Source organism: Pseudophryne corroboree, chromosome 2 (genome assembly GCF_028390025.1).
Source record: "Pseudophryne corroboree isolate aPseCor3 chromosome 2, aPseCor3.hap2, whole genome shotgun sequence".
Taxonomy (NCBI): domain Eukaryota; kingdom Metazoa; phylum Chordata; class Amphibia; order Anura; family Myobatrachidae; genus Pseudophryne; species Pseudophryne corroboree.
Genome location: NC_086445.1, coordinates 642,717,910 through 643,006,267, shown reverse-complemented (window position 1 = coordinate 643,006,267; position 288,358 = coordinate 642,717,910). Strand labels below are relative to the sequence as shown.

The following is a 288,358-nucleotide window of genomic DNA, read 5'->3' as shown; positions in this document are numbered from 1 at the left end:
AGAAAAAAGGGGAACAGTTGGGTATAGGAGCAGGAAGTGGTGCAAACCTGGTCCTGGCTATGGGAGGAACTCCTGATGTCTGCCTACTCACTACAGTGCATCAACCTGGCTTAGGTTTGCACAAAATTTTGAAATGGGGGTGCGGATCAACCCCCCCTCTCCCTTCCCCCAACACAGATCACTGACCCAATCTCATCCTGTTCAGGGCTCATTGCATGACTCGTGTCAGGAACTCTATGATGAAAAATTATGCTACACTTGCTCCATCAGGCAATGCTGCAGCAAAAACTATTTGGTCAGAGGTGCAGGTCGTGAGAGGAGCAGAGCCACAGGTGGCGAGGAAGGTAGAGATATAGGTAGAGAGGGGGCACAGATACAGGTGTAAAGGTGAGTGGAAGCACAGGTGGTGAAGGTAGAAGGAACACAGGTGGAAAGAGGGCAGTGAAACTTGTGGGGAGGGAGGCAGAGGCACAGGTGTGAAGGGGGCAGAATAGTAGTGGGGAATAAAGCAGAGGCAAAAGTCAGAAGGCATAGGTGACGAGAAGGGTAGACACAAAGATGGTGAAAGGGGGCAGATTCAAAGGTGGGGACAGGCAAAGATACAGGTGGAGAGGGAGGCAGAAGCACAGGTAGAGAGAAGGCAGAGACAAAGGTTGGGCGAAAGGCAGAGATACAGGTGGGACGGAAGGCAGAGATTCAGATTGGAGAGGGTGGCCAAAATACAGGTGGAGAAGGGACAGAGACAGAAAAATGAGGGACAGAGGCGGAAGCACAGCTGGAGAGAAGACAGAGACACAGGTGGGTAGGAAGGCAGAGATACAGGTGGACAGGGGGCAGAAGCACACATGGTGAAGCGGGCAGAGACACAGGCGGTAAGGGGGCAGAGAAACAGGTGGTAAGGGAGGCAGAGATACAGGTGTTGATGGAGGCAGAGATGGTAAAAAAAAATCAGTGGCAAAGTTATGAAGTAGCAGAAACATAGGTGAGGTGGGGTCAAAGAGACAGCTGATAAAAGTTGAAGTGGGACATATTTTAATGGGACAGTGGCATGAATGATGTGGTAAAACACAGGCAACTGCAGACGCATCTAAACCACATGCAGTGCTGCTATGATGTACAGGTTGAGTATCCCATATCCAAATATTCCGAAATACAGACTTTTTTGAGTGAGAGTGAGATAGTGAAACCTTTGTTTTCTGATGGCTCAATGTACACAAACTTTGTTTAATACACAAAGTTATTCAAAATATTGTATTAAATGACCTTCAGGCTGTGTATATAAGGTGTGTATGAAACATAAATGAATTGTGTGAATGTAGACACACTTTGTTTAATGCACAAAGTTACAAAAAATATTGGCTAAAATGACCTTCAGGCTGGGTGTATAAGGTGTATATGAAACATAAATGCTAGAGATGAGCGGGTTCGGTTTCTCTGAATCCGAACCCGCCAGAACTTCATGTTTTTTTTCACGGGTCCGAGCGACTCGGATCTTCCCGCCTTGCTCGGTTAACCCGAGCGCGCCCGAACGTCATCATGACGCTGTCGGATTCTCGCGAGGCTCGGATTCTATCGCGAGACTCGGATTCTATATAAGGAGCCGCGCGTCGCCGCCATTTTCACACGTGCATTGAGATTGATAGGGAGAGGACGTGGCTGGCGTCCTCTCCGTTTAGAATTAGAATAGATTAGAGAGACACTTGATTTACTAATTTTGGGGAGCATTAGGAGTACTCAGTAGTGTACAGTGCAGAGTTTTGCTGATAGTGACCAGTGACCACCACTTTTATTTATAATCCGTTCTCTGCCTGAAAAAAGCGATACACAGCACACAGTGACTCAGTCACATACCATATCTGTGTGCACTGCTCAGGCTCAGGCCAGTGTGCTGCATCATCTATTATCTATATATAATATTATATATATCTGTCTGACTGCTCAGCTCACACAGCTTATAATTGTGGGGGAGACTGGGGAGCACTACTGCAGTGCCAGTTATAGGTTATAGCAGGAGCCAGGAGTACATAATATATTATATAGTGAGTGACCACCAGACACACAGTGCAGTTTATTTAATATATCCGTTCTCTGCCTGAAAAAAGCGATACACACAGTGACTCAGTCAGTCACATACCATATCTGTGTGCACTGCTCAGGCTCAGGCCAGTGTGCTGCATCATCTATATATATTATATATCTGTCTGACTGCTCAGCTCACACAGCTTATAATTGTGGGGGAGACTGGGGAGCACTACTGCAGTGCCAGTTATAGGTTATAGCAGGAGCCAGGAGTACATAATATTATATTAAAATTAAACAGTGCACACTTTTGCTGCAGGAGTGCCACTGCCAGTGTGACTAGTGACCAGTGACCTGACGACCACCAGTATATATAATATTAGTAGTATACTATCTCTTTATCAACCAGTCTATATTAGCAGCAGACACAGTACAGTGCGGTAGTTCACGGCTGTGGCTACCTCTGTGTCGGCACTCGGCAGCCCGTCCATAATTGTATATACCACCTAACCGTGGTTTTTTTTTCTTTCTTTATACATACATACTAGTTACGAGTATACTATCTCTTTATCAACCAGTCTATATTAGCAGCAGACACAGTACAGTGCGGTAGTTCACGGCTGTGGCTACCTCTGTGTCGGCACTCGGCAGCCCGTCCATAATTGTATATACCACCTAACCGTGGTTTTTTTTTCTTTCTTTATACATACATACTAGTTACGAGTATACTATCTCTTTATCAACCAGTCTATATATTAGCAGCAGACACAGTACAGTGCGGTAGTTCACGGCTGTGGCTACCTCTGTGTCGGCACTCGGCAGCCCGTCCATAATTGTATATACCACCTAACCGTGGTTTTTTTTTCTTTCTTTATACATACATACTAGTTACGAGTATACTATCTCTTTATCAACCAGTCTATATTAGCAGCAGACACAGTACAGTGCGGTAGTTCACGGCTGTGGCTACCTCTGTGTCGGCACTCGGCAGCCCGTCCATAATTGTATATACCACCTAACCGTGGTTTTTTTTTCTTTCTTTATACATACATACTAGTTACGAGTATACTATCTCTTTATCAACCAGTCTATATATTAGCAGCAGACACAGTACAGTGCGGTAGTTCACGGCTGTGGCTACCTCTGTGTCGGCACTCGGCAGCCCGTCCATAATTGTATATACCACCTAACCGTGGTTTTTTTTTCTTTCTTTATACATACATACTAGTTACGAGTATACTATCTCTTTATCAACCAGTCTATATATTAGCAGCAGACACAGTACAGTGCGGTAGTTCACGGCTGTGGCTACCTCTGTGTCGGCACTCGGCAGCCCGTCCATAATTGTATATACCACCTAACCGTGGTTTTTTTTTCTTTCTTTATACATACATACTAGTTACGAGTATACTATCTCTTTATCAACCAGTCTATATATTAGCAGCAGACACAGTACAGTGCGGTAGTTCACGGCTGTGGCTACCTCTGTGTCGGCACTCGGCAGCCCGTCCATAATTGTATATACCACCTATCCGTGGTTTTTTTTTTTTCTTTATACATACATACTAGTTACGAGTATACTATCTCTTTATCAACCAGTCTATATATTAGCAGCAGACACAGTACAGTGCGGTAGTTCACGGCTGTGGCTACCTCTGTGTCGGCACTCGGCAGCCCGTCCATAATTGTATATACCACCTAACCGTGGTTTTTTTTTCTTTCTTTATACATACATACTAGTTACGAGTATACTATCTCTTTATCAACCAGTCTATATATTAGCAGCAGACACAGTACAGTGCGGTAGTTCACGGCTGTGGCTACCTCTGTGTCGGCACTCGGCAGCCCGTCCATAATTGTATATACCACCTAACCGTGGTTTTTTTTTCTTTCTTTATACATACATACTAGTTACGAGTATACTATCTCTTTATCAACCAGTCTATATATTAGCAGCAGACACAGTACAGTGCGGTAGTTCACGGCTGTGGCTACCTCTGTGTCGGCACTCGGCAGCCCGTCCATAATTGTATATACCACCTAACCGTGGTTTTTTTTTCTTTCTTTATACATACATACTAGTTACGAGTATACTATCTCTTTATCAACCAGTCTATATATTAGCAGCAGACACAGTACAGTGCGGTAGTTCACGGCTGTGGCTACCTCTGTGTCGGCACTCGGCAGCCCGTCCATAATTGTATACTAGTATCCAATCCATCCATCTCCATTGTTTACCTGAGGTGCCTTTTAGTTGTGCCTATTAAAATATGGAGAACAAAAATGTTGAGGTTCCAAAATTAGGGAAAGATCAAGATCCACTTCCACCTCGTGCTGAAGCTGCTGCCACTAGTCATGGCCGAGACGATGAAATGCCAGCAACGTCGTCTGCCAAGGCCGATGCCCAATGTCATAGTACAGAGCATGTCAAATCCAAAACACCAAATATCAGTAAAAAAAGGACTCCAAAACCTAAAATAAAATTGTCGGAGGAGAAGCGTAAACTTGCCAATATGCCATTTACCACACGGAGTGGCAAGGAACGGCTGAGGCCCTGGCCTATGTTCATGGCTAGTGGTTCAGCTTCACATGAGGATGGAAGCACTCAGCCTCTCGCTAGAAAAATGAAAAGACTCAAGCTGGCAAAAGCAGCACAGCAAAGAACTGTGCATTCTTCGAAATCCCAAATCCACAAGGAGAGTCCAATTGTGTCGGTTGCGATGCCTGACCTTCCCAACACTGGACGTGAAGAGCATGCGCCTTCCACCATTTGCACGCCCCCTGCAAGTGCTGGAAGGAGCACCCGCAGTCCAGTTCCTGATAGTCAGATTGAAGATGTCAGTGTTGAAGTACACCAGGATGAGGAGGATATGGGTGTTGCTGGCGCTGGGGAGGAAATTGACCAGGAGGATTCTGATGGTGAGGTGGTTTGTTTAAGTCAGGCACCCGGGGAGACACCTGTTGTCCGTGGGAGGAATATGGCCGTTGACATGCCAGGTGAAAATACCAAAAAAATCAGCTCTTCGGTGTGGAGGTATTTCACCAGAAATGCGGACAACAGGTGTCAAGCCGTGTGTTCCCTTTGTCAAACTGTAATAAGTAGGGGTAAGGACGTTAACCACCTCGGAACATCCTCCCTTATACGTCACCTGCAGCGCATTCATAATAAGTCAGTGACAAGTTCAAAAACTTTGGGTGACAGCGGAAGCAGTCCACTGACCAGTAAATCCCTTCCTCTTGTAACCAAGCTCAAGCAAACCACCCCACCAACAGTGTCAATTTCCTCCTTCCCCAGGAATGCCAATAGTCCTGCAGGCCATGTCACTGGCAATTCTGACGAGTCCTCTCCTGCCTGGGATTCCTCCGATGCATCCTTGCGTGTAACGCCTACTGCTGCTGGCGCTGCTGTTGTTGCCGCTGGGAGTCGATGGTCATCCCAGAGGGGAAGTCGTAAGCCCACTTGTACTACTTCCAGTAAGCAATTGACTGTTCAACAGTCCTTTGCGAGGAAGATGAAATATCACTGCAGTCATCCTACTGCAAAGCGGATAACTGAGTCCTTGACAACTATGTTGGTGTTAGACGTGCGTCCGGTATCCGCCGTTAGTTCACAGGGAACTAGACAATTTATTGAGGCAGTGTGCCCCCGTTACCAAATACCATCTAGGTTCCACTTCTCTAGGCAGGCGATACCGAGAATGTACACGGACGTCAGAAAAAGACTCACCAGTGTCCTAAAAAATGCAGTTGTACCCAATGTCCACTTAACCACGGACATGTGGACAAGTGGAGCAGGGCAGGGTCAGGACTATATGACTGTGACAGCCCACTGGGTAGATGTATGGACTCCCGCCGCAAGAACAGCAGCGGCGGCACCAGTAGCAGCATCTCGCAAACGCCAACTCTTTCCTAGGCAGGCTACGCTTTGTATCACCGCTTTCCAGAATACGCACACAGCTGAAAACCTCTTACGGCAACTGAGGAAGATCATCGCGGAATGGCTTACCCCAATTGGACTCTCCTGTGGATTTGTGGCATCGGACAACGCCAGCAATATTGTGTGTGCATTAAATATGGGCAAATTCCAGCACGTCCCATGTTTTGCACATACCTTGAATTTGGTGGTGCAGAATTTTTTAAAAAACGACAGGGGCGTGCAAGAGATGCTGTCGGTGGCCAGAAAAATTGCGGGACACTTTCGGCGTACAGGCACCACGTACAGAAGACTGGAGCACCACCAAAAACTACTGAACCTGCCCTGCCATCATCTGAAGCAAGAAGTGGTAACGAGGTGGAATTCAACCCTCTATATGCTTCAGAGGTTGGAGGAGCAGCAAAAGGCCATTCAAGCCTATACAATTGAGCACGATATAGGAGGTGGAATGCACCTGTCTCAAGTGCAGTGGAGAATGATTTCAACGTTGTGCAAGGTTCTGATGCCCTTTGAACTTGCCACACGTGAAGTCAGTTCAGACACTGCCAGCCTGAGTCAGGTCATTCCCCTCATCAGGCTTTTGCAGAAGAAGCTGGAGGCATTGAAGAAGGAGCTAAAAGGGAGCGATTCCGCTAGGCATGTGGGACTTGTGGATGCAGCCCTTAATTCGCTTAACAAGGATTCACGGGTGGTCAATCTGTTGAAATCAGAGCACTACATTTTGGCCACCGTGCTCGATCCTAGATTTAAAGCCTACCTTGGATCTCTCTTTCCGGCAGACACAGGTCTGCTGGGGTTGAAAGACCTGCTGGTGACAAAATTGTCAAGTCAAGCGGAACGCGACCTGTCAACATCTCCTCCTTCACATTCTCCCGCAACTGGGGGTGCGAGGAAAAGGCTCAGAATTCCGAGCCCACCCGCTGGCGGTGATGCAGGGCAGTCTGGAGCGACTGCTGATGCTGACATCTGGTCCGGACTGAAGGACCTGACAACGATTACGGACATGTCGTCTACTGTCACTGCATATGATTCTCTCAACATTGATAGAATGGTGGAGGATTATATGAGTGACCGCATCCAAGTAGGCACGTCACACAGTCCGTACTTATACTGGCAGGAAAAAGAGGCAATTTGGAGGCCCTTGCACAAACTGGCTTTATTCTACCTAAGTTGCCCTCCCACAAGTGTGTACTCCGAAAGAGTGTTTAGTGCCGCCGCTCACCTTGTCAGCAATCGGCGTACGAGGTTACATCCAGAAAATGTGGAGAAGATGATGTTCATTAAAATGAATTATAATCAATTCCTCCGCGGAGACATTGACCAGCAGCAATTGCCTCCACAAAGTACACAGGGAGCTGAGATGGTGGATTCCAGTGGGGACGAATTGATAATCTGTGAGGAGGGGGATGTACACGGTGATATATCGGAGGGTGAAGATGAGGTGGACATCTTGCCTCTGTAGAGCCAGTTTGTGCAAGGAGAGATTAATTGCTTCTTTCTTGGGGGGGGTCCAAACCAACCCGTCATATCAGTCACAGTCGTGTGGCAGACCCTGTCACTGAAATGATGGGTTGGTTAAAGTGTGCATGTCCTGTTTTGTTTATACAACATAAGGGTGGGTGGGAGGGCCCAAGGACAATTCCATCTTGCACCTCTTTTTTCTTTTCTTTTTCTTTGCATCATGTGCTGATTGGGGAGGGTTTTTTGGAAGGGACATCCTGCGTGACACTGCAGTGCCACTCCTAGATGGGCCCGGTGTTTGTGTCGGCCACTAGGGTCGCTAATCTTACTCACACAGTCAGCTACCTCATTGCGCCTCTTTTTTTCTTTGCGTCATGTGCTGTTTGGGGAGGGTTTTTTGGAAGGGACATCCTGCGTGACACTGCAGTGCCACTCCTAGATGGGCCCGGTGTTTGTGTCGGCCACTAGGGTCGCTAATCTTACTCACACAGTCAGCTACCTCATTGCGCCTCTTTTTTTCTTTGCGTCATGTGCTGTTTGGGGAGGGTTTTTTGGAAGGGACATCCTGCGTGACACTGCAGTGCCACTCCTAGATGGGCCCGGTGTTTGTGTCGGCCACTAGGGTCGCTAATCTTACTCACACAGTCAGCTACCTCATTGCGCCTCTTTTTTTCTTTGCGTCATGTGCTGTTTGGGGAGGGTTTTTTGGAAGGGACATCCTGCGTGACACTGCAGTGCCACTCCTAGATGTGCCCGGTGTTTGTGTCGGCCACTAGGGTCGCTAATCTTACTCACACAGTCAGCTACCTCATTGCGCCTCTTTTTTTCTTTGCGTCATGTGCTGTTTGGGGAGGGTTTTTTGGAAGGGACATCCTGCGTGACACTGCAGTGCCACTCCTAGATGGGCCCGGTGTTTGTGTCGGCCACTAGGGTCGCTAATCTTACTCACACAGCTACCTCATTGCGCCTCTTTTTTTCTTTGCGTCATGTGCTGTTTGGGGAGGGTTTTTTGGAAGGGCCATCCTGCGTGACACTGCAGTGCCACTCCTAGATGGGCCCGGTGTTTGTGTCGGCCACTAGGGTCGCTAATCTTACTCACACAGCTACCTCATTGCGCCTCTTTTTTTCTTTGCGTCATGTGCTGTTTGGGGAGGGTTTTTTGGAAGGGACATCCTGCGTGACACTGCAGTGCCACTCCTAGATGGGCCCGGTGTTTGTGTCGGCCACTAGGGTCGCTAATCTTACTCACACAGTCAGCTACCTCATTGCGCCTCTTTTTTTCTTTGCGTCATGTGCTGTTTGGGGAGGGTTTTTTGGAAGGGCCATCCTGCGTGACACTGCAGTGCCACTCCTAGATGGGCCCGGTGTTTGTGTCGGCCACTAGGGTCGCTAATCTTACTCACACAGCTACCTCATTGCGCCTCTTTTTTTCTTTGCGTCATGTGCTGTTTGGGGAGGGTTTTTTGGAAGGGACATCCTGCGTGACACTGCAGTGCCACTCCTAGATGGGCCCGGTGTTTGTGTCGGCCACTAGGGTCGCTTATCTTACTCACACAGCGACCTCGGTGCAAATTTTAGGACTAAAAATAATATTGTGAGGTGTGAGGTATTCAGAATAGACTGAAAATGAGTGTAAATTATGGTTTTTGAGGTTAATAATACTTTGGGATCAAAATGACCCCCAAATTCTATGATTTAAGCTGTTTTTTAGTGTTTTTGGAAAAAAACACCCGAATCCAAAACACACCCGAATCCGACAAAAAAAATTCGGTGAGGTTTTGCCAAAACGCGTTCGAACCCAAAACACGGCCGCGGAACCGAACCCAAAACCAAAACACAAAACCCGAAAAATTTTCGGCGCTCATCTCTAATAAATGCATTCTGTGCTTAGATTTAGGTCCCATCACCATGATATCTCATTATGGTATGCAATTATTCCAAAATACGGGAAAATCCCATATCCAAAATACCTCTGGTCCCAAGCATTTTGGATAAGGGACACTCAACCTGTACTAGGCCATTTAGGGGAAACTCAAACTGATGGCACATACTCCTGGACCCTACTAACTGGCCCAGTGCTTCTCTGAGTGGCACCCAGGTGACAGCTCTTGATGGGTTTTCATCACCAACAAGGTGGGAGGAGTAATGTAGGATTCACTAGTTTTTGGAATGAGACAAAGAGGTCATATATAGGGGGTCATTCCGAGTTGATCGCACGTAGCAACTTTTTGCTGCTCGTGCGATCAAACTGACGCCGCCTATGGGGGAGTGTATTTTAGCATAGCAGGGCTGCGATCGCTTGTGCAGCCCTGCTATGCTAAAAAACTTTATAGCAAAACAAGACCAGCCCTATACCTACTTACCATTTGCAACGGATCCAGCGATGCAGGTCCCGGATTTGACGTCAGACATCCGCCCTCAAAACGCCTGGACACGCCTGCGTTCGCTGGTCCACTCCCGGAAAATGGTCAGTTGACGCCCCGACACACCTTCCTACTGTCAATCTTCTTGCGTTCGCCGCTGCGACCGCTTTCCTCGTTCCCGGCGTCATTGCCCGGCGAGGTAATGACGTGCGTGCGCATGGCACGCGCTGCGCATGCGCAGTCCCAACCCGTTCGCACTGCAGTGAAGAACCTCTGTGTGCGAACGGGTCGGAAGGACCCCCATAGTTTTTTCTCATGTACACACTGAGATTGGGGAGGCCTGATGACACAAACAATAGGTGAGTATGGGATCTAGTTTCTGATACTGATGGAATTAGGTATTAGGTGTTAGGAACAGTGGGGCAGATGTATTAACCTGGAGGAGGCATAAGGAAGTGATAAACCAGTGATCAATGCAAGGTGATAAATGCACCAGCCAATCAGCCCCTAACTGTTAATTTACATATTGGAGCTGATTGGCTGGTGCGTGTATCACCTTGCACATATCACTGGTTTATCACTTCCTTATGCATTCTCCAGGTTAATACATCCGCCCCACTGTAAGAAAAGAGATGTTGTACTAGTTACTGGAAAGTAAAGCTGTACCAGCTTCACCAGTTGTGCTGGATAACAGTTCAGAGACAGCTATATTAGAGATGATGGAATGTGAGATCGTACCAGCTGTATTAGATGAACTGAGATATGGAGCCGTTCCAGTTATACAGGATATATTGGGATGTGGAGCAATTCCAGTTATACAGGATATACTGAGATGTGGATCAGTTCCAGTTATAAAGTATATACTGAGATGCGGATCAGTTCCAGTTATACAGGATATACTGAGATGTGGAACAGTTCCAGTTATACAGGATATAATGAGATGCGGAGCAGTTCCATTAATACAAGATATACTGGAATGCAGGGGGCAGTTGCAATTATACAGGATGTGTTGGGGTACAACCAGTTCCAGCTATACAGGATATCTCCAGGCCAGATGTGGTCAGCAGGGATAACAACAGAGTCCAACAGCACAGGCTGGGTGGAGTGGAGTGAAACTAAGTGCTAACAGAGCACAATGCTAACAAGGGTTCCATTGGCACCAAAGCAGAACCGATGGCCGCAGCAGAGAGCACAGTAACAGGCAACTTCCAGAAGTAGTGACTTGTTGCACTGGTGATTCCCCTCTGAGCTGGATTGGATTTAAAGGCACAACCGCACAGGAATACCCTCTGCTGACTATTGGATATTGGCAATCATCTGATGCTCTCCAACATGGCGGGTCCATTATGCAGACACAAAAGAATGCCGGTCACATGGAGCATACACCAAACTCCCCCAAACACAGGCCACCATTACACTAGTTAGTGCTGGCTGCTGTCATGGCTGATACCTCTCCATGGTCTCACCCGCCATCCATGAGGACCCTGCATGCCACGCCACCACCCCCTCCCCCCCCCCCCCGCCACTCCCCCAGACAGGTAAGTCCCGCAAACTAGTGCTAAAAATCCACATAGTTCTGACACGGATGCCCTAAGTCAGTGAGCAACCCAGTACTCTTGAGCAGTAATGTGATTTATACAGCCGTGCTCAGTATTTTGTGAATGCCAAATTGTTTCCTTATAAATATTTAAAATGCCCGCTCTAATATATATTGTAGTATATATTGTAGACGCCTGCACATCTTATTACCATTTGTCATGAATGTGCGCTGTACATCGCAAAATGCTGCATCCCATAAGAGAAAACAATACACCCACACATTATCTGAGTTCCAAAGCTCATTGATGTATATATTTGTTATTAAAAGGATATGGATTCAATATATTACAATGTACAGTATACCTATAGTTACATGGTTACAACTCACACAGTAAGCAGTTAAAACATACAGTTACAGTTATAGGCCAGCATACAATACCATTATCCTTAAGTTATATAAATTCGTCTCTCCATATCACTCTCTCTCTCTTTCAACTCCATCATCCTCTGAGACAAAACAGCAACTGGCTACCTGTGTGATCAGCAATGTGTTATCTAGTTTGGGGGAGGGAACTTTCTCATTCATGATGAGTCACTGGTTTGTTTGTGTGCTGAAGAGGTTCAGCCTTGGGGACGTCTGAGGGGCTGGCCTGAGCTTCCTGTCTACTACCTGTTTGGAATATCTATTGTTCTAATAAAAGTGATTTTAGCTTTTATACATTTAATCATAACTATTTGTTGCAATGTCCTACAACTTAATAACAAGTATCAAATGAATCTACACATTAATCTGCTTGCCTTAATACCAAATATGACAGGTGTATCTGGTTTCGTTCAAATAATACACATACATGACATTACTTCATTATATAATTTTAAATCATCATGATGTCTGGCGCTTGATATTATTATAATTATGTACTGTATGAAATAAGTGTCGAATCCATCTCTCTGGCATGTCCGTGTAAATGCGTGTGTTACCATATATTGCTGTGCTCGCTGCGCTTATTTGCAAGTATAGCGACTCATAATGTGTGTAGTTTGTATGTTCATTTTATGTAATACTTTTGACTTCGACAGTCCACCCTTTGGCAGCAAACAATAACTGCCATCAATTATTAACATAAGAAAAAAAAATATTTCCTACAATAATCGGTGACCTATACACAAGTATGTATTCATTTCACAAATAAGACACTTGACTATATTTGGGGAAGACAGGGAGGAGGACAAGACATCCTCTATATGTACTCGGCGGTCACGGGACCACTGGTTGGGTGTGGGACAACATTCAACCTATAGAGTTTGCTGGGACAGTGCTTTGGCCTATAATGTCTGATTTGCGATGAACATTTCACACATACATGTACCTACATCTTTGTACACTGATGTTTGGATTCGATTGAGGTTCTGCTGGGTAGATGAAGAAGACACAAACAAATCGTGACAGTGACATATCAAATTTTCATGATCTACATATTCCTATAATTTTCTGAACATTGTTTCCATTTCTGGAACATATGCTAGGTCTGTTTAATAATTGAACAAGGGTTATAAGTAGTGTCCTAACTAAATAACATAAACCTTCGGAGTTCAGGGAGAGCCACTCATAAACCTTTCATCCACATATATTAATGAGCTCTTTATCTGCAATGTGTAAATAGCCATTGTCTGATTGTTCCTGATTACCTCTGAACTCCATAACTACTAGACCTTTGATTTTTCTCTGATTTTAACAAACTGATCGGCTAATCCTGGGATCCTATAAGGAAATCACTCCTTCCTCCAGAACCAGTTCCAGTCCCACACTCGACTCCTTATAAAAATACCTCACAAAAATAGAATATCCTGAAAGAAAATGTTTGTCAGCGGGAAAGAGAGAAAAGAGAAATAGAAAAAAACAACTCTTGTTCATAACAAATCAATTACAATGACTGGTCTTTCTGCAATCCTTTAGTATGCTCTGGTAGTGTTCAACAGTGCCGCCTCTCAGTCTTCACGGAACAGAATCTCTGGTGACACTTTTGCGATCTCACTCAATTTACGTGTTCCTTCCGGACTACCGACTTTCCTGCAATGGGAATCGTGGACCCAAGTCTCTCTCTCGGCTACTTTCACTGGGATAGTGCTGTCAACAAAACTTGGTATGGTCTGTCACAACTGAGGGCTGATGACGGTGACAGGAAGCCTCAGTTGTAGGGGCTGACTGGTACCGGAATTTAGGAGGAGAGAGTGGACTCCTAGACAAGCGCACTGTAGTAGTAATAGAAGCCCGAAGGCGTGACCACGACAACTGAAATAACTTTGAAGGTTTTTATTAAATAAAAGTCAAATAAGGTGCGTTGAAATAATACTGTCACCAGGGATAAAGAACATACAGCTGGTTGAGACCAGTAATCCACAATTAATAAAAGTTCTGTATAAAGCTTGAGGACTCAGGTGAGGACTAACGTGATGATGAGGATGATTCGTGAAGCTGTAAATAATGTGAGTGTTCGTGAATAAACAGAAGATGAAGCTGAGGTTTGCAGGTAAATGGAAAATGAAGCTGGGGTTCGTTGGTAAATAAGAAATGCAGCTGGAGTTCGCTGGTAAATAAGAAATGCAGCTGGGGTTCGCTGGTAAATAAGAAATGCAGCTGGGGTTCGCTGGTAAATAAGAAATGCAGCTGGGGTTCGCTGATAAATAAGAAATGCAGCTGGGTTTCGCTGGGAAATAGGAAACGCAGCTGGGGTTCGCTGGGGAATCCAGAGTATATACACTACTTAGCTCTGGATGCGGGAACACAGAGAAGCAGGCTGCTCCACAAGCTGGACACCGGAGAGCTGGAATGCACCGCAGGAGGAAACCACTGGAGAGTCAGGCTGAGCTGCAGAGAGAATCCACAGAGAACTGCAGACTGGAGTAGCTGAAGGAAACAGAAGCACTGACAATCTTCTGGGTGTGGATCCAGGATATTTATACCCACAGCTTAGCAGGGATTGGTGGGCAATTAGGCTCCAGCACTGTCAGCACTGCGGATAGGAGAAACAATGTCATGTGATGAAGTCCAACATGGCTGCGCCCATGAACACACACACAGAAGGGGAACAAAGTACTTTAGCCATGTAACAATGGCGGCGAAGGCCGCAACAGCAGAGCCCCACGCGCCCAGACGCACACAGCAGCCACAGGAACAGCAGAGACACATGGAGGACGCGTATCCAGGAGAGGTCCTCGAATGCGGCGGTGACGGCCGCGGCGGGGCTGAGAGCACCGCACTTCCGTGAGTACACATACCCGGGTGAATGCTAAGACCAGCGCTGCAGGCCACAACCAAGGTTAAAGCCTGGCCCTGGACCGCTGAGCCAACCTCAGGAGGCACCTAACGGGCAGAAAATGGCGTCTAAGTACCCGGGTCGTGACATGGTCCTGCCCACCTGTCTATTAGGCAACCTGAGCGTAAGAACAATCACACAGTCTCTTGGTTCACAATCAAGACAGTTAGTATTTGGCATACCAGCAATCAACAGTTTCAAGTTCTTTTGTCAAGTTCTTAAATGCTGGTTCATCTCAATAAGGTACTGTACTGTCACCTCATTGGTGTATTTCTGATCATTGTGCGGATCAATCATGACATGAGGTTGTCTTCCAAAAACAACAACAAAAAAAGACACAAATACCAAAACAAAAACAAAAACATATTTTGAAGAGGCTGATTCGTTGAGTGAAGATCTGGGAGTGGTTCCGATGCTACATAATACTAGTGGTAGTATATATGATCACAATGGTACAATTTCAAGCTTTGCTCCTACTTCTAGGGGTACCATTATCTACACACAAATTTCTGCGCAATTTTTCTTTGCGGTAAACACAGCAGCATCCGTGGCGGCAGGAAATGCCTCTACCCAGTTTGAGAAAACATCAGTGCACACCAATACATAACAATAATTACTAAAGGGTGTTAACTGTACGAAGTCGATTTGTATTTCCTGAAAAGATCCGTCTGCAGGAACGATATGGGATGGCTCTGTTGGTATTGCTTTATCAATATTCTTCCTCAAGCAAGCAAGACAGGTCATTGCTCTCTTACCTGCATGAGAATAGAATCCTGGCGCACACCAGTAGGCTCTCATCAGCCTGCACATACCCTCTTTGCCTAGATGAGTCAGACCGTGTGCCACCTCAGCTAGACTTGGAAGGTATTCTCTGGGGGCTACTGGCTTACCGTGTCCACCCATCCACAGTCCTGAGGACTCCTGGCCATACCCCTTTGTGCTCCAGACTGCCTTTTCCTGTAGGGAACACAATTTTTTTCATTTTAATTTACTATCGTGTGTTTGCAATGTAGAATACCATGAGCATAACTCAAAAAAAAACAACAAAAACATCTCTGTAGGTGAGAATGAAGAAGAAAATGAAAAAGAAAATGTCAGGTTTGCCATTCACCAACAGGCATATCAGTGTCTATACAAAATTTCCCTTCACCGGTATTCCCATTCTCCACCCTTTGTGCATGACAAGGCACACTGCAGTAATACTGGTGTTATCGTGCAGTTGATATATACTGGGTTTGGGCAGAACTCTGAAGGACCTAGGCATGTGGAGCTTGAACTGTAATTGGGTCCATGTATTGTACCACCCTGTGTGAATGCAAAAGATGAAGAGGAAACTGTAGAGAAACAGAATAGAGGTTGGTGACAGATGAGTTTGTATAGGTGAAGAAGATTTTATAAAAATTTGACAACTGGATTGGGCACTACGGGGAAGTGATTCTCTACTTGGTCTACTTACTGTACCTTAAAAAAATGTCTGTGTTTGTCGTATCGCTATTGGGACTATCCCAGCCATCAATCCAGTGTCCTGTCCATCCTAAGTTCATAGGGAACCCGGTATCTGTGAGATAATTTCCTCTACCTGTGATGGACATGCATCTAGAACAGTAGAATGCGACATTAGTCTTCGTGGGTGTCTAACATACTTTGTACTTCCTGAGCGGGGAGCACAGTATATGTATAGCATATCTAACAAAATTCAGTTAATCAGGGGCCATTTCTGCTAGGAAAAAGAAGCAAAAGTTCAGAGGCCCCATCTTAACCCCAGCAAGTTTTGTCAAAGGGTAATGTTGCATTTATTTTGTTCTTCCCATTAGCCGAATCTGTGTTTTCTATATGGCTTATGATTCCTTACTATATGTCCCTTGGTCCCGTCTATGTGTTTAATAATGTGGCTTGTGTTTTCTGTCTAGGGATCTATATTGACTATTTGTCCTACTACTCCTACAATCTCTGGCAAAATGCCCTTCCTTCCTACAAGTGTAACCATTAGGGATCTGGGATTTGGACTGATGGGTCTTTCCTGTATGTGCCAGTATACTTACCGTCCTCAACTTCTCCATCTGTTGTTCTCTGCGCCTAACACTATTCTTGTGATGTTCAATAGCACACTATCTAAGATTAGCTACTGTGACCCCTTTCCAATTTTCAAAGAAGTCTGCACCCTGACACTCAATGCCTTATTGAGCCCGTCCATTTGCACGGAGACAGCCACCTCCCATTTGCCGAATTAGTGTTTACCAGTGATCTTATCCAGATGGAGAGTTTTCTATTACTGCAAGAGACAAAAAAAAAAAAAAAGTTTAACAAGCATCTAGGTCATGCGAAGTATTCATTCAATCCTTCTCATCCCATATTAAGGGTCTGTACATGGTCCAACAAACATTTCCGAGCTCATCTTGACTAGGGGCATTACTAGGAATGAATACTTCTTATATGGTAACTGAAAGAAATACCCAGGGGTTACCCTGTCTCTGTCCGCTTTCCTACTGGCAAATACTAATGTGCGGACGGGATTTTTCTCCATTTCTGACGTTACTTTCTTGATTTTTTTGTTTTATTTTATTTTTGGGTTTTACTATATATGTACACAAATGATACCATACTTACCTCTTCCACTGGTCTCAGCCACTTCCCCCGCAGGCTACTGCTCTTCTTTTACCGGTTGGATACTCCTCTGGGTGCATGAAAAATGGCTGAAAACAATCAGGTCACCTTCTCCTCCTAAATAAAACTTCAACATTCATTTGTACATATAGGTTACAGTTATATTTTTCATATTTTTATTATTTTCTATAGTTTGTATGCTGGCCGTAACTGCTTCCACATCTACATATGGCGGTGTACTTGCATTCTTTTTTTTTCTTCCTACTTGTTTATTGTTGCTACAAGTTCAAACAGTTCTTATATTTCCATTCTTGTCTTATATGACTTTGGTCAGATATACCACCTGCAATACCTTAGGATCAAATTCACCAACCCCTCTTGCAGCCACTGGTTTAAACACTTTGTATGTCTGACCCTTTGTTTTCTGGATTTTATCAGACATATTTTACTGCTTACATTCTGCAGTACCTCTGGTTCAAAGCTGCCCACCTTAGGGAATGGTACCCTATCTTTGTCAGTCATACGTACCCATTCATCACAATAAACTTCAGCGTGTGGACCATATTTCCCACACATAATAAACCTCGCTGACCCCTTGGGCTGCGGCTCTTCAGCCTAAACCCTGGCTAAACGTCCCTTAGTTGAGCAACTGGCTCCCATAATTGTGGGCCTTTTCCCACAAACACCAAAATACTCAATATAATGTGACGGTGAAAGTTCTCTGAGCACTTTCACCCACTCTCGCCCACGTTGGCCAGTACTACCATACACTGTCGATAGCGAAGATGATATACCCAACCTAGGGCCCCTATTGACCTATATTTACTGGAAGTTTTTAGGAATAACTTACCCTTTCCAGTAAAGTATCTGTCGTTGGAGATTTTCCTGAGAGAGACCAGCGAAAACTCCCTATGCACTTTTTATACACAAATCACGCTTGCGTATGCTGTATACAGCGCTAATGATACCGCGATTTTACGCAAAAGCTCGTAACAGGGGTATCAAGTTGCGCTATATATCGCACCCACAAACGCACGGTCCAATTGCACAGTGTATAGGTACTTCTTACTTATCTGCAATGCGACCACTGGAATGGAATAACAAGCTGCGAAACCTCAGCCGGAGCGTTTTAAAAAGACTACATGGGTCACACAGTTCATAATTCACAATTCCCTACCATGCTCCTGTGTAAGTCTCCTCACGACTTACGGATTTCAAATCCTATACTAACGTGAGTCAGCCGCCTCACACCACCAAGCCTCCACTCACTTGGTGTACCACACGAATTCCGGGGTTCGAGTCCACTCACTCCTACGTTCGCTCACTCAAATACAATTTGTTTTTCTGTACAGAAAATTTTAATTCATTCAGATTGGCAGCTTTACCCCCAGAGGCAATACAGTTTAAACAAAAGTTTTATACTAATCTGTTTTAGAAACCGGGTAGTTTTGTGCTATTGTAGCCTGGCTACTGTCCCACCTTTGAACTAAACGACACTATTGTGTAATTTATACTTAGCGCCCGCACTCTTATGCACTTTGCGTAAACACGCGACCGTGCGTGTCTCTTACGCTGCCTGCGCAGTCCTGTACTTTGCCCGAGACACGTGTACAAAACCCTGCGTCCGCAATAAAACAAATCACACAGCTCTATAAATGTGAACAATACTAATTACTATTGCCCACTAGACACAACTTGTTCTGTATAAACTTTTATGCAGACCTGCGTTTGTATCTTTACACTTACTTCCTTAAAATACTGTTATTTCAAATTTACCTATATAGCAACAAACATCCAGCAAAGAAAGATGGCACTCAGAGACTATTTTGAAATAGTGAAAAAAGATAACTGTATTGAGATGTTACAGCATCTAACGTTTTCGGAGCGGTTGCCCCGTCCTCAGGATAACATCTACAGCAAAACATGAATGAACAACAAATACATAAATTTCTTATGTCTTCCTTCTCCCTTCAGCCCTTGTGCCGTGATCCCATTCGGTATCCTCGGCTGCGCTGCTGGAGCGCAGGAAGCTGACTGTGGAACGCATGCTTTGCGGTTACCACAGCAACGGGGGCCGCGCACCAGGAAGTTCAGCTAGCAGTGGTTCCGGTGGGCGTGCGGTCTGAGCGCTGGACGGAGCGGGAACATGAGGGACAGGTAAGGGTATTTATGTATGTGTTGTTCATTCATGTTTTGCTGTAGATGTTATCCTGAGGACGGGGCAACCGCTCCGAAAACGTTAGATGCTGTAACATCTCAATACAGTTATCTTTTTTCACTATTTCAAAATAGTCTCTGAGTGCCATCTTTCTTTGCTGGATGTTTATTTGTTTGAGAGGCACCGGAGCAGCTGGAGACTTACACACTGAGTGCCGGCATACTGTGGATGGGTATATAGCAACAAATGTATCCTATTTCACACAGATCTATAATGACTGCAATAATCTATAATTTAAATGATATGATTCAGATTGGATAATTATCTTGCAGAATATACACTGATATAAATATATACATAATTATAATATTATTATATATATGTATCATTCACTAGCCTTCTATGTGACTCATTTACCCATTCAGTGCTTCTAATTTGCATATCAAAGCTATTTGCTTTTCACTGCTAAGAAAAAGTAGTTACACAGGTTAATTTGCATTTCAATGGCAATCCTATAGCAAACAGAGAGTTAACTAAATCCTGGGAAAGAAGAAGAAAAAAAAGTATTTTTTTCTTTTCTTTTTTGTGTGCAATTTCTTACACCAAGCCAAGCATTTATCCCACCATTTACTCTCACTAGGCCCAATTGAAACTATTTGTAATTGACTATGGCATGGGTTAAATAAATGCATTGGTAACTCATAAATGGTGCTTGATGTGACCAAGGAAACTGATTGTTCTGAGCAGACTGAAAATCGGCTATTTAGAAATGGACCTTCCTAAAATGGCCACTGCTCCATCCCCTTCCACATCCATGAGGTTTACACAAAATGGTGGACAGTCCATGTGGTTAGTCCAAAATGGAGGACAGACCATGCGGCTTCCTTTGTCACAAAGAAATTACACATTATACAAGCACCAGAAGTTATTTTAGGCCTGAGTTAAAAAAAACTATATCAAGGCTATGCAGCAACTTTTAAATGTACTTTTAAACCTACTTAACAGATAAACAATCCAATCTGAATAAAACACAATATGACTTATTTGAACTTTGTTTTGCAACAATAATAATACATTTTAGCATTTTAAATATTATGAGAAACGCATTGTCCCTTGAAATTTCATATCATTGGCTTACTGATATCACAACAATACACACGGATATGATTTTCTCAGCTTTACGATGCGTCCACCACAAGCTGATCGACCACAGCGTCGCGTTTATAATGTACAGTGCATCATTAAGACCATGATATCGCGGACCAGCACCCATCTGTGAATGCCAAATTGTTTCCTTACAAATATTTAAAATGCCCGCCCTAATATATATTGTAGACGCCTGCACATCTTATTACCATTTGCCATGAATGTGCGCTGTACATCGCAAAACACTGCATCCCATAAGAGAAAACAATACACCCACACATTATCTGAGTTCCAAAGCTCATTGATGTATATATTTGTTATTAAAAGGATATGGATTCAATATATTACAATGTACAGTATACCTATAGTTACATGGTTACAACTCACACAGTAAGCAGTTAAAACATACAGTTACAGTTACAGGCCAGCATACAATACCATTATCCTTAAGTTATATAAATTCGTCTCTCCAGATCACTCTCTCTCTCTGTAAAATCATGCAGGAACTGGTGTAGAAGCAACTCCATCATCCTCTGAGACAAAACAGCAACTGGCTTCCTGTGTGATCAGCAATGTGTTATCTAGTTTGGGGGAGGGAACTTTCTCAATCATGATGAGTCACTGGTTTGTTTGTGTGCTGTTCAGCCTTGGGGACGTCTGAGCGGCTGGCCTGAGCTTCCTGTCCACTACCTGTTTGGAATATCTGTTGTTCTAATAAAAGTGATTTAGCTTTTATACATTTAATCATAACTATTTGTTGCAATGTCCTACAACTTAATAACAAGTATCAAATGAATCTACACATTATCTGCTTGCTTTAATACCAAATATGACAGGTGTATCTGGTTTCGTTCAAATAATACACATACATGACATTACTTCATTATATAATTTTAAATCATCATGATGTCTGGCGCTTGATATTATTATAATTATGTACTGTATGAAATAAGTGTCGAATCCATCTCTGTGGCATGTCCGTGTAAATGCGTGTGTTACCATATATTGCTGTGCTCGCTGCACGTATTTGCAAGTATAGCGACTCATAATGTGTGTAGTTTGTATGTTCTTTTTATGTAATATTTTTGACTTCAACAATTTATACACAGACTCTCAGCATGGAGCGGAGCAAACAGCTCACCAGCAAGTCACTGTATGAGGGCAACAGTGCAGGATGCAAGTGGTATCAGCAGTTGTAGCAGGATGTAACATGTGGTAAAGGCAGGGTCTCTCTTGAGCTAAGTGTAACATGTCCATGTCCCACTGTGGTGCTGTAACCCGGTAACATGATGGCAATGTGCATGTGCAGATGTATAGAGGGCAGCCATCTTGATTAGGGATTGAAACCTCCTTAAAGGAGCCAATATGAAGTATGTGCAGTTGCACTCTCTGGTTTCAACAAATATAGATATGCTGCACATTGCCTCTAACACAGAGAATGACACAGGCCCGCTTCCAGTGGTGCAAGTAGAAAAAATGTTGTATAGGTACTGTGTGTGTGCGCCTTTGTCAAAAAATGGGTGTGGCCATATACCACATGAGGCGTGGCCAATTAAAATGGGGGCGTGATACACATATGGGGTGGGCAGATACACATATGACCCCAATAGTGCCAGATACACATTACCCCACAGTGCCAGATATTCATCGCCCCACATTGCCAGATACACATTGCCCCAAAGTGCCAGATACACATTGCCCCACAGTGCCAGATACACAAATGCCCCCAGAGTGTCAGATATACATTGCCCCACAGTGCCAGATACACAAATGCCCCCAGAGTGCCAGATACACAAATGACCCCAGAGTGCCAGATATACATTGCATTACAGTGCCAGATACACAAATACCACCACTGTGTCAGATATACATTGACCCCCAGTGCCAGATACAGAAATGCCCCCACAGTGCCAGAGAAGCCCCCAGTGCCAGATATGCCCCCAGTACCAGATATAGAAATGCCCCCAGTGCCAGATACACATGTCCCCAGAGTGCCAGATATGCCCCCATTGCCAGATACAGAAATGCCCCCACAGTGCCAGATATGCCCCCAGTGCCAGATATGCCCCCAGTGCCAGATACAGATATGCCCCCAGTGCCAGGTACACAAGTCCTCACAGTGCCTCCCCCTTCCCCTGCTGCTTACCGCGCTGCTGCTGTCCTTTGTGTGAGGGGAGGAGAGCGCAGCGTGCACCTCTCCTGCCCCTCAGTCTTCTCTCTTAAACTGCCTCTGAGAGCATTGGGAACAACATCCAGAGTCCAGACAAAGCATTTTGTTGGGTGAATTGGATGGATTTTGTATATGAGCTCCAGTGAGAGCAAATGCTTCTGTCAGTATCACAATATTACTTCATGTGGGCGCATGTAGACAGAGTACATCTTCCAAGACTCTCTGCTACCATCTGCAACCTCTTTCCTAATCTTGACCTGCAGCCATTGGCGGTACTACTAATATTATGGTAGGGTAACAGTACACACTAGTGGGTGCCCTGAGTCATTGACTTATACAGCCATACTCACAGTTATGTATACATAGACTCTCAACATGGAGTAGAGCATACAAATCACCAGCCAGTCACTGTATGTGGGTAGCAGTGCATGATGGTAGTGGTATCAGTTGTTGTAGCAGGATATAACAATAGAGATGAGCGGGTTCGGTTTCTCTGAATCCGAACCCGCCAGAACTTCATGTTTTTTTTCACGGGTCCGAGCGACTCGGATCTTCCCGCCTTGCTCGGTTAACCCGAGCGCGCCCGAACGTCATCATGACGCTGTCGGATTCTCGCGAGGCTCGGATTCTATCGCGAGACTCGGATTCTATATAAGGAGCCGCGCGTCGCCGCCATTTTCACACGTGCATTGAGATTGATAGGGAGAGGACGTGGCTGGCGTCCTCTCCGTTTAGAATTAGAATAGATTAGAGAGACACTTGATTTACTAATTTTGGGGAGCATTAGGAGTACTCAGTAGTGTACAGTGCAGAGTTTTGCTGATAGTGACCAGTGACCACCACTTTTATTTATAATCCGTTCTCTGCCTGAAAAAAGCGATACACAGCACACAGTGACTCAGTCACATACCATATCTGTGTGCACTGCTCAGGCTCAGGCCAGTGTGCTGCATCATCTATTATCTATATATAATATTATATATATCTGTCTGACTGCTCAGCTCACACAGCTTATAATTGTGGGGGAGACTGGGGAGCACTACTGCAGTGCCAGTTATAGGTTATAGCAGGAGCCAGGAGTACATAATATATTATATAGTGAGTGACCACCAGACACACAGTGCAGTTTATTTAATATATCCGTTCTCTGCCTGAAAAAAGCGATACACACAGTGACTCAGTCAGTCACATACCATATCTGTGTGCACTGCTCAGGCTCAGGCCAGTGTGCTGCATCATCTATATATATTATATATCTGTCTGACTGCTCAGCTCACACAGCTTATAATTGTGGGGGAGACTGGGGAGCACTACTGCAGTGCCAGTTATAGGTTATAGCAGGAGCCAGGAGTACATAATATTATATTAAAATTAAACAGTGCACACTTTTGCTGCAGGAGTGCCACTGCCAGTGTGACTAGTGACCAGTGACCTGACGACCACCAGTATATATAATATTAGTAGTATACTATCTCTTTATCAACCAGTCTATATTAGCAGCAGACACAGTACAGTGCGGTAGTTCACGGCTGTGGCTACCTCTGTGTCGGCACTCGGCAGCCCGTCCATAATTGTATATACCACCTAACCGTGGTTTTTTTTTCTTTCTTTATACATACATACTAGTTACGAGTATACTATCTCTTTATCAACCAGTCTATATTAGCAGCAGACACAGTACAGTGCGGTAGTTCACGGCTGTGGCTACCTCTGTGTCGGCACTCGGCAGCCCGTCCATAATTGTATATACCACCTAACCGTGGTTTTTTTTTCTTTCTTTATACATACATACTAGTTACGAGTATACTATCTCTTTATCAACCAGTCTATATATTAGCAGCAGACACAGTACAGTGCGGTAGTTCACGGCTGTGGCTACCTCTGTGTCGGCACTCGGCAGCCCGTCCATAATTGTATATACCACCTAACCGTGGTTTTTTTTTCTTTCTTTATACATACATACTAGTTACGAGTATACTATCTCTTTATCAACCAGTCTATATTAGCAGCAGACACAGTACAGTGCGGTAGTTCACGGCTGTGGCTACCTCTGTGTCGGCACTCGGCAGCCCGTCCATAATTGTATATACCACCTAACCGTGGTTTTTTTTTCTTTCTTTATACATACATACTAGTTACGAGTATACTATCTCTTTATCAACCAGTCTATATATTAGCAGCAGACACAGTACAGTGCGGTAGTTCACGGCTGTGGCTACCTCTGTGTCGGCACTCGGCAGCCCGTCCATAATTGTATATACCACCTAACCGTGGTTTTTTTTTTCTTTCTTTATACATACATACTAGTTACGAGTATACTATCTCTTTATCAACCAGTCTATATATTAGCAGCAGACACAGTACAGTGCGGTAGTTCACGGCTGTGGCTACCTCTGTGTCGGCACTCGGCAGCCCGTCCATAATTGTATATACCACCTAACCGTGGTTTTTTTTTCTTTCTTTATACATACATACTAGTTACGAGTATACTATCTCTTTATCAACCAGTCTATATATTAGCAGCAGACACAGTACAGTGCGGTAGTTCACGGCTGTGGCTACCTCTGTGTCGGCACTCGGCAGCCCGTCCATAATTGTATATACCACCTAACCGTGGTTTTTTTTTCTTTCTTTATACATACATACTAGTTACGAGTATACTATCTCTTTATCAACCAGTCTATATATTAGCAGCAGACACAGTACAGTGCGGTAGTTCACGGCTGTGGCTACCTCTGTGTCGGCACTCGGCAGCCCGTCCATAATTGTATATACCACCTAACCGTGGTTTTTTTTTCTTTCTTTATACATACATACTAGTTACGAGTATACTATCTCTTTATCAACCAGTCTATATATTAGCAGCAGACACAGTACAGTGCGGTAGTTCATGGCTGTGGCTACCTCTGTGTCGGCACTCGGCAGCCCGTCCATAATTGTATATACCACCTATCCGTGTTTTTTTTTTCTTTCTTTATACATACATACTAGTTACGAGTATACTGTCTCTTTATCAACCAGTCTATATATTAGCAGCAGACACAGTACAGTGCGGTAGTTCACGGCTGTGGCTACCTCTGTGTCGGCACTCGGCAGCCCGTCCATAATTGTATATACCACCTAACCGTGGTTTTTTTTTCTTTCTTTATACATACATACTAGTTACGAGTATACTATCTCTTTATCAACCAGTCTATATATTAGCAGCAGACACAGTACAGTGCGGTAGTTCACGGCTGTGGCTACCTCTGTGTCGGCACTCGGCAGCCCGTCCATAATTGTATATACCACCTAACCGTGGTTTTTTTTTCTTTCTTTATACATACATACTAGTTACGAGTATACTATCTCTTTATCAACCAGTCTATATATTAGCAGCAGACACAGTACAGTGCGGTAGTTCACGGCTGTGGCTACCTCTGTGTCTGCACTCGGCAGCCCGTCCATAATTGTATATACCACCTAACCGTGGTTTTTTTTTCTTTCTTTATACATACATACTAGTTACGAGTATACTATCTCTTTATCAACCAGTCTATATATTAGCAGCAGACACAGTACAGTGCGGTAGTTCACGGCTGTGGCTACCTCTGTGTCGGCACTCGGCAGCCCGTCCATAATTGTATACTAGTATCCAATCCATCCATCTCCATTGTTTACCTGAGGTGCCTTTTAGTTGTGCCTATTAAAATATGGAGAACAAAAATGTTGAGGTTCCAAAATTAGGGAAAGATCAAGATCCACTTCCACCTCGTGCTGAAGCTGCTGCCACTAGTCATGGCCGAGACGATGAAATGCCAGCAACGTCGTCTGCCAAGGCCGATGCCCAATGTCATAGTACAGAGCATGTCAAATCCAAAACACCAAATATCAGTAAAAAAAGGACTCCAAAACCTAAAATAAAATTGTCGGAGGAGAAGCGTAAACTTGCCAATATGCCATTTACCACACAGAGTGGCAAGGAACGGCTGAGGCCCTGGCCTATGTTCATGGCTAGTGGTTCAGCTTCACATGAGGATGGAAGCACTCAGCCTCTCGCTAGAAAAATGAAAAGACTCAAGCTGGCAAAAGCAGCACAGCAAAGAACTGTGCATTCTTCGAAATCCCAAATCCACAAGGAGAGTCCAATTGTGTCGGTTGCGATGCCTGACCTTCCCAACACTGGACGTGAAGAGCATGCGCCTTCCACCATTTGCACGCCCCCTGCAAGTGCTGGAAGGAGCACCCGCAGTCCAGTTCCTGATAGTCAGATTGAAGATGTCAGTGTTGAAGTACACCAGGATGAGGAGGATATGGGTGTTGCTGGCGCTGGGGAGGAAATTGACCAGGAGGATTCTGATGGTGAGGTGGTTTGTTTAAGTCAGGCACCCGGGGAGACACCTGTTGTCCGTGGGAGGAATATGGCCGTTGACATGCCAGGTGAAAATACCAAAAAAATCAGCTCTTCGGTGTGGAGGTATTTCACCAGAAATGCGGACAACAGGTGTCAAGCCGTGTGTTCCCTTTGTCAAACTGTAATAAGTAGGGGTAAGGACGTTAACCACCTCGGAACATCCTCCCTTATACGTCACCTGCAGCGCATTCATAATAAGTCAGTGACAAGTTCAAAAACTTTGGGTGACAGCGGAAGCAGTCCACTGACCAGTAAATCCCTTCCTCTTGTAACCAAGCTCACGCAAACCACCCCACCAACTCCCTCAGTGTCAATTTCCTCCTTCCCCAGGAATGCCAATAGTCCTGCAGGCCATGTCACTGGCAATTCTGACGAGTCCTCTCCTGCCTGGGATTCCTCCGATGCATCCTTGCGTGTAACGCCTACTGCTGCTGGCGCTGCTGTTGTTGCCGCTGGGAGTCGATGGTCATCCCAGAGGGGAAGTCGTAAGCCCACTTGTACTACTTCCAGTAAGCAATTGACTGTTCAACAGTCCTTTGCGAGGAAGATGAAATATCACAGCAGTCATCCTACTGCAAAGCGGATAACTGAGTCCTTGACAACTATGTTGGTGTTAGACGTGCGTCCGGTATCCGCCGTTAGTTCACAGGGAACTAGACAATTTATTGAGGCAGTGTGCCCCCGTTACCAAATACCATCTAGGTTCCACTTCTCTAGGCAGGCGATACCGAGAATGTACACGGACGTCAGAAAAAGACTCACCAGTGTCCTAAAAAATGCAGTTGTACCCAATGTCCACTTAACCACGGACATGTGGACAAGTGGAGCAGGGCAGGGTCAGGACTATATGACTGTGACAGCCCACTGGGTAGATGTATGGACTCCCGCCGCAAGAACAGCAGCGGCGGCACCAGTAGCAGCATCTCGCAAACGCCAACTCTTTCCTAGGCAGGCTACGCTTTGTATCACCGCTTTCCAGAATACGCACACAGCTGAAAACCTCTTACGGCAACTGAGGAAGATCATCGCGGAATGGCTTACCCCAATTGGACTCTCCTGTGGATTTGTGGCATCGGACAACGCCAGCAATATTGTGTGTGCATTAAATATGGGCAAATTCCAGCACGTCCCATGTTTTGCACATACCTTGAATTTGGTGGTGCAGAATTTTTTAAAAAACGACAGGGGCGTGCAAGAGATGCTGTCGGTGGCCAGAAAAATTGCGGGACACTTTCGGCGTACAGGCACCACGTACAGAAGACTGGAGCACCACCAAAAACTACTGAACCTGCCCTGCCATCATCTGAAGCAAGAAGTGGTAACGAGGTGGAATTCAACCCTCTATATGCTTCAGAGGTTGGAGGAGCAGCAAAAGGCCATTCAAGCCTATACAATTGAGCACGAAATAGGAGGTGGAATGCACCTGTCTCAAGTGCAGTGGAGAATGATTTCAACGTTGTGCAAGGTTCTGATGCCCTTTGAACTTGCCACACGTGAAGTCAGTTCAGACACTGCCAGCCTGAGTCAGGTCATTCCCCTCATCAGGCTTTTGCAGAAGAAGCTGGAGGCATTGAAGAAGGAGCTAAAAGGGAGCGATTCCGCTAGGCATGTGGGACTTGTGGATGCAGCCCTTAATTCGCTTAACAAGGATTCACGGGTGGTCAATCTGTTGAAATCAGAGCACTACATTTTGGCCACCGTGCTCGATCCTAGATTTAAAGCCTACCTTGGATCTCTCTTTCCGGCAGACACAGGTCTGCTGGGGTTGAAAGACCTGCTGGTGACAAAATTGTCAAGTCAAGCGGAACGCGACCTGTCAACATCTCCTCCTTCACATTCTCCCGCAACTGGGGGTGCGAGGAAAAGGCTCAGAATTCCGAGCCCACCCGCTGGCGGTGATGCAGGGCAGTCTGGAGCGACTGCTGATGCTGACATCTGGTCCGGACTGAAGGACCTGACAACGATTACGGACATGTCGTCTACTGTCACTGCATATGATTCTCTCAACATTGATAGAATGGTGGAGGATTATATGAGTGACCGCATCCAAGTAGGCACGTCACACAGTCCGTACTTATACTGGCAGGAAAAAGAGGCAATTTGGAGGCCCTTGCACAAACTGGCTTTATTCTACCTAAGTTGCCCTCCCACAAGTGTGTACTCCGAAAGAGTGTTTAGTGCCGCCGCTCACCTTGTCAGCAATCGGCGTACGAGGTTACATCCAGAAAATGTGGAGAAGATGATGTTCATTAAAATGAATTATAATCAATTCCTCAGCGGAGACATTGACCAGCAGCAATTGCCTCCACAAAGTACACAGGGAGCTGAGATGGTGGATTCCAGTGGGGACGAATTGATAATCTGTGAGGAGGGGGATGTACACGGTGATATATCGGAGGGTGAAGATGAGGTGGACATCTTGCCTCTGTAGAGCCAGTTTGTGCAAGGAGAGATTAATTGCTTCTTTTTTGGGGGGGGTCCAAACCAACCCGTCATATCAGTCACAGTCGTGTGGCAGACCCTGTCACTGAAATGATGGGTTGGTTAAAGTGTGCATGTCCTGTTTTGTTTATACAACATAAGGGTGGGTGGGAGGGCCCAAGGACAATTCCATCTTGCACCTCTTTTTTCTTTTCTTTTTCTTTGCATCATGTGCTGATTGGGGAGGGTTTTTTGGAAGGGACATCCTGCGTGACACTGCAGTGCCACTCCTAGATGGGCCCGGTGTTTGTGTCGGCCACTAGGGTCGCTAATCTTACTCACACAGTCAGCTACCTCATTGCGCCTCTTTTTTTCTTTGCGTCATGTGCTGTTTGGGGAGGGTTTTTTGGAAGGGACATCCTGCGTGACACTGCAGTGCCACTCCTAGATGGGCCCGGTGTTTGTGTCGGCCACTAGGGTCGCTAATCTTACTCACACAGTCAGCTACCTCATTGCGCCTCTTTTTTTCTTTGCGTCATGTGCTGTTTGGGGAGGGTTTTTTGGAAGGGACATCCTGCGTGACACTGCAGTGCCACTCCTAGATGGGCCCGGTGTTTGTGTCGGCCACTAGGGTCGCTAATCTTACTCACACAGTCAGCTACCTCATTGCGCCTCTTTTTTTCTTTGCGTCATGTGCTGTTTGGGGAGGGTTTTTTGGAAGGGACATCCTGCGTGACACTGCAGTGCCACTCCTAGATGTGCCCGGTGTTTGTGTCGGCCACTAGGGTCGCTAATCTTACTCACACAGCTACCTCATTGCGCCTCTTTTTTTCTTTGCGTCATGTGCTGTTTGGGGAGGGTTTTTTGGAAGGGCCATCCTGCGTGACACTGCAGTGCCACTCCTAGATGGGCCCGGTGTTTGTGTCGGCCACTAGGGTCGCTAATCTTACTCACACAGTCAGCTACCTCATTGCGCCTCTTTTTTTCTTTGCGTCATGTGCTGTTTGGGGAGGGTTTTTTGGAAGGGACATCCTGCGTGACACTGCAGTGCCACTCCTAGATGGGCCCGGTGTTTGTGTCGGCCACTAGGGTCGCTAATCTTACTCACACAGTCAGCTACCTCATTGCGCCTCTTTTTTTCTTTGCGTCATGTGCTGTTTGGGGAGGGTTTTTTGGAAGGGCCATCCTGCGTGACACTGCAGTGCCACTCCTAGATGGGCCCGGTGTTTGTGTCGGCCACTAGGGTCGCTAATCTTACTCACACAGCTACCTCATTGCGCCTCTTTTTTTCTTTGCGTCATGTGCTGTTTGGGGAGGGTTTTTTGGAAGGGCCATCCTGCGTGACACTGCAGTGCCACTCCTAGATGGGCCCGGTGTTTGTGTCGGCCACTAGGGTCGCTAATCTTACTCACACAGCTACCTCATTGCGCCTCTTTTTTTCTTTGCGTCATGTGCTGTTTGGGGAGGGTTTTTTGGAAGGGACATCCTGCGTGACACTGCAGTGCCACTCCTAGATGGGCCCGGTGTTTGTGTCGGCCACTAGGGTCGCTTATCTTACTCACACAGCGACCTCGGTGCAAATTTTAGGACTAAAAATAATATTGTGAGGTGTGAGGTATTCAGAATAGACTGAAAATGAGTGTAAATTATGGTTTTTGAGGTTAATAATACTTTGGGATCAAAATGACCCCCAAATTCTATGATTTAAGCTGTTTTTTAGTGTTTTTGGAAAAAAACACCCGAATCCAAAACACACCCGAATCCGACAAAAAAAATTCGGTGAGGTTTTGCCAAAACGCGTTCGAACCCAAAACACGGCCGCGGAACCGAACCCAAAACCAAAACACAAAACCCGAAAAATTTCCGGCGCTCATCTCTAATAAATGCATTCTGTGCTTAGATTTAGGTCCCATCACCATGATATCTCATTATGGTATGCAATTATTCCAAAATACGGGAAAATCCCATATCCAAAATACCTCTGGTCCCAAGCATTTTGGATAAGGGACACTCAACCTGTACTAGGCCATTTAGGGGAAACTCAAACTGATGGCACATACTCCTGGACCCTACTAACTGGCCCAGTGCTTCTCTGAGTGGCACCCAGGTGACAGCTCTTGATGGGTTTTCATCACCAACAAGGTGGGAGGAGTAATGTAGGATTCACTAGTTTTTGGAATGAGACAAAGAGGTCATATATAGGGGGTCATTCCGAGTTGATCGCACGTAGCAACTTTTTGCTGCTCGTGCGATCAAACTGACGCCGCCTATGGGGGAGTGTATTTTAGCATAGCAGGGCTGCGATCGCTTGTGCAGCCCTGCTATGCTAAAAAACTTTATAGCAAAACAAGACCAGCCCTATACCTACTTACCATTTGCAACGGATCCAGCGATGCAGGTCCCGGATTTGACGTCAGACATCCGCCCTCAAAACGCCTGGACACGCCTGCGTTCGCTGGTCCACTCCCGGAAAATGGTCAGTTGACGCCCCGACACACCTTCCTACTGTCAATCTTCTTGCGTTCGCCGCTGCGACCGCTTTCCTCGTTCCCGGCGTCATTGCCCGGCGAGGTAATGACGTGCGTGCGCATGGCACGCGCTGCGCATGCGCAGTCCCAACCCGTTCGCTCTGCAGTGAAGAACCTCTGTGTGCGAACGGGTCGGAAGGACCCCCATAGTTTTTTCTCATGTACACACTGAGATTGGGGAGGCCTGATGACACAAACAATAGGTGAGTATGGGATCTAGTTTCTGATACTGATGGAATTAGGTATTAGGTGTTAGGAACAGTGGGGCAGATGTATTAACCTGGAGGAGGCATAAGGAAGTGATAAACCAGTGATCAATGCAAGGTGATAAATGGACCAGCCAATCAGCCCCTAACTGTTAATTTACATATTGGAGCTGATTGGCTGGTGCGTGTATCACCTTGCACATATCACTAGTTTATCACTTCCTTATGCATTCTCCAGGTTAATACATCCGCCCCACTGTAAGAAAAGAGATGTTGTACTAGTTACTGGAAAGTAAAGCTGTACCAGCTTCACCAGTTGTGCTGGATAACAGTTCAGAGACAGCTATATTAGAGATGATGGAATGTGAGATCGTACCAGCTGTATTAGATGAACTGAGATATGGAGCCGTTCCAGTTATACAGGATATATTGGGATGTGGAGCAATTCCAGTTATACAGGATATACTGAGATGTGGATCAGTTCCAGTTATAAAGTATATACTGAGATGCGGATCAGTTCCAGTTATACAGGATATACTGAGATGTGGAACAGTTCCAGTTATACAGGATATAATGAGATGCGGAGCAGTTCCATTAATACAGGATATACTGGAATGCAGGGGGCAGTTGCAATTATACAGGATGTGTTGGGGTACAACCAGTTCCAGCTATACAGGATATCTCCAGACCAGATGTGGTCAGCAGGGATAACAACAGAGTCCAACAGCACAGGCTGGGTGGAGTGGAGTGAAACTAAGTGCTAACAGAGCACAATGCTAACAAGGGTTCCATTGGCACCAAAGCAGAACCGATGGCCGCAGCAGAGAGCACAGTAACAGGCAACTTCCAGAAGTAGTGACTTGTTGCACTGGTGATTCCCCTCTGAGCTGGATTGGATTTAAAGGCACAACCGCACAGGAATACCCTCTGCTGACTATTGGATATTGGCAATCATCTGATGCTCTCCAACATGGCGGGTCCATTATGCAGACACAAAAGAATGCCGGTCACATGGAGCATACACCAAACTCCCCCAAACACAGGCCACCATTACACTAGTTAGTGCTGGCTGCTGTCATGGCTGATACCTCTCCATGGTCTCACCCGCCATCCATGAGGACCCTGCATGCCACGCCACCACCCCCTCCCCCCCCCCCGCCACTCCCCCAGACAGGTAAGTCCCGCAAACTAGTGCTAAAAATCCACATAGTTCTGACACGGATGCCCTAAGTCAGTGAGCAACCCAGTACTCTTGAGCAGTAATGTGATTTATACAGCCGTGCTCAGTATTTTGTGAATGCCAAATTGTTTCCTTACAAATATTTAAAATGCCCGCTCTAATATATATTGTAGTATATATTGTAGACGCCTGCACATCTTATTACCATTTGTCATGAATGTGCGCTGTACATCGCAAAATGCTGCATCCCATAAGAGAAAACAATACACCCACACATTATCTGAGTTCCAAAGCTCATTGATGTATATATTTGTTATTAAAAGGATATGGATTCAATATATTACAATGTACAGTATACCTATAGTTACATGGTTACAACTCACACAGTAAGCAGTTAAAACATACAGTTACAGTTATAGGCCAGCATACAATACCATTATCCTTAAGTTATATAAATTCGTCTCTCCATATCACTCTCTCTCTCTCTTTCAACTCCATCATCCTCTGAGACAAAACAGCAACTGGCTACCTGTGTGATCAGCAATGTGTTATCTAGTTTGGGGGAGGGAACTTTCTCATTCATGATGAGTCACTGGTTTGTTTGTGTGCTGAAGAGGTTCAGCCTTGGGGACGTCTGAGGGGCTGGCCTGAGCTTCCTGTCCACTACCTGTTTGGAATATCTATTGTTCTAATAAAAGTGATTTTAGCTTTTATACATTTAATCATAACTATTTGTTGCAATGTCCTACAACTTAATAACAAGTATCAAATGAATCTACACATTAATCTGCTTGCCTTAATACCAAATATGACAGGTGTATCTGGTTTCGTTCAAATAATACACATACATGACATTACTTCATTATATAATTTTAAATCATCATGATGTCTGGCGCTTGATATTATTATAATTATGTACTGTATGAAATAAGTGTCGAATCCATCTCTCTGGCATGTCCGTGTAAATGCGTGTGTTACCATATATTGCTGTGCTCGCTGCGCTTATTTGCAAGTATAGCGACTCATAATGTGTGTAGTTTGTATGTTCATTTTATGTAATACTTTTGACTTCGACAGTCCACCCTTTGGCAGCAAACAATAACTGCCATCAATTATTAACATAAGAAAAAAAAATATTTCCTACAATAATCGGTGACCTATACACAAGTATGTATTCATTTCACAAATAAGACACTTGACTATATTTGGGGAAGACAGGGAGGAGGACAAGACATCCTCTATATGTACTCGGCGGTCACGGGACCACTGGTTGGGTGTGGGACAACATTCAACCTATAGAGTTTGCTGGGACAGTGCTTTGGCCTATAATGTCTGATTTGCGATGAACATTTCACACATACATGTACCTACATCTTTGTACACTGATGTTTGGATTCGATTGAGGTTCTGCTGGGTAGATGAAGAAGACACAAACAAATCGTGACAGTGACATATCAAATTTTCATGATCTACATATTCCTATAATTTTCTGAACATTGTTTCCATTTCTGGAACATATGCTAGGTCTGTTTAATAATTGAACAAGGGTTATAAGTAGTGTCCTAACTAAATAACATAAACCTTCGGAGTTCAGGGAGAGCCACTCATAAACCTTTCATCCACATATATTAATGAGCTCTTTATCTGCAATGTGTAAATAGCCATTGTCTGATTGTTCCTGATTACCTCTGAACTCCATAACTACTAGACCTTTGATTTTTCTCTGATTTTAACAAACTGATCGGCTAATCCTGGGATCCTATAAGGAAATCACTCCTTCCTCCAGAACCAGTTCCAGTCCCACACTCGACTCCTTATAAAAATACCTCACAAAAATAGAATATCCTGAAAGAAAATGTTTGTCAGCGGGAAAGAGAGAAAAGAGAAATAGAAAAAAACAACTCTTGTTCATAACAAATCAATTACAATGACTGGTCTTTCTGCAATCCTTTAGTATGCTCTGGTAGTGTTCAACAGTGCCGCCTCTCAGTCTTCACGGAACAGAATCTCTGGTGATACTTTTGCGATCTCACTCAATTTACGTGTTCCTTCCGGACTACCGACTTTCCTGCAATGGGAATCGTGGACCCAAGTCTCTCTCTCGGCTACTTTCACTGGGATAGTGCTGTCAACAAAACTTGGTATGGTCTGTCACAACTGAGGGCTGATGACGGTGACAGGAAGCCTCAGTTGTAGGGGCTGACTGGTACCGGAATTTAGGAGGAGAGAGTGGACTCCTAGACAAGCGCACTGTAGTAGTAATAGAAGCCCGAAGGCGTGACCACGACAACTGAAATAACTTTGAAGGTTTTTATTAAATAAAAGTCAAATAAGGTGCGTTGAAATAATACTGTCACCAGGGATAAAGAACATACAGCTGGTTGAGACCAGTAATCCACAATTAATAAAAGTTCTGTATAAAGCTTGAGGACTCAGGTGAGGACTAACGTGATGATGAGGATGATTCGTGAAGCTGTAAATAATGTGAGTGTTCGTGAATAAACAGAAGATGAAGCTGAGGTTTGCAGGTAAATGGAAAATGAAGCTGGGGTTCGTTGGTAAATAAGAAATGCAGCTGGAGTTCGCTGGTAAATAAGAAATGCAGCTGGGGTTCGCTGGTAAATAAGAAATGCAGCTGGGGTTCGCTGGTAAATAAGAAATGCAGCTGGGGTTCGCTGATAAATAAGAAATGCAGCTGGGTTTCGCTGGGAAATAGGAAACGCAGCTGGGGTTCGCTGGGGAATCCAGAGTATATACACTACTTAGCTCTGGATGCGGGAACACAGAGAAGCAGGCTGCTCCACAAGCTGGACACCGGAGAGCTGGAATGCACCGCAGGAGGAAACCACTGGAGAGTCAGGCTGAGCTGCAGAGAGAATCCACAGAGAACTGCACACTGGAGTAGCTGAAGGAAACAGAAGCACTGACAATCTTCTGGGTGTGGATCCAGGATATTTATACCCACAGCTTAGCAGGGATTGGTGGGCAATTAGGCTCCAGCACTGTCAGCACTGCGGATAGGAGAAACAATGTCATGTGATGAAGTCCAACATGGCTGCGCCCATGAACACACACACAGAAGGGGAACAAAGTACTTTAGCCATGTAACAATGGCGGCGAAGGCCGCAACAGCAGAGCCCCACGCGCCCAGACGCACACAGCAGCCACAGGAACAGCAGAGACACATGGAGGACGCGTATCCAGGAGAGGTCCTCGAATGCGGCGGTGACGGCCGCGGCGGGGCTGAGAGCACCGCACTTCCGTGAGTACACATACCCGGGTGAATGCTAAGACCAGCGCTGCAGGCCACAACCAAGGTTAAAGCCTGGCCCTGGACCGCTGAGCCAACCTCAGGAGGCACCTAACGGGCAGAAAATGGCGTCTAAGTACCCGGGTCGTGACATGGTCCTGCCCACCTGTCTATTAGGCAACCTGAGCGTAAGAACAATCACACAGTCTCTTGGTTCACAATCAAGACAGTTAGTATTTGGCATACCAGCAATCAACAGTTTCAAGTTCTTTTGTCAAGTTCTTAAATGCTGGTTCATCTCAATAAGGTACTGTACTGTCACCTCATTGGTGTATTTCTGATCATTGTGCGGATCAATCATGACATGAGGTTGTCTTCCAAAAACAACAACAAAAAAAGACACAAATACCAAAACAAAAACAAAAACATATTTTGAAGAGGCTGATTCGTTGAGTGAAGATCTGGGAGTGGTTCCGATGCTACATAATACTAGTGGTAGTATATATGATCACAATGGTACAATTTCAAGCTTTGCTCCTACTTCTAGGGGTACCATTATCTACACACAAATTTCTGCGCAATTTTTCTTTGCGGTAAACACAGCAGCATCCGTGGCGGCAGGAAATGCCTCTACCCAGTTTGAGAAAACATCAGTGCACACCAATACATAACAATAATTACTAAAGGGTGTTAACTGTACGAAGTCGATTTGTATTTCCTGAAAAGATCCGTCTGCAGGAACGATATGGGATGGCTCTGTTGGTATTGCTTTATCAATATTCTTCCTCAAGCAAGCAAGACAGGTCATTGCTCTCTTACCTGCATGAGAATAGAATCCTGGCGCACACCAGTAGGCTCTCATCAGCCTGCACATACCCTCTTTGCCTAGATGAGTCAGACCGTGTGCCACCTCAGCTAGACTTGGAAGGTATTCTCTGGGGGCTACTGGCTTACCGTGTCCACCCATCCACAGTCCTGAGGACTCCTGGCCATACCCCTTTGTGCTCCAGACTGCCTTTTCCTGTAGGGAACACAATTTTTTTCATTTTAATTTACTATCGTGTGTTTGCAATGTAGAATACCATGAGCATAACTCAAAAAAAAAAAAAAAAAACATCTCTGTAGGTGAGAATGAAGAAGAAAATGAAAAAGAAAATGTCAGGTTTGCCATTCACCAACAGGCATATCAGTGTCTATACAAAATTTCCCTTCACCGGTATTCCCATTCTCCACCCTTTGTGCATGACAAGGCACACTGCAGTAATACTGGTGTTATCGTGCAGTTGATATATACTGGGTTTGGGCAGAACTCTGAAGGACCTAGGCATGTGGAGCTTGAACTGTAATTGGGTCCATGTATTGTACCACCCTGTGTGAATGCAAAAGATGAAGAGGAAACTGTAGAGAAACAGAATAGAGGTTGGTGACAGATGAGTTTGTATAGGTGAAGAAGATTTTATAAAAATTTGACAACTGGATTGGGCACTACGGGGAAGTGATTCTCTACTTGGTCTACTTACTGTACCTTAAAAAAATGTCTGTGTTTGTCGTATCGCTATTGGGACTATCCCAGCCATCAATCCAGTGTCCTGTCCATCCTAAGTTCATAGGGAACCCGGTATCTGTGAGATAATTTCCTCTACCTGTGATGGACATGCATCTAGAACAGTAGAATGCGACATTAGTCTTCGTGGGTGTCTAACATACTTTGTACTTCCTGAGCGGGGAGCACAGTATATGTATAGCATATCTAACAAAATTAAGTTAATCAGGGGCCATTTCTGCTAGGAAAAAGAAGCAAAAGTTCAGAGGCCCCATCTTAACCCCAGCAAGTTTTGTCAAAGGGTAATGTTGCATTTATTTTGTTCTTCCCATTAGCCGAATCTGTGTTTTCTATATGGCTTATGATTCCTTACTATATGTCCCTTGGTCCCGTCTATGTGTTTAATAATGTGGCTTGTGTTTTCTGTCTAGGGATCTATATTGACTATTTGTCCTACTACTCCTACAATCTCTGGCAAAATGCCCTTCCTTCCTACAAGTGTAACCATTAGGGATCTGGGATTTGGACTGATGGGTCTTTCCTGTATGTGCCAGTATACTTACCGTCCTCAACTTCTCCATCTGTTGTTCTCTGCGCCTAACACTATTCTTGTGATGTTCAATAGCACACTATCTAAGATTAGCTACTGTGACCCCTTTCCAATTTTCAAAGAAGTCTGCACCCTGACACTCAATGCCTTATTGAGCCCGTCCATTTGCACGGAGACAGCCACCTCCCATTTGCCGAATTAGTGTTTACCAGTGATCTTATCCAGATGGAGAGTTTTCTATTACTGCAAGAGACAAAAAAAAAAAAAAGTTTAACAAGCATCTAGGTCATGCGAAGTATTCATTCAATCCTTCTCATCCCATATTAAGGGTCTGTACATGGTCCAACAAACATTTCCGAGCTCATCTTGACTAGGGGCATTACTAGGAATGAATACTTCTTATATGGTAACTGAAAGAAATACCCAGGGGTTACCCTGTCTCTGTCCGCTTTCCTACTGGCAAATACTAATGTGCGGACGGGATTTTTCTCCATTTCTGACGTTACTTTCTTGATTTTTTTGTTTTATTTTATTTTTGGGTTTTACTATATATGTACACAAATGATACCATACTTACCTCTTCCACTGGTCTCAGCCACTTCCCCCGCAGGCTACTGCTCTTCTTTTACCGGTTGGATACTCCTCTGGGTGCATGAAAAATGGCTGAAAACAATCAGGTCACCTTCTCCTCCTAAATAAAACTTCAACATTCATTTGTACATATAGGTTACAGTTATATTTTTCATATTTTTATTATTTTCTATAGTTTGTATGCTGGCCGTAACTGCTTCCACATCTACATATGGCGGTGTACTTGCATTCTTTTTTTTTCTTCCTACTTGTTTATTGTTGCTACAAGTTCAAACAGTTCTTATATTTCCATTCTTGTCTTATATGACTTTGGTCAGATATACCACCTGCAATACCTTAGGATCAAATTCACCAACCCCTCTTGCAGCCACTGGTTTAAACACTTTGTATGTCTGACCCTTTGTTTTCTGGATTTTATCAGACATATTTTACTGCTTACATTCTGCAGTACCTCTGGTTCAAAGCTGCCCACCTTAGGGAATGGTACCCTATCTTTGTCAGTCATACGTACCCATTCATCACAATAAACTTCAGCGTGTGGACCATATTTCCCACACATAATAAACCTCGCTGACCCCTTGGGCTGCGGCTCTTCAGCCTAAACCCTGGCTAAACGTCCCTTAGTTGAGCAACTGGCTCCCATAATTGTGGGCCTTTTCCCACAAACACCAAAATACTCAATATAATGTGACGGTGAAAGTTCTCTGAGCACTTTCACCCACTCTCGCCCACGTTGGCCAGTACTACCATACACTGTCGATAGCGAAGATGATATACCCAACCTAGGGCCCCTATTGACCTATATTTACTGGAAGTTTTTAGGAATAACTTACCCTTTCCAGTAAAGTATCTGTCGTTGGAGATTTTCCTGAGAGAGACCAGCGAAAACTCCCTATGCACTTTTTATACACAAATCACGCTTGCGTATGCTGTATACAGCGCTAATGATACCGCGATTTTACGCAAAAGCTCGTAACAGGGGTATCAAGTTGCGCTATATATCGCACCCACAAACGCACGGTCCAATTGCACAGTGTATAGGTACTTCTTACTTATCTGCAATGCGACCACTGGAATGGAATCACAAGCTGCGAAACCTCAGCCGGAGCATTTTAAAAAGACTACATGGGTCACACAGTTCATAATTCACAATTCCCTACCATGCTCCTGTGTAAGTCTCCTCACGACTTACGGATTTCAAATCCTATACTAACGTGAGTCAGCCGCCTCACACCACCAAGCCTCCACTCACTTGGTGTACCACACGAATTCCGGGGTTCGAGTCCACTCACTCCTACGTTCGCTCACTCAAATACACTTTGTTTTTCTGTACAGAAAATTTTAATTCATTCAGATTGGCAGCTTTACCCCCAGAGGCAATACAGTTTAAACAAAAGTTTTATACTAATCTGTTTTAGAAACCGGGTAGTTTTGTGCTATTGTAGCCTGGCTACTGTCCCACCTTTGAACTAAACGACACTATTGTGTAATTTATACTTAGCGCCCGCACTCTTATGCACTTTGCGTAAACACGCGACCGTGCGTGTCTCTTACGCTGCCTGCGCAGTCCTGTACTTTGCCCGAGACACGTGTACAAAACCCTGCGTCCGCAATAAAACAAATCACACAGCTCTATAAATGTGAACAATACTAATTACTATTGCCCACTAGACACAACTTGTTCTGTATAAACTTTTATGCAGACCTGCGTTTGTATCTTTACACTTACTTCCTTAAAATACTGTTATTTCAAATTTACCTATATAGCAACAAATGTATCCTATTTCACACAGATCTATAATGACTGCAATAATCTATAATTTAAATGATATGATTCAGATTGGATAATTATCTTGCAGAATATACACTGATATAAATATATACATAATTATAATATTATTATATATATGTATCATTCACTAGCCTTCTATGTGACTCATTTACCCATTCAGTGCTTCTAATTTGCATATCAAAGCTATTTGCTTTTCACTGCTAAGAAAAAGTAGTTACACAGGTTAATTTGCATTTCAATGGCTATCCTATAGCAAACAGAGAGTTAACTAAATCCTGGGAAAAAAAGGAGGGGAGTATGCTTTGCGCTTGAAACAATATATCAAAAATTAGATGTGCAGTCGGACAAAGAAGATAGACTCAGTACAACTTCAAAATGATAATAAAAAAACACTTTTATGGTATCAATTAAAGCAGAGTATGCCACATATAGAATGAATTAAAATAATGACAGTTTTACAATTTGTTAGATAAACTAAACTGAAAATAAAAATAAACATAAGAATAAAAATAAAACAGTTAAATGATTATATTCAAATGGTGATAATAAAAAAATCACAACACTGGCGTCCCAGTGTATTATTTTGGGTTTGTAATTCCCGCAGGGATAATTGACAGTCTCACAGTCTCAGATATTAATATAGTTCTTTAAAGGAAAGGTGCAATCTGTAATTAATGCTCCCGTGCTGGTTCCTGCGTTAGTGTAGAAACAGGGTCCTCATTAAATGAAATACACGAGGAGTAATAATGTGTGCTTTATTTCCTGTTATAATTACAGCTGGTAGTTGCCGTCTTGAGGAAGTCTCCGTTGCTAGGAGACGAAACGCGTTGACGCCCACTCTCGATACACTTCTCACTTGGTGATACCCGCCGAAAGGACCCAGTCCGCAGCTCAGCATAACCGTGACAGCTTCGGTCACAGCTTTTTGCCGCACGCTGGATTCATCATTGCCGCACGGCTGTACAAACACTGGTCGGGTGAGTTCTGTGTGACCCCCGCTGTGGGGCCTAACAACCGTTCCCAGTAGTTTGTTCACGGCGGCTAAATCCATCTAAATTGAACATTGCTGCTATATTTATAATTAACAAAACCTTACCGGGAAAGACGGCAACTACCAGCTGTAATTATAACAGGAAATAAAGCACACATTATTACTCCTCGTGTATTTCATTTAATGAGGACCCTGTTTCTACACTAACGCAGGAACCAGCACGGGAGCATTAATTACAGATTGCACCTTTCCTTTAAAGAACTATATTAATATCTGAGACTGTGAGACTGTCAATTATCCCTGCGGGAATTACAAACCCAAAATAATACACTGGGACGCCAGTGTTGTGATTTTTTTATTATCACCATTTGAATATAATCATTTAACTGTTTTATTTTTATTCTTATGTTTATTTTTATTTTCAGTTTAGTTTATCTAACAAATTGTAAAACTGTCATTATTTTAATTCATTCTATATGTGGCATACTCTGCTTTAATTGATACCATAAAAGTGTTTTTTTATTATCATTTTGAAGTTGTACTGAGTCTATCTTCTTTGTCCGACTGCACATCTAATTTTTGATATATTGTTTCAAGCGCAAAGCATACTCCCCTCCTTTTTTTTTCTCTCTAGATTTTAACGTTGCAACCTGGCAAGTTGTTTATGCTTAGCTGCTGAAACATCTCAAATATATAACTATTTACACTATTACAGCGCCGGGTTATCACAAACGGTCTCCGTTTTGTGATCTCTTTCTTTTCTTAAATCCTGGGAAAGAAGAAGAAAAAAAAGTATTTTTTTCTTTTCTTTTTTGTGTGCAATTTCTTACACCAAGCCAAGCATTTATCCCACCATTTACTCTCACTAGGCCCAATTGAAACTATTTGTAATTGACTATGGCATGGGTTAAATAAATGCATTGGTAACTCATAAATGGTGCTTGATGTGACCAAGGAAACTGATTGTTCTGAGCAGACTGAAAATCGGCTATTTAGAAATGGACCTTCCTAAAATGGCCACTGCTCCATCCCCTTCCACATCCATGAGGTTTACACAAAATGGTGGACAGTCCATGTGGTTAGTCCAAAATGGAGGACAGACCATGCGGCTTCCTTTGTCACAAAGAAATTACACATTATACAAGCACCAGAAGTTATTTTAGGCCTGAGTTAAAAAAAACTATATCAAGGCTATGCAGCAACTTTTAAATGTACTTTTAAACCTACTTAACAGATAAACAATCCAATCTGAATAAAACACAATATGACTTATTTGAACTTTGTTTTGCAACAATAATAATACATTTTAGCATTTTAAATATTATGAGAAACGCATTGTCCCTTGAAATTTCATATCATTGGCTTACTGATATCACAACAATACACACGGATATGATTTTCTCAGCTTTACGATGCGTCCACCACAAGCTGATCGACCACAGCGTCGCGTTTATAATGTACAGTGCATCATTAAGACCATGATATCGCGGACCAGCACCAATCTGTGAATGCCAAATTGTTTCCTTACAAATATTTAAAATGCCCGCTCTAATATATATTGTAGACGCCTGCACATCTTATTACCATTTGCCATGAATGTGCGCTGTACATCGCAAAACACTGCATCCCATAAGAGAAAACAATACACCCACACATTATCTGAGTTCCAAAGCTCATTGATGTATATATTTGTTATTAAAAGGATATGGATTCAATATATTACAATGTACAGTATACCTATAGTTACATGGTTACAACTCACACAGTAAGCAGTTAAAACATACAGTTACAGTTACAGGCCAGCATACAATACCATTATCCTTAAGTTATATAAATTCGTCTCTCCAGATCACTCTCTCTCTCTGTAAAATCATGCAGGAACTGGTGTAGAAGCAACTCCATCATCCTCTGAGACAAAACAGCAACTGGCTTCCTGTGTGATCAGCAATGTGTTATCTAGTTTGGGGGAGGGAACTTTCTCAATCATGATGAGTCACTGGTTTGTTTGTGTGCTGTTCAGCCTTGGGGACGTCTGAGCGGCTGGCCTGAGCTTCCTGTCCACTACCTGTTTGGAATATCTGTTGTTCTAATAAAAGTGATTTAGCTTTTATACATTTAATCATAACTATTTGTTGCAATGTCCTACAACTTAATAACAAGTATCAAATGAATCTACACATTATCTGCTTGCTTTAATACCAAATATGACAGGTGTATCTGGTTTCGTTCAAATAATACACATACATGACATTACTTCATTATATAATTTTAAATCATCATGATGTCTGGCGCTTGATATTATTATAATTATGTACTGTATGAAATAAGTGTCGAATCCATCTCTGTGGCATGTCCGTGTAAATGCGTGTGTTACCATATATTGCTGTGCTCGCTGCGCGTATTTGCAAGTATAGCGACTCATAATGTGTGTAGTTTGTATGTTCTTTTTATGTAATATTTTTGACTTCAACAATTTATACACAGACTCTCAGCATGGAGCGGAGCAAACAGCTCACCAGCAAGTCACTGTATGAGGGCAACAGTGCAGGATGCAAGTGGTATCAGCAGTTGTAGCAGGATGTAACATGTGGTAAAGGCAGGGTCTCTCTTGAGCTAAGTGTAACATGTCCATGTCCCACTGTGGTGCTGTAACCCGGTAACATGATGGCAATGTGCATGTGCAGATGTATAGAGGGCAGCCATCTTGATTAGGGATTGAAACCTCCTTAAAGGAGCCAATATGAAGTATGTGCAGTTGCACTCTCTGGTTTCAACAAATATAGATATGCTGCACATTGCCTCTAACACAGAGAATGACACAGGCCCGCTTCCAGTGGTGCAAGTAGAAAAAATGTTGTATAGGTACTGTGTGTGTGCGCCTTTGTCAAAAAATGGGTGTGGCCATATACCACATGAGGCGTGGCCAATTAAAATGGGGGCGTGATACACATATGGGGTGGGCAGATACACATATGACCCCAATAGTGCCAGATACACATTACCCCACAGTGCCAGATATTCATCGCCCCACATTGCCAGATACACATTGCCCCAAAGTGCCAGATACACATTGCCCCACAGTGCCAGATACACAAATGCCCCCAGAGTGTCAGATATACATTGCCCCACAGTGCCAGATACACAAATGCCCCCAGAGTGCCAGATACACAAATGACCCCAGAGTGCCAGATATACATTGCATTACAGTGCCAGATACACAAATACCACCACTGTGTCAGATATACATTGACCCCCAGTGCCAGATACAGAAATGCCCCCACAGTGCCAGAGAAGCCCCCAGTGCCAGATATGCCCCCAGTACCAGATATAGAAATGCCCCCAGTGCCAGATACACATGTCCCCAGAGTGCCAGATATGCCCCCATTGCCAGATACAGAAATGCCCCCACAGTGCCAGATATGCCCCCAGTGCCAGATATGCCCCCAGTGCCAGATACAGATATGCCCCCAGTGCCAGGTACACAAGTCCTCACAGTGCCTCCCCCTTCCCCTGCTGCTTACCGCGCTGCTGCTGTCCTTTGTGTGAGGGGAGGAGAGCGCAGCGTGCACCTCTCCTGCCCCTCAGTCTTCTCTCTTAAACTGCCTCTGAGAGCATTGGGAACAACATCCAGAGTCCAGACAAAGCATTTTGTTGGGTGAATTGGATGGATTTTGTATATGAGCTCCAGTGAGAGCAAATGCTTCTGTCAGTATCACAATATTACTTCATGTGGGCGCATGTAGACAGAGTACATCTTCCAAGACTCTCTGCTACCATCTGCAACCTCTTTCCTAATCTTGACCTGCAGCCATTGGCGGTACTACTAATATTATGGTAGGGTAACAGTACACACTAGTGGGTGCCCTGAGTCATTGACTTATACAGCCATACTCACAGTTATGTATACATAGACTCTCAACATGGAGTAGAGCATACAAATCACCAGCCAGTCACTGTATGTGGGTAGCAGTGCATGATGGTAGTGGTATCAGTTGTTGTAGCAGGATATAACAATAGAGATGAGCGGGTTCGGTTTCTCTGAATCCGAACCCGCCAGAACTTCATGTTTTTTTTCACGGGTCCGAGCGACTCGGATCTTCCCGCCTTGCTCGGTTAACCCGAGCGCGCCCGAACGTCATCATGACGCTGTCGGATTCTCGCGAGGCTCGGATTCTATCGCGAGACTCGGATTCTATATAAGGAGCCGCGCGTCGCCGCCATTTTCACACGTGCATTGAGATTGATAGGGAGAGGACGTGGCTGGCGTCCTCTCCGTTTAGAATTAGAATAGATTAGAGAGACACTTGATTTACTAATTTTGGGGAGCATTAGGAGTACTCAGTAGTGTACAGTGCAGAGTTTTGCTGATAGTGACCAGTGACCACCACTTTTATTTATAATCCGTTCTCTGCCTGAAAAAAGCGATACACAGCACACAGTGACTCAGTCACATACCATATCTGTGTGCACTGCTCAGGCTCAGGCCAGTGTGCTGCATCATCTATTATCTATATATAATATTATATATATCTGTCTGACTGCTCAGCTCACACAGCTTATAATTGTGGGGGAGACTGGGGAGCACTACTGCAGTGCCAGTTATAGGTTATAGCAGGAGCCAGGAGTACATAATATATTATATAGTGAGTGACCACCAGACACACAGTGCAGTTTATTTAATATATCCGTTCTCTGCCTGAAAAAAGCGATACACACAGTGACTCAGTCAGTCACATACCATATCTGTGTGCACTGCTCAGGCTCAGGCCAGTGTGCTGCATCATCTATATATATTATATATCTGTCTGACTGCTCAGCTCACACAGCTTATAATTGTGGGGGAGACTGGGGAGCACTACTGCAGTGCCAGTTATAGGTTATAGCAGGAGCCAGGAGTACATAATATTATATTAAAATTAAACAGTGCACACTTTTGCTGCAGGAGTGCCACTGCCAGTGTGACTAGTGACCAGTGACCTGACGACCACCAGTATATATAATATTAGTAGTATACTATCTCTTTATCAACCAGTCTATATTAGCAGCAGACACAGTACAGTGCGGTAGTTCACGGCTGTGGCTACCTCTGTGTCGGCACTCGGCAGCCCGTCCATAATTGTATATACCACCTAACCGTGGTTTTTTTTTCTTTCTTTATACATACATACTAGTTACGAGTATACTATCTCTTTATCAACCAGTCTATATATTAGCAGCAGACACAGTACAGTGCGGTAGTTCACGGCTGTGGCTACCTCTGTGTCGGCACTCGGCAGCCCGTCCATAATTGTATATACCACCTAACCGTGGTTTTTTTTTCTTTCTTTATACATACATACTAGTTACGAGTATACTATCTCTTTATCAACCAGTCTATATATTAGCAGCAGACACAGTACAGTGCGGTAGTTCACGGCTGTGGCTACCTCTGTGTCGGCACTCGGCAGCCCGTCCATAATTGTATATACCACCTATCCGTGGTTTTTTTTTTTTCTTTATACATACATACTAGTTACGAGTATACTATCTCTTTATCAACCAGTCTATATATTAGCAGCAGACACAGTACAGTGCGGTAGTTCACGGCTGTGGCTACCTCTGTGTCGGCACTCGGCAGCCCGTCCATAATTGTATATACCACCTAACCGTGGTTTTTTTTTCTTTCTTTATACATACATACTAGTTACGAGTATACTATCTCTTTATCAACCAGTCTATATATTAGCAGCAGACACAGTACAGTGCGGTAGTTCACGGCTGTGGCTACCTCTGTGTCGGCACTCGGCAGCCCGTCCATAATTGTATATACCACCTAACCGTGGTTTTTTTTTCTTTCTTTATACATACATACTAGTTACGAGTATACTATCTCTTTATCAACCAGTCTATATATTAGCAGCAGACACAGTACAGTGCGGTAGTTCACGGCTGTGGCTACCTCTGTGTCGGCACTCGGCAGCCCGTCCATAATTGTATATACCACCTAACCGTGGTTTTTTTTTCTTTCTTTATACATACATACTAGTTACGAGTATACTATCTCTTTATCAACCAGTCTATATATTAGCAGCAGACACAGTACAGTGCGGTAGTTCACGGCTGTGGCTACCTCTGTGTCGGCACTCGGCAGCCCGTCCATAATTGTATACTAGTATCCAATCCATCCATCTCCATTGTTTACCTGAGGTGCCTTTTAGTTGTGCCTATTAAAATATGGAGAACAAAAATGTTGAGGTTCCAAAATTAGGGAAAGATCAAGATCCACTTCCACCTCGTGCTGAAGCTGCTGCCACTAGTCATGGCCGAGACGATGAAATGCCAGCAACGTCGTCTGCCAAGGCCGATGCCCAATGTCATAGTACAGAGCATGTCAAATCCAAAACACCAAATATCAGTAAAAAAAGGACTCCAAAACCTAAAATAAAATTGTCGGAGGAGAAGCGTAAACTTGCCAATATGCCATTTACCACACGGAGTGGCAAGGAACGGCTGAGGCCCTGGCCTATGTTCATGGCTAGTGGTTCAGCTTCACATGAGGATGGAAGCACTCAGCCTCTCGCTAGAAAAATGAAAAGACTCAAGCTGGCAAAAGCAGCACAGCAAAGAACTGTGCATTCTTCGAAATCCCAAATCCACAAGGAGAGTCCAATTGTGTCGGTTGCGATGCCTGACCTTCCCAACACTGGACGTGAAGAGCATGCGCCTTCCACCATTTGCACGCCCCCTGCAAGTGCTGGAAGGAGCACCCGCAGTCCAGTTCCTGATAGTCAGATTGAAGATGTCAGTGTTGAAGTACACCAGGATGAGGAGGATATGGGTGTTGCTGGCGCTGGGGAGGAAATTGACCAGGAGGATTCTGATGGTGAGGTGGTTTGTTTAAGTCAGGCACCCGGGGAGACACCTGTTGTCCGTGGGAGGAATATGGCCGTTGACATGCCAGGTGAAAATACCAAAAAAATCAGGTCTTCGGTGTGGAGGTATTTCACCAGAAATGCGGACAACAGGTGTCAAGCCGTGTGTTCCCTTTGTCAAACTGTAATAAGTAGGGGTAAGGACGTTAACCACCTCGGAACATCCTCCCTTATACGTCACCTGCAGCGCATTCATAATAAGTCAGTGACAAGTTCAAAAACTTTGGGTGACAGCGGAAGCAGTCCACTGACCAGTAAATCCCTTCCTCTTGTAACCAAGCTCACGCAAACCACCCCACCAACTCCCTCAGTGTCAATTTCCTCCTTCCCCAGGAATGCCAATAGTCCTGCAGGCCATGTCACTGGCAATTCTGACGAGTCCTCTCCTGCCTGGGATTCCTCCGATGCATCCTTGCGTGTAACGCCTACTGCTGCTGGCGCTGCTGTTGTTGCCGCTGGGAGTCGATGGTCATCCCAGAGGGGAAGTCGTAAGCCCACTTGTACTACTTCCAGTAAGCAATTGACTGTTCAACAGTCCTTTGCGAGGAAGATGAAATATCACAGCAGTCATCCTACTGCAAAGCGGATAACTGAGTCCTTGACAACTATGTTGGTGTTAGACGTGCGTCCGGTATCCGCCGTTAGTTCACAGGGAACTAGACAATTTATTGAGGCAGTGTGCCCCCGTTACCAAATACCATCTAGGTTCCACTTCTCTAGGCAGGCGATACCGAGAATGTACACGGACGTCAGAAAAAGACTCACCAGTGTCCTAAAAAATGCAGTTGTACCCAATGTCCACTTAACCACGGACATGTGGACAAGTGGAGCAGGGCAGTGTCAGGACTATATGACTGTGACAGCCCACTGGGTAGATGTATGGACTCCCGCCGCAAGAACAGCAGCGGCGGCACCAGTAGCAGCATCTCGCAAACGCCAACTCTTTCCTAGGCAGGCTACGCTTTGTATCACCGCTTTCCAGAATACGCACACAGCTGAAAACCTCTTACGGCAACTGAGGAAGATCATTGCGGAATGGCTTACCCCAATTGGACTCTCCTGTGGATTTGTGGCATCGGACAACGCCAGCAATATTGTGTGTGCATTAAATATGGGCAAATTCCAGCACGTCCCATGTTTTGCACATACCTTGAATTTGGTGGTGCAGAATTTTTTAAAAAACGACAGGGGCGTGCAAGAGATGCTGTCGGTGGCCAGAAAAATTGCGGGACACTTTCGGCGTACAGGCACCACGTACAGAAGACTGGAGCACCACCAAAAACTACTGAACCTGCCCTGCCATCATCTGAAGCAAGAAGTGGTAACGAGGTGGAATTCAACCCTCTATATGCTTCAGAGGTTGGAGGAGCAGCAAAAGGCCATTCAAGCCTATACAATTGAGCACGATATAGGAGGTGGAATGCACCTGTCTCAAGTGCAGTGGAGAATGATTTCAACGTTGTGCAAGGTTCTGGTGCCCTTTGAACTTGCCACACGTGAAGTCAGTTCAGACACTGCCAGCCTGAGTCAGGTCATTCCCCTCATCAGGCTTTTGCAGAAGAAGCTGGAGGCATTGAAGAAGGAGCTAAAAGGGAGCGATTCCGCTAGGCATGTGGGACTTGTGGATGCAGCCCTTAATTCGCTTAACAAGGATTCACGGGTGGTCAATCTGTTGAAATCAGAGCACTACATTTTGGCCACCGTGCTCGATCCTAGATTTAAAGCCTACCTTGGATCTCTCTTTCCGGCAGACACAGGTCTGCTGGGGTTGAAAGACCTGCTGGTGACAAAATTGTCAAGTCAAGCGGAACGCGACCTGTCAACATCTCCTCCTTCACATTCTCCCGCAACTGGGGGTGCGAGGAAAAGGCTCAGAATTCCGAGCCCACCCGCTGGCGGTGATGCAGGGCAGTCTGGAGCGACTGCTGATGCTGACATCTGGTCCGGACTGAAGGACCTGACAACGATTACGGACATGTCGTCTACTGTCACTGCATATGATTCTCTCAACATTGATAGAATGGTGGAGGATTATATGAGTGACCGCATCCAAGTAGGCACGTCACACAGTCCGTACTTATACTGGCAGGAAAAAGAGGCAATTTGGAGGCCCTTGCACAAACTGGCTTTATTCTACCTAAGTTGCCCTCCCACAAGTGTGTACTCCGAAAGAGTGTTTAGTGCCGCCGCTCACCTTGTCAGCAATCGGCGTACGAGGTTACATCCAGAAAATGTGGAGAAGATGATGTTCATTAAAATGAATTATAATCAATTCCTCCGCGGAGACATTGACCAGCAGCAATTGCCTCCACAAAGTACACAGGGAGCTGAGATGGTGGATTCCAGTGGGGACGAATTGATAATCTGTGAGGAGGGGGATGTACACGGTGATATATCGGAGGGTGAAGATGAGGTGGACATCTTGCCTCTGTAGAGCCAGTTTGTGCAAGGAGAGATTAATTGCTTCTTTTTTGGGGGGGGTCCAAACCAACCCGTCATATCAGTCACAGTCGTGTGGCAGACCCTGTCACTGAAATGATGGGTTGGTTAAAGTGTGCATGTCCTGTTTTGTTTATACAACATAAGGGTGGGTGGGAGGGCCCAAGGACAATTCCATCTTGCACCTCTTTTTTCTTTTCTTTTTCTTTGCATCATGTGCTGATTGGGGAGGGTTTTTTGGAAGGGACATCCTGCGTGACACTGCAGTGCCACTCCTAGATGGGCCCGGTGTTTGTGTCGGCCACTAGGGTCGCTAATCTTACTCACACAGTCAGCTACCTCATTGCGCCTCTTTTTTTCTTTGCGTCATGTGCTGTTTGGGGAGGGTTTTTTGGAAGGGACATCCTGCGTGACACTGCAGTGCCACTCCTAGATGGGCCCGGTGTTTGTGTCGGCCACTAGGGTCGCTAATCTTACTCACACAGTCAGCTACCTCATTGCGCCTCTTTTTTTCTTTGCGTCATGTGCTGTTTGGGGAGGGTTTTTTGGAAGGGACATCCTGCGTGACACTGCAGTGCCACTCCTAGATGGGCCCGGTGTTTGTGTCGGCCACTAGGGTCGCTAATCTAACTCACACAGTCAGCTACCTCATTGCGCCTCTTTTTTTCTTTGCGTCATGTGCTGTTTGGGGAGGGTTTTTTGGAAGGGACATCCTGCGTGACACTGCAGTGCCACTCCTAGATGTGCCCGGTGTTTGTGTCGGCCACTAGGGTCGCTAATCTTACTCACACAGCTACCTCATTGCGCCTCTTTTTTTCTTTGCGTCATGTGCTGTTTGGGGAGGGTTTTTTGGAAGGGCCATCCTGCGTGACACTGCAGTGCCACTCCTAGATGGGCCCGGTGTTTGTGTCGGCCACTAGGGTCGCTAATCTTACTCACACAGCTACCTCATTGCGCCTCTTTTTTTCTTTGCGTCATGTGCTGTTTGGGGAGGGTTTTTTGGAAGGGACATCCTGCGTGACACTGCAGTGCCACTCCTAGATGGGCCCGGTGTTTGTGTCGGCCACTAGGGTCGCTAATCTTACTCACACAGTCAGCTACCTCATTGCGCCTCTTTTTTTCTTTGCGTCATGTGCTGTTTGGGGAGGGTTTTTTGGAAGGGCCATCCTGCGTGACACTGCAGTGCCACTCCTAGATGGGCCCGGTGTTTGTGTCGGCCACTAGGGTCGCTAATCTTACTCACACAGCTACCTCATTGCGCTTCTTTTTTTCTTTGCGTCATGTGCTGTTTGGGGAGGGTTTTTTGGAAGGGCCATCCTGCGTGACACTGCAGTGCCACTCCTAGATGGGCCCGGTGTTTGTGTCGGCCACTAGGGTCGCTAATCTTACTCACACAGCTACCTCATTGCGCCTCTTTTTTTCTTTGCGTCATGTGCTGTTTGGGGAGGGTTTTTTGGAAGGGACATCCTGCGTGACACTGCAGTGCCACTCCTAGATGGGCCCGGTGTTTGTGTCGGCCACTAGGGTCGCTTATCTTACTCACACAGCGACCTCGGTGCAAATTTTAGGACTAAAAATAATATTGTGAGGTGTGAGGTATTCAGAATAGACTGAAAATGAGTGTAAATTATGGTTTTTGAGGTTAATAATACTTTGGGATCAAAATGACCCCCAAATTCTATGATTTAAGCTGTTTTTTAGTGTTTTTGGAAAAAAACACCCGAATCCAAAACACACCCGAATCCGACAAAAAAAATTCGGTGAGGTTTTGCCAAAACGCGTTCGAACCCAAAACACGGCCGCGGAACCGAACCCAAAACCAAAACACAAAACCCGAAAAATTTCAGGCGCTCATCTCTATATAACAAGTGGTAAAGGGTTTAGTATGATACACCTACAATCAAAATCACGACTGTAAAAATACCTACAACAATTGACCGATGGTCAAAATACAGACAAGGTCAAAATCCCTACATTTAAAATACTGACAAGGTCAAAATACCGACATTTAAAATGTCGACAGGTCAGAAAGTCAACATGAGTTTTTTATTGTTTTTGGTGTGTATGTTGACATAGACACAATATAAGTGTACCGCGACCCCTCGCATGGCTCGCTGCACACAATTATATTCCACCTCCAGGTCCACTGGGATGGTAAAGTATGAACATCTTTGTTTCAATGAAAAAAGCATGGAAAACTTATATCGACTTTTTGACCTGTCGACATTTTAAATGTCAGTATTTTGACCATGTCGGGATTTTGACCTTGTTGGTATTTTGACCACCGGTAAATGGTTGTTAATGGGTGTCGGTGTTTTGACCATCGGGATTTTTATTCCAGGTAAATTGATCGCATCCTGTGGTAAAGGCAGGGTATCTCTTAAACTAAATGTGACATGTCATGTCCCACTGTGGTGCTCTAATACAGTAACATGATGATAACGTGCATGTGCAGAAATATAGAGGGCAGCCATCTCGGTTATGTACTGCAGCCTCCCTAAAGAAGCCAATATGAAGTCTGTGCCGTAGCGCTTTGCAGCTCCAACAAATATAGATATGCTGTACAATGCTTCTCAGCACTGAAAGGGGAAAAAGTGCTGGGTGAAGAAGTACTAATTGATATATATTACCGTGTCATATCTTCATGCAATCTTATTTTTTCCTTGAACTGTTCCGAAGCTGGAAACAGTTTTGTGGACCTTAAATAAATATAAATATTGACTTATCTGTTTCACTTCTTAAGGTAAAATGCTGCAATCCTTCCCTAGACATTACTTTGGAGTATATAAGTAGTTGTACAGGTCTGCAATTGTTTTAGCTGGATGAATCAGAGCATGTAAGCTCATGCCAATGACCTTTCATTATAATAATGCCCAAAAGTACAACCAGCAAAAATAGGACCAACAGCTCATGTGGGAGAGATTCTGGTATGTACTACCGTGAAATGGATAGAGACAGCTGGTTAAGAATTAAGCCTGTCTTGGACACTTGCTACTGTACTGATATGTGATGTCATGCTCTGCTGAGCTCACTGCATTGGATATCATTGTAACTGGAAAATGGGTTTGTTTCATACAATAACCAGATATATACCCAAGTTTACTTTTGTTTAGTAAAAAAGATACAAATATTGTTCATGATGTACTGTATGCAAACATAAAAATGTCTGGTTTATTATTTACATATACAGTAGGACCTTTGTAAGGATTAACATTTTCCCTGCTATGAAAAATTGTTCCTCACAGATTAAGCCATAGTCAAAATCTATGTTGGCCCAGCTTCAGTCCTTACAATTTATCTGCTTTGTACTGTGATCCCAGTGCTATAGTGATGATACTGAAGGGGTAATGTTTTAGCCTTCAATTATGCTAAAATATAATGTTTCTGAAGAGCTGCAAGTTGAACACCCGTTCAACACAGCGACGCGGCAATGAGATGTTACAATATATAGCATTGCCATATTGCCAAACACACTACACGATGCATCGTATGACAATGCAATTTATAGTTACATGCTTTATGTAACAATACTGCATCATCCATGAAATCTTCCCATTGGACATGCAGAACATCCAATGGGACGATGCATTCACCCAAACCATCAAGAATTGGATGGATCTGAAGTAACATACTATACGATGGTCGTTCAATATATATTGTATAGTATGCACCCAGCTTTAGAGTACACAAGCCAGAAAAGCTGTCATTTTAAACCACTGATTGCTGCAAGTCACAGTCCCAATTCTGAATAGAAATCACATACTGTATGTAATGAGCACAGAGTTCATAAGTTTCAGAAAGTACCCCAAATAGTAGATGTCCCTCTGGCAAGCTAGATCGCTGCAATTGCTGCTATCTGGCTTTTACAATTGTGGGGGGAAAAATAAAAAAAAGGAAATGCCCGCTCTTCATCCAATAGGTCCAGGATACTCAGTATTGGGTCTAGTTCCGAAGGGAAGATATGACATATTAAGATGCAGACCCCACTCCCTAGAGTTTCCCAGGCCAATTTTGAATAACATTACATAGAAGCATAGAATTGGTCTCTTCCTGGTACCCCTGAGCTGTGGGTTCCAGGGTAATAAAAATATTTGCCCTATCACAATGAAAATAATATAATTTGTGGCCTTATGTTTGAAAATAAAAAGTAACTGCCCTGTAAATAAATAACATAAATTGCTGAACCTTTAAAAATAACAACTTGTCCTTTAGATTACATTATATAAATGAGGAGTGCACCTGTAAATAAAATATTACAAATAATACTGCCAACAAGCAGGTGGGATATTGCAAACTGTGGGACTACAAATGAACTCATACTACAATTGGATTGTATTTATCTAACACTGACTTACTGTAGGAAGATCTCTATATGAGTGAAGGTGCAACACCTACAGTACACTGTGTGTGCTAGACTTATGTACAAGGTTGCAACAGTTTAATTATACAGTCTCAAAACCACATTGCTCCATTTATAGGAATTATTACAATATTGTGTTTGCTTGTACACTAGACTGGGGCAAATGTAACATGGGCAGACAGAGTTAGATTTGGGGGGTCTGGGACTCAGGGTCGACAACAAAAAGGTCGACACACCTTAGGTCGACGCCAATTTGTCGACACACCTTAGGTCGACATGGACAAAAGGTCGACAGGAACAAGGTCGACACGGAAAAGGTCGACATGAGTTTTTTATGGGTTTTTTGTGTCGTTTTCTTCGTAGAGTGACCGGGAACCCCAATTAGAGCACCGCGTCCCCTCGCATGGCTCGCTACGCTCGCCATGCTTCGGGCATGGTGCCTTCGCTCCGCTACCGCTTCGCTCGGCACACTTTACCGTTCCAATCGTAGTCCACATGGATCGTTAAGTATGAAAAGGTTCAAAAAAAGAAAAAAAAAAACATAAAAAACTCATGTCGACCGTTTTCCATGTCGACCTTGTTCCTGTCGACCTTTTGTCCATGTCGGCCTTTTGTCCATGTCGACCTAAGGTGTGTCGACCAATTGGCGTCGACCTAAGGTGTGTCGACATTTTTGTTGTTGACCTGGAGTACGGATACCGATTTGGGTGTGGTGTGTTCAAACTGAAATTTAATTTGCAGTCTAAAAATAAAGCAGCCAGTATTTACCCTGCACAGATACAATATAACCCACCTAAATCTAACTCTCTCTGCACTTGTTACATGTGCAGCATGGTATTGCCCAATTGTGTACTTTTTTGCTTTGCTAACAAACCTAAATCAGGCCCATAACACCAACCTACAAAAGTGGAATACCAGATTAGTTATTGCACATTACTTTCCAACAAAACAGGATGCAAATTATCGCTGTACAGTACACATACTTTCTGGTACATTGGAGAACAAGGCACTCAGAATACTTGAACTATTAGGAGTACAGGTGTACACTCTGTCTAGGTCTTTAAAAGTTGCTACTCCAAGGGTGACATTCAAAACATCTGCTGAGATATTGAACTTATACATACAGGGGTGTAACGAGGATGGCTCCGATGGAGCGTAAGCTCCAGGCGTCGGAAAAAGTTAGAGGGCACTCCGGCTGCTGCAGCACCTCTCTCTGTCCCAGCTGCTGCTGTAGCACCTCACTCTGCCTCTCAGGAAGATGCAACACCTCTCTCTTCCCCTCAAGCTGCTGCAGCTATCTCTGCCCCTCAGGCAATTCTGGGACATTATTTTCATTGAGGCATTGTGGGATTATCAAATCGAGGGGGGGTGGGGGGCAGTTTTCGTGTATTATTTATATTGAGAGTTTAAGGGGAGGGTTCAGATTTGTGGGAGGGGGTCAAATTTGGAACATTATTTTAATTGAGGCATTTGGAGATTATTAGATCTGGGTAGGGGGTCAGTTTTGGGGCATTGTTTCATTGAGAGATTGGGGGATTATCAGGTTTGTGGGAGGTCACATTTGGGGCATTATTTTCATTAAGGGATTGGGGGGTTGTGAGGTCAGGTCAGTCGGGGCATATATACTGTTTTTAATTAAGTGCCTTGAGTCCTATTACAGAAAGAGTGCTATATAAATAAAATTATTATTATTATTATTATTGTTAATAATAATAATAATAATAATAATAATAATAATAATAATTAATTTTAATGAAATAGTTAAATACAGGTACTTCCATAGTGGCTCTACTGTGGTGTATTGTTTATAAGGGGCTCTACCATGGTATAACATGTATAAGGTGCTCTACCATGGTGTAATGTGTATAAGCAGCTCAAATGTGGCGTAACATGTATAAGCAGCTCTACTGTGGAGTAACGTGTATAAATGACTCTACTGTGTGGTGTAACATATATAGGGGTACTACTGTGTGGTGTAATGTGAATTGATACTATTATGTGACCACGCCCCTTCCCATGAAGCCATGCCCCTATATGTTAGTTGCAGACCTTTGGCACGCACTGTCCATATTTTAAAAATGGCGGCACCCAAAGGAAACTTTCACATTACTGAGCTCCACAAGGTCTAGAACCAGGGCCGGTGCAAGGTTTCTCTGCACCCTAGGCAAATAGTCAGCAGCCCCCCCCCCCCCCCCCCCTTCCCAGGTAACCACCTCACAATTTATCGGTTTTGGTTTGGATATTGGGGTTTCGGTATTAGGGATAGGAAATAAGGGTTGATTTATCAGTGTGGGTTAAGGTTAGGTGTTATTATTAGGGAGAGGTACATATATATATATATATATATATACATATATATATAACTATATAAAATATATTACATACGATATCCTGGCGCTCGGGATGCCGGCTGCCAGAATACGGACAGCGGCATTCCGAAGATTAAAATCCCAACACTTGCTAATTATGTAAACTAACCCTGATCCCAAATCTCCCCCCCCCCTCTCCTAATCCTAACCCTCCCCAGAGGTGCCTAACCTTAAGTCCCCCTTCCCCCAGCCTAACCCTAACCCTTCCTCCCCCAAAAGACTAATCCTAACCCTCCCCAGGGCTGCCTAATCCCCCCTACCCACAGCAAAACCCACCCACCCAGGGCCGGCTCCAGGCCTACTAGCACCCTGAGCGAAAACATGTAAAAGCGTCCCCCCCCCCCCCCCCCCAATGCGCGCTCCAGGGAAAGTGGGCGTGGCCTCCTGGAAAGTGGGCGTGGCCTCTGGACTTCATATTATTAGACTATAAATAAATATGTTTTCACACCCCCTCTACGCACACAATTAGCAGCCTTACACATAACAGCCACAGTAGTGTTCCTTACACACAATGTCTCCAGTATAGTGTCAGATACACATAATGTCTCCAGTATAGTGCCAGATACACAATGTGCAGTGCCAGATAGACATGATATGCCCCCCAGCAGTGCCAGCTACACACAATATGCCCCCCAGCAGTGCCAGCTACACGATAGTGTTCACTTTTTAGGGCAGGGAGGGCACATTTTTAAGTTAGGAGGGCAAAATGATGTACATACTGTAATGCTTGGTGCTCATTTACCTACATGGTAAAGCATTGACAGTGCGCGGTGAAGGCGCGCAGCAAAAATTTAGGGGCGTTGCTTCGTGGGGAAGGTGCGTGGCCACATAATAGTGGCAATTCGCATTACACCACACAGTAGTGCAGTTAATACACACTGCACCAGGTAGAACCTCCTAGACACTTTGCGCCAGGCAGAGCACGTTAGACACTTTGCGCCAGGCAGAGCACGTTAGACACTTTGCGCCAGGCAGAGCACGTTAGATACATTGCCTAGCCACAGACACCTAGCGGGAACACTACATGATATGCTCCCCAGCCGTGCCAGCTACACATGACATACCCCCCAGCAATGCCAGATACATAAATGGCCACACAGTGCCAGATATGTCCCTACATAAATGCTCCTACAGTGCCAGATACAGAAATGCCCCCACAGTGCCAGATACAGAAAAGCCCCCACAGTGCCAGATAAATGCCCCCACAGTGCCAGATATGACCCCACAGTGCCAGATATGACCCCACGGTGCTACATAAATGCCCCCACAGTGCCAGATATGACCCCACAGTGCCAGATAAATGCCCCCACAGTGCCATATATGCCCCCAGCAGTGCCAGCAACACGACATGCCCCCCAGCAATGCCAGATACATAAATGCCCCTACAGTGCCAGATACAGAAATGCCCCCACAGTGCCAGATAAATGCCCCCACAGTGCCAGATAAATGCCCCCACAGTGCAAGATAACTGACCCCACAGTGCCAGATAAATGACCCCACAGTGCCAGATAAATGCCCACAGTGCCAGATAAATGTCCCCACAGTGCCAGATAAATGCCCCCACAGTGCCAGATATGACCCCACAGTGCCAGATATGACCCCACAGTGCTACATAAATGCCCCCACAGTGCCAGATATGACCCCACAGTGCCAGATAAATGCCCCCACAGTGCCAGATATGCCCCCAGCAGTGCCAGCAACACATGACATGCCCCCCAGCAATGCCAGATACATAAATGCCCCTACAGTGCCAGATACAGAAATGCCCCCACAGTGCCAGATAAATGCCCCCACAGTGCCAGATAAATGCCCCCACAGTGCAAGATAAATGACCCCACAGTGCCAGATAAATGACCCCACAGTGCCAGATAAATGTCCCCACAGTGCCAGATAAATGCCCCCAGTGCCAGATAAATGTCCCCACAGTGCCAGATAAATGCCCCCACAGTGCCAGATAAATGCCCCCACAGCGCCAGATACATAAAATGCCCCCACAGTGCAGATATGCCCCTACAGTGCCAGATACATATTTGCCCCCACAATGCAGATATGCCCCCACAGTGCCAGATACATAAATGCCCCCACAATGCCAGATACATAAATGCCCCCACAGTGCCAGATACATAAATGCCCCCACAGTGCCAGATACATAAATGCCCCCACAGTGCCAGATACATAAATGCCCCCACAGTGCCAGATACATAAAATGCCCCCACAGTTCCAGATACATAAATGCCCCCACAGTGCCAGATACATAAAATGCCCCCACAGTGCAGATATGCCCCTAAAGTGCCAGATACATAAATGCCCCCACAGTGCAGATATACCCCCACAGTGCCAGATACATAAACGCCCCCACAGTGAAAGATATACCCCCACAATGCAGACATACATGCCCCCACATTTCCAGATACATGATTGCCCCACAGTGAAATATATGCCCCAACAGTGCCCCCACACAGAGCCCGATCCACGATACCTGTGGTTGTGGCGGGAGGGGGAGTGCCGCTGAGGACGCGGGCGGCTCTTCTAAACTCCTGTGTGCGCGGCTGCCGCGTCAGACGCCGGCGCCGCACACACAACAACTTAAGTTTATTCCAGGCAGCACTGCAGGCTGGCTCCAGGCACAAAGACGGCGGCGCCAGCGCGCGGCGCCCATAAAGGGTGGCGCCCCGCGCGGCCGCTCTAGTCGAACGTGCCTGGAGCCGGCCCTGCACCCACCCCTGCAGCCTAACCTCTCCCCCAAAATAGTAATTTGGACCCATCCTACAATGCTATACTGGTTCCCCAAGCCCAGCTGTTCATACTGGAAACGCACAGACTATATAGCACTAGTGTATATATATGTATATTCCCTCCAATGGCGGCACTCAGGTCTCGTAAATAATGACAACAGGACACGGCTCTGATTGGCAACGTTTCAGCGCTTGTCAGCGCTTTTATCAAGCCACATAAAAGCACTGTGAGCACACTGAATGAGCCAAAATTCACATTATAGCACACTGAATGAGCCGAAATTCACATTATAGCACACTGAATGAGCCGAAATTCACATTGTAGCACACTGAATGAGCCGAAATTCACATTGTAGCACACTGAATGAGCCGAAATTCACATTATAGCACACGGTATGAGCCAAAATTCACATTATAGCACACTGAATGAGCCGAAATTCACATTGTAGCACACTGAATGAGCCGAAACTCACATTGTAGCACACTGAATGAGCCGAAATTCACATTGTAGCACACTGAATGAGCCGAAATTCACATTATAGCACACTGAATGAGCCGAAATTCACATTGTAGCACACTGAATGGGCCGAAATTCACATTGTAGCACACTGAATGAGCCGAAATTCACATTGTAGCACACTGAAAGAGCTGAAATTGTGACAGCAGGGACAGCCAGAGTGACGACAGGGACAGCCAGAGTAACGACAGAGACAGCCAGAGAGACGACAGGGCCAGCCAGAGAGACGACAGGGAGAGAGAGTGACGACAGTGACTGTAGGGACAGGGACGGTAACGACAGGGAGAGAGGTGACAGCAGGGGAACATTACCTCATTTGTTACTGGTGGCTGGAAGCGGTGATCGGTGGGCTGCTGGTGGCGGTGAGCGGCTGGCAGCGGTGAGCGGCGTGCGGTGGCCGGCTGGCGGCGGCGGTAAGTGGCTGTGAGCTAGTACAGCGCTCTACACAGCTGCTGGTCCCGCCGCGCAGGGACGGGGAGCACTTCCCTTGCGTCCTGCTGCACTTTCAGTTCCTCATTTCCGGGACAGTGGAAGAAGTGGCGGTATACCATACCGCCGTATACCGCCCCACTTCGACCACTGTATATATATACATATATATATATATATATATATATGTGTGTGTATATATATATAGATATATATACACACACACACACACACACACAAATATATATATATATATATATATATACACACACACACACATATATATATATACATATATATATACACATATATATATATATATGTATATGTATGTATATATATATATGTATATATATATATATATAACACAGGGTAGAGTGATGCAGTGTGACATTGAAGCCGGTCCACACGCCGGTCACTGCTCACACTCCTGGCTGCACAGGGACAGGGAGAGCAGACGCCGGACTCTGCCAGGGAACGATTGTGCGGTGATACCAGCGTGTGTAACCCGCCGTCACTGCCTGCAGGTCCCTGGCTGCGCTTCGCTTCTAATCACCGTTCTCCGCCGGGCTGACATCTGAGGCGGGGACACGCGCATGGAAGGGGGTGTGCCGGTGCGGGAAGCAGTGACATATATCTTCGCCCCGGCCCCCGGGTGAAGGTCCGTTCTCCTCTGGCTGCAGCAGCTCCGTGGCCTCTTTGAATGGTTGCAGGTGTTTTACGCAGTCATCGGGATGGGAGGGAGGGGGGGGAGTGAGGAGGAACGCGGTCACTTTTAAAAAAAAAATTTTTTATAGTTACAGTCAGTGCCGCCCTTCCAGCGCTGTCGCCCATAGGCAGCTGCCTAAAGCCAGAGCCGGCCATAGGCATAGGCAAACTAGGCAATTGCCTAGGGCATTTGATATGCCTAGGGGCATCAGCAGCTTCTGCTGATTAAAATGATATGCGGCATGCCTATATTCTGTGTGTAGCATTTCTTATGCAGATACAGCCACAGTCTCCCACAATATATAGGCATGCTGCATATCATTTTAATCAGCAGAATCTGCTTGTGCATCCTAGCCACATAGCAATGCAAATAAGATGCATTTTCATTAAAAAAAAGGTGCCCGACGTTAGCATTGAGTCAAGATTTATGAGGACACATCTGTATCCAACTAGAGGCAGAGGTCACAGTGTTAGTGGCAGTGTGAGTGCTGTGTGCAGGTGGGTTGGTTGTGCAGTAGTGTTCGGAATATGTGTAAGGAGCATTATGTGTGTCATGTAAAAATGCATTAATAATGTGCAACATATGTGTAAGGGGCAATATGTGTGTCATTATGTGTATAAGGGCATTAATAATGTGCGGCATATGTGTAACAGGGTACTACTGTATGTGTGTCATTATGTGTATAGGGGCATTAATAATGTGCAGCAAATGTGTAGGGGGCACTATGTGTGTCATATATGTAAAGGACATTATGTGTAAAAGGGCATTTATAAAGGTTGTCATAATGTGTAAGGCGCATTATGTTTATAAGGACATTATTAATGTGTAAGGGGCATTACTGTGTGGAATTATGTGTATAAATGCATTACTAATGTGTGGCATTATGTGTATAAGGTGCTCTACTATGTGGCGGTGCGTATAGAAAGGGCACTACTGTGTCGTCTAATATGAATAAAGAGCAATAGGGTGTGGTGTAATGTGAATAAGGAGCAATTCAGTGTGATGTAATGTGAATAAGGGGCTCTACTGTGAGTAATGTTTATAAGGTAAAGTATTACTACTGTGGGGTGTAATATGAATTATGGACACTATCGCATGATCAAATGTGAATAAAGTTGCAGTACTGTGTGGCGTAATTGGAATTGGGGTTACTATTGTGTGGCCATGCCCCTTGCTAGCAAAAACACACCCCTTTTTGGTCTGTACGCCAAATGTGCAAACTGTTCCTATTTAAAATATAGGGGGTGCAAACACCAAAATAAGGACTGCTATAGGTGAGGGGTGATGGTGTTGGGAAAGAGATGCAAGGTCAGAGGCGGAACCAGCGGTGGTGCTAGGGGGCACCAGCCAAAATCTTGCCTAGGGCATCATATTGGTTAGGGCCGGCTCTGCCTAAAGCTGCCTAGTGGTGGCACCGGCCCTGTCTAGAACTAGCCTTGTTGCCAAATATTTTTTATTTTCAAATGTAACATGCACCTGTGAATGCCAAATTGCTTTCTCACAAATATTTAAAATGCCCACTCTAATATATATTGTAAACGCCTGCACATCTTATTACCATTTGCCATGAATGTGTGCTGTACATCGCAAAATACTGCATCCCATAAGAGAAAACAATACACCCACACATTATCTGAGTTCCAAAGCTCATTGATGTATATATTTGTTATTAAAAGGATATGGATTCAATATATTACAATATACAGTATACCTATAGTTACAACTCATACAGTAAGCAGTTAATACATACAGTTACATACAGTTACAGTTACAGGCCAGCAATACAATACCATTCCCTCAATGCATCTTATGTCTCTCTCTCTCTGTAAATAAATACAGGAACTGATCTGCCAGCAACTCCTTCATCCTCTGAGAAAAAACAGGAGCTGACCTCCTGTGTGATCAGCAATGTGTTATCTAGTTTTTGGGGAGGGAACTTACTCATTCATGATGAGTCACTAGTCTCTTTGTATATGCTAATCAGGTTCAGCCTTGAAGACATCCAAAGGGCTGGCCTGAGCTTCCTGTCCACTACCTGTTTGTAATATTTATTGTTCTAATAAAAGTGATTTTAGCTTTTATACATTTAATCATAATTATTTGTTGCAATGTCCTACAACTTTATAACAAGTATCAAATTAATCTACACATTAATCTGCTTGCTTAAATACCAAATATGACAGGTGTATCTGGTTTCGTTCAAATAATACACATACATGACATTACTTCATTATATCATTTTAAATCATCATGATGTCTGGCGCTTGATATTATTATAATTATGTACTGTATGAAATAAGTGTTGAATCCATCTCTGTGGCATGTCCATGTAAATGCGGGTGTTACCATATATTGCTGTGCTCGCTGCACGTATTTGCAAGTATAGCGACTTATATGTGTGTAGTTTGTATGTTCTTTTTATGTAATATTTTTGACTTTGACACACCCAATTCAGTACAGGGGAGGGGGTGCCAAAACATACCCTTGCTCCAGGCACCATGGTACCTAGCTACACCTCTGGATACATACAGTGATATTTACCAAAGGTCCCTCTGTATAGAGAATTAAGAAACACTTCTGGTACATTTTATGGGACTAATTGATTGAGGAGATAAAAGAATCAAATACAACCAATCCTTTATTAGGTTTATTGACCAAATATATCGAAAATCAGAACAGCGTTAACATTTGATATGAGTGACACTCAGGGTACACTGAATAGGGACAGTGTTGAAAAAAATTCCTGTACCTCCTGTATAATAATTTTTGATTGGGTCAATTACATGAATTTATTAGTAAGGGAGTGATGATTACCCAGAATAAATTCTGATAATGAATCACAGCGTGCACAATACAGTGTGAGTTTTTATCACCATTTCTTACTTTTTTGCACATTCTTCAATCTACAGTATGTGTTTTTAATACTTCATAGTACAAGATTTTTGGCAAAAGGAGATTAAAAGTTATATTTTACAATGTTGTATTTTTTGTTTTTGTGTGCCACCACTGGATAACTCTTTTTTGTTTTGTAGTTTATCTTTTAGGGTGGTGGTGATTCTTTATTATAAAGAGGCCAACGATTAGAAATGTATTATACTATACAGATGTAGCCATGTTCAGCATTGCCGCATTGCGGCAGTGAAGGTGTGGCAAGTGTGCCCACATATGTGTGCGTACACACACGCACCCATTGAAACCATGGGTGCGAATACACTCTGTGGCCAGTAGCAGTGCAGCGCGTTCGCATTATACTGTACCATGATGCATATGCTCGTGCACATGTATGCCAGGAAATGAGCATGGCTACTTCTGGGGAAATTTTAGTTACATAACATTCTAAGGGGATACATTTATATTATATATTTAATTACTTAACTGGCTAATATTTTTTCCAGAAATATCCCTAGAATTTTTTATTTATTTAAGTAAATGATGTCTATAATTGCCATTTAAACCCAGTTCAGTTTTATTAATATTACCATATATGCAGATTTTTTTTTATAAAACTATACTCAAGAGTTAAACAGATGTTTATACATAATTTGTATAAGAAAAAATAAACTTTTGAGGATATTTAAAAAAAAAGAAGAGTTGTAGACAGTAAAAAATCTCACTTTATGGTGATAAAATATATAGCTATATAAAACATAACTCTCCTATCAGGATTACGATCACAGCCTCCACCCCCTGACAGTCCCTGCAACCATGGTAGAAAACAGAAGCCACATCTTCCCTGAGCTTTTGCTGCAGGATGACTGTCTTCCTGCAGCCAGGTTTGGGCAATACTTTTAGGCTAGCCGGCCTTATCCTTCAGCAGCCTCTGGCAGGCTTATCTAGCACGTTAAAGTCAGATGCCACTGTGTCAAGGAATGCCCATCATGGCATAGTCACAACGTATTATTTTAAATACAAGGCCACAACTAAATTGTTTCCATTATTATGGGTGAAAATAATTATTTTACTCTGGTACATATAGCCCTAGGGGATCAACCAGAAGTTGAATATTCTGGACTTTTTGGAACATATAAGGGTTGGATAGCCTATGTCTTTTTCTTTTTATAGCCTTTTTTAACACAGTTGTAATGCCCAAGCATAAATGGCAACTTGGTTTGTAACTGTGACATTTTGTGATGATTTGTATATCTAAATATGCTGAGAAAAGAATATATGTTGGTGCTATTCAAATAAATTTCTGCAGTTGTTGGAGCAAAACACACACAACGGAAGCTAATGCAATATAAGATATAAATGTATTTCACTTTAACTCTATAAAATATAAAATCCATAAAACAATAAATTTGTAGATACAATATACTGCTGTTTTCTGTGAAACAGTGTGTCATGTAAGCAGGAGCGGTTCTTGGAGCGGACAAGCAGTGCCTGCGCCCACGGCTTTGCGGCCTGGGGGCACGGCAGCATTCACCCCGCAGGCACCCGCCGCCTATCCGCACCTGTGCTCCCCGCTCCCCGGCTGCAGCAGACGCCGTTAGCTGTGTGGGCGTCCGTAGCAGCTGGCGCACCTGTCAGACGCTAGAGGTCATTATTGACCTCTAGTGTCTGTGCGGCGCTGCTATGGGAGAGACGTCATGCCGTCTCTCCCATAGGTGGTCATTCCGAGTTGTTCGCTAGCTGCATTAGTTCGCTGTGCAGCGATGAGGCAAAAAAATGGCAGTTCTGTGCATGCGTATGCGGCGCAATGTGCACGCGCGACGTACTAATACAACGAATGATGTAGTTTCACACAGGGTCTAGCGAAGCTTTTCAGTCGCACTGCTGGCCGCAGAGTGATTGACATGAAGTGGGCATTTCTGGGTGTCAACTGACTGTTTTCAGGGAGTGTTCGAAAAAATGCAGACATGCCAGGGTAAACGCAGGCGTGGCTGGGCGAACGCAGGGCGTGTTTAAACGTCAAACAGGAACTGAACAGTCTGCAGTCATCACAATCGCTGAGTAGGTATTGAGCTACTCTGAAACTGCACAAAAAAACTTTGCCGCCACTCTGCAATACTTTCGTTCTCTCTTCTGCTAAGCTAAAATACACTCCCAGTGGGAGGCGGCATAGCATTTGCACGGGTGCTAAAAACTGCTAGTGAGCGAACAACTCGGAATGACCGCCATAGAGAGGAGCCGCGGGCAGCCAGACGGAGCAGCAGCAGCAGCAGCAGCGGTCGGGAAGCAGCAGCGGGGCAGTGGTAAGTATTGTTTTATTTTGTGTATGTTTGTAAGCGGCTACTAAGGGGCACAGCAACGGGGGCACTACTACTGGGGGCACAGCAACAGGGGGCACAGCAACAGGGGGCACAACTACTGGTGGCACAGCGACAGGGGGAACAACTACTGGGGGCACAGCAACAGGGGGCACAACTACTGGGGGCACCGCAACAGGGGTCACAACTACTGGGGGCACAGCAACAGGGGGCATAACTACTGGGGCAAATCTACTGAGGGCATAGCCACAGGGGGCAAATCTACTGGGGGCACAACTACTGGGAGCATAGCTACAGGGTCAAATCTACTGGGAGCAAATCAACTGGGGGGCACAACTACTTGGGGCAAATCTACTGGGGGCACAACTACTGGGGGTATAACTGTGTACCACGCCCCTCCCCTATGTAGCCATGCCCCTATTTTTTGCAGCGCGCCTTCGCCGCGCACTGACTGTTTTGCCCCGGGGGGCGTCAGTGGAAACTTTTGCACTGGGCGACACAAGATGTAGAACCGGCCCTGCATGTAGGTACAGCTTAACTACCGGGACTAATTGTGGCATGTTTTTCATCACCAGCACTACTACTATCATCTTCCTATGGGACTCAGTTCAGGAGTACACATACAGGTGAGCTCAATTCTCAATGCACAATGAAACATGCTGGCTTTGGCTTTATAAACTCAGTCACAGGTAACCAGCATTAACTGTAGATATCAGACAGGTAAAGCAAGAAACGGGTGCAGTGTAACAAGCTGGCTTTGGCTTAAATAACTCAGTCACAGTTAGCCAACATTAACATTAGAAAATCCACCAAATAATTTAAAGACCACAAGCAGGCTGCTGTGTTGCCCTGTCTGACTTACTAATACCTTCACCATGATCATTAGGATAAGACACACCCCTTTTCACTAATCCTGTCATTATCAGACGAGTACTTTAGCCCAGAATTTTGTCTCATTCCATGTGGCATAATGTGAATTCGGCTCATTCTGTGTGCTATAATATGAATTTCGGCTCATTCTGGGTGCTATAATGTGAATTTCGGCTCATTCTGTGTGGTATAGTGTAGATTTCGGCTTATTCTGTGTGCTATAATGTGAATTTTGGCTCATTTTGTGTGGTATAGTGTAAATTTCGGCATATTTTGTGTGCTATAATGTGAATTTTGGCTCATACCGTGTGGTATAATGTGAATTTCGGCTCATACCATGTGGTATAATGTGAATTTCAGCTCATACTGTGTGCTATAATGGGAAAGGGGCACCAGTACTAGATAGTATAAGGGGTCCTACTATTGTGGTGCATAATGTGTATAATGGGTATATGGTGTGGTAAACTACACTAAAGGACACGCAGCAATGGGGGAATGTATGTATGTATATATGTATGTATATGTGTGTGTGTGTGTATGTATATATATATATAAGCCAATAGACCGCACAAACACCAAGTTCATTCAGATCAATCCAAGGGTGCTCGGTAAGTGTAATTAAATATGTAATAATCCTCACCACCAGGCTCCAACCGGGGCTATGATCAGGAAGAACCAGCACTCCATAATTCACAGAAGAAACTTTAATTGTCCTTATTCTTTTAAGACAAGTCACATATGCGTAAGCGTGAATAGTTACTTATCATTCTCAATATTCAGCATATTCAGCATAACCTGGGGAACATGATCCAAACCAGGAGTGGCTCCCAACAGCCGTTTCGGGCAAAGCCGTCATCAGGGGAGAATCCAAACATCTAATCACAGATATGTCCTTATCTACCCTTCACAATTATCCCACACTGCGTTCACCTGTCGTATGGTACTTTCAAACATTCCCGCCACTCAGCTTACCTCTCACGTTCCACGAGAAGCCCGCATCCCCGGAGCACATCAAGATGACGTCCCAAAGTGCGCCGCTCCCGATGACAGCTGCGGGTTGCTAGGCGACACGTGGTGAGGTACCAGTGTCCAGACGACGACGCGCCCGCCGCCGCCGTCATCACGTTGTGACGCGGCGACCGCGTCGCTAGGCAACGGGCATACTCAACACAGAGAGGCACGTCACTGAAAGACACAGTGACGTTAAGGGTGTATTCCTCCCCGCTGCGAAGTAACAGGGCCAAATTCACCCTAGCTGATATGTGGAAAGGCTCGAGAGTCACAAATACCATTATATAACCACAATAAAAATTCACATATAATCAGATCGGTACTGAACTTGGGCTTATATACTATTCTTCCAATCAGCCACAAGCGCCGATCGAAATGTGTGCCATGTCGGAATTGAACTGTAGGTATGCACTGGAATATTAATATAATAATAATAAAAAATCTCTCGAAATGCTTTAAGCTTCCAATGTGCAGCCTACCTGTCAATTCATGACAAATCACTAATACTAAACAAACCAACACCATAAAAACCGTGCACATCATCATGGAGTAAATGAATACTAGACACCCCTATTAGAACCATAACGTATTCCTATCAGTTATATAATCAATCACATTTACTAGTCATGATATTATGCCGGACCTGAATCAATACAAGTGCCCACTGAATATCTATACTATAAATAAGATGTCAACAAAAATTCTTCATTTAGACCTTCCGGAGCAAGTGATTTCAATTGATAAATCCACCTGCTTTCTTGCTTCAGCAACATCCTGCCTCTGTCACCACCTCTCCTCAATGGTGGAATATGATCCAGAGGCATACATTTAAAGTCTTTCACAGTGTGTCCACACTGAGCAAAGTGCTTGGCTACGGGGGGAGTGCTTGGTTCTATTTTCATAATAGCCTTCTTAATCGATGATCGGTGCATTGAGGTTCGCTCCTTAAGCATACGAATGGTCTTGCCAATATACAGTTTTTTACACGGACATATAATCGCATATGTGACAAATTTAGTCTCGCATGTCATTCTGTGTCTCAAAGCATATACATCACCCCTGGTCGGATGAACAAATTTGTTCCCTGTCAGCATATGACTGCAGTTGGCACAAGAGCCGCATTTATATGATCCCACTTGAAGATTGAGCCAGCCCGTATTGTTTGCCACTCTCGGGCTAATGTCGGAGTACGCTACACGTTCTTTGAGGTTCTTGCTCCTCTTGTAGCTGAACAAGGGAGTCCTCTCACATACTCCGCTCAGTGCTGGATCTGTGCGTAAAATGTGCCAATGTTTCAGTATTGACTTTTTTACCAACCCAGAAGTGATGGCATATGTGCTGGCAAAAACCATGCGATCCATCTCCTTGTTCTTTTTACAAGGTATCTGTAGGTCCTCACGCTTCCGTTCAAGGCATCTGGTAATCGCATTCTGTACCTCATATTTGTCATAGCCCCGGTCAATGAAGGTCTGTCCCATCTCTGCCAAAGCCTCAGGTAACTTGGTGACGTCTGATGTAATGCGTGCCACTCTCAACAACTGAGAGAATGGCAATCCCTTCTTTAAAGGCTGCGGATGGAAGCTGGATGCCAACAGCAGAGTGTTTTTGTCCGTTGGTTTCTTAAAAATATTGGTGGTAAATTTCCCTTGATCAATACCCACCAGTACATCTAGATAATCAATCTGGGTGTCACTATACTTGTGGGTAAACTTGATTGATCCAGGACCAGCATTCAACTTATCAACAAATTCATTTAGAAGTTTTATACCACCAGTCCACAGAAAAAACAAATCATCTATGAATCGAACATAAAAACTAATGTATCTTGAAAAAACAGAATCCTGCATAATGTAATTACATTCAAACTCATACATAAATAAATTGGCATATGATGGGGCCATATTAGACCCCATCGCGGTGCCATTTAACTGCAAAAAAAAGGAATTGTTGAACAAAAAATAATTTTTATGCAAAATAAGTTCAATCAACAATAAAAGAAAATCCACAGGTGGACCGGAGTAGTGTGGACTGGTGGTGATGGCCTGTCTCACTGCTTCTACCCCCTCACAATGCTTAATACTGGTGTACAAACTGGTGACATCCATGGTCACCAGTAGACTACCACATGGTGGGGACCCACTGCGAGATAATTTGGTTATAAAGTCTGATGTGTCCTTTATGAAATACGGAGTGTTCTGAACCACCGGTTGAAGGTGGTAGTCCACAAACTGGGACAGCGGCTGGCTTAATGAGCCATTGGAGGAAATGATGGGCCTACCCGGGGGATCCACCAGGCTTTTATGAACCTTGGGCAAGATATACAGGAGCGGGATCCTCGGGTAGTCCTGAGTAAGGAAACCGACAGTTTGGTCATTGATCCAACCATTGGTCAGACCCAGATTAATTACAGAATCTATCTCTCTCTTAAATTTCTCAGTGGGGTCAAAGGTAAGTTTCTTATAGCACGTCTCATCTGTCAGCTGTCGCATGACTTCCCTTACATAATCAGTTCTATTTAATATTACTATCCCCCCACCTTTATCGGCGGGGCGGACAACTATATTATTGTTGTCATGTAAAGATTTGATCGCTGCAAGCTCATCTTTACTCAAATTTGAGTGTTTAATCCTGGTTTTATGAATTAAAGGCAGCGTATCTAACCGAACTAGCCTCATGAATGTTTCGATGGACGCATTATTTGAGGGAGGGTCAAACGTACTAGGGACCCTGAATGGGGTGTCGTCCTTATTACAAATCGTACTGCTAGACATATTAGCTCTTTTATTGAAAAAATCTTTCAATCGTAACTGTCTGTGAAATCTATATAATTCCACTTCAAAATCGAATGGTTTCTGTTGATGTGTCTGTACAAATGATAAACCTCTAGATAATACACTTTTTTCAGATTCTGTTAAATTATAAGTGGAGAGATTGTAAATTACTATCTCCGACTGCCCTTGGTCTCTTTTGGATTTTTTGTGTTTGATCCCCCCTCTCCTGCAGTGCTTCCTAGTTCTTTGTCTGATGTTTTCTTGCTGCGTGTGTAAACCTTTGCCCCTAAAAAATGCTGCTGCTTCTGTTTACCTGAGCAATCTGAATCACTTTGAGATGTGTTGGATTCAATATCCGTAAACTGTCTTATTGGTCGTCTACGCTGACCCTGTCCCACTCTCCATTGTTTTCTATTAGTTGGTCCAAATAACCAAGGGTAAACCTTCAAATCTCTATAATCCTCTTTCACCTTCCTGTATTTCACTTTCTTAAAGGACAACAATTCAGACTTAAACATGGCCAAACTCTCATCAAGTTTCGATAACCAATCTGTACTGGTATCAGCTTTCACAATCTCCAAACCAGCTGTTTCACAACTCTTAATCTCTTTTTCTAAATTCCTCATATCGGTGTTGACTTGTTGAATAACTAGTAACATTAAGTCAAAGCTACATTGGTTCAAAATTAAACACCACTGTTTGCAAAATTCTTTACAGTTGCGCCCCAACGTGGGTTGATTTTTAATCCTAAACCCGCGGGGAATAAGACCATCTTTATGGTACTGTGACAATGTCAGCCCGTGCAATTCCAATTCAATGAATCTCTTACGTAATCTTAATAGATCATCATTGATTTAACCAGGGCTGTCTTTATCAAACGCCAACTGTTCAGTATTCGCAAACAAAATTTTGGATATATCCTTATCTAGGAACCGTTTGGTTCCAGATATGTCAGCAGCATTAAACTCCATGATGAAATCACAATGTGAAATACATGCATCAATAAAAACAAACAGACATAATACAAATCAAAATAACCAAAAAACGAATAATAACTAAAACCGTGGTGCAGCCTGAATCCAGTATCCAGGATGATAATATATAAGCCAATAGACCGCACAAACACCAAGTTCATTCAGATCAATCCAAGGGTGCTCGGTAAGTGTAATTAAATATGTAATAATCCTCACCACCAGGCTCCAACCGGGGCTATGATCAGGAAGAACCAGCACTCCATAATTCACAGAAGAAACTTTAATTGTCCTTATTCTTTTAAGACAAGTCACATATGCGTAAGCGTGAATAGTTACTTATTCTCAATATTCAGCATATTCAGCATAACCTGGGGAACATGTATATGTATAGGGATGTAGCATGGATCGGCACTCCCATTAGACAGACATCGGCGCTGGTGCCCTCAACCGAATACTGGATAAGTCGTGGGAAAGGAGGAAGCGGCACTCAGCTTTTCAAATAATCAAAGAAGTGTATTAAAACACATCAAACTCCAACGTTTCGGGGCTTGCACGCCCCTTTGTCAAGGTGTAAAACAATGTGTGTATAGTAAAAACATACCTTTATAGGCAGGAGAAGAAAACCCCGAGGTGAGTGCGCGCGTATGGCGCCGTCCGTACACGTGGAGCGGCGCTTACCAGTGACGTCATCAGGTCGCGGCTGTTCGTTGCTATGGAAATCGGACAAGCCGTTACTGCTAATAGGAAGTGAGGGAGGAACAAAAAGACGGGTGCATAGAGGGATTACAGTGTATACCAATCTGCCTTTAGATAAACTTAGTACAGGATGTCCTAGGCTAAATGTGCATTAAAGGCACTGATTACATTGAGAGTAATAGCAACAGGGGTATCCTTAAAAATTATATGAAATTATATTAAATATATTGAATCCTAACCATACTGAAACCAAACTTAAGGCAGGGATACAAATTACAGGATACATAAACTGCAAATTTAATGGCTGTGGACATACTGTAGTAATGTTTGATCTAGGAAAATAGTGTGCAGAAAGTGATGAGCTGGCTATAGTTAAGTGGTGAGCATGTGACAAAGAAACATCTATAGAGGGTCATATAATCAAAACTAAATACTGTAAAGCAACGAAATATATAAAAAAGTTGTTAGGACCAGAGATCAAAGTAGGCTATGGGGGAGAGAAACAATGAGGGTAGTAGTAACTAAAATAAAATTATAGTAGTAATATCCACTAAGGCAATATATTAACTAAGGCAATATATTAACTATGGGTAAATAAGTTCCAAGGCATCATCTCGTTTAGGCCTTCGGGACTTATAATGCCCAGACGGTGGATCCAACGAGCTTCCAATCGAAAAAGCTTGCCTTCTCGGTCTCCTCCTCTAAGGGATTTCGCCACATGATCGATAATCATGTGTTTAAGGTCGTTGATAGAGTGGCCTGTCAACATAAAGTGTCTTGCAACTGGTTGGTCAGCTGTTTTTCCTATAAGGGCCTTTTTGATGGCCGATCTATGAAGGGCCATCCGTTCCCTCATAGTTCTGATGGATTTGCCCACATATTACAAATTGCACGGACAGATTATGATGTAAATTATATATGACGAAGTGCAAGTGAGGATATGTTTGATCTTGATGGTGCGGTTCTCATGCAGATGTTTGAAGGACGATCCGGTAAGCATGTGTGTACAAGTAGTGCACTTCGGGCATTTATAGCAACCAGCTGATTTCGTAAGAAAACCACGGGTACGTTCAATTGAGGCACTAAAACCTGTGATGTCCGTGTGGACAATGATGTCTTTGATGTTACGACCTCTGGTGAAACAAGCCATAGGGCGTTTGTTCTTAAACACTGGAACAGATGGATCAGATGCCACTAAAGGCCAGAGGGCTCGGGATGCTCGTGGTACAATTGCACTGGTGGTATTATATTGGGAAACAAATGGAATTATTTCCCCATTATTCTTTTTGGTGATAGAAGATGTTAAGAGTTCCCTGGGGATGGTCATGACTTCCTGTTTTTGTCTCAGGAGAATTTTATGGTCATATCCTCTAATCAAAAATTTGTCAACCAATTTGTCAAGTTCATCAGCGAGTACAGAGCGGTTACTGGTGATTCTGGCTACACGTATAATCTGCGACCTGGGTAGCCCTTTAATGAGGCTTTTAGGATGGTGACTATTGGTTTGAAGAAGGGTATTCTGATTGGTCGGCTTGGTGTAAAGGCTGGTGTGTATGATCCCATCCTCAATGCTGATCTGTACATCCAAATAGTTAATAGTTGATTCATTTGTGGAGTACGTATATTTGATGGAGGAATTACGTGCGTTAGTGTTCGCCATCAATAATTCAAAAAGAGGTAGGGGGCCTGTCCACAAGATGAATAAGTCGTCTATAAAACGTGTATATAGGCGGATATGTTGGGCTATATTTGGATCACTGAAAAAAACCTCCTGTTCCTCCTTGAACATAAAAATATTAGCAAAGGACGGGGAAACGCTACTGCCCATAGCGCACCCCGTCCTTTGGCGGAAGAACCGCCCATCAAAAAGAAAAAATAGATTGAAATAGATTTTCTGCTCCATGGCATTTCCCTCTCCGACTACCACAGGGACAGACTTATCCCCCGTGGCTTCAGGGTGCGCAACGTCCCTACTATTGGTCGCTTTAACCCTGATTTCTGCAAAAAATGGATAGGCATTTTAAATAAATGCAGCCTCGACCTGCTGTTACTAGTAGTGGAGGAAGCAGGCAGGGAACTTGCGACCACCCGTGAAAAGATCAATTTATTAGAAAATGAACACCAGCACACCTTATAAAATGACACCCAAAACGATTGGCTCACTAAGCTGCAATCGCAATGTGATGCTTATCGTAGGGATCTAACTAAATTCAAGAGAAATAAGTATGCCATTGTCAAGGAGGACTACGACACCAACCGGGTCTACAGGTGGCTAATGGGTGGTGAACCTGGTAACCACACCCCCTATAACTCACGGGCAAAACACAGTTGGCGCAGGAGACGGGAAGCTCAATCACATATGTCTGCCACGTCTAACAGTGACAATGAAACAACCCAACAGGAAACTGACGGAGCATCTAATCTAAGTAGCACCCCTTTAGAATCAGCCCAGACATCCTCCACATCCAAAGAAAAAGGAAGAAGAGGTCGACCACCCGCAGGGGTGGGCAGTGGGCGAGGAACAAGAGGGTCGGTAACGAGAAGGAATCGTTAGTATTTAATTTATCCAACATAATCTTTTCTCCACAAGAGCTTTCGGTTCTAGAGAAAGGTCTGTCCTTTGTTCCTACAACCAAATTCGACGACTTCACATGGCAGGTCGACATTCATCGCTTTGCACGCAAGCTTAGCTTGGAGGAATTTTTTCAGGCACAGACACTAGGGGCAATATCAGATACTCAAAATCTGATTCACAATAAATTCATCAATTCACGACATCTATCATCTTTTGATCCCCCTTCATCCAACCCTTCTATCAAATCCTATTTACGCCTAGTCGACGACTCAGTGTCTAGATATCATAAAGCTAAAGATGAAAACCACAGTAATTTGTCCAAACAGGAAAATATAGCGCTCAGGCAATTGGGCTCCTATCGTGACATTGTCATCCGCCCCGCCGATAAGGGGGGCGGGATTGTGGTCATGAATTTAAGTGATTACATCCACGAAGCATACTCTCAGCTCAATGATGATGCAATTTACGAAGTATTAACCCAGGACCCGTCAGCGGGTTACAAGATGGAAGTGGACACTATTCTTAAAGAAGCTTGCACTCAAGGTATCATTTCCAGCAAACTTCTTAAAGCTCTCACCCAAGATCATCCTGAAGTACCGTTATTTTTCACAGTCCCAAAAATACACAAGAACCTTCAAAGCCCACCGGGCCGTCCCATCATAGCAGCTCGTAACTCTATTTTTCAGCCCATTTCAATATTTCTTGATAATATTTTGCAGCCACTTATTCTCAAGCAACAAAAATTTATTAAAGACCCAACATGTTTCCTCAAACGCCTATCGTCAGTGGGAACAGTGCCAGCTGGATCCTACCTTTGTGTAGTTGATGTGTGTAGTCTCTACACTAGTATCCCCCACCATCAAGGTCTTGTCGCTATGGAGGAATTCCTTATTTCGGAACAAATGACTGATCTGGACCACAAGTTGTTCCTTAGCCTCCTTAAATTAACCCTCACTCGGAATTTTTTTCTTTTTGATGGGCGGTTCTTCCGCCAAAGGACGGGGTGCGCTATGGGCAGTAGCGTTTCCCCGTCCTTTGCTAATATTTTTATGTTCAAGGAGGAACAGGAGGTTTTTTTCAGTGATCCAAATATAGCCCAACATATCCGCCTATATACACGTTTTATAGACGACTTATTCATCTTGTGGACAGGCCCCCTACCTCTTTTTGAATTATTGATGGCGAACACTAACGCACGTAATTCCTCCATCAAATATACGTACTCCACAAATGAATTAACTATTAACTATTTGGATGTACAGATCAGCATTGAGGATGGGATCATACACACCAGCCTTTACACCAAGCCGACCAATCAGAATACCCTTCTTCGAGCCAATAGTCACCATCCTAAAAGCCTCATTAAAGGGCTACCCAGGTCGCAGATGATACGTGTAGCCAGAATCACCAGTAACCGCTCTGTACTCGCTGATGAACTTGACAAATTGGTTGACAAATTTTTGATTAGAGGATATGACCATAAAATTCTCCTGAGACAAAAACAGGAAGTCATGACCATCCCCAGGGAACTCTTAACATCTTCTATCACCAAAAAGAATAATGGGGAAATAATTCCATATGTTTCCCAATATAATACCACCAGTGCAATTGTACCACGAGCATCCCAAGCCCTCTGCCCTTTAGTGGCATCTGATCCATCTGTTCCAGTGTTTAAGAACAAATGCCCTATGGCTTGTTTCACCAGAGGTCGTAACATCAAAGACATCATTGTCCACACGGACATCACAGGTTTTAGTGCCTCAATTGAACGTACCCGTGGTTTTCTTACGAAATCAGCTGGTTGCTATAAATGCCCGAAGTGCACTACTTGTACACACATGCTTACCGGATCGTCCTTCAAACATCCGCATGAGAACCGCACCATCAAGATCAAACATATCCTCACTTGCACTTCGTCATATATAATTTACATCATAATCTGTCCGTGCAATTTGGTATATGTGGGCAAATCCATCAGAACTATGAGGGAACGGATGGCCCTTCATAGATCGGCCATCAAAAAGGCCCTTATAGGAAAAACAGCTGACCAACCAGTTGCAAGACACTTTATGTTGACAGGCCACTCTATCAACGACCTTAAACACATGATTATCGATCATGTGGCAAAATCCCTTAGAGGAGGAGACCGAGAAGGCAAGCTTCTTCGATTGGAAGCTCGTTGGATCCACCGTCTGGGCACTATTAGTCCCGAAGGCCTAAACGAGATGATGCCTTGGAACTTATTTACCCATAGTTAATATATTGCCTTAGTTAATATATTGCCTTAGTGGATATTACTACTATAATTTTATTTTAGTTACTACTACCCTCATTGTTTCTCTCCCCCATAGCCTACTTTGATCTCTGGTCCTAACAACTTTTTTATATATTTTGTTGCTTTACAGTATTTAGTTTTGATTATATGACCCTCTATAGATGTTTCATTGTCACATGCTCACCACTTAACTATAGCCAGCTCATCACTTTCTGCACACTATTTTCCTAGATCAAACATTACTACAGTATGTCCACAGCCATTAAATTTGCAGTTTATGTATCCTGTAATTTGTATCCCTGCCTTAAGTTTGGTTTCAGTATGGTTAGGATTCAATATATTCAATATATTTAATATAATTTCATATAATTTTTAAGGATACCCCTGTTGCTATTACTCTCAATGTAATCAGTGCCTTTAATGCACATTAAGCCTAGGACATCCTGTACTAAGTTTATCTAAAGGCAGATTGGTATACACTGTAATCCCTCTATGCACCCGTCTTTTTGTTCCTCCCTCACTTCCTATTAGCAGTAACGGCTTGTCCGATTTCCATAGCAACGAACAGCCGCGACCTGATGACGTCACTGGTAAGCGCCGCTCCACGTGTACGGACGGCGCCATACGTGCGCACTCACCTCGGGGTTTTCTTCTCCTGCCTATAAAGGTATGTTTTTACTATACACACATTGTTTTACACCTTGACAAAGGGGCGTGCAAGCCCCGAAACGTTGGAGTTTGATGTGTTTTAATACACTTCTTTGATTATTTGAAAAGCTGAGTGCCGCTTCCTCCTTTCCCACGACTTACATATATATATATATATATATATATATATATATTTATATATATATATAAAATATATATATATATATATATATATATATATATATACATATAAAATACAGGCAGCACTCAGAGTCTCTAAAATAATGTCCCAACAGGCAGAGCCGTCTTAACAGCGGTGTAGGCCCCTGGGCACAGCAATTCACTGGGCCCCCTACCCATGCTCCAGTGGTAGGGGTGGGAGGAGCTATCAGCAGCAGCTTTGATGTTCAGCGGGCAGTAGGGGGTGTTCTATCTTCTGCTCAGCATGTAGGACCTGAAGCAGTAATTTCTGCTAATTATTACTTTACTGCACAGATGGGGCTAAACTGTAGAAGGGGGCATTGGGCTGAATGAAGAAGCCCTGGTACATGACATCCAGGGTGGTAGGGGGTGTTTAATACATAGGGGAGGGGTGGATAGTGGAGTCGGCTTAATATTTATCATTTTACGGTGGGAGGGCAGCTTGCTTGACTGCAGATATCTCAAGTTCCTGAAAATATATTTCTTAGATTTGAATGGGATAAAAAACTAGAGAATCCCACCTTTCAGGAGGTGCTGGGGACTTGGGGATCAGAGTTCAGGAGCCAGAGCAATTCACCAATGAAAATCTAAAACTGCATATTAGGCATATGGAGCTGGAGCAGGGTCCAGCTGCTTGAAGGCTGATATCTCTGGTTCTGGGCATAGTAGAGACAAGCTGCCAGTGTCCACTAAAAGGGGAGAGTCCCAGCTTTTGGAAAATACCCTCAGAAATACTCTAAGTCAGAAAGAACCCGAAATATCTGGTTGGGAAGAGCAATTAACAGGCTTGGATAGGGACCACTGCTTTCAAGTCGGATATTTCTGGTTCCCCAGGGCCGATTTTCAAAAATCTGGTACCCCTGCAAAGAGGGGACCCTCAGCTATCAGCCTACGGCCCTTATTATCTTGGGGCCCTTGGGCAAGAGCCCATTGAGCCCATACGAAAAGACGGCCCTGCCAACAGGGTGCATTTATTACTGTGCTGTGTAATGTGAGTAAGGGACACTTCTGTGTGGTGTAATTTGAATTGGGGTACTACTGAGTGGCTACAACCCTTTTTATGACACACGCGCCATCCCTATTTCAAATATGGGGGGACACCAGTCCTTTACTTTGCCAGGGCCGCTTGGACCCCTAGATACACTCCTGCTCCTTGCACAAACTGGCTCTACAGAGGCAAAATGTCATCCTCCTCCGATTCCTTATCCCTTTCAGTGTGTGCATCCTCATCCTCACAGAGAATTAATTCATCCCCACTGGAATCCACTATCACAGGTCCCTGTGTACTTTCTGGATGCAATTGCTGGTAAAGGTCTTCATGGAGGAATTATAATTCATTTCGATGAACATCATCTTCTCCACATTTTGTGGAAGTAACCTCCTACGCCGATCGCTGACAAGGTTACCGGCTGCACTAAACACTCTTTCAGAGTACACACTGGAGGGGGGGGGCAACTTTTGTAAAATAAAGCCAGTTCGTGCAAGGGCCTCCAAATTACCTCCTTTTCCTGCCAGTGTACATACGGACTGTCTGACATGCCTGCTTGGATGCTGTCACCCATATAATCCTCCACCATTCTTTCAATGGTGACAGCATCATATGCAGTGACAGTAGACATGTCAGTAATCGTTGGCAGCTCCTTCAGTCCAGACCAGATGTCAACATATACTCCGGACTCCCCTGCATCACCACCAGCAGGTGGGCTCGGAATTTTTTCCTATTCCTCGCAGCCCCAGTGGTGGGAAAAAATGAAGGAGGAGCTGTTTATGAGTCACGTTTCGCTTGAGTTGACAATTTTCTCACCAGCAGGTCTTTGATCCTCTGCAGACTTGTGTCTGCCGGAAAGAGAGATACAACATAGGCTTTAAACCTAGGATCGAGCATGGTGGTCAAAATGTAGTGCTCTGATTTCAGTAGATTGACCACCCTTGAATCCTGGCAAAGCAAATGAAGGGCTCCATCCACAAGTCCCATATACTTAGCTGAATCGCTCCGTCTTACCTCCTCCTTCAATTTCTCCAGCTGCTTCTGCAAAAGCTTGATGAGGGGAATGACCTGACTCAAGCTGGCAGTGTCTGAACTGACTTCACGTGTGGTAAGTTTGAAGGGTTGGAGAACCTTGCACAAGATGGAAATCATTCTCTACTGCGCTTGAGTCAGGTGCATTCCCCCTCCTTTGCCTATATCGTAGGTGGATGTATAGGCTTGAATGGCCTTTTGCTGCTCCTCCATTCTCAGAAGCATATAGAGTGTTGAATTAAACCTCGTTACCACCTGTTGCTTCAAGTGTTGGCAGGGCAGGTTCAGGAGTGTTTGCTGGCACTCAAGTCTTTGGCACGCAGTGCCTGAATGTTGAAAGTGGCCCGACAGCATGTCATGCACGCCCCTGTAATTGGTAAAAAAATTCTGCACCACACAATTAATTGTACGTGCAAAACATGGGACATGCTGGAATTTGCCCAGATGTAATGCACACACAATATTAGTGGCGTTGTCAGATATCACAAATCCCCAGGAGATTTTAAGTGGGGTAAGCCATTGTGCGATGATGTCCCTCAGTTTCCGTAAGAGGTTGTCAGCGGTGTGCCTTTTATGGAAACCGGTGATTCACAGCGTAGCCTGCCTAGGAACAAGTTGCCGTTTGTGAGATGCTGCTACTGGTGCCGCTGCTAGTGTTACTGCGGCAGGCAATACTTCTACCCAGTGGGCTGTCAGTCATGTAGCCCTTAGTTTGTCCTGCTCCACTTGTCCACATGTCTGTGGTTAAGTGGACAGTGGGTACAACCGCATTTTTCAGAACACTAAGGACACTTTTCTTAATGTCCCTGTACATTCCGGGAATCGCTTGCCTAGTGAAGTGGAGTCTAGACAGGATTTGGTACTGGGGACACAGTACATCCATCAACTGTCTAAATCCCACTGCACAAATAGCGGATACCGGATGCACGTCTAACACCAGCATAGTTGTTATGGCCTCAGTAATCCGCTTTGCAACAGGGTGACTGCTGTCATATTTCATCTTGCTCGCAAAGGACTGTAGGACAGTCAGTTGCTTAGTTGGAATAGGACAAGTGGTCTTCCGACTTCCTCTCTGGGGTGACAATCGACTCCCAGCAGCAGCAACAGCAGCGGCAGCAGCAGCAGCAGTAGGCATACCACTCAAGGATCCTCTGGAGGAATCCCGGTTAGGAGAGGACTCATCAGTCATGCCAGTGACATGGCCTGCAGGACTACTTACATTCCGGACTGAGGAGGAAATTGACTTTGAGGGAGTTGGTGGAGTGGCTTGCAGGAGCTTGGGTACAAGAGAAAGAAGGGATTTAGGTGTCAGTGGACTGCTTACACTTTTACCCAAAGTTTCTGAACTTGACATTGATGAATGCGCTGCAGGTGACATATAAGGGATGATGTTCCTAGGTGGTTAACGTCCTTACCCCTACTTATTACAGACTGACAGAGGCAACACATGGCTTGACAGCTGTTGTCCGGATTTGGGAAGAAATAATTCCACACTGAAGAGGTGGATTTTTTGGTATTTTGCCCAGGCATAACAATTGGCTTTCTCATCCCACGGACAACAACTGTCTCCCTCGGTGCCTCATTTAAACAAACCACATCACCATCAGAATCCTCCTCGTCAACTTCCTCCTCAGCGCCAGCATCACCCATATCCTCATCCTGGTGTACTTCAACAGTGACATCTTCAGTCTCAATATCAGCAACTGGAGTGGCGGTGCTCCTCCCAGCACTTGCAGGGGTTGTGCAAATGATGGTAGGAGCCTCCTATTTCCATACAGTCTTGGGAAGGTCAGGCCTAGACATCACAACTGCGGACACACTTGGACTCTCCTTGGGGATTTGTGATATCTCTGAATGCACAGTTGTTTTTTCCTGTGCTTTAACAAGCTTAATTTTTTACATTTTTCGAGAGGGAGGAGGGCTTCCATCCTTATGAGAAGCTGAGCCACCACTCATGAACATAGACGAAGGCCTTAGCCTTTTCTTGCCACTTTGTGTTGTGAATGGCATATTGCCAATTTTACATTTCTCATCAGATAATTTCTTTTTTTTTCTGATTATTAATTTATGCTTCTTGGATTTTACACGCCCGCTATGACATTGCAGACAACGTTGATGGCATTGCATCATCAATGTCATGACATGGCAGCAGCAGCTTCAGCACTAGTACTAGGAACTGGAAGTGGTTCCTGATCTTCCACTCTTTTTTCCTCCAAATTGTTGTTCTCCATTTCACAGGACAGCACTCCTTTATTATTACATTCACACAGAACAGTGCCCCTTTATTTTCACACACCCCTGTATTTTTACAGCATACAGGACCAGTGTGCTTTTATTTTTAACAACAGCACCCCTGATTTTTTTTACAGCATACAGGACCAGTATGCTTTTATTTTAACAACAGCACCCCTGAATTTTTACAGCATACAAGACCAGTGTGCTTTTATTTTAACAACAGCACCCCTGAATTTTTACAGCATACAGGACCAGTGTGCTTTCATTTTAACAACAGCACCACTGAATTTTTACAGCATACAGGGCCAGTGAAATATTATTTTAACAGCAGCACCCCTGTATCTTTACAGCATACAGGACCAGTATGCTAACAACAGAACCCCTGAATTTTTACAGCATACAGGGCCAGTATGATATTAATTTAACAGCAACACCCCTGTTTTTTTTACAGCATACAGAACCAGTGTTCTTTTATTTTAACAACAGCACCCCTGAATTTTTTCAGCATACAGGGCAGGTGTAATATTATTTTAACAGCAGCACCCCTGTATTTTTATAGCATACAGGACCAGTGTGCTTTTATTTTAACAGCACCACTGAATTTTTAACACATACAGGGCCAGTGAAATATTATTTTAACAGCAGCACCCCTGTATCTTTACAGCATACAGGACCAGTGTGCTAACAACAGCACCCTTTAAATTTTTACAGCATACAGGGCCAGTGTGATATTATTTTAACAGCAACACCCCTGTATTTTTACAGCATACAGGACCAGGGTGCTTTTATTTTAACAACAGCACCCCTGAATTTTTACAGCATACAGGGCAGGTGTAATATTATTTTAACAGCAGCACCCCTGTATTTTTACTACATACAGGACCAGTGTGCTTTTATTTTAACAGCACCCCTGATTTTTTACAGCATACAGGGCCAGTATAATATTATTTTAACAGCAGCACCCCTGTATTTTTACAGCAAACAGGACCAGTGTGCTTTTATTTTAACAGCACCCCTGTATTTTTACAGCATACAGGATCAGTGTGCTTTTATTTTAGCAGCACCCCTGAATTTTTACAGCATACAGGGCCAGTGTAATATTATTTTAACAGCAGCACCCCTGAATTTTAACAGCATACAGGACCAGTTTGCTAACAGCGTCCCTGAATTTTTACAGCATACAGGGCCAGTGTGCTTTTATTTTAGCAGCACCCCTGAATTTTGACAGCATACAGGGCCAGTGTAATATTATTTTACCAGCAGCACCCCTGAATTTTAACAGCATGCAGACCAGTGTGCTAACAGCGTCCCTGAATTTTTACAGCATACAGGGCCAGTGTGCTTTTATTTTAACAACACCCCTGAATTTTTACAGCATACAAGACAGGGCCAGCACCCCTGCATTTTCACAGCATACAGGAGAACAGTGCCCCTGCCCTCTGTACAACATAGTGACAGCCAGGACAGCAACACCCATACACTCCTGCAGCACCCCTAACAGCACATGAAACACCAGTGACAGCCAGGACAGCACTCCTAACAGCACAGGTAGACCACAGTGATAGGAACAGCACCCTTAAAGAGCACACACCGACTCCACCCGATACCACCACCCACAGAGAGACAGAGGTCTGTCTCCCTCACTCTCCAAGTCTAGAGTGAAAATGGCGGCGATGTGTTTATATGGAATCCAAAACCCGCAAGAATTCGACAGTGGGATGATGATGTTATGCCTCATTCTGGTTTCCGAGTCTGGCGGGAAGTCCCGAGCCGGACTTGCATTCATTCTGGTTTCCGAGTCTGGCGAAAAGTCCCGAGCCGGACTTGCATTCTGGCTTGGAACGGGATGTTCAGGGGGGGGGGGGGGGGTCAGTTTTCTGAGAATTGAACCCGCTCATCTCTCCTAATAATCCAGTTAACTAAAGACTCCCTTCAGCATAGTCACATCAGCATTGGGTAACATACATTTGACACTCCCACTTTACATTTCAACCCACACTTCTGTCTGCATGAAGAGCACTTAGGGCCTAATTCAGACCTGATCGCTAGGCTGCGTTTTCATACAAAGGATGATCAGGTCTAAACTGCACATGCATATGTACCTCAATGCGCAGTCGCATCGCACAGGTACAAAGTGGATCACCGCTCAGTGATGGGTTTGTGCGAAGAATCTATTCGCATGGGCGTTAGCAAGGAGATTGACAGGAAGAAGGCATTTGTGTTATGCACACCAGTGCCTGCAGGAAAGTACTAGTGTCAGAACTGTTATGCACTCCAGTGTCTGCAGGAATGTACTGGTGTTTGAACTGTTATGCAAAACAAATGGACTCACAGACAAACTGGGGAATATGACATAACGTACACAGAAGGTGATAGGGTAACAAAATACACACACAGTGAACAGAGAAGCCCAGAGGCTAAGGAACTGGGTATCTCCCTTGTATTAGAACTGCTCAGATGTAAAAAGCAAGATGTTGTGTTTTAATACGTAGAGAACCCGAAATGCTGTTGCTAAGGGCAACAGCAAAACCCTAAAGGGTTACCAACGGGTGTGGCAGTAAACTCCTTGGTCAGAGATGGAATGATAGACACAAGGAGAGCCTCCACAATCCTGATTCTCACTTGCAGTGCACAGGTTTAAGCTTACTGCCACTAAACTGACCCCTGACACCTAGCACAGTGAGACAGGATTAGACAGGCAAGTGTTAGAATACAGCCGCAAACTTGCTAAGTTCACAGAGTAATAACAGAACCCCAGCAAGCTAAACGACTGACTCCAGTCTTACTGCTAGGTCTGGATTGGCAGAGTGTAATACCAAATCCCCAGGCCTATTTGCAGTAAGCAACAAACAAATACAAAGCTACACAGTACTGGCTAACTTTCATGAACTGACTAACCAACAGAGATTCAGCAGCATCTGCTTACCCTGAAAAGAGGCCTTATAAAGCAGGTGCTGTCCACGCCCCACTCAGACCTCACAGACTGTGAGCACAAAAACCAGCACCGGATCCCCTGCCGTGCACAGAGCCTATAACCACTGCACAGCAAAAGACCCGAACCGGAGTATCAGCTGCGCTCAGGTTACTCCACTAGCACTTGTCTCCCGGTTGCCATGACGACGTGGCAGCACAGGGCAGGAGACCCTAACAGTACCCCCCCTCTGACGAGGGGTCAAAGAACCCCTACCACCGGGTTTATCGGGGAACTGCGAGAAGAAAGAGCGTATCAGTCTGGGGGCATGAAGATCACAACTGCGCACCCACGACCGCTCCTCCGGGCCATACCCCTTCCAGTGCACCAAAAATGACAGCCGACCCCGAACCACCTTGGAGTCAAGAATCCTTTCAACAACAAACTCCCTCTGGCCACGTATCAGAAGAGGGGAAGGTCTTCCACTGGAAGAAGGATTACTAATCGCCCGTTTTAAAAGGGAACAATGAAATGTTTTATTGATACCCAAAGAACGGGGCAGATCTAACTGAAATGCCACCGGATTGATAACCCTGGTGATCTTATAAGGGCCGATGAACCGGGGCCCTAACTTATGAGATGGCTGTCTCAACTTCAAATTCTTGGTAGACAACCAGACGAAGTCTCCTAATTTGAAGCTGCAGGGTCTTTTCCGCTTATCAAAAACCCTTTTGGTCACTAATGACACAGACACAAGGGCTTTCTTCACTTTCCGCCAAATACCTCTAAGGACCGAAACCACAGAGGAACCACCAGGCGTGGAGTCCAGGGGGTCAAAAGAATTGGCCTTAGGATGATGCCCATACACACAAAGGAAGGGAGAGATCCCTGTAGCAGAGTGAGCCGCGTTGTTATAGGCAAACTCCGCCATGGACAGATGAGCAACCCAGTCAGTCTGACACTTGGAGACATAACACCTGAGGAACTGCTCCAAGGACTGGTTCACCCTTTCAGTCTGCCCATTAGACTGCGGATGGTAGCCTGACGACAAGCTGACAGAAATCTGGAGATCGGAACAAAATGCCCTCCAGAATTTGGCCACAAACTGGGATCCGCGGTCAGAGACCACATCAAGTGGCAACCCGTGGAGACGCACAACATGCAGCATAAATAATTCAGACAGGCGTCTGGCTGATGGCAGCCCAACCAGTGGAACGAAGTGCGCCATCTTCGAAAACCTGTCAACGACAACCCAGATGGCTGTCATCCCCGAGGATTTGGGCAAGTCCACCACAAAATCCATTGAAATGTGGGTCCATGGCTTAGATGGGATAGAGAGTGGATGTAATGGGCCAACAGGAACCCCTCTAGGAGTCTTATTTCGGGCACAGATGTCACATGCCCGAACCCACTGATCCACATCCTTAGCCACCGAGGGCCACCACACCGCCCTAGATAGCAACTCCCGAGTTCTGGCAATACCCGGGTGACCTGCCGACTTCTTGGCATGGAATTCCAGGAACACTCGCTGTCTTAACCTAGGAGGCACAAACAAAAGACCTACCGGAAGGTCTGGAGGAGCCTGCTCCTGTGCTCTAAGGACTAATGATAAGAGGTCCTGGGTAATGCCCACTTTAATACATGATGGGGAAACAATGGGCAACGGCTCCTCGGTGGTCTCCTGGATTGGAGCAAAACTCCGCGAGAGCGCATCAGCCTTGATGTTTTTTGACCCAGGGCGATATGTTATCAAAAAATTAAAGCGAGCAAAAAACAAAGCCCATCGTGCCTGCCTGGCATTGAGACGCTTCGCTGACTCTAAATATGCCAGATTCTTATGGTCAGTGAGAATTGAGACCACAAACTTAGCCCCCTCAAGCCAGTGTCTCCACTCCTCGAGTGCATCCATATTAGCCAACAATTCCCGGTTACCCACGTCATAATTCATCTCGGCAGGCGAAAATTTACGGGAAAAGTAAGCACAGGGATGAAGGCGATTATCAGACACTCCCATCTGAGAAAGCACTGCCCCAATACCCATCTCAGAGGCATCCACCTCCACCACAAAAGGACGCTCTGGATCTGGGTGTCGCAGCACCTTGGCCGAAACAAATGCCCTTTTGAGACAGGCAAAAGCCGCTTTAGCCTCACAAGACCAGTGAGCAACATCCGCCCCTTTCTTAGTGAGTGCCACCAAGGGCGCCACTATAGACGAAAATCCAGCGATAAATCGTCTATAAAAATTCGCAAAGCCCAGGAAACGCTGAAGCGCCTTCAAACTAGTGGGCTGCACCCAATCCAGGACTGCCTGTACCTTGGAACCCTCCATTTGGAAACCTTCTGGGGAGATAATATATCCTAGAAATGCGATTTGCTGAACTTCAAATTCGCACTTCTCCAGCTTCGCCCCAAGCCGGTGGTCTCTGAGTTTCTGGAGGACTAAGCGTACATGCTTCCGATGTTCCTCCAGGGAATGGGAGAAGATTAGGATGTCATCTAAGTATACAACTAAGAATCTATCCAAATATTCCCTGAGCACATCATTCATGAAATCCTGGAAGACTGCCGGGGCATTACAGAGCCCAAAAGGCATCACCAAATATTCATAATGCCCTGAGTGGGTATTAAAGGCAGTCTTCCATTCATCCCCCTCTCTTATTCGGATTAGATTGTACGCACCGCGTAGGTCAATCTTAGAAAAAATGGTGGCAGTACGAAGCTGGTCAAACAAGACCGAAATGAGAGGCAGTGGGTATGAGTTTTTAATCGTGATACGGTTCAATTCCCTGAAGTCGATGCAGGGTCGCAACGAACCGTCCTTTTTACCCACGAAGAAGAACCCCGACCCAACTGGAGACTGTGAAGGTCTGATAAATCCCTTAGCCAAGTTCTCCTGAATGTACTCTGCCATAGCCTGAGTCTCAGGACGTGACAGGGAGTACAACCTGCTCTTGGGAAGCTTAGCATTTGGCAACAAATCAATGGCACAGTCATAGGGGCGATGGGGAGGTAGTACCTCTGCAACTTTTTTGGAGAACACGTCCGCAAAATCTGCATAACACCCTGGCAATCCTGGCAAACTTAGCTGCGAGAGCCTGACTGGAAGGCTCAAGCAACTCCTGAAACAATCAGTACCCCAACTAAGAATCTCCCCAGAGACCCAGTCAAATTGAGGATTGTGGGCCCTTAACCAGGGTAACCCCAACACCAATGGGGCAAAAGTACAGACAGTCACATAAAAGGACAATTTTTCAGAGTGTGTGGCTCCAATAAACAAAGAAATCTGGCTAGTGCAAGAGGTAATTTTACCTTGGGATAATGGTTCCCCGTTTAACCCACAAATCTCAATTTCCGATGCCAAGGGTACTAAGGGAACAGAGTGTTTTAGGGCGAATTGGCGGTCCATAAAAACCCCGTCGGCCCCACTGTCCACAAAGGCCTCAGTCTTGACAATTTGACCGAGGATCTTCAAGGTCACCGGAATGATAAAAGTCTTCTTGGGAAATTCTGACTTCTGGCCTGACAGGATATTTCCCATCACCCTCAGGCCCTGAAGTTTTCCGGCTTTTCTGGGCATGATACTACCACATGACCTTTATTCCCACAGTACAAACACAACCCCTGCTGTCTCCTCCGCGTCTTCTCACGCGAGGAGAGGCGGGTAGCCCCAATCTGCATAGGCTCCTCAGAAAATTCCTCAGAGTCTGAGGTTCCCTTGGGAAGGAAGGAAATCTCAGTCTCCCTTTCAAGCCTACGCTCTCTCAGCCGTCTATCCACCCGGATGGATAACTGCATGAGCTGATCCAAGCTATCAGGCAAGGGATATTGTACCAGTTGGTCCTTTATCTGGTTAGAAAGACCTCTTCGGTACTGGTGTCTCAGGGCTGGGTCATTCCACTGGGTATCATGGGCCAACCTCCGAAACTCCGTACAGTAAACCTCAACTGGCCTTCGCCCTTGCTTAAGGATCGAAATCTGAGCCTCGGCTGAGGCCGTCTTGTCAGGGTCATCATACAACATGCCCAGTGCCGTAAAAAAAGCATCAACACTTTTAAGCGACGGACAGTCAGGCTGCAACCCATATGCCCAGACCTGTGGGTCTCCTTGTAGCAAGGAAATCACTATGCCCACCCGCTGAATCTCCGACCCAGAAGACTGAGGCCTAAGCCGGAAGTATAGCTTGCAGCTCTCCTTGAAACAAAAGAACTGCGAGCGATCTCCAGAAAAACGATCCGGGAGATTTACTTTCGGCTCCTTAACCCCTGCAGGTGCTGCTGCTGCGGGAGCTCCGCCAGCAGCCTGGGAGGTGTGCATTTTAATGGACAAATCATTAAATTGTCGAGTCAGGACCTGCACCTGATCGACCACCTGTTGCAACGTATTTTGAGGGGTATGCTCCATATTCCCACAAAATTTCAACAGGAGTATTAGGCTGCTGAATATGTTATGCACACCAGTGCCTGCAGGAAAGTACTAGTGTCAGAACTGTTATGCACTCCAGTGTCTGCAGGAATGTACTGGTGTTTGAACTGTTATGCAAAACAAATGGACTCACAGACAAACTGGGGAATATGACATAACGTACACAGAAGGTGATAGGGTAACAAAATACACACACAGTGAACAGAGAAGCCCAGAGGCTAAGGAACTGGGTATCTCCCTTGTATTAGAACTGCTCAGATGTAAAAAGCAAGATGTTGTGTTTTAATACGTAGAGAACCCGAAATGCTGTTGCTAAGGGCAACAGCAAAACCCTAAAGGGTTACCAACGGGTGTGGCAGTAAACTCCTTGGTCAGAGATGGAATGATAGACACAAGGAGAGCCTCCACAATCCTGATTCTCACTTGCAGTGCACAGGTTTAAGCTTACTGCCACTAAACTGACCCCTGACACCTAGCACAGTGAGACAGGATTAGACAGGCAAGTGTTAGAATACAGCCGCAAACTTGCTAAGTTCACAGAGTAATAACAGAACCCCAGCAAGCTAAACGACTGACTCCAGTCTTACTGCTAGGTCTGGATTGGCAGAGTGTAATACCAAATCCCCAGGCCTATTTGCAGTAAGCAACAAACAAATACAAAGCTACACAGTACTGGCTAACTTTCATGAACTGACTAACCAACAGAGATTCAGCAGCATCTGCTTACCCTGAAAAGAGGCCTTATAAAGCAGGTGCTGTCCACGCCCCACTCAGACCTCACAGACTGTGAGCACAAAAACCAGCACCGGATCCCCTGCCGTGCACAGAGCCTATAACCACTGCACAGCAAAAGACCCGAACCGGAGTATCAGCTGCGCTCAGGTTACTCCACTAGCACTTGTCTCCCGGTTGCCATGACGACGTGGCAGCACAGGGCAGGAGACCCTAACAATTTGTGGGTGGCAACTGACCATTTTCTGGCGGTGTTTGGAAATGTATAGCAATTTCAAACTGGCAAAGAAAAGTCTGGTTTCTAAATGCCTCATATGCTCTTAATTGTCATTATTAGCCAATAGTGTAGTACAATGCACTGTGTTCTGGTACTGAAATTTAAATAATGCTTATTGAAAAATGGGAACAGAAAGTGTCTTAAGGGAGCTAGGCAGATATTTAATTTAAATCAGGAACTCTCTTCCAAATTTTAAACACAATTTAATAAAAAACGTTCAATTTATTCATATGTTACCATTGAACAGAACATTGCAATATGTAAAAAATGTTGCATTAATGTACAACGGCAAATACAATTAAAATACAGACTTCAGTTTTGTAAAATGTGATTGTTTCATCCAATGGTATTTCTTAAAAGATGCCTGATGTTCTCCCAATTGAACCAAAGCCAACGCGTTTCGTCCCAAAGGACTTCATCAGGGGCTCATATCTAGACAGTAGATATACAGATGGTATGAACATTTATATCTAACATGCCGTAGTAATCATATTCCAGAATGGTAATTAGATACATACCAATGGATATTGGAAGAGCTCTATGGGGTAAATAACCAATTTAACGGTAATGTTGTTCCCATATGTGAAATCTGGAAGAACCATATCATAAATAAGCTATCATATCATAAAAGGATTTATTAAAATATTTAATACTACAGGAGGGGATGAGGATCCGAAGTAGTTTCATAGACTTAAATATGTTGGAATACAGGTAGGGGAGGTCGATTTTTTCTAAAGACTGAGGGGTACATTTACTAAGCAGTGATAAGAGCGGAGAAGTGAGCCAGTGGAGGAGTTGCCCATGGCAACCAATCAGCACTGAAGTAACATCTATAATTTGCATACTATAAAATGATACAGAGCTGCTGATTGGTTGATGGGGAAATTTCTCCACTGGCTCACTTCTCCGTTCTTATCACTGCTTAGTAAATGTACCCCTTATTCTTATAATAATGGTGATTAATAATTCACTGTTAATGGTATCTATAAACTTTACATTTTCTCTCCAAAAATTTGAAATTGGCACAGTGCAAAAACGGGATGATAGTGTAAATATCACTGTGAGGAGGATATTGAACAGCAACATACAGTTTTTTGTACATACCAGTATGATACAATAATAAACAACAACGCTGGATTCACCAGTATTCACAGTTGATCAGGCCTAAAACAAAAATGACATATGTGCAATTTTTCTTAATTGCATTCTTTTCCCATCATTGTTGACATACATTTATAAAGTGGGAAGATAGATCTATTATACATACCAATATAGTCATGCAATACAGGGATATGCCAGATATGCCCCACAGTGCGAGTTACTTACCCTCCATCTTCTGAAGGAGGGACACGGAGGGCACAGCGCGCGCCTCTCCTGTGTCCCTCCTGTATCTCCGGCGGCAGCGGCTGTCTTCTGAAGGAGGGACACGGATGGCACAGTGCACGGCTCTCCTGTGTCCCTCCTGCGCCTCCGGCGGCAGCGGCGTGTGTGTGTTAAAGGAAGTGCCAGTTCGTGCACTTCCTTTAACACACACACGCCGCTGTCGCCAGAGACGCAGGATGGACACAGGAGAGCCGCGCGCTGTGCCCTCCGTGTCCCTCCTAAATACTGACTCGAGTATAAGCCGAAGGGGCTTTTTCAGCACAAAAAAAGTGCTGAAAAAGTCGGCTTATACTCGAGTATATACGGTAGATCATAAATTGGCAAAAAATATACAATATATAATTGTGGCTATAAGGGAGATTCTGGAAGTTATGGAAGCCGCTCCTGTACCTCAGCAGAAGGCCTATTTCTATAAGGAAAATAAATCTAAGGTAACTTTCCCTCCTTCCCACGAGCTGAATACTCTCTTTGACGGGGTGTGGGTGAATCCCGAAAATAAATTTCGTATTCCCAAGAGGATTCAGATAGCTTATCCTTTCCCGGTAGAGGACAGAAAAAAATGGGAGTCACCCCCTGTGTTAGACAGTGCACTGTCCAGATTGACAAAGAAGGTAATTCTCCCTGCACCTGGCATGGCTTTGCAAAATAGAGACTACATTTAAATCCATTTATGTTGCCAATGGTACGCTGCTCAGAACCACAATTGCTTGCGCATGGGTGAGTCGTGCGATTGAAAAATGGTCAGACAACTTGTCATCGGAAATTTACACGATTGACAAGGATGAGATACTCCTCAAGTTTGGTAATATCAAAGATGCAGCCGCATACATGCTAGAAGCAATGAAAGATATTGGACTCTTGGGTTCAACGGACACTACCATGGCAGTATCGGCTCGGCGGGCATTATGGATTCGCCAGTGGAACGCGGTGCAGATTCCAAAAAGAATATGGAGGCTCTCCCATATAAAGGTGAGGCCTTATTTGGCGATAGACTGGATGCGTTAGTCTCGGCGACTACCGCTGGTAAGTCGACGTTTATGCCTTATGCCTCTGCACCGGCAAAAAAGACACATCCCTCTCATATGCAGTCCTTTCGGCCCAACAAATACAGAAAGGTCAGAGGTTCCCCCTTCTATGTAAGTAGGGGAAGGGGAAGAGGTAAGAAACCCCCAGCATCTCCGGGATCCCAGGAGCAAAAGTCAACCACTACTTCTGCCAAATCTACAGCATGACACTGGGGCTCCTTTGCGGGAGGCCGCTCGGGTGGGATCACGTCTGAAACTGTTCAGTCAAGGTTGGATTCAATCTCGCCTGGACCCCTGGGTTTTACAGATAGTATCAAAGGGGTACAAGCTGGAGTTTCAAGATGTTCCCCCATGCCGATTGTTCAAATCGACCTTGCCAGCTTTCTTCCAGAACGAGAGGCAGTACCAGCGCCAATTCAAAAATTATGTCAGGATCAGGTCATAGTCCTGGTACCTTTGTCACAACAAGGGGAGGGGTTTTATTCCAGCCTCTTTGTAGTTCCGAAGCCGGACGGCTCGGTCAGACTGATCCTAAACCTAAAAAATCTGAATCTCTACTTGAAACGGTTCAAGTTCAAGATGGAATCACTCAGGGCAGTGATTTCCAGTCTGGAGGAGGGGGATTACAAGGTGTCAGTAGACATAAAGGATGCTTACCTACATGTTCCCATTTATCCTCTTCACCAGGCTTATCTGAGATTTGCGGTTCAGGACTGCAATTACCAGTTCCAGACGGTGCCTTTCGGTCTCTCCACGGCGCCGAGGGTTTTCACAAAGGTGATGGCAGAGATGATGGTCCTCCTTCGTCAAAAAGGAGTCAATATAATTCCTTATCTGGACGATCTCCTGATAAAGGCGAGATCCAGGGAGCAGTTGCTACAGAACATCACGCTCTCTCTGTCCATACTCCAACAACACGGTTGGATCATAAATTTTCCAAAGTCACAGTTGGAACCGATGACAAGATTGTCTTTTATCGGGATGATTCTGGACACAGAAGTTAAGAGAGTATTTCTTCCGGTGGAAAAGGCTCTGGAAATCCAGACAATGGTAAAACAGATATTGAAACCGTCAAGTGTGTCGATCCATCAGTGCATTCGGTTGTTGGGGAAAATGGTGGCGGCCTACGAGGCTATACAGTTTGGCAGGTTCCATGCCAGAGTATTCCAGTGGGACCTGTTGGACAAGTGGTCGGGATCCCACCTACACCGGAAGATAGTCCTCTCGTCAAAAGCCAGGATTTCGCTCCTGTGGTGGCTACACAGTTTGCACCTACTAGAGGGACGCAGGTTCGGGATTCAGGACTGGGTCCAGGTAACCACGGATGCAAGTCTCCGAGGCTGGGGAGCTGTCAATCAGGGGGAAAGCTTCCAAGGAAAATGGTCAAGTCAGGAAACCTGCCTTCACATAAATGTGCTGGAATTGAGAGCCGTTTACAACGGCCTTCGACAAGCGGTACATCTTCTTCAAGATCATCCCTTGCAGATCCAGTCGGACAATGTAACAACAGTCGCGTACATAAACCGGCAGACAACTGGGAAGCAGACACGATCTCCATCCAGGAGAGTGGGGCCTCCACCAAGAAGTATTTGCAGAGGTGACAAGTCTTTGGGGAGTTCCTCAAGTAGACATGATGGCATCTCGTCTCAACAAGAAGCTTCAGAAATATTGTTCCAGGTCGAGAGACCCTCAAGCAATAGCAGTGGATGCGCTGGTGGCTCAGTGGGTATTCCGGTCAGTGTATGTCTTCCCTCCACTTCCGCTGATCCCAAAAATGATCAGAATCATAAGAAGAACAAGAGTTTGAGCAATATTCATTGCCCCTGACTGGCCAAGGAGGGCTTGGTACCCAGATCTTCAGGAGTTGCTCATAAAGGAGCCTCGGCCTCTTCCTCTTCACGAGGACCTGCTACAGCAGGGGCCATGCGTGTATCAAGACTTACCGCCGCTATGTTTGACAGCATGGCTGTTGAGTGCCGGATCCTAGCCCGAAAGGGTATTCCGAAAGAAGCCATTCCCATACTTATTCAGGCCAGGAAAGGAGTAACGTCGAAACATTACCACCGTATTTGGAGAAAATATGTGTCTTGGTGTGAATCCAAGAAGGCTCCTATGGAAGAGTTTCACTTGGGACATTTTCTCCATTTTCTGCAGGCTGGTGTGGATGCGGGCCTTAGATTGGGGTCAATCAAGGTCCAGATTTCGGCCTTGTCAATTTTCTTCCAGAAACAATTGGCCGCTCTTCCAGAGGTTCAGACCTTCGTGAAGGGGGTTCTGCACATACAGCCTCCATTTGTGCCTCCAGTGGCACCATGGGACCTTAATGTGGTGTTGAAGTTCCTTCAATCGGATTGGTTTGAGCCTCTACAAGAGATAGAGCTGAAGTTTCTCACTTGGAAAGTGGTGATGCTTTTGGCATTGGCATCCGCAAGGCGGGTGTCTGAGTTGAGAACTCGCCAACATTTTCTTCCAAAGTTAGTTTCTTCTTTCAACATAAACCAACCTATTGTGGTGCCAGTAGTTACTGACACGTTCACTGAGTCATAGTCTCTAGATGTGGGAGGGCTTTGAAAATTTATGTCACTAGAACAGCTAGGATCCGGAAAACAGAGGCTGTTTGTCCTGTATGCTCCCAACAAAATTGGGTGTCCTGCTTCCAAGCAGACTATTGCGCGCTGGATCAGAGGTACGATTCAGCACGCACATTCTACGGCTGGATTGCCGTTACCTACGTCGGTGAAGGCCCATTCTACTAGGAAGGTGGGCTCATCCTTGGCGGCTGCCCGGGGGGTCTCGGCATTACAACTTTGCCGAGCAGCTACTTGGTCAGGGTCAAACACTTTTGCTAAGTTCTACAAGTTTGACACCTTGGCCGATGAAGACCTCAAGTTCGGTCAATCGGTGCTGCAGGGTCATCCGCACTCTCCCGCCCGTACTGGAGCTTTGGTATAAACCCCATGGTCTTCAAGTGGACCCCAGCATCCTCTAGGACATATGAGAAAATAGGATTTTGATACATACCGGTAAATCCTTTTCTCCTAGTCCGTAGAGGATGCTGGGCGCCCGTCCCAGTGCGTACTTTACCTGCAGTCTTGTTCATTTTGGTTACACAAGTTGTGTTACATTTGTTTTCAGCATGTTGCTGTAAATGGTTCATGCCTGTTGGCGTGTGTTATGTTGAATGCCATTATTGTGCGGCATGGTTGAGGTTAGTGATGTGCACCGGAAATTTTTCGGGTTTTGTGTTTTGGATTCGGTTTTGCGGCCGTGTTTTGGATTCGGACGCGTTTTGGCAAAACCTCCCTGAAAATATTTTGTCGGATTCGGGTGTGTTTTGGATTCTGTGTTTTTTTTTTCAAAAAACCCTCAAAAACAGCTTAAATCATAGAATTTGGGGGTCATTTTGATCCCATAGTATTATTAACCTCAATAACCATAATTTCCACTCATTTTCAGTCTATTCTGTACACCTCACACCTCACAATATTATTTTTAGTCCTAAAATTTGCACCGAGGTCGCTGGATGACTAAGCTAAGCGACCCAAGTGGCCGACACAAACACCTGGCCCATCTAGGAGTGGCACTGCAGTGTCAGACAGGATGGCAGATTAAAAAAATAGTCCCCAAACAGCACATGATGCAAAGAAAAAAAGAGGCGCAATGAGGTAGCTGTGTGTTTAAGCTAAGCGACCCAAGTGGCCGACACAAATACCTGGCCCATCTAGGAGTGGCACTGCAGTGTCAGACAGGATGGCAGATTAAAAAAATTGTCCCCAAACAGCACATGATGCAAAGAAAAAAAGAGGCGCAATGAGGTAGCTGTGTGACTAAGCTAAGCGACCCAAGTGGCCGACACAAACACCTGGCCCATCTAGGAGTGGCACTGCAGTGTCAGACAGGATGGCACTTCAAAAAAATAGTCCCCAAACAGCACATGATGCAAAGAAAAAAAGAGGCGCAATGAGGTAGCTGTGTGACTAAGCTAAGCGACCCAAGTGGCCGACACAAACACCTGGCCCATCTAGGAGTGGCACTGCAGTGTCAGACAGGATGGCACTTCAAAAAAATAGTCCCCAAACAGCACATGATGCAAAGAAAAAAAGAGGCGCAATGAGGTAGCTGTGTGACTAAGCTAAGCGACCCAAGTGGCCGACACAAACACCTGGCCCATCTAGGAGTGGCACTGCAGTGTCAGACAGGATGGCACTTCCAAAAATAGTCCCCAAACAGCACATGATGCAAAGAAAAATGAAAGAAAAAAGAGGTGCAAGATGGAATTGTCCTTGGGCCCTCCCACCCACCCTTATGTTGTATAAACAGGACATGCACACTTTAACAAACCCATCATTTCAGCGACAGGGTCTGCCACACGACTGTGACTGAAATGACTGGATGGTTTGGGCCCCCACCAAAAAAGAAGCAATCAATCTCTCCTTGCACAAACTGGCTCTACAGAGGCAAGATGTCCACCTCCTCCTCTTCCTCCGATTCCTCACCCCTTTCACTGTGTACATCCCCCTCCTCACAGATTATTAATTCGTCCCCACTGCAATCCACCATCTCAGGTCCCTGTGTACTTTCAGGAGGCAATTGCTGGTGAATGTCTCCACGGAGGAATTGATTATAATTCATTTTGATGAACATCATCTTCTCCACATTTTCTGGAAGTAACCTCGTACGCCGATTGCTGACAAGGTGATCGGCTGCACTAAACACTCTATCGGAGTACACACTGGAGGGGGGGGAGGACAACTTAGGTAAAATAAAGCCAGTTTGTGCAAGGGCCTCCAAATTGCCTCTTTTTCCTGCCAGTATACGTACGGACTGTCTGACGTGCCTACTTCGATGCGGTCACTCATATAATCCTCCACCATTCTTTCAATGGTGACAGAAACATATGCAGTGACAGTAGACGACATGTCAGTAATCGTTGGCAGGTCCTTCAGTCCGGACCAGATGTCAGCACTCGCTCCAGACTGCCCTGCATCACCGCCAGCGGGTAGGCTCGGAATTCTTAGCCTTTTCCTCGCACCCCCAGTTGGGGGAGAATGTGAAGGAGGAGCTGCTGACGGGTCATGTTCCGCTTGACTTGACAATTTTCTCACCAGCAGGTCTTTGAACCTCTGCAGACTTGTGTCTGCCAGAAAGAGAGATACAACATAGGTTTTAAATCTAGGATCGAGCACGGTGGCCAAAATGTAGTGCTCTGATTTCAACGATTGACCACCCGTGAATCCTGGTTAAGCGAATTAAGGGCTCCATCCACAAGTCCCACATGCCTAGCGGAATCGCTCTGTTTTAGCTCCTCCTTCAATGTCTCCAGCTTCTTCTGCAAAAGCCTGATGAGGGGAATGACCTGACTCAGGCTGGCAGTGTCTGAACTGACTTCACATGTGGCAAGTTCAAAGGGTTGGAGAACCTTGCACAACGTTGAAATCATTCTCTACTGCGCTTGAGTCAGGTGCATTCGCCCTCCTTTGCCTATATTGTAGGCATATGTATAGGCTTGAATGGCCTTTTGCTGCTCCTCCATCCTCTGAAGCATATAGAGGGTTGAATTCCACCTCGTTACCACCTCTTGCTTCAGATGATGGCAGGGCAGGTACAGGACTGTTTGCTGGTGCTCCAGTCTTCGGCATGCGGTGGCTGAATGACGAAATTGGCCCGCAATTCTTCGGGCCACCGACAGCATCTCTTGCATGCCCCTGTCGTTTTTGAAATAATTCTGCACCACCAAATTCAATGTATGTGCAAAACATGGGACGTGCTGGAATTTGCCCAGATGTAACAAATCCCCAGGAGAGTCCAATTGGGGTAAGCCATTCTGCGATGATGTTCCTCAGTTTCCGTAAGAGGTTGTCAGCTGTGTGCCTCTTATGGAAAGCGGTTGTTATGATTCCAGCACTCTGGTCAGAGGAGATCTTATGGCAAGGACCGAAGTACTGGAACGGTATGCTGGGGAAGGGAGCAGGACAGGAAAATAGCCCCTGGCGCCCTAACTCTGTTGTCTCACCCGTGTTGTCAGAAATCCCCTGCGAGACTATGGTTTCTTGAGCCCTTGGCAGCCGCGTTTGAAGGGCGGATTATGTCTGCCCAACTTCGATGCCCCCCGGTCTTAATGAGAGACAAAGGGAAACCCGAGACAGGGTGATAACAAGAGGCCCTCTAACTAAACAACCAGGCCAGGGGCTAAGCAAACTCAAAACTATAATATGTGCGGAGAAACCGCCAAGGAAAAGGACAACCAAAATATCCACTTGTCCAATTCTCCTACCCGGCACCGCCGAGTACCAGAGAGGACTTGTGGAAGCGGAACCCTCCGCAAATGCTCCAAACACAAAATATAAAAGGTAAAGCGGCTGAGCCGCAACACACGGCAGAGCCGCAACTCACGAACACTACTGGATATAAAACGGTGATCAGTCAGGACTCCAGGGACGAGATGGTAACTGCCGAGTACAGGACTTCTGCGGACTGGAATGACCGGATACAGCAGGACTGGAAACAGACTCTCAGCAAACAAAGGCAGCATGCAGGAAGCTATTACCGGCGTCTGTGAGAAGCCCTGGGAGTGTACTTAACAGAGAGTCCTCCAATCAGCTGTTTAGAGGCTGATTGGACTAAATGCCGTGCAGCTGCCTTGCTGCACGGCCAGAGAACAGGTGAACGCATTAAATCCTAAAACCCAGCAACGGGGAACGCGGTCCGCCAGTGGCGTCCCCGTTGCTAGGGTCCGTGCGGCATCAGCGCGCCCGGCGTCTAGCGTTGCTAGGGAGCCGGCGGCTGTACGTGCACGGCGTCCCCAGTTGCTAGGCGCCGGGTCGCGCGGACAAGCGGACCCCGGCGCCTAACAGTACCCCCCCCTTGAGGAGGGGTCAAGGAACCCCTAAAGCCAGGTTTCCGAGGAAATTCCCGAAAAAATGCCCTCTTGAGCCTCGGGGCATGAAGATCCTTATCCAGGACCCAAGACCTTTCCTCCGGACCATAGCCTCTCCAGTGAACCAGAAAATAAAGCCGGCCCCGGGACAATTTGGAATCGAGAACCTTCTCCACCAAGAACTCCTGTTGTCCCTGTACATCCACCGGAGATCTACCCTGAGAGATCCTCCGAGGAAATCTACTGGAAGAAACGTATTGTTTCAACAGGGAACAATGAAACGTATTACCAATCCTGAGAGATCTTGGTAAACGTAACCGAAAGGCAACTGGGTTGACTCTTTTAATAATAAGAAATGGCCCAATAAATTTGGGTCCCAATCTAGCCGAGGATTGTCGAAGCCTGATGTTACGAGTCGACAACCATACCCTATCTCCCACCTTAAAAGTGCAAGGACGTCGGAGCCTGTCAGAAAATTTCTTCTCTCGAAAGGCCGCTTTTCTGAGAGCAAGGTGCACTTTTTTCCAAATGGCTCTGAGATGGGAGGTTAAGGTTAGCGAGGAGACTGAGGAATGATGAAAAAAAGAATTAGCTCTGGGGTGAAAACCAAAAACTGAAAAGAATGGAGACTCTTTAGTGGAGGAATGACAAGAATTATTGTAAGCAAACTCCGCCAACGGAAGAAACTCGGACCAATCATTCTGGAGTTTGGCAGAATACAAGCGCAAATACTGTTTCAATGATTGGTTAACTCGCTCGGTTTGCCCGTTGGATTGTGGGTGGTAACCGGATGTTAACGACAATTTCATCTTTAATGAGGCACAAAAACATTTCCAGAATTGTGCGATGAATTGTGGACCCCGATCAGAAACAATATCAGTAGGCAACCCATGAAGTCTGAAAACATGGCGGAGAAACAGAACTGCCAACCCTTGGGCAGAAGGCAATCGAGGGAGAGCAATAAAATGAGCCATCTTGCTAAAACGGTCCACTACCACCCATATGACTCGGAATCCGGCTGAAAGGGGAAGGTCAACCACAAAATCCATGGAAATATGGGACCATGGTCTGAGAGGAACATTTAAGGGCATAAGTTGCCCGATAGGCAAGGAACGGGGAACCTTATGCTGTGCACAAACCTGACATGAAAAAACAAACTCCCTAACGTCTTTAGAAAGACCAGGCCACCATACTGAGCGAGAGACTAACTCCAAAGTCTTAGAGATTCCCGGATGCCCGGAAACTTTGTTATCATGGAATTCCGTTAAAACAGTAGCTCTCAACAACTCAGGGACGTAAAGACGACCAGCAGGAGTATTTCCAGGAGCTTGGTGTTGAAGCTGTTTTAACTGGGTAAATAAATCTTGTGTGAGGCCTGCCCAGATGACCGAAGATGGAAGTATGGGAGTAACAGGACTGTTATTGTGAACCGGAAGACAGCTGCGTGACAGGGCATCAGCCTTAGTATTCTTGGAACCAGGCCTGAAAGTGATTATAAATTTGAAACGAGTAAAAAATAAAGCCCAACTTGCCTGCCGGGCATTAAGCCGTTTAGCCAATTCGATGTATTGCAGGTTTTTATGGTCAGTCAATACTGAAATAGTATGTTTTGCTCCCTCCAGCCAATGCCTCCACTCCTCAAAAGCCCACTTTACCGCCAGTAACTCCCGATTACCAACATCATAGTTGGATTCAGCGGAGGAAAATTTCCTGGACATAAAGGCACAAGGATGTAACTCCAGAGACTCCAGATCCTTTTGAGAAAGGATAGCCCCCACTCCAACCTCCGAGGCATCAACCTCCACAACAAAGGGCAATTCCTGATTCGGATGTCTGAGGACTGGAGCCGAGACAAAGGCTTGTTTCAAGGCCCGGAAGGACAACTCAGCTTCACGCGACCAGTTGGTAGGATCCGCTCCTTTCTTTGTCAGAGCTACAATGGGAGCAACCAGGTCAGAAAAAGAATGAATGAACCTCCTATAATAATTCGCAAACCCTAAAAAGCGCTGAATTGCTTTTAAATTGGTGGGTTGCGCCCAACTAAGGATGGCCTGGAGCTTCTTTGGTTCCATGGAAAAACCCTGAGGGGAAATAATGTACCCTAAAAAAGATACTTCCGTGACATGAAACTCACACTTCTCCAGCTTGGCATATAAATGATTCTCACGTAACTTTTGAAGAACCAGACGCACCTGGGTAACATGTTGTTCCATTGATTCAGAATAAATCAGGATGTCGTCTAAGTAAACGACCACGAATTTCCCTAGGAAGTCACGGAGCACATCGTTAATGAGGTTTCGAAAAACTGCTGGAGCATTAGACAAGCCGAACGGCATCACCAGGTACTCGTAGTGACCCGACTGAGTACTGAAGGCCGTTTTCCACTCATCTCCAGATTTAATTCGGATGAGGTTGTACGCTCCTCTAAGGTCAATTTTAGAAAAAATCACAGCAGAACGTAACTGATCAAAGAGTACAGAAATCAACGGCAAAGTATAGGTGTTTTTAACTGAGATCTTATTCAGGGCTCTAAAATCAATGCAAGGTCTAAGCGAGCCATCCTTTTTCTCCACAAAGAAGAAGCCTGCACTTAAAGGAGATTTTGATGGTCTAATAAATCCTTTCTCAAGGCTCTCCTTTACATAATCATTCATAGCCGCAGTTTCTGGCCCGGATAATGCATATAATCTTCCCTTTGGCAATGCGGCACCAGGAATTAACTCAATAGCACAATCATAAGGCCTATGGGGAGGCAGAATGTCCGCATTGCCTTTGGAGAAAACATCAGCAAACTCCTGGTATTCCACCGGAATGGGTTCTGGAATGATAGCTGCTACTCTGACTGGAAACGTGATACATTCCTTATCACAAAAAGTACTCCACTGTGAAATCTCCCCCGACCGCCAATCAATGGTGGGATTATGAAAGGCCAGCCAAGGGTGACCCAGAACAACTGGAACTGCTGGGCAATGTGTAAGAAAGAACTCGATTTTCTCGGAATGTAGAGCTCCTACTGTAAGTAGTACAGGAGGTGTACGGAGAGAAATAATCCCATTAGACAGCGGACTCCCATCTAAGCCATGCATGGTGACACACCTACCCAAAGGTAACTGAGGAATGCCTAAGGCCTTAGCCCAAGTTAAATCCATAAAGTTTCCTGCAGCTCCACTGTCAACAAAAGCCGACACCGAAGAACTGAGGCTGCCAAAGGAAACTTTAACTGGGACTAAAAGGGAGTTATTCGAGGAGATAAGCTGCAGACCTAGGTGAACCCCCTCACAATTCACCTGGTCAAAGCGTTTCCCGACTTGTTCGGACAATTACGAGCAAAATGTCCCTTACCCCCACAGTACAGACAAAGACCAGAATTTTGCCTTCTGGCTCTTTCTTCAGAAGACAGCCGGGAGAGACCCATCTGCATGGGCTCCTCTACGTCTTCAGGAATGGAATATACACACAGAGTTGACCTTACAGGTGCTCCTTTTTCAGCCCTCCGCTCTCTGGGACGACGACCAATCTTAATAGAAAGCTCCATGAGTTTATCGAGAGTCTCAGGAGCGGGGTACTGAAGGAGACTGTCTTTTAGAGACTCTGATAAGCCGAGGCGAAACTGACTGCGCAGGGTTGGGTCATTCCAGCCACAGTCGTTCGACCAACGGCGAAACTCCGTACAATAAACCTCCGCAGGATCTCTACCCTGTCTGAGAGCGCGCAACTGACTTTCAGCGGACGCCTCTCTATCAGGGTCATCATACAAGAGCCCTAAAGACTCAAAAAAAGTGTCAACTGACAACAATGCCGGATCCTGTGCTCTTAAACCAAATGCCCAGGTCTGAGGACCCCCCTGGAGCAAAAAATAATAATCCTGACCCGTGGAGATTCAGTACCCGAGGAAGTTGGTTTTAAACGAAAATAAAGTTTACAGGATTCTTTAAAATTAAAAAACTTTTTTCTATCACCAGAAAAACGGTCAGGCAAATGCATCTTTGGTTTAGGGACTACCCTTGGGGAAGCTCGCAAAAGATCTTCCTGCGACTTCACCCGAAGAGAAAGATCCTGAACCATCTGAGTAAGTTCTTGAATCTGGCTGACTAAGAGCTGACCAGGATTTGGCCCTAAACCTGTTGGATTCATGATGCCGATAAACTCTCACAAAACTGAATGAGAAAAAATTAAACCCTGTTTAATTTTAAGTTTTGGTATGGCCGGTAATAATGTTATGATTCCAGCACTCTGGTCAGAGGAGATCTTATGGCAAGGACCGGAGCACTGGAACGGTATGCTGGGGAAGGGAGCAGGACAGGAAAATAGCCCCTGGCGCCCTAACTCTGTTGTCTCACCCGTGTTGTCAGAAATCCCCTGCGAGACTATGGTTTCTTGAGCCCTTGGCAGCCGCGTTTGAAGGGCGGATTATGTCTGCCCAACTTCGATGCCCCCCGGTCTTAATGAGAGACAAAGGGAAACCCGAGACAGGGTGATAACAAGAGGCCCTCTAACTAAACAACCAGGCCAGGGGCTAAGCAAACTCAAAACTATAATATGTGCGGAGAAACCGCCAAGGAAAAGGACAACCAAAATATCCACTTGTCCAATTCTCCTACCCGGCACCGCCGAGTACCAGAGAGGACTTGTGGAAGCGGAACCCTCCGCAAATGCTCCAAACACAAAATATAAAAGGTAAAGCGGCTGAGCCGCAACACACAGCAGAGCCGCAACTCACGAACACCACTGGATATAAAACGGTGATCAGTCAGGACTCCAGGGACGAGATGGTAACTGCCGAGTACAGGACTTCTGCGGACTGGAATGACCGGATACAGCAGGACTGGAAACAGACTCTCAGCAAACAAAGGCAGCATGCAGGAAGCTATTACCGGCGTCTGTGAGAAGCCCTGGGAGTGTACTTAACAGAGAGTCCTCCAATCAGCTGTTTAGAGGCTGATTGGACTAAATGCCATGCAGCTTCCTTGCTGCACGGCCAGAGAACAGGTGAACGCATTAAATCCTAAAACCCAGCAACGGGGAACGCGGTCCGCCAGTGGCGTCCCCGTTGCTAGGGTCCGTGCGGCTTCAGCGCGCCCGGCGTCTAGCGTTGCTAGGGAGCCGGCGGCTGTACGTGCACGGCGTCCCCAGTTGCTAGGCGCCGGGTCGCATGGACAAGCAGACCCCGGCGCCTAACAGCGGTGATACAAAGCGTAGCCAGCCTAGGAACGAGTTGGCGTTTGCGAGATGCTGCTACTGGTGCCGCCGCTGCTGTTCTTGCTGCGGGAGGCAATACATCTACCCAGTGGGCTGTCACAGTCATATAGTCCTGAGTCTGCCCTGCTCCACTTATCCACATGTCCATGGTTAAGTGGACATTGGGTACAACTGCATTTTTTAGGACACTGGTGACTCTTTTTCTGACGTCTGTGTACATTTTCGGTATCGCCTGCCTAGAGAAATGGAACCTAGATGGTGTTTGGTACCGGGGATACAGTACCTCAATCAATTATCTTGTTCCCTGTGAATTAACGGTGGATACCGGAAACACGTTTCTCACCACCGAGGCTGCCAAGGCCTGAGTTATCCGCTTTACAGCAGGATGACTGCTGTGATATTTCATCTTCCTCGCAAAGGACTGTTGGACAGTTAATTGCTTACTGGAAGTAGTACAAGTGGTCTTCCGACTTCCCCTCTGGGATGACGATCGACTCCCAGCAGCAACAACAGCAGCGCCAGCAGCAGTAGGCGTTACACTCAAGGATGCATCGGAGGAATCCCAGGCAGGAGAGGACTCGTCAGACTTGCCAGTGACATGGCCTGCAGGACTATTGGCTTTCCTGTCTAAGGAGGAAATTGACACTGAGGGAGTTGGTGGTGTGGTTTGCAGGAGCTTGGATACAAGAGGAAGGGATTTAGTGGTCAGTGGACTTCTTCCGCTGTCACCCAAAGTTTTTGAACTTGTCACTGACTTCTGATGAATGCGGTCCAGGTGACGTATAAGGGAGGATGTTCCTAGGTGGCTAACGTCCTTACCCCTACTTATTACAGCTTGACAAAGGCAACACACGGCTTGACACCAGTTGTCCGCATTTCTGTTGAAATAATTCCACACCGACGAGGTGATTTTTTTTGTAATTTGATCAGGCATGTCAATGGCCATATTCGTCCCACGGACAACAGGTGTCTCCCCGGGTGCCTGACTTAAACAAACCACCTCACCATCAGAATCCTCCTTGTCAATTTCCTCCCAAGCGCCAGCAACACCCATATCCTCATCCTGGTGTACTTCAACAGTGACATCTTCAATTTGACTATCAGGAACTGTACTGCGGGTGCTCCTTCCAGCACTTGCAGGGGGCGTGCAAATGGTAGAAGGTGCCACCTCTTCCCGTCCAGTGTTGGGAAGGTCAGGCATCGCAACCGACACAATTGGACTCTCCTTGGGGATTTGTGATTTAGAAGAACGCACAATTCTTTGCTGTGCTTTTGCCATCTTAACTCTTTTAAGTTTTCTAGCAGGAGGATGAGTGCTTCCATCCTCATGTGAAGCTGAACCACTAGCCATGAACATAGGACAGGGCCTCAGCCGTTCCTTGCCACTCCGTGTTGTAAATGGCATATTGGCAAGTTTACGCTTCTCCTCAGACGATTTTGATTTAGATTTTTGGGTCATTTTACTGAGCTTTATTTTTTGGGATTTTACATGCTCTCTACTAAGACATTGGGCATCGGCCTTGGCAGACGACGTTGATGGCATTTCATCGTCTCGGCCATGACTAGTGGCAGCAGCTTCAGCACGAGGTGGAAGTGGATCTTGATCTTTCCCTATTTTACCCTCCACATTTTTGTTCTCCATTTTTTAATGTGTGGAATTATATGCTAGTAATATATCAATAGCAATGGCTTACTACTAAATATACTGCGCACAACTGAAATGCACCACAGGTATGGATGGATAGTATACTTGACGACACAAAGGTAGGTAGAGCAGTGGCCTACTGTACCGTACTGCTATATATTATATACTGGTGGTCATCAAACTGTGCAAAACTGAAATGCACCACAGGTATGGATGGATAGTATACTTGACGACACAGAGGTAGGTAGAGCAGTGGCCTACTGTACCGTACTGCTATATATTATATACTGGTGGTCAGCAAACTGTGCAAAACTGAAATGCACCACAGGTATGGATGGATAGTATACTTGACGACACAGAGGTAGGTAGAGCGGTGGCCTTCTGTACCGTACTGCTATATATTATATACTGGTGGTCAGCAAACTGTGCAAAACTGAAATGCACCACAGGTATGGATGGATAGTATACTTGACGACACAGAGGTAGGTAGAGCAGTGGCCTACTGTACCGTACTGCTATATATTATATACTGGTGGTCAGCAAACTGTGCAAAACTGAAATGCACCACAGGTATGGATGGATAGTATACTTGACGACACAGAGGTAGGTAGAGCAGTGGCCTTCTGTACCGTACTGCTATATATTATATACTGGTGGTCAGCAAACTGTGCAAAACTGAAATGCACCACAGGTATGGATGGATAGTATACTTGACGACACAGAGGTAGGTAGAGCAGTGGCCTACTGTACCGTACTGCTATATATTATATACTGGTGGTCAGCAAACTGTGCAAAACTGAAATGCACCACAGGTATGGATGGATAGTATACTTGACGACACAGAGGTAGGTAGAGCAGTGGCCTTCTGTACCGTACTGCTATATATTATATACTGGTGGTCAGCATACTGTGCAAAACTGAAAGGCACCACAGGTATGGATGGATAGTATACTTGATGACACAGATGTAGGTAGAGCAGTGGCCTACTGTACCGTACTGCTATATATTATATACTGGTGGTCAGCAAACTGTGCAAAACTGAAATGAACCACAGGTATGGATGGATAGTATACTTGACGACACAGAGGTAGGTAGAGCAGTGGCCTTCTGTACCGTACTGCTATATATTATATACTGGTGGTCAGCAAACTGTGCAAAACTGAAATGCACCACAGGTATGGATGGATAGTATACTTGACGACACAGAGGAAGGTAGAGCAGTGGCCTTCTGTACCGTACTGCTATATATTATATACTGGTGGTCAGCAAACTGTGCAAAACTGAAATGCACCACAGGTATGGACGGATAGTATACTTGACGACACAGAGGTAGGTAGAGCAGTGGCCTACTGTACCGCACTGCTATATATTATATACTGGTGGTCAGCAAACTGTGCAAAACTGAAATGCACCACAGGTATGGATGGATAGTATACTTGACGACACAGAGGTAGGTAGAGCAGTGGCCTTCTGTATCGTACTGCTATATGTTATATACTGGTGGTCAGCAAACTGTGCAAAACTGAAATGCACCACAGGTACGGATTGATAGTATACTTGACGACACAGAGGTAGGTAGAGCAGTGGCCTTCTGTACCGTACTGCTATATGTTATATACTGGTGGTCAGCAAACTGTGCAAAACTGAAATGCACCACAGGTACGGATTGATAGTATACTTGACGACACAGAGGTAGGTAGAGCAATGGCCTACTGTACCGTACTGCTATATATTATATACTGGTGGTCAGCAAACTGTGCAAAACTGAAATGAACCACAGGTATGGATGGATAGTATACTTGACGACACAGAGGTAGGTAGAGCAGTGGCCTTCTGTACCGTACTGCTATATATTATATACTGGTGGTCAGCAAACTGTGCAAAACTGAAATGCACCACAGGTATGGATGGATAGTATACTTGACGACACAGAGGTAGGTAGAGCAGTGGCCTTCTGTACCGTACTGCTATATATTATATACTGGTGGTCAGCAAACTGTGCAAAACTGAAATGCACCACAGATATGGATGGATAGTATACTTGACGACACAGAGGTAGGTAGAGCAGTGGCCTACTGTACCGTACTGCTATACATTATATACTGGTGGTCAGCAAACTGTACAAAACTGAAATGCACCACAGGTATGGATGGATAGTATACTTGACGACACAGAGGTAGGTAGAGCAGTAGCCTTCTGTACCGTACTGCTATATATTATATACTGGTGGTCAGCAAACTGTGCAAAACTGAAATGCACCACAGGTATGGATGGATAGTATACTTGTCGAAACAGAGGTAGGTAGAGCAGTGGCCTCCTGTAATGTACTGCTATATATTATATACTGGTGGTCAGCAAACTGTGCAAAACTGAAATGCACCACAGGTATGGATGGGATAGTATATTTGACGACACAGAGGTAGAGCAGTGGACTACTGTACCGTACTGCTATATGTATATAGTTATACTGGTGGTCAGCAAAATTCTGCACTGTCCTCCTACTATATACTACAATGCAGCACAGATATGGAGCGTTTTTCAGGCAGAGAACGTATAATACTGGTGGTCACTGGTCAGCAAAACTCTGCACTATCCTCCTACTATATAATACTGCTCGTCCCCAGTCCCAACAATAAAGCAATTAGCACACTGAGCACAGATATTTGCAGCACACTGAGCACAGATATGGAGCGTTTTTCAGGCAGAGAACGTAGATATTTGCACTTGCAGCACACTGAGCACAGATATTTGCTGCACACTGAGCACAGATATTTGCAGCCCACTGAACATAGAAACTGAGAGGACGCCAGCCACGTCCTCTCACGAACATCTCAAATGCACGAGTGAAAAATGGCGGATACGCGCGGCTCCTTATATAGAATACGAATCTCGCGAGAATCCGACTGCGGGATGATGACGTTCGGGCGCGCTCGGGTTAACCGAGCAAGGCGGGAGGATCCGAGTTTCTCGGACCCGTGCTAAAAAAGGTGAAGTTCGGGCGGGTTCGGATCCCGAGGATCCGAACCCGCTCATCACTAGGTGAGGTGTGAGCTGGTGTATATCTCACCACTAGTTTAAAAGTAAATCCTTTCCTCGAAATGTCCGTCTCCCTGGGCACAGTTCCTATAACTGAGGTCTGGAAGAGGGGCATAGAGGGAGGAGCCAGTTCACACCCTTGAAAAGTCTTAAAGTGCCCATGGCTGCTGCGGAACTGTCTATACCCCATGGTCATGAAGTGGACCCCAGCATCCTCTACGGACTAGGAGAAAAGGATTTACCGGTAGGTAGCAAAATCCTATTATCTCAAAAATTAGAGCTGATAGGCGAAAATTTATGTTATATTTGAAATCAGCACACCAAATATACATAAATCAGGTAAAAAATCCTCGGCACCAAAACACGTGTTGGGCTGTGTTATGTTTCCTAAAGACTGACAAATTGAATGAAACAGAAAAACTTCTAATATCCAAATCTTTCACATGAGGAACAATTGTTCCTAGACTCAGAAATTGTTTATTTATAAAGATACATGTCTGCGGTTGTTATATCAGGATAAAAACAGTCTGTGAGACCATGCCATTGACCTTTCATCAGAACAATACCCAGAGGTGCAAATAATAAAAATAGGAACAGCAGCTGATATGGGAGAGAATCATCCAAAGTGTTGGTGTGCCTCATTGCACTTGGGACAGCTGGTGATACAATGAGAGGCTGTGTTAATTTAGTCTGTCAAGTAGCTTTTAACTGCTACTGTAGCTGCAAAATGTAATGATTGTTCTTCTTTATCCATTGGTGAGTGGAACTACAAATGAATGGACAGACCAATGTTTTTATTTTTTTTATTAAAAACATGAACAGTTCTTTGAAACTTTCTTTTTTAATGTACTCAGTTTTTAATTAACTAAATTGAGGGGTCTATTTATTGTATGGCGAAAACCAACAAAAAAATAACTATCACCAGTTCACCACATACTGATAACTACACAAGGCTCTTTCTCTACTTAAATCAGGATGTTCACTAATACAGTATGGGCTTGATCCAGTTAGGTGCAAGTCTGCTAATGCGAGTTTGTTTAATGAAACTCACAGACTTCTCACAAATGCGCATACCAGGGAAATGGAAGATACAAATAGGAATGCCAATTTGTGGTAGTCGCGCTGAGGGAGTATGAATTTTCTACAAAATGCAAGCAGGGAAAAGTGCATGAAAAAGTGGGGAGACCTTCCTGCACCCCCAGAAAGGGCTCCGGGGGCGTTGGGACTTACCTGTCCAGTCCTTATGGCGGAGTCCTTCTGGGAGCGGGGCAGGCTGCTGGCGGTGGGCGCTGGGGGTTAACAGGCTGTTAGGAACTCGCAGGAACATGCATCTGGGCTGTGCTGATTGCGGGAGTGCTGCGGCATCGGTACATCTTGGATTTCGGTCATGTGACTAAGGAGGCCAATCAGCTGCTCTGGAGGCTGTGGATGGTCTCAGGCCAATAGCATCGATCAGCAGGTATTAAACTGGTCAGTCTTGGCTGTGCAGGTGGAGGTGCAACGTCTCTGCTCACACTGAAGCAGTGTGGCAACTCTGTGCTCTTCAGCCTTGCTTTTGCAGCATCCAGGGAGTTTTCTGCAGTCGGTAACCGGACAGTGCTTTCTCAGTCTCAGTTCCAGTCTCAGTCACAGTTGTCTGGCCATTCCAGTGATACATGCCCGGTCTCCCTACTGCATCAGCCAATCCAGCTTGTCTGGATTGGCTGATGCACCACAGACTGCATAAAAACTCTCATTGCTCAAGATCTCCACAGTTACCAACCCTCCCGGAGTGATTCTTTCAACTGGATCACGGTAGAGACTTCCCGAGGGCTCTTTCTTCTGGATAACCTACTCTGTCTTACACGTGCTGCGCAGCATGATTTTTCCTTGTTTGAATAAACCTACGAAATAGACTATCATTCTTCCTGCTTGACTCTTGTTTAAAGAAACAGTCCAGCCAGCTTCTAAAAACCCGGAACCGGATCCACAAATCATTTTGGATCTAACAGACAACTTCAGATAGAATGCGGTAAGTGGGCGTAGGGACAGTACTGGATGCTTTTAAAAGGGTTCAAACGGCTGATTTGTGCATTTCTTTTAGAAGTAAATATATATATATATATATATATATATATATATATATATATATATATATATATATATACATATGTACCACTGGTGCCCGGCACTCCCGGTCCTGCTGGTGTAGATTGCCTGGGTGCCCTCCGTGCTGGTCAAAACATGCATTCAAAAAGAAGACGGCGTCACTCCAGGTCTTTCAAGTGGTAAAAGTGTATTTCAAATAAACATCACAGAATCCAACGTTTCGGGGCCCGTAGCCCCTTTGTCAAGGTGTGTGCAGTGCAATAAAGGAATGGCCTTACCTTTTAAAGGTCCGTGTCACCCACAGTGAGGAGGAGCTTCACCCGCGCCGTCACCGCTGCCGGTAGCCGGGGTGCTTCCGGCGTCCCGTGGAATCCTCGTCACGCGGAGATGCCCGCCCGCTTCCGGTGTCCCGCAGTTGTGACGTAACGATTGGGTCTCGGCCTTGGTGTCCATGGCAACCCGTGCCGATTGCCAATGCGCATGCGCGCCGGGTTCTGCAGAAGTAAAGTGTGAAGGAATGGTAGTGTACAGTATACTAGTGCTCCATATTAAATATAACAGTGTATGTAAAATACAGATAAGCCAGGGTCCCACTTAACACCCTAACTAACAAGGCTCTATGTCCTATAATAATAAGGTCCTGTCAGGTTCTTAGCTGCAAACCAGGGTTATATTCCTCATGTAGATACTTCTTGTATAGCTAATGACTGACTGTGTAGACGCGAGGGACAAGGTGGACGGGGGGGGGGGGGGAGGGGAAGGGGGGGGGGGGGAGGGGAAGGGGGGGAGGGGGGGGGAGGGAGGTTGGGATGGACGGTTGGGAGGGGGGGGGGAGGCAGTGGGGAAAAGAAGGGGAAGGGGAAGGGGTGAGGGGAGTTGGGAGGTTGAGGTGGGTAAGAAAAATTGATTACCTGCTTGTCTAAAACGGGGGGTGGGTCTCATACATATATTGAATTCTAACCTCTAGCCCTAATGTAGTACTACCGGGACAGAGACATAGATACATAAAGAGAGCAGAATAGGCCACCACCTCATGTCATCTGTATAAGTCAGAGGGAGAGGGGTAAATGTCTCCCCGAAGCAACTTGGGCTAACGGAATTATTTCTTTGTTAAGGAGTTCCACAGAATCTGTTCATTGAGTCCTTTTGGCTAGATCGTTTCTAGCTTGAATATCCAGCGTGCTTCCATATTCAGCAGCTTTCCATTTCTGTCCCCTCCTCTTAGACTCGGCGGGATGTGGTCTATAATCATGTACTTCAGCGCGCTGAGCTGGTGCTGCTTGTTCTACTGGTTGATCTGATTTTCCATTCCTGATGGCTGCCGCAATAGCCGATATATGTAATGCCATCCTTTGTCTCAGGTCCCTGGTGGTCTTCCCCACATATCCTAGTCCACACGGACATGTAATAAGATAAATTATGTGCGTTGTTGTACACGTTACAACATGTCGGATACTGAAGACTTGGTCATTGCTGGGATGTTTAAACTTTGATCCTGTTAGTAAGGATTTGCATGTAGTGCATCCCAGACATTTATAGCACCCAGGTGCTTTTGTGAGGAAGTTCATCGGGGTGTTGGTCTTAAATCCTGTAATATCTGAATGTACTATATGGTCTTTAATATTCTTGCCTCTCGTGAAACAATTCATTGGTCTTTTTGATCTAAAGCATCTTAATTTATTATCGGTCGCTACAATTGGCCAAAGGGCTTTAGTAGCTCTCTGAACTACCGGGCTGGAGGTGCTAAATTTACTGGTCCATGGTATAGTATCCTTATTGTCCCTTGGTGTTTTCCTCAGCAGTGTATCTCTTTCGAGATTCAGTACTTCCTGCTTTTGCTCCTGTAACTTGATTGGGTCATACCCCCGTTCTGTGAATCTATTCACGACTCTGTCTAGTTCTGTGTCCAGTGTATCATGGTCACTATGGATCCTCGCTGTTCTCATCATTTGTGACCTTGGTAGTCCTCTGATAAGTGGCTTGGGATGGTGGCTATCGGCCCTCAACAATGTATTCTTGTCTGTCGGTTTAGAATACAGGGTGGTGCTGATCTTCCTTTTGTCAATCTTGACTGTCACATCCAGGTAATTCATACTCGCCGTATGGTTCTAAAATGTGAATTTAATATGGTCTGCTTTCACGTTAATATCTTCCATTAGTTCTTTGAAAAGGTTTTCACCACCTGTCCACAGCATAAATACGTCGTCTATAAACCGACAGTATAGTAGTATATGTTGTTTTATGTTTAAGTTTTCGAAGAACAGCTTCTTTTACTCCTTAAACATGTACACATTTGCGTACGCTGGAGCTACACTACTCCCCATTGCGCATCCTTTGCGTTGTAGGAAATATTTCCCGTCAAACAGGAAATAATTCCTATGTAGTGTTAGGGAGAGGAGATGCATAAATAGATCCAAGTTCACGGCCTTCATGTTTTCAACCTGGAGAAATTCTCTGACCGCCTCCAACCCCTCCGTGTGGGGGATGCTTGTGTACAGATTACACACGTCCATTACACACATCTGTGTGTCCAGTGGGACTGTGTCTATGCTTTTCAGCCTTAACAAGAAATCGGTTGTGTCTTTAATGTACGTTGGTTGTTGCGTGACCAGAGGTTGTAGTATACAGTCCAGGAATTGTGATATTGGCTGGTATAATGAGTCTCTAGCCGAGATTATAGGTCTGCCAGGAGGTTTATTGTTATCTTTATGAATCTTAGGTGTGGTGAAGAGGACCGGTACTGTTGGGAATTTCTGTGTTAGTGCATTGTGGATCTTGCTGGAAATGTCGCCTCTGGATTTAGCTTCTTCCAGGACTCCGTCTAATTCTTGCTTGAATTTACATGTTGGATCCATCTCTAGCACTTGATATGTCTGTGTCTCCCCCAGTTGACGGTAGATCTCTTCCCGTTACTCACATACATCTTGTATTACCAAGCCCCCGCCCTTATCAGCCGGGCGGAAGACAACATCTTTGTAGCCACTTAGATCCTTTAGTGCATCCCTCTCACCTTTTGACATGTTGTTCCTTTGTTGTCTTGGGGTACTGGTGTAGCGCGTAACAGAGTCATCCATTAACCGTATGAAGGTTTTTAGTGAAGGGTTGGATGACTGGGGGTCAAATGTGGAGGTGGAACGGGTGGATAGAAACTTATTAAATACCGAAGTATCTGTTTGTGTATCCATATGTTCTTGGAAGTATTCCTGTAGCCTTAGTTTTCGCGAAAATTTGTGTAAGTCCATTTTCCAGGAGAAAGCATCGTGTCTGTTGGTTGGGACATATGAGAGACCCTTATTAAGAACCTTAGTCTCTAATGGTGTGAACGTTCTAGAGGAGAGATTGTATATTAGGTTTTGTTCTTGGCTGCCCGGCTTCTGTAATCTCTTGTTTTGGTCCCCTCTACGGGTGGTCGCCCTCTTGTTCCTTTGGCTTTGGCCTGTGCTTCCCCTAAAGGGATCTCACTTAGCGGGGTCGGGTTTTCATCTGAGTCGGGTGCTAAGAATTCACTGTCACTATTTGAGGAATAGTTGTGTTTAAATCCTCCTTCTCTCCTCTTCCTCCATTCCCTCTTAAAGGTATAGTTGCGTGGGCCGGTCTTGTGTGTGTCACCTCCCATGAGCCACTTGTAAACTTGATTATCTTCATAGTCACTTTTGACAATTAGATGTTTATTCCTCTTAAAACGTATAAGCTCCTTCTTGTAAAGGTCACATTGGGCTTGCAGTTTGGAAATCCAATCATGTGACGTATCTTCCTGGAGTGTCTTTAAATTCTCTTTTTCAAAATTGTTGATCTTATCTCTAGTCACCTTCATCTCTCGTCCCACTTCCTCTACTACTAATAGGACTAAATCAAGGCTACATTTGTTCAAAATTGCCGTCCATTTATGGCAAAAATCAGGATTATATCTACCCAACGTGGGCACATTTATAATCCTAAATCCCCTCGGGATCATCTGTTCCCGATCATACTGGGAGAGGGAGATCCCATGCATAAGGTAGTCAATTTCTTTTTTCTTTAGTTTTAGAAGCTGGTTAAATGTATCCTGGGCATCTAGCTGTATTTCTGCCTCAGGGAGTAGGTCTTTAAACAAGAGTCTCTCTGCGTCACTTTCATTATAACTAAACGGGCCCCCCTTGGGTTTTGTCATACTCCGGCAGCCGAAAGTTTCACTGGCTTGTGGACCCTCCATGATATAGGTTAAGTCCAAGTGGTATCCTGTGCTTGTCTGGTGCAGTCCAGTGGAAAGTGCAGATGTGCTAAAGTGCACCAGTGATTAAGTGCCTGTGCTCCTTAAACCTAAATGGGTCACACAACTAGGCTCGTTTCAATATTATAATTAATCTAAAGATGGTCGGACTCTAATGGGTGAAGGAATGGTAGTGTACAGTATACTAGTGCTCCATATTAAATATAACAGTGTATGTAAAATACAGATAAGCCAGGGTCCCACTTAACATCCTAACTAACAATGCTCTATGTCCTATAATAATAAGGTCCTGTCAGGTTCTTAGCTGCAAACCAGGGTTATGTTCCTCATGTAGATACTTCTTGTATAGCTAATGACTGACTGTGTAGACGCGAGGGACAAGGTGGACAGGGGGGGGGGGGGGAGGGGGAGGGGGTTGGGATGGACGGTTGGGAGGGGGGCCAGGGGAGGCAGTGGGGAAAAGAAGGGGGGGAAGGGGTGAGGGGAGTTGGGAGGTTGAGGTGGGTAAGAAAAATTGATTACCTGCATGTCTAAAACGGGGGGTGGGTCTCATACATATATTGAATTCTAACCTCTAGCCCTAATGTAGTACTACCGGGACAGAGACATAGATACATAATATATAGCAGTATAGGCCACCACCTCATGTCACTGTATAAGTCAGGAGGGAGAGGGAAAAGTGTCTCCTGCCGAAGCAACTTGGCTATCAAGCTAGAATTAATTCTTTGTTAAGGAGTTCCACAGAATATTCTGTGGAACTCCTTAACAAAGAAATAATTCCGTTAGCCCAAGTTGCTTCGGGGAGACATTTACCCCTCTCCCTCTGACTTATACAGATGACATGAGGTGGTGGCCTATTCTGCTCTCTTTATGTATCTATGTCTCTGTCCCGGTAGTACTACATTAGGGCTAGAGGTTAGAATTCAATATATGTATGAGACCCACCCCCCGTTTTAGACATGCAGGTAATCAATTTTTCTTACCCACCTCAACCTCCCAACTCCCCTCACCCCTTCCCCTTCTTTTCCCCACTGCCTCCCCCTGCGCCCCCCTCCCAACCGTCCATCCCAACCTCCCTCCCCCCCCCTGTCCACCTTGTCCCTCGCGTCTACACAGTCAGTCATTAGCTATACAAGAAGTATCTACATGAGGAATATAACCCTGGTTTGCAGCTAAGAACCTGACAGGACCTTATTATTATAGGACATAGAGCCTTGTTAGTTAGGATGTTAAGTGGGACCCTGGCTTATCTGTATTTTACATACACTGTTATATTTAATATGGAGCACTAGTATACTGTACACTACCATTCCTTCACACTTTACTTCTGCAGAACCCGGCGCGCATGCGCATTGGCAATCGGCACGGGTTGCCATGGACACCAAGGCCGAGACCCAATCGTTACGTCACAACTGCGGGACACCGGAAGCGGGCGGGCATCTCCGCGTGACGAGGATTCCACGGGACGCCGGAAGCCCCCCGGCTACCGACAGCGGTGACGACGCGGGTGAAGCTCCTCCTCACTGTGGGTGACACGGACCTTTAAAAGGTAAGGCCATTCCTTTATTGCACTGCACACACCTTGACAAAGGGGCTACGGGCCCCGAAACGTTGGATTCTGTGATGTTTATTTGAAATACACTTTTACCACTTGAAAGACCTGGAGTGATGCCGTCTTCTTTTTGAATATATATATACATACATATATATATAAAGCAAATTAATTTTGTTTAATTACATATTAACAAAATGGAAAAAAGTTGTACAAAAGGTAATTTTGCAGTAATTTGAGGCCACTTTAAATAATAATAATAATAATAATAATAATAAAATAAAAAAGAATAATAAAAAGCAATTCATTTTCATTGAAATTAAAAGTTACATTTGGGGTGTATTAGAATGAAAAAAGTTGATTTTGGTGTAATTTGAGGACATTTTGTTTATCCTCAATAATGACATGTAATTATTGTCCTAATTAAGCTAACTGAAAACTTCCAAATGCCTATATACAGATGGGTCCACATCTATCTTGACCTTTAATAGGATTAACTGAGACTGGCCAGTCGGACTTAATCCCCTGCTGTAATGACTTAGGCCCTCATTCCGAGTTGTTCGCTCGCTAGCTGCTTTTAGCAGCATTGCAAATGCTAGGCCGCCGCCCTCTGGGAGTGTATCTTAGCTTAGCAGAATAGCGAACGAAAGATTAGCAGAACTGCTACTAAATAATTATTTGCAGTTTCTGAGTAGCTCCATACCTACTCACAGATTGCAATCAGCTCAGTCCGTTTAGTTCCTGGTTTGACGTCACAAACACGCCCTGCGTTCGACCAGCAACTCCCCCGTTTCTCCAGACACTCCCGCGTTTTTCCATGACACGCCTGCGTTTTTTAGCACACTCCCGGAAAACGCTCAGTTACCACCCAGTAACGCCCCTTTTCTGTCAATCATTCACTGATCAGCAGAGCGACTGAAAAGCGCCGCAGGATCCACAGCAAATCTGCTAAGTTTTTAGTTAAATAACTAAGCGCATGCGCCCTGCGTGCCTTGCGCATGCGCAATTAGCAACATATCGCAGCATAGCAAAAATCGGCAATGAGCGAACAACTCGGAATGACCCCCTTAATCCCCTGCTGTATTGTTCTCTATATTGTATTGCAGTTGAGAACAATAGATGAAGGGTTTATGTTAATAAGTAATGTTCTGCCTATGCGCAGAAAACTAGTCAAGATAACCGTGTCCAAGCGGTTCTGAAAATAGTCCCAACATTTCCTTTAAAAAAATTACATTTTCACTACCTCTTCACACCCACATTCACAGTGCATGTTCGGCGTGAGAGGGAGACGCAGGACCCATCTTGCACCGAATTGAATCCACCCCTATCAGTGGCAGAACTATTGAGTGGTGGGCCAAGGTGCAACAATTTGCTTTGGGCCCCCACCATCCTAGTCACTATGCCAAACCCTAAATTAGAGACTCTTATGCCGAAAAGGGGAGGGTGCGTGGCCTCATTGCATACATGGCATCAGTATTATTCCTGTACAGTGCAAAATAGTCTTCAATCAAATCAGAATAAGACTATTTTGCATTGTACATGGATAATACTGATACTGTGTGTGGAGTGAGTGCTGCGTATATAGTGAATGGGTCCGAATGGGGTGGGCTGAGTTTCCGAAGGGTCTTTACCAACCTTTGCCCATGCCAGAACTGCAGCATATGGAGGGTGGCTCCTCCTATCCTCCCTTAGTTTTTGTGCAGAGACGTTCACAAGATTGCGATGTAAGATCGATGGCACTGGTGTCAATGGCAGAACCACCTGAGATGGGCCGAAAGGAAAAGCCAGGAACTTGGAGAATGAGGGGAGAGGGATCCTCTTTCTCCTTACCAGGGCAAAGTTTCATTATGGTGACCTCTGTCCCAGTGTCCCAGTGAATAACAGTCACCCTTTACATATATGACCACCATATACTACAGACAGCATTAGTGACAGCCATATACTACATCCAGCATCAGTGACCTCCATATACTACAACATACTGTAGCATTAATGACTCACATATAAAACACACAGCATTAATTGCCACCATATACTACAAACAGCATTAGTGACCTCCAAATACTATACACACAGCATCACACTCCTAATTACAAGCCTCAGTCTCATAAAAAAAAAAAAAAATATATATATATATATATATATTGCAGACAAATGTAGCCGGCACTCACAGACTTGAACTGTGATGAAGAACTTTGCCCTCACGGGTGAAATATTTATTGAAACATACAGGTGACGTTTCGGGGATGTATCCCCTTCCTCAGATAATATGGCAGTGCAAAATCACAAACATTTATACCATAAATTGGTACCACTTACCCCCAGATTAACGACTCTCAGCTGCATGGACCACGGAGCTCCCTAGCTTTCCCTGTCCCGCACTTCCGGTCTCGGCATCACAGCCGGCCAGGAAGTGATGTCATCAGGCTTGCCGGTAACCATGGAGACGTGCTGAGAGCTGTGTATGCAAAACAAAACAATCACATGACACTGTTGCGATCGTGAACAAAACTGTGAACAAATAGGCACACAAATGCAAATAGTGTTCAAAGCAAGTTAGAGTGTGTCAAAACAAATCTAAATAAATCATGTGCAAAATACAAAAACATAATAAAATGTTAAAAACCGGACTGTGTGCTACACCTGATCTTGTAAATCTCATACTAAAACCTAAACAGGTAAATCTGCCCCGCGGGGCAATGGGCATTACTATAGCAAGCTAGCCTGCCACGGGTGGATCCTGTTGAGGGGATGACCTGAAGGCGTGGGATAACCTGAAATTACACTAAAAGCCTAACGTGACCACGTAATTCATAAAAAGTTAACTAGTCCCAAAGATTCGTTTACCCCCCTAGGGGCTAGACCAAAGGTTCTCAAACTCGGTCCTCAGGACCCCACACAGTGCATGTTTTGCAGATCTTCTCACAGAATCACAATTGAAATAATGAGCTCCACATGTGGACCTTTAAAAATGTGTCAGTGAGTAATTAATACACCTGTGCAATTGCTGGGTTACCTGCAAAACATGCACTGTGTGGGGTCCTGAGGACCGAGTTTGAGAACCTCTGGGCTAGACAATCGAGGCGAAAAATCCACTTGGATTCTAACTGGAGCAACTTTTACCCCTGTCGCCTCCACGTCTTGAGGCCGGTACATGGTCAATGGCCTTATATCTGAGACTCAGTAAATTATGTTTGTGTGGTGCAACAGGTTGCTCACTGTTACCCGAGCTCAGAGCTGCACGAATGGCAGATCTGTGTTAGGTCAATCTTACTTTCAATTGACATTCGGTATTGTCCACGTAATAGAGCCCACAAGGGCAAACTATCACGTAGACCACAAACTGAGACGTGCATGTGAGTGGCCACTTGATCTTCAATCTTTGGCCAGTATGTGGATGTGGCAAGGTCTCCCCAACCAATAAAAAGGAACAAGTTGTACATCCTAAGCACCTGAAACAGCCATTTTTTCTGCTTAAAAAATGCTTGGATGAATTTGTGGAATCAAAACCCGTCACATCAGTCTTAACCACCAGATCCTTAAAATGTCTGCGCCTTGAGTAACTGGGCATCAGTTTACTATTTTGGAAACACTTCAAGTCAGGGTCAGACGTTACCATCTGCCACATCCCCTTGACTTGTTTCGAAAGTCCCGGGCTACTGGAATTATATTCCGTCACCCATGGTACAGTGTCCTTTGGCAATACTTTGGATTGATGTCTATTTTGTTTCCGATGATTACACAAAGCTCTCTCTCGTGCTTTTTTCAATTCTGTCAGTGTGTAACCTCTTTCTGAGAATTTTAATATCATCTCATCTAATTGTAGCTCACGTATGTCTGGATCGATGTTATTTCTGCACACCCTCAATAATTGTGAATAGGGCAAACTACGGATCATGGCTTTAGGATGGGAACTATCTGCCCGAAGGAGGGTGTTCCTATCGGTGGGTTTCTTGTATAAAGATGTGCCTATCATGCCATTTTTTAACTGGATAAGAACATCCAAATAGCAAATCTCAGTTTTACTTGAGACCAGGGTCAACTTAATTGGACTGTCCGAGTTATTTTGTCCATTGACCACCTCGAGCAATCTCTGTATGTCATCTTTCCAGAAAATGAGGAGGTCGTCAATGTAGCGAAAATAAATCAGCATTGCTTCTGAAATACTCGCATCCTCAAAAAACAGGTCTCTTTCATATAGCAATTGGCAAATGACGGGGCCTCCGGGGACCCCACTGAGTAGCCTGTTAGATGTTTGTTAAATTTCCCATTGAACAAAAAGAAATTATGTGTTAATGTAAATGCCAACAACTCAATGAAAAAATCAACATCTGGACCAACATAGAGCCTGTTACCAGTGATTAAACGCCTAACAGCCTCCAACCCAGCCTGATGGGGGATGCCTGTGTACACGCTGGTGACGTCAAGGGTCACCATAGACGTCTCACTGGGAACAGGCCCCAACAGTGACAATCTATCCAGTAACATTTTTGTATCCTTTAAATAAGAAAAGGTATCCTGGATACATGTATCAAGGTACACTGCTATTGGTTCGCACAAAGATTCCCGAGAGGAAATAATGGGTATCCCCGGAGGCCTCTGTGCGTCCTTGTGTATCTTGGGCAGTGTATAAAATAATGGTACTACTGGCCATGTTGTGGGTAATTTGTCACATATTACCTGTAATATCAACCCCTCACACACAGCTTGTTTCAATAATGTGTCTAACTCAAGCTTAAAGCCAGAGGTGGGGCCCTTGTCAAGGAGGCAATAAGTCCTACTATCACTTAGCAACCTATCACATTCTGTGATGTAGGAAGTCGTGTCCTGGATGACAATCGAGCCCCCCTTATCCGCGGCTCTTAAAATGATGTCAGTCCTTTGTTGTAAGTCCTTCAACACCTGTCGTTCCTCACGGGAAAGATTATGCCTTACCACAGGCTCATTGGTCTCGATGGCATTTTCCATTAACCTTTAGAAGGTTTTGAGCGTGGCATTGTTTGACTGTGGATCAAATCTAAATCGATTACCAAGTTTGGAGATACGAATAGGCAATGACGGTCCAGCCTCTGTGACTGGTTGTTTGGAAAAATGTTCCTTAATCTTCAAAGAACGTGCCAATTTATAAGAGTCCACCTTCCAATTGAATTGGTCCACATAATTGGTGGGAATAAACGTGAGTCCCCTACTGAGAAGTTGTTGTTCTGGACCTTTGAGGACATACGAGGAAAGGTTAAAGATTAGGTGGTCCTGTGTTTGGGTGGCCTTCCTACTGTTCTGCCTCCGCGTTTGGCCTCCCCATCTCATTTTCCTCATCCCCGGGTGGAGGCCCCTGCCCGGGTGTTTACCCCAAAAGGGGTCACAGCATGTCGAGCCTCAACTCCTGATCCCGCAACTTCCTCATTATCACTGGCTGAAGTGCTTGAAAAACGAACTCTCTGTGGTCTCTTCTGGCTCACTACTCCTCGGCCTCTTCCCCAAGACTGATGTGATTGATTTAGCCAGGTGTATACCCGGTGTTGTGCATAGTCGGAGACCACCTTTCTGTGTTTTTCTTTTTTGTATATCAGCAGATTATTTTTGTAATCATCCAGTTGTGTTTGTAATTTGGTCATCCAATCTGTGGATTTATCTGTCACCATAGTTGCAAGATGTTCCTTTTCAAATCCGCTGATCTTCTCAGTTGTTAACTTAAGCTCCCTAGTGGACTCTTCAATAACCAATAAAATTAGGTCCATGGAGCATTTATTGAGTATTGAGATCCAGCGTTTACAAAAGATGGTGTTGTATCTACCTATGGTCGGTGTGTTATGTACCCTGAACCCTCTGGGTATTTGCTTAGCCCGGTAGTAATCGTATAGGGTTCTACTATGGTACAGGAAGTCTAACTCCCTTTTCTTAAGTTCGAACATTTCCCGGTAGATGTCAGCACTTGAATCAATCAGGTCATCAGATAATGCAGTATCTTTGTGAAGAATTTTTTCAGCATCCACGTCTGAAAAACTAAGAGTCTCATAGTTGTCACATTCAAATAAAAATGAGGTAAAATCGCCTTCACCCTCGGAGGCTGCTATCTTATACCACCCTCAAACCACAGGTGAGCCACGCAGACCCTAAAGTGTCTGTGTCAATAAAGTGCAACCATTGTGCAAAAGGTGCTGAATGTGCAAAATTTAAAAACAGTCTGCAAGGAGTAAGATGGTCCAAATGGAGGGTGCCCTGGGCTGGCTCAACGATCTTACCCACCGCGGCGGAGCGTGGAACCATGAATATCCTGTATAATAGTTGCATAATAGCCCCATTGCAAGTAATAGGCGGCACTCTCTGTAAAATCATATTTATTATTGAATCAGTAATTTTTTCTAATGGATTATTAGTAAAATAATAACCAATAAGCTCTTAGGAAGAATGACCAATTCAATTCACCACTGGTGCCGGCAACCGGTGCCGCTAAGGCCGAGCGATGTCTGAGTAAAATGGAACCATACTCAGCAGCTCCATCACAGAAACAGTTCCCAGTGTGCCGCTGGTGGTTCTCTGTGAAAGTCAGTGTCTCGTGGCATTTACTGATTGTGGAGCTCCAGTGCTCCTTGGTGGCCACTGGACGGACAAGGGAATATAATGGTGCCTCCAACATAATGGGGTCCCAGGTCCGATTTGTGGAGCAGAGTGTGGGGGCCCCTAATGTGTGGGGGCACCGGGACAACCGCCCCTATTGCTCCTCCTTTAATCTGCCCATGCAGGAGGGCACCTTAACATTAATACATAGCGGCTTGGGAGTGCTGCCCGTTTTTGGACATATATATATATATATATATATATATATATATATACAGTATTAGAGATGAGCGGGTTCGGTTTTCTGAGAAGCGAACCTACCGAACATTACTTCCTGCCCGGATCCGAGTCCGGCTTGGGACTTCCCGATAGACTCGGAAACCAGAAACTTCATCATCCTGCTGTCAGATTCTCGCGGGTTTTGGAATCCATATAAGGAGCCGCGCGTCGCCGCCATTTTCACTACGGTTTGGGATAGTGTAGCGAGAGGATGTGTCTCCGTCCTCACTCAGTGTCTGTATGGGAAAGTGGAGTGGCTATTCCAGTGCTGTCTTGTGCTGCTCAGTTCAGTGTAGTGTCTTATGCTGCATCAGTCCAGTCACAGTGGTGGTGTCCTCTGCTGTCATATGTCCAGTGTAGCTGTATAAGTTCAGTGCAGTGGTGCTGTGTTGTTCTGTATCAGTACAGTGGTAGTGTCTTGTGCTGCATTAGTCCAGTCACAGTGGTGGTGTCCTCTGCTACCATACGTCCAGTGCTGCTGTATAAGTCCAGTCCAGTGGTGCTTTGTTGTGCTGCATCAGTCCAGTGGTGGTGTCTTGTGCTGCATCAGTCCAGTCAATGTGGTGGTGTCCTCTGCTGCCATATGTCCAGTGCTGCTGTATGAGTCCAGTCCATTGCAGTGGTGCTGTGTTGTCCTGCATCAGTCCAGTGGTGGTGTCCCTGTGCTGCTGTATAAGTCCAGTGGTACTGCCGTATAAGTCCAGTTGTACTGCCGTATATGTCCAGTGATATGCCTGTATATGTCCAGTGATACTGCCGTATAAGTCCAGTGATACTGTCGTATAAATCCAGTCCAGTGGTACTGCCATATATGTCCAGTGATCCTGCCATATATGTCCAGTGGTACTGCTATATAAATCCAATTATACTGCCGTATATGTCCAGTGGTACTGCCATTTAATTCCAGTGATACTGCCGTATTTGTCAAGTGGTACTGCCGTATAAATCCAGTGGTACTGCTGTATAAATTCAGTCCAGTGATACTGCCATATAAGTCCAGTGATACTGCCGTATATGTTCAGTGGTACTGCTATATATGTCCAGTGGTAATTCCGTATAAGTCCAGTGGTACTGCGGCATAAATCCAGTCCACTGATACTGCCGTATAAATCCAGTGATACTGCCGTATACTGTATGTCCAGTGGTACTGCCATATAAATCCAGTCCAGTGATACTGCCGTATATGCCCAGTGGTACTGCTGTATAAATCCAGTCCAGTGGTACTGCCATATAAGTCCAGTGGTACTGCCACATAATTCCAGTGATACTGCCGTAAATGTCCAGTGGCACTGCCATATAAATCCAGTGCTACTGCCATATAAGTCCTGTGGTACTGCCGTATAAATCCAGTCCAGTGGTACTGCTATATAAATCCAGTCCAGTGATACTGCCGTATATATATGTCCAGTGGTACTGCCATATAAATCCAGTCCAGTGGTACTGCAGTATAAATCCAGTCCAGTGATACTGTCGTATAAGTCCAGTCCAGTGGTTCTGCCATATAAGTTCAGTGGTGCTGTCCTGTGCTGTATATTATTTACTCCAAATAAAGGGGTTATTAATATTTAATCCAAATAATTTCCACAGGGTTTGTCCTGTGTGGTGTAGAGGTATGCTATCCGGTGCTACATATTGTTATATAACTCCAGAAAATAATGGAGAACAAAAATTTGGAGGATAAAATAGGGAGAGATCAAGAACCACTTCCTCCTAGTGCTGAAGCTGCTGCCACTAGTTATGACATAGACGATGAAATGCCATCAATGTTGTCTGCCAAGGCCGATGCCCAATGTCATAGTAGAGGGCATGTAAAATCCAAAAAGCCAAGTTTAGTAAAATGACCCCCCAAAAATTAATATAAATGGTCTGAGGAGAAACGTAAACTGGCCAATATGCCATTTACGAAATGGAGTGGCAAAGAACGGCTAAGGCCCTGGCCTGTGTTCATGACTAGTGGTTCAGCTTCACCTGACGATGGAAGCCCTCATCCACCCGCTAGAAAAATGATAAGCGTTAAGCTGGCAAAAGCACAGCAAAGAACTGTGCGTTCTAAGATGGTATCATAAATCCCCAAGGAGAGTCCAACACTGGATGGGAAGAGGTGGCTCCTTCCACCATTCGCACGCCCTCTGCAAGTGCTGGAAGGAGCACCCACAGTCCAGTTTCTGATATTCAAATTGAAGATGTCACTGTTGAAGTACACCAGGATGAGGATATGGGTGATGCTGGCGCTGAGGAGGAAGTTGACGAGGAGGATTCTGATGGTGATGTGGTTTGTTTAAATGAGGCACCGAGGGAGACAGTTGTTGTCCGTGGGATGAGAAAGCCAATTGTCATGCCTGGGCAAAATACCAAAAAAGCCACCTCTTCAGTGTGGAATTATTTCTTCCCAAATCCGGACAACAGCTGTCAAGAATGTGTTGCCTCTGTCAGTCTGTAATAAGTAGGGGTAAGGACGTTAACCACCTAGGAACATCCTCCCTTATATGTCACCTGCAGCACATTCATCAGAAGTCATTGTCAAGTTCAGAAACTTTGGGTAATAGCGTAAGCAGTCCACCGACATCTGAATCCCTTCTTCCTCTTGTACCCAAGCTCCTGCAAGCCACACCACCAACTCCCTCAATGTCAATTTCCTCCTCAGTCAGGAACGTCAGTAATCCTGCAGGCCATGTCACTGGCATAACTGACGAGTCCTCTCCTAACCGGGATTCCTCCGGAGGATACTTGAGTGGTACGCCTACTGCTGCTGGTGCTGCTGCTGTTATTGTTGCTGGGTGTCGATCGTCATCCCAAAGGGGAAGTCGGAAGACCACTTGTACTACTTCAACTAAGCAATTGACCGTCCAACAGTCCTTTGCGAGGAAGATGAAATATGACAGCAGTCATCCTGTTGCAAAGCGGATAACTGAGGCCTTGACAGCTATGTTGGTGTTGGACATGCATCCGGTATCTGCCATTGGTACAGTGGGATTTAGACAATTGATAGAGGTAGTGTTTCCCTGGTAAAAATCCCATCTAGATTCCACTTCACTAGGAAAGTGACTCCTGGACTGTACAGGGGCATTAAGAAAAGTGTCCTTAGTGTCCTGAAAAATGCGGTTGTACCCAGTGCCCACTTAACCACTTAACCAGTGGAGCAGGGCAAACTAAGGCCTACATGACTGTGACAGCCCACTGGGTAGATGTAATTGCCTCCCGCAGCATCAACAGCAGCGGCACCAGTAGCAACATCTCACAAACAGCAGCTCGTTCCTATGCAGGCTACGCTGTGTATCACCGGTTTCCTTAAGAGGCACACTGCTGACAACCTCTTACGGAAACTGGGGTACATCATCGCACAGTGGCTTACCCAATTTAGACTCTCCTGGGGATTTGTGATATCGGACAACACCACCAATATTGTACGTGCATTACATCTGGGCAAATTCCAGCATGTCCAATGTTTTACACATACAATTAATTTTGTGATGCAGAATTTTTTGAAAAATGACAGGGGCATGCAGGAGATGCTGTCGGTGGCCTGAAAAATTGCGGGCCACTTTCAGCATTCAGCCACCGTGTGCCAAAGACTGGAGCACCAGCAAACACTCCTGATCCTGCGCTGCTATCACCTGAAGCAAGAGGTGGTAACGAGGTGGAATTCAACACTGTATATCCTTCAGAGGATGGAGGAGCAGCAAAAGGCCATTCAAGCCTATACATCCACCTACGATATAGCCAAAGGAGGGGGAATGCACCTGACTCATGCGCAGTGGAGAATGATTTCTTTCTTGTACAAGGTTCTCCATCCCTTCAAAATTGCCACATGTGAAGTCAATTCAGACAATGCCAGCTTGAGTCAGGTCATTCCCCTCATCAGGCTTTTGCAGAAGCATCTGGTGAAATTGAAGGAGAGCCAAGATGCAGCAATTCCGCAAAGTATATGGGACTTGTGGATGGAGCCCTTCATTCGCTTTGCCAGGATTCAAGGGTGGTCAATCTGTTCAAATCAGAGCACTACATTTTGGCCACCGTGCTTGATCCTAGGTTCAAAGCCTATGTTGTATCTCTCTTTCCGGCAGACACAAGTCTGCAGAGGTTCAAAGGCCTGCTGGTGAGACAGCTGTCAACTCAATTGGAACATGACCCGTCAACAGCTCCTCCTTCATTTTCTCCCGCAACTGCGGCTGCGAGGAAAAGGATAACATTTCTGAGCCCACCCACTGGTGGTGATACAGGGCAGTCAGGAGCAAATGCTGACATCTGGTCCGGACTGAATTACCTGCTAATGATTACTGACATCTCTACTGTCACTGTATATGATACTCTCACCATTGAAAGAATGGTGGATGATTATATGGGTGACAGCATCCAAGTAGGCATGTTAGACAGTCGGTATTCATACTGGCAGGAAAAAGGCAATTTCGAGGCCCTTGCACAAACTGGCTTTATTTTACCTAAGTTGCCTTCCCCTCCAGTGTGTACTACGGAAGAGTGTTTAGTGCAGCCGGTCACCTTGTCAGCGATCAGCGTAGGAGGTTACTTCCAGAATATGTGTAGAAGATGATGTTGATCAAAATGAATTATAAATTCCTCCACTAAGACATTTACCAGCAATTGCTCCAGAAAGTACACAGGGACGGGACCTGTGATGGTGGATTCCAGTGGAGACGAATTAATAATCTGTAAGGAGGAGGAGGATGTACATGCTGACAGGGGTGAGGAATCGGAGGATGAGGACGACATCTTGCCTCTGTAGAGCCAGTTTGTGCAAGGAGAGATGAATTGCTTCTTTTTTGGTTGGGGGATTATTTGCTTCTTTTTTTGTGGGGGGCCCAAACAAACCGGGATCCGGTCTGAAGATCGACACTGTCTACGTCGACCACTATAGGTCGACAGTCACTCGGTCGACAGGGTTGGAAGTTCGACAGGGTTTCTAGGTCGACATGTGCTAGGTCGACAGGTCAAAAGGTCGATATGAGTTTTTTTTTTTTTTTAAACTTTTTTTTTTACTTTTTCATACTTAACGATCCATGTGGACTTCGATTGGAATGGTAATCTGTGACGAGCGAAGCGAGGCACCTTGCCCGAAGCATGGTGAGTGAAGCGAGCCATGTGAGGGGACACGGTGGACTAATTGGGGTTCCCGGTCACTCTACGAAGAAAATGACACAAACAAAAATAAAAAAACCTCATGTCGACCTAGAAACTCTGTTGACCTTCCAACCCTGTCGACCTAGTGACTGTTGACCTATAGTGGTCAACCTAAACATTGTTGACCTAGACACTGTTGATCTAATGATCCACACCCAACAAACCAATCATTTCAGCCACAGTCGTGTGACAGACCCTGTCGCTGAAATGATTGGTTTGTTAAAGTGTGCATGTCCTGTTTATACAACATAAGGGTCGGTTGGAGGGCCCAAGAAAAATTCCATGTTGCACCTCTTATTTTTTTCTTTGCATTATGTGCTGTTTGGCAGTGGCGCACGGAGGGGGGGGCGGAGGTTCTGAGTACCCAGAGACCCCTCCTGATGGACCAAGTTATTTTTTCCAGAGATGGAGACAGCTATGTCTCCGTCTCAGAATAAACCGATATCACAACCGTGACCGCGGCACAGAGCTTTTTCCGGCAGAGCTCAAGAGAATGTCATGGACGGGAGAGCTGGGGAGTTACTGCGCATGCTCATCCCACAGCTGCTCCTTGGTCCGACTTCTCACACTTTGAAATGCATGTGCCGGCTGCCGCCAGTCTCCTCCTCTCAGCACTAGGTATGTTTGTGTGTATATATGTACAGTATGTGTATGTGTGTGTGTGTGGTATGATATGTATGACTTTGCAATGTGTATGTGATTGCAGTGCTACTGTGTGTGGTATATGTATGTTTGTTTAGTGTACTATGTATGTGTGTGCAATGTTTGTGGTGAGCTATATATGTGTATGGTATGCTGTGTATGGTCATTTTGTACTATGTAAGTGTGTGCAATGTGTGAGGTGATCTATGTGTGTATTTGTGTGGGATACTATGAATATATGTTTTGTTTTATGAAGTACAATGGAGCGCTCAAAAACACTTGAAAGTTCTTAAAAGTTCTTAAAGATACTTTTTGCAATTTCTTTCAGACCGAAGATCAGATGGAGATGGAACTGGTAACTCTGGAATAGGTCTGAAGATCAGATGGAGATGGAACTGGTAACTCTGGAATATGTCTATTCCAGAGTTACCAGTTCCATCTCCATCTGATCTTCATCCTGTTCGCCCAGCCACGCCTGCGTTTTCCATGGCCCGCCTGCGTTTTTCCGAACACTCCCTGAAAATGGTCAGTTGCCACCCAGAAACGCCCACTTCATGTCAATCACTCTGCGGCAACCAGTGCGACTGAAATGCATCCCTAGACCCTGTGCAAAACTGCATCATTCGTTGTGCCCGTACGTTGTGCGTGCGCATTGCGCCGCATACGCATGCGCAGAACTGACGTTTTTTTTAGCCTGATCGCTGCACTGCGAACAAATGCAGCTAGCGATCAACTCGGAATGACCACCAATGTGGGTAAGACAATCTGCTCCTTCCGAGAGAGAGCTACCCAACATAGGTTAGCCATCAGATTAGCCTTAGAAGGTAAAACAGTAGACCAGCCTTTTGCAAGACATTTTGTGGAGGCCAGACATTCATTGGCAACACTCAGGTACAAAATCATAGATTGTGTACCCCCCATGAGTAGAGGAGGAGAGCGGAGCAAAAAATGAATCCAGCTGGAATCACGCTGGATCGTTAAATTAAACACTGTAGCACCATCAGGCTTAAACGAACATTTAAATTTCTCCTGTTTTGTTTAAATAAAATGACATAAGCTGTATATAGTGACACCACAGCAGACAGCAATATTATATCTCTGGGGTGGCATAATATATTTAGCTACTGTGATTGCTCAAAAGCCTTCTCCTGATCTATATATATATAAAAAAAATTGAGGCTCTAGCTAATAAATAATTGTTTATATTCGTCCTCTTATGAAACAAATTGTTAAAACATTTATTCCGATATTGTATCAGTATTGTCAATACGAATAAAGTTGTTTGTAATTGCTATGGTGATGGTGTACACACTTGTCTCCATTGGTAGATTCACCACCTGACCGCTGGCGTGACGTCATTGTTTCTGCTGAAACTTGTCCTAAAACTACCTCAGATTTTCACAGAAGCCCTAAAGTATAGATAAAGGGAACCAAATCAAACAAATGAGACAAAAAAATTAGACATGCTCAAGCTGCACCGGCAGGAGGATTCCTCCGTTTATGCTAACAAGCAGAAATTTCAATGCGTTCGCATTTTCTGCTTGTTGAACAGGGGGAGGCGCCGGTCAGCATGCTTGGAGATCTTGCCCAGCGATGGGCAGCCCCCAGAATTTGCAATCCTTACTGAATTAGGCCCATAGTCCGTAAGTGGGTGTGAAGACAAATTAAAGATTATGTTCTCCATAGAAGTGGTGGTCTCCCTTCTTCCATGTCTTCATCCTCTGACCACTTTACCTGATTGGTCTACTCTTTGTTCTGGTAGCCTTGTACATGTGTGAGCCCCTAAAGGGGTAGTTACAGAAAACTGCCTAGTTGCTCCACTGGCATCAGAATCACTGGAAGATGTTCTTTCTTGAGAGGATTCGGACATAAATGCATGTTTGTCCCCTCTGTGTCTGGTTGCGCCCATGAACTTTTGATCGCCACTAACCCAGTTATATACCCTATTCTGTTCAGAATCCACATTTACTTTTGCCAATTTTTCAGCAAGTTTCTCAATCCATTTGTTAAATGTATCCTCATCCAATATATGTTTGTTTGCAGTTTCAAAAGTCACAATCTTCTCATATGCTACAGTGTATTCAGTTCCTTCCTAGCCTTCTCTATGACCAAGAGGATTAGGTCAAAGCTGCACTTATTTAATACCGCAAAAGGAAATATTAAATCGACTGATGGAAGGTGAATTTCTGTCTCTAAAGCCGCTCGGAACATTTTTTTTTTTTATAATAATCACTCAAAGTGATACCATGGTGAAGGTAATCTAGCTCTCTCTGCATCAGTTTGAGCCATTCCTTGTACAAATGTTCAATAGGACATGCATCCACATTGTCCTTTAATTGCTGATAAAACAAAATAGATTCAGCCTCTGATTTAGAGAAATTTAACATAATCCCTTGTGTGAGAATAGCCAAATTAAGGTAACCAGCCAATCGGCTCCTAACTGCCATGTCACAGGCTGGGTTTAAAAAATGACAGGAGTGGATTGGCTGGTACTATATCTCTATCAAATTAATCTGTGTAAGAACGACATGGTGGGAGACGGATGTCACCTACTTAAAGAATCCTGATATTTTATTCTGCATTACCACTGTTCCAGCATCCTCCATCGCTACCCACACCTTGTCACCACTATATATTTAGCAGTATATCACAGTGAGAACGACTGTACAAGCTTTTATATTCAGTAAACCACTTACTGGTTAAGCAACTGGTTGTCTGTGGACATAGGACATTCCACTGGTGCATTCCCGGGGCTTAAAGTGGTCCTAGAGAGGTGGTGGAACTCATTTAGCCAATGGGACCCGAGGAAGGGATGAATGCTGACCAACAGAAATAGCATGTATGAGTACCAGGAGGGGTGGCTGTAGATGGCGGAGGACCATGAATCCACCAGGACCTGATGAAGGTGGGGAAGGATGGCTGCAGCTTATCAGTAGCGCTAGCGCCACTTGCATCATCTAATGATGTAGGTGATGGGGCGGGCTTTTCTGTTGGAATTACTGTGCAGGGCAATGGTGGAACCCAGTTCCACCTTGTTCCCCTTTACTTTAACCCCTGTACATACCTTTTCCATACCATCGCAGCTGCACACATATTATTTCCAACATGAATATGTCTTAGTTAAGATGTTCAGGAACAGTGTTCCAGTTTGTTCCTGTTGAAAAATAATACTGGGTACAACTATTACCTTTATGTTAATCATTGGGAACCAGGTAGGCCACAGTGATAAAGTATCCAACTTTCTGCAAGTAGCAGCAGTGGATTCAAAATCTTAGAGTCTTAGTTGGATCATCAACTTTCCCTTTGCATTGACATGAAACACAGTATTAACAGAAGTATTGATACATTTTAGTAATTCATTCTCTGGTATGCAATTATTCATCAGTGGAAGTGGAGTGCGGAAACACAATTTACAGTGCTTTTTATTACTTTGAAAATAGAGACTCACAAAATACAAAGCACCAATCCGCAAAAACCCCTTGATGAATACCTTCCTACTGTTATGCTCTGGAGTGTTATAACTGGTTTCTTACTCCTGCAGTGTCTGTCCTGGCTGGTGCTGAGGTCCAGGTGCGCTGCTTGCAAACATCGCTCCCAGTTTACGCAAGGGTCCGTTGGAGCTGTGCCCGCATGATGCTTCCAGCAGCTTGCGGCTGTCTTTGCGAGTGGCGCTGCACATTGTTTGCAGCCGCTGCATGCTTTCTCAGAATGTGATCCTCCATACTGCACCGCTTCTTTATGTGTTTGGGTCTAAACCAAAGTTCCCTCCAAAACCAGCCATGGGCCCCGCAATCTTGGTTTCAATCAACTGACTCTCCATGGACCAATCCAGGGGCTTCTCCAACACAGCAGACTGAAGTTTCCAATGAGTGAGTACTCTGTCCTATAATGGGTATTCTGTAACTATTTGGATCCAATCAGCTCTGTTCCAGTTTAAGTCTGGTTATACCAAGTCTCTAGTTATCTTTGCATTATCATCTGTACCTACAAGAGGCTATTCAGTGTCATAATTCTGGTTCCAACCTGGTCAGCACTCCGGTTCCATTCCAATCAGCATTCCATTTCCAGTCCGGTCAGCATTCTGCTTCGAGTCCGGTCATTGTTATTGTTTTTATTTCACTTCTGCCTTTGCACTAGTCACTGCTAGAACACCAACGATTCTTCACTAAGACTATTATTGACAGTACCTATCCTTCCTGCTAAACTTCAATTTCTATGAGAAGAATCTGGATTAAGCCTTGCTTCATTCACACTGCCTCAGAGTCAGCTCCACCCACACATGCCCACCCAAGCCAAACCCAACCCACAGGCATGACAGTTTGTACTGGCCAAATGGATCCAGTCAAGGATAAGGCTTCACCTGCAGAACTTATCCAAAACCTTGCAGCATGCTTAGAACATCAGGAGGTTGCACAGGGTCAGGTTATACAGTTTCTGAAAGAGCTGTCCAGTCGCCTGTACAGTATTCAGACTTCTCTCAGTGGCTCTGCAGTTACTCATCCCCTGGCTCCAACTCCTCCAGCATCACCACCATCTTCAGTGTCTCGTCTCTGGCTTCCTACCCCTACTTAGTTCAATGGAATTCTAAAGAATAGCAGGGGATTTTTAAATCAATGTGAGATCCACTTCGAGTTGTAACCCAGTAACTTTACTACTGAGCATGGTGGAGTGGAATATATTATCTACCTACTTTCTGGGTCCACTCTGAACTGGGTATCCCCTCTCTGGGATAAATCTGATGCGTTATTTTCTTTCTTTCGATGAACCTGGGAGGGTGTCACCAGCCTCCACAGACATCTTAAGCCTCCATCAAGGGTCTCTTTCTGTTGGACAATACCTAGTTCAACCCCAAATATGGGCTTTAGAGTTAAGATGGAATGATGAGGCACTCTATGCAGCTTTATGGAATAAGTTATCAGAAAAAAATCAAGACGAGCTTGCCGCTTGTGGTCTTCCAGAAAAGTTGTAGGAACTAATCTCTTTATATACAAAGGTGGACTTATGTTTTCAGGAGTGAGCTATTGAAAGAGGAAGATGTCCTTATCCTAAAGTTCAAGCGGTATCAGTTATCCATCGGGTCTCTCCTTCCAAGAAAGAGCCAATGCTACATATGTGTCCTCACACATCTTTGCTGTATTTACAGCCATGGAGTGGCGTTTCCGCGATCCAAATGCATCACAGGAATGCACATCACCATGGCTGCTTTGATATGCTTATAATCGTGGGCATGTGCGTATGCACGCACCCTGCATTCGCACACAGAACAGGCCATATAACTAGTCTACGGGTAGTGGGAGGTTTTCATCCCGCTACCTGTCTCCACAGTGTCTCCCAGTCCCCATCTCATTATACACTGCAGCGGGAGCCTTTTACTCCCGCTGCCTTTGTTCTACTCCTGTGTGTGTAAAGCATTTGCGGGAGCGTGCGTATGCACGCAACTGCGAACACCACAGCATGGCACTTCTTTGTCCCATGATGAGAATGCATCATGGGCAAAGATGTATAGAGACACATCTGTAGTTAACTGCTCTTGTCTGTCTCAGGAAGAGTGCCGTAGACAACACTCTGAGAATCTCTTCCTCTACTGTGCTGTTTCTTCCCACCAGCTCAACTCTTGTCCCAAGAGTTCGGGAAACACCCGTTCCTAGTCAGGCAAGGAAAGGCCAGGCTAGAAATACTTAATTCCTGTCCACAAAAATGTGATTGCATACACTCAATCTCCCTGCAAGTCGGTTAGCGATTCAAGAAGGTCTCGGCTCTACTCGACTTAGGTTCCGCTGGGAATTTCATCACCACACCTTTTGTTCAGCAACGGGCACTGCCATCAAGAGACTGTCCAACCCAGTGATCCTAACTGCAGTCGATTGGAGTTGCATTTTAGGTGGCACTATTACCCACCAGACTAAGCCTCTAAGAGTCAAGATTGGGGTCTTGCACTCCGAGCTTTTACATTTTCTTGTTATTGCCAGGGCATCACATTCCATAGTTCTAGGCCTTCCCTGGAAAAACCTCTCAAATCACTGCTTGGGGATCCTCTTGCTTCAAGTCCTGCCTGCAACAACTTCTTCTAGCACTCTGTACTGCTCCGTCTTATCCTCATACTCCACATCATCCTTATGAGTTTACAGACATATTCAGCAAAGCAGGTGCAGGCACCCATCAATAATGAGATTTTTCAATAGACTTAGTTCCAGGAAAATCTCCTCCTAGAGGGCTCAACTATCCACTTTCCTTACCGGAGACCCAAGCCATGGCGGAATATATCTGGGAGAACCTTGAGAAAAGTTTAATCTGCAGGTTTTTTCTATGTCAAAAAGATATATGGTGGATTAAGACCCTACATTGACTACAGAGGCCTGAACGATAACACTATTAAAAATTGTTATCCTCTACCTCTGATCACAAAACTTTTTGATCGAGTCAGAGGTGCTACCATTTTTACCAAACTTAATCTGCATGTGGCATGTAACCTAATCCGCATACGAGAAGGTGAGGAGTGAAAAACTGCATTTAACACCCACGATGGCCCCTACAAATACCTTGTCATGCCATTTGGTCTCATCAGTGCACCGCCATGTCCCAGCATTATATAAATTAGATTTCCCGTGATTTACTGTATACGCATGTAGTCGTATACCTGGACGACATCCTGATATTTGGCAACAATCAGGTGTACCATCATCGGCAAGTTAAGGAGGTGCCTTACTGCAAGTTAGAAAAATGTGTCTTCGAAGTAAAGTAAATTATCTTCCTGGGTTCAGGACTCAGAATGGATCCTGAAAAGCTCAAAGCAATTCAGGTGTGCCCACTTCCAACAAATCTTATAGTGGTTCAACGCTTTCTCGGATTCGCCAACTACTACCACAAGTTCATTTGAGACTTTTCTACTGTCATCACACCCATTACTGCTCTTACCCGGAAGGGTGCCAACCCATCTCAGTAGTCAGAGGAGGCCAAGAGTACATTTCAGTTTCTCAAGCAAAAATTCATCTCTCCTCCTGTGCTGCGCCAACCATTTATTCTGGATGCAGACGCATCCCCTGTATGTGTTGGAGTGGTTGTCTCCCAGTGCTCCCAAAATGGTAATCTCCACCTGTGTGGTTCCTACAAATTTCTACAGACATAGTGTAACTATTCTATCAGAGATCAGGAACTACTTGCCATAAAATTGGCTCTGTAAGAATGGCACTTTCTATAAGAAGGGGCTATCCATCCTGTTACCTTTCTGAATGATCATAAAAATTTGCTATATCTCAAGACAGCCCACTGTTTTAATCTGAGGCAAGCCAGGTGGGCTCTTTTCTTTTCTTGTTTTAATTTCAAGATGTCATTTTGTCCAGGGGATCAGAATTGGAAGGCTGATGTTCTCTCTCACTGCATGGAACAGCAAAGCAATGCAACCTCCACTATGAAACACCCAATCATTGATCCTGTGGTGTTTTCTGTGGTTGGAGTCATTCCCACACCTCACTTTCATCAAGCCTGTGCTTCACAAGAAATTGCAACATTGGGTTCACTCTTACTGATTTCCAAGACATGAAGGTTTCCAGAAAACTTCCCAGTTCATCACAAGATCCTACTGGTGGCCCTCTTTGAAAAAGGACATACAGTACAGAACGTCATCTCCTTGTATTCGAAGTGTGCTCAGCATAAAAGCTCCTGCTGGGCATCTTCTGCCATTATCAGTATCACATCTACCGTGGTCCCAATTATTAATAGACTTTATTACAGATTTGCCCATTTCTAACAAATTCAGATGTGTTTACATACATCTTTGCTATAACCCGCCATGTATGGCTTGGTTTTGCATGCCATAGTCTCATAGATGTTTCTTAACTTGCTTCTTTAATATGTTACTTTATACATATTCTATTGTGGCAAAAAAAAATTTTTTAAATCCATCCACTTGCTACTCGTGAAAACAGTTTAGCCGTGTTTTGCATGCTGTGCCAAATTTAGCAAAATAGCAAAGATGTAAGTGGACACATGTGTATCAGGCCTGTTGTCACTGAACAAGTCATCAATCCTCTTACATAAAAGCTCAAGTTACCTCAGTTCCTAAAGATTTCAAACTCTTTTTCTACTGTACATATTGTTACTCAGACACCTCATTCTCAACCGGTTTCACTCCAAGATGCCAAAAGCACCTAAAGTCCAAACCCAACATGGAATTGAATATGAGATATCTAAAATCCTAGACTCTTGAATTCAATATAGGAAACTTCAACACTTAATCGATTGGAAGGGCTATGGTCCAGAAGAACGTTACTTGACAAATGCAATTGACATCCATGCATCAAAGTCAAGTTTCCACAAATACCAAAAGGTGGGCCACCCGTGAAAGGAGGAAGGGGAGGCTGTCATGTTCTGGAGTGTTAAAACTGGATTCTTACCGTTGCAGTGTCTGTTCTGGCTGGACCGGGTGTGCTGCTTCCATACATCACTCCCGGTTCACGCAGGGGTCCATTGGCACTGTGCCCGCATAATGCTTCCAGCAGCTTGCAACTGTCTCTGTCAGTGGCGCTGCGCACGTGCTCACTGCCACTGCATGCTGCCTCAGGATGTGATGCAACATAGTGCTCCGGTTCCTGGTGTTTGGGCCTGAACCAAAGTTCCCTCCAAAACTGGCCATGGGCGCCACCATCTTGGTTTCAGTCAACTGACTCACCATGGACCACTCCAGGAGCTTCTCCAACCCAGCTGATCACAGGTTCCAATGAGTTAGCACTCTGTGCTATAATGGGGACTTCCTGCTGACACCCAATCGCCAGTACAACAGTCGTTTCTCCTGAAGTAACAGCTCTGTGCAGAGCTCCTAGGTACTCTGTATCTATTCGGATTCAATGTGCTCTGTTCCAGTTTCAGCCTGGTCATACCAAGTCTCTAGTTATCTTTGCAATACCATCTGCATCTATAAGAGACTACTCAATGCAGGGCTGAACTAGGATTTTCTTCACCTGGGGCAAGGCAGTAATTTCGCGCCCGCCCACCCCCCAATACCCCCCTCCCCCAAAAAAACTCCTGTAAGACTAAAATAATTAGATTCACCTTTACAAGATAGGAGGGGACAGAACAAGGTTATAAGGTGGTGTTTGGTATCCAGCTGTAGGGTATTTTAAGGGTAATATTCCGGTGTTGGTTTGCAGAAGATCGCATGCTCCTGCGAATAGTTATGCGCAGGAGCAGAATATAAATATTAACTGTGTTTACTGTACATTTGGTATGTGGCGGGAACCCAGAGGAGACCACCTGCAAGTGCACCTGGAACAGACATCGCCCACCTATTCAAACCAGCCTATGACCTCTCCTGTACTGTAAATGACCATCCCTGTGTCCAATGGACAAAGAGATTACAGTGTCCATTGTGTTAGGTTTTGGAAGATTGTATAAAAGAGCCAGCTGCATGCCTGGTCAAACACAGACTCTGAAGGTCATCTACCTAGATGACTGAGGACCAGACTGGGAAGCGCAGGCAAAACCAAACAAGTATGTACCATTGACTGTAGCCATTATTCTATTGTATTGTATTGTATTGTATTGTTTATGTTGTTACCCCCTGCAAGTAAACAACCGTTGGTGGGTTAGACCCCAACCTAATTTTGATTTACAATTGGTGTCGTGTTCCATTTCCTTGCTAAGGTTATAAGTGTATTACAATCACATGTGTAGCTGCTAAGGGCTCACGGAGTATCTTTGGGTGTGCACGCACTGAGTGTACTTTGTACAGCCAGCGCGGCGTTTGTATGCAAAGTATGTACACGGTACGTGGCTCTGTACGCTAATGGTGTAATAAGTATGTAGGTTAAGGATTAAGGATAGCGGCCGCAGCGGCTCCATTTAAAGTGTATTAAATGTCTTTTTAAAGTGTTGCTTTTAGTCCTGTAAGTAAACCAGCGTTTACAATTGGGAGCCTCATCCGGTTTTCACATGCTCACAGCCTAACAGGTCATAGCAGACTTAATCTATCAGCAAAGGGCAGAAAGTTATCCTACGTAACCTTTTCCTGGCCGATGGATGTGCTGAAAACCCTATTTGTGTGCTGTTAGATTGCGTCTACTCTGTCTGGTCTGCAGAGGTGCTGATAGAATCCGTAAAACAGGAAAAAAGCTATTTAAAAAATCTGTGAATTTTTTTTGCCACCAAAAGCGTACACAAAGGGCACCGATACTTTGCATACCCTCTCACATTGTTACCGCAAGGTATAGATTACTGGATTTGTTTAGATCTGTGTGAAATCGGATACATTTGTTGCTATATAGTTAAAATTGAAATAACAGTATTTCTGCTGCGGGGTACACTGGGCTCCACAAGTCTGGACAATGGGGTGTAGAGTAGGATCTTGATCCGAGGCACCAACAGGCTCAAAGCTTTGACTGTTCGAAGAATGCACAGCGCCGCCTCCTATATCACCCCGCCTCCCAGCACAGGAGCTCAGTTTGTTAGTTGGTGCTGCAGTAAGCAGGCACTTAACAGAGGGGCTGCTCCATGTAGCCCTAAAAAGGCTTTTTTTCTGAAGAAAAAGTGAAGACTTCATGGCAGCAGCAGGGGTAAATGTCTTCTGACATTCTCTGCTGCAGCTCCAGCTCTCCCCAGCGGCGCTGTACACTCCCAAGCCCTGGTTGCCGAGTACCTACAGCGGAGGCTCTGGTTTACTTCACATTAGGCACACACGGCTGGGGCTCTCCAGGATCACGAGGCCGCGCTTCGGGAGGTGGTAAGTGGGTCCCGCTCGTGGGACCCGGTCTTTATCGCGATCCGGCGCAGTCAGTGGGAGGTGGGCCGCGCGCGCTGGCGGTGGACACTGTGGCAGTACAGGCGATCCCACTAGATCACCAGGGAATGGGCGCAGGTCAGGTTTTCTCTTAAAACCGATTTTACTATCGCCCACAGTACCCGGTGGTTTTGCCAGCAAGGGGGATAAGGCTTAGACCTGTAGCCCCTCCCCCAGCCCCAGGGCACCATTTCCAGCAAGTGTTCCCGCCCTGGAGCTGCATCTCTGTCTTTTCCTCACTCCCAGTCAGTGTCTGCGGCGCCATTACTCCTCAGCTCACTGTTCCTGGGACTGCTTGGGCAAATCCTCCTATGTAAAGCCGCCTGGTTGTCAGCGCTGTGCCTTTACATGACACTTAAGTATTCTACCTGCCTTTTTAGTCAGTGCTAGTTAAGAAAAAGTGCATTTAGTCAGGGGTTTATAGTACAATTACCCTGTGATATACATCCAGTTTCTTACTGTGTAGTGTTATATCTATTGACTATATAGCTGTGTAAGCTAGTCCAGTGCAGTATTATTGTCTGTAATAACCTCTGCATTGTACAAACTGTGACTATTTGTGTGTGCACTGATAGCTGAGTGGTGCCCATCTCGTGTCTTTCACGCAATTTGCTATTCCTATATTCTATAACCTGAGGGGGCTTGGTGCGTCAGGTGTTATTTAATATAGGATTTTCACAAAGATATACTGTATTACGTATTTTTCTCTGTGATTTAGTCACCATATCTCTCCATTATCTCTGCTGGTGCTGACTACACTGCGCAGGAGTTTGGGTTTAGGGATATAGTGCTGCTAATAATTGTACTGTGTTACCTCATACTGCAAGTTATATCATGTCTGCTTCTGAGGGTAACTGTTCTGGGGCGGAACACACATGCCTCTGCATACGCTAGTTCATAAACTAACACCCCCTATGGGACTCCCTATGCTGGTACAACCGTATGTGGTTCCTGCAGCTAACCCGCCGTGGGCGGACAATTTATCTGCTCAATTAAAGAAGTTGAACCAGTCCCTGACTACTAAAAAGTCCAACGCTCGCCTTGTCCAAGAGGTCCTCTAAGCGAGCGCTCGTCTCCTCACAATCCACTGCTGTCACTGACACCTCGTCTGATGAAGACAGCACATACACTGACCCCACAGGTTCTGACTCAGATACTGCTGATGGGGAGGGTAGTTCACATGTGGATGTTCCTGATCTTTTGGAGGCTATCAAGTTAATTCTGCAGATTACGGATGATCCCGAGCCATCCGTTCCTCCTAAGAAACAAGATAGGTTCAAGCGTCAGAAGGTGATTAAACAAGTTTTACCTCACTCTGACCACCTTGTTGATATACGTCAGGAACCCTGGCAAAGCCCGGGTATGAAGTTTGTGCCTCAAAAGAAGATGCTGGCTCACTATCCCCTCGTGTCAGAGCTGTCTAAGAATTGGGAAACGCCTCCTCCAGTAGACTCACATGTGGCTAGGATGGTGGTTTCCACAGCTCTACCTGTCACTACCGTCACGTCTCTAAAAGAGCATATGGATAAACGTGTCGAGGGTTGTCTAAAAGCGATTTACACCCTCACGGGTGCTGCACAAATGCCCACTATTGCAGCTACATGGGCGGCAGAGGCTACTGAAGCATGGGCCTTGGAGTTAGAAGCTGAAATCTCCTCTGACCATGCTAGATAATGCTTGTCATATATTGTCACAGCTTCTCGCTATATTAAAGAGGCGGCTTCTGATGCCGGTATCCTAGCAGCCAAGGCCTCTACTACGTCAGTCCAGTCGCAGGATATTGTGGCTGAGATCCTGGTCTGTGAATCTAGACTCTAGAAAACCCTGGAGGTACTCCCTTTCAAGGGAGATATTCTGTTTGGGGAGGACTTAAATAAGATAGTGGCTGACTTGGCTACTGCCAAAACTGCCTAATACAGCTCCTTCTGTGTCGAAGGCAAAAGGCACGTCCTTTCGCCCCTTTCATCCTTCAGGTAAAGCAAAAGGTCAGGCGTACCATAAGCAGGCCCACACTTCCAAACCTGGTAAGCCGAAGCCCAAAAGAGCCTGGGCTGCCCGTCAGCCAGCAGCAAAGACCGATAAGCCTGCCGCATGACGGGGCGGGCCTCCCCCTGGGGGATCCCAGGGTGGGGGACCGGCTTCTAGGGTATACCCAGGAACAGTTGAAGACCACTTCAGATGCCTGGGTACGGGAAGTCGTCACTCGAGGTTACGCCATAGCCTTCAAAAACCGACCCCCTCATTGATTTTGCCAGACAGACATCCCGTCGGACCAGACAAAGGCAAACACTCTGCATTCAGTGGTACAGACCCTCCTGGATACAGGAGTCGTAGTACAGGTGCCTCTTGCTCAGAGGGTCCGGGGGTACTATTCTCCGCAGTTTCTAGTTCCGAAACCGAATGGGTCCTCCCGGCCCATTCTCAACCTCAAGGCACTTAACAGGTTTGTGAATGTTTCCAAGTTCCGAATGGAAACCCTTCGCTCTATAGTTCTGGCCTTGGAATCTGGGGACTACATGGTCTCCCTGGACACACAGGATGCTTACCTGCATATTCCTATAGCAGTGTCACATCAACAATACCTGAGGTTTGCTATTGGCAACCTACATTACCAGTTTCGGGCGTTACCCTTTGGTTTAACAACGGCTCCGCGAGTCTTCACCAAAGTTATGGCGGTGATGACGGTGGTACTCCGCCGTCAAGGGGTCAGGATACTGCTGTATCTGGACGACTTGTTAATCCTGGCAAATTCCCCAGATGTTCTCCTGCATCATCTGGATATGACGGTCCGGTTTCTACAAGCCCACGGGTGGCTCATCAACTGAAAGAAATCCTCCCTGGTCCCTACTCAGAGCATGGTGCACCTGGGAGCGCTGTTGGACAGTCACAACCAGAGGTTGTTTTTGTCTCAGGAGAAAGTCCTGAAGCTTCAGGACAGAATTCGTTGCTTCCTTTCTCGTCCACAAGTGTCGATACATTCGGCAATACAGGTGCTGGGCCTCATGGTGTCAGCATTCGACATGGTGGAGTATGCTCAATTCCATTCTCGCCCCCTCCAGAAGCTGATTCTAGCCAAGTGGGACGGCCTGCCTCACCGGATCAGGTCTTAAATGATCTCTTTGACTCCGGAGGTCCGTCTGTCACTGCTCTGGTGGCTCCAGGACCAACAATTGTGCAGGGGCCGACCCTTCTGGATATCCGACTGGGTCCTGTTGACGACAGATGCCAGTCTAAGAGGTTGGGGCGCGGTGCTGGAGCAGCACTCCTTACAGGGTCGGTGGACCAAGGAGGAATCTCTCCTCTCGATCAACATTCTGGAATTGCGGGCGGTCTTCAATGCGTTGAACCTAGCCCAGCATTTGATTCAGAACCGTCCTGTTCAAGTACAGTCGGACAACGCCACCACAGTGGCTTACATAAATCATCAGGGCGGCACTCGAAGCCGTTTGGCAATGAAGGAAGCCTCACGGATTCTATGTTGGGCAGAACGCCATCTACCGGCAATATCGGCAATATTCATTCCGGGTGTCCTGAATTGGGAAGCAGACTTTCTCAGTCATCAGGATGTGCATACCGGCGAGTGGGGCCTCCATCCAGAAGTGTTTCAACTCCTCGTGGAAAGGTGGGGTCTTCCAGATGTGGATCTGATGGCGTCTCGACACAATCACAAGGTTCCGGTCTTCGGAGCAAGGACAAGGGATCCTCAAGCAGCATTTGTGGATGCGCTGGCGGTGCCGTGGAGGTTTCAGCTGCCGTACCTGTTCCCTCCGGTGTCATTCCTGCCCAGGGTAATTCAGAAGTTCAAGCAAGAAAAAGGAAATCTGCTTCTCATAGTTCCGGCGTGGCCCAGACGGCACTGGTTCACTGTCAGGTCCGGGTGTTTTTGTGAATCCGTTAACCCGGGACCAACCACAGGTGTAGGTGCTGGGGTATGAAGAAAGCAGGGAGGATGAAGAAAGTTCAGTTTCATATATTTATTGAAAATAACAATTCAGTAAAGTGGTAAATGGCAAGTTATTAATCACCATAATATACTGACGTATTGCATGAATAATAGAAATAATATGCAGGATATATCTTAAAGAAAAAATAAAAGAAATGTTCATGGAATTGCGTTTAAAACAGGCTGGAAAATAAATGTTGAATTGTCCAAATATAAACAAGCTTTGATGCTGAACTGTAGAATGTGTTTAACTGGGTAATGCAGACATGAAGAAATAACTGTGAGGATTTGCAATGAAGTTTTGAGAGGTAACTGAGAGACTGTGAAGAATTATCCTTGTAATGGCAACATAGAAAGTAAAAGTACTAAATTGGGTTACTTGCGAGTTCCGGAGATCACTGTGAGACTGTAGCAGATGATATAAGTGATGAACGGGTTAAATGCAGAGCAGAACAAACGAACAGCTGAAGTTAGTGGAATCCTCCAAACTCTGTATGGTTGAAAGCAGGCAGACAGGGTTTCCTCATGCAAGACTCTGGGAATCCAATTGTTACCAGTAGGTGCGTGATTAACTGACAGCACAGCGGCGAGCCGGTGGATCTTTAGCAGTGAAGGCTGCCGACGGGCCTCTGGGAACGGAGGCGATATCTGGACCACGGGAATCACACAGGAATGCACAGAGAGAGCTCAGAGCTAGAGCACAGCGTTGATACAACAAAGCACTGGCCCAGAGTAACATAATCCCAGCCTACTTAAAGGCAGCACAAGCACGGGATTGGCTTACACCAGCCCACAGGTGTTTTCACAAGTGCTCTGTATTACCTATTTGGTCTCCAACATGGCCACCTCCTATACAGCAGACACATAGCAGTGCCTTAGGCCATTTGGTCCCCGCACTCCCAGTTCCCAGACTCTGCATTACCTGTGCCACTGATCACGCCGCGTCCCCACATGGGCGCACAGCACCGCGAGCAACCGCACTGGCAACGGATGAACCCCAGAACCCGCAAAGGTGAGAGACCGGTTCGTGACAGTACCCCCTCTTCTACGGGTGGTCTCCGAACACCTTTGAACCTTATCAGGATTTTTGGAGAAGTATTTCTGTACCAGTCTTGGCGCATGAACATATTCAGAGAAAACCCAGGATCTCTCCTCCGGACCGTAACCCTTCCAGTCGACCAAAAACTGTAAACGTCCATATCGAGAACGTGAGTCTACAATCTCTTTAACTTCAAATTCCTCATCTTGCACAGAGTCAACTTTAGGAGATTTGGACTGGGTAGCACGAAACTTATTGAGAATCAAAGGCTTCAATAAAGATGTATGAAAGGCGTTAGGAATTCTCAAAGATGGTGGCAACTTGACTTTGTATGACACAGGATTGAGTACCTTTACAATGGGAAATGGACCAATAAACTTGGGAGCAAATTTCTTAGAAGGAACTTTGAACCTGAGATTGCGCGTAGAAATCCAAACTTGGTCCCCCACCTTGTAATTCGGTACAGCTTTACGTTTTCTATCTGCGAAAGATTTATAACGAGCGGAAGTTTTGACCAACGACTTACACACACAACTCCAGATTCTAGATAGACGTTGAAGTTCTTGATCTGCTGCTGGAACCTCTAGGGCTGGCAATGGATGGAACTCTGGCACACGAGGATGAAAGCCGAAGTTAATATAAAAGGGCGTAGATTCTGAAGATGAATGGTAGAGATTATTATGAGCAAATTCTGCCAATGGAAGGTAGTCAACCCAGTCATCCTGTGAGGACGATATATATAGCCGGAGAAATGTTTCAAGGTCTTGGTTGACTCTCTCAGTTTGTCCATCTGTCTGAGGATGATATGCAGAAGAAAAAATAAAGATGAACAAAGCGACCTCCAAAACTTGGCCACAAACTGTGTTCCCCAATCAGAGATGATCTCTCGGGGAAGGCCATGCAACTTGAAGATTTCAGAGATGAACAATCTGGCTAGTAAAGGGGCCGATGGTAACCCAGTTAATGGAATGAAATGTGCCATTTTCGAAAATCGATCCACTATCACCCAAATGGTGTTTCGCCCTTTTGATGGAGGTAGATCGGTCACGAAATCCATTGAGATATGAGTCCATGGTTGTTTGGGTATGGATAATGGATGTAATAAACCTGGTGGAGAATTTCTTGGACTCTTATGTTGGGCACATTTAGGACATGCTGCTATAAACTCTTGGACATCGGCTTTGAGACGTGGCCACCAATAAGACTGTTGAATAAATTTGAGAGTCTTTAGAACCCCAGGATGACCCATGAAGGAAGAAGAGTGAGCCCAGGTAAGCAGCCGTTTACGAAGATTTGTGGCAACAAAGGTCTTGCCAGGTGGAGGAACTGGAGAGGTTCGAGTCATTAAAAAGGACGTAGGATTCACAATGGCTTGATTCGTGGTAGCATCATTTGATTCAGAAGAAGCAAAGGACCGAGAAAGGGCATCTGCCTTTTTGTTCTGAGACCCTGGTCGATAGGTGAGCTTGAAATTAAATCGTGTGAAGAAAAGCGCCCATCGAGCTTGTCGTGGATTCAAGCACTGAGCTAACTGCAGATATAGAAGATTCTTATGATCAGTATAAACTGTAATGCGATGTTGTGCTCCTTCTAGAAGGTATCTCCACTCCTCAAATGCCAACTTGATGGCAAGTAATTCTTGCTCACCGATTGCATAATTACGTTCTGCCGGGAGGAACTTACGGGAGAAATATCCGCAGGGATGGACCTTTTTATCTTCAAAGACTTGTGACAACACAGCTCCTACTGCTTCTGTAGATGCATCCACCTCTAGTAGAAAGGGACGATTCAAATCAGGCTGTCGAAGAATGGGTGCTGACCCAAAGGCTTGCTTTAAATCAGAGAAGGCTTTGATTGCTTCAGAAGACCAGTTCGTAGGATTTGCTCCCTTGCGAGTTAGGGCTGTGATGGGAGCAGCTAACGAAGAATAATTCTTAATGAATCTCCTATAGAAATTAGCAAAGTCAAGAAATCGCTGAATCCCCTTGAGAGTTGTAGGAGTGGACCAATCTCGGATAGCTTGTACCTTACCGGGATCCATACATAGCTCTGATCCAGAAATGATGTAACCAAGGAACGGTATGGAAGATACTTCAAAGGTGCACTTCTCTAACTTACAATAAAGTTGATTTTTCCTCAAACGTGTCAGTACCTCTTTAACTTGATGACGATGAGACTTTAGATCTTTAGAGAATATTAGGATATCATCCAGGTACACTACTAGACACTTGTAGAAAAGATCACGAAAAAGTTCATTCACATAGCTTTGAAAAACTGCAGGTGCATTACAAAGACCAAAAGGCATTACAAGGTATTCGTAATGCCCATCCCGGGTATTAAAAGCAGTCTTCCACTCGTCCCCTGCCCGGATGCGGATTAAATTGTAGGCCCCTCGGAGATCCAATTTTGTAAACACAGTAGCTCCCTTTACCCGATCAAATAATTCTGGAATTAAGGGTAATGGGTACTTGTTTTTCACAGTGATCTCATTGAGTCCACGGTAATCTATGTATGGTCGTAACCCACCGTCCTTCTTCTTAACGAAAAAGAATCCGTCTCCTGCAGGTGAAGAAGATGGTCTGATAAATCCTTTGGTTAGATTTTCCTGTATATAATCAGACATAGCTTGCATCTCTGGGATGGATAGCGGATAAATTCGTCCCCTAGGAGGGGTTTTACCCGGAACCAGGATGATTGGGCAGTCCCATTCGCGATGAGGAGGTAGAGAGTCTGCTGCTTGTTTACTGAAAACATCCGCAAAGGATTGATACACCGGAGGTAGGTCGGGAAGGCTAATTGACCGGAGAGGTACAATTGAGGCTAAACAGTCCTTGGTACAAGATTTACCCCACGAAAGGACTTCCATGGTTTGCCAATTAAGTTGAGGATTATGTTTTTTCAGCCAAGGTAAACCAAGTATCACATCTTGAGAGGCTTTGGGAATCACGTAGAAGGAGACGTATTCGGAATGGAGCACACCAACTTTCATCTTGAGACATACGGTTCGATGAGTAATTATACCATCTGGAATTCGACTTCCATCCACTGCTGTAACAGCAACTGCTGCTTCCAGAGGCATGGTTTGAACTTTAGACCGTAAGACAAAGGCTGAGGAGATGAAGTTCTCGGCTGCCCCGGAATCTAGGAGAGCTGAAACTTTCACTGTGGAACTTGGAACTTCTAATTGAATAGACAAGGTCGGCTCTTTCCCAGAACGTGATTCTAAAGTAACTCCTAGCTTAACCTCTCTTGAATAATCTAGGTGCGAGAGTTTCCCGGTCGGAGTTTGCAGAATTTAACTAAATGTTCGGAGGACCCACAGTACATGCAGAGGTTACCCTGTCGACGGCGAAGTCGTTCCTCCTCTGTGAGGCGAGAGCGCCCAATCTGCATAGGTTCTTCTGTCGTTACCGGAGACTGTGATGAAGAATCTTGTCGAGGCCTAGGATGATAACGTGGACTGGATCGCTCTGCCGTGGATTTCTCTAAACTTCGCTCCCTGTAGCGTAGGTCAAGTTTGTTACAGAGAGAAATCAATTCATCCAGTTTAGTTGGCACATCCCGGATAGTTAAATCATCCTTGATTCTCTCTGAAAGTCCATTCCAAAACGCGGCGATCAGGGCCTCCTCATTCCAGTTTAACTCTGAAGACAACGTGCGAAACTGAATAATATATTGACTGACAGGACGTAAACCTTGACGTAGACGGAGAATCTCCAAAGATGCTGAGGTGGTCCTGCCTGGTTCGTCAAAGATTCTCCGGAAGGATGATACGAACTCCTTGTAATTAGAGAGGATAGGATCACCTCTTTCCCATAATGGTGATGCCCACTCCAGAGCCTGACCGGAGAGGAGGGCAATAATATATGCAACCTTAGAACGAGCTGATGGGAAACTGGCAGACAACAGTTCGAACTGGATCTCGCATTGATTCAGGAATCCTCTGCAAAGTTTTGGAGTTCCGTCAAACTTACTCGGAGAGGGTAACTGCAAGCGGGACGTAGGCAGCGTCATAGGAGAAGCTGTAGTGGTAACTGGGACAACCGGAGTTGGAATCTGGACTTGAGACGTTTTAATAGCCGTATGAAGAGTCTCTAAACGGTCTGCCATAGTTTGCATAAACTGCACTATTTGTGTCTGTATAGACTCCTGGTTTTCCAGACAGGAAAGGATATCTGACGTAGCACCGCCTCCTGCGAATTGGTCACTTGACGGATCCATGTGGCCAGTGCTTACTGTCAGGTCCGGGTGTTTTTGTGAATCCGTTAACCCGGGACCAACCACAGGTGTAGGTGCTGGGGTATGAAGAAAGCAGGGAGGACGAAGAAAGTTCAGTTTCATATATTTATTGAAAATAACAATTCAGTAAAGTGGTAAATGGCAAGTTATTAATCACCATAATATACTGACGTATTGCATGAATAATAGAAATAATATGCAGGATATATCTTAAAGAAAAAATAAAAGAAATGTTCATGGAATTGCGTTTAAAACAGGCTGGAAAATAAATGTTGAATTGTCCAAATATAAACAAGCTTTGATGCTGAACTGGGTAATGCAGACATGAAGAAATAACTGTGAGGATTTGCAATGAAGTTTTGAGAGGTAACTGAGAGACTGTGAAGAATTATCCTTGTAATGGCAACATAGAAAGTAAAAGTACTAAATTGGGTTACTTGCGAGTTCCGGAGATCACTGTGAGACTGTAGCAGATGATATAAGTGATGAACGGGTTAAATGCAGAGCAGAACAAACGAACAGCTGAAGTTAGTGGAATCCTCCAAACTCTGTATGGTTGAAAGCAGGCAGACAGGGTTTCCTCATGCAAGACTCTGGGAATCCAATTGTTACCAGTAGGTGCGTGATTAACTGACAGCACAGCGGCAAGCCGGTGGATCTTTAGCAGTGAAGGCTGCCGACGGGCCTCTGGGAACGGAGGCGATATCTGGACCACGGGAATCACACAGGAATGCACAGAGAGAGCTCAGAGCTAGAGCACAGCGTTGATACAACAAACCACTGGCCCAGAGTACATAATCCCAGCCTACTTAAAGGCAGCACAAGCACGGGATTGGCTTACACCAGCCCACAGGTGTTTTCACAAGTGCTCTGTATTACCTATTTGGTCTCCAACATGGCCACCTCCTATACAGCAGACACATAGCAGTGCCTTAGGCCATTTGGTCCCCGCACTCCCAGTTCCCAGACTCTGCATTACCTGTGCCACTGATCACGCCGCGTCCCCACACGGGCGCACAGCACCGCGAGCAACCGCACTGGCAACGTATGAACCCCAGAACCCGCAAAGGTGAGAGACCGGTTCGTGACATTCTCAGACCTACAAGGCCTATCGTCAGAGCGTCCAATTCTACTTCCTTAACGCCCAGACTTTCCCATTCAGGACCCTTGTGTCTACCAGGACCTAGCCCGGCTATCTTTGATGGCGTGGCTCTTGAAGCTTCCGTCTTGAGGGCTAAGGGTTTTTCTGAAGAGGTCATTAAAACTATGTTGCGGGCCCGGAAACCGGCTTCTGCTCGGATTTATCATAGGGTCTGGCATTCATACTTTGTTTGGTGCGCATCTAACGATTATGACGCTTCCAAGTTTAGTACAGCCAAACTGTTGGCTTTTCTGCAGCAGGGCCTAGATTTAGGCCTGCATCTGGCCTCCCTCAAGGTTCATATTTCGGCCTTGGTGTGGTTTCAGAGAAAAATTGCGACTTTACCTGATGTTCATACTTTCACTCAGGGTGTGTTGCGTATCCAACCTCCCTATGTCCCGCCTGTGGCTCCTTGGGACTTGTCGTGGTTTTGGAGGCGTTGCAGGAGCCTCCATTTGAACCTCTTGGTTCAGCTGACCTTAAGCGGCTTTCCCTTAAGGTGGTGTTCTTGCTGGCTATTGCCTCTGCTAGAAGAGTGTCTGATCTGGGTGTCTTGTCTTGTAGTTCCCCATAACTGATTTTTCACCGTGACCGGGCTGTTCTTAGGACTCGTCCTGGATATTTACCTAAGGTGGTTTCTTCGTTCCACCTTAATCAGGAGATTGTGGTTCCAGCCTTTGTCTCTCCTGATTTGTCTCCCAAAGAGCAGTCTTTGAATGTGGTACGGGCTCTCCGTATCTATGTGAAGAGAACTGCTTCTATTCGAAAATCTGATTCTCTCTTTGTTTTGTTTGGATTTCACAAACGTGGCTGGCCTGCTCACAAGCAGACCCTGGCCAGATGGATTAGAATGGTGATTGCACATGCTTATGTGCAGGCTGGTAGGTCAGCTCCTGCTCACATTACGGCCCATTCTACTCGGTCTGTTGGACCTTCTTGGGCGGCCCAACGCAGTGCGTCCCTTGAACAATTGTGCAAGGCGGCTACGTGGTCCTCAGGGAACACGTTCATAAGGTTCTATGCCTTCGATACTCCCGCTTCCCAGGATGCTTCCTTTGGACGCCGGGTTTTTGTGCCCACTACAGTGCATCCCTCCCATAAGGAACTGCTTTAGGACATCCCCATTGTCCAGTGTATCCCGCAGCAGAAAACGAGTTTTATGGTAAGAACTTACCTTTGTTAAAACTCTTTCTGCGAGGTACACTGGGCTCCACAAGGCGCCCACCCTGATGCACTTAGCTTCTCTGGGTTCATATGGCATTAGCCGCTGACACTTCTCCTGTCGTGAGAATGTGGTGTATGTGGCTACTAACCGTTGTCGTCTCTTTTCCTGCTACTTCATTGGTCTGGTTAACTAAACTGAGCTCCTGTGCTGGGAGGTGGTGTGATATAGGAGGCGGCGCTGTGCATTCTGGGAACAGTCAAAGCTTTGAGCCTGTTGCTGCCTCGGATCAAGATCCTACTCTACACCCCATTGTCCAGACTTGTGGAGCCCAGTGTACCTCGCAGAAAGAGTTTTAACAAAGGTAAGTTCTTACCATAAAACTCATTTTAAGGAAGTAAGTGTAAAGCACAACATGCAGGTCTGGCCCTGTCGTTAAAGGTTACACAGAACAAGCGGTTGTGCTTGTGAGCGATTATAGTTAGCATTGCTCACATTTATAGAGGTTGTGTGATTTGTTTTATTGCGGATGCATGGTTTTGTACACGTGTCTCGGACAAAGTACAGGACTGCGCACGCAGCATAAAAGACACGCACTGTTGCGTGTTTACGCAAAGTGCGTAAGAGTGCGGACGATAAGTACAAATTACACGATAGTTTCGTTCAGTTAAAAGGTGGGACAGTAGCCATGCTACAATAGCACATAACTATCCGGTTTCTAAAGTAGATTAGTATAAAACCTTTGTTTAAACTGTATTGCCTCTGGGGGTAAAGCTGCCAATCAGAACGAGTGAAAATTTTCTGTACAGAAAAACAAAGCTTATTTGAGTGAGTGAAAGAGGGAGTGAGTGGGTTGAACCCCGGAATTCGGGATCCCGTCGTTCGGTACACCAAGTGAGTGAAGACTTGGCGGCGTGAGGCGGCTGACTCACGTTAGTATAGAATGGAATATGCAAGTCGTGAGGAAACTTACACAGGAGCATGGTAGGGAATTGTGAATTGTGATTGTGACCCATATAGTTTTTTGATACGCTCCGGCTGAGGTTTCACAGCTTGTGATTCGTTTCCAGTGGTCGTAGGGTGGATAGGTAACAAGTACCTATACGCTGTGCGATTGGACCGCGCGTTTGTGGGTGCGATATATAGCGCAACTTGATATCCCTTTTACGAGCTTTTCACGTAAAATCGCGGTATCTAGCGGCGTGTAGAGCTTACGCAAGCGTGATTTGTGTATAAAAAGTGCATAGGGAGTTTTCGCTGGTCTCTCTCAGGAAAATCTCCAACAAGATATTTTACTGGAAAGGGTAAGTTACTCCTAAAAACTTCCAGTAAATATAGGTCAATTAGGGGCCCTAAGTTGGGTACATCGCCTTCGCTATCGATAGTGTATGGTAGTACCGGCCAACGTGGGCGGGAGTGGGTGAAAGCACTCTAAGAACTTTCACTGTCGCCTTATATTGAGTATTTTGGTGTTTGTGGGAAAAGGCCCACAATTATGGGAGCCAGTTGCTCAACTAAGGGACGTTTGGTAGCCAGGGTTCAGGTTGAAGAGTTGTGGCCCAAGGGGTCCGCGAGGTTTATAATGTGTGGGAAATTGCACGAGGGAATTTTTGCTGGTCTCAGGAAAATCTCCAACGGCAGATATTTACTGGAAAAGGTAAGTCACTCCTAAAAACTTCCAGTAAATATAAGCCAATTATGGTCCACACGCTGAAGTTTATTGTGACGAATGGGTACGTATGACTGATAACGATAGGGTATCATTCCCTAGGGTGGGCAGCTTTGAACCAGAGGTACTGCAGAATGTAGTCAGTAAAATATGTCTGCTTAAATCCAGAAAAACAAAGGATTAGACATAACGATTGTTTAAAACTATGGCAACAAGAGAGGGAGATGCAAAGGGAACAAACTCGCAAAGCAAGTTCAAAACCTAGCAGGAATGAAGACACAAACACACCATTGTCGACACAGGTCGAGAGGGAAGAAATGGCTACAGTCAATGGTATATCTATGAATGATAATAGAATGCAAGAGAAATGTATTAACCTTAATTTTAGCAAGATGTATCCTGTTTTGAAGTCTTTTCAAGGTTATAGGTCACAGGAAGATGAAGGACCCAGCCAAATCGCAGCTCTCATTCAGGCAGTCACCTTGCAGGAAACTCAGATGGGGCCTATCCATCCAGTTAGAGCAGTAACAGTATTCCCCACAGAAAGAACTGGTGAGGTCACAGCTACCGGTAAGTGTGAGACGCAGGTCAGGTTTTCTCTTAAAACCGATTTTACTATCGCCCACAGCACCTGGTGGTTTTGCCAGCAAGGGGGATAAGGCTTAGACCTGTAGCCCCTCCCCCAGGGCGCCATTTCCAGCAAGTGTTCCCGCCCTGGAGCTGCATCTCTGTCTTTTGCTCACTCCCAGTCAGTGTCTGCGGCGCCATTACTCCTCAGCTCACTGTTCCTGGGACTGCTTGGGCAAATCCTCCTATGTAAAGCCGCCTGGTTGTCAGCGCTGTGCCTTTACATGACACTTAAGTATTCTACCTGCCTTTTTAGTCAGTGCTAGTTAAGAAAAAGTGCATTTAGTCAGGGGTTTATAGTACAATTACCCTGTGATATACATCCAGTTTCTTACTGTGTAGTGTTATATCTATTGACTATATAGCTGTGTAAGCTAGTCCAGTGCAGTATTATTGTCTGTAATAACCTCTGCATTGTACAAACTGTGACTATTTGTGTGTGCACTGATAGCTGAGTGGTGCCCATCTCGTGTCTTTCACGCAACTTGCTACCCCTATATTCTATAACCTGAGGGGGCTTGGTGCGTCAGGTGTTATTTAATATAGGATTTTCACAAAGATATACTGTATTACGTATTTTTCTCTGTGATTTAGTCACCATATCTCCTTTATCTCTGCTGGTGCTGACTACACTGCGCAGGGGTTTGGGTATAGGGATAAAGTGCTGCTAATAATTGTACTGTGTTACCTCATCCTGCAAGTTATATCATGTCTGCTTCTGAGGGTAACTGTTCTGGGGCGGAACACACACGCTTCTGCATACGCTAGTTCATAAACTAACACCCCCTATGGGACTCCCTATGCTGGTACAACCGTATGTGTGAGTTTTACCTCACTCTGACCACCTAGTTGATATACGTCAGGAACCCTGGCAAAGCCCGAGTATGAAGTTTGTGCCTCAAAAGAAGATGCTGGCTCACTATCCCCTCGTGTCAGAGCTGTCTAAGAATTGGGAAACGCCTCCTCCAGTAGACTCACATGTAGCTAGGATGGTGGTTTCCACAGCTCTACCTGTCACTACCGTCACGTCTCTAAAAGAGCCTATAGATAAACGTGTCGAGGGTTGTCTAAAAGCGATTTACACCCTCACGGGTGCTGCACAAATGCCCACTATTGCAGCTACATGGGCGGCAGAGGCTATTGAAGCATGGGCCTTGGAGTTAGAAGCTGAAATCTCCTCTGACCATGCTAGATAATGCTTGTCATATATTGTCACAGCTTCTCGCTATATTAAAGAGGCGGCTTCTGATGCCGGTATCCTAGCAGCCAAGGCCTCTACTACGTCAGTCCAGTCGCAGGATATTGTGGCTGAGATCCTGGTCTGTGAATCTAGACTCTAGAAAACCCTGGAGGTACTCCCTTTCAAGGGAGATATTCTGTTTGGGGAGGACTTAAATAAGATAGTGGCTGACTTGGCTACTGCCAAAACTGCCTAATACAGCTCCTTCTGTGTCGAAGGCCAAAGGCACGTCCTTTCGCCCCTTTCATCCTTCAGGTAAAGCAAAAGGTCAGGCGTACCATAAGCAGGCCCACACTTCCAAACCTGGTAAGCCGAAGCCCAAAAGAGCCTGGGCTGCCCGTCAGCCAGCAGCCAAGACCGATAAGCCTGCCGCATGACGGGGCGGGCCTCCCCCTGGGGGATCCCAGGGTGGGGGGCCGGCTTCTAGGGTATACCCAGGAACAGTTGAAGACCACTTCAGATGCCTGGGTACGGGAAGTCGTCACTCGAGGTTACGCCATAGCATTCAAAAACCGACCCCCTCATTGATTTTGCCAGACAGATATCCCGTCGGACCAGACAAAGGCAAACACTCTGCATTCAGTGGTACAGACCCTCCTGGATACAGGAGTCGTAGTACAGGTGCCTCTTGCTCAGAGGATCCGGGGGTACTATTCTCCGCTGTTTCTAGTTCCTAAACCGAATGGGTCCTCCCAGGCCATTCTCAACCTCAAGGCACTTAACAGGTTTGTGAATGTTTCCAAGTTCCGAATGGAAACCCTTCGCTCTATAGTTCTGGCCTTGGAATCTGGGGACTACATGGTCTCCCTGGACATACAGGATGCTTACCTGCATATTCCTATAGCAGTGTCACATCAACAATACCTGAGGTTTGCTATTGGCAACCTACATTACCAGTTTCGGGCGTTACCCTTTGGTTTAACAACGGCTCCGCGAGTCTTCACCAAAGTTATGGCGGTGATGACGGTGGTACACCGCCGTCAAGGGGTCAGGATACTGCTGTATCTGGACGACTTGTTAATCCTGGCAAATTCCCCAGATGTTCTCCTGCATCATCTGGATATGACGGTCCGGTTTCTACAAGCCCACGGGTGGCTCATCAACTGAAAGAAATCCTCCCTGGTCCCTGCTCAGAACATGGTGCACCTGGGAGCGCTGTTGGACAGTCACAACCAGAGGTTGTTTTTGTCTCAGGAGAAAGTCCTGAAGCTTCAGGACAGGATTCGTTGCTTCCTTTCTCGTCCACAAGTGTCGATACATTCGGCAATGCAGGTGCTGGGCCTCATGGTGTCAGCATTCGACATGGTGGAGTATGCTCAATTCCATTCTCGCCCCCTCCAGAAGCTGATTCTAGCCAAGTGGGACGGCCTGCCTCACCGGATCAGGTCTCAAATGATCTCTTTGACTCCGGAGGTCCGTCTGTCACTGCTCTGGTGGCTCCAGGACCAACAATTGTGCAGGGGCCGTCCCTTCTGGATATCCGACTGGGTCCTGTTGACGACAGATGCCAGTCTAAGAGGTTGGGGCGCGGTGCTGGAGCAGCACTCCTTACAGGGTCGGTGGACCAAGGAGGAATCTCTCCTCTCGATCAACATTCTGGAATTGCGGGCGGTCTTCAATGCGTTGAACCTAGCCCAGCATTTGATTCAGAACCGTCCTGTTCAAGTACAGTCGGACAACGCCACCACAGTGGCTTACATAAATCATCAGGGCGGCACTCGAAGCCGTTTGGCAATGAAGGAAGCCTCACGGATTCTACGTTGGGCAGAACGCCATCTACCGGCAATATCGGCAATATTCATTCCGGGAGTCCTGAATTGGGAAGCGGACTTTCTCAGTCATCAGGACGTGCATGCCGGCGAGTGGGGCCTCCATCCAGAAGTGTTTCAACTCCTCGTGGAAAGGTGGGGTCTTCCAGATGTGGATCTGATGGCGTCTCGACACAATCACAAGGTTCCGGTCTTCGGAGCAAGGACAAGGGATCCTCAAGCAGCATTTGTGGATGCGCTGGCGGTGCCGTGGAGGTTTCAGCTGCCGTACGTGTTCCCTCCGGTGTCATTCCTGCCAAGGGTAATTCGGAAGTTCAAGCAAGAAAAAGGAAATCTGCTTCTCATAGTTCCGGCGTGGCCCAGACGGCACTGGTTCTCAGACCTACACGGCCTATCGTCAGAGCGTCCAATTCTACTTCCTTAACGCCCAGACCTTCTCATTCAGGACCCTTGTGTCTACCAGGACCTAGCCCGGCTATCTTTGACGGCGTGGCTCTTGAAGCTTCCGTCTTGAGGGCTAAGGGTTTTTCTGAAGAGGTCATTAAAACTATGTTGCGGGCCCGGAAACCGGCTTCTGCTCGGATTTACCATAGGGTCTGGCATTCATACTTTGTTTGGTGCGCATCTAACGATTATGACGCTTCCAAGTTTAGTACAGCCAAACTGTTGGCTTTTCTGCAGCAGGGCCTAGATTTAGGCCTGCATCTGGCCTCCCTCAAGGTTCATATTTCTGCCTTGGTGTGGTTTCAGAGAAAAATTGCGACTTTACCTGATGTTCATACTTTCACTCAGGGTGTGTTGCGTATCCAACCTCCCTATGTCCCGCCTGTGGCTCCTTGGGACTTGTCGTGGTTTTGGAGGCGTTGCAGGAGCCTCCATTTGAACCTCTTGGTTCAGCTGACCTTAAGCGGCTTTCCCTTAAGGTGGTGTTCTTGCTGGCTATTGCCTCTGCTAGAAGAGTGTCTGATCTGGGTGTCTTGTCTTGTAGTTCCCCATAACTGATTTTTCACCGTGACCGGGCTGTTCTTAGGACTCGTCCTGGATATTTACCTAAGGTGGTTTCTTCGTTCCACCTTAATCAGGAGATTGTGGTTCCAGCCTTTGTCTCTCCTGATTTGTCTCCCAAAGAGCAGTCTTTGGATGTGGTACGGGCTCTCCGTATCTATGTGAAGAGAACTGCTTCTATTCGAAAATCTGATTCTCTCTTTGTTTTGTTTGGATTTCACAAACGTGGCTGGCCTGCTCACAAGCAGACCCTGGCCAGATGGATTAGAATGGTGATTGCACATGCTTATGTGCAGGCTGGTAGGTCAGCTCCTGCTCACATTACGGCCCATTCTACTCGGTCTGTTGGACCTTCTTGGGTGGCCCAACGCAGTGCGTCCCTTGAACAACTGTGCAAGGCGGCTACGTGGTCCTCAGGGAACACGTTCATAAGGTTCTATGCCTTCGATACTCCCGCTTCCCAGGATGCTTCCTTTGGATGCCGGGTTTTTGTGCCCACTACAGTGCATCCCTCCCATAAGGAACTGCTTTAGGACATCCCCATTGTCCAGTGTATCCCGCAGCAGAAAACGAGTTTTATGGTAAGAACTTACCTTTGTTAAAACTCTTTCTGCGAGGTACACTGGGCTCCACAAGGTGCCCACCCTGATGCACTTAGCTTCTCTGGGTTCATATGGCATTAGCCGCTGACACTTCTCCTGTCGTGAGAATGTGGTGTATGTGGCTACTAACCATTGTCGTCTCTTTTCCTGCTACTTCATTGGTCTGGTTAACTAAACTGAGCTCCTGTGCTGGGAGGTGGTGTGATATAGGAGGCGGCGCTGTGCATTCTGGGAACAGTCAAAGCTTTGAGCCTGTTGCTGCCTCGGATCAAGATCCTACTCTACACCCCATTGTCCAGACTTGTGGAGCCCAGTGTACCTCGCAGAAAGAGTTTTAACAAAGGTAAGTTCTTACCATAAAACTCATTTTAAGGAAGTAAGTGTAAAGCACAACATGCAGGTCTGGCCCTGTCGTTAAAGGTTACACAGAACAAGCGGTTGTGCTTGTGAGCGATTATAGTTAGCATTGCTCACATTTATAGAGGTTGTGTGATTTGTTTTATTGCGGATGCATGGTTTTGTACACGTGTCTCGGACAAAGTACAGGACTGCGCACGCAGCATAAAAGACACGCACTGTTGCGTGTTTACGCAAAGTGCGTAAGAGTGCGGACGATAAGTACAAATTACACGATAGTTTCGTTCAGTTAAAAGGTGGGACAGTAGCCATGCTACAATAGCACATAACTATCCGGTTTCTAAAGTAGATTAGTATAAAACCTTTGTTTAAACTGTATTGCCTCTGGGGGTAAAGCTGCCAATCAGAACGAGTGAAAATTTTCTGTACAGAAAAACAAAGCTTATTTGAGTGAGTGAAAGAGGGAGTGAGTGGGTTGAACCCCGGAATTCGGGATCCCGTCATTCGGTACACCAAGTGAGTGAAGACTTGGCGGCGTGAGGCGGCTGACTCACGTTAGTATAGAATGGAATATGCAAGTCGTGAGGAAACTTACACAGGAGCTTGGTAGGGAATTGTGAATTGTGATTGTGACCCATATAGTTTTTTGATACGCTCCGGCTGAGGTTTCACAGCTTGTGATTCGTTTCCAGTGGTCGTAGGGTGGATAGGTAACAAGTACCTATACGCTGTGCGATTGGACCGCGCGTTTGTGGGTGCGATATATAGCGCAACTTGATACCCTTTTTACGAGCTTTTCACGTAAAATCGCGGTATCATTAGCGGCGTGTAGAGCATACGCAAGCGTGATTTGTGTATAAAAAGTGCATAGGGAGTTTTCGCTGGTCTCTCTCAGGAAAATCTCCAACAAGATATTTTACTGGAAAGGGTAAGTTACTCCTAAAAACTTCCAGTAAATATAGGTCAATTAGGGGCCCTAAGTTGGGTACATCGCCTTCGCTATCGATAGTGTATGGTAGTACCGGCCAACGTGGGCGGGAGTGGGTGAAAGCACTCTAAGAACTTTCACTGTCGCCTTATATTGAGTATTTTGGTGTTTGTGGGAAAAGGCCCACAATTATGGGAGCCAGTTGCTCAACTAAGGGACGTTTGGTAGCCAGGGTTCAGGTTGAAGAGTTGTGGCCCAAGGGGTCCGCGAGGTTTATAATGTGTGGGAAATTGCACGAGGGAATTTTTGCTGGTCTCAGGAAAATCTCCAACGGCAGATATTTACTGGAAAAGGTAAGTCACTCCTAAAAACTTCCAGTAAATATAAGCCAATTATGGTCCACACGCTGAAGTTTATTGTGACGAATGGGTACGTATGACTGATAACGATAGGGTATCATTCCCTAGGGTGGGCAGCTTTGAACCAGAGGTACTGCAGAATGTAGTCAGTAAAATATGTCTGCTTAAAACCAGAAAAACAAAGGATTAGACATAACGATTGTTTAAAACTATGGCAACAAGAGGGGGAGATGCAAAGGGAACAAACTCGCAAAGCAAGTTCAAAACCTAGCAGGAATGAAGACACAAACACACCATTGTCGACACAGGTCGAGAGGGAAGAGATGGCTAGAGTCAATGGTATATCTATGAATGATAATAGAATGCAAGAGAAATGTATTAACCTTAATTTTAGCAAGATGTATCCTGTTTTAAAGTCTTTTCAAGGTTATAGGTCACAGGAAGATGAAGGACCCAGCCAAATCGCAGCTCCCATTAAGGCAGTCACCTTGCAGGAAACTCAGATGGGGCCTATCCATCCAGTTAGAGCAGTAACAGTATTCCCCACAGAAAGAACTGGTGAGGTCACAGCTTCCGGTAAGTGTGAGACGGGTCATTGCACAGAGACAACAACACCTTACAGCAAACATATTAGGAATGGAATGGTAGGACTACATCCTGTCTTGGAAATAGTAACTCCCAATGGGGGAACCGGTAGTCAGGGAGTAATCCTTACCAGGAATAATGCAATGTATTGCCCGTGGTCCAGAGCTGAGCTGCGGTCAATCATTTCAGAATTCCCCGATCCCCGGAAGCATTTAGCCAGATGTCAGAAGTTTATCAGAGATCTGGGTAATGCTCATGAACCAGCTAACAAAGATTGGTGGATATTTTTGAAAGCGTGCCTATCCCTAATATTGACACCCAAAAATGTATCACTGATTGTAGATTAGAGTCGGATAGTCCTATGACTGACGGAAACAATCAGGAGAATGTAGAACGAATTAACATGCAACTAGAGTTGTATTTCCCCATTACTGTTAAGTGGAGAAGAATTTTCTCCATAAAACAGAGGGAAAATGAAATGGCATCTGAATATTTCCATCGGGCCCTGCAAATAATGGATAGATACCCTGGGATATCAGATACAGGGAACGATGCGAATTACAGGGAGATGGTTGCCTCTGTGCTAATGGATGGACTCAATAAGGCAGTAAGGGACAGGGTACAAACATCTTTGCCTAATTGGAGAGGGGCCACAGTAGCTTGTCTTAGAGAGTGCGCAATTGAACACCACAAGAGTATTGCTAGGCGCAGAAAACTACAGGAGGAGAAGCTGATGACAATAAGTCTACAGGCTCTTGCAGCAAAGCCTCATCAGCCAAAACCCCAAAACCCAGGTAGTAAGAAAAGACCGATAATATGTTACAGTTGTAGAAATAAAGGGCATTTTGCCAGAGACTTGTCAAAGTCGAAAAATATAGCGACCTATGATGCCTTGTACTAACCCCATGCGCTTGCCCGCTGCACGTGCACATTCTCTCCCGTGCGTGCGCATATTCGCAGTTGCGTGACGGCGCCTCCACGGTCGTGCGCTCAGGCGCGTGGTATGCGCATTTACGGTAGAGTTTGTGTGCGTCTGGCGGGCGACTCGATCGTTACATAGTTAATCTAAATAGTGTATTTTATAGGTTATGGTCCCCTTAATAATATCAGTAAGTTTGTTTAGTAACTGGTTCATGGACAGAGAGATCCCTCTTTACATGATACGAAGGGTCAGACAGGTTTTGAGCAGTGGTGTTTAGTATGCAACGGAAGAGTATATTATTAGTAACATTCCGGTGTTGGTTTGAAAGAGATTAATCGCTCCTGCGTATAGTTATGTTTATAAGAAGTTTATGGACATTTACTGTATTTGCAGTTCATTATCCATGCGGCGGGAAACCTGAGATTCCCTCCCACCTGAGCAGTTTGAAATAGTCACAGCTCACCTATTCGAATCAACCTATGACCTTTTCGTTATAATGTGAAGACAGATTCCTGTGTCCAATGAACAATGAGATTGTAGGGCCCTTTGTAGTGTACTGTACTTTGTGTATATAAGAACAGCCAGCCTGGGCCAGCTCATTCTTCTCTCCACAAAGGTTTTCATCATTGACTAACTAGAGAGCTGGTTCCAGGACTGCGCTAGCAATCATTCCCCACGTGTGTAAGTTCTCTGTGACCAACTTATTCTCTGTCTGTATTTGCCATACTCTCTCTCTCTCTCTCACTGTTATTGTTTAGGATTAAGACGCTATTGTATATTTATGTCCAGTTATTCTGTTTAGGTGTTTTATGTTAGTGCTGTAGTGTATAAGCTGTTAACTGTTTTCCCCTTTTTACATAGCTAAACCTCGTTAGTAAAGGTGTTGGAACCTCAGCAAGGTGTCTGTGTTTCTCTAGCTAGTATAGAGGGTTTCTGAGCGTCTCAATCGCTCAATCAGCTTTTATATAATAGAGGTTAATCAGCGTTACATTGTGTTAACATTACAAGACCAAGGTTTACAGTATAGGCTTAGCCTTTCAGTGTGTTGCATACAAGGTTTACTGTGTGTCACCCTGTGAGCGTCTGCGCCGCTCGTGTTCCTCTCGTGGACACAGCGTCCGCTACGCTAGTAGCGTAGCATTACGGTGCTCGGGCCGCCTACAGCGTGCTCGATACCCAGCGTAAGCCGTGAGCGAACGTGCCGCTCGTGCATCTCGACCACGGCCTAGCGTCTGCTATGCTAAGTGCGTACCATTACGGTACCCCGTACGCCCATTGCGTACTGAGTCTCTTACCAATATATAGTGAATGTTATAAGATAAATAATTAGCTTTTTCAATTGGCGGCTCGTCCGTCCTCCACATATCCGCTCTAGCGAACACAAGCAGACTTTATCTGTCAGCAAAGGGCGGGAAGGTAGTATCCCTTCGTATCCGTGTTGTTGGTGGGGGATACGGTAGTGCTGACTAGATAAGCGTCTGCATCGCTACGTTGTAGGAGTGCTGGTGGAATCCGGCACCGGAAGGTAAGAACAGTACGCTATTGTTTTTTTTTTTTTTTAAACTGTTTCATTTCTGTTTGGTACACATTGCATACGCAACAAAAGCACACACCTGTATTCTCATTGGTATTTTCACATCTCGTCTTCCTGTTTGCCATTTATCATTGATAATGGGCTGAGAAAGATTTGTTGCTATTGGTAGTTAAAAGTAAAAATTAATACGTAAGGAAGTAATTTGTAAAACACGCACACGGCTTTGCCTAAGATACAAGGAAGTTCTGTGTGGTGCTCGGTAAATGATTACAGTTAAATAACATTTGCATTGATAGAAACGTGTTACTTGTGTTACTGTGGACGTGTCTGGCCTGTGTACACGTGTCCCTAACAAAGGGCGGGACAAGCGTACGCGACGCAAGAGCTTACACACGTAGCGTATATTACGCAACGGAGCGTATGGGTACGTCCACATAATACAAATCACACGATAGTATTGTTTTAGTAGGCGATACGGAAGCAACGCGATAATAGCGCAAGTTAATCTCAGTGTCCTAAATTTTAGCGTAAAAGATCCTTCTCTAGTTGCAACTCCTATGGGATTAGCCTGTGATACTGAATGAAAGGAATTTCTGTACAGAAAAGAAAGTAAAGAGTATATGAGGTGAAAGAGTGTGTGCATATATATAAGTTTCTCAGTTTTGTTGGAACCCCCGGAAGTCGAGTTCTCGTGAGGTACATCCGTGAAAGTGACAGCGCGTGGTGGCTTGGGAGGCATCCCTTGTTAAATATTGAAATAAGAGCATTAGAGTATAGCAAATTAGGAGGTCTACTGTAGACACAGACCAGGAGGTCACAGACCAGGAGGTCCAGAGAGACAGACCAGGAGGTCTAGGTACAGCAGACTAGGAAGTCCGCTATAGATAGAGTCAAGAAGCACAACCCCAGGAGGGTTGGTGCGGTACCCATATAGGCCATTACGCTCTGGCTGAAGGAATTCGCAGCCACAATTATCGATTCCATTGGTCGTTCCGCACATAAGATTAGTTGCTTATGTGCAGTACGATTGTACCGCATGTAATTGTGTGCATTAGTTTGTAACTTGACCCAGTACCGTTTGCGTATGAGAGGGGTCATAAACGCTATTTGTACATTCCAACGTGATTTGTGTAAAAAAAAAATATTTTAAGGGAGGTTCGCTGGTCACTCAGGAATTGTCTAACAACCGATACTTGCTGGGGACGGGCAACTTACTCCCACAATGCCCCAGTAAATAAAGGTTTATAGGGGCCCTAGGTTGGGTACAGCAGCTCTGAGTCAGTGATTGAAGTACTGGCCAACGTGGGCGAAGAGTGGGTGAAAGCACTCGGTCGAACTTTCACCGTCGGCTTACCCCGGGCAACTTGGTTTTTGTAAGGGTACGCTGAAGACCCTGATTTGAAGGTCAGAGGTAGTGAAAGCAACACCTGCAAAGATGGGGGCCAGTTGTTCAGGTAAGGGACGATCAACCCTGGTTCAGGTTGATTTAGTAAACCGGCCAATAGGGTCGGCAAGGTATAATGAATGGGAAAGAATGACTGTACATGACGGGGAAAAGTTCCCACGGGTAGGCAGTTTTAGTCCCGAGGTGTTACAAAATCTAAGGAGAAGGATATATCTAATTAAATCCAGCAAGCAGTGGATCAGACATTATGATTATTTACAATTATGGCAACAGGAGGGTGAAATACAAAGAGGATTGGCTCAAGCGGCTGGATCTAACCCTATCAGGAAACTGATAGCCACCGCACCACCACCACCATACATAACAGGAGAGAAAGTGGTCACAGAGAATGGCACACTGGTGTATGATAAACATGCACTTAGTAACTGTATAGATGTTAAGAATAATGTAACTAAGATTGTTGATGCTAACACTAACCCATGCAAGCTGTGCCCTGTTTTAAACTTTCCCCAGGATTGTGACCAAGAGGATGAGCCCACCACAATATCGGCACTCTCTCTAGCAGCCACCATACAAGAGACTACAGTGGGCACGTCCCAACCAGTAAGAGCAGTATCAAAGGCCCCTAGTGGAGGGACAGGTGAGGTCGTGTCGGCAGGTAAGTACGGAACTGTACATTATGCAGAAACCATTACACCAAATGTTGTAGAATCAACCCAGAGTGATATTATTGAACTTAATCCCGTTAGGGTAATTGCAGTCCCAAATGGGAAAACTGACACTTCAGGAGTCACTCCTGTCAGAAACATCGCCATGCACTGCCCCTTTTCCCGAACGGAATTAAGATCAATGGTGTCTGAATTCCCTGATCCTAGGAAAGATCTAGTTGCAAGCCAGAAGTACATTAGAGAGCTAGGAAATTCTGTAGAGCCCAATAACAAAGATTGGCCGACATTGCTGAGGGCATGTTTACCCTCCAATGTTGACTCAGCGAAATTTATAGCTGACTGTAGACTAGATGAAGAGGTACCCCTTACTGAGGAGTACAATCAAGATAATGTGAAAAGAATTAATTTGCACCTAGGAGTATATTTCCCTGCTGTTGTAAAGTGGAGCAAAATTTTTTCCATAAAACAAAAAGAAGGGGAAACTCCTTCTGAGTATATCCATCGGGCACTATAGGAAATGGCTAAGTACACTAAGTACAATGGCTAAGACATCAAAACAAATGTACATCATAGGGAAGTAGCAGTTTCTGTGTTAATGGATGGTTTAAAAGAAACTTTAAGGACTAGAGTACAGACCACTAGACAAGATTGGAGAGGTATGTCGGTGGCTGCTTTGGGAGAGGCCGCTATGGGGCATGATCGGAATATCACCAGACACAGGGAGTCGCAGAGTGATAAGCTGATGGCCGTAAGTATACAGGCGCTTACCACAAGGCCAATTCAGCATAAGTCTCAGACCCCTGTGGGTAAGTCAAATGTGGTAACTTGTTATTACTGTCATAAAGAGGGACATTTTGCACGAGACTGTAGATTGAAAAATGCACAAAAATCATATCAACCCCCTAGACAACAATCCTATAGATTGTAAGCTTGCGAGCAGGGCCTTCCTACCTCTCTGTCTGTTTTTACCCAGTTTTGTTCTATTACTGTTGTTCCAATTGTAAAGCGCAACGGAATATGCTGCGCTATATAAGAAACTGTTAATAAATAAATAAATAAATAAATAGACAACGACATGACACACGAAATTGGGATCAAGGACCGCAGAGACGGAGTTATGAGCCACATGCAGGGGAAACAAGAAGGTATCCCCCAAGAAGAGACTGGCAAGTCTCTGACAATTCCCATTTACCCCCTTCACAGGTAATAGCTGCCAGCGCAATGCAGGGAGGTCACCACATACAATAGGGGTGGGGCCACACCTGTAGTCTGCAGCCAGTGAAATTAAACCCGAGGTCACAATTGATGTAGCTGGTAGATCTCTACCTTTCCTTGTAGATACAGGGGCGGCCAAATCAGTGATAAATTCGACCGTGGGCATGAGAACCACTGGTAAAACAATTCCAGCCATGGGAGAAACAGGAGTAGTACAACACTTTCCGCTAAGCAAACCTGCAGAGATTACGATAGGGCCTTTGCATACCAAGCATTCTTTTCTGCTGGCTGCATCAGCTCCGACTAATCTCCTAGGGAGAGATTTACTGTGCAAAATGGGATGTGTCGTATATTGTACTCCTGAAGGTGTGTTCTTGGACATACCCGAGAACCATGCTCAGGAAGTGCAGGATATGCTAGATTCCCCAACAAGATTAATGTCACACACTGTTGTTGTAAATAGGTGTCCGTCCAAGGTAGAGGAAATGATTTCCCAGATACCGGAATCACTTTGGACCAAGGATGGACAAGACACTGGATTAATGGCAAATGTAGCCCCAGTAGTTGTACAAGTAAAAGATGGTAGGATAGCTCCAAAAATCCCACAATACCCTCTGAAGCAAGAGGTGGAGTTAGGAGTTTACCCTGTAATAGAGCGCTTGCTACAACAGGGCATTCTGGTAAGGACGTCCAGCACTGCCAATAGTCCCATCTTCCCTGTTAAAAAGAGTGGGGGGAGGGGTTACAGATTAGTGCAGGATCTAAGAGGGATCAACAAAATAGTTGAGAGTCAATTCCCCGTAGTGCCAAATCCAGCTGTCATCCTTATGCAAATCCCTCCCACTGCCAAATTTTTCACTGTGATTGACCTCTGCTCCGCCTTCTTCTCGGTACCTCTGCACCCTGACAGTCAATACTTATTCGCATTTACATACAGAGGAGTTCAATACACCTGGACTCGTTTACCACAAGGTTTAATTGACAGTCCAAGTATTTTCTCACAGGCCTTGCATGATTGTTTACAGTCTTTTCAACCTGAAAGCGGATCAATATTAATACAGTACGTAGATGACCTACTGCTGTGTTCAGATTCGCTTGAATCGTCCCTGAGAGATACGAAACAACTCCTGTTTCATCTTTCAGACACCGGACACAAGGTTTCCATAGACAAGTTACAATTATGCCAGACCAGGGTGAAGTATTTGGGACACTGTCTGACACAAGGACTGAGACACCTCACCGCTGATAGAATTCAAGCAATTCATGACATGACCCTGCCACAAACCCAGCAACAGATTAGAACGTTTTTAGGAATGTGTGGGTATTGCCGTAACTGGATCCCAGGTTTTTCCATACTGGCCTTGCCTTTACAGGAGATGGTCTCCTCAAACAAACCAGATAGGATTACACACACAGATGAGTCTGAACTGGCGTTTCAGAAACTCAAGCAGTGCCTAACGCAGGCACCAACATTAGGCATGCCAGATTATGGAAAATCCTTTGAGCTGTACGGAACAGAGAGTGCTGGGTGCGCGGCAGGTGTCTTAACCCAGAAGCATGGTGATGCCAGCAGGCCGGTAGCCTACTATAGCGCTCAGCTAGACACGGTAGCGCGATCCCTCCCCACATGCTTGCGAAGTGTTGCAGCAATAGCATTGCTAGTAAGTAAAAGCGAAGATGTAGTGCTAGGACACAACCTCACAATTCATACACCACATGCAGTGTCAGCTTTACTGAATTCTGCCCAAACCAGACACGTCTCATCAGCGCGGTTTACAAGATGGGAATTGGCATTGATGGCCCCCGTAAACATCACCATAAGGAGATGCAGCGCATTAAATCCTGCAACATATCTTCCAGGTGTGCCTGGACAGGCACAAAGGGTGGAGGATGAGAGTGATGGTGAAGGAGGATTTAGTAAGGAAAATGACACGCATGATTGTATGGAATATTTGACCCAAAATTTCACGGCAAGGCCTGACTTCAGTGACAACCCACTGGAAGATGTAGATTTTACTTTCTACACTGACGGCAGTTGTCACAGACAGACGGACTCGGGAGACTTGTGTACTGGATACGCAGTCGTAGATGACCAAGGTACCATAGAAGCGGAACCCCTAGGCCCACCACACTCAGCACAAGTTGCTGAACTGGTTGCCCTAACCAGAGCATGCGAATTGGCTAAAGGCAAGTCAGCCAATATCTACACGGATTCTAGGTACGCCTTCGGAGTAGTCCATGATTTCGGGGCCCTATGGCGCCTCAGAAATTTCATGACGGCAGCTGGCACACCCGTAGCGCATGCAGCCCACATCAAAAGACTTCTAACAGCGATACAGGAACCCGACAGAGTGGCTGTTATCAAGTGTAAAGCTCACACGTATAGCCAATACCCGGTATCACTTGGTAACAGCCGAGCAGACGAAGCTGCTAAATCAGCAGCCAGTACCCCCATACAGACAGACAGCACACAACTGATGGTATTTAATACTGTAAACACACAGAAATTATATGAAATGCAAAATTTGTGTTCACCACAAGAAAAGGCAGTTTGGAGGTCAAAAGGATATGGCCAGGAGTCCTCAGGACTCTGGACAGATGGACAGGGTAAGCCAGTGGCACCCAGAGCATACCTTCCAAGTCTAGCGGAAGCGGCACATGGGCTGACTCATCTAGGCAAAGAAGGAATGTGTAAGTTGGTAAGAGCTTATTGGTGCGCCCCAGGATTTTCTTCTCATGCGGGTAAAAGAGTGATGACATGTCTCACCTGCTTGAGGAAGAATATCGGAAAGGCAATACCAACAGAGCCATCCCACATCCCTCCTACAGATGGTCCTTTCCAGGTAATACAAATTGATTTCATACAATTACCACCTTGTAGAAATTTAAAGTATGTATTGGTTTGTATTGACGTGTTCTCAAATTGGGTTGAAGCATTTCCCGCGGCCACAAATACCGCTGTGTTTACTGCAAAGAAAATAGTGCAGGAATTTGTGTGCAGGTATGGTATCCCTAGAATCATTGAAAGTGATAGGGGTACCCATTTTACAGGTGAAGTTTTTCAAGCAATGTGTAAGTTGATGGGAATTAATAGTAAGCTGCACACTCCGTACCGCCCCCAGGCGAGTGCGAAAGTGGAAAGAGTAAACAGCACTATTAAAAACAAATTAAGCAAGGTAATGGCTGAAACAGGATTGTTGTGGCCCGAAGCTTTGCCAATCGTATTATACAGCATCAGAACCACTCCCAGGTCCCCTCTTAATCTGTCTCCTTTTGAAATTCTGTTTGGTCGACAACCCCATGTTATGATTAACCCCCAGGATGATTTGAAGTATAACAATGAAGTAACCGTAAAGTATTTGGTTAAGATGAGTAAGCAATTGAGGAATCAGAATTATAATCTACAGTTGGTATTTCCTAATCTGCCAGACAGTAATTGTCATGACATTGAACCTGGGGATTATGTAAAGATCCGGAATTTTCTATGCTCAGGTTGCCTTATTGACAGATGGGAAGGACCATATCAAGTCTTATTAACCAGCACAACAGCACTGAAGGTTGCCGAGAGAGAGACTTGGGTTCATTCGTCTCATTGTAAAAAGGTTGCTGACCCAGAGAGGTCCCGTGATAAAGAACAGACGGTAGAGGTTGTATCACTAGAGTGTCTGTTCCGGGAAGGTTGAGACGACACCTGAGCGCTGAGAATAATAAGACCAGAGGCGTTTGTCGAGCCAGATTTCTTTTTCCCTTTTGTTATTTTCTCCAGTTCCCATCTCCCTCCTATTCTCCTCCCCCCTTCTTATTTTTCTCCTTTTCCTCCTATAAGATGGACTTGCCCCAAGAGACTGTGATCCGGATTTTCCTGTTAACCATGATGTTGACCAGAGCAGTCTGTTTCGGTGAGAGTACCATGGAGGTCGAGAAAGGATCTGGAATGGGTTCTGATGACCAGGATGGAGGCGTAGATTTCCAAGAGCAACATAATCACCGAGTAAAGGCGAGTATCAGAAAACGATCTGGTAGCATTGACAATAGAAGGAATTGTGAAGGATTGTTAGCTGAAGAGAACTGCCTCTGTAGGCATTGTGACAATATAGTTGAGGATGGGTGCATCAAGAAATGTCAGTCCAGTTTTAATATCCACATGGACCGGCATCCATTGAGTGACTATCACTCCTTAGTGGGTAAAGTGTTAAACCAGACAGACTGTTGGGTATGCTCTCAAGTACCTCAAGGTCATAGCAAATCAGGACTAGTACCATTCCCTTTAACTGTAGCAGAGGTACTTGAGTTAAGTGGTGGGAGGCCGGTGGACAAGAGGTTTAATATCTCTAGTCCTCCTAGTTTGAAGCTCCACCAATATCATGTGGATAAGTCCTTAGTATGCTTTAACATTTCCAATCCCCGAAAGCCGGGAAATTGGGAAGTGTCATGGAGTAATCAAACCATGACATTTTCATTTAGAGCCGATAGAATGCCCATAGACACAGAGCTTATACGCCGGATAGCCAACAATGGAAAATATTTCCGGTATAGGTACACTCTAGGAAGTAGGACCATGCGAGTTGGAGAAGTATCACCAGGATACTGTGCACATATCGTACAACCGGATACGTGTACTAGACAGATGGGAGAGTTAGGGTTAGGAGATTTCACATGGAAAGTTTGTAACATGGTTATGTCATACTCCGTCCCATATGTTCTCCCCGATGATGCATATTTCATATGCGGGAGAAAGGCGTATAAGTGGCTTGCCCCAAACTCAGAGGGATTGTGTTACATTGGAAAAGTACTGCCTGAAGTAATGACTGTATCCCATATCAAAATGAAAGACATTCACCGCGGTGCCCAAGCTCCTTATACTCACACTCATTACGAGCACGTCGTTAAACGGCACCTGATAGAGAGGACAGAGCATCCGGCCTCTGATCTGATCCATGAATCCACCGGTATTCAATTCCTACTCGCGTTAGATATCACTCGTACCGCCAGAGGAGTGATAAATTATAGATACATATCTGCGCTAGCAAACTTGTTAGACAATATCACCGAAATGTATGACGACACGTTCAGGTACACTGGGAGAGAGTTACAAGCCTACAAAACTGAGCTGGTTCAGCATAGGATGATTCTCAATTATCTCACAGCAGTGACAGGCGGGTATTGTGTTACCCTGGCAACTCAATATGGAGTAAAGTGCTGCACGTAAATTACAAACAGCACTGAGGACCCGGCCGAGGTCATAGACCAAAAGATGGATGACATTTTGCAATTAAAGTGGGAGTTTCGCAGGAAACACAATCTCACACTCGCTGCTGTGGGTAATGAGCTGACCAGTTGGGTATCATGGTTGAACCCACGAAATTGGTTCTCTGGTTTAGGAGAATGGGCCCAAGGCATTATAATGGATGTAGGGAAATTTCTCTTGTGTATTCTGGGAGTCGTCATATTGGTTGTCTGATATTTAGATGCGTTCGGACTTTAACGAAGTGTAAAGGTAGTACCAGAGTGATGAGTCTGAGGAGCGAGGACACTGTAATAACAACAACTAATTTGATTTATGACCCAACGATAGAGACAATGTTGTGATGAAAATGTGATTCCACGGTCCGTTTCTTTCACCCGTTTCTCCTTTGTTTTCCTCCAAGGCACAAAGACATCCACTTGGAAGAAGAATTTGACAACCTCTTTTATACAGACCATTGATGAACTGTGTCACAGACACCCAATACTTTTAGTGACTTTAACTATCCACGGGAAACCCAATACTTTAGAGACTATAATTTTATGGACACTGGAACAGCTTTTGTTCGCCATTTACAACAAAAGCACCGAGAGACATCAGACAACATGTACATCAGACAAGACATCAGACAAGACCTCAATCGGCGACTGTTTATTTAAACTCACATAGTTTACGACTGCATTTATAACGATTGTTTCTTATCTTCATCTCTACAACCTCCAGGTAGTATCTCACATAGTCGACAGCTGATTCTCACATATTAGCATTCACATGTTCCCCCCCTTCATGTATCATCAACTAAATGTGCTCCCCCATTTGTTGCAACCAAAAGCCGAAAAGAGCTCGGTAGAGTTTGACAGCCCATCCACAGACCCTTAATGCGGGATAAGAAGGATTCAAATGTATATTTCGCAATACCTCGAAGCTTGATTTAGAACACGAACGGCACGATGATACATGACCCCTCAAACATGGATTTCATACACACATGCTTTTACTGTCTCACTAGGTCATACTTTTCCCACCTTCTCCTCTTCTCCCTTTACCCAATCATAAAAAGGTATTTACATGATGACATATATTTTTCTGTTTGAACTGTTTAGGAAGTGGCAGCTATTGGTGACTGCCAAAGGGTGGACTGTCAAAGTCAAAAAATATAGCGACCTATGATGCCTTGTACTAACCCCATGCGCTTGCCCGCTGCACGTGCACATTCTCTCCCGTGCGTGCGCATATTCGCAGTTGCGTGACGGCGCCTCCACGGTCGTGCGCTTAGGCGCGTGGTATGCGCATTTACGGTAGTTTGTGTGCGTCTGGCGGGCGACTCGATCGTTACATAGTTAATCTAAATAGTGTATTTTATAAGTTATGGTCCCCTTAATAATATCAGTAAGTTTGTTTAGTGTAACTGGTTCATGGACAGAGAGATCCCTCTTTACATGATACGAAGGGTCAGACAGGTTTTGAGCAGTGGTGTTTAGTATGCAACGGAAGAGTATATTATTAGTAACATTCCGGTGTTGGTTTAAAAGAGATTAATTGCTCCTGCGTATAGTTATGTTTATAAGAAGTTTATGGACATTTACTGTATTTGCAGTTCATTATCCATGCGGCGGGAAACCTGAGATTCCCTCCCACCTGAGCAGTTTGAAATAGTCACAGCCCACCTGTTCGAATCAACCTATGACCTTTCGTTATAATGTGAAGACAGATTCCTGTGTCCAATGAACAATGAGATTGTAGGGCCCTTTGTAGTGTACTGTACTTTGTGTATATAAGAACAGCCAGCCTGGGCCAGCTCAGTCTTCTCTCCACAAAGGTTTTCATCATTGACTAACTAGAGAGCTGGTTCCAGGACTGCGCTAGCGATCATTCCCCACGTGTGTAAGTTCTCTGTGACCAACTTATTCTCTGTCTGTATTTGCCATACTCTCTCTCTCTCTCTCTCTCTCACTGTTATTGTTTAGGATTAAGACGCTATTGTATATTTATGTCCAGTTATTCTGTTTAGGTGTTTTATGTTAGTGCTGTAGTGTATAAGCTGTTAACTGTTTTCCCCTTTTTACATAGCTAAACCTCGTTAGTAAAGGTGTTGGAACCTCAGCAAGGTGTCTGTGTTTCTCTAGCTAGTATAGAGGGTTTCTGAGCGTCTCAATCGCTCAATCAGCTTTTATATAATAGAGGTTAATCAGCGTTACATTGTGTTAACATTACAAGACCAAGGTTTACAGTATAGGCTTAGCCTTTCAGTGTGTTGCATACAAGGTTTACTGTGTGTCATCCTGTGAGCGTCTGCGCCGCTCGTGTTCCTCTCGTGGACACAGCGTCCGCTACGCTAGTAGCGTAGCATTACGGTGCTCGGGCCACCTATAGCATGCTCGATACCCAGCGTAAGCCGTGAGCGAACGTGCCGCTCGTGCGTCTCGACCACGGCCTAGCGTCTGCTACGCTAAGTGCGTACCATTACGGTACCCCGTACGCCCATTGCGTACTGAGTCTCTTACCAATATATAGTGAATGTTATAAGATAAATAATTAGCTTTATCAGACTGTAGGAGTAGTAGAACACATAGTCAATATAGACCCCCAGACGGAGAAAACAAGCCACATTATTAAACACATAGACGAGATCAAGGGACATATATTAAGGAATCACGAGCAATATAGAAAACACAGATTCGGTTAATGGGAAAAACGGAATAAATGCAACTTTACCCTTTTGAGAAAACTTGCTGGGATTAAGATGAGGCCTCTAAACTTTTGCTTCTTTCTCTAGCAGAAATGGCTACAGGAGTTTTGTTAGAGATGGTATACATATAGCGTGCTCCCGCCCAGGAAGCACAAAGTATGTTGGATACCCACGAAGACTAATGTTGCATTTCACGGTTCTAGATTCATGTCCATCACAGGTAGAGAAAATTATCTCACAGATACCGGGTTCCCTACGAATTTAGGATGGACAGGACACTGGATTGATGGCTGGGATAGTCCCAGTAGAGATATGACATATAGAATTTTTTTAGGGGTATAGACAGTAGAGAATCACTTCCCCATAGTGCCCAATCCAGTTGTCAAATTTTATAAAATCCTCTTTGCCTCTACAAACTTATCTGTTACTAACCTCTATGTGATTTTTCTTCAAAGTTTCCTCCTCATCTCTTACGTTCACCGACAGGAGAGTACAATACATGGACCTGATTACAGTTCAAACGTCACATGCCTACTCGGTCCTTCAGAGTTCAGCCCAAAATCCAGTATATCTCACCAGCACAAGGACACCAGTATTTGTGCAGTGTGCCTGGTCATGCACAAAGGGTGGAGAATGAGAATACTGGTGAAGGGAGACTGTGTACAGACACCGATATGCATGATGGTGTGACAGCCTGTTGGTGAATGCCAAACCTGACATTTTCTATTTGTATTTACTATTTTTCCCCTCTCTTCTCTCATCCAGAGATGGTTTACTTTACACAACTGATAGCACATGATAGTAAATTAAAATGCAAAATTTGTGTTCCCTACAGGAAAAGGCAGGCTGGAGGGCAAAGGGGTATGGCCAGGAGTCCTCAGGACTTTGGACAGGTGGACACGGTAAGCCAGTAGCCCCAGAGCATATCTTCCAAGTCTAGCTGAGGTGGCACACGGTCTGACTCATCTAGGCAAAGAGGTGTTAAAGTCGAAAAATATTGCAGTACACACATCACGTACAAACAACACACAGATGGCCTCCGCGCGTGTACTTGTTCTGCTGTGCGCGCACATATTCGAAATTTGAGTATGGTCGGTCCCGTGGTCGTGCGCATCAGCGCGTGGTATGGGTATTTACGGTAGAGTTTGTGAATGCATGGAGAGCTATCAAAACACATTACATATTTAATCCAAATAGTACACAATGTACACATAGTCCCCCTGCACCACACCAGAAAGTAACAACAGTTTAAATGATTCCAGAACAAAGGGATTCACCTTTACAGGATAAGAGGGGACAGACTAAGGTTATAAGGTGGTGTTTGGTATCCAGCTATAGGGTATTTTAAGGGTAACATTCCGGTGTTGGTCTGCGGAAGATCGCATGTTCCTGCGGATAGTTATGTGCAGAAGCAGAATATAGATATAAACTGTATTTACTGTATATTATGTATGCGGCAGGAATCCAGAGGAGACCACCCACAAGAGCAGTTGGGAAAGACATCGCCTACCTTTTCAAATCGACCTATGACCTCTCCTGTACTGTAAAAGTGCATTCCTGTGTCCAATGGACAAAGGGATTACAGTATCCATTGTATTGCTTTTGGAAGAATTGTATAAATAAAGCCTGCTGCAGCCTGGCCTGGCACAAGACTCACAACGTTATCTATTAGATGACGGAGGACCGGACCGGGAAGCGCACGCGAATATACTCACGTATGTACATTGACTGTAGCCATTTACTCTGTTATATTGTAGTGTATTATTTGTATTGTAAACCCCCTTTCAGCAATAATCCACTGTGGTGTCGGAACCCAGCGGTAAAATCACAATTGGTGTCGTGTCCTCATTGCCCTGCTAAGGTTTAAAGTGTTTTATCATTGCATTGCATTACTGTAAAGGGTTAAAGTGTATCTCTGGGTGTGCACGCGCTGTGTGTACTTTGTACCCCAAGCGCGGCGTTTGTACGCAAAGTCCGTACAGTGATACGGGACTCTGTACGCAAACAGTGTATAAAGTACGTAGCGTGTGTACTAAGGTTAGCGGCCGCAGCGGCTCCATGGTAAAGTGTATTCTAAGTGTGTGTAAGGTATAGCTTTCATTCCTGTAAGCTAATCAACATTATCAATTGGGGGCTCTCCGGTCTGCCACATTCTTACTGCCTAACAGGTCACAGCAGACTTTATCTATCAGCATAAGGGTGGACAGAAAGTATCCTACGTATCCTTTTCTTGGTCGGTGGATGCACTGAAAACCCTACTTAATTGCTGATTAGATGGTGTCTGCTCTGTATGGTTTGTAGAGATGCTGGTAGAACTCGTAAGGTAAACAGGAAAAAAGCTATTTAAAATCTGTGAAAGTTTTTTTGGCGCCAAAACCGTACACAGCACCCATACTCTTTGCATACCCTCTCACATTGTTGCAAAACAAAGTTCAAATAAGTCATATTGTGTTTGATTCAGATTGGATTGTTTATCTGTTAAGTAGGTTTAAACAAAATTGCTGCATAGCCTTGGTATAGTTTTTTTTTTTAACTCAGGCCTAAAATAACTTCAGGTGCTTGTATAATGTTTGATTTCTTTGTGACAAAGGAAGCTACATGGTCTGTCCTCCATTTTGGACTAACCACATGGCCTGTCCACCATTTTGTGTAACCCTCATGGATGTGGAAGAGGGAGGAGCAGTGGCCATTTTGGGAAGGTCATTTTTCTAAATAGCTGATTTTCACTGCACAGAATAATCAGCTTTCCTTGGTCACATGAAACACGATTTATGAGTTACCAATGCATTTATTTAACCCATGCCATAGTCAATTACAAATAGTTTCAATGGGGCCTAGTGAAAGTTAATAGTGAGATGAATACTTGATGTAAAAAGTACACACAGATATAAACAAAGTTTTTTTTTTCTTCTACCTCTAGGATTCAGTTAACTCTGCTTGCTAGTTTAGGATAGCCATTGAAATGCAAATTAACCTGTGTAACTGCTTTTTCTTAGCAGTGAAAAAAAAAACCCCTCTTGAACAGGCAGTCAAAAGCATACAGCTTTGATATGCAAATTAGAAGCACTGAAGAGGTAAGGTGTCTCAGAGGAGACCAGTGAATGTTACATATATATAATATTATTATAATTATGTGTGTGTTTATATCAGTGTATGTTCTGCAAGATGGCTATCCAATCTGAATCATACCATTTGAATTATTGATTATTGCTAGAATCATTTAAACTTATGTGAAAACCGGAGATATTTGGTGCTATATAGTTAAAAATAAATATTTACGGAAGTAAGTGTAAGACACACACGCAGCCTGGCCTAGTTGTAAAGGTTTATACAGAAGAAACTGTGTGTTGTGTTAAGTGAGCGATTATAGTTAATATTGCTCACATTGATAGAATTGTGTGATTTGTGCTATTGCGGACGTACGGTTTTGTACACGTGTCTCGGACAAAGTACAAGACTGCGTACGCAGCGTAAGAGACACGCACGATCGCGTGTTTATGCAAATTGCGTAAGAAGTACTCTCACTAAGTATAAAATACACAATAGTCCGTTTAGTTTAAAGGTGGGACAGTAGCCACGCTACAATAGCACCAAACTACCCGATTTCTAAAGAAATTTAGTATAAAAACAAAATTTAATATAAATAAAAAAAATTTAAATTGCCTCTGGGGGTAAAGCTGCCAACTTGAATGAATCCTAATTTTCTGTACAGAAAAGAAAAAATAAAGTGTATTTGAGTGAGCGAATGCAGGACTGAGTGGATACTGAACCCAATAACTAGGTGGTCGAAGCTAGGTGGCATAGGTGGACACACTGGGTTAGTAGAGGCCCGGTGGCGTAAGGTTCGCAACCCTGCGTTATTAACTAGGTGGTCTTGGTGGACTGAGTGGTATCCCATACAACGCTAGGTGGTCTGCTAGGTGGTCTACAGCAATCGCAGGGCATATAGATAGCTAGTATCTATAGGCTGTGCTATTGCATCACATGTCCGTTTGTTCTGCACAGAGCAACGTGATATTATTGTGTCATATGCACTGTGGAAGAGCATACGCAGACGTGATTGTATAGACAAAGGGGTTTTTCTTTGATAACTTCGGGAAATCTCCCTGGTGGGCTTCACTGGAAAGGGTGAAAGATAGTTATCTAATTTCTCTATTTTTCGCCCAACAAACAATTCCAGTTGAAAGATACCAAAAGGACATTTTCACTGCCTCTCTCAGGAAAATATTCCAAACAGAACTTCCACCGAAATAAATTACGGTGTTGTAAGGTCTGATAGGAGCCCTAAGTTGGGTACATTGCCTTCGCTATCAACAGTGTAGGGTAGTACTGGCCAGCATGGGCGAGAGCGAGTGGAAGGCGCTCAGGTATACTTCCACCGTCTACTTATATTGAGTATTTTGGTGTTTGTGGGAATTTTTTAAAGATATTAGAAGAGACCCACAAATATGGGAGCCAGTTGCTCAAGTAAGAGACATTTAGACAGGGTTCAGGCAGAAATGTGGCCAAAAGGCTCAGCAAGGTTTATCATGTGTGAATAATATGGTTCACACACAGAAGTTTTATGCAATGAGTGGATATGTATGACTAACAATGATAGGGAACCATTTCCTAGGGTGGGCAGCTTTGAACCAGAGGTACTGCAGAATGTAAGCAGTCGAATATGTCTTCTTAAATCCAGAAAACAAAGGATTAGACATAATGATTGTTTAAAATTATGGCAACAGGAGGGGGATATGCAAAGAGAACAAATTCGCAAAACAGGTTCAAAACCTAGCGGGAATGGGAACACAAACACACCATTGTCGACACAGGTCGAAGGGGAAGAGATGGCTACAGTCAATGGTATATCCGTAAATGATAGTAGTATGCAAAAACAATGTATTAACCCTAATTTTAGCAAGATGTATCCTGTTTTGAAGTCTTTTCAAGGTTATAGGTCACAAGAAGATGAAGGATCCAGCCAAATTCCAGCTCTCCTCCAAGCAGTCACTTTACAGGAAACTCAGGTGGGGCCTGTCCAACCAGGTAGAGCAGTAACAGTATTCCCCAATGAAAGAACTGGTGAGGTCACAGCTACCGGTAAGTGTGAGACAGTTCATTGCACAGAGACAACAACACCTCACAGTAAACAGATTAGGAACGGAACGGTAGGATTACACCCTATCTTGGAAATAGTAACTCCCAATGGGGGAACCGATAGTCAGGGAGTAATCCTCACCAGGAATAATGCAATATATTGCCCCTGGCCCAGAGATGAGCTGCGATCAATCATTTCAGAATTCCCCGACCCTCTGAAGCATTTAGCCAGATGTCAGAAATTTATCAGAGATCTGGGTAATGCGTATGAACTGACAAACAAACATTGGCAGATATTTTTGAAAGCGTGCCTACCCTCTAATATTGACACCCAAAAATGTATCACTGATTGTAGATTAGAGTCGGATAGTCTTATGACTGACAGAAACAACCAGGAAAATATAGAACGAATTAATAGGCAACTAGAGTTGTGTTTCCCCATTGAGTGGAGAAGAATTTTCTCCATAAAACAGAGGGAAAATGAAATGACATCTGAATTTCTCTGACGTCCTAGTGGATGCTGGGGACTCCGTAAGGACCATGGGGAATAGACGGCCCCGCAGGAGACTGGGCACATCTAAAGAAAGATTTAGGACTATCTGGTGTGCACTGGCTCCTCCCCCTATGACCCTCCTCCAAGCCTCAGTTAGATTTCTGTGCCCGGCTGAGCTGGATGCACACTAGGGGCTCTCCTGAGCTCCTAGAAGAAAGTATAGTTTAGGTTTTTTATTTTCAGTGAGACCTGCTGGCAACAGGCTCACTGCAACGAGGGACTAAGGGGAGAAGAAGCGAACCTACCTAAGTGGTGGTAGCTTGGGCTTCTTAGGCTACTGGACACCATTAGCTCCAGAGGGATCGAACACAGGACCCGACCTCGTCGTCCGTTCCCGGAGCCGCGCCGCCGTCCCCCTTACAGAGCCAGAAACAAGAAGGTGGTCCGGAAAATCGGCGGATGAAGACTTCTGTCTTCTCCAAGGTAGCGCACAGCACTGCAGCTGTGCGCCATTGCTCCTCATGCACACCACACACTGCGGTCACTGATGGGTGCAGGGCGCTGGGGGGGGGCGCCCTGAGCAGCAATAATAACACCTTGGCTGGCAAAACTAACACCATATATAGCCCCAGAGGCTATATAGGTGTATATTAACCCCTGCCAGAAACGATAAAATAGCGGGAGAAAGCCCGCCGAAAAAGGGGCGGAGCCAACTCCTTCAGCACACTGGCGCCATTATTCCCTCACAGCTTCACTGGAAGGAAGCTCCCTGGCTCTCCCCTGCAGTCCTGCACTACAGAAAGGGTAAAAAAGAGAGGGGGGGCACAATTTAGGCGCAGTATATATATATATATATATATATATATATATATATATATTATAGGCAGCTATAGGGGAAAACACTCTGTATAGTGATATCCCTGTGTTATATAGCGCCCTGGTGTGTGCTGGCATACTCTCCCTCTGTCTCCCCAAAGGGCTTTGTGGGGTCCTGTCCTCTGTAAGAGCATTCCCTGTGTGTCTGCTGTGTGTCGGTACTGCTGTGTCGACATGTATGATGAGGATAATGATGTGGAGGCGGAGCAAATGCCTGTGAATGTGATGTCACCCCCTGCGGGGTCGACACCAGTGTGGATGGACTTATGGAAGGAATTACGTGACAGTGTCAGCTCCTTACATAAAAGGTTTGACGACATAGGACAGCCGGCTACTCAGCTTGTGCCTGTCCAAGCGTCTCAAATGTCATCAGGGGCTATAAAACGCCCGCTACCTCAGATGACAGATACAGATGTCGACACGGATACCGACTCCAGTGTCGACGATGATGAGACGAGTGTACCCTCCAATAGATCCACCCGTTATATGATTGAGGCTATGAAAAATGTATTACACATTTCTGATGATACCCCAGGTACCACAAAAAAGGGTATTATGTTTGGTGAGAAAAAACAACCAGTAGTTTTTCCTGCATCTGACGAATTAAATGAGGTGTGTGAGGAAGCGTGGACTTCCCCAGATAAGAAATTGATCATTTCTAAACGGTTAATGGCTGCGTACCCTTTCCCGCCAGAGGATAGGTCACGCTGGGAAACACCCCCTAGGGTAGATAAAGCGCTGACACGCTTATCAAAGAAGGTGGCACTACCATCTCCGGATACGGCCGCCCTAAAAGAACCTGCTGATAGAAAGCTGGAAAGTACCCTAAAAGCTATATACACACACACTGGCATTATATTGAGACCCGCTATTGCATCAGCTTGGATGTGCAGTGCTGCTGCTGCGTGGTCAGACTCCCTGTCGGAAAACATTGATACCATGGATAGGGACAATATTTTGCTAACGATTGACCATATAAAAGACGCGGTCTTATACATGCGTGATGCACAGAGGGATATTTGCCGGCTGGCATCAAAAATAAGCGCCAGACGGGGGTTATGGACTAGGCAATGGTCAGGTGATGCCGACTCCAAGCGGCACATGGAAGTTTTACCCTATAAAGGGGTGGAACTTTTTGGGGAAGGTCTTTCAGACCTCGTTTCCACAGCTACTGCTGGGAAATCGACTTTTTTGCCACAGGCTACCCCACAGCAAAAGAAAGCACTGTATTATCAGGTACAGTCCTTTCGGCCCTAGAAAAATAAGCGGGCTAGAGGCTCATCCTTTCTGCCGAGGGGCAGAGGAAGGGGGAAAAAGCTGCAGCACACAGCTAGTTCCCAGGAGCAGAAGTCCTCCCCTGCATCCGGTAAGTCCACAGCATGACGCTGGGGCTGCTCAGGCGGAATCGGGAACGGTGGGGGCACGTCTCAGGTTTTTCAGCACACAGTGGGCTCTCTCACAAGTGGATCCCTGGGTCCTTCAAGTAGTATCTCAGGGGTACAGGCTGGAATTCGAGACGTCTCCCCCCCGCCGTTTCCTAAAATCTGCCTTGCCGGCAACTCCCTCTGCCAGGGAGGCAGTGTTGGTGGCTATTCAAAAACTGTATTCACAGAAAGTGATCGTCAAGGTACCCCTCCTTCAGCAAGGAAAGGGTTACTACTCCACAATGTTTGTGGTACCGAAACCGGACGGTTCGGTGAGACCCATCTTAAATTTAAAAGCCTTGAACACTTATATCAAAAGGTTCAAGTTCAAGATGGAATCGCTCAGGGCGGTTATTGCGAGCCTGGAGGAGGGGGATTACATGGTATCCCTGGACATCAAGGATGCGTACCTGCATGTCCCCATTTACCCTCCGCACCAGGAGTACCTCAGATTTGTGGTACAGGACTGTCACTATCAGTTCTAGACGCTGCCGTTTGGGTTATCCACGGCACCGAGGGTCTTTACCAAGGTAATGGCCGAAATGATGATACTCCTTCGCAAGAAGGGAGTTTTAATTATCCCGTACTTGGACGATCTCCTGATAAAGGCGAGGTCCAAAGAACAGTTGATAGTGGGGGTGGCACTTTCTCAGGAATTGCTACAACAGCACGGCTGGATTCTAAACATTCCAAAGTCACAGCTGGTCCCGACGACACGTCTTCTGTTCCTGGGAATGATTCTGGACACAGACCAGAAAAGAGTGTTTCTTCCACTGGAAAAAGCCGAGGAATTGTCATCTCTGGTCAGAGACATCCTAAAACCAGGAAAAGTGTCGGTACATCAATGTACACGAGTCCTGGGAAAAATGGTAGCTTCGTACGAAGCAATTCCATTCGGAAGGTTCCACGCAAGGATGTTCCAGTGGGACCTGTTGGACAAATGGTCCGGGTCCCATCTCCAGATGCAACAGCGGATAACCCTATCGGCCAGAACCAGGGTGTCGCTGCTGTGGTGGCTGCAGAGGGCTCATCTACTAGAGGGCCGCAGATTCGGAATACAGGACTGGGTCCTGGTGACCACGGATGCCAGCCTTCGGGGCTGGGGGGCAGTCACAAAGGGAAGAAATTTCCAAGGACTGTGGTCAAATCAGGAGATTTCTCTTCACATAAATATCCTGGAGCTAGGGGCCATTTACAATGCCCTAAGCCAGGCAAGACCCCTGCTTCAAAACCAGCCGGTACTGATCCAGTCAGACAACATCACGGCGGTCGCCCATGTAAACAGACAGGGCGGCACGAGAAGCAGGATGGCGATGGCAGAAGCAACAAGGATTCTCAGATGGGCAGAGAATCATGTGTTAGCACTGACGGCAGTGTTCATTCCGGGAGTGGACAACTGGGAAGCAGACTTCCTCAGCAGGCACGACCTCCACCCGGGAGAATGGGGACTTCATCCAGAAGTCTTCCAAATGCTGGTCAACCGGTGGGAAAAACCACAGGTAGACATGATGGCGTCCCGCCTCAACAAGAAGTTGAAAAGATATTGCGCCCGGTCAAGAGACCCTCAGGCGATAGCGGTGGACGCTCTAGTGACACCATGGGTGTACCAGTCGGTTTATGTGTTTCCTCCTCTACCTCTCATACCCAAGGTACTGAGAATAATAAGAAGGCGAGGAGTGAAAACCATACTCGTGGTTCCGGATTGGCCAAGAAGAGCTTGGTACCCGGAACTTCAAGAGATGCTTACAGAGGACCCTTAGCCTCTGCCGCTCAGACAAGACCTGCTGCACCAGGGACCCTGTCTGTTCCAAGACTTACCGCGGCTGCGTTTGACGGCATGGCGGTTGAACACCGGATCCTGAAGGAAAAGGGTATTCCGGAGGAAGTCATCCCTACCCTGATCAAAGCCAGGAAGGATGTCACCGGAAGACATTATCACCGCATTTGGCGAAAATATGTTGCTTGGTGTGAGGCCATGAAGGCCCCGACGGAGGAATTTCAACTGGGTCGATTCCTGCACTTCCTGCAAGCAGGGGTGACGTTGGGCCTCAAATTGGGGTCCATAAAGGTCCAGATTTCGGCTCTGTGGATTTTCTTCCAAAAAGAACTGGCTTCACTGCCCGAAGTTCAGACTTTTGTCAAAGGAGTACTGCATATTCAGCCTCCTTTTGTGCCCCCAGTGGCACCGTTGGGATCTCAATGTGGTTTTGGCATTCCTGAAATCACATTGGTTCGAACCACTTAAGACTGTGGATTTAAAATATCTCACGTGCAAAGTGGTCATGCTGTTGGCCTTGGCGTCGGCCAGGCGGGTTTCAGAATTGGCGGCTTTGTCTTGTAAAAGCCCTTATCTGATTTTCCATATGGATAGGGCAGAATTGAGGACTCGTCCTCAGTTTCTCCCAAAGGTGGTCTCAGCTTTTCACTTGAACCAACCTATTGTGGTGCCTGCGGCTACTAGGGACTTGGAGGATTCCAAGTTGCTGGACGTAGTCAGGGCCCTAAAAAATGTATATTTCCAGGACGGCTGGAGTCAGAAAGACTGACTCGCTGTTTATCCTGTATGCACCCACCAAGCTGGGTGCTCCTGCTTCTAAGCAGTCTATTGCGCGCTGGATTTGTAGCACTATTCAGCTGGCGCATTCTGCGGTAGGCTTACCGCAGCCTAAATCTGTAAAAGCCCATTCCACACGGAAGGTGGGCTCATCTTGGGCGGCTGCCCGAGGGGTCTCGGCTTTACAACTTTGCTGAGCAGCTACTTGGTCGGGGGCAAACACGTTTGCAAAATTCTACAAATTTGATACCCTGGCTGAGGAGGACATGGAATTCTCTCATTCGGTGCTGCAGAGTCATCCGCACTCTCCCGCCCGTTTGGGAGCTTTGGTATAATCCCCATGGTCCTTACGGAGTCCCCAGCATCCACTAGGACGTCAGAGAAAATAAGAATTTACTCACCGGTAATTCTATTTCTCGTAGTCCGTAGTGGATGCTGGGCGCCCATCCCAAGTGCGGATTGTCTGCAATACCTGTACATAGTTATTGTTACAAAAATCGGGTTTTGTTGTGAGCCATCTCTTCAGAGGCTCCATTTGTTATCATACTGTTAACCGGGGTTCCTATCACGTGTTATATGGTGTGATTGGTGTGGCTGGTATGAGTCTTACCCGGGATTCAAAAATCCTTCCTTATTGTGTCAGCTCTTCCGGGCACAGTTCCTAACTGAGGCTTGGAGGAGGGTCATAGGGGGAGGAGCCAGTGCACACCAGATAGTCCTAAATCTTTCTTTAGATGTGCCCAGTCTCCTGCGGAGCCGTCTATTCCCCATGGTCCTTACGGAGTCCCCAGCATCAACTACGGACTACGAGAAATAGAATTACCGGTGAGTAAATTCTTATTATTTCCATCAGGCCCTGCAAATAATGGATAGATAGATGGGGGTATCAGATACAGGGAACGATGCAAATTATAGGGAAGTGGCTGTCTCTGTGCTAATGGACGGACTCAATAAGACAGTAAGGGACAGGGTACAAACATCTTTGCCTAATTGGAAAGGGGTCACAGTAGCTTGTCTTAGAGAGTGCGCAATTAAACATCACCAGAATATTGTTAGGCGTAGAAAACAACAGGAGGAGAGGCTGAGGATTGAAAGTATACAGGCCCTTACACCACAGTCTCATCAACCTAAACCCCAAAACACGGATAGTAAGAAAGGACCTAGGATATGCTACACTTGTAGGAAGGAAGGGCATTTTGCCAGAGATTGTAGGTATAGTAGAACACATAGCCAATATAGACCCCTAGACAGAGAAAACAACCCACGTTATTAAACACATAGACGGGATCAAGGGACACATAATAAGGAATCACGAGCCATATAGAGAACACAGATTCGGTTACTGGGAAGAACAGAATAAATGCAACTTTACCCTTTTGACAGAACTTGCTGGGGTTAGGAGGAGGCCTCTAAACTTCTACTTCTCTCTCTAGCAGAAGTGACCTCTAAGTAACTTAACAGGAGTTTTGTTAGAGATGGTATACATATAGAGTGCTCCCACCCAGGAAGCACAAAATATGTTAGATACCCACGAAGACTAATTTTGCAAATCACTGTTCTAGATGCATGTCCATCACAGGTAGAGGAAATTATCTCAAAGATACCGGGTTCCCTATGAACTTAGAATGGACAAGACACTGGATTGATGGTTGGGATAGTCCCAGTAGAGATATAACACACATAGAATTTTTTTTAGGGGAACAGACCGATTAGGGAATCATTCCCCGTAGTGCCCAATCCAGATGTCAAACTTTGTAAAATCTTCTTTGCCTCTACAAACTTATCTGTAACTAAACTCTGTGATTTGTCTTCAAAGTTTCCTCTTCATCTCTTACGTTCACCGACAGGATTACAGTTCAAACGTCACATGCCTACTCGGTCTTTTCAGAGTTCTGCCCAAACCCAGTATATCTCACCAGCATAGGGACACCAGTATCAGTGTGCCTGGTCATGCACAAAGGGTGGAGAATGGGAATACTGGTGAAGGGAGACTGTGCATAGATACCGATATACATGATGTTGTGACAGCCTGATGGGGAACGAAAATCTGACAAATTTTCTTTTCATTATTTCCCCTCTCTTTTCACTTTCCACAGATGGTTTACTTCACACAACTGATAATACACAACAGAACAGAGAAATGTAGATATGTGAACCCCTGTAAATGGCGCCTTGGAAGCTGCCCGTACTCTGATTCACCACAATTGAATCTCACCCAAGATTCAAAAATATATACAGATTTAACACAAAGGATGTGTGGGACTCAAACAAATACAGGCGCTATAACATTAGCATAATTTATACTTCACAATACGTTCCTTAGATACATTCCATTCTACTGGATCGACAGACTTCTGATCTTCTTCAAACAGGCCTTCTTTCCACTCGTATCGATGTTACCATGAAAAGAGAGGATTGTATAGATGTGTAATAAAGTTTTTTAACAGTACATAAGTTTCTCTTGTTGTTAAACACTTTCGAGTGGTGAAGAGGGTGATTATTTTACCGAAGAAGCGTACCCCAACTCACTTTTCCAAAGAAAAGGTAAAGCTCATAAAGGTATCTTTTACCCACCACGGTGTTAGACAAAATCACTCTCGTGGTGAACCCTTTTAACCAGGAAAGATGAGCATACCTCACTCACAATCAAGGGAGGCTGCCTCGAACATATCAAGGTTTCTTTCGCTGATGGTTCCTTATTCCTTTTAACCCGATGTTTTCTCCTCTCGTATGGGTTTCACCGTGGAAGAGAAATATGTGTATATATATATATATATATATATATATATATGTGTAATATTGTTTTAAAACACGTATCACTCTTCTTAATTACTAGGACATTCACACCTACATCAATTATATCTCTTTCACTGTGGGGGGGTTTTAACAATAAAAATCGTCTTTTTCATGTGGATCCATTGTGATTGGAAAATATATTTTTTCTGAGCAACCTGCCATCACGGTGGAGATATCACATACGGAGACAGGAACTTTCTTCTTTTTACCTCAGTCAGTCTCCTAAAGAAACCCAGATGAGCTTGCACATAACCATCTCTCCTGTGAGTAGGGTACGCCTGGTTTTCATCCACCAAATATAAAAATAAACCTTTATGTGCTTTTATCAGCATTGTCTTGTGTGAGTGAGGTATGCTCATCTTTCCTGGTTAAAAGGGTTCACCACGAGAGTGATTTTGTCTAACACAGTGGTGGGTATCTCCCTTTTGGCAAAGTGGGCTCACTACTGGATGGAAAGTGTTTAACAACAAGAGAAACTTATGTACTGTTAAAAAACTTTATTACACATCTATACAATCCTCTCTTTTCATGGTAACATCGATACCAGTGGAAAGAAGGCCTGTTTGAAGAAGATCAGAAGTCTGTCGATCCAGTAGAATGGAATGTATCTAAGGAACGTATTGTGAAGTATAAATTATGCTAATGTTATAGCGCCTGTATTTGTTTGAGTCCCACACATCCTTTGTGATAATACACAACAGTTAAACACATTGAAAAGCAAGATTTATGTTCCCTACAGAAAGGTCGCTGACCCGGAGAGAACTCGTGACAAAGAGCAGAGTGTAGAGAACATCGTATCACTGGAGTGTCTGTTCCGGGAAAGCTGAGAGGCAGGACTGTTGAGACGGCAGCTGAGCGCGGAGAACAACAAGACCAGAGGCGGTTCTCGCACCAGTTTTTCTTTTTCCATCTCCCACTACCCTCCTTCTCTTCTTCTCTTTTTCCCCCCTTCTTGTCTCCCTTCTCTTCCCTTAACAAGATGGATCTACCCCAAGAGACTGCGTTTCAGGTTTTCCTGTTAATCCTGTTGTTGACCAGGACAGCCTGTTTCGGTGAGGGACCCAGAGAGGTTGAGCAAGGATCTGGAATGGGTTCGGATGGTGAGGATGGATTTGTAGAATCTCAGGAGCAACACATCACTCTAGAAAAGGCGGGTATCAGAAAGCGCTCTGGTAGTCAGGGAGCTTGGAGGCACTGTGAAGGGTTATTGTCTGAGGAAGATTACATTTGTAGGAATTGTGAGAATATAGTCGAGGATGGGTGCATCCAGAGATGTCAGTCCAGCCTTAATATCGACATGAACCATCATCCGTTGAGTGATTACCACTCACTAGATGGTAAGGTCTTAAACCAGACAGAATGCTGGGTGTGCTCACAAGTACCTCAAGGTCAGAGCAAGTCAGGATTAGTACCGTACCCTTCAGCAATAGATGAGGTACTCGAATTACGGGGTGGGAGACCGGTGGACAAGAAATTCAATATTTCTAGGCCCCCTAGTTTGAAGTGTCAAAGTCAGAAAAATGTCTCAATGCACGTTGCCATATTTGCACCGCACACTGGTCCGCGCTGCGCGTGCGTACGCTCTCCCGTGGAGGCGCATACCCGCAATAGCGTGCACTCGCAGGCGCGGTATGCGTATTTACGGTAGAGTTTATGTAGTCGTAGCGTGCGACTCATTCGTTACAAATGTTCACAATTAATGTAGTTTATAGATCATGGTCCCTTTGATAGATTCTGAAAGTTTGGTTAAAATACAATGTCCCAGAGCTGAGGAATCCCTCTTTATATCGTACGAAGGGTCTAACAGGAATCATACAGCAGTGTTTGGTACCCATCGGAAGAGTATTTAATTAGCAATATTCCGGTGTTGGTTTGGAGCGTATTAATCGCTCGTGCGAATAGTTATGGACATAAGAAGTTTATGTCCATTTCTATTATTTACACATACTCAGGTATGCGGCGGGAAACCCAGTTTCCCACCCACCTGAGCTGTTGGAAATCGTCACAGCCCACCTGTATGAATCACCCTATGACCTTTTGTTATGATACAGGGCCGAATTCCTTCGGCCAATGGACAATGGGATTGTAGGACCAGGAGATTGCATTGTGTGTGGGGCATAAATAGGCAGGCCGACCACATCCAGCTCTCACTCTTCAACGGTTCTCATTGCTGAAAATCGGGTGCTGGATGTCCAGGCGCATGCGATCGTTTCCCCTTGTGCGTAAGTTTCTCTCCGTAATCATTGTCTTTCTGTGAGCCAACTTCTCTCTATCTCTCGCTCTCTCTCTCTCTCCCTCTCTCTCCTCTTTTCTCTTATATCTCCCATAGTATTATAGTATTGTATTGTATTTCATTTAGGTCAGAGTAGTATTGTCTTTTTGTATTTTAGTTCTGTGGTTAGGAAGTCTCTGTTATATTGTAGTGTATCATTTGTACTGTTATCCCCTTTTACAAGTATATTAGATATAATACAGTTAATAGGCTTCGGAACCTAAACCAGTATCTGTGTATTTTCTATAGTGTTAAGTGTTCACTTGAGCGTTGGTGACGCTCAAGCAGCTTTGTAGTTAGTCAGGTTACACAAGGTTGCACTTACACCCTGTACTCACATTAAGGTATTCTTTGTATTTCTTTGGTATAAGGTTTAAACATTAAGGTATAGCGTTGTGAGCGTCTGCGCCGCTGGTGACCTCCTCGTGGTCTCGAGCATAAGCTACGCCATAGCGAATCATTACTCTAGTCATAGCCAATAACGTGTCCTGTGATCCCTGGGCCGTGAGCGAACGTGACGCTTGAGCGTCTCGCCTACGGCTGAGCGATCGTTACGCAACTAGCGTACCATTACGGTACTTCTTAAGTAAACAGCGTACAGTGTTCTTAGCTTCATAAAGGGTTGTTTATACGACAAAGGAATTTAGCATTGTCAATTGGGGACTCGTCCTATCCTTCTCATATCTGCACTAGGTAGATCAGCAGACATTATCCCTCCAGCAAAGGGTGGGAGGTTGTCTCACAGTGCTGACGGGATAAGCGTCTGCTTCGCTTAGATAAAGAGTGCTGAAGGAATCCGGGAACCGGAAGTAAGAACAAAACGCTTGTGTCTTTTAAAACTGTTTATTTCTCTTCTGTCTTGCGTATACACGCACGCATACATATATCTGCATTTTCTGTTTCATTTTCGTATATCACTATTCCTGTTTGCCAAATTTTATAGTTGATAGAAAGTGCTAAAAAGAGATTTGCTGTTATTTCATAGTAGAGGTGATAGTTAAAGTATAGAACAAACACACGGTTTGTCTGAGATACAAGGCAGTCAGTGTGGATTGCGGTAGATGATCAGGGATCATTTACATTGATAAAAATAGAAATTGTGTTACGGTGGATCTTTATATTGCGTACACGTGTCGCTAACAAAGACTAGCGTACGCAATCCAAAGGCAGACGCACGCAGCGTTCATTACGCAACGTAGCGTCCGGTTACGCCCACGTAGCTCAAGCTGTGATAAAGTGAAGTAACGCAAAGGCAATAATTAACGCACAGCGGTAGATAACGCGACGCGGTAAATAACGCAAATCTATTTTTGGAAAAATCTGAAATTTAGTTTAACAGATCCTGCTCCTAATTGGTAACACTTTTGGCCTAAAGACAATTTCTGCGCAGAAATAGATATAGAAACAAAAGTGTACATGTGTTGAGTGAGTGTGTTTTGTATACAAAAGTTTATATAACTTTAAGGTGGAACCAAAAGGAAAGCCGGGTACTCGTCAAGGGACATACGTGTAAGTGACATATACGGTGGCTAGGGAGGCATCCCTGGTTAAATAATATTTGAGCATTAGAGTATAGCGGACCATAAGGTAACAAGACCAGGAGGTCATAAGGTAACAAGACCAGGAGGTCATAAGGTAACAGACCAGGAGGTCATAAGGTAACAGGTAAAATAGACAAAGAGGTCCGCTATAAAAGTCCAGTGGCACAACGCCTGGGGTGTTGGTGCAGAACCCATATAGGCCATACAAGCTCTTGCTGAAGGAATCGCGGCCGGAAACATCGATTCCATTGATCTTTCAGTACATGACAAGTAGTGCTCGTGTACTGAACGATTGGACCGCACGTAATTGTGTGCAGTAGTTAGTAATCTGACCTAATACCATTAGAGTAAAGTGGTCACAAACGCTATTTGTACATTCTGACGTGATTTGTGTAATTTTTTATTTTTGGAAGGGAAGTTCGCTGGTCACTCAGGAACTATCCAACAACCGATACTTGCTGGGGAACGCGCCCCAGTAAATAAAGGTTCACAGGGGCCCTAGGTTGGGTACAGCAGCTCTGGTTACAGTGATTGCAGTACTGGCCAACGTGGGCGAGAAGTAAGTGGGGTACTTGATAAACCACCACCGCCGGCCTGCCCAAGGACATCTTGGTTTGTTTGTAAGGGTTCGCTGAAAACCTTGAGATAAAGATCCAAGGAGGAATAAGCAACGCCTGCAGATTATGGGGGCCATTTGTTCAGGTAGGGGGCGATCAACCTCGGTTCGGGTTGATTCAGAGAACCGACCAGTTGGGTCGGCACGATATGTAATGTGTGAAAAATACGGTAGTCACACAGAGGTTTTATGTGATGAATGGGAGAGAATGACTGTACAAGACAGGGACAAATTCACAAGAATAGGTAGCTTCAGTCCAGAAGTGTTACAAAATTTAAGGAGGAGGATATGTCTCGTAAAATCAACAAAGAGACGAATTCAACATCATGATTGTTTACAGTTATGGCACCAGGAAGGTGAGATACAGAGAGGTTTGGCTCTGGCGGCAGGATCTGGGGCAGTCAGGAAGTTGATTGCCACAGCTCCTCCTCCACCATACATTGCAGGAGAGAGGTTGATTGCGGAGAGAAACGCACTGGGTTGTAAAACACAAACTCTTAGTAACCCTGTAAATGTTAATGACGTTAACCAAATAACTCATGCAAGTATTAACCCGTGCAAGATGTACCCTGTTTTGAACCTTCCTCAGGAGTGTGATCAAGAAGACGATTCAGCAACAATTTCAGCTCTCTCTCTTGCAGCCACCATAGCAGAGACCACAGTAGGCACAGCGACACCCACGAGATTAGTGAAAGCCCCTAGCGGAGGGATAGGTGAGGTCGTGTCAACGGGTAAGTACGGCACCATGCACTACACTGAAACAATTGTACCACAACAAGCAGTAGAATCTACACAGGAAGAGGCTGTTAGAATTGCTCCTGTAAGGGTAATAGCAGTTCCCAATGGAAAAACAGATGTGTCTGGAGCCACTCCCATAAGGAACATTGCCATGTACACTCCATTTTCCAGAATGGAATTAAGAACAATAGTGTCCGAATTTCCTGACCCCAGGAAGGATTTAGTTGCTAGCCAAAAATACATCAGGGATCTAGGTAACACTGTAGAACCCAACAACAAGGATTGGCAGATACTGCTAAGAGCTTGTTTACCTTCCAATGTTGACGCAACTCAATTTTTAGCTGATTGTGCATTGGATAAAGATGTACCGCTTACAGACGTGTACAACAAGGATAATGTAAAAAGGATAAATTTACAGCTAAAAGAGTATTTCCCAGCCGTTGTTAAATGGAATAAAATATTTTCCATTAAGCAAAAGGAGTCCGAAACGGCAATAGAATATTTTCACCGGGCACTATTAGAAATGGCAAAGTACACGGGTATAGAAGACATAAAGACCAACCCAAACCATCGGGAAGTAGCAGTATCTGTACTGATGGATGGTTTAAAGGAAACATTAAAGACTAGGGTTCAGACCACGCAACCATGCTGGCGAGGTCTGTCAGTGTCCGGCTTGAGAGAGGCTGCTATTGATCACGACAGAAACATCACTAGGCACAGAGAGTCGCAAAGTGATAAGTTGATGTCCGTAAGTATACAGGCGCTGACCACAAGGCAGCCTGCGTATGTACCACCGAATCCTGTGGGTAAGGCAAGTGTAATAACATGTTTTTCTTGTAACAGACCGGGACACTATGCACGAGAATGTAGAACAAAGAATGTACAAAGATCTTTTCAACCCCCTAGACAACAACACAACACACGACATTGGGAGCAGGGTCCACAGAGGCGGAGTTTTGAGCCACATACAGGGGAAACAAAAAGATATCCCCCGAACAGAGATTGGCATGCCTCTGGTAGTTCCCAGCTAACTCCCTCACAAGTAGTTGCTGCCAGCGGGATTCAGGGAGGTCAGCATACCCAATAGGGGTGTGGCCATACCTGTAATCTGCACCCAGTTAAGTTGATTGCTAGTCTTGGAAGCGAACCAGAAATTGCAATCAATGTAGCTGGTAAAACTTTAAACTTTCTTGTAGACACAGGGGCGGCCAAGTCAGTGATAAATTCGACAGTGGGCATGAGAACCACTGGTAGGACAATTCCAGCCATGGGAGTAACAGGAGTAGTCCAGCACTACCCTGTTAGCAAACCAGCCGAGATTACAATAGGGCCTTTGCATACCAAGCATTCCTTTTTGCTGGCTGCATCTGCACCAACTAATCTCCTGGGAAGAGACTTACTATGTAAAATGGGTTGCGTCATTTATTGTACTCCTGAAGGTGTATTCTTGGACATTCCTGAGAATCACGCTCAGGAAGTACGAGACATGCTAGACTCCCCATCAAAATTAATGTCACATTCCATTATGACAAATAGGAATCCATCCCAAGTAGAAGAGATGACATCTCAGATACCAGAGTCGCTTTGGACAAAAGATGGACAGGACACTGGATTAATGGCAAACGTAGCTCCAGTAGTTGTGCAAGTAAAAGATGGTAGGATAGCTCCAAAAATCCCACAGTATCCTCTGAAGCCAGAGGTGGAGCTAGGAGTTTTTCCCGTAATAGAGCGCTTGCTGCAACAGGGCATTCTAGTAAGAACGTCCAGCACCGCAAATAGTCCCATCTTCCCTGTTAAAAAGAGTGGGGGGAGGGGTTACAGGCTAGTGCAGGATCTAAGGGGGATTAACAAAATAGTTGAGAGTCAGTTCCCCGTAGTGCCTAATCCAGCTGTCATCCTAATGCAAATTCCTCCCACTGCCAAATTTTTCACTGTTATTGACCTCTGCTCCGCTTTCTTTTCGGTACCTCTGCACCCTGACAGCCAATATTTGTTTGCATTCACATACAGAGGAGTCCAATACACGTGGACTCGGTTACCCCAAGGTTTCATAGACAGTCCAAGTATATTTTCTCAGGCTTTGCATGATTGTTTACAGTCTTTCCAACCGGAGAGTGGATCAGTGTTGATACAGTACGTGGATGATCTACTACTGTGTTCTGATTCATTGGAGGCATCCCTGAAGGATACGAAACAGCTCCTGTTTCATCTTTCAGACACAGGTCACAAGGTTTCCAAAGACAAGTTGCAATTATGCCAAGCTAAGGTAAAATATTTGGGACACTGTCTAACACAAGGACTGAGACACCTGACCGCTGATAGAATCCAAGCCATTAGAGACATGACACTGCCACAAACCCAGCAACAGATCAGGACGTTTTTAGGAATGTGTGGGTATTGCCGTAATTGGATCCCAGGGTTTTCCATATTGGCGCTACCTTTGCAGGAAATGGTCTCCTCAAACAAACCTGATCGGATTTCGCATACAGACGAATCCGAAACAGCATTTGAGAGACTCAAACAGTGTCTAACGCAGGCACCAGCACTAGGTATGCCAGACTATGGGAAACCCTTTGAACTATACGGAACAGAAAGTGCTGGGTGCGCAGCAGGTGTACTAACACAAAAACACGGTGATGCCAGCAGGCCAATTGCATACTACAGCGCTCAGCTAGACACGGTAGCGCGATCCCTCCCCACATGCTTGCGTAGCGTTGCGGCGATAGCATTGCTAGTGACAAAAAGCGAAGATGTCGTGCTAGGCCACAACCTCACAATCCATACACCGCATGCGGTATCTGCCTTATTGAATTCTGCCCAAACCAGACACGTCTCATCAGCAAGGTTTACAAGATGGGAATTGGCATTAATGGCCCCAGTAAACATCACCATAAGGAGATGCAGTGCATTAAACCCTGCAACATTTCTCCCAGGTGTGCCTGGTCAGACACAAAGGGTGGAAGGTGAGAGTGATGGGGAAGGAGGATTTAATGCAAAGGAAGATACACATGATTGTATGGAATATTTGACCCAAAATTTTACCGCAAGGCCTGACATCAGTGACAATCCACTGGAAGATGCAGAACTCACGTTCTACACGGACGGTAGTTGTCACAGACAGTCAGACTCGGGAGACTTGTGTACTGGATACGCAGTCGTAGATGACCAAGACACCATAGAAGCGGAACCGCTAGGCCCACCTCACTCAGCCCAGGTTGCTGAACTGGTCGCCCTAACCAGAGCATGTGAATTGGCTAAGGGTAAGTCTGCCAATATCTACACCGATTCTAGATACGCGTTCGGGGTAGTACATGATTTCGGAGCGCTATGGCGTCTCAGAAATTTCATGACGGCAGCTGGTACACCGATAGCGCATGCAGCTCACATAAAAAGGCTTCTAACAGCGATACAGGAACCCGATAGAGTGGCTGTTATCAAATGTAAAGCACATACATATAGCCAAGACCCAGTATCCCTTGGTAACAGCCGAGCAGACGAAGCCGCAAAGCTTGCAGCTGCTACCCCCACACAGACAGACACCACACAACTGATGGTATTTAATACCATCAACACACAGAAGTTGTGTGAGATGCAGAATTTGTGTTCCACACAGGAAAGAGCAGTCTGGAAGGCAAAGGGATATGGCCAGGAGTCCTCAGGGCTCTGGACGGATGGACATGGTAAACCAGTGGCCCCCAGGGCATACCTTCCATGTCTGGCTGAAGCAGCTCACGGGCTGACTCATCTAGGCAAGGAGGGGATGTGCAAATTGGTAAGAGCATACTGGTGCGCCCCAGGATTCTCCTCTCATGCGGGTAAAAGAGCAATGTCATGCCTTACCTGTCTGAGAAAGAATATTGGAAAAGCAATACCTACAGAACCATCCCATATCCCACCTGCCGGCGGCCCTTTCCAGGTAATACAAATTGACTTCATTCAATTACCCCCATGTAGAAATTTGAAATATGTACTTGTCTGTATGGATGTTTTCTCGAATTGGGTCGAAGCTTTTCCAGCAGCTACAAATACCGCTATGTTTACAGCTAAGAGAATTGTGCAGGAATTTGTATGTAGATATGGTATCCCTAGAATCATTGAAAGTGATAGGGGTACCCATTTTACCGGTGATGTCTTTCAAGGAATGTGTAAATTGATGGGAATTGATAGCAAGCTGCACACTCCGTACCGTCCACAGGCGAGTGCGAAGGTCGAAAGAGTGAACAGCACTATTAAAAATAAATTGAGTAAAGTAATGGCAGAGACAGGATTGACGTGGCCAGAAGCTTTACCCATTGTTTTGTATAGCATCAGAACCACTCCCAGGTCCCCTCTTAACCTGTCCCCTTTTGAAATTCTGTTTGGTCGACAACCGCATGTCATGATTAACCCTCAGGATGATTTGAAATGTAACAATGAAGTAACTGTAAAATACTTGATTAACATGAGTAAACAGTTGAGGAATCAAAATGATAATCTGAAGTTGGTGATTCCTGATTTACCAGATAGTAATTGTCATGACATTGAACCTGGGGATTATGTAATGATACGAAATTTTCTACGCTCAGGTTGTCTTATTGATAGATGGGAAGGACCATACCAGGTCTTATTGACTAGCACCACAGCATTGAAGGTTGCTGAGAGAGAGACTTGGGTCCATTCATCCCACTGCAAAAAGGTTGCCGATCCAGAGAAGTCCCGTGATAAGGAACAGACGGTAGAGGTTGTATCACTGGAGTGTCTGTTCCAGGAGGACTGAGGCGGCACCTGAGCCTTGAAGACCGAAAGCAGTTGTCGACTCCCTTCTCCCTTTTATTGTTTTTTCTCCACTTCCCAGCCCCTCTCCCTTAAGATTTCTTTTTCCCCCTTCTCATTCTTCTCTATTTTTTCCTCAAAGATGGACTTGCCCCAAGAGACTGTGATCCGGATTTTGATGTTAACCATGATGTTGACCAGAGCAGTCTGTTCCGGCGAGAGTACCATAGAGGTCGAGAGAGGTTCTGGAATGGGTTCCGATTATGATGATGGAGGCGTAGTTTTCCAAGATCAACCAAACCAACAAGCAAAGGCGAGTATCAGAAAACGATCCGATAGAAGAAATTGTGATGGATTGTTAGCTGAAGAAAATTGTATCTGTAGGCTCTGTGATAATCTGGTTGAAGATGGATGCATAAAGAAATGCCAATCTAGTTTTAATATCCATATGGACCGGCATCCATTGAGTGACTATCACTCTCTAGTGGGTAACGTGTTAAACCAAACAGATTGTTGGGTATGCTCTCAAGTACCTCAGGGTCACAGTAAATCAGGGCTAGTACCATTTCCTTTAACGTTAGGGGAGGTACTTGAGCTAAGTGGTGGGAGACCGGTGGACCGGAGGTTTAACATCTCCAGCCCTCCTAGTTTGAAGCTCCACCAATACCATGTGGATAGGTCCCTCTTATGTTTTAACATCTCCAATCCCAGAAAACCGGGAAATTGGGAAGTGTCATGGAGCAACCTTACCATGACCTTTTCACACAGAGCAGATAGAATGCCTACAGATACAGAGCTCGTACGCCACATAGCCAGTAGAGGAAAATCTTTCCGGTATCGATATACCTTAGGAAATAGGATTACTAGAGTTGGAGAGGTATCACCAGGATACTGTGCACATATCGTACAAACCGATACGTGCATTAAGCAGATGGAAGAATTAGGGTCAGGAGATTTCACCTGGAAGGTTTGTAACATGATCATGTCCTTCTCCGTCCCTTATGTTCTCCCCGATGACGCATATTTCATATGTGGGAGAAAGGCGTACAAGTGGCTTGCCCCAAACTCTGAAGGATTGTGTTATATTGGAAAAGTATTGCCTGAAGTGATGACTGTAACACATGACAAAATGAAGGACATACACCGTGGTGCCCAAGCTCCTTATACTCACACTCATTACGAGCACCGAGTTAAAAGACAACTGTCAGAAAGGTTAGAGCATCCGGCCTCTGATCTTATCCATGAATCCACCGGGATTCAGGTTCTGGTAGCGTTAGATTTCACTCGTACCGCTCGAGGAGTGATGAATTATAGATACATTTCCGCACTCGCCAATTTGTTAGATAATATCACTGAAATGTATGATGACACGTTTAGATACACTGGAAGAGAACTTCAAGCTTACAAAACAGAACTAGTTCAGCATAGGATGGTTCTTAATTATCTTACAGCAGTAACAGGCGGATATTGTGTTACATTGGCAACACAGTACGGCATAAAGTGTTGCACGTATATCACAAATAGCACCGAGGACCCGGTAGAGGTCATAGACCAAAAGATGGACGATATTCTCCAATTGAAGTGGGAATTTCGTCGAAAACACAATCTCACCCTTGCTGCTGTAGGTAATGAGCTGACTGGTTGGGTGTCATGGTTGAACCCGCGAAATTGGTTCTCCGGTTTGGGAGACTGGGCTCAAGGAGTCATAATGGATGTTGGAAAGTTTCTACTATGTATCTTGGGTGTCGTTATATCGATTGGATTGATATTTAGATGCGGGCAGGCTTTAATGAGGTGCAAACAAAGTACAAGAGTGATGAGCTTGAGGAGCGAGGAAACCGTAATTAACCTGGATTTGATTTATGACCCAATGATAGAAACCAGGATGTGATGAAAATGCGATTATACGGTCCGTTTCTTTCACCTGTTTTTCTGCTTTTTCTCCAAGATACAAAGACCCCCTTGGACGAGGAAGCTGACGAGACGAGATGTATACAGACAACGGATTGACCAAAGAAGAAGATTTGACAACTTTAAATATGGACACTTGATGAACTTTGCCATGGATCCCCAGTTTCCCTAGTACTTTTAAACTCACGCTAGCCCAACATTTTTTGTAAATCTGATGGCTCAGACAAAGCTATTTGCTCATGCCCAAGGAGCAATACAGCGCAAAGAAGACGACTCTCAACAGATACCGAACACAACTTCGACGACAGATGTACATTTCCCTGACATAGAATATCATTGCATTTTCCATAAGTGTTCTTTATCTTCATCTCTACAACCCTCAGGTAATGACACACATAGACGATAGGGAATACAGGCACAGATATCAGCAACCACATACCTCCCCCATTCATGTATCATCAACTAAAATGTGCTCCCCATTTTGTTCAAAATCCGAAAAGAGCTCGGTAAAGTTTGACAGCCCATCCACAGACCTGTACCACAGGATAAGAAGGAATTCAAATGTATACTTCGCAATACCTCGAAGCTTGATTTACAACACGTACGGCACGATGATACATGACCCCCCAAACATGGATTCATACACACATGCTTCTGCTATCTCACTAGGTCATACCCTCTTCACACCTTCTCCTCTCTCCTCCCTTACCCAACCATGGAAATCAATTAACCCCTGACTTGCATTTTTCTCCTTAAATGTTTTGTGGCAGTTATTATTGACTGCCAAAGGGTGGACTGTCAAAGTCAGAAAAATGTCTCAATGCACGTTGCCATATTTGCACCGCACACTGGTCCGCGCTGCGCGTGCGTACGCTCTCCCGTGGAGGCGCATACCCGCAATAGCGTGCACTCGCAGGCGCGGTATGCGTATTTACGGTAGAGTTTATGTAGTCGTAGCGTGCGACTCATTCGTTACAAATGTTCACAATTAATGTAGTTTATAGATCATGGTCCCTTTGATAGATTCTGAAAGTTTGGTTAAAATACAATGTCCCAGAGCTGAGGAATCCCTCTTTATATCGTACGAAGGGTCTAACAGGAATCATACAGCAGTGTTTGGTACCCATCGGAAGAGTATTTAATTAGCAATATTCCGGTGTTGGTTTGGAGCGTATTAATCGCTCGTGCGAATAGTTATGGGCATAAGAAGTTTATGTCCATTTCTATTATTTACACATACTCAGGTATGCGGCGGGAAACCCAGTTTCCCACCCACCTGAGCTGTTGGAAATCGTCACAGCCCACCTGTATGAATCACCCTATGACCTTTTGTTATGATACAGGGCCGAATTCCTTCGGCCAATGGACAATGGGATTGTAGGACCAGGAGATTGCATTGTGTGTGGGGCATAAATAGGCAGGCCGACCACATCCAGCTCTCACTCTTCAACGGTTCTCATTGCTGAAAATCGGGTGCTGGATGTCCAGGCGCATGCGATCGTTTCCCCTTGTGCGTAAGTTTCTCTCCGTAATCATTGTCTTTCTGTGAGCCAACTTCTCTCTATCTCTCTCTCTCCCTCTCTCTCCTCTTTTCTCTTATATCTCCCATAGTATTATAGTATTGTATTGTATTTCATTTAGGTCAGAGTAGTATTGTCTTTTTGTATTTTAGTTCTGTGGTTAGGAAGTCTCTGTTATATTGTAGTGTATCATTTGTACTGTTATCCCCTTTTACAAGTATATTAGATATAATACAGTTAATAGGCTTCGGAACCTAAACCAGTATCTGTGTATTTTCTATAGTGTTAAGTGTTCACTTGAGCGTCGGTGACGCTCAAGCAGCTTTGTAGTTAGTCAGGTTACACAAGGTTGCACTTACACCCTGTACTCACATTAAGGTATTCTTTGTATTTCTTTGGTATAAGGTTTAAACATTAAGGTATAGCGTTGTGAGCGTCTGCGCCGCTGGTGACCTCCTCGTGGTCTCGAGCATAAGCTACGCCATAGCGAATCATTACTCTAGTCATAGCCAATAACGTGTCCTGTGATCCCTGGGCCGTGAGCGAACGTGACGCTTGAGCGTCTCGCCTACGGCTGAGCGATCGTTACGCAACTAGCGTACCATTACGGTACTTCTTAAGTAAACAGCGTACAGTGTTCTTAGCTTCATAAAGGGTTGTTTATACGACAAAGGAATTTAGCATTGTCAGAAGCTCCACCAGTATCATGTAGATAGATCCTTATTATGTTTCAATATTTCCAATTACCGAAAACCAGGAAATTGGGAAGTGACGTGGAATAACCAGACAATGACCTTTTCACACAGAGCTGATAGGATACCCATAGACCCTGAACTTGTACGCCAAATAGCCAACAGTGGAAGGTATTTCCGGTATAGGTATACTCGAGGAAGCAAGACCATGTGGGTTGGAAAAGTATCACCAGGGTACTGTGCTCATATCATCCAGACCGATACTTGTACTGAGCAGATGGGAGAACTAGGGATTGGGTTTTTCACGTGGAAAGTTTGTAATATGGTGATGTCATATTCTGTCCCCGATGATGCCTATTTCATATGTGGGAGGAAGGCGTACAAGTGGCTTGCCCAGAGTTCAGAGGGATTGTGTTATATTGGAAGAGTACTACCAGAGGTCATGACCATAACCCATGATAAGATTAAAGATGTTCACCACAGTGCTCAGGCTCCTTATACTCATACTCACTATGAACACATCGTCAAGAGACACCTCATAGATAGGACAGAGCACGCAGCCTCTGATTTGATCCACGAATCCACCGGGATTAAATTCCTTCTCGCATTAGACATCACCCGTACTGCCAGAGGAATTATAAATTATAGGTATATCCATGCGCTAGCGAACTTGATAGATAATATCACTGAGGTATACGGGAAGGGAGTTACAAGCTTACAAGAAGGAATGGATCCAGCACAGGATGGTCCTTAATTATATCACAGCCGTGACGGGTGGGTACTGTGTCACTTTGGCAACTCAATATGGTGTGAAGTGCTGTACATATATCACGAACAGAACTGGCGACCCCACGGAGATCATCGATCAAAAGATGGACGATATCTTGCAGTTGAAGTGGGAGCCCTGACGGCTGTGGGTAATGAGCTGACCGGCTGGGTCTCATGGTTGAACCCACGAAATTGGTTCTCAGGATTAGGAGAGTGGTCTCAAAATTTTATTATGAGTGTAGGGAAGTTTCTCCTTTGTATCCTGGGAGTCGTCATAATTATTGGCTTGATATTTAGGTGTGTTCGAATTCTGATGCAGCGCAAGCACGGCACAAATTTGATGAGTCTAAGGAGCGAGGGCATTGTTATAGCAGCAGATTTAATTACGACCCATCCATAGAGACAGTGTTATGATAAGGATTGCAAATGAATTCCATGGCCTGTTTCTTTCACACGTTTTTCTTTTGTCTCCCCATCTGCCCAGATACACCCATCCGGAAAAAGACATCAGCCCTACCCAAGAATGTTTATGTAAATGTTTATGTGAATGTATTTTAGATATGTGTTTTATTTTCATCTCTACAAACTTCAGTTAATGACACACATAGTCGACAGGTGATATCCACACATACTAGCACTCACATATGTTCCCCCTCCATGTATTATCAACTAAATGTGCACCCCATTTGTTGGAACAAGAAGCCGAAAAGAGCTCGGTAGTGTTTCTCGGCCCACTTACAGACCCTTAATACGGGATAAGAAGGATTTAATGTATACTTCGCAATACCTCGAAGCTTATTTAGAACATATACGGCACGATGATACATGCCCCTCAGACATGGATTCATACATACATGCTTTTTACTATCCCACTAGGTCATACATTTCCTACCTACCACTCTCATCCGACCATCCAAATCTTCTGTAGATATTGTGTAGATATTTTTCTGTTTAGTGATTAGATAGTGGCAGTTATTGGTGACTGCCAAAGGGTGGACTGTCAAAGTCGAAAAATATTGCAGAACACACATCACATACAAACAACACACAGATGGCCTCCGCGCGTGTACTTGTTCTGCTGTGCGTGCACATATTCGCAATTTGCATATGGTCGGTCCCGCCGTCGTGCGCATCAGCACGTGGTATGGGTATTTAGTACAGTAGAGTTTGTGAACGCATGGAGAGCTATCAAAACACATTACATATTTAATCCAAATAGTGCACAATGTACACATAGTCCCCCTGCACCACACCAGAAAGCAACAACAGTTTAAATGATTCCAGAACAAAGGGATTCACCTTTACAGGATAAGAGGGGACAGACTAAGGTTATAAGGTGGTGTTTGGTATCCAGCTGTAGGGTATTTTAAGGGTAACATTCCGGTGTTGGTCTGCGGAAGATCGCATGTTCCTGCGGATAGTTATGTGCAGAAGCAGAATATAGATATAAACTGTATTTACTGTATATTATGTATGCGGCAGGAATCCAGAGGAGACCACCCACAAGAGCAGATGGGAAAGACATCGCCTACCTTTTCAAATCGACCTATGACCTCTCCTGTACTGTAAAAGTGCATTCCTGTGTCCAATGGACAAAGGGATTACAGTATCCATTGTATTGCTTTTGGAAGAATTGTATAAATAAAGCCTGCTGCAGCCTGGCCTGGCACAAGACTCACAACGTTATCTATTAGATGACGGTGGACCGGATCGGGAAGCGCACGCGAATATACTCACGTATGTACATTGACTGTAGCCATTTACTCTGTTATATTGTAGTGTATTATTTGTATTGTAAACCCCCTTTCAGCAATAATCCACTGTGGTGTCGGAACCCAGCGGTAAAATCACAATTGGTGTTGTGTCCTCATTGCCCTGCTAAGGTTTAAAGTGTTTTATCATTGCATTGCGTTACTGTAAAGGGTTAAAGTGTATCTCTGGGTGTGTGCGCGCTGTGTGTACTTTGTACCCCAAGCGCGGCGTTTGTACGCAAAGTCCGTACAGTGATACGGGACTCCGTACGCAAACAGTGTATAAAGTACGTAGCGTGTGTACTAAGGTAAGCGGCCGCAGCGGCTCCATGGTAAAGTGTATTCTAAGTTTGTGTAAGGTATAGCTTTCATTCCTGTAAGATAATCAACATTATCAATTGGGGGCTCTCCGGTCTGCCACATTCTTTCTGCCTAACAGGTCACAGCAGACTTTATCGATCAGCATAAGGGTGGACAGAAAGTATCCTACGTATCCTTTTCTTGGTCGGTGGATGCACTGAAAACCCTACTTAATTGCTGATTAGATGGTGTCTGCTCTGTATGGTTTGTAGAGATGCTGGTAGAACTCGTAAGGTAAACAGGAAAAAAGCTATTTAAAATCTGTGAAAGTTTTTTTGGTGCCAAAACTGTACACAGCACCCATACTCTTTGCATACCCTCTCACATTGTTGCAAAACAAAGTTCAAATAAGTCATATTGTGTTTGATTCAGATTGGATTGTTTATCTGTTAAGTAGGTTTAAAAAAAATTGCTGCATAGCCTTGGTATAGTTTTTTTTTTTTTAACTCAGGCCTAAAATAACTTCAGGTGCTTGTATAATGTTTGATTTCTTTGTGACAAAGGAAGCCGCATGGTCTGTCCTCCATTTTGGACTAACCACATGGCCTGTCCACCATTTTGTGTAACCCTCATGGATGTGGAAGGGGGAGGAGCAGCGGCCATTTTGGGAAGGTCATTTTTCTAAATAGTTGATTTTCACTGCACAGAATAATCAGCTTTCCTTGGTCACATGAAACACGATTTATGAGTTACCAATGCATTTATTTAACCCATGCCATAGTCAATTACAAATAGTTTCAATGGGGCCTAGTGAAAGTTAATAGTGAGATGAATACTTGATGTAAGAAGTACACACAGATATAAACAAAGTTTTTTTTTTTTTTTTCTTCTACCTCTAGGATTCAGAGGTAGTTCCTGGTTCTCAGGATTAGGAGAGTGGTCTCAAAATGTTATTATGAGTGTAGGGAAGTTTCTCTTTTGTATCCTGGGAGTCGTCATAATTATTGGCTTGATATTTAGGTGTGTTCGAATTCTGATGCAGCGCAAGCACGGCACAATTTTGATGAGTCTAAGGAGCGAGGGCATTGTTATAGCAGCAGATTTAATTTACGACCCATCCATAGAGACAGTGTTATGATAAGGATTGCAAATGAATTCCATGGCCTGTTTCTTTCACCCGTTTTTCTTTTGTCTCCCCATCTGCCCAGATACACCCATCCGGAAAAAGACATCAGCCCTACCCAAGAATGTTTATGTAAATGTTTATGTGAATGTATTTTAGATATGTGTCTTATTTTCATCTCTACAAACTTCAGTTAATGACACACATAGTCGACAGGTGATATCCACACATACTAGCACTCACATATGTTCCCCCTCCATGTATCATCAACTAAATGTGCACCCCATGTGTTGGAACAAGAAGCCGAAAAGAGCTCGGTAGTGTTTGTCGGCCCACTTACAGACCCTTAATACGGGATAAGAAGGAAGGATTTAATGTATACTTCGCAATACCTCGAAGCTTATTTAGAACATATACGGCACGATGATACATGCCCCTCAGACATGGATTCATACATACATGCTTTTTACTATCCCACTAGGTCATACATTTCCTACCTACCACTCTCACCCGACCATCCAAATCTTCTGTAGATATTGTGTAGATATTTTTCTGTTTAGTGATTAGATAGTGGCAGTTATTGGTGACTGCCAAAGGGTGGACTGTCAAAGTTGAAAAATATTGCAGTACACACATCACATACAAACACCACACAAATGGCCTCCGCGCATGTACTTGTTCTGCTGTGCGTGCACATATTCGCAATTTGCGTATGGCCGGTCCCGCGGTCGTGCGCATCAGCACGTGGTATGGGTATTTAGTACAGTAGAGTTTGTGAACGCATGGAGAGCTATCAAAACACATTACATATTTAATCCAAATAGTGCACAATGTACACATAGTCCCCCTGCACCACACCAGAAAGTAACAACAGTTTAAATGATTCCAGAACAAAGGGATTCACCTTTACAGGATAAGAAGGGACAGACTAAGGTTATAAGGTGGTGTTTGGTATCCAGCTATAGGGTATTTTAAGGGTAACATTCCGGTGTTGGTCTGCGGAAGATCGCATGTTCCTGCGGATAGTTATGTGCAGAAGCAGAATATAGATATAAACTGTATTTACTGTATATTATGTATGCGGCGGAAATCCAGAGGAGACCACCCACAAGAGCAGTTGGGAAAGATATCGCCTACCTTTTCAAATCGACCTATGACCTCTCCTGTACTGTAAAAGTGCATTCCTGTGTCCAATGGACAAAGGGATTACAGTATCCATTGTATTGCTTTTGGAAGAATTGTATAAATAAAGTCTGCTGCAGCCTGGCACAAGACTCACAACGTTATCTATTAGATGACGGAGGACCAGACCGGGAAGCACACGCGAATATTCTCACGTATGTACATTGACTGTAGCCATTTACTCTGTTATATTGTAGTGTATTATTTGTATTGTAAACCCCCTTTCAGCAATAATCCACTGTGGTGTCGGAACCCAGCGGTAAAATCACAATTGGTGTCGTGTCCTCATTGCCCTGCTAAGGTTTAAAGTGTTTTATCATTGCATTGCATTACTGTAAAGAGTTAAAGTGTATCTCTGGGTGTGCGCACGCTGTGTGTACTTTGTATCCCCAGCGCAGCGTTTGTACGCAAAGTCCGTACAGTGATACGGGACTCCGTACGCAAACAGTGTATAAAGTACGTAGCGTGTGTACTAAGGTTAGCGGCCGCAGCGGCTCCATGGTAAAGTGTATTCTAAGTTTGTGTAAGGTATAGCTTTCATTCCTGTAAGATAATCAACATTATCAGAGGGTATGTGCAAGCTGGAAAGAGCCTACTGGTGTGCACCAGGACTATCTTCTCATGCAGGTAAGAGAGACATGTTTTACTTTCTTGAGGAAGAATATTGGTAAGACAATACCAACAGAGCCATCCCATATCCCTCCGACAGACGGACCTTTTTAGGTAATACAAATCGACTTCATACAGTTACCACCCTGTAGGAATTTGAAATATGTGTTAGTTTGTATTGATGTATTTTCCAATTGGGTAGAAGCGTTCCCTGCTGCCACAAATACTGCTACGTTCACTGCAAAGAAAATTGTGCAGGAATTTGTGTGTAGATATGGTATCCCTAGAGTAATTGAAAGTGATAGGGGTACCCACTTTACAGGTGAAGTCTTTCAGGTCATGTGCAAACTGATGGGAACAAGCTGAGCAGAGTAATGGCTGAAACTGGATTGTTGTGGTCAGAAGCTTTGCCACTAGTGTTGTACAGCATCAGAACCACTCCCAGGTCTCCACTTAACTTATCACCCTTTGAAATTCTTTTTGGTCGACAACCTCATGTAATGATAGACCCCTAGGATGATTTGAAATGTAATAATGAAGTGACTGTGAAATATTTGGTTGGGTTGAGCCAGAAGCTGAGAAATCAACAAAGAAATCTAAAGCTGGTGATTCCTGACCTACCGAACAGTAGTTGTCATGACATTGAGCCTGGGGATTATGTGATGATTCGAAATTTCTTACGCTCAGGTTGCCTCATAGACAGGTGGGAAGGACCATATCAAGTCTTGTTAACCAGCACGACAGCACTAAAGGTCGCCGAAAGAGAGACTTGGGTCCACTCGTCCCACTGCAAGAAGGTCGCTGTCCCGGAGAGAACTCGTGACAAAGAGCAGAGTGTAGAGAACCTCGTATCACTAGAGTGTTTGTTCCGATAAAGTAGAGAGGCAGGACTGTTGAAAGGCACCTGAGCGCAGAGAGCAACAAGATCTAGGACGGTTGTCGCACCATTTTCTTTTTTCACCTCCCCCTGCATTTTCCTTTCTTTTCTCCTTCTTATTTTCCTTCTTTCCCCTAACGAAATGGATCTATCACAAGAGACTGCGTTTCGGGTTCTGTTAGTAATTCTGTTTTTGATCAGGACAATTTGTTTTGGTGAGGGTCCCTGAGAGGTCGAGCAGGGATCTGGAATGGGTTCTGATGGCGAGTACGAATTTGTAGGATCTCAGGAGCAGCACATCACTCGAGTAAAGGCTGGTATCAGTAAGCGCTCTGGTAGTCATGGAGCTCGGAGGCACTGTGAAGGGATATTGTCTGCTGAACTTGTACGCCAGATAGCCAACAGTGGGAGGTATTTTCGGTATAGGTATACCCGTGGGAGATGAGCGCCTGAAATTTTTCGGGTTTTGTGTTTTGGTTTTGGGTTCGGTTCCGCGGCCGTGTTTTGGGTTCGAACGCGTTTTGGCAAAACCTCACCGAATTTTTTTTGTCGGATTCGGGTGTGTTTTGGATTCGGGTGTTTTTTTCAAAAAACACTAAAAAACAGCTTAAATCATAGAATTTGGGGGTCATTTTGATCCCAAAGTATTATTAACCTCAAAAACCATAATTTACACTCATTTTCAGTCTATTCTGAATACCTCACACCTCACAATATTATTTTTAGTCCTAAAATTTGCACCGAGGTCGCTGTGTGAGTAAGATAAGCGACCCTAGTGGCCGACACAAACACCGGGCCCATCTAGGAGTGGCACTGCAGTGTCACGCAGGATGTCCCTTCCAAAAAACCCTCCCCAAACAGCACATGACGCAAAGAAAAAAAGAGGCGCAATGAGGTAGCTGTGTGAGTAAGATTAGCGACCCTAGTGGCCGACACAAACACCGGGCCCATCTAGGAGTGGCACTGCAGTGTCACGCAGGATGGCCCTTCCAAAAAACCCTCCCCAAACAGCACATGACGCAAAGAAAAAAAGAGGCGCAATGAGGTAGCTGTGTGAGTAAGATTAGCGACCCTAGTGGCCGACACAAACACCGGGCCCATCTAGGAGTGGCACTGCAGTGTCACGCAGGATGTCCCTTCCAAAAAACCCTCCCCAAACAGCACATGACGCAAAGAAAAAAAGAGGCGCAATGAGGTAGCTGACTGTGTGAGTAAGATTAGCGACCCTAGTGGCCGACACAAACACCGGGCCCATCTAGGAGTGGCACTGCAGTGTCACGCAGGATGTCCCTTCCAAAAAACCCTCCCCAATCAGCACATGATGCAAAGAAAAAGAAAAGAAAAAAGAGGTGCAAGATGGAATTGTCCTTGGGCCCTCCCACCCACCCTTATGTTGTATAAACAAAACAGGACATGCACACTTTAACCAACCCATCATTTCAGTGACAGGGTCTGCCACACGACTGTGACTGATAAGACGGGGTGGTTTGGACCCCCCCCAAAAAAGAAGCAATTAATCTCTCCTTGCACAAACTGGCTCTACAGAGGCAAGATGTCCACCTCATCTTCACCCTCCGATATATCACCGTGTACATCCCCCTCCTCACAGATTATCAATTCGTCCCCACTGGAATCCACCATCTCAGCTCCCTGTGTACTTTGTGGAGGCAATTGCTGCTGGTCAATGTCTCCGCGGAGGAATTGATTATAATTCATTTTAATGAACATCATCTTCTCCACATTTTCTGGATGTAACCTCGTACGCCGATTGCTGACAAGGTGAGCGGCGGCACTAAACACTCTTTCGGAGTACACACTTGTGGGAGGGCAACTTAGGTAGAATAAAGCCAGTTTGTGCAAGGGCCTCCAAATTGCCTCTTTTTCCTGCCAGTATAAGTACGGACTGTGTGACGTGCCTACTTGGATGCGGTCACTCATATAATCCTCCACCATTCTATCAATGTTGAGAGAATCATATGCAGTGACAGTAGACGACATGTCCGTAATCGTTGTCAGGTCCTTCAGTCCGGACCAGATGTCAGCATCAGCAGTCGCTCCAGACTGCCCTGCATCACCGCCAGCGGGTGGGCTCGGAATTCTGAGCCTTTTCCTCGCACCCCCAGTTGCGGGAGAATGTGAAGGAGGAGATGTTGACAGGTCGCGTTCCGCTTGACTTGACAATTTTGTCACCAGCAGGTCTTTCAACCCCAGCAGACCTGTGTCTGCCGGAAAGAGAGGTCCAAGGTAGGCTTTAAATCTAGGATCGAGCACGGTGGCCAAAATGTAGTGCTCTGATTTCAACAGATTGACCACCCGTGAATCCTTGTTAAGCGAATTAAGGGCTGCATCCACAAGTCCCACATGCCTAGCGGAATCGCTCCCTTTTAGCTCCTTCTTCAATGCCTCCAGCTTCTTCTGCAAAAGCCTGATGAGGGGAATGACCTGACTCAGGCTGGCAGTGTCTGAACTGACTTCACGTGTGGCAAGTTCAAAGGGCATCAGAACCTTGCACAACGTTGAAATCATTCTCCACTGCACTTGAGACAGGTGCATTCCACCTCCTATATCGTGCTCAATTGTATAGGCTTGAATGGCCTTTTGCTGCTCCTCCAACCTCTGAAGCATATAGAGGGTTGAATTCCACCTCGTTACCACTTCTTGCTTCAGATGATGGCAGGGCAGGTTCAGTAGTTTTTGGTGGTGCTCCAGTCTTCTGTACGTGGTGCCTGTACGCCGAAAGTGTCCCGCAATTTTTCTGGCCACCGACAGCATCTCTTGCACGCCCCTGTCGTTTTTTAAAAAATTCTGCACCACCAAATTCAAGGTATGTGCAAAACATGGGACGTGCTGGAATTTGCCCATATTTAATGCACACACAATATTGCTGGCGTTGTCCGATGCCACAAATCCACAGGAGAGTCCAATTGGGGTAAGCCATTCCGCGATGATCTTCCTCAGTTGCCGTAAGAGGTTTTCAGCTGTGTGCGTATTCTGGAAACCGGTGATACAAAGCGTAGCCTGCCTAGGAAAGAGTTGGCGTTTGCGAGATGCTGCTACTGGTGCCGCCGCTGCTGTTCTTGCGGCGGGAGTCCATACATCTACCCAGTGGGCTGTCACAGTCATATAGTCCTGACCCTGCCCTGCTCCACTTGTCCACATGTCCGTGGTTAAGCGGACATTGGGTACAACTGCATTTTTTAGGACACTGGTGAGTCTTTTTCTGACGTCCGTGTACATTCTCGGTATCGCCTGCCTAGAGAAGTGGAACCTAGATGGTATTTGGTAATGGGGGCACACTGCCTCAATAAATTGTCTAGTTCCCTGTGAACTAACGGCGGATACCGGACGCACGTCTAACACCAACATAGTTGTCAAGGCCTCAGTTATCCGCTTTGCAGTAGGATGACTGCTGTGATATTTCATCTTCCTCGCAAAGGACTGTTGAACAGTCAATTGCTTACTGGAAGTAGTACAAGTGGGCTTACGACTTCCCCTCTGGGATGACCATCGACTCCCAGCGGCAACAACAGCAGCGCCAGCAGCAGTAGGCGTTACACGCAAGGATGCATCGGAGGAATCCCAGGCAGGAGAGGACTCGTCAGAATTGCCAGTGACATGGCCTGCAGGACTATTGGCATTCCTGGGGAAGGAGGAAATTGACACTGAGGGAGTTGGTGGGGTGGTTTGCGTGAGCTTGGTTACAAGAGGAAGGGATTTACTGGTCAGTGGACTGCTTCCGCTGTCACCCAAAGTTTTTGAACTTGTCACTGACTTATTATGAATGCGCTGCAGGTGACGTATAAGGGAGGATGTTCCGAGGTGGTTAACGTCCTTACCCCTACTTATTACAGCTTGACAAAGGGAACACACGGCTTGACACCTGTTGTCCGCATTTCTGGTGAAATACCTCCACACCGAAGAGCTGATTTTTTTGGTATTTTCACCTGGCATGTCAACGGCCATATTCCTCCCACGGACAACAGGTGTCTCCCCGGGTGCCTGACTTAAACAAACCACCTCACCATCAGAATCCTCCTGGTCAATTTCCTCCCCAGCGCCAGCAACACCCATATCCTCCTCATCCTGGTGTACTTCAACACTGACATCTTCAATCTGACTATCAGGAACTGGACTGCGGGTGCTCCTTCCAGCACTTGCAGGGGGCGTGCAAATGGTGGAAGGCGCATGCTCTTCACGTCCAGTGTTGGGAAGGTCAGGCATCGCAACCGACACAATTGGACTCTCCTTGTGGATTTGGGATTTCGAAGAATGCACAGTTCTTTGCTGTGCCGCTTTTGCCAGCTTGAGTCTTTTCATTTTTCTAGCGAGAGGCTGAGTGCTTCCATCCTCATGTGAAGCTGAACCACTAGCCATGAACATAGGCCAGGGCCTCAGCCGTTCCTTGCCACTCCGTGTGGTAAATGGCATATTGGCAAGTTTACGCTTCTCCTCCGACAATTTTATTTTAGGTTTTGGAGTCCTTTTTTTTCTGATATTTGGTGTTTTGGATTTGACATGCTCTGTACTATGACATTGGGCATCGGCCTTGGCAGACGACGTTGCTGGCATTTCATCGTCTCGGCCATGACTAGTGGCAGCAGCTTCAGCACGAGGTGGAAGTGGATCTTGATCTTTCCCTAATTTTGGAACCTCAACATTTTTGTTCTCCATATTTTAATAGGTACAACTAAAAGGCACCTCAGGTAAACAATGGAGATGGATACTAGTATACAATTATGGACTGCCTGCCGACTGCAGACACAGAGGTAGCCACAGCCGTGAACTACCGTACTGTACTGTGTCTGCAGCTAATATAGACTGGTTGATAAAGAGAAGATGTCTATGTAACTATGTATGTATAAAGAAGACTGAAAAAAATCCACGGTTAGGTGGTATACAATTATGGACGGACTGCCTGCCGAGTGCAGACACAGAGGTAGCCACAGCCGTGAACTACCGTACTGTACTGTGTCTGCAGCTAATATAGACTGGTTGATAAAGAGAAGATGTCTATGTAACTATGTATGTATAAAGAAGAATGAAAAAAAACCACGGTTAGGTGGTATACAATTATGGACGGACTGCCTGCCGAGTGCAGACACAGAGGTAGCCACAGCCGTGAACTACCGTACTGTACTGTGTCTGCAGCTAATATAGACTGGTTGATAAAGAGAAGATGTCTATGTAACTATGTATGTATAAAGAAGAATGAAAAAAATCCACGGTTAGGTGGTATTACAATTATGGACGGACTGCCTGCCGAGTGCAGAGACACAGAGGTAGCCACAGCCGTGAACTACCGTATTGTGTCTGCTGCGACTGGATGATAAATGATATAAAAAATATATATATATCACTACTGCAGCCGGACAGGTATATATTATATATTATATAATGACGGACCTGCTGGACACTGTCTGTCAGCAGAATGAGTTTTATTTTTATAGAATAAAAAAAAAAAAAACACACAAGTGAAGTCACACGACGAGTGTTTAACTTTTTCAGGCAATCACAATATAAGTATACTACTAACTATACTGGTGGTCAGTGTGGTCAGGTCACTGGTCAGTCACACTGGCAGTGGCACTCCTGCAGCAAAAGTGTGCACTGTTTAATTTTAATATAATATGTACTCCTGGCTCCTGCTATAACCTATAACTGGCACTGCAGTAGTGCTCCCCAGTCTCCCCCACAATTATAAGCTGTGTGAGCTGAGCAGTCAGACAGATATATATAATATTATATATAGATAATAGATGATGCAGCACACTGGCCTGAGCCTGAGCAGTGCACACAGATATGGTATGTGACTGACTGAGTCACTGTGTGTATCGCTTTTTTCAGGCAGAGAACGGATATATTAAATAAACTGCACTGTGTGTCTGGTGGTCACTCACTATATAATATATTATGTACTCCTGGCTCCTGCTATAACCTATAACTGGCACTGCAGTAGTGCTCCCCAGTCTCCCCCACAATTATAAGCTGTGTGAGCTGAGCAGTCAGACAGATATATATAATATTATATATAGATAATAGATGATGCAGCACACTGGCCTGAGCCTGAGCAGTGCACACAGATATGGTATGTGACTGACTGAGTCACTGTGTGTATCGCTTTTTTCAGGCAGAGAACGGATATATTAAATAAACTGCACTGTGTGTCTGGTGGTCACTCACTATATAATATATTATGTACTCCTGGCTCCTGCTATAACCTATAACTGGCACTGCAGTAGTGCTCCCCAGTCTCCCCCACAATTATAAGCTGTGTGAGCTGAGCAGTCAGACAGATATATAATTATATATAATATTATATATAGATAATAGATGATGCAGCACACTGGCCTGAGCCTGAGCAGTGCACACAGATATGGTATGTGACTGACTGAGTCACTGTGTGTATCGCTTTTTTCAGGCAGAGAACGGATATATTAAATAAACTGCACTGTGTGTCTGGTGGTCACTCACTATATAATATATTATGTACTCCTGGCTCCTGCTATAACCTATAACTGGCACTGCAGTAGTGCTCCCCAGTCTCCCCCACAATTATAAGCTGTGTGAGCTGAGCAGTCAGACAGATATATATAATATTATATATAGATAATAGATGATGCAGCACACTGGCCTGAGCCTGAGCAGTGCACACAGATATGGTATGTGACTGACTGAGTCACTGTGTGTATCGCTTTTTTCAGGCAGAGAACGGATATATTAAATAAACTGCACTGTGTGTCTGGTGGTCACTCACTATATAATATATTATGTACTCCTGGCTCCTGCTATAACCTATAACTGGCACTGCAGTAGTGCTCCCCAGTCTCCCCCACAATTATAAGCTGTGTGAGCTGAGCAGTCAGACAGATATATATAATATTATATATAGATAATAGATGATGCAGCACACTGGCCTGAGCCTGAGCAGTGCACACAGATATGGTATGTGACTGAGTCACTGTGTGCTGTGTATCGCTTTTTTCAGGCAGAGAACGGATTATAAAGTAAACTGCACTGTCCTCACTAGTAAACTCTCTCCACTCAGTCTCTACACTTCTACAGTAACAGTACTCCTCCTAGTCAGCTCCAGTAAATCTCTCTCAGTCTCTTATAATCTAAATGGAGAGGACGCCAGCCACGTCCTCTCCCTATCAATCTCAATGCACGTGTGAAAATGGCGGCGACGCGCGGCTCCTTATATAGAATCCGAGTCTCGCGATAGAATCCGAGCCTCGCGAGGCAAGGCGGGAAGATCCGAGTCGCTCGGACCCGTGAAAAAAAACATGAAGTTCTGGCGGGTTCGGATTCAGAGAAACCGAACCCGCTCATCTCTAAGCAAGACCATGTGGATTGGAAAAGTATTGTCAGGGTATTGTGCTCATATCATCCAGCCCGATACTTGTACTGAGCAGATGGGAGAACTAGGGTTTGTTTTCTTTACTTGGAAAGTTTGCAATATGGTGATGTTACATTTTGTCCCCTATGTTCTCCCAGATGATGCCTATTTCATATGTGGGAGGAAAGCGTACAAGTGGCTTGCCCCAAGCTCAGAGGGTTTGTTATATTGGGAGAGTACTACCAGAGTTCAACTCGGAATGACCCCCTATGTGTACAGGGAGCAATCATGTGCTTCTGGCAGGTTTACACTTTACATGCACTGTGTTTGCTGCAAACCTGGATTATTTGGTTACATTGAAAGGACAATTTTAGTAGACAGTTGGTGTATTTTTGCACTGCCATTTGCACCAATTTACACCAATTTCTAGATGAGAGCATTAATTTTGTTATAAATACAATTGTTTTGCCATAATTGTATTTATTTACTCTGGGGCTGTGGGTATTGGCAATTATATTCCCCCAAAATTCAAAGGTTGCTTCTCTTCAAAAGACAACTGTTTATTCTATTTTGTATATACAATATTTCCATTGTGAAGGGTTATTGGCCCTCATTCCGAGTTGTTCGCTCGGTAAAAATCTTCGCATCGCAGCGATTTTCCGCTTAATGCGCATGCGCAATGTTCGCACTGCGACTGCGCCAAGTAAATTTGCTATGTACTTAGTAATTTTACTCACGGCTTTTTCATCGTTCTGGCGATCGTAATGTGATTGACAGGAAATGGGTGTTACTGGGCGGAAACAGGCCGTTTTATGGGCGTGTGGCAAAAAACGCTACCGTTTCCGGAAAAAACGCAGGAGTGGCCGGAGAAACGGAGGAGTGTCTGGGCGAACGCTGGGAGTGTTTGTGACGTCAAACCAGGAACGACAAGCACTGAACTGATCGCAGATGCCGAGTAAGTCTGAAGCTACTCAGAAACTGCTACGAGGTGTGTAATCGCAATATTGCGAATACATCGTTCGCATTTTTAAGATGCTAATATTCACTCCCAGTAGGCGGCGGCTTAGCGTGAGCAACTCTGCTAAAATCGCTTTGCGAGCGAACAACTCGGAATGAGGGCCATTGTGTGAGACATGGGGGTATATTTACTAAGCTCCCGATTTTGACCGATTTTGGTTTTTTTTTCAAAGTGCCCTCTCGGGAATTTACTAAACAGAAATCTTGGCAGTGATGAGAGCATTCGTATTTGTTTTAACAGCAGAGATCACAAATACGAATGAATACACCATCGGTCAAACACGCCTGTTATTTTATACAACTTGGTAATTTACTAAGAATTCGTATTCACAATCACTACCGGCAATAGCCAAACACTGCCAGTAAATCCTAGAATTCGTAAAAAAAAGCAGTTTTAAAATAGACCTGCTTTTTTTATCCGTATTCAGATAGGCATGCACGGATCAGTGAGATCCGTGCATGCTTATCTGTGGGTAGGGGTGTGAAAGTGTGATAAATTAAAGAAAAAAATTGCGTGGGGTCCCCCCTCCCAAACATAACCAGCCTCGGGCTCTTTGAGCCGGTCCTGGTTGTAAAAATACAGGAGGAAAATGACTGGGGTCCCCCCATATTTAAACAACCAGCATCGGGCTCTGCGTCCGGTCCTGGTTCAAAAAATACGGGGGACAAAACACATAGGGGTCCCCACTAGCCAGAGAGATAATGCCACAGCCATGGGACACTTTTATATTAGGTCCCTGCGGCCGTGGCATTACCCCCCCAACTAGTCACCCCTGGCCGGGGTACCCTGGAGGAGTGGGGACCCCTTAAATCAAGGAGTCCCCCCTCCAGCCACCCAAGGGCCAGGGGTGAAGCCCGAGGCTGTCCCCCCCATCCGTGGGAGGTGTGGATGGAGGCTGATAGCCTATGTGTAAAATTAAAGAATATTGTTTTTTGTAGAAGAACAAATACGAATGCCCTCATCACTGCCGAGATTTCTGTTTAGTAAATTCCCGAGATGGCACTTTGAAAACCCCCCACAAAATCGGTAAAAATCGGGAGCTTAGTAATTGTACCTCCAGGTCTCCATGTAGAAATATACCCATCATCATGACAGCGTGATGATGACATAAATACTAGTTTGTCCAGCTATGAGCCCATTTATTAATTACTATTTGTGGGATATTCCCCCTGTTTTCTGAGGTACCTGCAAATGATAAGTATCCCCCCAATCTATATACAGGGGACTGTAGCTGATAATGGAGATATCTGGTGCAGTGCCCCGTTTTTGCTTACAAAAGCAGCCCCCAAAATGGCTCCTTTATTGCCAAATTTACCGAGCCTACTGTATCTCCAGATTAGCCGCTGTAGCCCCTGAACTTAGGGAAGTAAAGTGATCACATCAATGATCTTCTGATATACCGCAGGGACACATTCCTTTCATAGACTCTGTCCCTGCAGATGTTTTTTCATACATCCTGGTAATCATTAATTTCCTATTGCTGTGAAGAGTGGTGATAAGAAACTATAATTATCTGGTCTAGAACCAGCTAATTAATAAATATACTGCATAGTGTAGTATCAGATACTTCTCAGTTGTGGGTGACTTTGTGGACAAGGATCATCCCATTTGCAATGCTCAGTGCTAGAAACAGCAATACTTTAATACACACTACTAGTAAAATTGGTCAAAACTATATATCAGCAGCACTGCACACCGAAAAAGTCAACATATTCACTTCCTCCACAAACTCATTATGGAGCTCAACAGAGGCCACTGGAAAGCCATGATCTTCTACGACTACAAGAGTGGGGCTGATAAACGCATTCAGGAGCTGAGTCATTCGCTGTACAATCCAGGCCTGGCCCCTGCACTTTCTTCGTATTTTCACAAATCAAAGATGCATGGCATTAGTTTTGAGTCGCCGGATGCTGCAGTGGTGACCTTCATCCAGTATGTAGAAGCAGGGCCGGCCCGAGCATATTTTTTTTTGGTGTGCGAAAATGTATTTTGGTGCCCCTTAGAGGAATATATAGGGGTATGTTTTCATGGGGAAAGGGCGTGGTCACATAGCAGTATCAATTCACATTACACAGCACAGTAGAGCTGCTTATATCAGTGATTCCCATTGATGGGTCATACCATCGATGGTTTCCTGTCAATGGTTTTATGTCATAGATGCCAAGCACAGGTGGCACCATCAATGGTGATCATAAATTTTTAATTCCCCCAGGTTGGGTATTAACACTCGGGATAAGCACAGACCACTGCCCACATTGGTATCTGGTGACTACACACTTTACACCGTAATTCAACTGCAGCATATTGGATAAGTGACCCATCATGGCCCATGTGGCCTGCCCACCTGCTGCTTGTGTGCAGACTTGTTTGCCACCATTCGCAAATCAACTGGCCCTCAACTCTGGATGCTTTACACCAGAGCACTGGCATGGCTGCACTTCTCCTGCCTCCTCTGTTAGTGAACTGGCTATCTGTTGCTACAAGTGATCCCAGGACAGGGTGATTGTTCCACCTCTTCCTTGTTCTTACCTGCCACAGATTGGAGCTGCCACACTTCTGCCTTACTTCTCCGTAAGGTCCCCTGGTGCTCTGTTTTGATTACTCAGAGTTGTGGAGACCTTGGACTCCATTTCTCTTTCTCCAATGAGCTGGTTCTCTCCCACTGATGATCTCGGTGGTGAGCTGCGGGTGGTGGGTGGCGAGCGCTGAGCTGCCGGCGGCGGTGAGTGGCAGGAGGTTAGCGGTGAGCTGCGGGCGGCGGTGAGCGGCAGGTGGTGAGTGCTGAGCTGAGAGCGGCGGGAGGTCAGCACTGAGCTGCGGGCGGTGGTGAGCGGCAGGAGGTGAGCGCTAAGCTGCGGAAGGTCAGCACTGAACTGCGGGCAGTGGTGAGCGGCGGGAGGTGAGCGCTAAGCTGCGGGCGGCAGGAGGTCAGCACTGAACTGCGGGCGGTGGTGAGCGGCGGGAGGTGAGCTGCGGGCGGTGTTGAGCTGCGGGCACCAGAAAAACTAGTAGTTACAGAGGCTTCAGCAGCTCCCTCACCGGTCCGGCGCTCTACACAGCCGCGTAGTCGGCGTATGCGTAGGGCCGGGCCTGTGTAGAAGACATACCTGCTTCAGACTGGTCCAGCTGATTCACCAAGTGGTTTGAGCACATGCAACTTTGCATAGACGTCTCTGACAAATTCTTTGAAAAAAATGTACGTTCACTTTATTTGTAATAATAATAATAATAATAATTATTATAATAATCATAATAATACTTTTAGTGCATCCAGAAGCGTAATGCATACCCCTGTGTTTATTTATACACAGTCTGTTTTTATTTTACACAAGATAGTGAAGAGCCGGGAATTAGATCTTCCCTAATCCACTACAATCCAGTTTAGGTAAAATTGTATTTATTGTACAGTGTTTTATGCCATTATCTGCTGATCACGTACAAACACCAAACAATAAAATGCGACCCGTACTGTATCTGACCTGCACTGTATCCGATGCGCACCCTATCTGACCTTGCACTGTAGCCAACCCTCACTATATGCAACATGCACTGTATCCAACCTGCACTGTAACCTACACTGTATCCAATCCACACTGTATCCAACCCGCATTCTGACCTGCACTGTATCCGACCCAAACTGTATCCTGCACTGTATCAGACCTGCACTGTATCTCACACTGTATCTGACCTTGCACTGTAGACAATGTGCACTATATCCAACCTGCACACTGACCTGCATTGTATCCAACCCGCACTGTAACCTGCACTGTATCTGGTCCACACTGTATCCAACCCACACTGTATCCGACCCGCACTATATACAACCCGCAGTGAATTCCACCGATCTGCCCTGTATCCACCAGCACTATATCTGACCTACACTGTAACCATATTGTTTCAAACCCACTTTGTATCCAACCTGCACTGTAATCCGCACTGTGTCTGACCTGCACTGTGGGGGTCATTCCGACCCGATCGCTCGCTGCAGTTTATCGCAGCGCAGTGATCGGGTCGGAACTGCGCATGTGCATGGCTCCGCAGTGCAGCGGCGCATGCCAGCCGACGTTGCCTAGCGATCGCCTCTGAGGCAGAGGCGGTCGCTGGGTGGGAGGGGGATGGATGGCGGCATTAAGCCGCCGTTTAGGGGGCGTGGTCCGGCCAACGCAGGTGTGGCCGGACCGTTGGGGGGGTGGGCTGCGGCGGCTGCATGTGACCCGGCGCAACAAAGAGGTTCTCCCAGCCAACTGCAGGAAGCGCTGGCCGGAAGTAACTCCTGAGATGCAAAAGCATCGCCGCTGTGCGATGCTTTTGCATTTATGGAGAGGGGGGGGGGGGCTGCACTGACATGCGGGGCTGACGAGCCCTGTGCTGGGCTTCCCCCCGCATGTCTGAGTGCCCGATCGTAGCTGTGCTAAATTTAGCGCAGCTACGATGAACTCGGAATGACCCCCTGTATCCGACCAGCACTGTAAACTGGTCAATATTTAACTGTGTGCCCCAAAGTATTCTGCATTGTACTACGCAGGTACGGAATGCTATTTTATGTGATTGGGGAGATTTTGGGGAGCTGCTTGACAAAAAGGCTGATTGATCGGGGCTTTACATTGGCACAGAGTGCCAGTCATCTGTGACCCAGGGCCCCAGGAGGGAGGTACAGACTGGGCACTGAGAATAGGCATGTGCTGAGGGCATGTGCACTTGTGTAGGGGGCATTAATGTCTGCTGTTGCTATTTTACACATGGTTTCGGTGTTTGTTTTTTGCTGTTTGGTAAGTATTTTAGAGCAATGATATGGGCCCTCATTCCGAGTTGTTCGCTCGCTAGCTGCTTTTAGCAGCATTGCACACGCTAGGCCGCCGCCCTCTGGGAGTGTATCTTAGCAGAATAGCGAACGAAAGATTAGCAGAATTGCTACTAAATATTTTCTTGCAGTTTCTGAGTAGCTCCAGACCTACTCCTAGATTGCGATCAGCTCAGTCCGTTTAGTTCCTGGTTTGATGTCACAAACACGCCCTGCGTTCGGCCAGCCACTCCCCCATTTCTCCATACACTCCCGCGTTTTTCCCTGACACGCCTGCATTTTTTAGCACACTCCCAGAAAACGTTCAGTTACCACCCAGAAACGTTACTTTCCTGTCAATCACTCACTGATCAGCAGTGCGACTGAAAAGCGCCACACGAACAACAGCAAAACTGCTAAGTTTTTAGTTAAATAACTAAGTGCATGCGCGCTGCGTACCATGCGCATGCGCATTTAGCAACAAATCGCAGCATAGCGAAAATCGGCAATGAGCGAACAACTCGGAATGACCACCATTGTACACACAATTCTCAGGAAATTTCTGTGTTGGATTGTTTTCTATTGATAGTACCTGTGTGTTAGTTTGATTGGTTATTGCTAATACATTACTAATTTGTAAAACATTTTTAAACAGAAATAACTGCCGTGTGTTTGTGCCGCTGCTCTGTTTCTTAGTTTAACCAGTCAGGCTTTGGCCTATGTTGGTGAACAATATTGTAAGCAGTTAGGTGGTCAAGATTGACTGAAAAAGAGTGGAAATTAATGTTATTGAGGTTATTAATACTGTAGGATCAAAAACACCCCCAAATTCTGTTATTTTAGCTGTTTTGATGATTTTTATTTAGAAAAAATACAGATTCAAAACCAAAACCCGCAAGGGTGGTTTTGGGAAAACCAATTCATATCCAAAACATGAAGGAGATCCAGATCCAAAACCAAAACACAAAGGGGGTCATTCAGACACGATCGCACGCTAGCTTTTTCTGCAGCGGTGCGATCGGGTCTGAACTGCGCATGTGTATGCTCCACAATGCGCAGGTGCGTCGGCGGGGATCACCAGACAGCGACAGATCTAACAAAGAAAGCGATTGCACTGGCGATTGCACTGGCGATCGCAAGAAGATTGACAGGAAGAGGCCGTTTGTGGGTGCCAACTGACCATTTTTAAGGAGTGTCCGGGCGAACGCAGGCGTGTCCAGCCATTTCAAGGGAGGGTTCCTGACGTCAGCTCCAGGCCGGATCGTCGCAGCGGCTAAGTCCTGAGCTTTGCAGAGACTGCACAAACTTTTGTTTGTGCAGCTCGCTGCACAAGCGATCACACCCCTGCACAGCATTTACCTCCTCCCGCTGTAGACGGCAACTACCTGATTGCAGCACTGCAAAAAAATGCCTGCGTGCGATCAGGTCTGAATCACCCCCAAAACCCGAAAAATGGCCCGGTACACACTAGAGATGAGCGGGTTCGGTTTCTCTGAATCCGAACCCGCCAGAACTTCATGTTTTTTTTCACGGGTCCGAGCGACTCGGATCTTCCCGCCTTGCTCGGTTAACCCGAGCGCGCCCGAACGTCATCATGACGCTGTCGGATTCTCGCGAGGCTCGGATTCTATCGCGAGACTCGGATTCTATATAAGGAGCCGCGCGTCGCCGCCATTTTCACACGTGCATTGAGATTGATAGGGAGAGGACGTGGCTGGCGTCCTCTCCGTTTAGAATTAGAATAGATTAGAGAGACACTTGATTTACTAATTTTGGGGAGCATTAGGAGTACTCAGTAGTGTACAGTGCAGAGTTTTGCTGATAGTGACCAGTGACCACCACTTTTATTTATAATCCGTTCTCTGCCTGAAAAAAGCGATACACAGCACACAGTGACTCAGTCACATACCATATCTGTGTGCACTGCTCAGGCTCAGGCCAGTGTGCTGCATCATCTATATATATTATATATCTGTCTGACTGCTCAGCTCACACAGCTTATAATTGTGGGGGAGACTGGGGAGCACTACTGCAGTGCCAGTTATAGGTTATAGCAGGAGCCAGGAGTACATAATATTATATTAAAATTAAACAGTGCACACTTTTGCTGCAGGAGTGCCACTGCCAGTGTGACTAGTGACCAGTGACCTGACCACCAGTATATAATATTAGTAGTATACTATCTCTTTATCAACCAGTCTATATTAGCAGCAGACACAGTACAGTGCGGTAGTTCACGGCTGTGGCTACCTCTGTGTCGGCACTCGGCAGCCCGTCCATAATTGTATATACCAGTGACCTAACCGTGGTTTTTTTTTCTTTCTTTATACATACATACTAGTTACGAGTATACTATCTCTTTATCAACCAGTCTATATATTAGCAGCAGACACAGTACAGTGCGGTAGTTCACGGCTGTGGCTACCTCTGTGTCGGCACTCGGCAGCCCGTCCATAATTGTATATACCACCTAACCGTGGTTTTTTTTTCTTTCTTTATACATACATACTAGTTACGAGTATACTATCTCTTTATCAACCAGTCTATATATTAGCAGCAGACACAGTACAGTGCGGTAGTTCACGGCTGTGGCTACCTCTGTGTCGGCACTCGGCAGCCCGTCCATAATTGTATATACCACCTAACCGTGGTTTTTTTTTCTTTCTTTATACATACATACTAGTTACGAGTATACTATCTCTTTATCAACCAGTCTATATATTAGCAGCAGACACAGTACAGTGCGGTAGTTCACGGCTGTGGCTACCTCTGTGTCGGCACTCGGCAGCCCGTCCATAATTGTATATACCACCTAACCGTGGTTTTTTTTTCTTTCTTTATACATACATACATACTAGTTACGAGTATACTATCTCTTTATCAACCAGTCTATATATTAGCAGCAGACACAGTACAGTGCGGTAGTTCACGGCTGTGGCTACCTCTGTGTCGGCACTCGGCAGCCCGTCCATAATTGTATATACCACCTAACCGTGGTTTTTTTTCTTTCTTTATACATACATACTAGTTACGAGTATACTATCTCTTTATCAACCAGTCTATATATTAGCAGCAGACACAGTACAGTGCGGTAGTTCACGGCTGTGGCTACCTCTGTGTCGGCACTCGGCAGCCCGTCCATAATTGTATATACCACCTAACCGTGGTTTTTTTTTCTTTCTTTATACATACATACTAGTTACGAGTATACTATCTCTTTATCAACCAGTCTATATATTAGCAGCAGACACAGTACAGTGCGGTAGTTCACGGCTGTGGCTACCTCTGTGTCGGCACTCGGCAGCCCGTCCATAATTGTATATACCACCTAACCGTGGTTTTTTTTTCTTTCTTTATACATACATACTAGTTACGAGTATACTATCTCTTTATCAACCAGTCTATATATTAGCAGCAGACACAGTACAGTGCGGTAGTTCACGGCTGTGGCTACCTCTGTGTCGGCACTCGGCAGCCCGTCCATAATTGTATATACCACCTAATCGTGGTTTTTTTTTCTTTCTTTATACATACATACTAGTTACGAGTATACTATCTCTTTATCAACCAGTCTATATATTAGCAGCAGACACAGTACAGTGCAGTAGTTCACGGCTGTGGCTACCTCTGTGTCGGCACTCGGCAGCCCGTCCATAATTGTATATACCACCTAACCGTGGTTTTTTTTTCTTTCTTTATACATACATACTAGTTACGAGTATACTATCTCTTTATCAACCAGTCTATATATTAGCAGCAGACACAGTACAGTGCGGTAGTTCACGGCTGTGGCTACCTCTGTGTCGGCACTCGGCAGCCCGTCCATAATTGTATACTAGTATCCAATCCATCCATCTCCATTGTTTACCTGAGGTGCCTTTTAGTTGTGCCTATTAAAATATGGAGAATATGGAGAATTGTCAGCAATCGGCGTACGAGGTTACATCCAGAAAATGTGGAGAAGATGATGTTCATTAAAATGAATTATAATCAATTCCTCCGCGGAGACATTGACCAGCAGCAATTGCCTCCACAAAGTACACAGGGAGCTGAGATGGTGGATTCCAGTGGGGACGAATTGATAATCTGTGAGGAGGGGGATGTACACGGTGATATATCGGAGGGTGAAGATGAGGTGGACATCTTGCCTCTGTAGAGCCAGTTTGTGCAAGGAGAGATTAATTGCTTCTTTTTTGGGGGGGGTCCAAACCAACCCGTCATATCAGTCACAGTCGTGTGGCAGACCCTGTCACTGAAATGATGGGTTGGTTAAAGTGTGCATGTCCTGTTTTGTTTATACAACATAAGGGTGGGTGGGAGGGCCCAAGGACAATTCCATCTTGCACCTCTTTTTTCTTTTCTTTTTCTTTGCATCATGTGCTGATTGGGGAGGGTTTTTTGGAAGGGACATCCTGCGTGACACTGCAGTGCCACTCCTAGATGGGCCCGGTGTTTGTGTCGGCCACTAGGGTCGCTAATCTTACTCACACAGTCAGCTACCTCATTGCGCCTCTTTTTTTCTTTGCGTCATGTGCTGTTTGGGGAGGGTTTTTTGGAAGGGACATCCTGCGTGACACTGCAGTGCCACTCCTAGATGGGCCCGGTGTTTGTGTCGGCCACTAGGGTCGCTAATCTTACTCACACAGTCAGCTACCTCATTGCGCCTCTTTTTTTCTTTGCGTCATGTGCTGTTTGGGGAGGGTTTTTTGGAAGGGACATCCTGCGTGACACTGCAGTGCCACTCCTAGATGGGCCCGGTGTTTGTGTCGGCCACTAGGGTCGCTAATCTTACTCACACAGTCAGCTACCTCATTGCGCCTCTTTTTTTCTTTGCGTCATGTGCTGTTTGGGGAGGGTTTTTTGGAAGGGACATCCTGCGTGACACTGCAGTGCCACTCCTAGATGTGCCCGGTGTTTGTGTCGGCCACTAGGGTCGCTAATCTTACTCACACAGCTACCTCATTGCGCCTCTTTTTTTCTTTGCGTCATGTGCTGTTTGGGGAGGGTTTTTTGGAAGGGCCATCCTGCGTGACACTGCAGTGCCACTCCTAGATGGGCCCGGTGTTTGTGTCGGCCACTAGGGTCGCTAATCTTACTCACACAGCTACCTCATTGCGCCTCTTTTTTTCTTTGCGTCATGTGCTGTTTGGGGAGGGTTTTTTGGAAGGGACATCCTGCGTGACACTGCAGTGCCACTCCTAGATGGGCCCGGTGTTTGTGTCGGCCACTAGGGTCGCTAATCTTACTCACACAGTCAGCTACCTCATTGCGCCTCTTTTTTTCTTTGCGTCATGTGCTGTTTGGGGAGGGTTTTTTGGAAGGGCCATCCTGCGTGACACTGCAGTGCCACTCCTAGATGGGCCCGGTGTTTGTGTCGGCCACTAGGGTCGCTAATCTTACTCACACAGCTACCTCATTGCGCCTCTTTTTTTCTTTGCGTCATGTGCTGTTTGGGGAGGGTTTTTTGGAAGGGCCATCCTGCGTGACACTGCAGTGCCACTCCTAGATGGGCCCGGTGTTTGTGTCGGCCACTAGGGTCGCTAATCTTACTCACACAGCTACCTCATTGCGCCTCTTTTTTTCTTTGCGTCATGTGCTGTTTGGGGAGGGTTTTTTGGAAGGGACATCCTGCGTGACACTGCAGTGCCACTCCTAGATGGGCCCGGTGTTTGTGTCGGCCACTAGGGTCGCTTATCTTACTCACACAGCGACCTCGGTGCAAATTTTAGGACTAAAAATAATATTGTGAGGTGTGAGGTATTCAGAATAGACTGAAAATGAGTGTAAATTATGGTTTTTGAGGTTAATAATACTTTGGGATCAAAATGACCCCCAAATTCTATGATTTAAGCTGTTTTTTAGTGTTTTTGGAAAAAAACACCCGAATCCAAAACACACCCGAATCCGACAAAAAAAATTCGGTGAGGTTTTGCCAAAACGCGTTCGAACCCAAAACACGGCCGCGGAACCGAACCCAAAACCAAAACCCGAAAAATTTCAGGCGCTCATCTCTAGTACACACCCCTACTTTTAAACTGATTCAGACCTAACAAGTGCTGACTTGAATGACTGTTTCTTCGAAAGCCAACAATGTCTGAAAACCTTATTCTCCTACGTGACAACTGCAACCAGTCAGATAAACAGTGTTTGCAGCTGCAGGGAAGGGAAACCTCCCTCTGCTGCTGCTCTGAGGGACCGGAAGGTTCCTCCCTCTGCCTTCCCACACCCTCCTCCAGTGTTTGCCGTGCTGTGAATCATTGCTGATCAGTAAGCATGGCAAAACCCCCCAACTAGCGGCTGTAGACAGTAGCAGCCGCTGAGGAAGTGTAAATCAACACCCCCAAGGCCCTCCTCCCCCACCAGCGTACCTGGCGGCAGTCCCTGCTATTGAAATGAAAGTCGCGATGGTTGCAATGTCTCCGATGTTCCTGATGGTGCCAACTAATGTTCCAATGCTTGGGCGGAGAGAACTATTTAAAAAAAAAAGTTTTCTCCTCTTTTAACTAAAATCATTTTGGATAAGGTTAAATTCATGTTCTTCACTTAATTCACTCATAAAAAAATGAAAATTTCTGAGCGGTTTTTGGGAAATAAAATTGTCAGTTAAGTGGTTAACAAGTGATAAAGTGAAGATAGCTAAAGAGTGATAAAGTACCAGTCAATCAGCTTCCTAACTGCCATGTCACATGTTGTGTTTGAAACATGACAGGAGCTGGTCATTTATCATTCTTTATCCGTCTCCACTTTGTCACCTGATAAGGCTTAATACATTTAGGCCATGGCGGTCATTCTGACCTGATCGCACGCTGCCATTTTTCGCAGTGTAGCGATCAGGTCACTACTGCGCATGCGTATGCACCGTCGTACGGGTACAAAGCGGATCGTTGCTGTGCGATGGATTTAACAAAGAATCCATTCGCACAGCCGATCACAAGGAGATTGACAGGAAGAGGGCGTTTGTGGGTGTCAACTGACCATTATCTGGGAGTGTTTGATAAAATGTCCAAGCGTTTGCAGGGCAGGTGTCTGACGTCAATTCTGGGACCGGACAGGTTGAAGTGATCGCAGCAGCTGAGTAAGTTCTGAGCTACTCAGAAACTGCAGAAACTATTTTTGTACCGCTCGGCTGCACATACGATCGTACCCTTGCACAGCAAATATACACTCCCCAGTGGGCGGCAACTATGCGTTCGCACGACTGCAAAAAGTAACTATTGAGTGATCAACTCAGAATGACCTCCATAGACTGTTTAGAGCAGAGATGTGCGCCGGACCATTTTTGTTGGATTTGAATTTGCCTCTGATCAGTTGTCCAGCTTTGGATTTGGATTTGCCAAACTGTCGTTACTAGTTTTGTATTTGGTTTTGTTTGTTTTTTTTACATTAAAAAAAGCTAAAATCACTTAATCACAAAAATGTAGGGGCGTAGCTTCATGGGGAAGGGGTGTGGCCACATAATAATACCAGTTCATATTTCGGTGCACAGTAGTCTCCATTATTCAAATTACGCTGCACAGTAGCACCACTATACCAGATAGAGCCCCTTTTACACATTACAGCAGGTAGAGTCCCCTTTTTACACATTACGGCAGACAGAGGCCCTCATTCCGAGTTGATCGCTCGCTAGCCTACTTTTAGCAGCCATGCAAACACATAGTCGCCGCACACGGGGGAGTGTGTTTTCACTTTGCAAGTGTGCGAACGGCTTTGCAGCCGAGCTCTGCAAACAGTTTGTGCAATTTCTGAGCAGGTCTGGACTTACTCAGCCCTCGCGATCACTTCAGTCTTTTTGGTCCCAGAATTGATGCCAGACACCCGCCCTGCAAACGCTTGGACATGCCTGCGTTTTTCCAAACACTCCCAGAAAACAGTCAGTTGACACTCATAAACGCCCTCTTTCTGTCAATCTCCTTGCAATCGGCTGTGCAAATGGATGCTTCATTAAATCCATCGCCCAGCAACGATCAACTTTGTACCCGTATGACACGCCTGTGCATTGCGGTGCATACGCATGCGCAGTTTTGCTGAGTCTTAAACTGATCGTTGCGCAGCGAAAAACGACAGTGAGCGATCAACTCGGAATGACCACCAGAGTGCCCTGTTTACACATTACGGCAGACAAAGTCCCCCTTTTTACACATTACAGCAGACAGACTTACCTTTTTACACATTACAGCAGACAGAGTCCCCTTTTTATACATTACAGCAGAGTCCACCTTTTACACATTATGGCAGAGTCCCCCTTTTTACACAATACAGCAGAGTCCCTTTTTTACAAATTACAGCAGAGTCCACCTTTTACACATTATGGCAGACAGAGTCCCACCTTTTACACATTACAGCAGACAGAGTCCCCCTTTTTACACATTATAGCGGAATCCACCTTTTACACATTACGGCAGACAGAGTCCCACCTTTTACACAATACAGCAGACAGAGTCCCCTTTTTACACATTACAGCAGACAAAGTCCCCTTTTTACACATTACAGCAGAGTCCACCTTTTACACATTACGGCAGACAGAGTCCCCCTTTTTATACATTACGACAGACAGTCTCCCTTTTTACACATTACGGCAGACAGTCCCCCTTTTTACACATTACGGCAGACAGTCCCCTTTTTTACACATTACGGCAAACAGAGTCCCCCTTTTTACACATTACAGCAGAGTCCCCTTTTTACTTATTTCAGCAGACAGAGTCCACCTTTTACACATTACGGCAGACAGAGTCCCACCTTTTACATATTACGGGAGACAGATTCCTCCTTTTTACACAATACAGCAGAGTCCCTTTTACACATTACACCAGACAGAGTCCCCTTTTTACACATTATAGCAGAGTCCACCTTTTACACATTACGGCAGACAGAGTCCCCTTTTTACACATTACGGCAGACAGTCCCCCTTTTTACACATTATGGCAGAGTCCCACTTTTTACACATTATGGCAGACAGTCCCCCTTTTTACACATTACACAGAGGTCCACATGCTGAGACGGCGAAAACAACACCCCAAAAAATAAAAAATGCTGTGTTGGTCTTTTTCTGCATCAACCATTTATCATGTCGACCTTTTAATGTCAACCTTTTGAACCCGTCGACTTTTCCAGTGTCAAGATTTCATAGATCGACCCAACGACCTTTTCACTGTCGATCATTTGATGTTGACCTATTGATTGTAAACCTACTTACTGTAGATCTATTGAACCGAAGCCAAAGAGGTCTGGGAGATTGAGAGAAACAATGAAAGTGGATAATGGGAAGGTGGCTTGTAAGAAAAAGGTGGCAATTTAGGATGGTTTTGGTTCAATAGACCTATCCAGCATTGTTGCTCTCAATCTCCCAGACCATCTCTTTCAGTTGTTCTGATGTTAGTTCCAGATAGAGAGTATGAATTTAGGGTTCCAGTTTGTCATTGTCTAGCAACAATTCCAGCCATTTGAAGACATGAAACATATGACACTTTGTACAGGACATCCTGCTGGTAAACTAACCATCATTGGTTGGCCAAATGCACCACAGTATCCTGATTTTTATAGGGAGCAGTTTGAACTTTGGAATATTTGCTAATATCTAATATAAGATTGCTAAAGGCTGCTTGTAATTAAATCTTTACAGAGACCACTGAGACCATTCCTCTGACTTTGCAACTTTTTTATTTTTCAAGAATAAAAACACTTTTCTTTGGACATCATACCACCAAAAAGAGAATATTAAAAATCTATATTTACAAACCTAGCTATGACAGGATTTAGTGCCATTATTCACAGCTATTTACTGTACGCCCAATATTCTTTGTCTGCTTTAACCTCTACTATATGTTTCAGAACTAAAGTTATATTGTGTTAGTTAATGTATGTTAGATATAATAAGAGAGGTAAATCTGGGGCGAGTGACAGACATTCACTTTGCGTGGGGAAAAGGATTATAAACCAGCATTCCTGTCCCATAATAGTGCTCAGGATTAAAATGACCAGCATTCTATTATCTGCATTGTTCTCAGAACAAGATATACAGCAAAAAGACAGGTGCAAAATAATCTGCTCTCCCCTTCTTCCACCCTATGAAAAACAAATTAAGTAATGCTCTTATACAGAAATCTTTGGCACTCTGTGAATTCATAGGGGAGTCACTCTGTGATTCCATTGTGCTGTCACTCTGTTGAGCCAAGGATCTTGATTAAAAATCTGGACACAGCTCTTCTTTTTTCATACTGGCATAACAGCGCATCCAGTACAGATACTCCAGAGGTGAGTGTAAAGAAACTATAGATTGTACGTTCTTATGTTAGTGACTTGAACATGCTTTGTCTTATGTGCACAACTTTTTCTTTATACTCACATACACTGGTTCTGTTTGTATATATGATTGTCCCAGTGTCTGGCAGTACAGAGGTGCAGCACTTTTCAAATAAACAATGTGTATGATATTGCTTTATCAGTATGGGCTAAAGACCAATGACTTGAGCTAATAATCATTATAGTCAGCTAATTGTTTATAACGTTAATAAAAAATAATAATGGGGCTTAGTTATGTCTGCTGGAAATTATTTTATACATTCTAGAATTTTAATGTAATAATGGGTAGGTGTGAAAACAATGCATGTACAATTAAAATCATTTCAGCCAAGTTCTGCATGGTCAAAGATAACTTTTAAAATAGCGGTAAACTGTTACGTTTCCCTCAAACTAGCAAATTACCATTAATTAATGGGCTGCAAATATAAATTGAAAGCAACATTTTATTTATGGTGAAACCAATAAATGAGTGTGGTGTATGATCTGAATAATTGCATTGAAGTTATAGTTGGGAGGGATGCAGTGCCCTGATTGCAGGGGATGTAGTTACTGTATGTGACTGGTGGTCACAACACTGACGGATACATCCCGACCCCTCTAAATCCCGAAAGTTGGCATGTTGACTAGCAGGGACTATTCCCACTCATGGGTGTTCGCAACATGCCACCGAGCCTGCAGTGTGGTAAGAGGCTTCGTTGCACTCACCCCCCTGCCGGCATTCTGCTGCCGGGATCCCGTGATTGGTATGCTGACCGCCGGGATCCCCAGCGCCGGTCAGCCAACCCGATTTCAGCTATCTCTTTTGATAACATTTTTATTTATAAAGACTATCTCATTGAAAGGGATTAAACTCAATGGGGGAGAATTAAGTTCAGCCCGATATGCCTCCAGAACAGTTTGTAGAAGGTACTCCACAAACTTTGCTAATTTTTCCTTGTACCCTTTAGCATTGCGCAGGAAAATGAGGGAAACTCGCCTTTCATAACAAGCAGTAACGTGCGCAGATAGACATTGTGGTGATGTTTGGCAGCATATCATGGAAACCTGAATTCCTCTTATTAATGCATAGGGGGATTGCCCTAATTTTGCTGTAATGTAAAAAATCTTACATGTAAGAAACTTGCAAGAAATTTTACTTGACAGAAACCTATATTTGTCAGTTTTCTTTGTCCCCCAATATCATCCACTATTAGTAAAATATATCCTAACATCAGTCATTTTTTACATATGTCTGTAAGAAGAGAGCAGAGAATACCTGTGTACTGATGCTGCTTTCTCTTTACCTCAATGTTAATAAAAGTTATTGAAAAGGCGTTACCCAGAGACTTTCACTGCTCCATTACACCCACAGGCAAAACATTGCTTCTTGGGCATTAACTGTAGCTTCAGGAACTTTTCCAGAACTTTATGCACTATGTTCAGAACGAACAGAAAGGTTATAATGGAGGATGAAATCATAAAATTTGTGGTGGCAAAAAGGTGAATCCATCCCCTTGTTGTTGGTCTCTAATTAAGCTAATTAAAAAAATTTACTATTACATAGTGACATTGCCTCACAACACTGAAGCCACCTGTTAAATTATGATCTGTACACTGTATTTGCCTAGTTTGTATGTACTCCATGCATACCTGTGGGCTTCCTTCATATCATATGTTCAGTTTTCCTCCCCCCCACCCCCCTAAAAAAATAATAAAAAAAAAAATATATATATATATATATATATATATATATATATATATATATATGTGCAAACGTGTTGGCGGCACTCAGAGACTCCAGCAGTAGCTGCAAATAGCGTGCTTTATTTCAACGTTTCGGGCGTCTGCCCGTCGTCAGGAAGTAGCAAAGTTTTGCTACTTCCTGACGACGGGCAGACGCCCGAAACGTTGAAATAAAGCACGCTATTTGCAGCTACTGCTGGAGTCTCTGAGTGCCGCCAACACGTTTGCACAGATTGGGAAACTACACCCTTGGAAGGCACCGGAGCAGTAACATATTTACACTTATATACTAGTGCCGGATAACTGCTACTATATATATATATATATATATACACTGGCAGGTTAATAATTTACTGACAAACTTAACCCTAGGTAGAGAATGTCATATACATGCCTACTTTCATGGAATATCCAAGACAGAGGTTCCCAAACTCAGTCACCCTAATGGTCCGGGTTTTAAGGATAACCAGTATAGGATAACCAGATAACCAGTACAGGTGACTTAATTAGTACCTCAGTCAATTTGATCAAACTATCTGTGCTTTGGATAGGATGCCTTGAAGACCAAGGGGGTGATTCAGATCTGATCGCTGGGCTGTTAATTTTGCTGTCCTGCGTTCAGATAGTCTCCGCCCCCAGGGGGAGTGTAAATTCACTGTGCAAATGTGCAATCCTATGTGTACGCCGAGCTGCAAAAATCCACTGTGTGCAGTCTCTGCGCAGCCCAGGACTTACTCCTACAGTGCGTTCACAACAGGCTGATCAGGGCCGGAGCTGACATCAGACACCCTCTCTGAAAATGCTTGAGCACACCTGCGTTTTTCCGGACACTCCCAATAAACAGTTACCACCCACAACCAGCTTCCTCCTGTCAATCACGTTGCGAACGCCCGTGCGATCGGATTTTTCGCACCATCCCGTCGCTGACCGGCAATGCATACGCATGCGCAGTTAGTACCTGATCACCTGCAGTGCAAAATAGGGCCTAATTCAGACTTGATCGTAGCCGCAAATTTGTTAGCAGATGGGCAAAACCATGTGCACCACAGGGGGGGGGGGGGGGGGGGCAGATATAACATGTGCAGAGAGAGTTAGATTTGGGTGGGTTATATTGTTTCTGTGCAGGGTAAATACTAGTGATGAGCGGGTTCGGTTCCTCGAACCGAACCCCCCCAGAACTTCACCCATTTTACACGGGTCCGAGGCATACTCGGATTCTCCCGTATGGCTCGGTTAACCCGAGCGCGCCCGAACGTCATCATCCCGCTGTCGGATTCTCGCGAGATTTGGATTCTATATAAGCAGCCGCGCGTCGCCGCCATTTTCACTCGTGCATTGGAAATGTTAGGGAGAGGACGTGGCTGGCGTCCTCTCCGTTTATTAATCTTGAATTCTTGATGCAAAAATATTTGTGCTTATTGCTTAATTGCGGGGACTGGGGAGCAGCTGTATTATATAGGAGGAGTACAGTGCAGAGTTTTGCTGACCAGTGACCACCAGTATACGTTGTCTGCCTGAAAAACACTCCATATCTGTGCTCAGTGTGCTGCATATATCTGTGCTCACACTGCTTAATTGTGGGGACTGGGGAGCAGCTGTATTATATAGGAGGAGTACAGTGCAGAGTTTTGCTGACCAGTGACCACCAGTATACGTTGTCTGCCTGAAAAACACTCCATATCTGTGCTCAGTGTGCTGCATATATCTGTGCTCACACTGCTTAATTGTGGGGACTGGGGAGCATCTGTATTATATAGGAGGAGTACAGTGCAGAGTTTTGCTGACAGTGACCACCAGTATTATACGTTCTCTGCCTGAAAAACACTCCATATCTGTGCTCAGTGTGCTGCATATATCTGTGCTCACACTGCTTTATTGTGGGGACTGGGGACCACCAGTATATTATATAGGAGGAGTACAGTGCAGAGTTTTGCTGACAGTGACCACCAATATACGTAGTCTGCCTGAAAAACACTCCATATCTGTGCTCAGTGTGCTGCATATATCTGTGCTCACACTGCTTAATTGTGGGGATTGGGGAGCAGCTGTATTATATAGGAGGAGTACAGTGCAGAGTTTTGCTGACAGTGACCACCAGTATACGTTGTCTGCCTGAAAAACACTCCATATCTGTGCTCAGTGTGCTGCATATATCTGTGCTCAAACTGCTTTATTGTGGGGACTGGGGACCACCAGTATATTATATAGGAGGAGTACAGTGCAGAGTTTTGCTGACAGTGACCACCAGTATACGTTGTCTGCCTGAAAAACACTCCATATCTGTGCTCAGTGTGCTGCATATATCTGTGCTCACACTGCTTTATTGTGGGGACTGGGGACCACCAGTATATTATATAGGAGGAGTACAGTGCAGAGTTTTGCTGACAGTGACCACCAGTATACGTTGTCTGCCTGAAAAACACTCCATATCTGTGCTCAGTGTGCTGCATATATCTGTGCTCACACTGCTTTATTGTGGGGACTGGGGACCACCAGTATATTATATAGGAGGAGTACAGTGCAGAGTTTTGCTGACAGTGACCACCAGTATACGTTGTCTGCCTGAAAAACACTCCATATCTGTGCTCAGTGTGCTGCATATATCTGTGCTCACACTGCTTTTTTGAGGGGACTGGGGACCACCAGTATATTATATAGGAGGAGTACAGTGCAGAGTTTTGCTGACAGTGACCACCAGTATACGTTGTCTGCCTGAAAAACACTCCATATCTGTGCTCAGTGTGCTGCATATATCTGTGCTCACACTGCTTAATTGTGGGGACTGGGGAGCAGCTGTATTATATAGGAGGAGTACAGTGCAGAGTTTTGCTGACCAGTGACCACCAGTATACGTTGTCTGCCTGAAAAACGCTCCATATCTGTGCTCAGTGTGCTGCATATGTCTGTGCTCACACTGCTTAATTGTGGGGACTGGGGAGCATCTGTATTATATAGGAGGAGTACAGTGCAGAGCTTTGCTGACAGTGACCACCAGTATTATACGTTCTCTGCCTGAAAAACACTCCATATCTGTGCTCAGTGTGCTGCATGTATCTGTGCTCACACTGCTTTATTGTGGGGACTGGGGACCACCAGTATATTATATAGGAGGAGTACAGTGCAGAGTTTTGCTGACAGTGACCACCAGTATACGTAGTCTGCCTGAAAAACACTCCATATCTGTGCTCAGTGTGCTGCATGTATCTGTGCTCACACTGCTTTATTGTGGGGACTGGGGACCACCAGTATATTATATAGGAGGAGTACAGTGCAGAGTTTTGCTGACAGTGACCACCAGTATACGTAGTCTGCCTGAAAAACACTCCATATCTGTGCTCAGTGTGCTGCATATATCTGTGCTCACACTGCTTAATTGTGGGGACTGGGGAGCAGCTGTATTATATAGGAGGAGTACAGTGCAGAGTTTTGCTGACAGTGACCACCAGTATACGTTGTCTGCCTGAAAACCCTCCATATCTGTGCTCAGTGTGCTGCATATATCTGTGCTCAAACTGCTTTATTGTGGGGACTGGGGACCACCAGTATATTATATAGGAGGAGTACAGTGCAGAGTTTTGCTGACAGTGACCACCAGTATACGTTGTCTGCCTGAAAAACACTCCATATCTGTGCTCAGTGTGCTGCATATATCTGTGCTCACACTGCTTTATTTTGGGGACTGGGGACCACCAGTATATTATATAGGAGGAGTACAGTGCAGAGTTTTGCTGACAGTGACCACCAGTATACGTTGTCTGCCTGAAAAACACTCCATATCTGTGCTCAGTGTGCTGCATATATCTGTGCTCACACTGCTTTTTTGTGGGGACTGGGGACCACCAGTATATTATATAGGAGGAGTACAGTGCAGAGTTTTGCTGACAGTGACCACCAGTATACGTTGTCTGCCTGAAAAACACTCCATATCTGTGCTCAGTGTGCTGCATATATCTGTGCTCACTCTGCTTAATTGTGGGGACTGGGGACCACCAGTATATTATATAGGAGGAGTACAGTGCAGAGTTTTGCTGACAGTGACCACCAGTATTATACGTTCTCTGCCTGAAAAACACTCCATATCTGTGCTCAGTGTGCTGCATATATCTGTGCTCACACTGCTTTATTGTGGGGACTGGGGACCAGCAGTATTATATAGGAGGAGTACAGTGCAGAGTTTTGCTGACAGTGACCACCAGTATACGTTGTCTGCCTGAAAAACACTCCATATCTGTGCTCAGTGTGCTGCATATATCTGTGCTCACACTGCTTTATTGTGGGGACTGGGGACCACCAGTATATTATATAGGAGGAGTACAGTGCAGAGTTTTGCTGACCAGTGACCACCAGTATACGTTGTCTGCCTGAAAAACACTCCATATCTGTGCTCAGTGTGCTGCATATATCTGTGCTCACACTGCTTTACTGTGGGGACTGGGGACCAGCAGTATTATATAGGAGGAGTACAGTGCAGAGTTTTGCTGACAGTGACCACCAGTATATAAAGCAGTACGGTGCGGAAGGCCACTGCTCTACCTACCTCTGTGTCGTCAAGTATACTATCCATCTAGATTCTATACCTGTGGTGCATTTTAGTTTTGCAGTTTGCTGACAGTGACCACCAGTATATATAGCAGTACGGTACGGAAGGCCACTGCTCTACCTACCTCTGTGTCGTCAAGTATACTATCCATCTAGATTCTATACCTGTGGTGCATTTTAGTTTTGCAGTTTGCTGACAGTGACCACCAGTATATATAGCAGTACGGTACGGAAGGCCACTGCTCTACCTACCTCTGTGTCGTCAAGTATACTATCCATCTAGATTCTCTACCTGTGGTGCATTTTAGTTTTGCAGTTTGCTGACAGTGACCACCAGTGTATATAGCAGTACAGTACGGAAGGCCACTGCTCTACCTACCTCTGTGTCGTCAAGTATACTATCCATCTAGATTCTATACCTGTGGTGCATTTTAGTTTTGCAGTTTGCTGACAGTGACCACCAGTATATATAGCAGTACGGTACGGAAGGCCACTGCTGTACCTACCTCTGTGTCATCAAGTATACTATCCATCCATACCTGTGGTGCATTTCAGTTGTACGCAGTATATATAGTAGTAGGCCATTGCTATTAATACTGGCATATAATTCCACACATTAAAAAATGGAGAACAAAAATGTGGAGGGTAAAATAGGGAAAGATCAAGATCCACTTCCACCTCGTGCTGAAGCTGCTGCCACTAGTCATGGCCGAGACGATGAAATGCCATCAACGTCGTCTGCCAAGGCCGATGCCCAATGTCATAGTAGAGAGCATGTAAAATCCAAAAAACAAAAGTTCAGTAAAATGACCCAAAAATCTAAATTAAAAGCGTCTGAGGAGAAGCGTAAACTTGCCAATATGCCATTTACGACACAGAGTGGTAAGGAACGGCTGAGGCCCTGGCCTATGTTCATGGCTAGTGGTTCAGCTTCACATGAGGATGGAAGCACTCATCCTCTCGCTAGAAAACTGCAGTGCCACTCCTAGATGGGCCAGGTGTTTGTGTCGGCCACTTGTGTCGCTTAGCTTAGTCACACAGCGACCTTGGTGCGCCTCTTTTTTTCTTTGCATCATGTGCTGTTTGGGGACTATTTTTTTGAAGTGCCATCCTGTCTGACACTGCAGTGCCTCTTTTAGATGGGCCAGGTGTTTGTGTCGGCCACTTGTGTCGCTTAGCTTAGTCACACAGCAACCTTGATGCGCCTCTTTTTTTCTTTGCATCATGTGCTGTTTGGGGACTATTTTTTTGAAGTGCCATCCTGCCTGACACTGCAGTGCCACTCCCAGATGGGCCAGGTGTTTGTGTCGGCCACTTGTGTCGCTTAGCTTAGTCACACAGCGACCTTGGTGCGCCTCTTTTTTTCTTTGCATCATGTGCTGTTTGGGGACAATTTTTTTGAAGTGCCATCCTGCCTGACACTGCAGTGCCACTCCTAGATGGGCCAGGTGTTTGTGTCGGCCACTTGTGTCGCTTAGGTTAGCCATCCAGCGACCTCGGTGCAAATTTTAGGACTAAAAATAATATTGTGAGGTGTGAGGTGTTCAGAATAGACTGAAAATTAGTGGAAATTATGGTTATTGAGGTTAATAATACTATGGGATCAAAATGACCCCCAAATTCTATGATTTAAGCTGTTTTTGAGGGGGTTTTGTAAAAAAAACACCCGAATCCAAAACACACCCGAATCCGACAAAAAATTTTCAGGTAGGTTTTGGCAAAACGCGTCCGAATCCAAAACACGGCCGCGGAACCAAATCCAAAACCAAAACACAAAACCCGAAAAATTTCCGGTGCACATCACTAGTAAATACTGGCTGCTTTATTTTTACACTGCGATTTAGATTTTGGTTTTAACACACCCCACCCAAATCTAACTCGCTCTGCACATGTTATATCTGCCCCACCTTCAGTGCACATGGTTTGCCCATCTGCTAACAAATTTGCTGCTACGATCAAGTCTGAATTAGGCCCACTGTTTTGCCCAATTGCTAACTTGTTTAGTTTGCTAACAACTCTGAATATCCCCCCTAGCCCTGTAGGGAGGTGTGTGTAGCAGATAACATAGACTGAAAAGGTGTGTACACACTAGGCGATATACAGTATGTAGTAATATATTGCTAATTTTTTTACCCTCCTTAGCGATATTGTTTACTATATTGCCCAGTGTGTATGCTGTTGACGTTAGTCGATGCGCAGCCCCGCTCGGTGTCGGCTGCGCATGCAGCTCAATTTGGACTCATAGTCCAAAACTGCATGCACGGCCTGGCCACGCATGATGTCACTGTGCAATATTGCTAGCAATATCGCACAATGGGGGTCATTCCGAGTTGTTCGCTCGCAAGCGGATTTTAGCAGATTTGCTCATGCTAAGCCGCCGCCTACTGGGAGTGAATCTTAGCATCTTAAAATTGCGAACGATATATTCGCAATATTGCGATTACACACCTCGTAGCAGTTTCTGAGTAGCTCCAGACTTACTCGGCATCTGCGATCATTTCACTGCTTGTCGTTCCTGGTTTGACGTCACAAACACACCCAGCGTTCGCCCAGACACTCCCCCGTTTCTCCGGCCACTCCTGCGTTTTTCCCGGAAACGGTAGCGTTTTTTCCCACACGCCCATAAAACGGCCTGTTTCCGCCTAGTAACACCCATTTCCTGTCAATCACATTACGATCGCCAGAACGAAGAAAAAGCCGTGAGTAAAAATCCTAACTGCATAGCAAATTTACTTGGCGCAGTCGCAGTGCGGACATTGCGCATGCGCATCAAGCGGGAAATCGCTGCGATGCGAAGATTTTTACCGAGCGAACAACTCGGAATGACCCCCAATGTGCATGTCCACGTCAGGTGGCTCGCGCCGGGAGGGGGACACACTAGGAGATGTCACTCATGGAGCACATCGCCTAGTGTGTACCCACCTTTAGCTTCAATGTGGCAAGGACTGCTGTAAATGATTAAATATTATCTATGGATAAATATACAGGTGCTATATAAATAAAGAAGAATAAAATAAAAAAAATAAAAAAATGACCACAGGATACGTTGAGGGCTGCATGTGAGGCAAGTAAAATGTCTCCCCTGTTTTATATAATTCATCCACCTGTTCTAAATACAGTATCTCGTTAACTACTAGATTGATCAGGACAGAAAAATCCCAAAGTGATACTCCCCAAAACCTTAATAAGCAATTTGTGTATTGTAATTTGTTAACCAATTTTGCATTGTGGCAAAAGACTAATGTAGTATTTTAAAACATCAAATAACCTAAAGTTAAACACTAGTCCAGAATGCAGTAAAATCAAGTCAAGAGTGACCCCACTGCCTGGGCGTCACTCTTGACTCCTCCCTCTCCTTTGCACCCTACATCCAAGCTCTGGCGCAATCTTGTCGGTTCCAGCTATGCAACATTGCTCGCATCAGGCCATTTCTCTCCCAGGGTGCGACTAAAGTTATCATCCACTCACTGGTCATCTCACAACTCGGCTACTGCAACGTTCTCCTCACTGGCTTCACTTGCTCCCGCCTCGCTCCCCTCCAATCTGTCCTCAACTCCGCAGCTAGGCTCATCTTCCTCTCCCGCCGCACCACTTCTGCCACTCCCCTTCGACATATCTACACTGGCTCCCATTCACCTACAAAATCCTCTTCAAACTCCTCACCCTCACATACAAGGCCATCTCTAATTCCACTGCTCCCTACATCTCCAACCTCCTCTCCCTTCATACTCCCGTCCACTGCACTCGGCTGATGACCGTCGCCTCTCCTCTGCCTTGGTCACTGCTTCCCATGCACAAGTTCAGGATTTTGCCTGGGCTGCACCCCTTCAGTGGAACGCGCTCCCCCGCTCCATTAGACTTTCGCAAACCTTGCAAAGCTTCAAACGGGCACTATTTATCAAAGCATACCCCTCCAATGCATAACCTAGTCCTTAGGCTGCTCCTCCATCCCCCTGCTCCATGCCTTGAACATCTCTGCTTTGCATGCATACTGCCATCAGGCTTCCTCCTGCTTGCTTGCACCTTATGTCATCTGCCTGTCGCCCATCCCCACTAGATTGTTAGCTCTTCAGAGCAGGGCCCTCTTTCCTCTTGTTGTCTAAGCCCTCTTCTCGACACATTTCTCTCAGCGACCATCTTTACCTGCTTTTTCTCCTACTGGTAAAGACTCCTCTCTCTCTATGGCCACCAGCCCCAAGTAGTACAATGAGTACTCCCTCGCTACTTACATCTAAGCTGTATTATGTTTTGAGAATTGTGGTGCTCTTTGTTACCGGCACTTTATTTTTGTTATTTATTTACTGTTATGCTAAGTTTTGTCTCCCTACACTGTCCTTTGTACGGCGCTGTGTAACACTTGTGGCGCCCTATAAATAAAATTTAATAATAATAGATAACAAAGTTGTACCAGGGATAAAATATATTTCTCCAATTAAAATTATATACGGCATATTATGTATTAAAGTGAAATTAAACCTATGTACATAACAAAACATGAAACAGTGGTCCTACTGTGTGATACCCTGGCATTGTGAGTAGGGAGGCCAATCCCGGGATCGGGATCGGCGGGATCCCGGGATTTAGGCCCAAAAATGGCCGGGATTCAATCCCGGGATTGGAAGCTCCAATCCCGATACCCGGGATTGAAAAAATGGCCCGGGATTGGCTTCCCTAATTGTGAGGTATCACTTGAAGACCTATCCCACCCATAGATAATATGTTGTTATCACACACTGTACTTTACAGGAAAGTCTGACAACAGCCATTTCGTGGCCAGTGAGATTCCACCCAAATTCGGCCATGTTGGAAAAAGGCATAGAAGCCAGTGCTATCCAGGAGGACTGGATGACGCAATTGAGCAGTGTGCAGCAGATGAAGAAATAAAAGCTGAGAGAGAGACTGCAACAAGCGGGCGGGCTGAGTCTTGGGGTTACCCTCTCATTAGTCTTGCTGAAATGAGAGCTGTGCTTATCTTTAGGAGGGTCATTCGTATTCATTCAGCCTTTAACATGGCAGTTAGAAGCTGATTAAAATTTACTTTATCTCTCTGCACTTGTTCACTCTCCAAAGCTTAGTACATCTCCCTCATAGTGTGTGATACAGTACCTTTATATGATGTATCAGCACTGCAACATTTCCATGTGACTCCTAGTTGTGTGTATACTTTAAAACACTCCAACGTGCACATGAAGGCTCAGATACTGTATGACCCAGATTACCAGCATTTGAGTCATTTAGAGAGTCTTAATCAGATTTCACAGTGTTCTGGACATTGGTGTTTGGCTTAAAGGCAGTGGTGGCTGCAACTCACACCACACTTTACAGGGGGGAGCCTGTTAACACATCATACATGCAGAGATGTATGTAACATATGTGCTAGCTGCAGGTCCCCAGGGATCGGTAACACTACATCTACTGTACCATAGCCGCCACTGCACCCGGGACACAGCATTCGGCTTCACTCTCCTTCAAAGCCCGCCCCCAGACTCCTGTGAAACCAAGTCAATGGGAGTCTGGGGACAGTGCTGGACAGCGCCTGTGATAGACACAGTGCTGCCGATCCCCGGGAACCTGCAGCCAGCATATGTGTTATATGTATATGTATGTGTATGTTTATATGTCCTAAGTGCTACCCCCTGCACTATGTAGTCAGCGCTGCAGCTACCGCTGGTTAAAGGACCCTCTGTTCATTAAAGTGACATTTGTATACAGCTAGTAAAATGCATATTATTTTAGGCTTATGTTAATCTCTAATATTTGTTTGAGACTTTTAATAGGTTTATAGGTTCTTTACTACCTTGTATTCAGAGGTGGATTTAAACCTCATGGGACCCTAAACAAGACACTGATTTCCCCTCCCCCTTTCCTCAAACAATCCTTAGTGTGCCCCCCACCAATTGTAGCACACAGGCCCCTGCTCATTGTGCTGCCCCTCAGTCATTGTATGCTCCCCAATCTGCCCCCTACCCGATTAAAGCAGGCAGATGGTAGTTGTACAAGTGTACTTAAAATCACACTGTAGGCACTGCGCACAGGCAGGTGGCACCTGGCAGCTATCTAGTCACTGACAGCCTGCCGGGAGTATTCAGCCAGCCCAGCACTCGGAAATTTTTGTCATCAATCAGAAATGCCCTCCTAACTCCATGATCTGAAGGCGAGCCCCCTGGGCCCGTTGGGTCTTTGTGGCTGCTTTGGTTGCATAGTTCACTAACTTAATTGTCAGACCTCGTATAATGGAGTCACACTAAAGGCACTGATATATAATCAATACAGTCACTGACTGAGGGGTGCAATAATGGATATTATAAGGGATGGGGGACCTGCTAATAGGGGATGGGGGACATGCTACAATCAGTGGGGGGAGGGGGGCACTGATATATAATGCACACCCATACCTTATTATAGTTATTATTAAACCCAATTACATTAGTGTTGACTGCATTATATATGAGTACTCCCCCACCCCCACCCTTAATGATTGTAGCAGCATAGCAGGTCCCCCATTTCTTATAATAGCCATAATTACACCCCTCAGTCAGTGCGACTGTATTTATTATATATCAGTGCTTCATTGATTGTATCAGGCATCTCCTATATATGCAGAGGCAGAACTCTGGGAGGCAACGGAGTCATCTGCCGCCGGGTTCCTGCTCTGAAGGGGGGCACCTCTCCTCCTATTCTGTGACACCATTGAATTAAGTTAATTGATAGCTGCCGCTGTCTTTTCAGTGGCCGACTTCCTCACTGGTACCTGCACCTTCCAAATCACACCCTCTTTATTATACTGAATATACTCATTTTACAAGTGTCATAGCCAGGAATAGAACCCACAACCTATCACACTGGAAGCAGACACCTTACTGATGAATCTATTTGCTCCTGTATCAGAAATATGAGAATTCTAACTATATGAAGTTACTTCTCTGACAATTACACGTAACTTCATACAGTTAGAATTCTCATGCTTCCTGTACAGGAGCAAATAACTCCATCAGTAAAGTGTCTGCTGTCAATGTAACAGGTCATGGGTTCTAATCCTGGGTATGACTGCTAAGAAATGTGTGATTTAAAATAAAAGACGATTAAATGTATAAATGCAGTATTTACACACACACACACACACACACACACATTTATCTTAATATAGGAAATAGGGGGGCACCAATATTTATCTTGCCTCCGGGCAACTAGGACGAACTTACGCCACTGCATGTATGGTAGTACTTAACATAGAGTATAAAAGCATATTAGACCATGATTGTAGCAGGCAGATGTTAGACACTGGAATTTGCATAGGTGGATGCTATATACAATTTAAAAAATACTGTATTAAAGTAGTGATGAGCGGGTTCGGTTTCTCGGAAACCGAACCCCCCCGAGCTTCACCCTTTTTACACGGGTCCAAGCCATACTCGGATTCTCCCGTATGGCTCGGGTAACCCGAGCGCTCCCGAACGTCATCATCCCGCTGTCGGATTCTCGCGAGATTCGGATTCTATATAAGCAGCCGCGCGTCGCCACCATTTTCACTCGTGCATTGGAAATGTTAGGGAGAGGACGTGGCTGGCGTCCTCTCCGTTTATGTTGATGCATTGCAAATATTTTGTGCTTGCTTATTACTTAATTGTGGGGACTGGGGAGCAGCTGTATATAGGAGGAGTACAGTGCAGAGTTTTGCTGACAGTGACCACCAGTAAAACGTTGTCTGCCTGAAAAACACTCCATATCTGTGCTCAGTGTGCTGCATATATCTGTGCTCACACTGCTTAATTGTGGGGACTGGGGAGCAGCTGTATTATATAGCAGGAGTACAGTGCAGAGTTTTGCTGACAGTGACCACCAGTATACGTTGTCTGCCTGAAAAACACTCCATATCTGTGCTCAGTGTGCTGCTTTATTGTGGGGACTTGGGACTACCAGTATAATATTATATAGGAGGAGTACAGTGCAGAGTTTTGCTGACAGTGACCACCAGTATACATTGTCTGCATGAAAAACACTCCATATCTGTGCTCAGTGTGCTGCATATATCTGTGCTCACACTGCTTAATTGTGGGGACTGGGGAGCAGCTGTATTATATAGGAGGAGTACAATGCAGAGTTTTGCTGACAGTGACCACCAGTATACGTTGTCTGCCTGAAAAACACTCCATATCTGTGCTCAGTGTGCTGCATATATCTGTGCTCACACTGCTTTATTGTGGGGACTGGGGAGCAGCTGTATTATATAGGAGGAGTACAGTGCAGAGTTTTGCTGACAGTGACCACCAGTATACGTTGTCTGCCTGAAAAACACTCCATATCTGTGCTCAGTGTGCTGCTTTATTGTGGGGACTGGGGACCACCAGTATAATATTATATAGGAGGAGTACAGTGCAGAGTTTTGCTTACCAGTGACCACCAGTATATAATATATAGCATTACGGTACAGTAGGCCACTGCTGTACCTACCTCTGTGTCGTCATTAAGTATACTAGTATCCATCTACATTCTATACCTGTGGTGCATTTTAGTTTTGCAGTTTGCTGACACAGTGACCACCAGTATATATAGCAGTACGGTACGGAAGGCCACTGCTGTACCTACCTCTGTGTCGTCATTAAGTATACTATCCATCTACATTCTATACCTGTGGTGCATTTTAGTTTTGCACAGTTTGCTGACACAGTGACCACCAGTATATATAGCAGTACGGTACGGAAGGCCACTGCTGTACCTACCTCTGTGTCGTCATTAAGTATACTATCCATCTACATTCTATACCTGTGGTGCATTTTAGTTTTGCAGTTTGCTGACACAGTGACCACCAGTATACTATATATAGCAGTACGGTACGGAAGGCCACTGCTGTACCTACCTCTGTGTCATCATTAAGTATACTATCCATCTACACTCTATACCTGTGGTGCATTTTAGTTTTGCAGTTTGCTGATACAGTGACCACCAGTATACTATATATAGCAGTACGGTACAGAAGGCAACTGCTGTACCTACCTCTGTGTCGTCATTAAGTATACTATCCATCTACATTCTATACCTGTGGTGCATTTTAGTTTTGCAGTTTGCTGACACAGTGACCACCAGTATACTATATATAGCAGTACGGTACGGAAGGCCACTGCTGTACCTACCTCTGTGTCATCATTAAGTATACTATCCATCTACATTCTATACCTGTAGTGCATTTTAGTTTTGCAGTTTGCTGACACAGTGACCACCAGTATATATAGCAGTACGGTACGGAAGGCCACTGCTGTACCTACCTCTGTGTCGTCATTAAGTATACTATCCATCCATACCTGTGGTGCATTTCAGTTTTGCACAGTTTGCTGACCACCAGTATATAATATATAGCATTACGGTACAGTAGGCCACTGCTCTACCTACCTCTGTGTCGTCAAGTATACTAGCTTAGTCACACAGCGACCTTGGTGCGCCTCTTGTTTTTCTTTGCATCATGTGCTGTTTGGGGACTATTTTTTTGAAGTGCCATCCTGCCTGACACTGCAGTGCCACTCCTAGATAGGCCAGGTGTTTGTGTCGGCCACTTGTGTCGCTTATCTTAGTCACAAAGCAACCTTGGTGTGCCTCTTTTTTTCTTTGCATCATGTGCTGTTTGGGGACAATTTTTTTGAAGTGCCATCCTGTCTGACACTGCAGTGCCACTCCTAGATGGGCCAGGTGTTTGTGTCGGCCACTTGTGTCGCTTATCTTAGTCACACAGCGACCTTGGTGCGCCTCTTTTTTTCTTTGCATCGTGTGCTGTTTGTGGACTATTTTTTTGAAGTGTTATCCTGCCTGACACTGCAGTGCCACTCCTAGATGGGCCAGGTGTTTGTGTCGGCCACTTGTGTCGCTTAGCTTAGTCACACAGCGACCTTGGTGCGCCACTTTTTTTCTGTGCATCATGTGCTGTTTGGGTACAATTTTTTTTAAGTGCCATCCTGCCTGACACTGCAGTGCCACTCCTAGATGGGCCAGGTGTTTGTGTCGGCCACTTGTGTCGCTTAGCTTAGTCACACAGCGACCTTGGTGCGCCTCTTTTTTTCTTTGCATCATGTGCTGTTTGGGGACAATTTTTTTGAAGTGCCATCCTGCCTGACACTGCAGTGCCACTCCTAGATGGGCCAGGTGTTCGTGTCGGCCACTTGTGTCGCTTAGCTTAGTCACACAGCGACCTTGGTGCGCCTTTTTTTTTCTTTGCATCATGTGCTGTTTGGGGACTATTTTTTTGAAGTGCCATCCTGCCTGACACTGCAGTGCCACTCCTAGATGGGCCAGGTGTTTGTGTCGGCCACTTGTGTCACTTAGCTTAGCCATCCAGCGACCTCGGTGCAAATTTTAGGACTAAAAATAATATTGTGAGGTGTGAGGTGTTCAGAATAGACTGAAAATGAGTGGAAATTATGGTTATTGTGGTTAATAATACTATGGGATCAAAATGACCCCCAAATTCTATGATTTAAGCTGTTTTCTAGGGTTTTTTGAAAAAAACACCCGAATCCAAAACACACCCGAATCCGACAAAAAATTTTCGGTGAGGTTTTGCCAAAACGCGTCCGAATCCAAAACACGGCCGCGGAACCGAATCCAAAACCAAAACACAAAACCCGAAAAATGTCCGGTGCACATCACTATATTAAAGTACACTGGAAGACCTCATGTTTTTTTTCTGTGCACATCCCGGCTCCTCTCTCTAAGCATCTAACGTCATGCATGACTGGTCACACGCACAGTACTGCAGGACTGGAGACACAGGCATGGGGGTGATTCCGAGTTGTTCGCTCGCTAGCTGCTTTTAGCAGCATTGCACACGCTAAGCTGCCGCCCTCTGGGAGTGTATCTTAGCTTAGCAGAATTGCGAAAGAAAGATTAGCAGAGTTGCGAATAGAAATTTCTTAGCAGTTTCTGAGTAGCTCCAGACTTACTCAGCCATTGCGACCAGCTCAGTCCTTTTCGTTCCTGGTTTGACGTAACAAACACACCCAGCGTTTGCCCAACCACTCCCCCGTTTCTCCAGCCACTCCTGCGTTTGCAACTCGAACGCCTGCGTTTTTCTGCACACTCCCATAAAACGGCCAGTTTCCGCCCAGAAACGCCCACTTCCTGTCAATCACACTACGGTCAGCACAGCGATGAAAAAGCTTCGTTATGCCATGAGTAAAATACCTAACTTTTGTGTAAAATAACTAAGCGCATGCGGTCTGCGAACCTTGCGCATGCGCAGTAAGCGACTAATCGCAGTATAACGAAAATCGGCAACGAGCGAACAACTCGGAATGACCCCCATGGTCTGGAGCCGACATCCAACAGCTGTCTAATCACTGACAGTCTGCCAGGAGAATTCAGCCAGCGCAGCTCTCAGACAACTTCAGTGAAGCTTGTGGTCTGCAGAAAATGCCCTTTATACGGGTGGTATTCATGTGACCGACGGTCGGGAGACCGACGGTCACATGACCTCCTGCAGCTTCCCGACACCCACTATCCCGATGGTCGGCATGCCGACCAACAGGGACTATTTCCAGTCGTGGGTGTCCACGACACCCATAGAGTGGGAATAGAACCCGTGGCGACCGTAGGTCGCCACCGAGCCCGCAGCGTGGCGAGCGCAGCGAGCCCGCAAGGGGCTTGCTGCACTCGCCTCTCCCCGCCGGGATCCCGGCGTCGGTATGCTGCCGGGATCCCGGCGTCGGTAAGCTGACCGGCGGTCAGGAGACCGCCGGTCAGCCATACTACACCCCTTTATACAGCCCTGGGACCAACAAGGCCCTAAGCAGCTGCTTTGGTTGCTTGTGGTAAATCCTCCACTGATTCTATTGGTAGTAGATAGGCCATAACTATTACAGCATGTTTTCTCATTAGTGATAAAACTACCAATAATCAGGAGACTACGTTTATTTTTGGTGTGAACTAAATGTACATGTAAGTCTTTAATTCATACATGCCGACATTCTGGCTGCTCTCTGTGGGAGAGAGCAGCCAGGTCGGCTCAGCAGGGGGGCAGGGGAGGGCTGTGACGTGGGGAGGAGGTGGACCGGAGGCGGGACGGGGGTGGAGCAGGGTGGGATGGGGGCGGAGTTACCGTGCCACATCCTTTAAGCCACGCCCCCCGCTCTGTAATGCCGTGTTCCCCAGCATTACACTGCAGGGGGCGTGGCTATGATGACGCGATTCAGCAAGAATCGCGTCATCAACTGCCCGGACCGCCCATTTTACACACTAAGTGGGCGGACGGGCAGGGGGACCCCTGATTCCGGGAGACTTGCCTGCTCTTCCGGGGGGCCGGGAGGGTCACCCGATTTTCGGGAGCCTCCCGGCCATTCCGGGAGAGTAGGCAAGTATGCTTTAATTTATTACAACATCTTGCTGCCCTTCATCTGGGGTCAGGTAAATGAAATAATTCAGTCTTGTGCATACTAGCCTGGTTGTGTAGAATCCTTTCCTCTCTGCTGGGGCATGGTTTGAGTTGGTAGTTACCGCAGAAGCCAGAAACTTGCCAGCTTGCACCCACTTCACACTATCCATATCATCACTGTAAAGATATAGGCAGGGGCTAATACTGTATTTGTGGTGTTTCAATCTTTATAGCGTTTAATGTACTTTTTATTCCTTCTGTTCCCATGTCTCTCTGGCTTGTGTCACTATTACCCCATGTGTGTGTTCATCCATTAGCCTATATATTAGAGATGAGCGCCGGAAATTTTTCGGGTTTTGTGTTTTGGTTTTGGGTTCGGTTCCGCGGCCGTGTTTTGGGTTCGACCGCGTTTTGGCAAAACCTCACCGAATTTTTTTTGTCGGATTCGGGTGTGTTTTGGATTCGGGTGTTTTATTCAAAAAACCCTAAAAAACAGCTTAAATCATAGAATTTGGGGGTCATTTTGATCCCCAAAGTATTATTAACCTCAAAAACCATAATTTACACTCATTTTCAGTCTATTCTGAATACCTCACACCTCACAATATTATTTTTAGTCCAAAAATTTGCACCGAGGTCGCTGTGTGAGTAAGATAAGCGACCCTAGTGGCCGACACAAACACCGGGCCCATCTAGGAGTGGCACTGCAGTGTCACGCAGGATGTCCCTTCCAAAAAACCCTCCCCAAACAGCACATGACGCAAAGAAAAAAAGAGGCGCAATGAGGTAGCTGTGTGAGTAAGATAAGCGACCCTAGTGGCCGACACAAACACCGGGCCCATCTAGGAGTGGCACTGCAGTGTCACGCAGGATGTCCCTTCCAAAAAACCCTCCCCAAACAGCACATGACGCAAAGAAAAAAAGAGGCGCAATGAGGTAGCTGACTGTGTGAGTAAGATAAGCGACCCTAGTGGCCGACACAAACACCGGGCCCATCTAGGAGTGGCACTGCAGTGTCACGCAGGATGGCCCTTCCAAAAAACCCTCCCCAAACAGCACATGACGCAAAGAAAAAAAGAGGCGCAATGAGGTAGCTGACTGTGTGAGTAAGATAAGCGACCCTAGTGGCCGACACAAACACCGGGCCCATCTAGGAGTGGCACTGCAGTGTCACGCAGGATGGCCCTTCCAAAAAACCCTCCCCAAACAGCACATGACGCAAAGAAAAAAAGAGGCGCAATGAGGTAGCTGACTGTGTGAGTAAGATAAGCGACCCTAGTGGCCGACACAAACACCGGGCCCATCTAGGAGTGGCATTGCAGTGTCACGCAGGATGGCCCTTCCAAAAAACCCTCCCCAAACAGCACATGACGCAAAGAAAAAAAGAGGCGCAATGAGGTAGCTGTGTGAGTAAGATAAGCGACCCTAGTGGCCGACACAAACACCGGGCCCATCTAGGAGTGGCACTGCAGTGTCACGCAGGATGGCCCTTCCAAAAAACCCTCCCCAAACAGCACATGACGCAAAGAAAAAGAAAAGAAAAATGAGGTGCAAGATGGAATTGTCCTTGGGCCCTCCCACCCACCCTTATGTTGTATAAACAGGACATGCACACTTTAACCAACCCATCATTTCAGTGACAGGGTCTGCCACACGACTGTGACTGATATGACGGTTGGTTTGGACCCCCCCCAAAAAAGAAGCAATTAATCTCTCCTTGCACAAACTGGCTCTACAGAGGCAAGATGTCCACCTCATCATCATCCTCCGATATATCACCGTGTACATCCCCCTCCTCACAGATTATCAATTCGTCCCCACTGGAATCCACCATCTCAGCTCCCTGTGTACTTTGTGGAGGCAATTGCTGCTGGTCAATGTCTCCGCGGAGGAATTGATTATAATTCATTTTAATGAACATCATCTTCTCCACATTTTCTGGATGTAACCTTGTACGCCGATTGCTGACAAGGTGAGCGGCGGCACTAAACACTCTTTCGGAGTACACACTTGTGGGAGGGCAACTTAGGTAGAATAAAGCCAGTTTGTGCAAGGGCCTCCAAATTGCCTCTTTTTCCTGCCAGTATAAGTACGGACTGTGTGACGTGCCTACTTGGATGCGGTCACTCATATAATCCTCCACCATTCTTTCAATGTTGAGAGAATCATATGCAGTGACAGTAGACGACATGTCCGTAATCGTTGTCAGGTCCTTCAGTCCGGACCAGATGTCAGCATCAGCAGTCGCTCCAGACTGCCCTGCATCACCGCCAGCGGGTGGGCTCGGAATTCTGAGCCTTTTCCTCGCACCCCCAGTTGCGGGAGAATGTGAAGGAGGAGATGTTGACAGGTCACGTTCCGCTTGACTTGACAATTTTCTCACCAGCAGGTCTTTCAACCCCAGCAGACTTGTGTCTGCCGGAAAGAGAGATCCAAGGTAGGTTTTAAATCTAGGATCGAGCACGGTGGCCAAAATGTAGTGCTCTGATTTCAACAGATTGACCACCCGTGAATCCTTGTTAAGCGAATTAAGGGCTCCATCCACAAGTCCCACATGCCTAGCGGAATCGCTCCGTGTTAGCTCCTCCTTCAATGTCTCCAGCTTCTTCTGCAAAAGCCTGATGAGGGGAATGACCTGACTCAGGCTGGCAGTGTCTGAACTGACTTCACGTGTGGCAAGTTCAAAGGGCATCAGAACCTTGCACAACGTTGAAATCATTCTCCACTGCACTTGAGACAGGTGCATTCCACCTCCTATATCGTGCTCAATTGTATAGGCTTGAATGGCCTTTTGCTGCTCCTCCAACCTCTGAAGCATATAGAGGGTTGAATTCCACCTCGTTACCACTTCTTGCTTCAGATGATGGCAGGGCAGGTTCAGTAGTTTTTGGTGGTGCTCCAGTCTTCTGTACGTGGTGCCTGTACGCCGAAAGTGTCCCGCAATTCTTCTGGCCACCGACAGCATCTCTTGCACGCCCCTGTCGTTTTTTAAAAAATTCTGCACCACCAAATTCAAGGTATGTGCAAAACATGGGACGTGCTGGAATTTGCCCATATTTAATGCACACACAATATTGCTGGCGTTGTCCGATGCCACAAATCCACAGGAGAGTCCAATTGGGGTAAGCCATTCTGCGATGATCTTCCTCAGTTGCCGTAAGAGGTTTTTAGCTGTGTGCGTATTCTGGAAAGCGGTGATACAAAGCGTAGCCTGCCTAGGAAAGAGTTGGCGTTTGCGAGATGCTGCTACTGGTGCCGCCGCTGCTGTTCTTGCGGCGGGAGTCCATACATCTACCCAGTGGGCTGTCACAGTCATATAGTCCTGACCCTGCCCTGCTCCACTTGTCCACATGTCCGTGGTTAAGTGGACATTGGGTACAACTGCATTTTTTAGGACACTGGTGAGTCTTTTTCTGACGTCCGTGTACATTCTCGGTATCGCTTGCCTACAGAAGTGGAACCTAGATGGTATTTGGTAACGGGGGCACACTGCCTTAATAAATTGTCTAGTTCCCTGTGAACTAACGGCGGATACCGGACGCACGTCTAACACCAACATAGTTGTCAAGGCCTCAGTTATCCGCTTTGCAGCAGGATGACTGCTGTGATATTTCATCTTCCTCGCAAAGGACTGTTGGACAGTCAATTGCTTACTGGAAGTAGTACAAGTGGGCTTACGACTTCCCCTCTGGGATGACCATCGACTCCCAGCAGCAACAACAGCAGCGCCAGCAGCAGTAGGCGTTACACGCAAGGATGCATCGGAGGAATCCCAGGCAGGAGAGAACTCGTCCTTACCCCTACTTATTACAGCTTGACAAAGGGAACACACGGCTTGACAAATGTTGTCCGCATTTCTGGTGAAATACTTCCACACCGAAGAGCTGATTTTTTTGGTATTTTCACCAGGCATGTCAACGGCCATATTCCTCCCACGGACAACAGGTGTCTCCCCGGGTGCCTGACTTAAACAAACCACCTCACCATCAGAATCCTCCTGGTCAATTTCCTCCCCAGCGCCAGCAACACCCATATCCTCCTCATCCTGGTGTACTTCAACACTGACATCTTCAATCTGACTATCAGGAACTGGACTGCGGGTGCTCCTTCCAGCACTTGCAGGGGGCGTGCAAATGGTGGAAGGCGCATGCTCTTCACGTCCAGTGTTGGGAAGGTCAGGCATCGCAACCGACACAATTGGACTCTCCTTGTGGATTTGGGATTTCGAAGAACGCACAGTTCTTTGCGGTGCTTTTGCCAGCTTGAGTCTTTTCAGTTTTCTAGCGAGAGGCTGAGTGCTTCCATCCTCATGTGAAGCTGAACAACTAGCCATGAACATAGGCCAGGGCCTCAGCCGTTCCTTGCCACTCCGTGTGGTAAATGGCATATTGGCAAGTTTACGCTTCTCCTCCGACAATTTTATTTTAGGTTTTGGAGTCCTTTTTTTACTGATATTTGGTGTTTTGGATTTGACATGCTCTGTACTATGACATTGGGCATCGGCCTTGGCAGACGACGTTGCTGGCATTTCATCGTCTCGGCCATGACTAGTGGCAGCAGCTTCAGCACGAGGTGGAAGTGGATCTTGATCTTTCCCTAATTTTGGAACCTCAACATTTTTGTTCTCCATATTTTAATAGGCACAACTAAAAGGCACCTCAGGTAAACAATGGAGATGGATGGATACTAGTATACAATTATGGATGGACTGCCGAGTGCCGACACAGAGGTAGCTACAGCCGTGGACTATTGTACTGTACTGTGTCTGCTACTAATATAGACTGGATGATAATGAGATGTAGTATGTATGTATAAAGAAGAAAGAAAAAAAACCACGGGTAGGTGGTATACAATTATGGATGGACTGCCGAGTGCCGACACAGAGGTAGCTACAGCCGTGGACTACTGTACTGTGTCTGCTGCTAATATAGACTGGTTGATAAAGAGATGTAGTATGTATGTATAAAGAAGAAAGAAAAAAAAACACGGGTAGGTGGTATACAATTATGGATGGACTGCCGAGTGCCGACACAGAGGTAGCTACAGCCGTGGACTACCGTACTGTGTCTGCTGCTAATATAGACTGGTTGATAATGAGATGTAGTATGTATAAAGAAGAAAGAAAAAAAAAACCACGGGTAGGTGGTATACAATTATGGACGGACTGCCGAGTGCCGACACAGAGGTAGCTACAGCCGTGGACTACCGTACTGTACTGTGTCTGCTGCTAATATAGACTGGATGATAATGAGATGTAGTATGTATAAAGAAGAAAGAAAAAAAAACCACGGGTAGGTGGTATACAATTATGGATGGACTGCCGAGTGCCGACACAGAGGTAGCTACAGCCGTGGACTACCGTACTGTGTCTGCTGCTAATATAGACTGGTTGATAATGAGATGTAGTATGTATAAAGAAGAAAGAAAAAAAAAACACGGGTAGGTGGTATACAATTATGTTCTGACTGCCGAGTGCCGACACAGAGGTAGCTACAGCCGTGGACTACCGTACTGTGTCTGCTGCTAATATAGACTGGTTGATAATGAGATGTAGTATGTATAAAGAAGAAAGAAAAAAAAAAACCACGGGTAGGTGGTATACAATTATGGATGGACTGCCGAGTGCCGACACAGAGGTAGCTACAGCCGTGGACTACTGTACTGTGTCTGCTGCTAATATAGACTGGTTGATAAAGAGATGTAGTATGTATGTATAAAGAAGAAAGAAAAAAAAACACGGGTAGGTGGTATACAATTATGGACGGACTGCCGAGTGCCGACACAGAGGTAGCTACAGCCGTGGACTACCGTACTGTACTGTGTCTGCTGCTAATATAGACTGGTTGATAAAGAGATGTAGTATGTATGTATAAAGAAGAAAGAAAAAAAAACCACGGGTAGGTGGTATACAATTATGGATGGACTGCCGAGTGCCGACACAGAGGTAGCTACAGCCGTGGACTACTGTACTGTGTCTGCTGCTAATATAGACTGGTTGATAAAGAGATGTAGTATGTATGTATAAAGAAGAAAGAAAAAAAAACCACGGGTAGGTGGTATACAATTATGGACGGACTGCCGAGTGCCGACACAGAGGTAGCTACAGCCGTGGACTACCGTACTGTACTGTGTCTGCTGCTAATATAGACTGGTTGATAAAGAGATGTAGTATGTATGTATAAAGAAGAAAGAAAAAAAAACCACGGGTAGGTGGTATACAATTATGGATGGACTGCCGAGTGCCGACACAGAGGTAGCTACAGCCGTGGACTACTGTACTGTGTCTGCTGCTAATATAGACTGGTTGATAAAGAGATGTAGTATGTATGTATAAAGAAGAAAGAAAAAAAAACCACGGGTAGGTGGTATACAATTATGGATGGACTGCCGAGTGCCGACACAGAGGTAGCTACAGCCGTGAACTACCGTACTGTGTCTGCTGCGACTGGATGATAAATAATGATATAAAAAAAATATATATATATCACTACTGCAGCCGGACAGGTATATATTATATAATGACGGACCTGCTGGACACTGTCTGTCAGCAGAATGAGTTTTTTATAGAATAAAAAAAAAAAACACCACACAAGTCACACGACGAGTGTTTAACTTTTTCAGGCAATCACAATATAGTATACTACTAACTATACTGGTGGTCAGTGTGGTCAGGTCACTGGTCAGTCACACTGGCAGTGGCACTCCTGCAGCAAAAGTGTGCACTGTTTAATTTTAATAATATGTACTCCTGGCTCCTGCTATAACCTATAACTGGCACTGCTCCCCAGTCTCCCCCACAATTATAAGCTGTGTGAGCACAGTCAGATATATACATAGATGATGCAGCACACTGGGCTGAGCAGTGCACACAGATATGGTATGTGACTGAGTCACTGTGTATCGTTTTTTTCAGGCAGAGAACGGATTATATTAAATAAAACTGCACTGTCTGGTGGTCACTGTGGTCAGTCACTACTAAACTCTGCACTCTCTACAGTACTCCTAAGCTCCAGTAAATCAAGTGTCTCTGTCTCAAATCAATCTCACTCTCTCTCTTCTAATCTAAATGGAGAGGACGCCAGCCACGTCCTCTCCCTATCAATCTCAATGCACGTGTGAAAATGGCGGCGACGCGCGGCTCCTTATATAGAATCCGAGTCTCGCGAGAATCCGACAGCGTCATGATGACGTTCGGGCGCGCTCGGGTTAACCGAGCAAGGCGGGAAGATCCGAGTCGCTCGGACCCGTGAAAAAAAACATGAAGTTCGGGCGGGTTCGGATTCCGAGGAACCGAACCCGCTCATCTCTACTATATATTCTGTACTATAATCTTACCCAGGTAAATACAGGTGTGCTGTGACCTGGCACCTAGTGCTGCCATGTTATGTTATTGTAGGAGGATGCCAGTCTGGTAGGAGGTTATTACAGGTTATCATTGCTATGCCTATTGAGTCCATCCTGTGATCCTTATATGGTCACACAGTAAATACATTTGATGACCAGGTAATGTCTCTTTGAAGCTTCTCCTCCACAGGGGACAATCAGGACTTAATCCAATTTCCCTGTCATTGTCCCTTCTGTTTACTGTCCTCTGACAGACATCACGGAGCCTGACCCAGCATGTGGTCAGCAGGAGAAGGCCAGCTGTGGGAGGGAGTAGGGAAATACCTGAGGTGGGATACCACCAATCAGGAACCTGCGTCTCCTCCCCAGGTGAGCGCTGCATGATGGGCATTTGGAAGGTTTTAAAAGAGGTTGCGCAGGTCAGCTCCGGATGTTAGTCGCAGGACTTTGGCTAAGGGGTGATTCTCTGCCAGGGTACCTTGTGGAACGCATCAACAGTGCTGTGTGGACTTATATGTACCTACTACTGCATGGACTAATCTGCTATCACTGCTGTGTGGACTCAGTGATAGTTCTGCTGTATGGACTTGTTTATCTGGAACTTCTGCACGGAATTGCTGTGGACCTTAATCCTCTACTGGGACTTACTATCTGGACTTCTACCTGTATACTCTTTCTGGGCTATATTTACGTCTGTTTCCTGTGAATTATCTATCCCTGTGTGCTGTGAGAAATAAACCATCACTTTGGTTTCATCGGCTCTGTGTCTGAGTGATTAGAAGAACCCTGTATCTTCACAATCACCTTAAGTGGTGCACCACAATACCAAAGTCACTCCCAGCAATTCCAAATAGTGACAAGTCTATATAGTAAAAGATTAAACTACACTTGTAGCTATTGCTAATACATGATGACAGTGACCCATAAAAGTTAAAATTAAGTACCAGTAAGTCAATGTGAATATATGTGTGACTAAAGAAAATCAACCATTACATTAGGTTCAACTAGACCTCTTCTTGGTGCTCACACCCTTTATTGACAGTGAAACTTGTGAAACACTTTTGTGATTAAAAATAAAAAAAGAAGGATTTCCGGTGGGCAGCCATCCAGCATGGCTGCTTTTTAGCCTTGCTCCTGCAGCGTGCTTATACATCTGGCTCCATCCACCTATATTAGGAGGAACTTGGGGCTGTAACATTATACAATGACACTTAGCAGTGTGAGGATTCGGACAAGGGTTGTATTGCCTAAGGAGCCCTGTTCTTCCCCTGGAGTCCGGCCATCAGTGTGGATGGCCTATATGAACGCTGAACTACGTTTGGTGTGATTACCCCGAGAAGGGTCGGAATTACCTTTTATTTCTTCAGGTTATCCCCTCCTCCTTGCTGTGGTGCCATGTGCCATCGGGTCTGGATGTTGGTATACCCCTCCGTGTGCTTTGGTGCTAACGGGACGCAGTGAGTCTGCTGCTCTACATCTGGGGTGCGCTGCTGGCTACCATCACTCCGAGACACATAAGCTGCATGTCTTCCCAACGGAGATAGTGAGCTGAGCCCCTGCACACACCTCCTTCTTCGTGTGTGGGATGCGAGACGGACGGGCTGCCACCCCACCCCCCACTGCATTACTCCACAGTGCGTGCCACTGATTGTCTATGTCCCACAACACGTGGGATGCGGTTGGTCCCTGAGGTGATTGGCAGCAAAGTTTCCCGATCCATCTCCCCATTGTTATCTGGGCTGGAAGTTGGCCGGACAGTCTCCTCACTGTATTTGTTTTCTGCAGTAGCTATCCTCATCCAGCACGCTGCTGTTTGTTCCAGTCCTGGGACATGTGAGATGCGTTTGGCCCCTGTGGTTGGTGTCTGGGGCTGCATCTCCTGGTTCCTGCCTGCACTCGGGGACAGACCAGCAAGCTCCCGCTCTATAAGGTATGAGCAGCTGTTTTGTGCCTACCGCCCACCGCTGACTACTCTTGTCCAGGTACATGTGGGTAATGTTTTCCCCTACAGGGAATTGACTATGAGCCCCAGAACAACCCTTGTCTAGTCCCGGACACAGACTGTTCAAGCACCTCATTGTGCCACCCTTATTTTCCCCAAGATCCATCTGAGATGTGCTGCATCCCAAGGTGCTTTCTCTCTGCCTACTGAGCAATTTATATAACTGACATTACCCCAGGACAGTATCCGGAGTGGTCACATTAACGATTTTGCCATTGGGCAGCTGCAGCCTTCCCTTTTCTGGTTCGGGGTAAAGGAGTGATATCTGTGGCTCCTCTGTCATTAACTGCATTGCTGTGTCTGCCTGTGTAACTGAGCCCTGCATGGTCAGGTCATTACCCTGCAATTGTACTGCCTAATAGCTATGAACAGCAGCTATTGACAATGGGCCTAATTCAGACCTGATCGCAGCAACAAATTTGTCAGCTAATGGACAAAGCCATGTGCACTGCAGGGGGGGCAGATATGACATGTGCAGAGAGAGATAGATTTGGGTAGGGTGTGTTCAAACTGAAATCTAAATTGCAGTGTAAAAATAAAGCAGCCAGTATTTACCCTGCACAGAAACAATATAACCAACCAAATCTAATTCTCTGCACGTTATATTTGCCCCCCTTTTTTGCAGTGCACAGAGTTTTTCCCGTTAGCTAACAAATTTGCTGCTGCATCAGGTCTGAATTAGGCCCAATGTTCAGTGGCTGCAAGTGTCAGGTTGCCTTTGGGGGTTCTGACGGTCATCACATCTGGACGACATCTGGATGGGTCCCATTGGCCCTACCTGACGACGCATGGGAAACTGCTGTAGATCTGGGCGGTCTAATACACAAGAGGATCTCTCTTGACATTTTCTAATACTGTGTGTCTTCCCTTTTATTTTCCTTCATTACAGAATTGTCAGCGAACCCTTACTTCTTTTTTCTTCTCTTTTTTTTTGATCCTCCCTACCTCTCTTCTGCCCACTTCCTCCAATACCAGCCTTTCCCATACCTCTTGGTTGTTTTACATTATTTGATATTGACCCATGTTACCAGATATCGGGCCCAATTCAGACCTGATCGGTGCAGTGCATTTTTGCACAGCGGGGGATTATCGAACTACTATGCACGGCAATGCGTATGTGCGTCGCCAAACAGCGACAGGATGGTGTGAAATGTTCAATCGCATGGCTGTTCGCAAGGTGATTGACAGGAAGAGGACATTTATGGTTAGTAACTGACCTTTTTTACGGAGTTTCTGGAAAAACGCTGGTGTTCCCAAGCGTTTTCAGGGTGGGTGGGTGACATCAGCTGCGGGCCCGATCAGCCTGATTTGTTTGCACTGGAGGAGTAAGCATTGAGCTACGCACAGACTGCACACACTGCACAGAATGGGAAAAACATTCAATGGGGAGTGTGATGCGAACGGTTTTGCAGCTGTCCGCTGACTGAGGGGAAGTTTCTCACAGCGTACACATGCAATCGTACACTTACATGCGGCAAATTTTCACTCCCCCTGGGTAGCGACTATCTGATTGCAGAACAGTGTAATTTGCAGCACAGCAATCAGGTCTGAATTAGGTCCATCATCCGATTACTATTGATATTACTTTATCTTTAATACATCTGCGCCATCTAGTGGTGTCACTACATACAACAATTCAATAACAGCTATTTGAATCTAAAAGAACACAGCTTTACATTGTAAACATAGCGTGGAGAGGGGACAGGCTGCAGGGAGGGGGAAATGCTGCCGGAGTCTCTGACCGCCCACCAAGACCAGCAGCTGGCACCACCGCTGGAGGCCGAATTGCCAGACACCCGCTTTGATACATGCTCTGCTAGCAGTGTGCCTGGCCTCGGATGACCCAGCAGCTACTATCACCTTCATGTCCCCAGCAGCCCAGCCTCCTCCACTCTGCCCCAGCCTGTGTGACAAAAAAGCATGCAGGGGGAAGCTAACATCCTGTAGATTCCTCCCCCTAGCCAAATCCTGCCAGTAGGACACACATACACACACACACTACACCTTACTCACACACACATACACTAGAGATGAGCGGGTTCGGTTCCTCTGAATCCGAACCCGCCCGAACTTCAGGTTTTTTTACACGGGTCTGAGCAGGCTCGGATCTTCCCGCCTTGCTCGGCTAACCCGAGCGCGCCCGAACGTCATCATCACGCTGTCGGATTCTCGCGAGGCTCGGATTCTATCGCGAGACTCGGATTCTATATAAGGAGCCGCGCGTCGCCGCCATTTTCACACGTGCATTGAGAGTCATAGGGAGAGGACGTGGCTGGCGTCCTCTCCGTTTAGAGAAGAGAGACACAGTATTTTGGGGAGCATTATTAGGAGGAGTACTACTATACTGTATACTACTATACTACTTGCTGAAGTGATATTTATAGATTAGATAGTGTGACTGTAAGTGTATTATCTGACTTGTGGGGGAGACACTGACAGTAGGGAGCAGTTAGAGTCTGAGAGCAGGACTCAGGAGTACATATAACGTACAGTGCACACTTTTGCTGCCAGAGTCAGTGCCACACTGCCATTGTTGTGACCACACTGACCACCAGTATAATAATATATTTTGTGATTGTCTGCTTAGGCCTCGGAGTACTAGTTGCAAGTTGCAACGTGACCTGAAGTGACCACCAGTTTAATAATCAATCACCACCAGTTTAATATATATATATAATTGTATATAATATATATATATATATATATATATATATATATATAATATTGTATACCACCTACCCGTGGTTTTTTTTTTTTTCATTCTTCTTTATACATACTACTATAGTAGCTTACTGTAGCAGTCTGCGGTGCTGTGCTGACCTGACAGTGTCCAGCAGGTCCGTCATCAGTCATTACATAATAAATATATATAGTACCTGTCCGGCTGCAGTACTAGTGATATTATATTGATTTCATCTCATTATCAATAATTTATCATCCAGTCTAGACTCTATATTAGCAGCAGACACAGTACGTTAGTCCACGGCTGTAGCTACCTCTGTGTCGGCACTCGGCAGTCCATCCATAATTGTATACCACCTACCCGTGGTTTTTTTTTTTTTCTTTCTTCTTTGTACATACTACTATAGTATAGTAGCTTACTGTAGCAGTCTGCGGTGCTGCTGAGCTGACAGTGTCCAGCAGGTCCGTCATCAGTCATCATTACCTAATAAATATATTATCTACCTGTCCGGCTGCAGTACTAGTGATATTATATATACATACATATATATATTGATTTCATCTCATTATCAATCATCCAGTCTATATTAGCAGCAGACACAGTACGTTAGTCCACGGCTGTAGCTACCTCTGTGTCGGCACTCGGCAGTCCATCCATAATTGTATACCACCTACCCGTGGTTTGTTTTTTTTCTTTCTTCTTTGTACATACTACTATAGTATAGTAGCTTACTGTAGCAGTCTGCGGTGCTGCTGAGCTGACAGTGTCCAGCAGGTCCGTCATCAGTCATCATTACCTAATAAATATATTATCTACCTGTCCGGCTGCAGTACTAGTGATATTATATATACATACATATATATATATATATTGATTTCATCTTATTATCATCCAGTCTATATTAGCAGCAGACACAGTACGGTAGTCCACGGCTGTAGCTACCTCTGTGTCGGCACTCGGCAGTCCATCCATAATTGTATACCACCTACCCGTGGTTTTTTTTTTTTCTTTCTTCTTTGTACATACTACTATAGTATAGTAGCTTACTGTAGCAGTCTGCGGTGCTGCTGAGCTGACCGTGTCCAGCAGGTCCGTCATCAGTCATCATTACCTAATAAATATATTATCTACCTGTCCGGCTTCAGTACTAGTGATATTATATATACATACATATATATATTGATTTCATCTCATTATCAATCATCCAGTCTATATTAGCAGCAGACACAGTACGTTAGTCCACGGCTGTAGCTACCTCTGTGTCGGCACTCGGCAGTCCATCCATAATTGTATACCACCTACCCGTGGTTTTCTTTTTTTCTTTCTTCTTTGTACATACTACTATAGTATAGTAGCTTACTGTAGCAGTCTGCGGTGCTGCTGAGCTGACAGTGTCCAGCAGGTCCGTCATCAGTCATCATTACCTAATAAATATATTATCTACCTGTCCGGCTGCAGTACTAGTGATATTATATATACATACATATATATATTGATTTCATCTCATTATCAATCATCCAGTCTATATTAGCAGCAGACACAGTACGTTAGTCCACGGCTGTAGCTACCTCTGTGTCGGCACTCGGCAGTCCATCCATAATTGTATACCACCTACCCGTGGTTTTTTTTTTTTCTTTCTTCTTTGTACATACTACTATAGTATAGTAGCTTACTGTAGCAGTCTGCGGTGCTGCTGAGCTGACAGTGTCCAGCAGGTCCGTCATCAGTCATCATTACCTAATAAATATATTATCTACCTGTCCGGCTGCAGTACTAGTGATATTATATATACATACATATATATATATATTGATTTCATCTCATTATCATCCAGTCTATATAGCAGCAGACACAGTACGGTAGTCCACGGCTGTAGCTACCTCTGTGTCGGCACTCGGCAGTCCATCCATAAGTATACTAGTATCCATCCATCTCCATTGTTTACCTGAGGTGCCTTTTAGTTGTGCCTATTAAAATATGGAGAACAAAAATGTTGAGGTTCCAAAATTAGGGAAAGATCAAGATCCACTTCCACCTCGTGCTGAAGCTGCTGCCACTAGTCATGGCCGAGACGATGAAATGCCAGCAACGTCGTCTGCCAAGGCCGATGCCCAATGTCATAGTACAGAGCATGTCAAATCCAAAACACCAAATATCAGTAAAAAAAGGACTCCAAAACCTAAAATAAAATTGTTGGAGGAGAAGCGTAAACTTGCCAATATGCCATTTACCACACGGAGTGGCAAGGAACGGCTGAGGCCCTGGCCTATGTTCATGGCTAGTGGTTCAGCTTCACATGAGGATGGAAGCACTCAGCCTCTCGCTAGAAAACTGAAAAGACTCAAGCTGGCAAAAGCACCGCAAAGAACTGTGCGTTCTTCGAAATCCCAAATCCACAAGGAGAGTCCAATTGTGTCGGTTGCGATGCCTGACCTTCCCAACACTGGACGTGAAGAGCATGCGCCTTCCACCATTTGCACGCCCCCTGCAAGTGCTGGAAGGAGCACCCGCAGTCCAGTTCCTGATAGTCAGATTGAAGATGTCAGTGTTGAAGTACACCAGGATGAGGAGGATATGGGTGTTGCTGGCGCTGGGGAGGAAATTGACCAGGAGGATTCTGATGGTGAGGTGGTTTGTTTAAGTCAGGCACCCGGGGAGACACCTGTTGTCCGTGGGAGGAATATGGCCGTTGACATGCCTGGTGAAAATACCAAAAAAATCAGCTCTTCAGTGTGGAGGTATTTCAACAGAAAAGCGGACAACAGGTGTCAAGCCGTGTGTTGCCTTTGTCAAGCTGTAATAAGTAGGGGTAAGGACGTTAACCACCTCGGAACATCCTCCCTTATACGTCACCTGCAGCGCATTCATAATAAGTCAGTGACAAGTTCAAAAACTTTGGGTGACAGCGGAAGCAGTCCACTGACCAGTAAATCCCTTCCTCTTGTAACCAAGCTCACGCAAACCACCCCACCAACTCCCTCAGTGTCAATTTCCTCCTTCCCCAGGAATGCCAATAGTCCTGCAGGCCATGTCACTGGCAATTCTGACGATTCCTCTCCTGCCTGGGATTCCTCCGATGCATCCTTGCGTGTAACGCCTACTGCTGCTGGCGCTGCTGTTGTTGCTGCTGGGAGTCGATGGTCATCCCAGAGGGGAAGTCGGAAGACCACTTGTACTACTTCCAGTAAGCAATTGACTGTCCAACAGTCCTTTGCGAGGAAGATGAAATATCACAGCAGTCATCCTGCTGCAATGCGGATAACTGAGGCCTTGACAACTATGTTGGTGTTAGACGTGCGTCCGGTATCCGCCGTTAGTTCACAGGGAACTACACAATTTCTTGAGGTAGTGTGCCCCCGTTACCAAATACCATCTAGGTTCCACTTCTCTAGGCAGGCGATACCGAAAATGTACACAGACCTCAGAAAAAGACTCACCAGTGTCCTAAAAAATGCAGCTGTACCCAATGTCCACTTAACCACGGACATGTGGACAAGTGGAGCAGGGCAGGGTCAGGACTATATGACTGTGACAGCCCACTGGGTAGATGTATGGACTCCCGCCGCAAGAACAACAGCGGCGGCACCAGTAGCAGCATCTCGCAAACGCCAACTCTTTCCTAGGCAGGCTACGCTTTGTATCACCGCTTTCCAGAATACGCACACAGCTAAAAACCTCTTACGGCAACTGAGGAAGATCATCGCGGAATGGCTTACCCCAATTGGACTCTCCTGTGGATTTGTGGCATCGGACAACGCCAGCAATATTGTGTGTACATTAAATATGGGCAAATTCCAGCACGTCCCATGTTTTGCACATACCTTGAATTTGGTGGTGCAGAATTTTTTAAAAAACGACAGGGGCGTGCAAGAGATGCTGTCGGTGGCCAGAAGAATTGCGGGACACTTTCGGCGTACAGGCACCACGTACAGAAGACTGGAGCACCACCAAAAACTACTGAACCTGCCCTGCCATCATCTGAAGCAAGAAGTGGTAACGAGGTGGAATTCAACCCTCTATATGCTTCAGAGGTTGGAGGAGCAGCAAAAGGCCATTCAAGCCTATACAATTGAGCACGATATAGGAGGTGGAATGCACCTGTCTCAAGCGCAGTGGAGAATGATTTCAACGTTGTGCAAGGTTCTGATGCCCTTTGAACTTGCCACACGTGAAGTCAGTTCAGACACTGCCAGCCTGAGTCAGGTCATTCCCCTCATCAGGCTTTTGCAGAAGAAGCTGGAGACATTGAAGGAGGAGCTAACACGGAGCGATTCCGCTAGGCATGTGGGACTTGTGGATGGAGCCCTTAATTCGCTTAACAAGGATTCACGGGTGGTCAATCTGTTGAAATCAGAGCACTACATTTTGGCCACCGTGCTCGATCCTAGATTTAAAGCCTACCTTGGATCTCTCTTTCCGGCAGACACAAGTCTGCTGGGGTTGAAAGACCTGCTGGTGAGAAAATTGTCAAGTCAAGCGGAACGCGACCTGTCAACATCTCCTCCTTCACATTCTCCCGCAACTGGGGGTGCGAGGAAAAGGCTCAGAATTCCGAGCCCACCCGCTGGCGGTGATGCAGGGCAGTCTGGAGCGACTGCTGATGCTGACATCTGGTCCGGACTGAAGGACCTGACAACGATTACGGACATGTCGTCTACTGTCACTGCATATGATTCTCTCACCATTGAAAGAATGGTGGAGGATTATATGAGTGACCACATCCAAGTAGGCACGTCACACAGTCCGTACTTATACTGGCAGGAAAAAGAGGCAATTTGGAGGCCCTTGCACAAACTGGCTTTATTCTACCTAAGTTGCCCTCCCACAAGTGTGTACTCCGAAAGAGTGTTTAGTGCCGCCGCTCACCTTGTCAGCAATCGGCGTACGAGGTTACATCCAGAAAATGTGGAGAAGATGATGTTCATTAAAATGAATTATAATCAATTCCTCCGTGGAGACATTGACCAGCAGCAATTGCCTCCACAAAGTACACAGGGAGCTGAGATGGTGGATTCCAGTGGGGACGAATTGATAATCTGTGAGGAGCGGGATGTACACGGTGATATATCGGAGGATGATGATGAGGTGGACATCTTGCCTCTGTAGAGCCAGTTTGTGCAAGGAGAGATTAATTGCTTCTTTTTTGGTGGGGGTCCAAACCAACCCGTCATTTCAGTCACAGTCGTGTGGCAGACCCTGTCACTGAAATGATGGGTTGGTTAAAGTGTGCATGTCCTGTTTATACAACATAAGGGTGGGTGGGAGGGCCCAAGGACAATTCCATCTTGCACCTCTTTTTTCTTTAATTTTTCTTTGCGTCATGTGCTGTTTGTGGAATGTTTTTTGGAAGGGCCATCCTGCGTGACACTGCAGTGCCACTCCTAGATGGGCCCGGTGTTTGTGTCGGCCACTAGGGTCGCTTATCTTACTCACACAGCTACCTCATTGCGCCTCTTTTTTTCTTTGCGTCATGTGCTGTTTGGGGAGGGTTTTTTGGAAGGGCCATCCTGCGTGACACTGCAGTGCCACTCCTAGATGGGCACGGTGTTTGTGTCGGCCACTAGGGTCGCTTATCTTACTCACACAGCTACCTCATTGCGCCTCTTTTTTTCTTTGCGTCATGTGCTGTTTGGGGAGGGTTTTTTGGAAGGGCCATCCTGCGTGACACTGCAGTGCCACTCCTAGATGGGCCCGGTGTTTGTGTCGGCCACTAGGGTCGCTTATCTTACTCACACAGCTACCTCATTGCGCCTCTTTTTTTCTTTGCGTCATGTGCTGTTTGGGGAGGGTTTTTTGGAAGGGCCATCCTGCGTGACACTGCAGTGCCACTCCTAGATGGGCACGGTGTTTGTGTCGGCCACTAGGGTCACTTATCTTACTCACACAGCTACCTCATTGCGCCTCTTTTTTTCTTTGCGTCATGTGCTGTTTGGGGAGGGTTTTTTGGAAGGGCCATCCTGCGTGACACTGCAGTGCCACTCCTAGATGGGCCCGGTGTTTGTCGGCCACTAGGGTCGCTTATCTTACTCACACAGCTACCTCATTGCGCCTCTTTTTTTCTTTGCGTCATGTGCTGTTTGGGGAGGGTTTTTTGGAAGGGCCATCCTGCGTGACACTGCAGTGCCACTCCTAGATGGGCCCGGTGTTTGTGTCGGCCACTAGGGTCGCTTATCTTACTCACACAGCTACCTCATTGCGCCTCTTTTTTTCTTTGCGTCATGTGCTGTTTGGGGAGGGTTTTTTGGAAGGGCCATCCTGCGTGACACTGCAGTGCCACTCCTAGATGGGCACGGTGTTTGTGTCGGCCACTAGGGTCGCTTATCTTACTCACACAGCTACCTCATTGCGCCTCTTTTTTTCTTTGCGTCATGTGCTGTTTGGGGAGGGTTTTTTGGAAGGGCCATCCTGCGTGACACTGCAGTGCCACTCCTAGATGGGCCCGGTGTTTGTGTCGGCCACTAGGGTCGCTTATCTTACTCACACAGCTACCTCATTGCGCCTCTTTTTTTCTTTGCGTCATGTGCTGTTTGGGGAGGGTTTTTTGGAAGGGCCATCCTGCGTGACACTGCAGTGCCACTCCTAGATGGGCACGGTGTTTGTGTCGGCCTCTAGGGTCGCTTAGCTTAGTCATCCAGCGACCTAGGTGCAAATTTTAGGACTAAAAATAATATTGTGAGGTGTGAGGTATTCAGAATAGACTGAAAATGAGTGGAAATTATGGTTTTTGAGGTTAATAATAAGATTTTACTTACCGATAAATCTATTTCTCGTAGTCCGTAGTGGATGCTGGGGACTCCGTCAGGACCATGGGGATTAGCGGCTCCGCAGGAGACAGGGCACAAAACTAAAGCTTTAGGATCAGGTGGTGTGTACTGGCTCCTCCCCCTATGACCCTCCTCCAAGCCTCAGTTAGGATACTGTGCCCGGACGAGCGTACACAATAAGGAAGGATATTGAATCCCGGGTAAGACTCATACCAGCCACACCAATCACACCGTATAACTTGTGATCTAAACCCAGTTAACAGTATGACAAACGTAGGAGCCTCTGAACAGACGGCTCACAACAATAACAACCCGATTTTTTTGTAACAATAACTATGTACAAGTATTGCAGACAATCCGCACTTGGGATGGGCGCCCAGCATCCACTACGGACTACGAGAAATAGATTTATCGGTAAGTAAAATCTTATTTTCTCTGACGTCCTAAGTGGATGCTGGGGACTCCGTCAGGACCATGGGGATTATACCAAAGCTCCCAAACGGGCGGGAGAGTGCGGATGACTCTGCAGCACCGAGTGAGAGAACTCCAGGTCCTCCTCAGCCAGGGTGTGCCCCTGACCAAGTAGCAGCTCGGCAAAGTTGTAAAGCCGAGACCCCTCGGGCAGTCGCCCAAGATGAGCCCACCTTCCTTGTGGAATGGGCATTTATATATTTTGGCTGTGGCAGTCCTGCCACAGAATGTGCAAGCTGAATTGTACTACACATTCAACTAGCAATCGTCTGCTTAGAAGCAAGAGCACCCAGATTTTTGGGTGCATACAGGATAACAGCAAGTCAGTTTTCCTGACTCCAGCCGTCCTGGAAATCTATATTTTCAGGGCCCTGACAACATCTAGCAACTTGGAGTCCTCCAAGTCTCTAGTAGCCGCAGGTACCACAATAAGCTGGTTCAGATGAAACGCTGACACCACCTTAGGGAGAAACTGGGGACGAGTCCGCAGCTCTGCCCTGTCCGAATGGACAATCAGATATGGGCTTTTGTGAGACAAAGCCGCCAATTCTGACACTCGCCTGGCCGAGGCCAGGGCCAACATCATGGTCACTTTCCATGTGAGATATTTCAAATCCACAGATTTGAGCGGTTTAAACCAACGTGATTTGAGGAATCCCAGGACTACGTTGAGATCCCACAGTGCCACTGGAGGCACAAAAGGGGGTTGTATATGCAGTACTCCCTTGTCAAATTTCTGGACTTCAGGAACTGAAGCCAATTCTTTCTGGAAGAAAATCGACAGGGCCGAAATTTGAACCTTAATGGACCCCAATTTGAGGCCCATAGACACTCCTGTTTGCAGGAAATGCAGGAATCGACCGAGTTGAAATTTCTTCGTGGGGCCTTCCTGGCCTCACACCACGCAACATATTTTCGCCACATGTGGTGATAATGTTGTGCGGTCACCTCCTTCCTGGCTTTGACCAGGGTAGGAATGACCTCTTCCGGAATGCCTTTTTTCCCTTAGGATCCGGCGTTCAACCGCCATGCCGTCAAACGCACCCGCGGTAAGTCTTGGAACAGACATGGTACTTGCTGAAGCAAGTCCCTTCTTATCGGCAGAGGCCCTGAGTCCTCTGTGAGCATCTCATGAAGTTCCGGGTACCAAGTCCTTCTTGGCCCATCCGGAACCACGAGTATAGTTCTTACTCCTCTACGTCTTATAATTCTCAGTACCTTTGGTATGAGAAGCAGAGGAGGGAACACATACACCGACTGGTACACCCATGGTGTTACCAGAACGTCCACAGCTATTTCCTGAGGGTCTCTTGACCTGGCGCAATACCTGTCCAGTTTTTTGTTCAGGCGGGACGCCATCATGTCCACCTTTGGTCTTTCCCAACGGTGCACAATCATGTGGAAACAACTTCTCGATGAAGTCCCCACTCTCCCGGGTGGAGGTCGTGCTGAGGAAGTCTGCTTCCCAGTTGTCCACTCCCGGAATGAAAACTGCTGACAGTGCTATCACATGATTTTCTGCCCAGCGAAGAATCCTTGCAGTTTCTGCCATTGTCCTCCTGCTTCTTGTGCCGCCCTGTCTGTTTACGCGGGCGACTGCCGTGATGTTGTCCCACTGGATCAATACCGGCTGACCTTGAAGCAGAGGTCTTGCTAAGCTTAGAGCATTGTAAATTGCTCTTAGCTCCAGTATATTTATGCGGAGAGAAGTCCCCAGACTTGATCACACTCCCTGGAAAAAAAATTTTTTTTTTTTCCCTGTGTGACTGCTCCCCAGCCTTTCAAGCTGGAATCCGTGGTCACCAGGACCCAGTCCTGAATGCATAACTGTGGCACTTTAGTAGATGAGCCCTCTGCAGCCACCACAGAAGAGACACCCTTGTCCTTGGAGACAGGGTTATCCGCTGATGCATCTGAAGATGCGATCCGGACCATTTGTCCAGCAGATCCCACTGAAAAGTTCTTGCGTGAAATCTGCCGAATGGAATCGCTTCGTAAGAAGCCACCATTTTTCCCAGGACCCTTGTGCAATGATGCACTGACACTTTTCCTGGTTTTTGGAGGTTCCTGACTAGCTCGGATAACTCCCTGGCTTTCTCCTCCGGGAGAAACACCTTTTTCTGGACTGTGTCCAGAATCATCCCTAGGGACAGCAGACGTGTCGTCGGAGACAGCTGCGATTTTGGAATATTTAGAATCCACCCGTGCTGTCGTAGAACTACTTGAGATAGTGCTACTCCGACCTCCAACTGTTCTCTGGACCTTGCCCTTATCAGGAGATCGTCCAAGTAAGGGATAATTAAGACGCCTTTTCTTTGAAGAAGAATCATCATTTCGGCCATTACCTTGGTAAAGACCCGGGGTGCCGTGGACAATCCAAACGGCAGCGTCTGAAACTGATAGTAACAGTTTTGTACCACGAACCTGAGGTACCCTTTGTGAGAAGAGCAAATTTGGACATGGAGGAAAGCATCCTTGATGTCCAGGGACACCATATAGTCCCCTTCTTCCTGGTTCGCTATCACTGCTCTGAGTGACTCCATTTAGAATAGGTCTCACCGAGCCGTCTGGCTTCAGTACCACAATATAGTGTGGAATAATACCCCTTTACTTGTTGTAGGAGGGGTACTTTGATTATCACCTGCTGGGAATACAGCTTGTGAATTGTTTCCAATACTGCCTCCCTGTCGGAGGTAGACGTTGGTAAAGCAAACTTCAGGAACCTGCGAGGGGGAGACGTCTCGAATTTCCAATCTGTACCCCTGGGATACTACTTGTAGGATCCAGGGGTCCACTTGCGAGTGAGCCCACTGCGTGCTGAAACTCTTGAGACGACCCCCCACCGCACCTGTTTGTACGGCCCCAGCGTCATGCTGAGGACTTGGCAGAAGCGGTGGAAGGCTTCTGTTCCTGGGAATGGGCTGCCTGCTGCAGTCTTCTTCCCTTACCTCTATCCCTGGGCAGATATTATGGGGACGAAAGGACTGAGGCTGAAAAGACTATGTCTTTTTCTGCTGAGATGTGACTCGGGGTAAAAAAGGTGGATTTTCTAGCTGTTGCCGTGGCCACCAGGTCCGATGGACCGACCCCAAATAACTCCTCCCCTTTATACGGCAATACTTCCATGTGCCGTTTGGAATCTGCATCACCTGACCACTGTCGTGTCCAGAAACATCGTCTGGCAGATATGGACATCGCACTTACTCTTGATGCCAGAGTTTCGCATATATAGAAATGCATCTTTTAAATGCTCTATAGTCAATAAAATACTGTCCCTGTCAAGGGTATCAATATTTCCAGTCAGGGAATCCGACCAAGCCACCCCAGCGCTGCCCATCCAGGCTGAGGCGATCGCTGGTCGCAGTATAACACCAGTATGTGTGTATATACTTTTTAGGATATTTTCCAACCTCCTATCAGTTGGCTCCTTGAGGGCGTCCGTATCTGGAGACGGTAACGCCACTTGTTTTTATAAGCGTGTGAGCGCCTTATCCACCCTAAGGTGTGTTTCCCAACGCGCCATAACTTCTGGCGGGAAAAGGTATACCGCCAATAATTTTCTATCGGGGGAAACCCACGCATCATCACACACTTCATTTAATTTATCTGATTCAGGAAAAACCACATGTAGTTTTTTCACACTCCACATAATACCCTTTTTTGTGGTACTTGTAGTATCAGAAATATGTAACATCTCCTTCATTGCCCTTAACAAGTAACGTGTGGCCCTAAAGGAAAATACGTTTGTTTCTTCACCGTAGACACTGGAGTCAGTGTCCGTGTCTGTGTCTGTGTCGACCGACTGAGGTAAAAGGACGTTTTAACGCCCCTGACGGTGTTTTAGACGCCTGGACAGGTACTAATTGGTTTGCCGGCCGTCTCATGTCGTCAACCGACCTTGCAGCGTGTTGACATTATCACGTAATTCCTTAAATAAGCCATCCATTCCGGTGTCGACTCCCTAGAGAGTGACATCACCATTACCGGCAATTGCTCCGCCTCCTCACCAACATCGTCCTCATACATGTCGACACACAAGTACCGACACACAGCACACACACAGGGAATGCTCTGATAGAGGACAGGACCCCACTAGCCCTTTGGGGAGACAGAGGAAGAGTTTGCCAGCACACACCATAAACGCTATATTATACAGGGACAACCTTTATATAAGTGTTTTTCCCTTATAGCATTTTAATATATATATACATATCGCCAAATAAGTGCCCCCCCTCTCTGTTTTAACCCTGTTTCTGTAGTGCAGTGCAGGGGAGAGCCTGGGAGCCTTCCCACCAGCCTTTCTGTGAGGGAAAATGGCGCTGTGTGCTGAGGATAATAGGCCCCGCCCCCTTTTCGGCGGGCTTCTTCTCCCGTTTTTCTGAGACCTGGCAGGGGTTAAATACATCCATATAGCCTCCAGGGGCTATATGTGATGTATTTTTAGCCAGAATAAGGTATTATACATTGCTGCCCAGGGCGCCCCCAGCAACGCCCTGCACCCTCCGTGACCGTTGGTGTGAAGTGTGTGACAACAATGGCGCACAGCTGCAGTGCTGTGCGCTACCTTCATGAAGACTGAAAAGCCTTCTGCCGCCGGTTTCTGGACCTTCAATCTTCAGCATCTGCAAGGGGGGTCGGCGGCGCGGCTCCGGGACGAACCCCAGGGTGAGACCTGTGTTCCGACTCCCTCTGGAGCTAATGGTGTCCAGTAGCCTAAGAAGCCAATCCATCCTGCACGCAGGTGAGTTGAACTTCTCTCCCCTAAGTCCCTCGATGCAGTGAGCCTGTTGCCAGCAGGACTCACTGAAAATAAGAAACCTAAAAACTTTTTCTAAGCAGCTCCTTAAGAGAGCCACCTAGATTGCACCCTGCTCGGACGGGCACAAAAACCTAACTGAGGCTTGGAGGAGGGTCATAGGGGGAGGAGCCAGTACACACCACCTGATCCTAAAGCTTTAGTTTTGTGCCCTGTCTCCTGCGGAGCCGCTAATCCCCATGGTCCTGACGGAGTCCCCAGCATCCACTTAGGATGTCAGAGAAAATACTTTGGGATCAAAATGACCCCCAAATTCTATGATTTAAGCTGTTTTTTAGTGTTTTTTAAAAAAAAACACCCCCGAATCCAAAACACACCCGAATCCGACAAAAAAAATTCGGTGAGGTTTTGCCAAAACGCGGTCGAACCCAAAACACGGCCGCGGAACCGAACCCAAAACCAAAACCCGAAAAATTTCAAGTGCACATCTCTAACATACACTACACCTTGCTCTCACATACACACACACACACATACACACACACACACACACACATACAGTACATCTTGCTCTCACACACACACAAACACGACACCTTGCTCTCACACACACACTACACTTTACTCACACACAGGGTCATAACTAGTACTCCTTCCACACCGCACATGGTGGTTCGCACCCAGAAGCCGTACATAGGTGTTTCCCGGGTGTGAACCGCCTCAGGTCCCTTTATACTGGCGTCTCCTGCCTGGCATCTTGCCGGGTTGGTGACGCGTGCGGGAGCTGCGCTTGGAGATCAGAGGATGTCCAAGCGACACCCGTCCATTCAGTGTGAACGGGAAACAGGTTGTATCGAGCCGGCAACCCATTCACACCGCACAGCAACCAGGGTTAGATTATCCAATGATATGGATAGATTCTTAGACAGACCTAGTGTGTTGAATTCAGACATGCCTTCCAACAATAAAAAAGTGACTAATCGCAAATTTAAATCACAAAAGGTGGTTGATGCCAGTCCACCATCCTCACCATCGCTGCCTTCTGGTTTGGAGGATAGTTCATCGCCTCCCAACCTTAAATATGTTAGAATTCCCACTTCTGCAGATAATGCCAAAGAAGTCATAAATATGATAATGCCTATTCTAGACAAAACATTTTTGAGGATCTCCACACTAGATTAGATGTATCACTGGCAAGAATTTATATCAATACAGCTAGAATTGAGACTCTTGAACGGGATGCGGTCAACATCCCGCTGGACGGGATCCTGGCGGTTGAAATACCGACGCCGGAATCCCGTCTGCCACAATCCCGACCGCTACAATCCCAACATATTCTCCCTCGGTGGGTGTCCACGACACCCATAGAGGGAGAATATAATAGTGTGCCGAGCGTAGCGAGGCACCGTGCCCGCAGCGTGGCAAGTGAAGCGAGCCCGCAAGGGGCTGCGTTCCGCTCGCCACCCCTGTCGGGATTGTGTGGTCGGTATTCCGGCGTCGGTATTTCGACCGCCGGGATCCCGTCCAGCGGGATTACGTACTGATCCCTCTTGAACAATGTACCAGTGACTCTGAGGATTCACTGCACGCTCTTCAATAAGAGCTGGCACTCAGATCTCAGACTATCCAATCCTTATCGGAAAAATTAGATGATTTAGAGAATTGCAGTATTAATTTGCGCTTCATAGGGATCCCGAACTCTTTGACAGATTCTCAACTGAGCCATTACATTAGTGAGATCGTTCTGTAGGTCTTGGAAATACCCATAGATACCTCCCCGATACATATTGAGTGGGCCCACAGATTAAACATGGGCGGGAGAAAAAGGGATACAAGATCCAAGCCTGTTATTGCTAAATTTCTAGATTTTCGTTATAAAAAGAAAATCTTACAGGCATCTCATGCTAAATCCGAGATGAGAGTGGAGGGTACTCATATTTCAAGACTTCTCTGTATTAGTCTCACAAAATTGCAGGGCGTTCTCAGAAGTGTGTAAAGTTCTCATTGAAAAAAAGGTGAAATTTGCACTTTTATATCCAGCTAAAATGCGGGTGATGGAGAATGGGTGCCCTCTCATATTCACAGACCCACAACAGGCAAAAGCACACTGCACTAGGACTCCGCCGGTATCCCCGGCCGACTCTGAAGCTAGTTCCATGGATTAGATACTGTTTCTTACCATATTAGAATGTTACTTGTTACACAATTATTACATAGGGTTGCGTATTCTTCTGCATTAAGGATTATGTGTTCGTTACACGTTAAGGCGGCCCTAACAGACCTTTTTTCTGGATCATTACTTCTTTTCCTTTCTTGTATTGTTCTTACATGACTGTTAGGGCAGGTTTCAGCCGATTATATGTTCTTACTTGTAAATTGTACTAAGTGTTACTTGACCCTTTTTATGACACACGTTAACTACTGTAATCGCCATTGTTTTGTGGTTGTCCTGTAGCGCCCCCTCTTATCCAATGGGGAACCTCTGATCTTTCAGAAAGGACATGGTTTTTACCTTAACCAATTTAATGTTAAAAAGTTCTTACTATTGCATCGCTTTATTGCTTTTTTTATACTATATATATCTCTTTCTCAGTTCACACTTGCATATAAGTTCAGGGTTGATGTGTAGGAAGAATCACGGCATGCCCTTGTGACATTTTAGAAACATCTATCTAGTGATGACCCTCTGGCTGACCCTTTTTACAAATTTACCCGGATTGTAATTTTTACTCAGTTAGCTCTATACAATGGCGACACAACATGACACCTTAATGTTGCCTCCAGTTCAGGCCCACATTTCATTTTATTAATGGAACGTTGGGGTACTAAACTTCAAGATTAAAAGGGGAAAAGTATTAACATATATTCGTAGACATCACCCTGCAGTTAGGTTTGTTTGTACAGGAAACCCATTGGAGGTCTCAGGCAGGGGCGGATCTAGACTTTGTGGTGCCCCAGGCAAAAAATAGGGGCATGGCTTCACGGAGAAGGGGAGTGGTCAGTTATGCCCCCTGTAGAGTTGTGCCCCAGTAGAGTTGTGCCCCCTAGTTGCGCCGTGCCCCCAGTACTGTGTCCCCTGTAGAGTTGTGCCCCCTAGTTGTGCTGCCTAAAAAATAAAAAATAAAATAAAAATAAATGAATACTTACAATCCCCGCTCCTGCTTCCCGTCCGCTGCTGCCCTCCATCTCCGGCTGTCGGCGCCACTCCTCTGATCTATGGGAAAGACCTCATGACGCCTCTCCCATAGCACCGCAAAGACACTAGAGGTCAATTATGACCCCTAGTATCTATGTGCCGCTCCCAAATTGCAGAGCGGTGCGTGATTACTTCATCGCGCACCGCATCTACCGAGCATTGGGGGGCACCAGTAGCAGATCTTGCCACGGCGGCGGCTCCCTCTGGAAGGTGGCGCCCCGGGCAAAAATCCTGCATGCCCGTAGCAAGATCCACTACTGGTCTCAGGATAATGCTACCTTGCGTGCACCCTGGATTGCAGAATATCTGACAGCCTCCTATACGTCTAAATCCAGGGTGGTTGCAATTCTATTTCATAAAAACTTGAGGTACAGTGTCTAGATTCTATATTAGAACCGGAAGGTAGATACATCATAGCAGATGTTGACATTGAGGATTCCAAATACACCTTAGTGAACCTGTATGCCCCAAACGTGCATTCTTTGATGAAATTGCTGGCTAGCAGATCCTCATTTCCTTTGGTGGTGGGCGAAGACTTCAACACAGTTGATGACCCAAATCAGGATAAATCACCACCTGCCTCTAGGGCCTCCTCCCCGTGCTGGAAATTTATGCAGGAATTTAGAGATATTCTGCAACTAAGTGACCCATGGGGCCAAATGTAATAGAGTGAGAGATTCAAAAAGTGAGAGATTTGGCAAGGTTTTGCAGTTTTTTTTTAAGTGGCAATCATTTACACAGCAAGATCAACCTGGTTTTGCAGTGTAAATGATTGCCACTTTTAAAAAAAAACTGAAAAACCTTACCAAATCTCTCACTTTCTGAAACTCTCACTCTATTACATTTGGCCCATGGTGTCTATTGGATCAAACTGATCACTCCTTTACCCATTTTTCCAGAGCACACGGCTCTATGTCTAGGATTGATTAACTGTTATTGGCCAACTCTCTGCTTATACAACTGAAAAAGGTGAGTCTGAAGGACATAGTTCAGACCATGCACCTGTTACACTGGAACTGATCTGTGATTCTACGGGCAGGTTTGACCACTTTTGGTGTTTTCCAGACTTTCTCTCCAAATCAGTTTTATTCTGGGAGGCTGCAAAAGTGAAAGCATTATCAGCTATGTTTCTACACTGCGTTGCGACAACACACTGAAATACGAATCCTTTAAATAAGATGCATCTGAAAGTTTTAAACGATACATGGAATCCCAGTCTGAACAAAATCTAGAAACTTACCTTAGGGATAAAAACTTACTCAATTCCTTTCTTACTGCTCATGCACAGCAGCACCTAGATTATACCAAGCATTCATTTTATAGATGGGGAAATAAGACGGGTAAGCTCCTTGCATCGATTCAATACCCTGGAAGAAACGCTCAAACATTAATGCCTTGAGAGACCCTTCTCTGGGCAAATCTTACACTTAAACAAAGATTCTACTCAGTTCTCTGCAGTCCCATTCCTTCTCAGGAAACTTTGCACGCTCAATTTCTATCTGACGCTGCATTGCCTAAATTAACCCCGGCTCATTGCAATATTCTAGAGGTGGAGATTACCAAAAAACGAGTTATGTAATGTTGTGGATGATTTGCTGCCGCACAAGGCCCCAGGCCGGAATGGTTTACGGGAATTTATTATAAACCGCTTAAGCATGAACTAGTACCGACCCTCTTGGAACTTTTCAATACAATTTACAGGTCCACTCCTGATTCCCCTTCTTTTACTAAATCTTTTACATCCCAAAGACCCTTTGGGCAAAGACCCTTTGGTGGTTGATTCATACATATAGGCCAATTACATTATTAAATGTAGATTTTAATATTTTCTCCAAAATCTTGGCCAATACAGATGGTGCCACGCGCTAGATCGCACGCGCGGGCGAGCGGTGTGCCTATGAGTGCCTGCATCTCTGCCCGCCACCTAGCGTACACAAGCGATCCCATTCACTTTGAATAGGGCACATGCATGTCTACGACGCACATGTGCCCCGTTCGCTCCCGGCGGTCCGCCACGCCGGGCACGACGATTAGCGTGACTCCATCTGTAGGTTACAAACCATTCTTCCAGAGTTATTGACATCTCATCAGTTAGGCTTTGTGCAGGGGCGTCACTCTGTTAAAGTGATTCGTACTGCAATAGATGCGAAGATGGTATCGGCTAACCATAAGGGAACTGAACGGATGCTTCTCAGCCTTGATATGCACAAGGCCTTCGATACTGTGGCCTGACCCCATTTATTTAAAGTATTAGAGGATAGAGAGTTTGATGAACATTTTATCAATCTTATACAACATTTTTACACGGCTCCGGCCACTTCTTTTTTGGTAAACGGGATGAAAGGGGATCCTTTGATAATTAATTTCTGAAAAAGTTAATAAACTGACCAAAGCAAGGGGTTGTGCTTTAACTCCTGGTCTATTTCTGCCTCAAATGTATGGAGAAATGAGACTAAGTTAACCTCCTGGTGAAATTGTTGTTTCAGTAGTGTATTGGCGTAAATAAAGCAACTCCCTAAGATACCGTAATAAGGGCCTAATTCAAGGTTGATTGCAAAACAACATTTTCCTCTAATGGGCAAAACCATGTGCACTGCAGGTTGGGGAGATACAACATGTGCAGAGAGTTAGATTTGGGTGGGTTACATTGTTTCTGTGCAGGGTAAATACTGGTTGTTTTATTTTTACACTGCAATGTAGAGTTCAGTTTAAACACACCCTGCCCAAATCTAACTCTCTCTACACATGTTATATCTGCCCCCCCCCCTCCCGCACTGCACATGGTTTTGCTTATTAGAGGAAAATGTTGTTTTGCAATCAACCATGAATTATGCCCTAAAGCCACGTAATTGTATTGATGGATCTGAGGGAACTTTATACCCCCATTTTTTCATGGATTGATGCAATTTGAGCAATGCTATTCATGGTCGTTTTCCTTTGCATAAAAAGCGATAAAATATGGCATTCATTTTAGTCACATCAGAATGTTTAATTACTAATGGTAGGGATTGTAGGAATATATATAAAAGATGGAGAAAAGTTGACATTTTGATTAAACTTGCCCTACCCAGGTAGGATAATAATAAATAGTTCCAACCGTCTAGTTCACAGCTGAGATGGCCAAAATTGCTTCACCAATATTCATTTTGTATAGTTTAGAGGGACATTTCGGAAGTTTGATGCCAAGATAAATAATATGCAATTTCGGCCAAGACAAAAGCAACTGTCTACTCCATGCTGGTCTAGTTATTGCTTGGACAAAATACATGCCAACCGATTTAGCCAAGTTTACCTCAAAGTTGGATATCATCCCAAACTTCTGTAATAGTTCTAAGATTTCAGGTATAGAGGATTTAGGGTCAGTGATCTATAGTAAAACGCAATCTGCAAATACAGATAATTTAATTTCCTGTTTGCCAATATGTATACCTATAAATATTGAGGAAGTCTGCAGAATTCTGAATAAGGAATCTATGGATAAGTTAAAGGTTAAAGAGTAATGGGGGTGAGCAGGCAACCTTGCCTTGTCCCCCGGTGGGTGAAATGAGCGCGCCCCCCCCCCCCCCTCCATTTTCCTCACTCAGCACACATCGCACTGTGCTGAGCAGGGGGAGAGATGTGTGCTGAACGATCTGTGATAGATCGCTCAGCACACACCTCTGCGAGAAATCTCCTGTGTGTACCCCCTTTAGACCTTTTCTAAGTCCAACGTGGTCTGTTAAAACTAAATCAGAAGTTTGACACCCTAGGCAACATTAAATTACTTGCACGTAAATTGAGGGGCAAAAACGCAATTAATAGAATAAAGTGCCTTTCTAAACAAGATGGGACTTCAATCTCAAATCCTCGGGACATTGCAGAACAATTTGCCTCTTATTACGACAAATTATATAAGCTTAATTGCGATGACTCTATACCCCAGCCCTTTGAAACCTTGATACAATCTTTTTAAGACTCTGTTAACCTACCATGTCTTTCATTTGATGATGCATCAGCATTATGTTCCCCTTGGGATAGCGATGAACTTCCAAATCCCTTAAAAAAAGATAAATTCCATGGTCCAGATGGGTTTATCAATAATTTTCATCTAAAATTTCAGGTTTCCCTGACACCTGTCTATCTAATAATTCCTGTCACTGTGCCAAAATTATAGACCTACAGTATAGCACTATTGAACTCAGATGTAAAGATTTACAGAAAGTTAATTGCCAACAGATTGAATCCTTTACTGCCTTCTTTGGTCTCTAAAGACCATGTTACTGTAGTTTTATTTTGGGTAGACAGGCCCCAGATAATACTAGAAGAGTATGCTCTCTGCTTGAGGCCCACACAGCTCACCTGGAGCTCTTATTATTGCTTTCTCTTGATACAGAAAAAGCTTTTGACAGGATTCATTGGCTCTACGTGTCTAAGGTTTTTGTCAGTTTTGGTTTCTCTGGGTTTTTTTTTACAAGCCATATTAAATTTATATACTAATCCCACAGCCGTATATTTAGCAATGGGTTTCTCTCAAATACTTTTTCTATTACTAACGGAATGCTTCAAGGCTACCCATTATCACCGTTTTTTGACTTAGGTATGGAGCCCTTAGCAGAGAAAATGAGTACAACCCTTTCAGTAGAAGATTTCGCTATAGGATACTTGCAGCACAAATTTTGTCTCTTTGCTGATGATATCCTCTTATTTATTACAAAACCCGAAACTTCCCTTCCAGCTGTCCATGATATTCTGCAAGATTACTCTACTGTATCGTATTCAACACCTTCAAAATAGAGGCATTGGCTCTAGGCATAGACCACGTTCTCCTTCAATTAATTAAATCCCAATACAGCTATGCCTGGCAATCCATCTACCTTTGTTATCTAGGATTAAGAATCCCACTAAAAATACAGGATGCTTTATTGTGTAACTAGGCGATTCATCGTGCCCTACGGGCGCTCTTCACACCGTCGTGAGGGGCTATGCCCCCTTAACCCTTGCACGCTCTTGTGGCGTGCAATAGTTGTATTATATGGAGTATTACCTCCAATCATAATTGTGTGAGTGGTGAAATATTGCACGGACAAAGGGCGTGCAATGGTTAAGGGGTCATAGCCCCTTGCAACAGCATGAACAGCACACGCAGGGCCTGATGAATCACCTTGTAGGTGCTGTGGTTGGGGGAGTGGTGGGTGCGGGGGAGATGCGGATGGGGGAGGGAGGCCGGGGGTGCCGCGGGTGGGGGAGGGGTGGTTGTGGGGGTGGTGCGGGTGGGGCTGGCGCAGTGGTTCGGAGGGGCTGGTGCCGCGGGTGGGGTCTGGAACCACCGCGGGTGTGGGGGTGCCGGGGGTCGGGGAAAGGCGGGTGCAGGGGTGCTGCAGGTGAGAGAGGGGGTCCAGAGCCACCGTGGGTGGTGGAAGAGGGGGTGTATGGGTGCCACGGATGGGGCCTGGAGGTACTGCGAGTGGGGGAGTGGCGGGTAATGCTTCACCTGCTTCTCCTTCTGGAAACAGCTAGGCTGCTCTCCTCCCTTTGGCAGTGGCTCTCCCGGAGACTCGCACAGCAGCCAATCACTATTGTTAGCGCCGGTGTCCCAACGCACCACATTACAGGGAAGAAATAAACTACAGCTTCCAGCAGCCCATAGCGCCTGAACGCTTCAGCATTAATGGTTGCTGGGAGCTGTAGTTTATTTAGTGCGTATACTTCCCTGTAATGCGGCTCATTGGGACACTGGTGCTAACAATAGTAACTGGCTGGCAGAACTGACTGACTCGCTGAATCAATGTAAAAGGTGAGAGTGCTGTGCAGTGTCAGTGTCAGCGTCCAGACATTACCCTACTCGATATCACCCACTCTATCTGTTACATTAGCCATCTCAGGGCTTGCAGGCCGGCAGTCCAGGTGCTGTGTTGCGGAGTCAGGGCCTCTGGGGATCTGTGGCGGGGAGGAAATTCTGTGACATCACGCGCAGAGGAGGTTCCGGGGCTCAGAGAGTATGCAGCGCTGGGAGGGCTATGAAAGCCTTCCGCTGCGCCGCTTTCATACACGTCTATGCCTGTGGCCGCAGCAACTTTTGTTCCACGTGCGCCGCGGCTAGGGAGTGGGGATTGTTGATGCCAGAGGGTGCAGGCGGACTGGCAGCAGGACATAGGGGGTCATTCTGACCTGATTGTAGCTGTGCTAAATTTAGCACAGCCACGATCACTTACACTGACATGTGGGGGATCGCCAAACACAGGGCTAATCCGCCCCGCATGTCATGCCAGCCCCCCGCACAAGTACAAAAGCATTGCACAGCAGCGATGCTTTTGTACTTGAAGAGTAACTCCCAGCCAGCACAGCTCCTGTGGCTGGCCGGGAGTTACTCATCGCTGCTCAGGTCGCAGGGGCTGCGTGTGACGTCACACAACCGCTGCGAGCCGCCCACCTCATAGTCCGGCCACGCCTGCGTTGGCCAGACTGCAGCCACAAAATGGCGGGCAAACGCCGCCGTGCCGCCCCCTCCTGCCCAGCGACCTCCTCTACCTGTCAGCCATGTGCAGGCGCACTGCGTTGCCGGCGCATGTGCAGTTCTGACCTTATTGCTGCACTGCGGTGAACTGCAGCAAGCCATTAGGTCAGAATGACCCCCATAGGACGCTACAGTAAAAGGATTTTTTTTTCCCTATCTACAGCGCAGAGACTTGCTGCAGATGCAGTGGCATATCCTCCAGCTGGACCTTTTTGGCAGGTACAGTACCTTTTTTTTTATGGTCTGTACCGATATTTGGCTCCCCAAACTTCCATTGAAAGTATAGGAAAAAGGGTGTGGCCATGCCACTGTACCTGTGGCCACAACCCCTTTACGAATTTGTAGCTATTTTTATGTGTAAATTGTTGGAGGCTATGTTGCTGCAGATACAGTGTGCCTATTTTGGGGTGTGAACCTTGAGCTGCAGCTCCATCAGCCCGACTGTTAGTCCTGCTCTGGGAACACACAGCAGCCAAAGGACAGAGCCTCCCATTGGATGTAACCTGTGTGGGAGGGCATTTCTCACCCAATCAGCTGTGGACTGGGTGTGATAGATCTGCTGCTAACCCAATGGGAGCTGCTAGCCCCGCCCAGCGTTAGCCACACAGTCACAGAGTGACAGATCTGGGCAATTATATAGGAGATTACCAACCCCTTTTGGACCACTTTGCTGAACTTAAAAAGCAATGGGTAAACTATGAAATTTCCTGGGGCATTTTTCTTCTATTAAAATGATGTTGCTCCCAAAATGCTTAAATTACTTAGAGCCATACCATATCTGGTCTTAATTAAACACCTTAATTAGTTCTACTCAGTCCTGTCTAAATTTATCTGGAAAGGTAAAAGACCTAGGATGGCTAGAGCTTGTTTATTAGATCTAAATCTAGTGGTGGTCTTTCTTCACCTAATCTAGAGTTAAATCAACATGCCTGCCTACTTGATCAATTGAAAGAATGTCTCTCTCTTGAGCCTATTAAACCCTGGGTGGATATGGAAAACTCATTGTGTCATACTTTTACTTTAAGAGACTTGGGTTAAGACTTCTGATAGGCTGCTCTATTATGTGTCTTTGAAAAAGTATTTCAGACACCCTTACTGTCTGGGATTAACGTATTAATTCGCTAGGAGAATTATCCCTCCCCTCTTCTAATATCTTCCTACTGGCAGTTTAAAAATGAATTCCTGATCTTTCTTTACATATTTGGTATGATTTGGTCATTTCAAGATTAGAGATCTGTAAGATAATTCTCACCTTAAGTCCTTTAAACAACTTCAAACTCAGTACGCTGTATCTATGAAGGATTTTTATAAGTATCTGCAAACACTAGGTCCTGACCAACTCATCATCTGCACAACCTCTTCTCCCCCCCCCCCCCCCCCCCCCCCCATATATTCTGTCTACATTTTCCTCTATACATCACAAGGGCAGAATTTCCCAATGGTACAATACGCTCATGTCCCCTCATGATGAGCAAAAACTTCAAAACCAAGTTAGATGGGAATCTGAACTGAATATATCTTTAACGGAGGAG

At 45.4% G+C, this 288,358-nt stretch overlaps 1 long non-coding RNA gene across 1 annotated transcript; it reads right to left on the bottom strand.

Annotated features, from left to right (window-relative positions):
* Positions 1–92,633: 92,633 nt before the first annotated feature.
* LOC135051048 (uncharacterized) lies at positions 92,634–262,646 on the bottom strand. The gene is made up of 4 exons (XR_010242010.1): positions 261,814–262,646; positions 121,785–121,923; positions 92,969–93,039; positions 92,634–92,882 (listed from the first exon to the last, which is right to left on the bottom strand). It is a non-coding gene; the product is annotated as an uncharacterized LOC135051048 (long non-coding RNA).
* Positions 262,647–288,358: the final 25,712 nt, after the last annotated feature.